Source organism: Adiantum capillus-veneris, chromosome 27, assembly GCF_014529385.1.
Source record: "Adiantum capillus-veneris isolate H3 chromosome 27, ASM1452938v2, whole genome shotgun sequence".
Lineage (NCBI taxonomy): Eukaryota > Viridiplantae > Streptophyta > Polypodiopsida > Polypodiales > Pteridaceae > Adiantum > Adiantum capillus-veneris.
In genome coordinates this window covers 71,127,692-71,416,049 of record NC_140957.1, presented here as the reverse complement: position 1 = coordinate 71,416,049, position 288,358 = coordinate 71,127,692, and positions in this window count along the sequence as shown.

Sequence of the window (288,358 nt, the reverse complement as noted above, 5' to 3'; positions counted from 1 at the left end):
CACATCCTTACAAGAAAAGGGTAGATGTATATACATGAGGATGAGTGAGAGTGGAGGGTGAAGAGATGGAATTTTCTAAGTTTTTATGTTTGATTTGAGTGGTTTGAAGTGGGATTTGTGGTAGAAGATAGGAATTTATAATGAGTCCATACTTGTGTGATTGTGTGTGTAGTTAACTAGTGTGTGTGTGTGTGTGTAGTTAACTAGTGCACATCCTTACAAGAAAAGGGAAAGTGATGGAATCTTGGGAGGGATGATTAGGAATGAAGAGTGAAGGTAGTTTTGGGCAAAACTAAGTGTGTGTGAGCAAGAACATGAATAGGGCAAGATAAGAGAAGACTAGGTGATAGAAGAAAAAGGCCCAAAATAGGTGTTTTTCTACCAAAATGGCTCCAATATGGGTCCCAAAGGGTTCCATCCAAATTTTGAGGGTACGTGGCAAGGAGAGGGCTTGGAGGGGGTCCTAGAGGGGTCTACTTATGATATAGTATCCATCCTTTTGGAAAACTATTGAAAAAAATGATAAAAAGGCTTGTTTTCATTATGAGCCAAAGAGGAAGGTGGCCCACATCACATGCACCTTGATTTGGAGTCTTTCATTATGCACCACATGATCTTGACACCTTAGGATACCTCAAGGGCCCATGATGTCACCAAGCATCTTATCTGTACACAGCGAAATTTATAAATAAAAAATCTTGGAATGGTGGATCCTGCCACTTGACCTTGCAATCTTCACTCTTTCCCTAAGTAGAATTAACTCCCATTCCCTTTACCATGGAGTTCACCAATGCATGTAACTCATTCCCATGTGAATCTCATGCATGCGGCAAAACCGAGTCATGATTAGGAAGCATCCCCCAAGCATATCCTTTGAACTAGCTATAATCTTCTGCCCATACTAGCATCATGCATGGAGCTGAAAGCCTTCAAAATGCAAGATGAATTTTTTTAAATTTTTCTCTTTTTTTTCTGTTTTTTTCTCTTGGCTATGTACAAGTGAAGACTTCTGGGGGGGTCATGAAAAGCATGCATCAACTTGTAATGCAAACAGCTGGTGAAAATGTCTCTTGCTAATCAACACCAGCAACTTGGGAGTAACCTTTTGCAACTAAACGTGCCTTGAAATTGTCAGAAGACCCATTTTTTTTTACCTTTGTCTTATACATGCACTTACACTTAATAGCTATATGACCATGAGCTAGTTCAATTAGTATTCATGTACCTTTGGAGGTAAGGGAAACGTACTCTTCTTCCATAGACTCTTGGCATTGATCCTTTTCTGGTGAAGAGATAGCTTAATTATAAGTAGTGGGATCTTCAAAAGTAGAGAAAGAACTATCAACAATATCATCATCATAAACATGACATGAACCATGTTCAAAATAAATAGTCAGATCAATAAGAATATCAATATAATCATTGGCAACATTTGGAATGGATAGTTGTGAAGAGAAAAGCTGCTCTATAAGAAGAGTTTCATCATCTAAAAGAAATAGAAAATCCTGAAGCAACGATTTAGTACCATCAAAATCATCCATGGACCATGAGCCTCCCATAAGTTGTTCGTGAAAAGTAGCATCACGATTCACAATTACTTTCTTGGAGGAAGGGTCATAGAATTTGTAGCCTTTAAAAGTGTCAGAATATCCAATAAAAATAACTTTAAGACTAGGAGCATCAAGATTTGTTTGTGTTTCTTTGGAAACATGAATATAACAATACATCCAAAGGTTAAAAAATGAGATACAAAAGGAATTTCACTTGTCCATGTTGTGATGGGTATCTTACCAGAGGGTGCAGTAGTAGAAAGATGATTTTGAATAAATACTATTGTCGACGTAGCTTCAACCCAAAAAACACGAGATAACCTAGAATGAATCAGCATACATCTTACAACATTGAAAATAGTGTGATTCTTTCATTCATCAACGCCGTTCTGTTGAGGTGAATATGAAATAGTGTGTTCATGACGAATTCCACTCTCAACATAGTAACTCACAAACTCTTGAGAAACATATTCTCCTCCATTGTCACTACAAAGCTTTTTGGGGCGACGACCAATTTGAAGTTCCACACATCCTTGTTAAATTGTTTGAAAACAGATAAGGCCTCATATTTTTATCTAAGTGGAAATACAGCCATGTAGCGTGAGAAATCATCAATAGCGATATTATGATCTTGAAGAAGGTGGAGGTCCACAAATATCAGTATGAACAAGATCCAATATGTCATGAGAATGAGTTGTATTTGAGAGAGAGAAGGGTTTACAATTATGTTTCCCAAGATCACAAAACTACACAAATTGCCATATAGGGATGAGCTTAAGATCCATGCCATGAACAAGATCATGATGTTGAAGATCAAGGAGTTTTGAGAAATCAGCATGAACAAAAGGGTGATGCCATACTTTGCAATCATGATCACCTGGAGCAGTGACAACATTTTCTATAGCATCATTGAGAGAGAGTTCAAACAAATTACCATTTTGAGGAGTAGTGGCTATAGTCTGTCCATGTTTCTCAATTCGACATTTGGTATGATCAAATTTGACAAAGAGACCAAGGTCAACAAGTCTAGCAACTAAAATAAGATTACGTTGAAGATCTGGTACATGTAATACTCCTCGCAAAATTTGAGTGGAAGAAGATAAGGTACCAATATATAAATCTCCAATACCCTTTACTTGACAAGTTGTATCATCAACAAGATAAACAACACGTTGAACTGGCAGTGGAAGATAATTATGGAGCCACTTAGAATGATATGTCATATTTCTTGTAGCACCAAAATCGACAATAAAAAGTGATCCATCACGTACACGAAGTATTCTGACTGGAGCAACTAAACATAGGATGCAGATTGTTTTCGATACAATATTTTTTCGATGTTCAATAGCATATGCTCTATCACAATCTGTTTTAAATCGATGCTTATAGCACATATGAGTGGGATGATCATATGGTCCACAATATTCACAAGAAGAGTAAGAATCTCTAGATAAAGGTGATTGTTTAGTGGTAATATTGTGCTCTTCATCATACGCGACGGCCACCTTTGCAATTTTCTCATTGAAATGGATGCCTTCAAGCATAACAAGCATGTTACATCTATTGTGACTCAGTCTCCTCTTGTGAAATCATAGTTGTATCATGACCAGCATTACGTCATTCTTAATGTTGAGAATATTCAATTAAAGACATGCAGGCTTGGTCAAAATCGAGACCATATTTATTAGAAATAATGGAAGCAATGTTATCATAAGAAGAGTCCTTCGTCGTGTCAAGCAGAAGTGAAATCAATTGTTTTTGTGGAACAGGATCACCAACAGTAGCAAGTTGATTAATAATGGATTTGAAAGACTCAATATGTCATGTCATGGCAGTACCAACTCAAATAAAGTATTTTTGTAACAGATTTCTTCTGAAAGTTTGCAACAAGCTACCTTCATACATTGTGAAAAGTAGACAATTCATACACATCAAGCAAAAGGGAACCAGTAAACAGCAAAAAGATTATGGACGAGATGCTTTATCACATCATTGCCCATCTGTATACGCAACATTCCAGGCTTCAAATACAAGTCCTTCAGTGATAAGCACGTTGGTGCAGCCAAAGTTGGTCCGAGCTAGGAGATGGTCTATGCCAAGCAAAGGAGGTAAATAGGTGCCGCGTGCAAAAGGCTAGGGTAGGTGCCAAGGACCTAGGCAACCAAAGGGTAGTGGAGAAGTATGGCTAAAGCGGCTTTTTAGGCCATGGAGGCTCAAAGAGGACTCAATTGTGGTAGTAGATGAAGGTGCTTGAATTTTTCTATCAGTGCCTTGAAATGTAGTGTTCAGTGTGCTCTAGAAGCTGGTCCAAACAGCTTGTCAAACGGAGCCCCGGTGTGCAAGATACTGAAGTTTAAAGGTAGAGTGTGTAGCAGATCCCCGACGGGCACGGCAGCTGGGGACAGGTGGGCGCTGTGGCCAGTGTCACGTGGCCCTCCAAGGAGGAGGAGGTGGCATTTTGGCCCACATGAGGAGGCACATGTGCACCCGCCTAAGTTGGAGGTGGCGTCGGTGGCACGATGCGCCCGTGAAGTTGACTAATGACGTGGCCTAGAAGCAGCCGTGCCCATAGCCCTCCGGGCCCAGGTTTTTAAAAGGAGGGGTCACCCCCCCCCCCCCCCCCCCCCCCCCCCAATAGTGACCTCGCTATTGATAGAAAAAGGGGAGGGTCCCGTGGACGATAAGCATAGAGAGAGAGAGAGAGAGAGAGAGAGAGAGAGAGAGAGAGAGAGAGAGAGAGAGAGAGAGAGAGAGAGAGAGAGAGAGAGCTACTAGAAGTACAAGGGCAAGGGGGTGGGTCCATTCCAATGCAAGGCCGGGCAAAGGCCGGGACCAAAGAGAAAGGAGGAGAGTGAGCCCGAGGGCAGTCAGGAGGACTAAATGCAAGGAGACCAAAGGGCTCATTTCAAGGCTGGCCAAGCAAGGACCAAAAGCCAAGGAGGAGAGAGCAGAGGCAACGACAAAAAAGGAAAGTGTGAGTCAGACAAAGAAGACCAAAATTGGGCCAAAACAAGCAATGCAAACTGTTGACCGCTGGGTCAACAACACAACATAACTCAAGTTTCGTACCAAAGTCTTATCTTTTGCGAGTTATGAAATGCTGTAGATTATGGCTATAAACGTCATTTGTAATGAGTAGTTATTCCAGTTTCAGAAGTCGGGGTGCAATGGCACTTCCAAATTGTAAATACAAAGCCATTTGAACCTTTCAACCCCAATTTTGGTTAAACCTAAGGTAGCCTTAGTATATAAGGTACCTAGGTCATTTTGTAAAAGGACTTTTATCATAATCAAACTTTAGCGTTGCCGTCTACTATGTGTGAGAGAGAAAGAGAGTGAGCGTGAGCTTCATCCTCCCGCTACGCTCGGCTCGCTCAGCACATTGGAGATCCAACTGCACCATTGTTGTAGGCTTGAGGAGAGCTACGCGACAACGCCAAGCATTCCACGCGAGACGAAGCGCACACGCCGACGCATCTACGAGCTATTTGTGGCCATAAGTGTATCAAACGATGTCTGTTTTTTGCGTGCTAGTAGTCTATAGAATCGTGGCGACGTAAGCTACGCATAGGTACTCATAAATTTCAGTTTCGGGCACTTTCAAAATTCAGCTCTGTCATCCTACGCGTTTTTCGCAGACGGGTTTAGAGTGAGGGTTTTGAGTGTAGAAGCTTAGGGACAGGTGTATCCTAGTGAGGGGATGGTATTCCTTAAGTTTCGTACGAATCTGGCATGATTAGGTGAGTTACCTTCCGTATGTGTGTATGTGGCTAGGTGGTGTAGTTGAGAGTAGTGAGGTTCTTGATTGTGGTTTAGTTGGCCTTCCAGAGTGTTGTATGTGTAGGATGGTCTCAGCCTGACAAGCTAAAGAGGTTTCCTCCGTGTGCCTATCATGTCATCTGTGTCCTCGATTGACATTATGTTGATCTAGGTAGTGTTTGCATGCACTTCATGGGTGTGTGAGTCTCTCCCGTCCAACATTGGCGCCGCTGTCGGGGACACAAGGACCTAAGTAGGTTTCCTACTAACACTCGTGTGATGGTTGCTTGATTTATTTTCGCAAAAAAAAGTGTTTTTCTTAAGTGGATCCGGAAGAGGATATTCCGTGATCAAGTGGATAGCCAGGAAGCGTGTGTCTTGTCGAGGGTCTGCAACTAGATAGGTTCAGTTCGGATATGTGGATTAGAGTAGTTGTTGGTGGTCGAGTGATTTGTGAGGTGATAAAAGCGTTTACTAGTCCGTGTGTGGCAGTGAAGCGTTTTTTCTACTCATAGATGCAAAACCCCATATGATTTGTAGGAGTAGCTTTAGGTAAGTGATCCGATTCTGATCTAGAGCTATTCAGCATTGAATGATTTGCTAAAGTGCTTGATTGCATTTGAAATCACGGAAAAGTGTGCTTTTGAGGATAAAAATGCATTAAACAAGCTTTTGTGGATATTTTTGTATGACTGACTGATGTTGTGCATATAAAAGAGCATTTGCAAGGGTTCTGTGAATAAAACTTGCAATTCGACGTAGACATCCTACGCGTAGGATGTCTCAAGGGGGTTCTGGAGACCAAATTTGAAAATTTTGACTGCACTAGTGGGTTCAGAGGGTAGGTTTTACCCTAGTAACATGTTGACTTGGGTGTTTTTTTCTATTTTTGTTGACCAAAAGCCAAAAGGCGGAGTCAGAAATATAGAATTTCAGAAAAGGCAGTGATTTTTGCATGTTTTTGCAATTGTGAAGCATACTTGCACTTGTTGAGAGCACAAGGAAGCATCAGGGACACTTCAGTCTCAAAAAATCAGCAGTAGACATCCTACACGTAGGATGTCTACAGGGTGATCTGGGCATTTTTTTGAAAATCTGAGGTTACTAGTGTGTTCAGAAGGTAGATTTTACTCTATTTTCACCTGGAAAGTGGAAATTTGACCAAATTTTGACAGATCAATGCCAAAAGACGAGAATTGCCAGACATCCTACCCAAATTGTGCCCAAGGCATAATTTTAGAGACCAAACCATAGGATGACTTTATGTGCATATTATACATGATGTTTTGAGTGCATGTGAGAGTTTTCAGCTCATTTGGGTGAGAAAATTGAGTTCAAAGCGGACTTTAGCACTTTTGACTAAAAAAAGCAAGAACAACTAAAATTTAGGACTTTTGAAATCCAAACCAAAATCTAAGCATACCATTGGGTTGCTAACATCAAGGGGAAGCTTTGGGTCAAGTTTGGGGTCAAACAGGCCAAAAAGACATCCTACGTAGGATGTCATATGTGTGATTTTGCACTCCAAACTTAATTTTGAGCATACCACAGTGATCAGCACCTTAAGGAGAGTCTGTGGTTCAAATTTGGGGCAATTCTGAGCAGTTAGACATCCTACGCGTAGGATGGCTAAGGCATGATTTAGAGGCCAAATTCAACATGTGGACATAGCAGGGTGTTGTATAGCCTTAGATAAGCCTCCTAGGCAAATTTGGTCCAATTTGGAGTTGATTTGACTTGGGAATTCATCAGAACAGACATCAGGCTTTTGGAACAGATTCTTGATCATTTGACCAACCTATAGGTGTCAGAATCAAAAAGTAAAAATAGCTGTGAGTTGAGCACATCAAGGGGAAGCTACAGTGCAAGTTTGAGCTAAAACAGAGAAAAAAGACATCCTACGCGTAGAATGTCTCCAGCTTGATTTAGGACTCCAAACCAACCTATGAACACACCATTGTGATTAGCACATCAAGGAGAAGCTAGGGTGAAAATTTCAAGTCATTCTGAGAAAAAATACATCCTACGCGTAGGATGTCTCAAGGCCAATTTTAAATCCAAATGAAAATCTGAGCATACCATTGTGTTGTTGGACTTAAGGGGAGTCTCTGGACCAAATTTTGTTAAATTCTGAGCATATAGACATACTACGCGTAGGATGTCTCTAGGCCAGTTTTAGGGTCCAACTGTAATTTTGACCATACAAAAGTGTTCATAGAGTCACAGAGATCCCAAATCTTCTTTCAAAATTGAGTTTGGACTCATTTTGACCAGTCTAAACTGCATTTCACTATTTTGGCCATAACTTTCACAAACGGTATCGAATCGAAAAAGTTTTTATATCAAAACGTAGCCTGAGAGCGGCTCTACAGATCTTAGAGCAAAACTTGAACTATATGCATGCCAATGGCAACCGTTTAGGTCAACTTTGAAAAAAACGTCGTTTGAGGTCTCAAAATTCATCCGGAAGTTAGGGGTGTCTAAAAGCGACAATTTGCGAGAATTGTGACGAAATGGTTGCGGTTTTGGACATAGTTTCAACTTTTCCCTAACCAAAGCACTTGAACACAGTGGACTAAGTCTACTTGAACCAAGAAAAAGCTCTTAAGCCCAGAAATCATGTCTACCCTAGATTCAAACGCAGCTTACACAAGCTTGGAGAGCATGAGGATAGAGGAATATCCTCCCACAATGGATCTTCCAAACTTGCAATTGATAAAGACCCATCTTGTTGAGAGAGTTTGGATGATTGGTCATGAGAGTGAAGGACTATATAGATACATTGACGACAATGAGGTCAATCTTTATAAGTGCTGAGATCCATACCTAGAAGAGATAACGGATTACAAGCTCTTATATGTCTACACATACGGAGTCGACTGTCAATGGAGATCTATAGTTGTCAACAAGTATGGACGAGAATACAGAGTTATAGAAAGCACAAATGCACAGACTGTACTAGAAAGAGGTGGATATTTGGTCAATGAAGGACCACAAATGCCTCCACCAAACACGAGAATTCCTATAGGAGTTCCAAGAAGAGAGCCACCAGGATTCCCTTTAAGAGCGATAACGAGAGAAGGATTGGGAGAGTCTCTGGTTAGACTGGTAGACAATCGACGAGTTAGACCATCCCTAGTCCAGAAATGGGTAAACAAAAAATACTCCGGAGATAAAGATCCGAGAGATCACGTAGCGGCTTTTAGAAGAGTGATTAGAGCAGAGGAAGTTTCAGATTTTGCGACACAGTTTGCGGGATTTGGATTGACTCTAGAAGATGTTGCAGCTACATGGTTCGACTCGGTGGAAATATGGGATTTTGAGACCCTAGATGAGTTGTTTGAGGAGTTTATTGCAGAATTCTTGCCAAAAGGCATTGCTCACAACACGGTCTCGCAAATCCATAGATTCAAACAGAAAGAGGATGAATCAATACGCAAAGCATCATTACGGCTCAAGAGATATGTTAAGCTCTGTCCGAGAGCGGAATTACCTATGCAAGCACGACTGATGCTGATCTTTATCCAGGGAATGAGACATGCGGGCCTTCAAAAGGATCTGCATATGATAAGGAGGATGACGCTAAACGAGTTGATCAAAGAAGCTCTTTATCTAGTGGATAATTGTGAGGCATACAAAGAAAAGGACTTAAAGAGTCAAGGAGATGACACATCCTCTCAGCACAGTGTTTCACAGATAAGTGAGCCCATTGCCAAGCCAACGGCACCTATTGATCAAGAAAAGCTTATCGACGACTTGGTGAAGAGGTTGATTCCTCTTGTAAGGTCTGATTCGGGAGAGCCGAAGTGGTGTGAAATTGAGAGAAAATGGACGAACCATACGGGGGAAGAGTGCTATTATAGCATGGAAAATGCTAGAGAGAGGTATGTACAACCTGTTCCAGAAGCACCTACTCCACCTAGATACATTACGGGGAATGCGCCAAGACCAGTAGGAGTTTTAAGGCCACAGCTTGAACAACAACCTTCGCTGCCAGGTGCTAGAATGCCGATAGACATGAGATACATGCCAATGATGGAAGCATCAAATAAACCAACGCCAGTACCAGCTACAATGTGGTATAGCAACCAAAGAGAGTACTACCCTTCGGAGAAACAAAATGTGAGAGAAACACATGGAGTGGTGAGGCCGGTACAACCTCCACCTCCTGGGTTTCAGTCGAAAGAAAGAAGGTATGAAATGGACGAAAGGAAATTGCGATTCATTGCAAATAGCAGCTTATCTAGGTCAAAGCTTGCTTATAGCCAAGAGGAAATGCTAAAAGAATCTCCTCAACCATAGACAGATTGTCACAAAAGTCATGACAACCACTTGGTCAAACAATGTCCTCATATGGAGATCATGGAAGTAAATGCCTATTGTCTTGAGTGTGGCATCACTCACTTGATCCCCGATTGCCCGAAAAACCCAAACCAAATCAGGAAAATCATGACAAATGTATCAGGGATTGTTCAGCTCCCTAGTAGCTCAGAAAATGAAAATGTTGTACCATTTCAAGTGGTTACAAGAGCACAAGCTCAAAAGAAAGCTGATGAGAATCCAGAGACAAAGAACACGGAAAGTGACATGAGTCCAAAGACAAATGATGGGCCAAAGACAGACGCACCTAGTCTGAAAACCAAGAGCAAACGAAATAGTTGGAAAGCTAGAAAGACTAGGATGAAAGCTCGCAGGGAACGAGAGCAAAAATCCCTAGCTGAGAAGCTTACCGAAGCTCGGGAGAAGAGAAAACAACATGAGGAAAAGGAGGCACCTTCTCTTACACAGATGGTTAAACCTCTAGAAGAACCATCCACGGATGAGAAACCGAGAAGTGCTAGTTCAAGAGGATCTGTGTTGGCAGAGAAGGTTAATGAGACATTAGATGCCCTCTTGAAAGCCTATGATGCGAGGCTCAAAAACAACCAAACCCAAGAACAGAGGTGGATGACATATCCCTATGCGGAATTAGAAAAGTAAAGGTTGGAAATGTGCAGGAAAATGATTCAAACAGCCCAATCTTTACTAGAACCACCAGTTGCAAAACCTGAGGATGTGATCCGCGTCATGCCTACACAAGTAATCCCACCAAACCAGGAACTAAAAGAGCCAGATTCTAGTCATGAGCACAGAACAAACCTCAAAGACCCAACATTAGAACCAAGGATAGTACTGAATACCACGGATAACTCTTCCAAGGGATTTCACCAAGCTATACCTGAGGATTGTAAAGAGATAGATGGTCTTGAAGAATTGTGGAAACAAGTCAGAGAGGCCAATGAAGCCGATGACCCAAGAAGACGAGTAGACAAGACTGGTGATGAACGAGGAGTGTTTCTACCACCAATAGAGGAATTTGAGACTGGATCTCAAATGAATCTAGACGTGCAATCGTGTTGGGGCGACAAAGGATCTGTACAATCTATGGATAGTCAACCCCATTCGCTAAGAACACTATCATCCTATATGGGAGAGTACGAGACCAAGTCAGATGTGGTTGCAGTCCCATAACAGAGACTGTCTCCCAACAAGGCCATCGATTCAAAGGGGCTAGTAGATATTCTATCTACCCCAGTCACCTGTACAATAATGTTAGCCGAGTTGCTCAGAATAAGACGAAACATGTGGGCTAATGTGGGTAAATGTCTAAAGAAATTTGGTGTAAAAACCCCAATGACTCAAATCGAGGAAGGCATCAAAGAGCTTGAAATGCCTCAACTAAATACTAGGCCAGTGCCATTAAACAAGGTAGGCAAGTATTACGAGGGAGAAGATGGAAACACCACCCTTCCTGTGGAATTCAATGGTGTACAAACCATGGCAATCCTTGACAGTGGAGCTGGTGTGGCCATTGCAGCCAAAGAGGTTTGGAAAAAATGGGGAAAACCTGCCTTGAGATCCACACGAATGACCCTGCAGCTTGCAAACGGACACAAGGAAAAGCCCCTAGGACTGCTAGAAAAAGTAATTGTTACTTCTTGTGGCATTGAATATGAACACACTTTTGTTGTTGTTGACTTTGGCAAGAAGAAAAACTATGAAATCATTCTGGGAAGACCATTCATGCGACAATTGAAAATGGTCCAAGATTGGGATTATGACCATATATACATGAGACATATGGAAACCATAACAAAGATAAACTTGAGGGACCATAGCTACAGGGATGTGACGAGAACACCGGTTGAGGAGTTTAATTCCGCCACAGTAGTAGGATCAGAACTTCCATCTTGGTTAGGTAAGCCTAAAGAACTGTGGATGTGTGGAGCTTCACAATGTGGTAGCTTGAAACGTGAGGAATGTATCCTAGAGCGGGTTATAGAAGATAAGGACTATATCCCAGAACCATTTCCTGAAGAAGAGTTAGAGCCTTTTGGATGGGAACACATCTTGGCTACTCTGGACGTGTGCGCCGTGGTGGATGCTCCCACAACAAATTTTTGTGATGAAAATGGCTATGATGTCGTTCCTTATTTTGTAGTGAGTGTAATCCAGGAAACGAAGAGAACCAGACATCAGCAAGCTCTCGAAATAAGGAGAAAACAAAGAAAGCTGGAGAATCAAAAGATGAAGAAGACAACGAATTCTATGACTCTGTAGAACACTTCGAGCTTCAAGAAGATCAACAACCCGGGCATCAATGTCATCGCTACACGAATAAAGTGTATCAAAAGTGGATTCCAAAGTCCTCGGTGAAGACACAGCCACCACAAGCATCCTCATACATGGCTCCTAATAAGGATGCAAAGAATCAGCTAGGAGGAATACGACCAGAGCAACGAGCTAACAATGCTCTAATAAATAGGCTAGAAAAGTCCTCCAAGAAACCACCACCCACGAGCAAACAGATAGTAACTTTCCACTACCAGCCAAAAAATCAAGGGAAAGTACAAGAAGTCAACCTTGCTGAGGATAGTAGCGATAGTGATGAATCTTACGACATCCCCTATCATCAACTCAGGCCATCACTATCACCAACCCTTCAACAATAACCATGACAGGTCAAAAGAACATGACCACAAGTCAAAGCCAAAAAGCTCGACAAATCTGGATACCAACTCCAATAAGAGCGTATACCAAAGGCATTTTTTCCCACTGGGTTTTTTTCCCTTTGGTCATCCAGGTTTTAGACCCTAATCTAAAGACACCTATAACCATCCTCTTGTACATATTCCTTCTACATCAACAATAAGGAAATGCTACTCAAATCAATTGACAAATGATTTGGAGCACCAATTTCAGATCATAGCATACTTCTCCTCAATAGCGAGTCGAAGAATGGCCTACAATGACAAAGCTGCAGACAACACTAGCAACATGATTGCATAGAAACAAAGAAGTCCCCAATGAAGAAGAGAAGACATAAGGGTAATCAGAGGATCTCAAAAGCTTATCCTTGATAATGCGCATCGAATGCTCGGCAGGGTTTTGAACCTCAAATTCGAATAATTAAGTCCTGGATTCGGCCTGACAGACAGACTTTGCATTGGAGTGCAACTTGGCCTAAATAAGTTAAGGGTTTAGCCATACAATTTCTACAAAATCCTTACAAAGTTGTCATTGGCTCACAAGATCAGAAAGCCAATCACTCAATTCTACAGATTGTAGAAGTTGTTTCTGAGAATCACAAATACTCCGAATTGACAGATTTGCTGGAGCAAGTGATGGATGGAGCTTTCTCTATCCATGATGATAAGAGTCAAGTTAAAGGACATTGGGTTCTTTTGAATTTAGATATGGCAGTAGACCTATAATGACAGAAACAGATGCTGCAGCTCAGAGCGTGGAAAAGAAACACATAAAGTTCATCATCAATTATGATTTTCCTGAATCATGTGAAGACTATGTACATCGGATTGGACGAACAAGACAAGCTACTGCAAAGGCTATAGTCTATACTTTCTTCCCAACAACAAAACGACAGCAAAGACCACATCGCCATCGACAATCAGGTCATGTTGGGGACGACATGAATGCGGAAGGGGGGAATGTTGACCACTGGGTCAACAACACAACGTAACTCAAGTTTCGTACCAAAGTCTTATCTTTTGCGAGTTATGAAATGCTGCGGATTATGGCTATAAACGTCATTTGTAATGAGTAGTTATTCCAGTTTCAGAAGCCGGGGTGCAATGGCACTTCCAAATTGTAAATACAAAGCCATTTGAACCTTTCAACCCCAATTTTGGTTAAACCTAAGGTAGCCTTAGTATATAAGGTACCTAGGTCATTTTGTAAAAGGACTTTTATCATAATCAAACTTTAGCGCTGCCATCTACTGTGTGTGAGAGAGAAAGAGAGTGAGCGTGAGCTTCATCCTCCCGCTACGCCCGGCTCACTCAGCACATTGGAGATCTGACTGCACCATTGTTTTAGGCTTGAGGAGAGCTACGCGACAACGCCAAGCATTCCACGCGAGACGAAGCGCACACGCTGATGCATCTACGAGCTATTTGTGGCTGTAAGTGTATCAAAGGATGTCTGTTTTTTGCGTGCTAGTAGTCTATAGAATCGTGGCGACGTAAGCTATGCATAGGTACTCATAAATTTCAGTTTTGGGAACTTTCAAAATTCAGCTCTGTCATCCTACGCGTTTTCCGCCCAAAGCAAGGCGGTGCCCCCTTACCAAAGATACCAAATTAGGGTGCCAGATGGACCAATGAGAGGGCAATTTCCAAAATTGAAACCCCCTATAAAAATCAAAATTTAATCAAATTCGGTGCTTTTCTCGGGGCCTTTTTGTGCCGTTTGAAGCCTGCAAGGTGAATCTCTCTGACAGAGGGGTGTGCCTATCAAAGCCCTTTGTATTTTGTTGTAAAAATGGCCATGGTGATGGCAGTGTAAGCCTGTGTACATGTTTGGTGAAGTGCAATTGAGCCACTGTTACCCCGTCTTGTTGTGGTTTCCCCTTCCCCGCTTCTCTTTCTCCTGCTCTGGTGCTTTTCCTCGATGCCGGCGGCTGTGTGGAAGTGTCTGCCCCCCCCGGACCAATGGTGTTTTGTGTGAGGTAGTGAGATTAAGGGGCTGTGTGCGTGTGTAAGGGTGGAGACAGACCATGGCAGCAAGCGTGCATTGTGTGGCGGATTTGTGGAGTGTGTGAGCAGTGAAAATTGAGTAGGTGGTGGTATGCTAGTGTAAAGAGTACTTTTTGAAGGTGTTTTTTGAGAGGATAGGGGTGTTGTGGATGCCCTGATCTATAGAGAGGCCCTTGTGTTTGTGCCGGGTGTGTTCCCCCATTCCCCCTCTCCATCTTCTGGTGCCCCCACTGAGGAGTATTCTGATGCTCCTAATTGATGTCGAAGCGTTGATTTTGGTAATGCCAAAGGTGTGGCCTTTGAAGAGCAAGTAACGCTAGTGATGGCTTGGGTGGGATTTCCCCTTTTCACTGGGGTTGAAGATGCGGAAACCTAGCTTCAAGACTATGGGTTGTTCGTGCAGGAAAGCGGTTTATCGATAGAGGATGGTGCGGTACAGGTGTTCCTGCTCCTGGCTCGTGGTAAAGAGAGGCTATGGTTCGATAGCCTTGGTGAAGAAGAAAAGGTAGATTGTGAAGCCCTTGAGGCGTTTTTTCAAAGTAGATTTGTTGCACATGCGTAGCTCGATGAAGTAAAGCGGAAGCTGGATGGATTAAAGCAAACCTTGGAGGGTGATTTTCAAGTGTTCGACTGGAAGTTCGAAGCCCTTTCGGGGAAGTTAATTAAGGTAATTGCGGCAAAAAAATGCCGCCTTTTTGAAATTGTGTAAATCCATGGATTGCTTGCATGAGGAAGTGCAAGATAAAGTGGAGGTAGATGGCCCAATGTCGTATGAGGAGGCAGTAGCTCTAGCGAAAGGGTGGACCAAAAAGATTTTGAAGAAGTGTGACGCTAGGAAATGTTTGCCAAATGCAGTGATGCCAAAGCATTGTAATGTGGTGGTAGCTGATCCAAAGGTGGTGGAAAGAGAAGTGCAAGTGCAAAAAGAATCAAGGGTTCTTTGGCTACAGAGAGATAGAGTGGTTCCTATGCCGAAGATGCCGGCTAGAGCAGTTTCGATCGTGGAGGAAGTGCACATGGTCTTAGAATGGACAAAGAATCTACTACTGAGTTTGAGTGAAGCTAATAAAGCTTCATTGGAGTGTGATAAAGAGCAAAAAGTGCGGTTTGTAGACGAGGTCAAAGCAATGAATCTAGAGGAGGTTCCCGAGCTTGAAACCAAAGAGGAGACTGGGTCGAGTGATGATAATTCTATGGACACAGATACGAGTTGGGAGACCGAGTCATCCAATCCAGGTATGATGAGTTCGACCTCTTACATGTGAGTGGAGAGGCAGTAAATGTGTGCGAGGAGCATCATGAAGTACAAGCCAAGGTGCCTAGTGAAGACGAAATGGAGCAGTCTAGGCCTACAAGGGATGATATACAGGTAAAGTTACTGTGCAGTGCCATCCTAATGGGCATGTTGATAAAGATAGCAATAGAGGATGCCATGGTGGTGCAACAGGCCCGGGTAGGTCACCTAATAAAATGTAACCTATCACGTGAGTTCAATAGAAGGGTATTTAAAGTTCTTGAAATTCACAGAAATATATATACAGAAGGGCATTAATTTTTCAAATTTAAAAAAAACTTACATATTTTAAAAGAAAAGGGTACATTATATTCTTAACAAAATTCACAGATAAGGGGTTTTACAAACATGTCTTGAACGCACGTGATATGGTAGTTTTACACCATAGTGAACCCCCCGAGGCAACAGGTGCAAAGTTTTTCCAAAAGGCATAAAGAAATCATGCCAGTGGAAGAGGACGAGGATGATGCTGATGGATGCAAAGAGGACCCCGAACCCCGACGGCCTCTAAAACGTCGGGGGCCGAATGGCGCGCCTCGAGCCTGCCACGGTAAAGTGAATAGGGGGCACGACCTAGCTTTGAGTGGCTAGGATGCAAGACCGCGGTGATATGAACACCGCAAGCCTACACACCAAGAGAGAGAGAGAGAGAGAGAGAGAGAGAGAGAGAGAGAGAGAGAGAGAGAGAGAGAGAGAGAGAGAGAGAGAGAGAGAACATTTGCAAATGATGAAAACCCTCGGGGGTGTGAGGGTGAATTATTTCTGCAATATTTACAAGGTGGCATGCTGTGGTGGTAGAGAGGTAGGGGGTGGAGGTGGTGCAACCTACTTAGTGCGTTCTCTAAGGGGGCTCAATGATTGTGAATACTCACCACCAAGAGCGTGCATACGTGTGTGCATCGACCATTGGAGTCAAGAGATGGATGTGGTTCCCTTCGCATGGTGCAATTCCCAAGGCAAACCCAACACACAAGCCCCCTCCCCGTGATGGTGATAGTGTCAATCCTTCCTACTACACTCTACCAAATGCTTGGTTCCTCATGAATTGCCCCCCCCCCCCGATAGTGACCTCTCAATGCCAATTTATAGGTGTTGGCTGCTTGGATTATGGTAATCCCAGTGTGGTTAGGGTAAGCTTAATCGGGGAGACAAAGCAAGTGGTGGGCCCGGTGTGGTTATTAAAAGATGGGAATCTCTAGGTGGAACTTTGTGACCATCACCTAGAGAGAGGATGTTCACAAAGAATGGAAATTTACAATGGCTCCTGTGAAAACTGAAGATAATGATGAAAATAACCTATAAATTACTGGGATGGCTTCGTGGTTGCGTGTTGTCGGCGAATGGCGTGCTGCCGGTCCGTCGGTGTCGAGCGTACTTCTTTTCGGAGTCGGCCAGGGCATGCCTTCGGCGCATTTTCTCTTTTTGTTGTTGGCGGTGCGTGCTTTGGATCCTTCTCTTTTGTTTGTTGATGTCGTAGCCGTTTTCTTCGTATTTGTGGTGCGGTGCGTATATGCGCGCGCGTGTGTGTGTGTGTATGTATTCGTGTGTGTGTATATGCGTGTGTGTGTGTGTGTGTGTGTGTGTATGTATTCGTGTTGCGCGGGTGTGTGCATGTTATATAGGTATGTGTATGTGAAAAGGTGCGTGGGAAGGGGGGCTATATATATATAATACATACATAGTTTTTTTTTTCTTCTTCTTCTGGCGGATGGCCGGCGGCCTGTTTTCTGTGCAAGGCGGATGGGGAGGGGGGGGGGGGGGGTAGTGTTTTAGGGCATAACTACTCCCCTATTCATGCTCGCAAGCACAACACAGACAACATACTTATCATCCGATGACACGACTAACCCGTAGGTGCACGTAGGCAGTCTCGTTAGCTTGTCAGGCTGAGACCAATCTACACATACGCACTTTCATGATGCATCAATCACTAACCCTGGTAGAATGAAACCCACTCTATCCCTAAATGCTCACAACACCGTTTACACCTCCAATGAACTCGGAATCGCATCAAACTTACTAGACACCATCCTCTCCATAGGATATACTTACCTATAAGTCTAATCTCACCAGATTTGAACCCTAGTTATCTCGATTACAGTCGCGATAGACTCACAGGTCATACTTCAAAAGTGGGCGAAACCTAAGTCTATGAATATCTATGTGTAGCTAATCTCTTTCTCTTTCCATAGAGCACTTGATTGTTGAAAACAAACACTATTTGTGTTACTTACAAGAAAAACAAGCTCTATGAAGGATCGATCGCGAACAGCTCCAAAATATGAATGCGTGGCATGGGCGCGTAGCTCTCGGAGAGACTACCACGATGATGTGGTCACGTCGTGAATCCGGTGAGGGAGAAATGCATAGCAAAGAGGATAAGACACACTCACTCTCAGACTCGTACGACACAAGATTAATAATCAAAAATGTTATCTCTAAAATGGTTCTAAGGTGACTTTTATACTTGAGTCACCTTAGCTCAAAAATGTACATGGGTTCTCTTCCTCATAATTACAAAGTGGGAAAAAATATGGGTCCTGACTGACTGATTAATCTTTACATAACCCAGACAAGTGGATCAAAATCATAAGACATCTTTGACATAAAAATGGGAATTTGATAGGCTTTACAAGATGGGCTCATTACAACAGTTGGACAAATGGGGCTCCAACACTCCCCCTCCTAATTCATGTCTACCACGACATGATCGTCTTTGTCTTCAGTGTCGTTGTCGTCCTTCTTGGTTGATTCGATGTAGAAACGCATCATATCGCATAGACTCGCTTGCCATTAGTGGGCCAAAAATTTTGGACTTGTACATGAAGAAGCCTGTGTAAAATTCTTCTTTGAAGGTTTGGAGATGGTAGCTTGGCAGAAACATTAGCCGTATGAAATAGGCATACAATATTGGCTCTGTAGGTGGCCCACTTAGATCGTATGACAGCTCTGAGATGCTTCTTTTGGTATTCATGTACTCTGAAGTCCAGCTTTCTGAGAAGACTGTGAGACAGGCCAAAAAGGTTCGAGCTGTTTTACATAGCATCTTGCAGGATAGAGAGCCTCCGAATTCTGCGATGGCGCCCTAAAGGGTTTTTACCATGTAAGAACCGGATATTCTCTCTCCCTCTGCAGGCCCTAGCAATACTGGATAATTTAGCCATGTCGGATTTCTGCTTTGTAGTGCTTTATGTTGGCTGTAGGTGTATGTTCGGGGAGTTGGGCAAAAATTTTTGTCATTCCTGAGCTCACGCAGTGCGTTGACTAAGTGGATCAGGTTATTAAGGTGATCCAAAAGCCATTGACGCCTCCACTTTGGATGGCTGTCTACTATCCTGTTTTGTTGTTCCCGATCCTGTAACTCTCCTTCAAACACTGACACTTGTTCTTCTTTTGCGAGCTGCAGTTGATCTGTCAGAGTTTTGTATTTCAGCAGAGCATAGGGTAACATAGGGGCATTCCATTCCTCCCGTAGCTCTGCTGCGGTTTTGCCTGATCTGGAGAGCCCTTGTAGCATCTCCTTTTCTAGTTGCATGGCCTTGTACCATATCATCTCTGATTGTTTGTCCATTTGCTCGGCCAGCTTCTGCTCTTCCAATCTCGTGTGACTGACTGAATCTTCGTCTATTTCTTGGTGTTTGGAGCCAGGTTTTGATCAGTCTGTGTATCTGGGGCCTCCTGATCATCTGATTCTTCCTCGTAGTCATCTTGACCCCCATATACTTCGGCAAGTCCAGCCAAATCCATGGCTGCTTGCTCCAGGTGCACTCGTACATGTCCTTGGTTTTGCCTTGCAGTTTGTAGACTTGCGATTTGCGCAGCCATTGTTCTACTATTGATTTGGAGAGCTTGAAATTACATTTCTTTTTGAGTTGCAGACTCCTCTAACTCTTTTACCCTGATGTGCAAATTTTCATTTTCCTCCCTGAGTGATTTGAAAACAATGCTTTCTATTTCACTGTCAGGAGCTGGTCCTTGTTGCTGTTCACTTTGTAAGTCCGAAATTGGCCTTTGTAGTTGATCCTCTGCTCTAAGCGCACTTTCGGCTATCATTAAGCGTTGTTTTCTTTCCAACTCCAGCTCTCTCTTCATTGCAGCCACTTCTTCTTGCGGGTGGACTACCGGTGTTGTTGGTAGCAACGTTTTTTGTTTCTTAGCTCGTTCTATTTCCCTTGCTTGTATATCTTTTACTGCTCTCAAATCTTTGAATTCAATTTGTAAGTCATCGATGACGACTTGCAAACTTTTGACTGTCTCCAGCGCATCTTGCTTTTCTTTTTCCAACCTTTGGATGTGTTTATCTCTGTCACTGACATCTTCAAGGAATACGTTGATTGTATCTTCACAAATGGCATTGAAATATTCAGACTCCTATAAATTGTCCTTGAGAAGATTTACCGTGCTTTTGAGCCCCAATATCTTAGCATCTCTGATGCTAATCAGTTTTAGAGTGTCATCTTTTTGCTCCTGCAGTCTCATAACTTCTTGATGGGTTTTTTCTAACTTTGTTTTGTTGGACCTGTTCTGATCAACTAACCATTGACTGTGCAGTCTTGTTCGGTTTAGTAGTGTCTCCATTGACTGTAAATCTTCATCTATAGTAGCTTCCATCTCAATTTCTTGAGAGGAGGAAGCTTTATCTTTTGTCTGATCCACCTCCTTTTGCTTGCCTTTATCAATTTGTGATATGGCTCCAGTGTTTGGGTGACCATCTGTTCTTTCTTCTTCTTCTTCTTCACTGGGTGGTGTATGAACTCTCTCATCACGATGTGAGCTTTTTGAATGCGAAGGAGAGTCAGCAGGTGGGGTTGATTGCCTCTCACTTGTCTCTGGCCTTGGAGATGGAGGTGGTGTTTCCTGATCTCGTGAAGTTGTCCTCAACTGATCTCTCAAAGTTTGGATATCCTCTTCTTCTAGTAGCAATTTTGGTTCGTCCCTAGCATTTCTTTCTTGGATGTACCTCTCGAACCAGTCCAACTCAAAAGCTGGGTTGTTTTTATTCTTCGTTCTCAGTGTGTAAGTGCTACTAGAAGGTTTCCAAGTGGCGCCTACATCGCCTCGTAAAGATCTCTCGAGAACAAATCCTTCTAGCATTCTTTCCTTTTTTGCTATCTTCTGCAACCTGGTGTTGTTTCCATTTCCGCTTTCCGCTTCTTTAGTCGGACATCTTCCTCTTCAGTTCTTCTTTCTTCTTCCATCTTTTCTTGTGTACTTCTCGTTACTCTTTCTAGCCTGCGTCCTCCAATGGTGTTAATAGAGGCCGGTACTTTCCTTTGTGATCTGTCTTCGATATTCTCTCTTAATACCAGCCAGTTGTTCTGATGAGGAGCAGGTGGCAAACTGATCTTCCGCGCCTAAGGCCTGTTATATTACTCTAGTTAGGACTTCTCCTCCTGTAATGTAATTTGGTATGTCCTACCGTAGCTTTGTCACTTCTTCAAACAGATATGATGCGTGATCTATATAGAACTCATGTGTCATCCCCATAGCCCATGTCAGTGTTGTTGAGATGCTCCCGTGTGGTGTAGTGTATCTTGGCGGTCTTTTGCTGTAGCTCAACAAACACTGATTGTAGATCTGTGTCAATTCTCTTACTTCTGGGTTTGCTATGAGTTCGAAAGAAGGCAGTTTGGACTTTTGCAAGTAGACTGTGAGGTTTTTCCTTCTTTCTCTCATGTTGGCTCCTTCATCAGACAATTTCAATGCCTCCTTGATGATCTCCTTGGTGATCTGGATCTCCATCACTTCATTATCCATGCCTGCCACTCTGCAAGTTCCGTCTTCTTGGATAGTCTCAATTAGGTGTTGTACCCTCTTGAAATCTATCCCTACAGGTGGTAGTGATACAAAGTTCCACAAGCCAAATTTTTTGAGTCATGACCTTTGCGGTGATCTTTTCAGGTAATTTTTTGCCTCCTTGGGGATCATCACTGTATCCACTAAATTTCTTTTGTCATCCACATATGAACCTTGATAGATCTGAAAGGTTGCTGCCTGTTGCACGTCTGCAGGTATCCAAGTGGCCGCTGGCTTTAGTGAATTGGGTAGAAGTGCATAGGGTATTGCACCTTCCGTTGCCAGGTTCTTGCCTTTTCTTTTTCCCGGAGAAGCATCCATGGATCTTGTATTCGCAAATAACAGTTAATGTACAAACATAGTACTTCTCTTCTAAATTGATTACCACTTAATCATGCATCTAGATGAGCCTTTTTAATCCCAAGATGAGTTAAGGTAAAATGTTAGCAGATAGACAAGCTCTTCTATTGTGCGACTCTGACGGCTTCAAATTAATGTTGTTGGTGAAGGAGAACAAGTCCAAATGCCTTGAAATTTTGTGTGGTGTATGTTCACAGGGTATGTAAGGTCACCCTATAGTCCCAAACTGAAAATCAGTTCATTTGCAGTTTCTGCGCAGTCTATCGCAATAGACTGGCCATCTTTTGACAAAGGTCCTATTTTGCAGTTGTGACTCCACCAGTTGGTTTCTCATGCCTTGCACATGATCTGATCCCATTTTCACCTCAAATGAATGTCAAGTGACCCCTTTTTGGATCAACTCCCATTTTTCCAGATTCCTTCCAAGGAGATGTTGGTTTATCTCCTTCATTTTGTGTTGTTTTGGGCTCAAACTTAGTGGGTAGTCCTCTTGCATCATGATGAAGCCAACTGTTAATTCCAATTTTTGATAAGATGGCCTAGTATCTTTCTGCTTAGTCTATCGCGATAGACTGTGACTTAGTGTCATTTTGTCATTTTTTGGCTCTGTGATCCTCTGTATGCCTTCTCCTAGTTGATGTAAGGTGGCCTGACCTCTCTCATGTGAATTTTAACTGTCTGCCCTTGAGATGTTCTGTTCTGACTCTGAGTTGTTTTCATGTCTTTCTCGGCTTGCCATATGAGTCCATCCTGTCACCAAATTTGGTGTACTGCCTCCATGTGCTTCCCCAAGTCTATCTTGTAAAAATTTTGAAAAGTCTTTCCCCCAAAGATTGTAGTAGCAAGTCTATCATGATAGACTAGGTTACTTGGCCAAAATAGATCCATTTTGCACTTTGATTTGATAATGGTGGTCAATATTCCTTGTTAGCACCCCTCATGAAGTCAAAATCAAAATTTTACTTGTCTAATTGTAATAGCAAGTCTATCACGATAGACTGAGTACTTAGTCATTTTTACAAGTTTTTTGATGTTAGTTGACCACAATGGTGTTAGTAGGCTCTCCTAGACACACACATCAAGTTTTAATCAATTTAGAAGAGTGTACTCCCTGTTTGCAGCACTTAGCTGGTCCTGGAGTTAATGTAGACCATTTAGGTGATGGTCGCCATTCTTTTTGGTCATTGTATGACTCCGGCTGTCTTTTATTTCCTTTTGACCTTCTGTCAAAGCAGTCAGTTGTTGTTTTGGTGTTTACATCACCAAGAATGACCATTTGGACATCTTTCTGGCCTGTTGCTGGTATTTGCCCTAGTGGAAGAGCTTTTTCTTGAGTGGACACATTCCATCTAGTAGTTGACCTCTTTTGGATGTATCTTGTTAAATTTGGTGTCATTTTGTCACTTGGTCGGCGGTCCGTTAGAGTATCGTGACGCTTTGTGCAGTTTCTGTCAGATAGAGACTTTAGGCTCCGTTTTGACGAACTTTTTCATGGTCTAGCCATTCAGTCGGTTCGTCGAGGTTATTGGCTTGTTGCCCATGAGTTTTGGCTCATTTCCGATCACCTTGGTTCAGGTGCCCTTTTGCAGGTCCTGTGAAATTAGGGTTTTCTGGTCGTCTTTCTTCACGCTTTCTGAGGTCATAGGCTTGATCCCTAAGCTATAGGCATTGTGCCTTTCAATTTGGTTCCATTTGGTGGCCTCTAGGTCTCCCTAACAACCGGTCTACCGTATGTGTGCACAGGTTGTGATTGTGATGCTGGCGAGGTTTTGCGACTAACTGAAGTAAACAACACTTAGAGTCAGTGTTGACGAGCATACCTCTCATATCTGATGTCGATCTGGTGACCGTGCGCGATGGATGAGCTCCTGAAAGTCTCAACTGCTGTAGGGAGCTCTCTCTCTCTCACAATGGAAAATGATTCAAATGAGAGATTTCTAGCCTAGCCTCTCCTCTCTATATGTAATCGAGACTCCGACACAAAATCTTCCCATCTTTTACTTGTGGCCATAACTTTTTGCGAGATGCAGTTTAGGCTCGCAAATTTCCTGATTTGGACCTCGGTTGCTCCAGTTCTACAATTTTTGTAGATTTCTCATGTTGTTGGAGGTCCCTTCATGATGGTGGTCATTTTGCCCTGTCACCTTTGCAGTCCCTATTTTTTTTGTGTTTTCTTTACCTTGCTCTGATCAGGCGTCTCTTCTTTTGTGTTTCCATCTGGATTACGGATTTTTTTCTATAATTTTTGCTAGAAAATGGCTAAAATAAAGCAAATAAATCCCAAAAATAACCCGAAAATAGCAATTCTAACCTATAAAAATACCAATGAAAAGAAAAACACTTTGTAGCTCGCTTTTCTCTCGTCTATGTACATTCTCACTGATAATCGTCAACCTTGGCATATTTTTTGCTGTTTTTCGACATTTTTTGGCCAGATTTGACTCTCTTTATAGTATATACACATCCCTAGGGGCTCATGTATGATGATTTGGTCCCCAATTCTGATTAATTACGAGGGCATATTCTTTTTCCCAAAATCACGCAATAAAACGCAAAAATGGTTGAAAAATTGATCACAAACATTGCCCTCTAATATATGACATGAGTCCGCATTTGGAATGCCTCCCCCCCTCCTAGTTGGAGTCCTCCCGGACGACAGGGTATCGTCAAGGGTATGTGCTGTGCATGGGTGTGAACTCGTGCTAATGCAGGCCTTGTAATATAGCCCTATATGCATGTGCAGTCAATGCATGTAGAAAGAATTTATGCGGTGTAAGAGGAAGGTATAAGTGATTCACTTATTGGCATTTGTCGTTGAGGTTTCCTGTGGTAGCTTGAGTTGGCTGGCAGATTTTCTTTGCAAGGAGAAGTTGTAAATATGCCGCTCTTTGTTTGATTGTTTTCCACTATTTTTGAATTGGCATATGTGGATCCTTTGAAGTCGATATTGTCGTATATTTTGTTGCATTTTCTGGTGGAACATTCTTTCTTTTCCCTTTGATGACTTGGGTCTTATAGATCCTTGTAGTTATTGTTGTTGATTTTGCTTGTTTCCTCGTGCTATTTGCATGATGTGGCTTGACATTGACAGTTGTAGATAACTGCTCGATGGTCATCTTTGGCCTCCATACTTGTGTTGTTGGCCCGTTTTGAATTGGTAATTTTGGCCACCATACCAATATAGTCCGTTGCCTATTCGACCGATTGACTATGGTTCTTTGAAGCTTTGCTGGCTTTTGGTGTTTTGTATGTTCTTCTACCCCCTTTTTTATAGGAATTAGGCTGTCTTGCCTTATCCAAACTTTGTATTTCCTCTTTTGATGTAATTGTGCCTCGGCTAGATCTGTACGTCGTACCCAAACTTGCCTAGTTCCCTGCATGGTTGTTGATTTTTTATAAGAGGTTGCTGGACTTGTAACCTCTGTTTGTTGTTGGTCAAATCCTTGCGGTTGTATTGACTCCTGTCTCCTCCTTGACATGTATTGGTTATATGATAAGAAGGGTTCTGAAAAGTTTTCATTTCAGAACAGTGCTTCATTAGTATCCAAATCAATGAATACCCTGTTAGCTTTCATCCATGACACTGCTAAGATACACGGCGTTGTTGATGTACTTGGTGGAAGTACATGGAATTTTGTAGTGTACGAGTGTGCCTGCACTGTGATTGGTAATATAATAGACCACAATGTGGTCACCTCATCACCTGATGGTACTTTCAACCAGCGTGTCTCTGGGATCGTCCTCATTGGTCCAAGTTTCTGAAAGATCTCAAAGCTGATGACGCTCATTTTTGCTCCAGTGTCAAGCAATGCATAGATTTCAACTTGTTTTGTGCCTGCATAAGCTTTTATGTAAGGACTACAACACGTATCTTCCAAGTCATCAATGATGCTTTCGTCCTGAGCCCTAAAGTCTGTCATTGTCTTTTCTAATTCTTCATCTTGTATATCCATTTCTATTGTTCGGAATTTCGGAAGAGGATATTCGTCAGTCATCATTGGGGTGACCATGTTTATTGTCCTGAGAAACTGCTTTCGTTTAGCAATGTGTTCCTTGGCTTCTTGTTGTGCCTGGTCCTGAATTCTTTGATGTTCCTGTCCATAGGCCTTTCCATAATGAAATTGAAACAACATTTCCAGTGTTAAAGGTAGATGATATTTTTTTAAACGACATCCACTAATTCAGTTCGGCATTTCTTTTCCATCTAGAGTCGACAGTTTACTGCTCCGCTGGACGATATTTCCTGGACTAAATAAGGCTCCATTCCCCGTCTCTTTAGCTTTTTGGAATTTTTTTTAAGTGTGTATACTAAGACATAGTCGCCCGTTTTAAAGTCCTTGTTCTTGACATGTTTGTCAAAAAACTCTTTCTGTTGTCTTTTTTTTGCATATATGGTTTCAAGGTCCTCTAACCGTTCTGATAGTTCATGCCCCGTCCAGTCCAATTGTGTGGCTACCCTTAGTGTGGGGATCAAAAAGTCAATAGGCAATATTGCATTTAACCCATATACCATATTAAATGGTGTAGCATTGAGTGTTGTTTTATATGTAACTCGGTAAGCCCACAATGCCGAATAGAGCATCTGATCCCAATCTGTTCTTGTTTCACTAACCAGTTTCGTAAGAACTTTGCACAATATTTTGTTGGTCGCTTCCGCTTGGCCATTGGCTTGTGGATGATAGGGTGCATATTTGCGATAAATTACCATAAACTCATTTAAGAGATGTTGGATAACTTCATTTACAAAGTGTGTCCCTCTATCACTCACCAGCTCGAATGGAAAGCCATAATGTGTAAACACATATTCATATAAGAATTGTGCCGTGGTTCTAACGTCTGCTTTCGTTGTGGCTTTTGCTTCCACCCATTTGGTCATGTAATCCGTGGCCACTATGATATATTGTGCTTGTGAACGATACGATGGTGGAGTGATAGGACCAACAAAGTCCAATCCCCATTTAGCGAATGCTCGAGCACTCATCATTGGTCTTAAAGGCATTTTGTCTCTTTTAACTGGTACCTTAGTGCGTTGACAGTCATCACACCTTTTCACGAATTTTGTTGTATCTTGAATCATGGTCGGCCACCATATACCTGCAACCATAATGATTTTTACGGTTCTCTCTACTAAAAAATGACCTCCTGCTATGCCTGTATGAGCTTGTTCCAATAATGGAAAGTAGTCATTTTCATGAGGAACTAATGGTCATCAGTTCCTCTTTTATACAATTGGTCACTAATGAGGGTATACCTATTCGCTTCAATTTGTAAAGCCTTTTGTCTGGCTTTAGACTAGTCTCCTAGCAACTCCTTATTAGTCAAATATTCCACAATAGCATGACTCCATGTGGGTGCTACTGTCACTTGGTATAATGTGGCATAATCCACAGTAGTATTGGATGTGCAAAAGTTGCATTTCTTGATGTAATTAGCTACATCGCCTGCCATTCCTGGCCAATACACTCCAAGTCTTCTTAATTGTTCATACATCATTTGATTTCCTCTATGGAGTCCCCCTGTTTGTGTATGGGCCTCCTCTAGATACTCTTCGTACTCCTCTGGGCCTATACACAACCTTAGAATCCTATCGTTTCCATGATGGTACATTCTTCCCGCAAGCATTGTGTAATTTTGTGCTTGTCTAACGTCTTCCACCATGTGTTTGTCGTCAAGATTCATTCCATATGTCAGCAACGGAATAATTTTCTCTGACCATTTCGGTACCATCTCTATATTAAACAGGTATGCGTCTGGGAGATCATCGTCTACCCCAATAGCTTTTTCTCCATGTAGTCATCGAGAAAGGTGGTCTGCTCTTTGATGAGTTTTTCCTTTCTTAACTACTACCGTAAAATCAAACTCCAGCAACACAATGAACCATCTTACAATTCGTCCCGTGTTACAAGGTTTGTTTACTAAGTACAAGAGTGCCTGATGATCCACAAAGAATGTGAATTTGTTCGCTAGTAAGTAATGCCGAAATTTCTTTACCGCATATATCATACCCAATCCTTCTCTTTCAGTGGTAGTATAATTCTTTTCTGCACTGTTGAGTTGTCTACTAGCATAACTAACTGGAAAATCCGTATTACCCTCCCATGGTTGTGCTAATATACAGCCTATTGCAAATGCCGAAGCATCTATATGTACATGGAAGATCTTTGACCAATCTGGTGCTTTTAGAATTGGTGCAGATACCAGTGCATCTTTTAGTTTCTGGAATGACTCCTCACATTCATTGGTCCAAATGAAGAGCGTGATTAGACTATACAAGGGTTTTGCTATTACAGCGTACATGTAGATAAAACGTCAATAGTATCCACAATGTCCCATAAATGATTGTACCTCTCGTACAGTGTTTGGTCTTGGCAATTCTATGATCACCTTTACCTTGTCTTCATCAGTGGTAATTCCATTAGCCGATACTATGTGGCCTAAGATTTTACCTTGTCGTACCATGAATACACATTTTTCTGGGTTGAGGCAAATCCTATACGTTCTGCATTTTTCGAATACCTTTCTAAGATGATCTATATGGTCTTCTCTCAATAGAAAATAGACACACAAGTCGTCCATGTAAATATCCAAGAATATTCACAAGTATTCTTTAAAAGCGTGTGTCATTAATCTCTGAAATGTGGCTGGAGCATTAGTCAATCCAAATGGCATTACTCTAAATGCATATATGCCCCATTCTGTTGCAAACGCCGTTTTGTATTGATCTTCTAGTTTGACCCCCAATTGGTTATAACCAGAGAATCCGTCCATAAATCTATAGGCTTGCTTGCCTGCTACTCGTTCCAGGATGTGTTCAGTGATAGGAAGAGGATAGTTGTCCCTTATTGTTGTTGCGTTTACCTTCTTGAGATTCACACACACTCGTAATTTCCCGTTTTTCTTGGGTACCACCACTATCGGGGACACCCAGTCCGTGTGCTCTATCTCATAAATAAATTCAGCCTCCATAAGTTTGTCTATCTCTTCCTTTATCCTTTTGGCGAATGTATCATTATATGTGTATGGACGTTGTTTGATTGGTTTTGCATCAGACTTTAGAGGGATTGAATGTTCACAAATGTTACGATCCACCCCCTTCAAATCTTTGTACGACAATGCAAATACATCTCGAAATTCCTTAAGTGTTTTGATCAGTAGGTCCTCTTCTTCCCGACCTAGATCTGTGGCAATGTAAGCAGGTCAAGGACTTTCTCCTGGCTCTGCTAAGTCTATTGTCTTGGCGTTCTCTGGCCCATCGTAAGACTCGTTTGATTTAGGCTCCCTCATTGGTTGCTGAACCACCAATCTTCTTTCCTGAATGGTGTACTTACAATAATGAGGAGGCACATCTATCTTTTTACTCCCATCACTAGCATTCATTCCATCGCTACTTTCCATTTCAGTTGTCCATACATTTTTAATTTTTTGTTTCAACTCATTGTATCGCGTTTTCCATTCAATTCTCGTCATAATTGGACCACCAGAGACATTCAGTTTTTCTGTTGCAACTCTTTTTTTTGCTTTGCTGGTTTTCTTAGGTTTCAACAGCCTGGACTTAAATCCTGAGTATTCAAAAACCTTAATAAATCTTCCTAACACTTTATCCTTAGCACAATGAACAGCATGAATGTTCATAAGGAAATGTGTCTTACCCCTGAACTCCGGCATGGGTCTCAGCCTGGTTGGTAGACTGATATGGTGTCGTTTACTCTTGTATCTTTTTTGGCATCTCTCACTTTGGTTTGGGAAATTGTAGAAGATGTCATTGTCTTGATCTTGATTGTCGTCTCCCTCCGTATTTTCCGACTTCTCGTCATCCGCATTATCCTTGTTTTCACTTTGATCAGAAGCATCATAAAATTCTTCTCCCTGCTGCTTGATTTCTTTAGTGAGGATGTCCGCATAGCCCACTATCTTAATCTCAAGTTTCATTTCTGTTTTATTGATCCTCATATTCTCAGCATCTCCATCGTTCTCGTCTTCCTCCACAATTTTGCTCAACATGTAGTATGGTATGATATCGTAGCCATTCTCGTCACAAAATTTGGTGGGAGTGACTTCATTGACGTATACATCCAATCTAGCCAAAATTTGGGACCATTCTAGGGGTTTGAGCTTCTCTTTAGGAAAAGGTTCTCGTATATAGGCATCATCTTCCAAGACCCTCTCTAGTGTCATGTCATTGTGGTCAAATTCACTACATTGAGATGCCCCGCACATCCATATCTCCTTTTTCTTACAGAGCCACGCTAGGACTTCTGATCCACTAATGGTGGCTGAGTCAAATTCTTCCACAGGGGTTCTCGTGACATCATGGTAGCTATGATTTTTCATGTTTACTGGTGTAGTAGTTTCAGCAGTCTTAGATACAAATAATCATACCCCCAGTCCTACACCATTTTGAGTTGCCTCATGAACGGCCTACCAAGGATAATTTCATAGTTGTTCTTCTTGCCGAAATCTACTATGGCAAAGGTATGTTTGTACTCTATGCCACAGGAAGATACCACAATTGCCTCAAGCAATCCTATAGGCCTTTCTATGTGCCCATCCGCCAGTTGCAATTTCATTCTAGTTGTTCGTATTGCTGGTTTTCCCCATTTTTCCCATAGCATTTTGGTCGCAATGGCAATGCCAGCTCCGATATCAAGTATGGACTTAGTCTCTATGCTGTTATACTCAATTGGTAGGGTTGTGTTGCCGTCTTCACCCTCACAATACTCTCCGACCTTGTTGAGTGGCACTGGTCTAGTGTTGACTTTCTTCGGTTCTGTGTCATTAAGCTCGGTTTCGAAGAACTTAAGAGGCATCCTCATACCAAATTTTTCAAGACATTTGCCCAGTTCCGTCCACATGCTTGGACTAATTTTTAACAATTCTACCAATGTGATTGTACACTTGACCGGAGTGGTCAACAAGTCTGTCAAGATTTTAGTGTCCAATTGATTTGACCCGCCTATTCTTTGAGAAGGTACTCTTTGAATTTTTGACCTTGCCTCATAGTCCCCCATGTATGGTGGCAAATTTCTGAGTGATGCTGGTCTGATATCTTCGGATGCAACTGAACCATTATCCCCTTGAAATGATTTAACGTCTAAATCCCATGGAGGCTTATTCAAGTTCAACGTCGAGAAAGGCGCTGACTCAATTGTTTTTGTCTCATATTTTTCTTGAGCTTTTCTCACCGTTTCCCATAGCTATTCAGGCCAATTTTCTTCCACAATAGGGGTATATGGTGGAAAATCTTTCAGTGATTCATCAATGCTATTAGGCGCGTCTCTTGCATCCTCTACATCCGGCAAGGATTTAAAGTTTTCTATCTTGTCAGGTATCCTTTGTTCGATTTTGTGAGGTGTTTCATTGTTTGGTGGTTTGATTACTCTATCTCCCACTTCCATAGGTAGAGGCTCCAGTAAAGCTTGTGCAGTTTCAATCAGCTGTTTGCACATATCTAGTCTCTTTTTTTCTATCTCTGGATTGATTACTCTATCTCCCACTTCCATAGGTGGAGGCTCCAATAAAGCTTGTGCAGTTTCAATCAGCTGTTTGCACATCTCTAGTCTCTGTTTTTCTATCTCTGGATATGGATATGTCATCCACCTTTGCTCTAGAGTCTGTATGTTCTTCAATCTTGCTTCATATGCTTGCAAGATTGCATCTAAGGGTTCATTGATCTTATCTACGAATACCGACCCTCCTGAGCTTGCACTTCTTGGTCCCTCCATTGATTTTAGAGAGTCGGACTCTCTTTGCTGTTTAAGTTGCTCTCGAGCTATCGTTACCTCAGCTTCTACATCTTTTTGTTTTCACTCACGTCTAGCTTTTATTTTCGCTCTTCGTTCTTTCCAAGGATTATCACGACTGACGCTAGACTTGTCAGTCTTGATTTCTTCTTGATTTTCATCGTTACTCTTGGGCTGATTGTCATTTTTCCTTGCTTGGGCTCTCGTCAAGACCTTAACAGGAATGGAAGTTTCGTTTTCCGACCCTCCACTCGAAGGCAGTGCTCCCAGCATATTCAAGGTAGTTTTTGCTCCTTTGCTCGGATTTTTAGGGCAATCAGGAATCAAGTGAGTAATTCCACACTCAATGCAATATGCGTTGACCCTAATGATTTCGTCATGAGGGCAATCCCTCAGCCAATGGTCTCCACCACACTTGTAGCATGTTCCCTTAGGCTGTTGAGGTGCTCTTGGAGCTCCTCTTTGTTTGTGTGCAATTCTTTGCCCGCTCATGCCTTCGTTGGCTATGAACAACAGTGTTCTTTCATCCAAGCTATATCTTCCTTCCCCCGCTGCCTGTGCAGCAGTTGTTGGTCCTGTATTTCTTATCATTCTCCATGGTTCTGGTATAGAGGGTTCTTCCGGTGGATAATAGACAGAGTTCTCCGCATATCCATTGGGCTCGTCGTAGTATGCATGCATAGGTACCAAAGACTTCTCATCCGACTCAATTACTGTGGGTGTCTATCTTATGCCGACTAGTCGTAATCCTGGTAGGGGTGGTTGTTGTCCCAACACTGGTTGTGGTCTTTCTACACCTACAGGTCCTGGTAGATTGCCTGTCTGATATCTAGGCATCGGTGGGACTTGAGGGGATGTCGCCTGAGATTGCAGAGCATATGGTCGTTCTCTCACATATCCCTTGTTATAATAACACTCCTCCGTCCCATGGTTTGTCCATTTTTGTTCAATCGTACACCATTTTGGTTGTTTAGCTTGTGGTTTGGAATACAAGTTAATCTTTTTAAGCACTTTCTCTACAAGTTGCTCTTGGCTCACCGCTACTTCTCCTTTCGGTGTTGTCTTAGCAGACTTGCTTCCGCTTTGTTGTGAGGAAGAATCATCGTCAAGATCCTTGAACTCACCCTCTTTGTAGACCGCACAATTGTCCACAAGGTATAGAGCCTCCTTGGTTAAATCATTCAACGTCGTGCTCCTTTTCATATGTAAGTCCTTCTGGAGATCTGCATTCCTTAGTCCTTGGATAAATATAAGCATAAGTCTGGACTGAGTTGGCAGTTCTTCCACGGGGCAGAACTTAACATATCTTTTTAATCGGAGGGCTGCCTTTTTCACAGACTCTCCATCTTTCTGTTTGAATTTATGGATTTGTGAGATTGTGTTATGAGCTATTCCCCTTTGTGAGAATTCTTCGATAAACTAGTCAAACACTTCCTCCATAGACTCAAAGTCTCTTCGCTCCACCACTAAATCAAACCATGTAGCAGCATCATCCTCTAAGGTTAAACCAAATCCTGCAAATTGGGTAGGAATCTCTAACACCTCTTCAGCTCTAATTACACGCACAAAGGCTTCTACATGATCTCTCGGATCCTTGCTCGCCGTATATTTCTTGTTTACCCATTTTTGCACTTGAGAAGGTCTAATTCTACGATGGTCTACAAATCTCATCATGGGATCTCTCCATCCTACTCAATATACTTCCTCTGGTCTTCTATAGTGGCCAGGTTCCTCTCCCAATGGTGCTCCTAAGCCTTAATTTCTAACAGTTCTTGCAAGAGATGGTTCATCTCTCCGAACTCGTTCTAGGGGTGGTCTTCCACGCTCAGTTGACCCCTGAGTCTTTGGCTTACTCTCTCCTTGATACTGTGCATAGAGTGGTGGTTCTTGTAAATCCCTTAGCCCTCGTGCGGTTTGATAACCCTCTCGGGTTTGGTCTTGTTCTAATGTAGCACTCTGTCGAAGCCATGCCTGCAATGATGGCTGAGTAGCTAGTTGGTCCTGGTAGTTGAATGTCGGTTGTCGGGTAGAATGTGAGGTAGCATCATACTCTTCTGAAAAGGGATTTGTCGACTTGCTAGGGGTGTAGTTGGCTCTTGGTACTTCGTCAGGGCCATAGGTTGATGCTCCTGGAAGTGTTGCCTTCTCAACCTCCTCTGGGAGAATACGTTTGTATTCTCGCCCGTACCTGTCAACAAAAACAATATCCTTCCCCATAGCAGTTTCATAAGAGAATAAGTAAAGAACCTTGTCTTTGCTAAATTCATTTGGGTAGGGTTCCTTTCATCGAGAGTAAGAGACTATTCCCTCGCTTTCATGTTTATAAATCCCCGCATTCTCATTATAGGTTGGGACCCTGGTTGTTTTCTTATCATACATAAAGAGCGTTCCAGGTCGATCAATGTAGGGAGGCGGTTCTTGGGTTTCTAAAACCATTTTCCCTTTTGCCACGTTATCTCCATATCTGTTGTAATCCTCTGGGGTTACTAACTATCAGATAATGGTTCCCCTTTTCGTCTCGGAATATGTTCCCATCATCATAGACTCGAATTATCTCTAGTCTCTGAGCCGGTCTTTCTTCAATACAAATACACTTGCGTCCTCGATAGTCAGAATAAACTAAGGCTCCCCTCGAGTTTGTTCCTTCCAAGAAGATTATAGTGAACTTGGTTTCATTTAAAGGATGTAGGAAGGTGCTCCCCCTTGGCATTGGTCCTTCACCGTTGAACCCTTCTAGTTGTTGACACCCCATCATGAAGAAGGACTTTTCCGACGAAGTGTCAGTATCACTACCCTCTTCAATGATCGGTGCTAATGGGTCTAGTCTCGTCTGAGTTACACTCTCTTTGGTGGACGTGGTGCTTACTTGACTTTTGACACTTTTAGCTCCTGACTTAACAAAGGCTCCCGACCTTAAATACATAAGAATGAAAGCTGTGTTGCAAACTTAAATCTTACCTGGACTCCTTCTTGTGCCGCTTTGTGATGATCTCCTACTGGGATCTACACAAGTATGGTTAGTCTGTTCACAAGGGTTTTCCTTGAATCACAAAAAATCTTTCAAGTATGTACAGCAACCACTTAGTCAGTCTTCTGGTGGTCCAATTTCAAAAATGAAATGATGACTGGGATCTATATGGAGAGTATGTCCTAGCAGTTTAGTCACAAATTGCAAAATATGTCTAAATCACTATTTTCTTAGTCTATCGCGATAGACTGACAATTTGCTCAGCATTAAGTCAAATTAAAATTGTGACTTCACCCTTGAGTTCCAGTTACCCTCTATAGCCTATCCCTCAAGTTTCATGAAGTTTGGACACTTGGGTTGGGTTTTGGTCCCAATTTAGTATTTTAGTTAGAGCCTGATTCTCTATCTGGGCCTTAGATTGACTTTCAGTGATCTAAATGCCTTGAAATTTGGTGTGTATGCTATATAGGCTCTGATAAAGCTCTCCCTCTGGAAAATTTGAAAGAAAAGGTCCCCAATAGCAATTTCCCTGTTCTATCGCGATAGACTTGGCATTTTATCCATTGTTAGCATTTTTCTCAAGTTTTCTCCACAGCTGGTTCAACCTCTCCTTGTGTAGTGCATTGACAAATTTTGGCACTGTTTGGACATATGGTCAAAGCCTTCTTGCCCTTTTCTCTGAATTCAGACTCAAACACCAGTTTTGAAGTTTTGTGGTCAAGATGGTGTTCAGTTTCACTCAATTTTTGTGAGTACCCTTGTATTGATGTGTTAAACCTGTGGTATAAAGGTTTTTTTTCCTTGTTCTTAGTCAATCACCACCTTCATCACTCTATCGCGATAGACTAGGCAGAGAGCAATGGGGATTTCATTTTTTGTCTGTTTTTGGACAATTGTTTTCTCTGTGCCCATATAAGTCTATCCCCCAAGTTTTATGAAGTTTGGACTTATTTTGACCTTGGACTCAAGCACTTCACAAATTTCACTTTTCTCTTGGCAATTCACAACTCAATTGCACTTGAAGTGATGCACATTTGATGACACTTCATCTTAAACTTGTGAATATCAGTCGTACCTCATGACACAGTCAGTTTACCCTAGGCTAATGGTTATATCTCTTCTTGGACTTATTAGGGCACTTAGTGTTTTCTTATGAGAATCATCTGTTTCTTTTCGTTGGTTTTGGTAGCAATTTTTATGTTTTCTCAAGTGTTGGATCATAAATTTCAATGTCTACTCTTTTCACCCCCTTCAAGGGTATATGGTGTGGGTTTTGCTTTCAAGGCAAGCAAACAGCCTTATTGTTTCTTCTTTTTGTTTGTTTTTGCGTTTTTACAACGTTTTTCTACTCTATTTCTACACAAGTATAACAAGCACTCAAAACAAAAAACCATAACTCCACATTATCCTACTTAGCTAAATCTAACTAGTCATAGACCCTCGCAAGACACAGGCTTCCTGGCTATCCACTAAACCTCGGGATACTCTATCTTGGATCTTGTTCTAAAAGTTTAAGCTCTCTCTAGTCGAAACTAAAGTAAGCTAACCATCACACGAGTGACGTAGATCTCCCTACTTAAGGTCTTGTGTCCCCGACAGCGGCGCCAATGTTTTAGGGCATAACTACTCCACTGTTCATGCTCGCAAGCACGACACAGACAACATACTTATCATCCGATGACACGACTAACCCGTAGGTGCACGTAGGCAATCTCGTTAGCTTGTCAGGCTAAGACCAATCTACATATATGCACTTTCATGATGCATCAATCACTAACCCTGGTAGAATGCAACCCACTCTATCCCTAAACGCTAACAACACTGTTTACACCTCCAATGAACTCGGAATCGCATCAAAATTACTAGGCACCATCCTCTCCATAGGATATACTTACCTATAAGTCTAATCTCACCAGATTTGAACCCTAGTTATCTCGATTACAGTCGCGATAGACTCACAGGTCATACTTCAAAAGTGGGCGAAACCTAAGTCTATGAATATCTATGTGTAGCTAATCTCTTTCTCTTTCCATAGAGCACTTGATTTTTGAAAATAGACACTGTTTGTGTTACTTACAAGCAAAACAAGCTCGATGAAGGATCGATCGCGAACAACTCAAAAATATGAATGCGTGGCGTGGGCGTGTAGCTCTCGGAGAGACTACCGCGATGATGTGGTCACGTCGTGAATCCGGTGCGGGAGAAACGCGTTGTTAACCCTCACGGCACACGGAAACCCCATTACCTACGACGGACGTGTATTATGTATTTGGTAGAGTCAGGTACCGGGCTTGTCGGTCCAATAGGGAAAGGTAGAGTGATCGCCGATGAGAGGTGCACTTTAACTTGGACATTCAAGGGATTAGTTGGTTAAGCATGGGCGCCCAAGTGTGAATGGGGTGAGCTCCTATAAAAGCCAACTAAACCTAATTTTTACTCATTCTCTCATTTGTGCAATTGAAGAGTGCTCTTGCTCCATCTCCATCTTCTTCTTCTTCACCTCCTTGTGTGTGTGTGTGTGAGAGAGAGAGAGAGGGAGAGTGTGTGTGCGATCGAACATTACGAAGGCACGACGGCGGCGAAGCGGTTGAGCGCGGCACGACTGCAGCTTCTTCTTCATCGCGGCGAGGAATCCACCACGAAGGCGAGCGTAGAGCGGTGAGTGACACACCCTTTGTTTTCTTGAGCTTGCTAGTTTAGGCTTGTTGTGTGCTTGGAGCCGTTTGTGGCTCGCACACGGTGTATTGGCAAGTCCCTTGCTTCGACAGTGCGGCAAGGAGCGCACATTTTTGGCGCCGCTGCCGGGGATATGCCCTACACTAAGCTTGGTTAGCACTTTACGCTTCCTTGTGGTGCAATTTCTATCTTAGGAAAGGCAGGGAAGGAGTGTGTGGAGATTTCTATTTTTTGCGTTTTCTGCATTTGCTGTCAAGTTTCAATTTCTGCTATTGTCTGCGTTTTTTCAATTTCCGCAATTTCTGCATTTTCAAGTTCGGCGTTTTCAATTTCTGCAATTTTTTGCATTTCTGCGTTTTTTTCTACAATTTCTGCAATTTCTGCGTTTTTTCTGCAATTTCTGCAATTTCTGCATTTCTGCGTTTTTTTAATTTTTTTTTCTGCATATCTGCGTTTTCTGCATTTTTTGCATATCTGCGTTTTCAATTTCTGTATTTTCTGCACAAAAAAAAAAATTCTGAAAAAAAAAATGTCTAAAAAAAAAAAAAAAAAAAAAACGGAAATTAAAAACGCGAGTGAGCGGGCGGCGAAATTTTTCGAAAATAAAAAACGTGACTCTTAAAACGGACGGGTTGGTTTGTATAAAAGATAGATCGGGATCGGGATCGGGATCGGGTTCCCAGGCCCAGGCCCAGGCCCAGGCCTCAGTCCTCAGTCTTATGATATATACTAGACTCACTCTTATATATATACCCTACTCCCTCAAGAGAGAATGAGAGCATGTGGGACAAGTCCTCCACTCTCCTCCTTTCTCTTCCCACTTGCACCCTTAGACTTTCTAGTTTCGGCCTAGTTCCCTACTGGAAATTAACAGTTTTAGGGATTCCGAGAGCATAGAGTGACCAAACGGAGGGCTGTAAAGCACGGCACGACCCTCTGACCGATACGCTTGTTTCGAGCTATCACACGGCCCATTCCACGACACGCTCTAAAAAATCTAGCAAAAAAACAAACAAAAAACACGCTAAAAACTAGTCACAAGGCCTCCTAGAGCAGCTTTTTGACACCTTAGGGTATCAGAAGCACATGCACTTACGCTCTGGGGGGGTGCTAGAACACGAGCATATTGAGGGTGCCTCTGTTCATACGGACACCCATTACCCATCCACGATAGGATCTAGACCCTCAGCAGGGACACAAGGTAGCACCACCCAAGACCCTAAAATAGCCGCTAGTGATTCCTCCTCCGACTCAGAAATCATGGAAGCATACCCTACCCAAAACACTGAGAGAGAAGGCCATGCACCTCCCGAAGCTCCACAGCCTAGTACTAGTATGTTTAGCCGTTTCATGGAAACATTAGGTAGAGCTACTCGCTCGGAACCTGATGCAAATGAAGCACACGAAGGGGGTGGGGAAGTGGAATCTCCTTTCACATCGCACGTGGACCCCACACCCCCAAAGAGTGTCCATGTGGATATCCTGCCAACTTCTTACCAAGAAGGCCCTGTTGAGCTGCCTCCTTCAGAAGTTCCCTCTAGAGTACCGTTGGTGACAAGTAAAACCACGGGGAGCAACATTGCTTCTACCTCACAAGAAACCATTAACACGTCGACTCTAGAAGGATTGTTCATTAATGATCATTGGACATACGACCTCCACACTGAGGTGTTGACGGATCTACACTCTGGCCACGCCTACCATGTAGGATGGATAGAGATTGTACAATCCACCTCTAGTGCCACGAGCATCGAAGATCAACAGAAAATGATCTGTAATGTTATCCATGGCATTATTCAATCAGAAAGGCAAAACCGAGGGGTAAATATACTCTCAACTGGCCCCATGAGATTTTTGGATACGAGCAAGGCTCAACAGCCTACTCTATCACAAATGGAGACTCCTCTAATGAGCCCCATGGACCCATCTTACGTCATTTCACCTGGGGTCTCTATGCAATCTGAGCCTCCGAGCGACAACTTTAGCTTCCCTAACTTGGCTCAACCCTCTATTAAGGAAAACACAGTGCTCACTCCAGGGATAAGTTTGACAGAGAATGTACCGATGACATCTACGTTAGCGCAGTGCCACTACCTAGTGTGGTAGTACCTAATATGGGGCCTCGACCATATGTGTCTCTAGCCCCTTATGCACACATGTCCCCCACACCTCCAATTGTACCACTTGCTTATGCTCCTCGAGTGCCGCTCCCTAGCCCTTATCCGAGTGGACCTATGCCCGGTTATGTTCCATATCCTGCATCATCCACACATATGCCAAGATCGGTACCCGTTCCTCTCCCACATATGATTCCAAGAGTACCTCCACCGGCCCTGCCTCCTCACATAGGTGACTTGGCAGCGTTTGCTCAAACCATAGGTCGATCTATCGCGGAAAATATGCGTCACGCATCTGATAGAGAGCCTAGAAGTAAGGCAGTACAAATTGCCAAACTCACGCAAAAATTCAATGGGGACGAAGGTGCTAGAAAACACATTGAAGTGTTTGAACAAGTATGTGATTCCTTAGGGGAACGCAACGAACTACATAAGTGCAATGCCTTAAGCTTGACATTAAGTGGGAAGGCTGGAGATTGGTATAGGACCCTAAGGGTGGACGAGAAAACAATCTACCCTACCCTTCGAAGGTTGTTTCTAAAGGAGTACATACGAGAAGGTGTGCTTTGGGGTGTAGCATCTCAGCTACAGAAAGCCGAACGTAAGGAAGGAGAGTCAGTAAGGGACTTCATTAGTCGTCTAAAGCACTTAAACTCTCGCTGCCCTGTAAATGAGCGCTTCAACAATAACCAACTGCTTGATCGATTCATTCGAGGGTTGAGGAATGAAGGAATCTATAATGGACTAGTGATTAGAGGTATCACAACCTGGGAAGATGTCACTACCAATGCAATCCAACTAAAGGACAACTTGATGATAGCAGGCATGAGGGTGTCTACTGACACGAGATCCACTAGCTCACAAGCCATTGAGTATGAACCCATGACTGCAAAGCCCATTGCCAATGAGCCAAAGGTATTTGAGACCTTCTTGACAGACCTCACCAAGGCAATCCAAGAGTCTTTTATGGATAATCGACCCCCTCAAAATAGTCACATGTATCCAAGAAGGGAGCAACAATGGTGTTCCATTTGCTTAGGTCCACATAGCACTAGTGAGTGCCCTACGTTTAGAGTAAAATTTAATGAAACTTGCAATGCATGTGGTAGGTATGGTCACCAAGCTAAGGATTGTTTAATGATCAAACGTATGATGGCAAATAGACCACCTGTAGCCTGGACGGATGCGCCTCGAGCTCCTGTATTGATGCCTACTCCACCTGTTGAGCAACTACCACAACACATGGTCCCTAGATCTCAAAATGTTGTACAAGCTACACCGCTACCACCTCCTGTGCTAGGACCGCAGCCCCCGCATCCAAGAGTCGCCCCTATGAACCAAGTGGGTTGCGAGCCATCAAATGCTTATGCAGATGGCTGTGAGGAGGAAATAGACACTAGTATTGCCTACGGACTTGATACATTGGAAGAATGTCCTATATACTACATGGAAGATTGTTGGGGGCAAGTCAAGCCGGTTTATCAAGCTGCTGCTCTCGCATCCAGAGGTCAAAATATCAACACCCAGGCTAGGAGGCCACCTCTTCAATGCTACGAGTGTGGTGGACCACATCGAGTAGCGGAGTGCCCTATTAGGCTGCAAAAGAATGCTGCAGAGATGCAAATGAATCGAGGGAGCACGTTTGCAATGCCAATACTCACATGTAATCGTTGTGGCATAGATCACTTGATTGCCCAATGCCCCTATAACCCAAATGCGCCTAAAATCACACCCCTAAATTTGGTCGAAATTGCTAGTGTGACATCGCCAATACTACCCGTTGCACCGGCTTATGCGATTACACCGTCCATGCTTCAAGGGCCAGGCTATATCCTCGAAGAGAGAGATACCGCGTCAGTTATCCAAGCAAAGAAAAAGAAGACACGAAGGAAGAAGTCGCAGAATACGGAAAATTCAAAGCCAAGTTCCAAAACAAACATAGGAACAGGAGATGACCCCGTGTATATGAATGACCTCGAGGATGATTCAGATTCAGTCGAGACAATGGAGACTAGAACCAATACCACAAAGGGAAAGACCGACAAGGAAAATCCTCACCAGTTCCTAGTCAAGGACCTACACCCTGCAAAACGCCAATGAATGTTGCCAAACTAGTGGACTTCATGTCTTCTGAGGTCCGAACCACGATCATAGCAAAGCTGTATGGAGATCCTGAGTTATTCCTTACACTTCAAGCATTCCTTAACGGAGAGCTACGAACGGGATTACCGCAGTTTGCGCAACCAAATAGGCCTGACTCGATTATGATTGATGAGGAAAATCATGTGCAATCACTTGACTTAGATGGACACGAGTCTATGATCGAGGTACCCATTAACGAATTAGGGCAGTATTTTGAAGGCGACGAGTCTAATGCGACCCTACCCATCACTACCAAGGGATTAACTATAAAGGGAATTCTTGATGGTGGTGCGGGAGTTAGCATCGTTACAAAAGATTGTTGGGAATCCATGGGAAAACCCCGCCTCAGTGTTACTAACATTGTGGTAAAGATGGCAAATGGTACCATAGCCAAACCTATGGGGATGCTCAAGGATCTTAAGATCAAAGTTCTAGGACACAAGGTACGACATACGTTCATTGTAATGGATTTCTCTAAACACCTTATGTCATATGAAATGATTTTAGGACGACCATTCATGAGGGAAGCACAAATGGTTCACGATTGGTCTAAAAATCATGTCTATTTGCAATTCCAAGACTCTGTCCTTAGAGTGGATTTGGTGACTGGTAAGGTACACCCCTTAGGGAGTAAAACCATTATTGATCATCGCTTTGACACCACAGTTCACTCGGCCCCACTACAATATTGTTACACTTGTAAGAAGGATACAGACATTGGCCAAGATTCTCCTTACATGGATGTGTTACCGGGTATGACGGAATCAGACAATGTGGATTGGGTCCACCTAGCATCAACCATAGACACTTGGGGAAATAGGGGGATGACCTGGGTAACACCTGAGGGGGATGAAATGCGTATACCCTTAAATATGCTACAAGCAATGCATATCGCTTCCGACAAGACTCATCCTAATGTAACAGAGAAAACATACAAGTGGGTCCCTAAAACTTCTTTAGCGACCATAGCTAGTGCTAAAAAACAGAAGCCTTGTAAGAAACGTACCACTCGCTCCAATAAAAGTAAGAAAATGTTGCGATGGATCCCTTAACGACTATTGGAAGCCCAAGGCTACTATCAAGGAAATGATCAAATCTGGGTGCCGAAACGTAGATTGTGCTCTTACCTATCACCTGACCCAAGTGAGCCCAATCCCGTAGCTCCAAAACGAATCAATGATCGTGGAAAGGAAAAAATCACAGAATGCTACACACCCGCTCCCGAGCTAGTTTGGGTACCAAAGAAAGAACGATTTGTTCCACCTAGCTCAGGAAGGGGGGAGTCCCATGAAGATTCTAGCTCCTCATGTAATACATCCATAGAGGTAAAAGATTCTACACTGTCTCCATCTATAGTAGTGGACCTCCATGAAGCTACCAAAGAATCCACACCTCCCAGTGTTCAAGAATCACCTAATGAACCACTTCAAGTTCGATCCTGGGAGAGTACCTTACCACCCTTGCAACTAGATGAAACGCATAGGGCGGTCGAAAACTATTGGTTAAAATCCTCACCTATTACCAACTGGAACAATTGGTTTCAAAGGGTGACAAGCTCATTTCAAACGGTATGATCTACCCAAGGAAGGGGGGAGTGTTTGTGGACAATCCATTATTCACTTGTTTCCCTCTCAACCTTTTTCCCTGACCTCTCAATCACCAATCTTAGGGAATGTACATATAAAGCTTTATACTCACAAAAACAAAAAAAAGAGCAAGAGCAATTAGCAAACGAGTATGAACATTAAAGTCAAAACATTGACTCAGACCTACACATGTCACATTTGGTACAGTGAAACAGAAACCTATGCCATAAAACACCTTTGATCCTCATCACTTGAGTGATGGAGGGTAGGTAAGATTAGTACGATAGGAGTGTTTCTGTTTTAGAGTTGAGAGATTAGCAAAGTTCTCTTTTCCCACTAATGTGCCTCCTGGAGGTATTCCTTTTGTTTCCTGGTGTGTACAGGAGCGTGTTGCTATTGATAGGATTTGGACCTTCATGGAATCTTTATCTCGACTCACTCTTCAAATCAAGCGCGACCATCGACACAAACAGGTGTTTCTTGTCCATTAGCATTGCCGTTATCTTTTTGCATCTATGATTGTCTGCTTTGATTGTGATTGGTAGCATAATATTCAGTGCATTTGCTTAGTATCAAACATTTAATTCAATGTAATGTTTTGTCATAATCACTTGTCTAGGTTTAAAAATCAAGCAGTCCGACTAAGCTAGTTTGACCAAGTTAGGTGTTAGAGATCTTCTCTTAATACCATGGGGAATGCCTTCCTAATAAGCAATGGTTACTTAGGTTCTTAATCCGATTTAGGCAGCATTGTATGAAATGTACTAGGGCTTTCTAGTGGGCTTGACCCTATTGACCTTTAGCTTAAGTATTATAAAGGGAGTTTACTAATGTGATGAGCCTGGGGAGGGTAACAGTGTTATATGACCCCCCAAAGTTACAAAATTTAAATGCTGAAAATGAACAAGCAAAAATCAAAGTGCCACAATGTAAAATTTTAAGCTGGAAGAGAAATCTCAGCTTGATTTGGTACTTCACTCACATGTATCGCCTATGGTACTAGAGCCCTAGAGGTTCCCAGTGTGGGCGCTTTTCCTTGAAAAGCAAAAAACCCAAGGCATACAAAATAAGCACACACATCATAATTGAATCAATGTGAAAAGACCTTGGGGGGTCAAAGAAAAAGTAATCAGCCAGGCGATGATTTCATGAGAAATTCCTTTTATGGTAGCTTAACTACAAGGTTTTCTAGATATAGCCTCTAGTCAGCCCTCGAACATGAATACTTGGCTCTCGCGATTAAACAACTTAATTGACCACTGAAAATTAAGAAGCTTACCCATGGTATTAATATTCGATCTCTAGTGCTTTTCGACCGTCAAATTAGCAACCCCAGACTTGTTTAATTTTCTACCTTTACATCTGTTTATGCATTTGATTACATTGCAATTTAATGTTCATTGCTACCAAATTGTTTGAAATTCTTTTACCAATCAATTTGTCTACCTAAAACTGCATATTCTTTTTAAGAGAATGCCATTACTGTGCCAATGTTGTTTGATTTTGCAGTGACTGAAGAAGGCTAAGGACATTCATCTCAAATGCTCTTCCACCTCGACGAACCAGCTTCAACTCAATAGCTTCCGAGGACGGAATCTACATCAGGAAGGGGGGCATGTTAACCCTCACGGCACACGGACACCCCATTACCTACGACGGACGTGTATTATGTATTTGGTAGAGTCAGGTACCGGGCTTGTCGGTCCAATAGGGAAAGGTAGAGTGATCGCCGATGAGAGGCGCACTTTAACTTGGACATTCAAGGGATTAGTTGGTTAAGCATGGGCGCCCAAGTGTGAATGGGGTGAGCTCCTATAAAAGCCAACTAAACCTAATTTTTACTCATTCTCTCATTTGTGCAATTGAAGAGTGCTCTTGCTCCATCTCCATCTTCTTCTTCTTCACCTCCTTGTGTGTGTGTGTGTGTGAGAGAGAGAGAGGGAGAGTGTGTGTGCGATCGAGCATTACGAAGGCACGACGGCGGCGAAGCGGTTGAGCGCGGCACAACTGCAGCTTCTTCTTCATCGCGGCGAGGAATCCACCACGAAGGCGAGCGTAGAGCGGTGAGTGACACACCCTTTGTTTTCTTGAGCTTGCTAGTTTAGGCTTGTTGTGTGCTTGGAGCCGTTTATGGCTCGCACACGGTGTATTGGCAAGTCCCTTGCTTCGACAGTGCGGCAAGGAGCGCACACGCGTAGCGAAGAGGTTAAGACACACTCACTTTCTCTCTCAGACTCGTACGACATAGGATTAATAATCAAAAAATTTATCTCTAAAATGGTTCCAAGGTGACTTTTATACTTGAGTCACCTTAGCTCAAAAATGTACATGGGTTCTCTTCCTCATAATTACAAAGTGGGAACAAATATGGGTCCTGACTCATTGATTAATCTTTACATAACCCAGACAAGTGGATCAAAATGATAAGACGTCTTTGACATAAAAATGGGAATTTGATAGGCTTTACAAGATGGGCTCATTACAACAGTTGGACAAATGGGGCTCCAACAGGTTGAATAGGGGTAGAGTGTGTGTGTGTGTGTGTGTGTGTGTGTGCATGTAGGTAGGGGGTGTGTGTGTGTGTAATGCGGACTGTGCTGCCCGTGAGGGTGTGTGGGTGGGTGATATGCGGATTGCTGCGCTCATCGCGAGGTGAATGGGTGGGTGTGTGCATGCTTTGCGGACTGCTGCGCACAGCACGATGGGAGAGAGGGGAGAGGGCCTATGTGACGCTGCCCGTGAGCGGGAGAGAGAGAGTGGAAAATTCCTTGCTTGCGTGGCCTGAGTGCCCGGATGAGAGTGAGAGAGAGAGAGAGAGAGAGAGAGAGAGAGAGAGAGAGAGAATCCACGCTAAGAGAGAGAGTGTGTGAGGCTTTGGGATAAGAGAGAGAGAGAGAGTGTGTGTGAGGGAGAGGGAGGGGTGAGGTGGGGAGTGGGGTATGGGAGATGTGTGGGTGAGAGGGAGAGGGGGGGGGGGGGGGGGGGTCATTGTCTTGCATGGGAGCTTGAGGACGAGGGAGGGAGATAAGTCAATGGGTGGAGTGAGGGAATATATCCGCGGGCCAAGAGGGGAGGGGAATGAGGCCGAAGAAGGGGGAATGAGGCCGATGGAGGGTGAGGCAAGCAGGTGGGGAAGAGGGAGGAGGGGTCGGGGAGGGAACATTAGCGGGCCAAAGGGGGGGTGGGGAATAGTGGTAGGGGGGGGTAATGTGAGGGGGAATGTAAGGGTGAGTGTAAGAATATGGAGAGTTTAAGGGGGGGGTGTTTCCATGCGGCTCACACAGAGGGAGCACGAGAGAGGGTTCAGGAGTTTTTCAGAGCTTTTGCCTGGCCGGGGAGGGTAAATTGGGAGAGAGAGAGATATTAGGGAAGGGGTATGTAGGGAAAAATGAGGGAGAGAGAGAGAGAGAGAGGGTTTTCATCCAATGCCCGTAGGGCGGGGGGGGAAAAGTAAGCTACGATGGGGGGGTTACTGAGAGTGGGGAGGGTGAAATGAGTTTTTTTCTTTTTTTTTTCTTTGATTTCCAAAAGTCGGCTATCATTAGCCCTCTCCCTTTTGGCTAGAGGTGTTCATGCTTCTAGTCCTTCTTCTGCTTCTTCAGTTGTAGAGTTAGAGGGTTCTCCCTCTTCTGGAATGTCTAGCACGAATTCTGGGTCAAAACTAAGAAAATACCTTTTCAGTCTCCATCCATTGACTCTAGTCTTGTGAATTCTCCCATCAGCTTCCATCAGCTTATAGCTGCCGTTGTCATAGCGCTTCTTGATGATGAGTGGCCCTTCCCATCTGGGTTGAAATTTTTTATCCTTCCTAGTGTCAAATCTGTTGTCGTATCGCAGTACTAACATGCCTTTTTCCAGTCCTTTCTCTTTAAGCCCTTGATTGAAAGTGAGTCGGAATCGTTCTACCTGTGCTGCATAGTGATTGATTGCTTCTTCCCTATCCAGTTTGAGTCTCTCTAGATCCAAGATGTGGTTTTGGAGGTTTACAATTGGACGGTGTGTCTGGCTATCCAAGACTCGTAAGCTGGCTATTTGTACCTTAATGGGTAGAATTGCCTCCTTCCCATAAACTAGATGGAAAGGAGTGAAACCTAGTGATGTTCGGAACGTTGTTCTGTAGGGCCAAAGAGCTACCATGAGATGTTTATCCCAGTCTCCTGTGTGGTTGTTCACTTGTTTTGTGATGATTTTGCAAATCATTCCATTTACCTTCTCTAAAAGACCATTGCATTGTGGGTAGTATGGTGTGGAATGCTGACGTGTGATTCCTAACTTCTTCATCAGTTCTCCTACCAAATCATCTCTGAATCATGGTCCTCTATCTGATATTATCTCAAGAGGAGTGCAAAAATGGCAAACGATATGCTCAAAAATGAACTTTGCCACCTGTTAGGCTTTAATGCGGGTGGTGGCCGTTGCTTCTGCCCATCGCGTCATGTAGTCTACACCCACTATGATGTACAGTTTACCTGATTGGGCCCTTGGTAAGGGACCGATTGCATTTATTCCCCATTTCTCAAAAGGAACATATGAAATGATAGGGGTTTGTGGCTCGTAGGTTAATGTGCGATCACTGGCCACTTGACAAGCCTTACATGTTTTAGACCAATGGTGTACATCTCTGTTCAAACTAGGCCAAAAGTATCCTGCCTGTAGAATCTTCCTATTGGTGATATCTAGAGAAAAATGACCCCCGCAGACGCCGTCATGGGAACTTGAAATTACCTCTGTGATTTCACTGGAGGTTGGCACTCGCCTGAGAATTTGATCTTTTGCCCTTACAAATACAAGTGGTCGTCTATAAGGCGGTACCTAGTAGCCTTCCTTACCAGCCATTGTTTTTGGCCTTTGGTGTGTCCTGCTGGACATTCTCCTGTATCAGCATCAGCGGTGCCATCCTGGGCGTCATCTCATGCCTCGGAAACTGCCACATAATGCCAGCGCTAATAAGTAGAGAGACTTGAGAGAAACCATACCGAAGGTTTTGGACAAACATTCTTTCCTATAGCAACCAGTTTAACTAGACATTCTTTCCTACATGTCAAACATATGCCGAGTTTCTTGGGGTTAAGCCCCTTGGTTTCGGTCCGTGTTTTCTTTTTATAAGGTAAATAATATATTTCTATGGTTTCGCATATGCAATGATGCATAACTTGAAACTGCAATACTAACGTGTATCATAGCTCAGATTGGTCCGATTGGTGGAGACATAGCATGTTCCACAGGAGTTCCCCCGTTACTTGTACCGGCTTCATGGTCATTGGCGCCTTGGGTTCGAGCACGCTTTGGAGCCATTTTTTTGTACTACACTTATGTTATACACTTAGAACTTTAAATTGGTCAATTTCCCTAGTAATCTCCTTGTTTTCAAAGAGAGTCTGTAATTTGAATCCTCGCCAACTCGGATTCACACTTAGTGTTTGATGCATGGTTTTTAGGAACCCTTCTGAAGATGCAATAAAGGCACAGTCAGTTGTTGGGGAGATGAGGATACTCTAGTCCAAGGGATCTCGAAAGAGAAGAAAAATCTACTTCACAAACACCAAAGAGTAAAAAGTGCCATGGACAGAAGATACGTGGGAACGAGCTCTTATGCATGCCTACAACCTATATCTTACAGAATAGCCCATTCTAGGTGTGAATTTCTAGTGAAATTTACATAAGGATGTTCGTGTGGACTCACAGCACAGCATACTCCGTTTTCACTTTTTTACCGACAGTAAATATTTTTTTACCACAGTAAATATTTTTTACCTACAGTAAATATTTTTCACCTACATGGTAAATACAAATCACTTTTTACCTACAATAACTTTTTTTACCCATGGTAAATATTTTTTACTGCACCATAAGTATTTGGTAGGTAACAGTTCACTGTTACTAGAAGCAGTGATTGGGCATCAACAATGCAGTTACAGGAGGAGAAAAAGGGAAAATCGTATGGTAAAGGTGAGTCAACACGGATAAAGACTTTTGAGTTGGAAAGAGACATGCTGATTTTTTCAAAGAACACATGTCAAAAGAAGCCATGGTTGAGGATTTTTTGAGAATTTGATATTCAGGAGGACCCAGCAGGTCCCCCCCTGACATGTGCAGAACCTCCAGTTTCAACAGCCACCTTACCTGCTCTTAAATGCTGGTCAAGGCCTTATCCCCATGTGTCACAATCAGAAAAATCAGCATTTACCCTCCCCTCTCACATCACTCTAGAGAATATCTTGATGGTGACATATCAGGTGACCTCAATCTGTTGACCACCCTAAGCAAAAAGTAACCCCAATCAGCGGATTTAAGCATGTTTATCCCTAATCCTAAACCCTCTCAGAAACCTATATAAGGAGGCATTCTCTCACTCAAAACCAACACTTCACCCACTTCACCAAGCAACGAAGCTATGACGACATTGCTCACAACGAGGAGCTATGGATGGAGCTCTACTCTCTCTCCCTCTCTCTCTCTCCCTCTAGTATGCTACATTACTAGCCCTAAAACCTAAATAAGGAGTCTTCTCTCATGCTCCATGGCCACCATCCTCGCCATCATTCTCTAAGGTATCGATGTGTTGCTAGTAGGATCATACCTACTTGCTGGGTTGATTGTTTTTGACAAGGGATTATGCCATCCTTGGCTTGCTTCTCTATATCCTTGTTATGTATGATCGGATGCCGTTGTATTGTTAAGCTGATGTCTTGTGTATATATATGCTACATAAGGTCCCTAAGCTTCGTTTCTATGTGTTTTACCATATGTTTTGATCCCATCATAATGCCAGAAGTCTCACTTGCCTATGTGCACTATGTGTGAGGTCCCTAAACCTCTTAATTTAGGGTGGTGCCCCCTTTGTTTTGTTCTTTGCTTGTTTGCATGAGGCGTGGTTTGTGGAGTGTGCACGAGTACAGAGGCCACCCGATTTCACTGCTCTTTTTCCCGCCATCAGTGTTGTTGTTCTACATCTAATTTCTATACATCAAATATTTGCTAATCTTAATTAATCAAAAATTAAGTGTGTAAATTACGAGTGAAAGTTTAGGAATGCATTACTTTTATGCATGACATTTCTAATCCAATTCTAACTTCAATTCTATACTTCAACTAAATCAATTTTTAGTATTATGCAAAATTCTATTTGACTTAATTGACAATAACATTGGTGAATGAGAATTTCATCATGTATAATAAGAATGTGATGAATTCTCTTATGTATTAAATTTCAATTAACTATGCCTAAATTAATAGTGAAAATGTACTAATTAGAGAGAGTAGGTATACTTAAAGAGATTATAGTAGGAGAAAACATACACACACATCCTTTCTAAAGTTAATTGAATCTTACTAATCTATTAGAGAGATTAGAGTAAGAGATAGCACACACACACATAGTTAATTGAATCTTACTAATCTATTAGAGAGATTAGAGTAAGAGAAAATATACACACACATAGCTAATTGAATCTTACTAATCTATTAGAGAGATTAGAGTAAGAGATAGCACACACACACATAGATAATTGAATCTTACTAATCTATTAGAGAGATTAGAGTAAGAGATAGCACACACACACATAGCTAATTGAATCTTACTAATCTATTAGAGAGATTACAGTAAGAGAAAACATACACACACATCATTCCTAAAGTTAATTGAATGCTTAATTAATACGCACCTTATTAGTCCACTAGAGTTTTTGCTCTCTTAGTGGTTTGTGGATGCCTTCTCTCTAAGAGAAGTGGCAGCACTTCGTGAGCGCTATAGAGGCAATCTCTATGTCTAAAGTGTGAGCATGGATGCTCTATTTAAGGACAACGTCCAACTTTTTTTTTTCAAAAAAAATAATATATTTTTTTGAATTTATATTTTGTTTTCAAAAATCATTCCCGCGTTTTTGGTACCCTTGTGGTACCCATCTGCTTGACCACTTTGTCATTATCATCAAAAGATAAGGCCACACAGCCCCCCCTCATTAAGATTAGTCAAGACTAGCCTCTCCTTTTCATGTGACAGTGTGTCCCACTTTGTCCCCTCCTATGTGAGTCTAGGTGAGTCCATGTGCCTTCATTTGTCATCCCTGTGTATTCTTTTGTCTTTATAATTATTTTATTTATTTCCTTAATGATAATTTACTTTACATTTTTAAGTTAAACTTTACAGTCTTATATTAACTTTACAGTAGTAAAAGAAAATTCTACAATCAGTAAATAAGTCTTGCAATAAGTTAGTTAGTGATTCATATAGCTAAACATGTCAGGATTTTGTAGCGTAAATTTTAAATTCTAGGTTTTCTCAACCTACGATTCATAATTTGAACTTGAATATCTTAAATAATGAGTGATGGTTAAAAAAAATTCAACTGCATAATAGAACTTGTGTGAAATTTGAAAGTAGAGACCTTACATGAACCCAATCCACATTGTCACACTCAGCCATCCCATGTAGAACATCCATATAAGGAGAATCTTCCCCAACATCAGTGTCTGTTTTACACGTGTAGAAATACTTCAATGGGGGCAAGTGAATTGTGGTGTCAGATCTATGATCAATTATAAATATGTTTTGTAGAGGATGTGCCCGAACAATTACAAGATCAACTCGAATGACAGATTCTTGGAACTGCAAGTAGACATGGTTTTTAGACCAATCATGCACCATTTTTGCTTCCCTCATGAAAGGATGTCCTAAGATCATCCTCAGATGACATAGTGTGCTTGGAAAAATCCATAACAATGAAGCTATGCCTTATTTTGTGTGCAAAGACCTTGATTTTGAGATCTTCTAGCATCCCAATAGGCTTAACAATAGTCCCATTGGCCATATTTACCAATATGTTTGCAGTCCCAAGGTGAGGTCTTCCCATAGTTTCCCAGCAATTTTTAGTCACAATGCTAACCCCAACGCCACCATCAAGGATTCTTTTCACAGTTAATCCCTTGGTAGTGATTGGTATGGCCGCATTGAATTCATCGCCTTCAAAGTATTGTCCCAAATTGTTAACACGTATTTCAACAACAGAGTTCTCATCTAGATTGGGTGGTGGATATAAGTGTTTCTCCTCTTTGGGGCTCATTACAAAGCTTAAAAGCTGCATACAATACAAACTTGGAGACCCTCAACCCCTTTAGACTCGTTGGCAATCAATAACATTACAATGACTTTGGACTTTGCAAGATTTCTCAGTAATACTAAGGGTTTTAATACAATCAATTGGCTTTGAAAAATGAGTGGTGTCCCTTTTGATGATCTTTATATGGCTCTTTTTAGTTGAGCAGCTAACATTCCCCCCCTCCTTGCCTGTGTCGTCCGCCACACAGTTAATTAGGGTGCTAAGTAATGGTCGAGCTTCCTTGTTGCAGTCCTTTTTGCATGCTTCTTGAGACCTTGTTGGTACTTGAGGTGGAGTTCGTTCTCTTTTATTGACATAAACTACATGGTTATTTTGTTTCTTTTCTCAACTACGGAGCAACTAACAAATCTTGCTCGTAGGTTGGTGATGACGGGACCAAAGACCTTGGATCTGTAAAGGAATAAGCCTGTAGAATGCCTCTTCAAATGTTTGCATATAATAGGATGGTAGAAACATCACCCTTGCATAGAATCCATGGAGTACTTCTTTCGAAGGCTGGCCCGATAAATCATAGCATAAGCCCTTGTTGCCTTCGAGGAATGACATCCATGTTGCATCTGTTTGCTCTGCATGGTGGAAAGTTTGCAAGTAGGTTGGAGGATTTTAGCAATCTTTACTAACATGATGCATGCTAAATCCGGAATCCCTCAAAATAGCTAAAATTTGGTTAAGGATAATGTTTCCACCATATATGTTTCTGTGGGTTGGTTATTCAGGGGTGGTGGAAACCTAAATAGATCATTGTGAGTTGTTATAGACATCGCATTAACTTTTGGTCATTGTGAAAGTGCATCGGCCACTTGATTGTGCTTACCAACAATGTGAGCAATATGAAAATAAAATTTCGAAAGAAAATTTGTCCACCTCATTTGTTTGTCGAAAAGCTTGGTTTGTGTCATGAAGTACTTGAGACTTTGGTGGGATCCCCAACAGATAGTGTTTCCATGTGTCTAGGGCATGTAGAATAGCTCAAAGCTCTTTCAGACCCGTTCAACAGCATTAAGTCTAGTTTGACTCTCATATGCTATGGCATGCCCTTCTTGAAGCAAGACTGCTCCAAGGCAATCACCACAAGCCACTCACCTTGAACCTGAAATAACTTTGAGAGATCCGGAAGCATAAGGACTGGTTGGGAGGTAAGCTTCTCTTTGAGCTTGTTAAAAGCATTTTTCTCTTTAGCAGCCCATAACTACTTAACGTTCGTCTTGGTTAAGTCATGTAATGGTCCTGCTATTTGAGAGAATTTTTCCATGAAGCATCTACACTATGCATACATACCAATAAAGCTTCTTAGCTCATGTAGATTCCTTAGATAAGGCCATGCTTTTATTACCTCTAGTTTTGATCGATCCATACAGATACCATCTTGAGAGATAATATCACCTAAGTATTGAATCTCTTGAAGGAAAAATTTGCTTTTCTTTTGGTTGAGAAAAAGATTGCTCTCCCTAAATGCTTGAAAAATCACTTGGAGATGTTGCTTGTGTTCCTCCAAGGACTTGGAGTAGATGATGATATCATCAAAGAACACTCCAGTGAATTTGTGGTAGGGTCTAAAGATTTTCTCCATTAAACAATTGAATGTTTCCAGTGCATTAGTCAAGCCAAAAGGAATGACTAGATATTCATAAAGACCAAACGTTGTACGAAACACGGTCTTTAGGATACCTTCATTGACTATCCCTTATTTGATGATAGCCACTTTTAAGGTCGATCCTGCTGAAGTTGGTAGAGCCTTGTAGCTTATCAAACACATCTTCTACCCGAGGCACGAGAAATCTGTTTTTGATAGTGATATGGTTTAGTGCTTGATAGTCCATACACATGTGGTATGTACCATCTTTCTTTTGCACTAAAAGGACTAGAGAACAAAAGGGAGAGGAGTTAAGCCTCACCATCCCTTTGTCTACCAATTCTTGTACTTGCTCATGATCTCTTCTTGTTGAGCTTGAGAAATTGTATAAGGAGGCTTGTTAGGTGGTGAGCTTCTTGGTAGGAGCTCAATTCAATGGTCATCATCCCCTCGTTTTGGAGGTAAGTCCATAGGGATATCATCGATGAACACATCTTGGAATCCTTTTAGAAAAGTAGACAAGTCTAACTCTTCTTGATTCCTACTATTTACATTTGATGAAAAATTAGGACCTTTTAGGGACTCTTTGACAAAAATCATGTACGCAAAAACTGAGCTCTTCATTGATTTATCAAAATCAGGAGGATTTACAAGTGGTATAGTATGACCAGACTCACTAGCATCTATATACATGTTCCTTTACTTGTAGGTGAAGTAAATTTTCCTTTCAAGGAACTTCATGTTGACAGCCATGCGGTTGAACCATGGTGGCCCTAGGATAGCATCCCCATGTTGGAGAGGAGAGATGAAAAAGTCTTCTTTGTCGACATAGCTTTGTACATGAAGCCTGAACTTCCCAATCCAGGGAGTAACGGAGGCTTGCTATCCCTTGAAAGTGGTGTCGGCCATTACAGTATCTCCCATCTCGAAAGCTTGAATACCCAACTTGGTGGCCAACTCCCTTGATATGAAGTTGTGAGTAGAGCCAGGGTCAAACAAGAAAGGCATCATGTTTCCTTACCTTTCCCCAATAATAGGAGAGAGGTGATCCTTTGTAATGAGCATCCTCTTTCGGAGCTTTGATAGTGGAAGATCTAGGAGTCTCATTGCGGGCATTTCTCTTGGGGCAAGAACAATAGCCATGTCCTTGCTCCCCACACTTAAAACATTTATGGTCCTTGCGAAAAGTTTCAAGCTCTTCAGGATAGAGTTTGTTTTTACCTTTGTAAACTCCCTTCTCCTTGGACCGATTGTTGTTGTTGTTGTTGATTTGCAAAGAATTTTGGGCATTGATTTTCCACTTTGCATCACTTTTGTCTTTGTTTTCCATGGGCTTGACATTCCGTCTAGCCCCGTGTTGGAAATTGATGCGCGAAGCAACCATATTGTGGTGGATTACTTCGGTGATAGAACTAGTCCGTTGGGAGTGGACATACTTGGCCATCTCTTCAGGTAATCTCGCACAAAATTTTTGCTTTTGCTCGGCAAAGTCTATCTGTTGAAAGACATTAGCCTTGAGATGTAAATCCCAAAACTTGTCTACATATTTGTGGATAGACTCATGGGAGAGAAGCTTCAAACTCCGTCATTCGGTAAGCACTTTGTCCTTTGCATCGCTTGCAAGCGATGGAAACTCGTAGAGTTTTCCATGTCTTTGGGACTTTGCCATTTCCATGAAGCCTAGTGCACCATTGACGAGCCAATTTCTGGAAGTGCATAGCTACATGGTGTAGCTTGGAGGACTCCGTGAAGCCCTCATCTCCAAAGGCCGCATCAAATTGCAGGATGAAGTCCAATACTTTCTCGATAGCACCAAAGGTACCATCATAGGTGAGAAAAGAGATACTCTTTCCTCCTTTTTTAAACTTTTTGAGCTTTTGTGTCCTTCACCATGCAGGGTAAGAGTTGCAATGTCCCCCCCCCCCCCTCCCCCCTTTGTATTCTCTAAAAGAATAGCCATAGCTTTCGTTGGAAGAGAAGAAAAGGTGAAGAAGAAGGAGAAGAGGGTGACCTCTTTCTTGCCCTTTTCTTTCTTTGTTTCCTCTCCTCCCTTTTGGAGTGACGAGGAGAAGGACTATGGGTTGACCATTTCCTCTTGGGAGGAGTTGGCGACCGTCTAAACCACCATCTTCAGAGGAACTTAGGGATTCATTAATTTCTTGTTCTTTAGATTCCTCCTCTCGTATCAGAGAGAGTCTTCTTTTGAGGGTCTCATCAATAGGCCTCCTAAGCTCTCTCACATCTTGAAGAGGAAGTTAAATCCCATAAGCACGAAGTTGTTGAGTAACTTCGGCTTGCAAAGCAGGGTTGCCCATAGCTTGCTGCAACCTAGTAACAATACAATTGACAAACATGGGGACATCATCATTAGCATCTTCATCTGCATAATCAAAGTTATCAATGTTCATTCTACTCTCTTGGTTATTGTCATCCATACTAATTAAAATTATGTATGTATTACTTTGTGCTTTGGTACCCTCAAAAACCTTAGTTGCTACTCTTCTTACCTTTGAAAATCAATCCTCAAGCAGCCACACCCATGGTTTAGACACTATTGATTGTAGAGACTAGTGGAGAGGGTCTAACATTGCTTGGTTGATTATGGTTCCTTTTGAGCTTGCTTGTAGCTCAATAATGGTAAATCCATAGGCATGCCCCGAGAGGCTCCATTATTAAGACTGTATTTCCCAACGGTGTACCTCAAACTAAGTCCTTCTCAACCAAGATAATAGATCCTATCCCACTTACCCTGAATTAACACGCTCAAACTTTCATGGACAACTTAAGGACCTCTCTTCTTAAGCAAGAAAAGAGAAACCAATAGCTCTCATACCAATGTAATGGAAATGGCCTATGTACTTTGAGAATAGCGAAATTAAGTGAATTAGAGAGAACATTTTTGTGAGGCTACTTCGAGAACATAGAGGGTGAACTTAATTGATGGTAGAAATATAATCATAGTACTTAACTAACTTGGCATGAATAATACTTTTGCAAGAGAGAGTTTAGAGAACTTGACAATAGTTGAGGACTATATTTATGTGGAGCCAGTCCCCCCTCCAATAGGCATTTGTATTATAGATTCTCCCATCAAGAGAGACTTGGTACAATACAATCGTTGTGTTCTTTGTTTTGACTAGGTGATGCAATGAAGATGGAAATCTTCATGCATCACGAGCATAACATAGACTTTGTAAAAAAAACATTAACTATCCCAAGCCTCACTCCCAAGGCCTCAAACACCTTCAAAGGTGGAGAGAGCTAGCGGGGAATGAGGGTAGGGAAGAGGAAGAAGAAACATTCATAGGAGAAAGAAGTAGTTCCTCACTTATCATCACTCTTCTTTTTAGCATACATAATAGCATAGTAATGAAGATGGAGAAGATGGAAAGCTTAAGCATTGAAGCATGGCTCTTGGTTGGATTTGCGTTCCATAGCCAAGAGTGTTGGTGTAGGCTCTCAACTTCTCTACTAGTTTGGAGAAGGAGATGGAGCTCTTGCACTTTGCATTTCACAAAATGAGAATGTGTGTGTGTGTAAGAGAGAGAGAGTATACCCCCAAGCTAGCCTCCTTCTTGCTTTGGTCAACCCCCTCTTCTAGCTCATGAAAGAAGCTTATTGGACCCTTCAAGCCTAACCAATCACACGTAGGATTCATATCAAGCAAGCATGCTAGTCTTGGGACAAGTGTCCCCCTTTCCCCTTTGAGAGAGAGGAATTTATAAATGCATAAACCATTAATTAATTTAGCTAAATTATCATTGAACCCATTGGGAGGCCAACCAACAGGCTTTAGGACACCATGAGAGGAGGAGCTTGACAAGTGTCCTATTTGCCTTCTTGGTACCAAGCTTGCCTTGTGTGAGGGTGTGTGTGTTCTCTCTCTAGCTCCTAGAATGAGGGCTCGCCCCTCATGAGTAGGGATACGATTTGACTTTTTGAACACCTTACCTCAAGCTCCTTAGTCATGGAGAACCTTAGCACCTTAGTTATTAAGCACCTCAAGCACCTTATTCATTAAGCACCTCAAGCACCTTAGTCAGCAAAGCACAACAAGCACCTCAAGAACCTTAGTCAGCAAGCACGACAAGCACCTCAAGATTGGTCCGGGTTCCCACCTCAAGAAAAACCCTAGATAACCTAAGGTCAAAGGACTTTTAACACTAATCTTTGGAGGTCTTTAACGAAGCTAACCCTAAGGTCTTTAAGCTCCATTGGTTAGCCTTGCTCGTTGACATACCATCTCTCATTTGGACCCCTTTACCATTGGACCCATGTCAAGATAGATCTGTAAGCACTTGTCTATATTCTAACCCTTGTCTCCATATATTCTCCCACATTAAATGATTAGTTTAATATGAGAGAAAATCATTTGGGTTGGTTAGATATTAGATTTTATGAGAAACCTCATACTCAACAAATAGCTCCTCGTTTGTGTCACCCAGGGAGGAAATTGGGAAATAATAGTGAAGCATACATTAGGAGAACTATTTGTGTTGTGAGAGCCATTAATGTATCCAGCTAAGTTTCCATCTTTAACATCACAAACAATGTACACCATGTCCTTTGATCTTTCTACTTTAGCATCCTCTAATAGGACTACATGCTTTGTTTGGAGAACACTAGGGAGGCAAATTGGGAATCATAGTGAAACATACATTAAGAGAACTATTTGTGTTGTGAGAGCTATGTGGACATCCGTCGTGTCCCCTATTTCTTGCCAATGATAACGTAGGCAAGAAGTCATCTAGACTGATGATACCCAACACATAAGACTTCACTCTCATGCAATCGACATACATGTTTTTATTCATAACCAAATAGCTCATTTAAGCATCATGCATGACATAGCGACCACCTTCGGCCTTCTCTTAAGTTTGGAGCTCACCGGCTCACATGCACTTGCATGCAAGAGCTAGATTGTATAAACTACCAAAATATCCTTAAATTTGTTAAATTTTCTCAAATTTTACAGAAATTTCCAAAATACATGTTGTCATTCTTCTAAACATCTCCCAATACGTTCCTTTCTACTACGCTTCATAGGAACTTTAGTTCTCGCTTAAAAGAAGTTGACAGAACTAGGATTTGGATGGCCCGTATAAATCCTTTTCACTCTACATACTTATTTCCTGCCCTTTTGAAATAAAACCATGGGTTGCATTACATACTCCTTTCACATGCAAATTACCATTGAAAAATGTAGTTCGTGTCCAACTAATGTACATTCTAACCATTACGAGATAGCAATGCATAAGTGATACAAATATTAATCATATGACAAGTAGGAACAAAGGGCCATATAATCTAATGTCCTTCTCTTCAGCGTAGCCTTTTGACACAAGTCTAGCATTACAACGATTAAAAAACCATCCTCCTTACATTTGAACTTAGAAACCCACTTAGTACCAATGGCCTTTTTGTTAGGGGGAAAGCCACACACAAGACCACAATGTGCCATTTTATATAGTAGTATCTTACTTATATTGCATTGTAGATAACCAATTTGTTGAATTTTGTTTTTTTGTAAATGACAAAGGCTCCTCCTCATGAGATAGACTTGACAAATCCAAAGTGTAACAATCTAATGAATAAGAGGCCAAAATATGAGAGAAAAAAATGGAGTTGTGAGGCGAGTACAACATCCACCTCTTGCGTTTCAACCTGAAGAAAGAAGGTATGAGATTGACAAAAGGACATTGCGGTTCATTGTGAATAGAGGCTTGGCTAGGTTAGAGTCTACTTATAGCCAAGAGGAACTGCAAGGAGAAGCTCCTCAACCAAATTGTCACAGAAGCTGTGGCAACCACTTGGTCAAACAATGTCCTCAAATGGAGGTTACACAAGTAAATGCCTATTGTCTTGACTGTGGTGTCATTCACTTGATCTTAGACTGTCCAAAAAACCCAAACCAAGTGAGAAAGATCGCAACAAATGTCTCAGGAATAGTTAAGCTACCTAGTAGCTTGGAAAATGAAAACATCGTACCAGTTCAAGTAGTTACAAGTACGCAAGCTCAAAAGGAAGCTAAGGAGAAGCCAGAGATAGAGAACATGGAAACTGACGCTAGTCCAGAGATAGGGGAACCAAAGACCGATGCACCTAGTCAAAAAATCAAGAGCAAACAAAATAGTTGGAAAGCGAGAAAGGCTAGGATGAAAGCACGTAGGGAACGAGAGAAGAAATCCCTAATTGAAGATCTCACCCAAGCTAAAGAAAAGATAAGACAACATGAGGAAATGGTTGCACCTTCTCTTACGCATATGTCTCAACCTCTAAAAGAACCATCCACAGTGGAGAAATTGAGAAGTGATAGTTCAAGAGGATCAATGTTGGTCGAGAAGGTTAATAAGACATTAGATGCCCTCGTAAAAGCCTATGAAACACGGCTCAAAAACAACCAAAACCAATAACATAGATGGATGACATATCCATATGCGGAATTAGGAAAGGACAGACTTGAAATGTGCCAGAAAATGATTAAAACAACCCAAGCTTTACTAGAACCACAAGTTGGAAAACCTGAGGGTGTGATCCTTGTCCCACCTACACCAATAATCCAACCAAACCAGGAACAAAAGAGCTAGATTCCAGTCATGAGCACGGACCAAAGCTCAAGGACACAGCATTAGATCCAAGGATATGTGTTGAATACCATAGATAACTCTTTCGAGGGATTTCACATAGCTATAGCTGACAGCTATAAAGAAATAGATGGTCTTGACAAATCGTGAAAACAAGTCAAAGAGGCCAATGAAGAAAGTGAGATAAGCAGACAAGTAAACCAACCTAGTGATGGAAAAGGAGTGTCTCTTCCATCAATAGAGGAATTTGAGGGTGGATCTCAAATCAATCTAAAAGTGGAATCATATTGGGGGAGAAAGGATATGTACAGTCTATGGACAGTCAAGCCCATTCTCTAAGAGCACTACCATCCTATATGGGAGAGTACAAGGCCAAGTCTGATCTTATTACTATTAGTTTTGAGGGTGGAAATGGGCTCAAGTGGCTTGAAGGTTGGAGCAGCCATAACTCAAACAGTTAGAGAGAGTAGTACACACACTTTTCAAAAGGTGGACCCAATACACAAAAAGGGATAATAATAATTTTCCATAGTGTATTTACAAAATATGCTTGGGCTTTATTTATGTACAAAGCTAGATTGGCTATCCGGTTGTGATAGTTCTCTCCATGTAGCCCTTCTTAGAAGCTTACATCTCATACTCTAAATGGCAATAGCAAAAGGTATGCACATGTAGAGGTGTTTCCCATAGTTGCTAAAGAAGGACATTCCTATCTCAACAATCCTCCCCTTAGGCGTGGACTATACCGAAGCAAGCTGGGTTGAGACTCAATGCCACACAGACAAGTAGTCACACAAACTAGGTTAGTCACACAGATATTAATGGTCTCAAACAGACATGGTGTCATACAGACTTAAGGATTCATCCCCTTAAACATGAAGGAAAAAGGATAACCATATCTATAACTGTCAGTGTCTACTCTTAGTAGCACCTCCCCTTGATCCTAGTTGTCTTCATTATCTGATATGGTTTGCTGCTACCACCACTGCAGCGTGTGCATATTTTGTCGACGATAGCTTCACCTTTGGTTCTCTTCTTGACAAATATATTTAGCATACATAACAAAGTGCTAATGATGCTGGCACAAAGGTTTGTTTCAAGGAAAGTCTTACCTCCAGATATAACTGGGGCAATGTCTAGTCTTCTCACATCCTTTGAATATAGGTTCGGCAGACATAATGTAAAGCAAGGCTTTGTTTTCATGCCTTGAGTGTAAGGAAAAATAAAATGCATAATGAAACTTGAAGTATGCAATGCTTTTGTACATATGAAAAATAAGCTTGTGAAATACTTTGATAGCCCTTCAAGAAGTGACGACCTAATTAGGGTCGTTTTTCTGTTGTGATTGCATCTACGAGGTTGGACTGGAGGCTAATGTTGTCGATTAAACAGCTTGTGTGTATGTTGTGTATGAAAATAGCGTTGCAGCTTGTGTGTGTGTGAAGCAATCAAGCTCCTGCTCCTGCTCAATCCGACTCTGTTGTAGCGTTGGTCGACCCCCATGGAGTGTGCTCTCTCAACTCGATTTGCCCCAATGGAGTAGCGCTGTCCAATCTGCTCCCAATCTCTTTAATCAATTCTCCTACAATTCTCTCAAATGCTCTGCCTTGTTGCCCATTGTCTACTACAATTGAGTGTGTGTGTGTGTGTGTGTGTGTGTGTAACTAGCACACAAGCAACTCCCTCCAAGATTTGTTATCTAGCTCTATGCCTAGCCAAGTGCTACAGTTTCTACTCCTTGCTACCCAACCTCGCTCTCAAGATCTCAAAGCTTTTGTTATTTTATTAGCTTTTGGTTTGATCCTGCCTTGCAGCTCCTTTCTTGGTTCTGTAAGCCTTTCAATTCCTACCCACAGTTCCCTGATTGCAACTCGGTGCCCAATTTGCTGCAAAATGCCTTCAAGATCACATACCCGACTCTCTATAGATCCACCCCAAGCTCTAAAGATTCCTACCTGTTAGCCTTTTTGCACATAGGGATGTAGTCGAGGATGCCGACAAGCTCCTTGAGCTCTGATACCAGTTGTTAAGATTGAGGGTGGCAATGGGCTCAAGGTGGCGTGAAGGCTAGAGCTGCCATAGCTCAGATAGTTAGAGAGAGAAGTACACACACTTTTCAAAAGGTGGACTCAATACACAAAAAGGGCTAATAATACTTTTTCATAGTGTATTCATAGCATAGGCTTGGGCTTTATTTATGTACGAAGATGGAGTGGCTATCTTGTTGATAACTCTCCAAGTAGCTTTTCTTAGAAGCTTACAATTCATAGGGTAAATGTCAATAGAAAAATGTATGCACATGTAGAGGTGTTTCCCATAATTGCTAAAGAAGGACATGCCTATCTCAACAATTACAGCCCCATCAAAGAGACTGTCTCCCAAGAAGCTCATAGATTCAAAAGGGTTGATAGACATTTTGTCAACACTAGGGTAGAGGGGCCAGTAAAAAGACGGCCCCCTTTTTAGTGGCCAATGTACCCCCTGAGTTTTATATCTATAAGCGTGAGTTTAGAGGCAACGAGCTGTGAGTGTTTACGTGGTTAGCATAGCTTGGATGGATTTTTGGTCGTCCGATTTGCGTTTGATCTGCGTTGGTAGCATTTTCTCTAAATTGGCCCTTGACACTTCTGCTATCGGCCTTGCTTTTTGTTACACGCGAATCAGAAAACGTCTTCGTTTCGCGTCGTTCTACCACTGCTTGGGACGGTGTCTCTATTGGAGGTAGCTGCTCTGCAGAGCTTTCGAATGCACATTTTCAGTCCAAAAATGGTGTAGCACAGCATGTGCAGTTGCTTGCCCAAGTTGGGCGCCTCTAAACCGGCTCCTTTACCCTAGTCACCTATACAATAATGTTAGCCGAGTTGCTCAAAAGACGACCAAATACGTGGGCTACTGTAGGAAAGTGCCTAGAGAAACTTTGTGCTAAAAAACCAATGACTCAAATTGAGGAAGGGATCAAAGAGCTTGAAATGCCTAAGCTAAACACTCGGCCATTACTTTTAAACAAGGTCAGGGAGTACTATGAGGGAGAAGATGGGAACACCAAAAAATGGGAAAAATGAGCAATGGGGGCTACTAGGATGAACTTGCATCTTGCAATCAGACACATGGCAAGGCCCACTAGGTTCCCCAATCTCAAAAAATAAAAATTCTTTCAAAAAATATTATGTGCATAAGTGAAAGGGTGACTTTAGGAAATGAAAAGACAGATGAAGGTGGAAAGTCAAAAGACGAATGAAGGTGGAAAGTCAAAAGACAAATGAAGATGGAAAGTCAAAAGACCTTTTGTGTCCATATAAATAGGTGTTTCTTTGCTCTTTCATTATTTCTTTAGAGTTTTCTTCAAAGTTCTCTTTAGAGTATTCCTCTCTCTCTCTCTCTCTCATGCTACATTCATCTTTCTTAGGTAGTATTGTTGCAGTTCTATGTACTTCATCATTGCCCGTCGTTATGTGCTATAGATCAATGCATCATTTTTCTTGATTTTAAGTGAATTAGGAGCACCTTTTAATATTTTTGAAGCCATCAGGAACCTTTTAAGGCCCATAGGACTGCTAGAAAACGTAGTTGCTACTTCTTATGGCATTGAATATGAGCAAACCTTTGGTATTGTTGACTTTGGCCAGAAGAGCAACTATGATATTATTCTAGGAAGACCATTTATGGGACAATAGTTACAAGGATGTGACAAGAACCCCAATAAAAGAGTTTGATTTTACTACTGTAGCAGGATTGGAACTTCAATCATAGTTGGGTAAGCCTAAAGAATTGTGGATGTGTGGAGCTTCGCAATGTGACAGCTTAAAGCAAGAGGAAGGCATCCTAGAAAGGGAGATTCAAGGTAAGGATTATATCCCAGAAACCTTTCCTGAGGAAGCTTTAGAGCCACTTGAATGGGAACACATCTTGGATACTCTCAATGTGTGCGCTATTCAAGATGATCCAACAATGAAATTTTGTGATGAAAATGGCTATGATGTCATTCCTTACTTTGCAGCGAGTGTGATCCAGGAAAACAAAGACAAAGAAGAAGATGAGTTCTATTACTCTGTAGAACACATGGAGCTTCAAGAAGATTACGACATTGGAAATCCAGACAACCCAGCAAGTGACACGAATAAAACTTTAACAAATTCACGGTTGTATGATTGTCCATATCAAAAAAACCAGGAACCAATGTCACTGCTACAAGAATAAAGTGCATCAAAAGTGGATTCCAAAATCCTCGGTGAAAACGCAACTGCAACAAGCATCCTCATACGTGGCTCCCATACATGCAAAAAAGACTCAGCCAAGATGAACACAACCATGTCAACAAGCTACCAATGCTCTAATCAAGTAGAGAGAAAAGTCATCCCAAAAACAAAAAATGAAGAGCAAACAAATATTAACTTTCCATAACCATCCAAACCACAAAGGGAAAGTGCTAGAATGCAACTTTGCGGAGGATAGCAGTGACACTGATGATTCTTTGGACATTCCTTACAATAAACTTAGGTCATCACCATCACTAACAGCTTCCGTGACAACCAAAGAAGGCCAAAAGAAAATAAAAACAAATCAGAACAGAAAAGTTAGACAAATCTGGATACCAAAGAGCGAAATTGACCAAAAGAAGGCATGGATCAAGAAGATGAAGATCTTTCATGAAAAATCACAAGATCCAACGCCAAAAGAAAAACAGTCAATGTCTGCAAGAACGGCTAAGCAAATCCCAAAGTCTCAAGCCTTCGCAAATCAGATTTGGGTTCTAGAGAGGAAGCAAGAAAGATCTTGCAAAAGTTGGGGATGGATTTAAATTCTATTCACGCTTGTGCTAACGACTGCATTCTTTTCAGAGGGGAATACATGGACATGGAGAAGTGTCCGAAAATGTGATTCTGAGAGATATCGAGTAGATATCCATGGTGGGCCCTTAGAAATTGTTTGAAGATAGCTTGGGCTGGTCCATTTGAAGTTGATTGGGTATTTTCAAATGGCAGTACAGTGAGGCTGAAAGACTTATCTGGATTACTACTACCAGGTGTTTATAACGTGGCCAAGATCAAGTTATATTATTCTAATGACAAGGAGACCTCTAGAGGTGATGATATTGGTATTCCACGTACTAGGGATTGTCAGACCCAGCTATTCTAAATATTTTTCATGTCAGCCCAGTATCAGAACCAATAACATCTCAATATGACAAACCAGTGCCAATGACAGAGCCAGTGGAGTTTCAAAATCAGTACTAGTTTCTATGGTAAAAAGGGCCAAATGGAATGAATGTGTTAATCATTAAGGAGATTATTGAACAAAATGGCCAATTTGCCACTCGCGCACACAACTCTAGGAACGTTAAGTAGTGGAGATTTTATGGCACATACACGTATAAGAGTGAGGCGTGTGGGCATTTGTTGGAGGATACGCCGCGACGGACATCAGCACAACGAGAACTCACCTAATAAGATTTGTCAGCTAAGGACGAAGCTCGACCCGCAGGCGCGTGGAAGAAAGCATAGGGTGTCAACCTACACTCGACCGACTCTTGACTACTTCCTACAGAGGTCTCTACCCAATGTCAAAGCTACAGCCTTCAGGAGTGAATAAGAGGAGATTTCCTACAACGCTTTCAAGAGCCAAATACCCATCAAACTTTCTCAAAACGCCACAAAACTTGAAGGAAACCCTATTAATACCAATAGGTTGCTCTCCCTAAGGTCCATGAACCAAAATCCCAACCCTAAACACCTGGTGCAAAATCACGTAGGATGTCTGGTCGAAATTTGCAGGTTGTCGTTTCTGATAACTAAAGTGCCTAATCTGTAGCTCTACTCAATGCGAACGCATGGATATGTTGTAATGAAAAAACAGAAAATGTATGCTCACCGAATCACCATATGTAGCTCGTGGTTTGAGTTCACAAAGCCAGATAGTACACCCATAATGTAGGTGTTCGCGCATATCTCTCGTAGGGGGTAACACGCTGCACTTCTCCGCACTCGATTCCCACCACCGGTGCGCGCGTAGTGTCAAGATAAAACTCTCACTCTCTCTTGTACACATAGTACGCTCACACACACACACAGAACTTTTTTAAAAAGGACAAAGGGGTTCCTTTCATTAAGGTCAAAAGTGGTATAAATACCTTACAATCTCAAACCCTAATGTTCCAATTTAATCATCCACTCAATCTAAATGTCAAAAATGGGATACAATCTGGAAGCTTCTACAAGCCCCACTATTTACAAAGGTAAAATGACGGTTTTTATCAATTAAATAATAATTACAAAAAATAATATTCCACCGAGCAATCATTCTCTGTTGGGTGTGTTCAGCTGCTAACACTCCCCCCCTCCTAGTTCATGTCATCCCCGACATGGAAGTAGAGCTGCTTCTTTAGTGGAGGCTTTCTCGCATCTTTAGAAGGGACTCATATCGGGCATGTTGAGCCAGTAATGTCGGGCCAAATATCTCTGTGTTGATGGTGAAGAAGTCGGTGTAGAAGGATTCTTCAAAGGCCTGGAGGTGATACGAAGGCAAAAACATGATTCTCCGATAAAGGGCATGTATCACCTCGTGAGAAGGATGAGCAGACAGATCATATGCACATCTGTATGTATCTTGGAAGAAAAAGATATTGTTTGAAGGTTTCGAAGACCGCCATAAGGGTTTTATATATTTTTCTAAGCATGATGCAAGATAGGTCAGGCGAGCCAGTGAACAATTTAATGGCTCCTGTTAGGGTTTTCACCATGTATTGCTCACTCATTCTCTCGCCTGCCTTCAAGCCTGGCAGATTTGGGTAATTGAGCCAAGTGGGTTGGCTTCTTTGCAACAGCTCGTGTGCTTTCCATGTTCGCATCCTTGGTAGAGGATAAAAATTGAGGTTGTCTCTAATTCTTTTGGGTGCCTCTACCAGATGAATTAGATATTGCAGATATTTGGTGAGCCATTCCTTTCTCCACCTAGGCTGAGAATCCACGATCAGCTTAACTCCTTCAGGTTTGGAGATATCTGCTTTGTATAATGGCACTACTGGCTCCTCTTTTATCCGTTTGTTGATCGTAGCAGCCTCATACTTTAGAAGTGGATATGGGAGAGAAGGCTGTAGCCATTCACGCCGAATGATACTGGCATCTATCTTCTGAATGGTCATAGATTTAAACACTCTCTGCTCCCACTCCAATGCTTCTTTGGTTGTGTCTCTTACTGCCGCTTCTATGGCCTTCTGCAAATTTTCTTCTCCTTCTTGTGTCAGATCCTGGGGTTCTTCTGAAGGTCCCACAAGGATGTCCACTTGCAAATTGGTGTCCATCGGATCTGACACATTCTCTATGTCAGTGCCCTCCATTGTTGCTGGCCTGGTGCTAAACTGTTGCTCTTCAGTTTGTTGTTGGCCTTTCAGCTCTTCTATCTGCTTCTGAAATTTCTTCTTTGCCTCTTCCGCTTGATCTCCCATGTTCACTAGGAGGTCGTTCAGATCTGCATTGATTTTTTTCTCCTCCTCGAGCTTTCTCTTGACGTCTTCGTTTTCTGCTTGCCATATCTGAAATTCCTCGTCCATCTTTTTCTTCACGACTTCTAGCTCATTTTTCATGGCCTAGTTCTCTTCTTCCAAGCTGTTTTGCATTACAAGAGATCCCGCGGCCAGCATCAGTCTTTATCTTTTTCCTAGTGTCAACTCTTTTTGGAGTTCCTTCATTTGTTATTCATATAAATCATTTTCTGAAGTTGTGCTAGTCAAGCTAGCAGCTCTGACTCTGGCCGGAGATGCCCTTAGCCTTTGGATGGTCTAATCTTTCACTTTCATCTCGATCACTTCATCCTGGCTTGCAGCATGTTCTATCTCGGCCTTTTCCTTGGCATTCCTCAGGGTTTCAACCTCTTTGGACTCTTCAGCAAGTTGTAGAGTCAGATTGTCCCTCTCTCTCTCCGCATCTGTCAATGACTTGTTGATTTTCTTGTATTCTTTCTCTTCTCTTTGAAGTTTGTGTTCTGGTGCCTGATTCTGTCATTCCATCTCCTGGCATCTTTGTAATGCCGCGTCCAGACGGGCTTGCAGCTTTGTTTGTTTCTCTATGTTCTCTTGGCCCTGTCTTTGCAGTGAGTCCACTTCATCTTTGATAAGAACTTCATTTGTTTTGAGATTATCAATCTCACTCTCAGTGGCCATTGATCTTGATTTGAGCCTAGTTAGCTTTTGCATCACCACATCCCAATCATTGGTTTATTGCTGTAGGTCCACTGTATCTTTGGCCATCTCTTTTAACTCTACTAACCGAAGGCTCTGCATATGTTCCTTGGGTCTTGTGCTTGCCAACTCAAAGGCTACAGTAGCTTCCTCTTCTCGAGAGTACCCAACAGCTAGTAGATCAAGAAATATTCTAAAATTTCTTTCTTCTGGATCTGGATGCTAATCTTTGGGCTTAGCTTCTGCCTTCTGCTCTTCCTCTTTGTTCTTTTCTTGCTTGGACTCTTCTTGTTCATCAGGTCTGTTCAGCTCCTCTTTTTGCTGGGTTTGTGGAGGGCTAAGAGGAGGTGGTGATGGTGGTGGGCTGGATTCCTGGCTTGACGGTGGAGTTGGTGGCTTCTTCTTGAAATCACGATCCGCCTTGGTTTTTCTCTCTCGTTCTTGGCCTTCCTGCTCTTCTAGCAACTGCCATCTCACTTCGTCCACTTCTTCTTCTGTAAATGGGATATTCGGGATATTTTTTGCCATAGCATCCAAGATCTCGAAAATTTTTATATAATCTTCGAGCCGATCTCAGTGAACCCTTCGAGATGAGCCCGACATGGCTTCAAGGGATGGCTTCCACAACTCGCTCAAATCCCCTTCGAGTGCTCTCTCGGCTCTAAAACTTTCCATTAGTCTTTCTAGCCGTGCCGCTTTCTGTGACTTGGTTTCCTTGATTAGCACTTGTAGACTTTCTTTCTTTCCCTTCTTTGACTGTGGTGGCTCTTCTAGCACAGTCTCTAACCGGAGCTTCAACCGTGTGGCTACTCTGGGTGCCTTAGGAGGTTCTTCTTCCTTGTCTTCCTTTAGCTTTAGCCAATCATTTTGTGAGGGAGGTTCATGCCAGTTTCCCTTGGCATGCAATGCTCCATAGACAACTTTTGTTATCAGCTCACCAGGTGCAATATAGGTGGGATTTTTGGTCCCCATCTTCACAAGATTTTCATGGATGTAAGAAGCATAATTTATCTCTCTTGGTTTGGTCTTCTGCATTGCCCAGGTGAAAGTGGTAGCAATGGCTCCAGGTGGCATCCTGTATTTCTGTGGCCACTTTGTACACATGTGGAAGTATTGATTGTAGAGTTGGCTCATGATAGCCAATTTTGGGTTTGCAATATCTTCAAATGTGTAGTTATTCTTCTTTTCCGAGTAGACCTTGACTTCATCTCGCCTCTTTGTCACACTGTCTCCTTTGTTCGAGATGTCAAGTGCGGCTGCCACCACCTTCTCTGTGATGATAATCATGGTATCAGGATTGCTTTGCAGATCTGTGACTCGGGCCACTCCATCTTCTTTGATTGTGGTGACAAATTCCCACACTCTTTTTATATCAATTCCTGCTGGCAAGGATTCAAAGTAGTTGTGGAGATCCAGCTTCTCCAAGTAATCCCCCATCTTGCTCCTGAAAAATTCATTGAGATCTCGAGGTAGCATGGGTAGCTCCACTGCATTTCCCTCTGGATCTTTGAATACTCCTCGGTAGATTCTCAGATCATTGGTCTCTAGCAAATCATCTTGCACTATGAGAGATTGTGGTGTTTACCGCGGGCCATTACCGCAAAATAAGAGAGAGGAATTCAAAATGAGGAGAGAGAATCCTTTTGATGCTGAAGCGGCACTTTACCGTAAATATTACCGCATAAATTTCCGTGATTATTTCCGCTCACATTACCGCTAAGACAGGCTGGACCCCCTTCCCCCTCCCTCTCCTGCGGGTTTCCATTTAAATCCAATAAAACTCCTACACTCTCCAGAATGCTTGCTCACTTCACTTAATCTCTCTTTCACTCTAAAAATTCTATACATAAATCATTGAACTCACAACAAAACCATTACAAATACTATTCATAAGCACATAACGAAACATTTGCAAATTAATCATATACTACACCAAGTGAAAGAATGGAGAGTTTTATTAATTCTCATCTTGTATAAGATCTCTACAAGCACTAGGACCCATATTTAGACCCATAGTTTTCAAATCACCTCCTGTAGAATCATCATCGCTTTCTCCCTCTTCCTCCTCCTCAAGATGACTATTTGCAAGGCTTGGCTGGCCTTCTTCAACTTCTACTACATATTCCTCTGCATCTTGTGGTGATGGTATGATGGGATCAATTACTGGCTCAATGTCCGTCTCTGCAAAGATAGATCTACCCCGCAGCGTGAATGGAATGACATACCAAAGTCTTCTTTGATATATACATGGCACATAAAAGACCTGTACGTCACACACTAAGAATAAGCTGATATACATAACTTAAATTTTTAATTTAAGTTAATTGCACATAGCCTGAATTCCCTGCTCGCAATTACTAGGATACACCAAGTTGTCAGTTTTTCCCTGATGGAATTGGGTGGAATCCACCATAATGAGCCCATTTTCATGTCTTTTGACCTCACCCGCAAACCATCGACACTCAAAGAGGAATTTGTGAAAAGATATGAAATCCACTTTGATTATTCTCTCTATAGTACCACAATATCTGACCTCATCTGTTGTTGTGTCAAAGTTTCCCATCACGCCACAATCATTAGTGGTCCGACGCTCATCTATCTTGCGGGTGCGAAAATGTTGGCCTTCGGACCAAATGGCGTTGAAAATGAGACCCTACAATCACAATGCCTAAGAGGTTACATCGCATTTCATTAAGTGATTTGCATACATGCATACATAACATATACACACTCACCTTGCGCAAGCATCCTCGCGCATACTCCCATTCTTTAGGGCTTATTTGTTCTCCTTGTGCTTTGGCATTGGTCATGGCATTATGGATCCACTCTACTTGAATCAAGTCATGATATTTTGCAAGATCTTTAGGAAAAGGAGGTGCACGTCTAGCTCCATGGGACCTCTTCCATGCATCTCTATCCCTTTCTCTAGCTGCACGGGATTCCAAGTACATATTGACCCATTTGGTCATGATAGTGGCATTGAGTAAAGAGTAGTTGTTGACTATGGCATGAAACTCTCTATCCATGACCAAGAGTGAGCCTTTTCCACTGGGAATGGTTGAGTGCTTCCTAGGATCCTCTTCTTCACTCCACAGACGAGGCAATGACGGATCCACTGTGATGAGATACTGTGAGACATACACAAATGCCTCTTACACCACCCAACCTTCTGCCATGCTCGCCTGAAAACATTAAAACCACATATTTTTATTAGTAACTCCATCGCGTTGACGCGGTCCGGGGCGGGCAACAAGAAGAGCAACCTCTAGACACCCTTCAAGGCTCCCGTGTTGCTCAATGGGGCTGGGGCACAACACAACACAAACCAAAACAACAAACCCACAGTCAAATCCCAACTACACAAGAGGCACCACCTAGTTTAAGAGCGAACTAGGACGCAAAAGAGGAGAATCATTAGAGCAACCCACAAACAAGCAAGGAATTTACACTAACCGTAACACCAATGGAACACTCTCACACACTAAAACACGAGAGAGAGAGAGAGAGAGAGAGAGAGAGAGAGAGAGAGAGAGAGAGAGAGAGAGAGAGAGAGAGAGAGAGAGAGAGAGATGGTGTACAACTTAGCTTCAACTTTATATTTTGCACAAAAAAGGAACTTAGAGCTTGCGGAATCAAGTGACAAGATTTGTTTATAGCATCACTAGCACATTGTCTTAGGGTTATGGGAGCCCTCTCACCATCCACCCTCTTACAATGGTAGCCAAACAATAGCCAATGAATCACAAGCAACAAAACAACAACCTTCAATGAAACAAGTCACCTTATGAAGCTGAATGAGTTTGCCAAGCCAAATTGGAGGAGAAGCGTGAGCCTTTGGACATGAATTGCACCCAAAACTACCAATTCATTGATGTTGGGGTAGATACAACAATGGTAGGAAGAATATCTTCTACTCGCACTCACTCAAACTAGCTCAAGCTTTTCTATGCACCAAGGTGATGGTGTATAGAAAACTTACTCTCTCTTTACAACCAAGATAGAACTAGCGTGTGGTACGCTCAATCTAGTGTGCAATGGTATAGTGATGTCTTTTACAAGGAGGAATGGGTTCTATTTATAGGTTTTAGAAGCCTTGATTAGGATTAAGCCTAATCAATTTTATTATGAAAGATCAAGGATTATGAATTTTTATGAATTTCAAATGAGAATGGGGTCTCTCTTTTCTCTTGAGTCACATGGATGTGGGCTCAAGTAAGAGAATTATTGATGTGGTGAAAGGAGAGAAAATTCCATGGGAGTGAGTGAATTTGATTTACTTGTGTGGTTGCCTCCTCCATATGTTGATAGTGTGGGTGCATTTTTACAAGAGAAGTTAGTTGTTAGTGGTAATAATCACTAGAATTGTTAGTGATACATTTACAATGGGTTGGATGAGTTGATTTAATGAAGGAAGAGGGGTGAATTAAAAGAGAATCATTGAGATGGTGAAGCTTTGAAGAAGCTTGAACTCACCCTTGTGTAGATTGTGGAAAAAATGACCGCTGGTCTTCTTCTTCTTCTTCGCTTCTTTACGCCGCCGCCACGGTTGACCACCACGATGAAAAGAGGATTTGGTGATGAAAAATACTCAATTTGCAGAAGTTATCATGGTTAAGATGCTGAATTTTAGATATTTTTAGGAGAGGTAAATGAAATTGTAACATAGAAGCAATAGAGAGAGACATGGAGAGGGTGTATGTATGTAGAGATTCATAAAAGAACTATAGGGATGAGAGAGAAGGGTAATGGTGAAGAGGGTGGAAAAAGCCATGGAAATTGCAGGTTTGAGTGAGGGAAGGAGAGGGAGGGATGGGTAAGAGTGAGTAGTGTGTGTGAAAGAGGAAAATGATAAAGTGGTAGAGAGAGTGTCGCTGCATAGCATGGAAAAACTGGGGTCCACTAATAAAATCATAGCTCACAGCTCGTAGCTCAACAAAATATGAAAACATTTGAGGCAAAAGTTCAGCCCACGAGCTACAACTTTTGTTTGTATCACCTTTTCAAATTCGGAGAGCAAGTGAACTTTAAAAATTCAGCAAAACCGACTGTTTTTTTCCACTGCACAAAGTCCTTGTGGGGTCCTTCTTTGGATGATTTGTTTGAATACCTCCAAGAGTGTGCCCTCCATAGTCATATTATAATACAAAGCATGCAAGTTGCCCTTGACCCATACATGGAGGAGGATTATTGGTGAATAAAGAAATATATACATGGTGGGACTAGTGTATGGACTATTCATGGACTTTAGCTCAATGAGCACATGGTGTTAGAATAATGAGTAAACATAATAATAAAAATATGGAGGAGTTATGGATATGGAAAGATATTGGAATCATATGATATGGTCCCTCCTTGAATTATTTTGGGCGAAAGAGGAAAAGGTATGCAAGTAAATAATATAATAAACGTAACCAATGAGTAGAAATCATTTTTTTGTTTTCACGAGGGTGAGGGTGAAAATGTGGGAGTGATTTGTATAAAGAAAAAATATGAGGTTAGAGTATGTACATATTGGCAAAAAATATAATTATGGTGTAAGAGGATGAAAGAAGGTGTACATAGGTTTAATAAAACACACCCTAAGTAGAAATATTTAAATAAAATACCAAAATAATAATAAAAATCGTTATATTTAGGCCATATATACAATGAAATATTTACACACAAAGAGGCCATAATATACTTTTATTTTTTTATTTTTTTTATTTTTTTGGCTCAACTAGCCCAGTGACTAGCTAGGTGAGGGTTTTTAAGAAGATATGGGAAAAGCCCCCTAACTCACACACGCCTATGTACAGTGAAATGGTAGGGATAGCCATAGCGTTTGGGTGAATTTGGTAGGGTGGAGTAACTTAGTATGGCAATTATGGAGAGCCAAAAAACGGCTATCATTAGCCTTCCCCCAGGATGATGGTATATTCATGTAGCATCATAGAGCATCTTTTCCAAAGAGAGTGCTTCAGAGTCCTTGACGAGACCTTCATTTTTTGGCCCCTCAGAATTTTGGCTGGAGTTACCCTCATGCTTCATGTAACAATACTTCCATGAGACAACGGCCTTTGGACAGATCTTTGGTAGAAGGCGACTCAAATAGGGCTTCAAGCGATACCCGTTTACCTTCCTGGAGTGCTCTTTACCATTCAAGTCCATAAGCTGATAGTAACTAGAATTGAAAGCCTTCTTGACTATGTATGGCCCTTGCCATCTAGTTTCAAATTTGGCATCAAAACGATTGTCAAGTCGATTGTCATACCTTAGCACAAGATCTCCTTCCATGATGCCTTTGTCCTTCAGTTTCTTGTCGTGCGTTTCTTTCGCTTGTGTGGATTTCCTCTTGTAGCACTCATATGCTGCTTCTCTTTTCCACTCAAGCTCCACTAACATAAGAAGTCGATCCATCCATACCTCTTGATCATCTTGTGCTCTTTTGCCATGAAGTCGCATTGTTGGAATGTTGAGCTTGATAGGTTACAAAGCCTCTGACCATAGACCAAGTGAAATGGTGTGAACTCCGTGGCTTCCCTATATGTGGTTCGATATGCCCACAAGGCACCATCCAAGAAGTCATTCCATAATTTTGTCTTGTTTTGCACCATCTTTCTAATGATTCCTGCAATGATACCATTAGCCTTCTCCACCAAACCATTTGACTGTGGGTAGTATGGTGTGCTATGACGATGTAGAATGTGAAGCTCTTCACAAACTTCTATGAGCAAGCCCTTCCTAAACCCTGGACCATTATCAAAAACAATCTCCAAAGGTGTGCCAAATCTGCAACAAATGTGATTGTACACAAACTTGCTAACTGTCCTCTCATTCACTCTTGCCACACTTTGAGCTTCCACCCACCTAGTCATATAGTCTACAGCCACTAGAATGTAGAGTTTACCATTTTTTGTCCTAGGCAGAGGACCCATAGCATCAATGCCCCACTTTTCAAAGGGTCCATTTGCAAGCACTATTTGCCTCGGGCCATGCACCAACCTTCTATTTCCATTTATCTGACAATTGTGATAGCTTTTACACCAATGTTGAACATCCACATGCAAGCTTGGCCAAACATACCCCGCAAGCAAAATCTTCTTCACAGTTGATTCTTGGGAAAAATGACCACCACATGCCTCTTCATGCAAAACTTTTAGAATGGCTGGAATTTCCTCGATAGTTGGTACTCTTCTACACAATTGATCCTTCCCTCTTTGATAGAGGGAGCCTTCTAGGAAGAGATAGAAACTTGCCTTCTTCATGAGTCTCTTCTTCTGAGCCTTCGTGAAATCTTGCGGAAACTCACCCTCCAAAATGTAGCCAATAATGGGAGCTAATGACTCCAATCCCTGGTATCTCGATTGCTTGACAGCTGCTGCCACCATGATGACCTGCACTTCTCTCTCAACACATGTAACTGCTTGTTGTGCAAGTAAATCGGCATCTTCATTTTGTTTCCTCGGAATATGATACAGTTGCACTTCTTCAAACTGATTAAACATCTTACGAATGGCATGAACTTTTGTCCTTAAGATTTCATTCTTGCATGCCCAAATGCCTAAAATCTGTTTAACAATGAGAAGTGCATCTCCCTTTACCATGAGACATTTTATCCCTTCGCCAATGCACATCTTCAAACCATGAAGTAGTGTGTCGTATTCTGCTTCATTGTTGCTAGTTGAACCTGGTAGATTGACCTTCTCTTTCATGACCACCTCTCCACTTTGGTTGAGCAACACTAGCCCTCCCCCTGCTTTCCCTGTGGCTCGTCGAAAAGCTCCATCAAAGAACAAGGTAAAAGCATTGGGAATATTTTTTGGTGGTGGCAATGGTAGGGTCTTTACTTGAGGTACCTTAATTTCCTTCTCATGTACCCTATAAGTGAGAATCCCTGCCAATTGTGCACGCACACTATCTTCTACCTTAAAAGAGTATTGGAACTCTTGCAACTCCATAATCCACTTTGAGATCCTAGTACTAAGATTCATTTGAGATGACACCCAAGGGAACAAATTTTTTGCAGTGAGAATTACAAAAGGTTTTGGTAGCAGGTAGGATCTAAACTTTCTCACCGCAAACATGATAGAAAGCATCATGAGTTCTTCTTCTGTGTAGTCTCTCTCCAAAGCATTCATGACCCTACTAGCAAAGTAGATGGGTCGCATCCTTGTACTGTGGGAATCTTGTTGTAGCAACACAGCACCAATTGTTTCCCTTCCAACACTAGAGCTAACAAAGAATGTGTACTCCCAACAAGGAGGCATGAGTGTTGGTAGCTCTGACAAAATGACTTTAATGTTACAAAAATAATCTTCAAGCTCATCAGACCATGCAAATTCTACTTGTTGTGTCAACTTTTGCAAAGGATGAAGCAACTCCGAGGCTAACTGAATGAAGCGTGACATATACTTCACCTTTTGAATGAAAGAGATGACCTCCTTAAGAATCTTTGGTGATGGGAGCTCAATAAGAGCCTTTGCCTTTGAAGGATCCACCTCAATGCCTTTATAGGAAACCTTTTGACCGAGAAAGATCACTTCATCCTCACCTATGTGGCACTTGTCGGGGTTGAGTTGACCTCCCATGTCATAGAGCTTCTTTAAACCTTCTTCTAACCTTTGTAGATGCAATGATTTTGAGCTATAAATGCAAAAATCATCAATGAACACCCTAATTGACTTTCCAAAGAATGCTTGAAACACCATCTTCATGAAACGTTGGAATGTTGCAGGAGCATTTTTCAGACCAAATGGAATGACTCTAAAAGCATAACAACCCCAAGGAGTGATAAAGGTTGTTTTCAATTGATCTTCCAATGCGATACCTATTTGAAAGTAGCCTGAGTAGCCATCACACACAGTGTACTTCTCATGACCAGTTACCTCATTTAGTATCTCATCCTGAAATGGGAGGGGAAAGTGATCTCTTTTTGTTACCTCATTGAGTGGACGGTAATCCACACACACCCTCCACTTTCCGTTTTTCTTAGGAGTGACAACAACTGGAGTGACCCACTCTGAATTCTCCCCTGGATAAATGAAACCTGCTGCTAGAAGCTTTCTTACCTCCTTGAGTAAAGCCTGCTCCTTGATGACTCCTAGCCTTTGTAGCTTCTGAGCCTTAGGTGTGGCCTCTCGCTTCAACTCAATTTTGTGTTGAACAGCATCTACTCCACGCACATCGGTGTAGTCTTTAGTAAAAATCCTAGGAAATTTCCTTAGCACACATTTGAACTCCTCTCTTTCATCCTTTGTAAGTGTTGTAGATAGCATACCTTCTAGCATTCTTTCATCTTCCACTTTTTGGTTCTCTTGGGAACCTACCTCCTCCAAACCTTGACAAGAGGTCTCTTGGTTGGTTGGCTTAAACCTTACCCCCATGACTTCGATGGAAGACTCCTCTTCAGTAATGCTTCCGCTACTTTCTTCTTCTGAAGTGTTATCAGTCCAACCTTCTTCCGTCTCACTTTGAGATGATTCTTCATGGAGCTCCTCTTGGCGTTGCTCCTTCATGTCAAAGACAACCTTCTTATGATTGTCATTCCTGCAAATTAGCTTTCCAGTCTCCCAATCCTGCAAAGCTCGCATTTTCATTAGCCATGGTCTCCCTAGGATAAATGGGTAACCATTTCCTTTGGTAGACATGACATAGAAATCCACTGCCTTCTTAATGCCAAAGGCCTCCATAAAAACATTTTTACAAATGCCTACGCACCTGGCCTTGCTATTGTTTGCCATCTTGACCTTCATTTCAGGTGTCTCATGGATGTGCATGCCTAGTTTTTGCATGAGTCCCTCTGTCATGATGCAAATTTGTGCACCCCCATCCACTAGACCTTTCCTAACCAATCTCCCTTTTATGTAACAATCTAGCACAGGTGTAATGTCCTCATTCATTTCAGCTTGTGCAATTTTTACAACAGGCACACTCTCTTTTACCTTTCTCCTAGTGCTAGCTGCCCTTGTTAAATCCCTCCTAACTTGTGGACATAATGCAAGAAATTGAAGCCATGAGATATCAGGACCCTTACCTCTCATGTCTTCCAACAGGTTGTATAGAGCCATTCCATGTCCAAGAGGAAAGTCTTGGAGGTTGATACGATGTCGAGTCCTCTTATCTTCCTTGGTCTCCTTTGCCTTCTTTTCTCGTCCATGGTCACTTTGTGATGTAACTCCTTCTTTCTCCTTACCTTTCCCTCGGCCACACTTAATGCCATTTGCTTCCATGTCAACCTCTCTTGAATTTGTCACCTCTACAACATGCACGTTTGGGTCTGGCAAAGGTGGAACTCCTTCCACTCCTTGTGGAGGTGGTCTTGCTCCATTTGGCCTTTGTATAAGCCGTGGTTGCTGACTAGTTCCTTCACCTGCATTCATCACTGGGTAATTCAAGTTAGGTCTCCCTGGCTCCCCACGGGGCCAAGGACAATTATACATCTCATGTCCAGACTCTCCGCAATTCCAACATTGCAAGACTCTCCTAGATCGTGGGTCTCGCTCTTCAGACTTCTTTGCTTGTCTCTTTGGACCTACGGCTTGTGCAAGGTGAATTGACAAGCTGCTTAAAGATTCATTTAACTTCTCAATCACTTCCGCCGTTACCTCAGGAAGCTCCTTAGATGTTGATGCTTGTGACTTACCTTTGGGTCTAAGACCTTCTATTGGAACCTCCCCCCTTAAGCACTTGAGTTTCCTATATTTCTCAGCAGCCCTAGTTTCAGCTGCATCAAAGGTAGCAGGTGCACCCGCCTCAACTTTTACCTTAAGGTCAGGAAAGAGTCCGGCTATGAACCTCTCCTTCTTTAGAAATTCTGCACCATCACCAGGGTTAGCAACATTTTGTATCCATAGAGCCCAAAGACGTAGGAACTCTTGCTTGTACAAGTAGTAGTCATCTAAGTCTTTTTGCTTATGAGAAACAATGTCTTGCCATAATTTCTGAGTGTTTTGGGGATCAAAGAAGTATTTCTTGAAACGATTCAAAACTTCCGTGTAATTCCCTTTAACTTCCTCAGGCAAAGAGTCAAACCAAGTGCTAGCATCTTTCCTAAGGACCACCTCAAACATTTCTACACGTTCTTGATCAGTTACTATCCTCTTGATACGGCAAGACATCTTGAAATTCGCTAGAAATAATTCTGCATCCTCTCCAGGCTCTCCAAAGAAAAGAGGATATCCAGACATTTGGCGTTGGCTCTCCATTGAATTGATTTCAAAGTGACGCGTTTTTGTTTTTTCTTTCTTTAAAAGATTTACACAATAATATTTTCTAAATTGCAATCTATTCTACAACAAAATAAAAATATTCACATCAAATGACCTATGATAATCAATAAGAGGTAGAATGACAGGGTTTGGTGACGCGAGAATTTCTCCTACTCTTTGGGCACCAAACATGAATACCATACGTTGTTGAAAATGGATTTTTCTACTAATTGCAATGTTTACTCTAATGTGTGGAGTGAAATGAAAGGGAAAAACCTATATTCCTAGGCCATTATCCATGGTCTATGCATGACCTAATTCTTAAAACAAAACAAAAATATAGACGTCCAAACTAAGGTCGTACCTAATGAGAGGCAAAATAAAAGGATTTACTGATGCGTTTATCTCTACCAACCTAAGAGGACCTAAAATTCTACGAATTACTCGCTGAAATTGCAACTTAGTACTAACAATTATGTGTACCTTTTGCCTTGCAATGGGAATGAAGGGATCATACAAATTCTCGTGATTCATGCAAGCTACTTGATTATGCTAAAGGTTGAGCCTTCACAACACATACACAAGCCTGTCCTCAGTGGGGGCACCAAAATTGAGGCGGTCCGGGGCGGGCAACAAGAAGAGAAACCTCTAGACACCCTTCAAGGCTCCCATGCTGCTCAATGGGGCTGGGGCACAACACAACACAAACCAAAACAACAAACCCACATCCAAATCCCAACTACACAAGAGGCACCACCTAGTTTAAGAGCGAACTAGGACGCAAAAGAGGAGAATCGTTAGAGCAACCCACAAACAAGCAAGGAATTTACACTAACCCTAACACCAATGGAACACTCTCACACACTAAAACACGAGAGAGAGAGAGAGAGAGAGAGAGAGAGAGAGAGAGAGAGATGGTGTACAACTTAGCTTCAACTTTATATTTTGCACAAAAAAGGAACTTAGAGCTTGCGGAATCAAGTGACAAGATTTGTTTATAGCATCACTAGCACATTGTCTTAGGGTTATGGGAGCCCTCTCACCATCCACCCTCTTACAATGGTAGCCAAACAATAGCCAATGAATCACAAGCAACAAAACAACAACCTTCAATGAAACAAGTCACCTTATGAAGCTGAATGAGTTTGCCAAGCCAAATTGGAGGAGAAGCGTGAGCCTTTGGACATGAATTGCACCCAAAACTACCAATTCATTGATGTTGGGGTAGATACAACAATGGTAGGAAGAATATCTTCTACTCGCACTCACTCAAACTAGCTCAAGCTTTTCTATGCACCAAGGTGATGGTGTATAGAAAGCTTACTCTCTCTTTACAACCAAGATAGAACTAGCGTGTGGTACGCTCAATCTAGTGTGCAATGGTATAGTGATGTCTTTTACAAGGAGGAATGGGTTCTATTTATAGGTTTTAGAAGCCTTGATTAGGATTAAGCCTAATCAATTTTATTAGGAAAGATCAAGGATTATGAATTTTTATGAATTTCAAATGAGAATGGGGTCTCTCTTTTCTCTTGAGTCACATGGATGTGGGCTCAAGTACGAGAATTATTGATGTGGTGAAAGGAGAGAAACTTCCATGGGAGTGAGTGAATTTGGTTTACTTGTGCGGTTGCCTACTCCATATGTTGATAGTGTGGGTGCATTTATACAAGAGAAGTTAGTTGTTAGTGGTAATAATCACTAGAATTGTTAGTGATACATTTACAATGGGTAGGATAAGTTGATTTGATGAAGGAAGAGGGGTGAATTAAAAGAGAATTATTGAGATGGTGAAGCTTTGAAGAAGCTTGAACTCACCCTTGTGTAGATTGTGGAAAAAATGACCGCTGGTCTTCTTCTTCTTCTTCGCTTCTTTACGCCGCCGCCACGGCTGACCACCACGATGAAAAAAGGATTTGTTGATGAAAAATCGTCAATTTGCAGAAGTTATCATGGTTAAGATGCTGAATTTTAGATATTTTTAGGAGAGGTAAATGAAATTGTAACATAGAAGCAATAGAGAGAGACATGGAGAGGGTGTATGTATGTAGAGGTTCATAAAAGAACTATAGGGATGAGAGAGAAGGGTAATGGTGAAGAGGGTGGGAGAAGCCATGGAAATTGCAGGTTTGAGTGAGGGAAGGAGAGGGAGGGATGGGTAAGAGTGAGTAGTGTGTGTAAAAGAGGAAAATGATAAAGTGGTAGAGAGAGTGTCGCTCAATAGCATGGGAAAACTGGGGTCCACTAATAAAATCATAGCTCACAGCTCGTAGCTCAAAAAAATATGAAAAAATTTGAGGCAAAAGTTCAGCCCACGAGCTACAACTTTTGTTTGTATCACCTTTTCAAATTGGGAGAGCAAGTGAACTTTAAAAATTTAGCAAAACCGACTGTTTGTTTCCACTGCACAAAGTCCTTGTGGGGTCCTTCTTTGGATGATTCTTTTGAATACCTCCAAGAGTGAGCCCTCCATAGTCATATTATAATATAAAGCATGCAAGTTGCCCTTGACCCATACATGGAGGAGGATTATTGGTGAATAAAGAAATATATACATGGTGGGACTAGTGTATGGACTATTCATGGACTTTAGCTCAATGAGCACATGGTGTTAGAATAATGAGTAAACATAATAATAAAAATATGGAGGAGTTATGGATATGGAAAGATATTGGAATCATATGATATGGTCCCTCCTTGAATTTTTTTGGGTGAAAGAGGAAAAGGTATGCAAGTAAATAATATAATAAACGTAACCAATGAGTAGAAATCATTTTTTTGTTTTCACGAGGGTGAGGGTGAAAATGTGGGAGTGATTTGTATAAAGAAAAAATATGAGGTTAAAGTATGTACATATTGGCAAAAAATATAATTATGGTGTAAGAGGATGAAAGAAGGTGTACATAGGTTTAATAAAACACACCCTAAGTAGAAATATTTAAATAAAATACCAAAATAATAATAAAAAATCGTTATATTTAGGCCATATATACAATGAAATATTTACACACAAAGAGGCCATAATATACTTTTATTTTTTTATTTTTTTTATTTTTTTGGCTCAACTAGCCCAGTGACTAGCTAGGTGAGGGTTTTTAAGAAGATATGGGAAAAGCCCCCTAACTCATACACGCCTATGTACAGTGAAATGGTAGGGATAGCCATAGCGTTTGGATGAATTTGGTAGGGTGGAGTAACTTAGTATGGCAATTATGGAGAGCCGAAAAATGCCTATCAACGTATAAATTCTATCTATATTGTATTTATTTTGCATACCTCCGGTTGTGACCTCAATCTAACAAAATCCTTTAAAGTCTTCAAGAATCTCTCCAAGAAGAACATCCATCTAGATTGAACCACCCCACAAATGGAAATCTCCTCAACAAGGTGAAGCAATAGGTGTATTTGGCTAACAAGGATTGTACGTGGGAATGCATCCTCAATAGCACACACTGCCTCTACTGCTAGCTGATGGGCTACTGGTATGGCTTCTACTTCTATCTCCTTGGAGCTCACAAATCTACAGGGAAAACGTTATATAGTAGATGAAAAAAATTCCAAAGTTCATGCATGCACAACATGATATAGTACTTGAGAAAAACCCATTACCTCATAATCTCACCCACTTTGAATATTGCAGCCTTCACCTTAGTGTCCCCATAACCCTTAATAGTTATGGGAAGTACAAACTACAAGCAATAAAACATCTTAGTGAATGTCAACCTATATATAAGGACACATAGACACCAGAAACTGTTCTACTCTTATCTGAAGGATTTTATGCCAATCATGGGATTTCAATCCATACAATTGAGTGGAGCCACCCTTTTTGGTTTTTGTGAAAGCACCTTTGAGTGACCGCATATATCCCGTTGAAGTTTTAATGGATGCAATAACTTGCTTTGTCCGCTCTTGGTCTGCCTTTGACATTATCCACGGTGCTTTTGGGAGAATCATCTTTCTCCGCTCCCCCATGCGGGGCGTGGCTGAAGGGGGGAGACGTCTAATGGCTCTTAAATTTTCCCTAGCACCCAATGAATCCTTCTTGCCAATTATGTGATCCCATATAGCTTGCCCAACATTTTTGAATACATGCATAGGGTCCAATAAGTGCTGAATTTTCAACGAAGCCCAATAGGGGAGCGACAAGAAGATTGAGTACCTCGACATACCCTTCGGCAACCCATTGGGAGGCGGTGAGGTATCATGATGCTCCTCCCAATGCTTCGCCCAATCAGCCATGTTCCAATGGAACGGCTGCACTCCATTGATAGGGGGAGCATATCTACCATGTGAAGGAGGTAGGAAGCGATGGTTGTTGGGATAGATCACCTTCCCAAGAAGAGGAGGTCTCTCTATCACAAGGGAAGGGCCACAAGTGGGACACACACTATGTCCAGATTTTTCCAATCCTGCCAAGAGGTAAACAAACGTTACACATGAGACGATAAACCTAAAGCAAAGAGTACAATTAACATGTGCATACTTACCAGATACCTCTCCAAATCCTGGGTAATCATGCATGGTCTACATGAGGATGCACTTGATGACCGATTTGCGGTCTCGTGGTGGCCGTGAAATGTCAATGACATCTATGCCTCTCCATAGTTCTTGAAGCTCATCAATAAGAGGCTGCAGATATACATCCATGTTTTTGACCTTGTGCTTTCTTGGAATGAGAAGTGATAGTAAAATGTTTCCCTTTTTTGTTGCCTCCCAAGGCGGAATATTGTAGTTTACAACAACCACCAGCCAAGTGCTCCATGAAGTAGAGTGGTGCCCAAATGGATTCACTCCATCACTAGATAACCCAATCCTCAAGTAATGAGGCTCATCCCTGAACTCTGGCCATGTGTCCTCTATGTGCTTCCACACTGGTGAGTCAACTGGCACTCTCATAATACCATTTGTGAAGCGATTTTTTGCATGCCAACTCAAAAGCTCGCTCGTACCCTTCGATCTAAACATGTGTTGGATGCAAGGGATGAGTGGAAAATGCCTCAAAAATTTACGTGGAATTCTGTTGCTCTACATTCCTTCTTTGAACCTAGGCTCCCCGCACGATGGACATGTGTCACAATCGGCATTCTCATTACAAAAGAGCACACAATCCTTCAGGCAAGCATGAATGCGATCATAATCCATCCCTAATGCAGTCACCACTTCGCGGGCTTTTCGTCTATTCTCTGGCATGTGATTGCCAGCTGGCAACATCTTTCCTAGCAATCTATCACAAGAAGAAAGTACATTAGAAGCTAATTTATGCACTCCACAAGCATCCTTCACAATCTGTATACATACCTCAAAAGTGCGTCGACACTAACATTGCTCCATCCAAACATTGCCTGAAGGTTAAGGACTTCGAGAGATGCCCTTAAAATGGAGTAAGAGCATCTATCATATAGTGCGGTGTGTGCCGAATCGAGTAGCTCACTCCTCGTTCGCTCGGAAGCTTCTTCGCATGCACACTCTGGTTCATGCTCTTCCTCTCGTGCAAAGAGATCCTCAACCATTCTATGCAAATGGTCGTCTTCTGCATCCACATAAGGAGATGGGATATGGTTACTCGGATAAGAGGGAGCAACAGTACTTGGCTGATTTGATGTGCTTCCTCCCTCTCTAATGGATTCTTGGCGTATGCGCTCTTCCACCCTCCTTTCCCCTCCTCCACCAACCACACACCAATGAGGGGTGACGTCAATAGCCACTACAATTCGCGGATCATTTGTTTCCATCCATGCACGCTTGCGAGGATTGTCCCATAGTCCATAATCTTCTACATGGCTCAAGCATATCCGTCGAAGTCGAGCAATGGCGCATTTGCACCGCACGCATGGGCATGGTAATCGCTCGGCCAACCACCGTGATCTATCCGATTCAGTGGACGGGCCAAAATCATCCCAAGAAACCTACATTAATAAATTATATACCCTAATTAAAATCAAATTACCAAAGAATGTTAATAAAATATCAGTGAAAAGTAAAAATTAAACTTTTAGGTAAAAATGTCATTTTCAAAGTACTAGGAATACTTTCATTTTATATATATTTTATAAAAAACATAGTACCAATAGATTTGAGGATCAATAGTAATAATGTCAGAACGTGGCCATCTACTTATATGGCCCGAATTTGCGCCGCGGTAATGATTGCGGTAAGCCACGCGGTAATACTCGCGGTAATAGGAGCGGAAAATCAAATTTCAAAATTTTTTATAAATAGAGGCACCCGCGTGCCCCTCAAAGTTCAAAGCCCTAAAATTCGAATTTTATCGTCTTCTCCACAGAAGCCCAGAGTGCGAACCTCACAACCTTGAGCTCTTCCCCCATCTCTACTCTTCTACTCTCCACCATCTCTACTCTTCCACTCTCCTACCCTCTCCCAACAAGCGCTTCAATTCCATGTAAGTTCTGTTGTTATGTTTTTTGAGTTTTTCACACGCATACACACACATGCATACACACACACGCATACACACATGCATACACGCACACTAATTACACAATAATTAGTGCACGTGTACGTTCTTTACACACTAATTACACACACTAATTAGTGCATGTGTTCTTTACACACACTAATTAGTGTAAGTAAAGACACACCAAAACTTAAATTTGTTAATTATTAGTTACTTGCAAAATCTAAACTTGTTAGATTTGTCAAATTTATTACTTGCATAACCTAATATGTTAAATTTGGGATTGGCCATGCACACACTAATTAGTGTGTGTTAACACACACTAATTAGTGTGTGATTAGTGTGTGCATTGGCCAATGTGATTGGTCAATGCACACACTAATTAGTGTGTTTTTAGTGTGTGCATTGGCCAATGTGATTGGTCAATGCACACACTAATTAGTGTGTGATTAGTGTGTGCATTGGTCAATAGGATTGGCCAATTCACACACTAATTAGTGCTCATTAACACACACTAATTTGTGTGTGATTAGTGTGTGCATTGGCCAATGTGATTGGTCAATGTACACACTAATTAGTGTGTGCATTGGCCAATGTGATTGGCCAATTCACACACTAATTAGTGCTCATTAACACACACTAATTAGTGTGTGATTAGTGGGTGCATTGGCCAATGTGATTGGTCAATGTACACACTAATTAGTGTGTGATTAGTGTGTGCATTGTTCAATGGGATTGGACAATTCACACACTAATTAGTGCTCATTAACACACACTAATTTGTGTGTGATTAGTGTGTGCATTGTCCAATGTGATTGGTCAATGTACACACTAATTAGTGTGTGATTAGTGTGTGCATTGGTCAATGGGATTGGCCAATTCACACACTAATTAGTGTGTGCATTAGTTTGGGATTAGTGTGTGCATTGGTCAATTGGATTGGCCAATACACACATTATTTAGTGTGTGATTAGTGTGTGTACAAGCCAATTGTATTGGCCAATATACACACTACTTAGTGTGTGATTAGTGTGTGCATTGACCAATGGAATTTGCCAATGCATAGTCCAATTACACAAGCCAATGCACACACTAATTAGTGTATGTTAACACACACTAATTAGTGTGTGCACAATCTAATGCACACACTAATTAGTGTATGTTAAAACACACTAATTAGTGTGTGCACAAGCCAATTACACAAGCCAATGCACACACTAATTAGTGTATGTTAACACACACTAATTAGTGTGTGCACAAGCCAATTACACAAGCCAATGCACACACTAATTAGTGTATGTTAACACACATTAATTAGTGTATGTTAACACACACTAATTAGTGTGTGCACAAGCCAATTACACAAGCCAATGCACACACTAATTAGTGTATGTTAACACACACTAATTAGTGTGTGCACAAGCCAATTAAACAAGCCAACACTAAAACACACACTACTTATGTTAAATTAAACAACAATCAACACAAAAACAGAAACATACCTCCATGATTAAGTTGTAGGTGAAGTATTAGGCCCCAATGACCGTCCAAGTGATCGCGCAATCGGTCACATTAATCATAAACACAATAATCTCTTATTAGTCAATACACACACTAATATCTTATTAGCACTCGAGGCTTTGCAAGACTCTTTTATAGGTTGTAGACACACATTGGATTCTTTCAACATTGGATACTATAGAGAATCCAATGTTAAAAAATCCAATGTTTGAAAAAAATCAATGTGTAAATTTTTAATCATATATTCAAATTTTATACCCTAGTTTAATCTTTGTCGTAATAAATGCAGACCATGTCTTCTTCTTCCACACCACGCTTTCGCAGAATTGAGGATTTCATGGAAGATGGGATGTCATATCCCGACGCTCTCTCTGCCTATCATTCACAGCCGTCGCCTCAGCAGTCATCATCAGGGTTCGGCTGGTTTCGGGACGCTCTAGGTGGGTCCACTGCTGTAACGATGACCGGTCTAGATGTGGAGAGGGCATTGCGTCTTCGGGCTGAGTGGTTAGGTTCACATCAGACCCTTACGCAGCGCTATTCACCGGCGCAGCTAGCAGCTTTTGGATTATCACAGGTCTCTACTCCGACTGGTGGCACTCCATACCTACAGAGTTTTCTAGCTACAGCTCCAGGTTCAAATTTTCCTTCACAGGGTCCAACGCCCCCGGGTCCGACGCCGTTGGGTCCGACGCCACGGGTGTCCACCTATCCATCACCTATCCCACCTTCTGCCCCAACTTCACGTTGTCAGGAGTTTTTTGGAGCAAGGGATTGCGCATATGTACATATACATGCATGGTTCATCAAATAAAGAATTGCCCATTTTTCAGAGCCAGGTGGTTACGTGGGGCCCACATGTGTACAGGTAGGACAGGGTGTACATAGTGCATCGATTTTCACTATTACCAGTACCACTGTGTTTTTTCTACAATAAGGAGGAGTTGGTAGCGCGTAAAACTTCTTGAGGAAGCTATCCGCGGGCCGACGACATGAGGTAAGCAGGTGCGTCAGATGGCATCGAGTGGCATCAGGAGGTCGAACGGGGTCAATACTTGCACGCGGAGAAGTATGGACACGACGTGGGTGTTTTCTTGTGATACTTATGCAGAAAGGTCGTCATGAGGACCAATTTTTTGGGCCACTCTACGTGGTTGCGGGATGCATTATTTGGAAAAACTGAGTGCCAGGTGTGCGGATGATGCAAAAAGGTGACAACTATGCACTGCGAGGTCAATTTTTGGCCTGTTCGGGGTCCGTTTGAGGTCATCTAAAAGGCCACGGGTGGCCAACTAAAAAAACTAAGTGTCGGAACTGAAAAAACTAAGAGAAGACCAAAAAAAACTTGGAGAAGAGATGAGGAACAGCCACAAGTGTGTTTTTGCTGTTTTTGAAGCATTTTTTGGCCCTAAACTGCTCATCTGAGGTCGGATTTGAGCACTGTGACATTGTAGGGTGGGGTTTTTGGGCGTTCGAGACGTAATGGCGCTGTCCATTTTTCCAAATTCCTCACAGAGTTTCTGCTATTTTTCTTTGTAATCTTCTCCGGTGAGTGAAGCCTCTACTTAACTTTGTGATTGTATCTGGCTTATTTTACCCATATTGTGTGAGCTATTTGCCCCATTGGTGTTGGCCCAAGCTCAATTGTATCTAAACATCATAAATTCTCCTCTTTTGAGCTAAGTTTTTTGGGTGTGTGTGTGTGTGTGTGTGTTTGTGTGGAGTGGGCAAGTGGATAGTCTCTCTCCTCTTACTCCAAAGGTGTGTTCCCTGTCTCGGCCTGGTGTGTTGTGTAAGCCGAGTGGTGCCCCATAGTGTGTGTGTGTGTGTATCTTCCCAAGAGTGTGTGTCGGGTTGTTATAGAGGCACTGTGTGTGTTTTCATCCTGCTCACATTCTTTTGGCGCCCCCACGGAGGATCTTCTTCGATTACCTTCTGCTTCGAGCTTCAAGCTTCGAGATTCGGGATTACAGGTTGCAGGTTGCAGCTTACAGGTTACAGGTTACAGGGACATGTACTGGTACAAGTGATTCACACAGGTACAGGTAGTTAGAGTACAGTGATATACTAGCATTGGTGTCACTTGCAGTTGTTGTGGGTATGCATCACTTGGCACCTGTTTGAGCGCATTTTCTGGAGACTTGGTCTGGAAGATAGTCATTTCTGAGACTTGACTATACGCGATTTGCATTAGCCTTCGTGTGAGGGTCGATAGCGTGAGGTTTTATTGAGCTGGGGGATTCTCAAATGTGGAGATCCTTTCGGTGATACAAGTAGCTGAAGCACCCTTTTTGTGACCTCGCCATAGGCTATGTACTAGTGAGTCCTATTTGATGCTCGGGTTCTATTGTTGACAGTTTATGCATACATATACAGTCTATATTTGGGTTCACACTGCTCTACTTCTGGGGAAACTCTGTCAAAAATTTTCCAAGTTATGATGGCTGGTATTTTGGTCTTTTAAGGAATTTATGTTGTTATGCTACTGAAATTCTGGCAAAAAATCAGAGGATAAGTCAGGTGTGCCTTCTTGGGAGCTGCATGGTTGGCTTTAATGGATGATCAAAATGGCCCTCAATTCACTCCATTTCATTTAACTCAAAGAATCCAGATAAATGTTCATGTGTCCAGGAAGATTTTTTTCCAGTAGCGCATAGTCTTTATGTTCGGGCCAAGAAGATTACGAGAGATCTTGGAATGTCCTTTGCCTGTTGTAATTCCGATGATCAACTATGAAAACTCATTTGATGTGCATGTGTTTGTCCTTATCTAAAGTTGAGCTCCATTGAAGTTTCTGGGAATTGAGTCAGTAAAAGTTTTGGGTTCTTGCACGTGTGTTCAAAGGGGTTCTCAAAGCATTGTGAATTGGGTAGCCATGGCTTTCTCTTATCCGGAGTTTCATGGAAGAAGTGATGAAGATGTGGAAGATTTTCTGGAAAAGATGGAGGTTGCCTGCATTAGCAACTAGATTCATGACCCTACGTAGATATTACGCCTTCTCCAAATTTGTTTGAAGAGTGATGCACAAGTTTGGTCTAAAGCATTTGAAGAGGAGTTGCGTGTGGCTGATCCACCTGTAAGGTTGAGTTGGGACAATCTACGACATGGGTTGGAAGTGGAGTTTGTGAAGATAGAAGATCCTGACAAAGTGTGGCAAGAAGTACAGGCTTTGGTGCAAAAGGAAGGTGAGCCAGTAGATGCGTACATACGTAAGTTCTCATTGGCATGGGATCGGATGTGCAAGGCCTTAGCACCACAGGTACCCCCGCCTGACATGATGAAGAAGGATAGGTTCTTGGATGGTCTTTGGGAGAATATACGTTGGAGAGTGGAGCTAAAGAAGCCTAGGACATATGAAGATGCACTAGAGGTAGCAAGGAACAAAGAGTGGAAGCCGAGGAAAATGAGCCAGTTAGGGGTGGAGTCTTTGCCAATGAGGTCTGAATTTCAGCCTATAGAGTCTTTACAAGGTCGCATGTCAGGGGTTCATCATGAACCAGTAGTTCCGGTTACTACTCAGGTTATGCGAGCAGTGGTCACTACATCGGTGCAAGATGATGGGCTAAGGCAAGACATGAGGCAAGTGGTAGATTTGATGAAGAATCTTAACCTAAACATGCTAGGTCAAGTGGGAAATAATCGAGGTCGAGGGAGGTTTGCAAATCAACCAGGAGGTGAAGAAAGGCCTAGGAATGGTGTTGGACAAAGCAATGGTAGGTTTTGGAGGCAGACGCCCACATGTTATAATTGTGGAGATTTGGGTCACATCAGCCCGCAATGTGATAAGCCACCAAGGATGGGGGGAGACATGTATCCATTGCCAAGACAGGTGCTAACTAGGTCAAATGATTATGGCATCCAAATTAAGGGAGACGGAGGAACCAGTGGACTGACCCAGGAGGAAAAGGGAAAGACAAAAGTGCTAAGTGTAGTCACCTTGGAGAAGGCATCAAAGCTAGAGGATACATTAGTGATGCCTATTGGGAAGAGGACCACAGAGGATAAGGAAGGAAGAAGGGCCCCAGGTCCTAGTAAGAAGAAAGGAAAGAGCCATGAAGGCGAGGATGTCAAGGCCAAGAGGAAAAGGAGAGCTCGTCAAAAGTTTCATGTTTTAGATTTTCCACTAGGGGATGGGCAATTAAGCTATGACTTGAAGGAGGATCTGACGAGCAGGAAGGCAGATGTTACTTTTGGGCAGCTTATAGAGATGGTGCCTAAGCTAAAGCGATAGTGGAAGAGGATGGTTAACCCAATGGAGAAAGAGCCAGAGAGAGGTTCAGTAAAGGTGTTGGCAATGGATGAGCTACCAGACATTTGTCCAATAGTAGATGTGTGGCATAAAAGGAAAAATTTGGGACAAGGTTATGTGGATGGTGGAGCCCAAATATGCGTCATAACACACTCATGCATTGAGAAGATGGGTCTCACAGTGGCTGGGGTGTCAGGTTTTCGGATCAGATTGGCAAACCATCAAAAAGTAAAATGCTTGGGTGTTGTAAAGAGCTTAGAAGTGGAGGCATATGATGCAAAGGCAGTGGTTGATTTTCATGTGATGCCAGTAGGGTTGGGAGCATATCCTATTATACTGGGCAGACCATGGTTACGTGCAGTGGGAGCTGTTCAAGATTGGCGACATGGTACGATTAGCCTCTATGCAAAGATAGGTACCAAGAATCTTTATGATATGGACACAAGGAAACGATTAGAGCAGCTTTATGAAGATGAGGATGAGTCTAGTGATGAAGACTCTTCCACGGTGACAGATGAGGACAGTGATAGCACTACCAATAGTGATGAGGATGCTGATGTTGCATTTCTTTTGATGGACAAAGAAATCCAGGAGTCTGGTTTAGTTGCATTTGCGAATGAAGTTGAAGATGAGAGTGAAGGGCCTTATGAAGTGATTGAAGGGCTGATGCAAACCAAGGTTGAGTTGTCAAAGAAGCAAGAATTGTTGACACAAATGATCAGTGGAGACCTCTCAGCTATGGAGAAGGATATATATTTGCACATGCTGGCTAGTTTTCCTGATTTTTTCATTACTTCATATGAAGAGATCAGAGGGTTCAAGGGTGAAGAGATGCATATAGAGCTGAAACAAGGTGCTAAGCCAGTGCGGCAAAGGCTAAGAAGGATGGGTCAAGAGCAAATGGAAGCCTTGCGAGAAGAGGTGGACAAGTTATTGAAGGCAGGGTTCATAGTCCTTGTGGAGACCACAGAATGGGTGAGTCCAGTTGTAGTCAGTCCAAAGAAGGATGGGAAGTGAAGAATTTGTGTAGATTTTAAACCCTTAAACGTAGCCACTAAGAAGAACCCATATCCTCTTCCATTCATTGATTAGATCTTGGATTCAGTGGCAGGTCATGAGAGGTACAGTGTGTGTGATGGTTTTTTAGGCTATTTTCAATTGAAGATTGCTCTTAAAGACCGCACAAAGACAACTTTTATTACTCCATGGGGCTGCTATTGCTACATAGTATTTCCGTTTGGGTTGTCAAATGGACCATCTTTCTATCAAGAGAGAGCAAATTGGGTATTGGAACCATTCATTGGTAGTTGTGTTGAAGCTTTTATGGACGACTTTTGTGTCTATAGCAGTAGGGCTGAGCACCATGAGAAGCTGCAGATGGTATTGGCTCGATATGATGAATGTGGAGGACAACTAAATCCCAAGAAATGTTATCTAGCACAGCCAAGGGTGAAGTTACTGGGCCATATGGTGTCACAAAATGGCATTGAGACTGATCCAGAAAAGGTTAAGTCTATTATTCTTCTTCCATCACCTACGAGTACGAAGCAATTGGCAACTTTTATACACAAAGTGAAGTACATGGCACGGTTTATTCCATTTTCTTCGCAGCTTCTTTATCCATTACAACAAGTGGCAAAGCATGATCCATTGCAATAGGATGACAAGTGTGAAGAAGTGTTTCAAGAGGTGAAAGAGGTGTTAGGGGGTTGTCATCCATGCAGGCTCCTGATTGGGAGAAAGTGTTTTATGTAAATCCATTAGTAGGGGATGATGCTATTGGAGCCAAGCTATTGCAAAAGGGGAAGGGCAGCCATTATATGAGGCCAGTGTATTGTGAAAGCCGAGTGAAGTTGGTAGCGGAGAGAAAGTTCTCGGAAGTAGAGCTAGTGATGGCCAGTGTAATATTTGCTTGTCGACGATTTCGTCATTACTTGCTACCACGGCCTTTTGTTTTCTTGACGAGTTATGCATTTTTGCCACAGTTAATTAATGGTACTAACATGTCAAATGTGGTGAAGAAATGGGTAATTGAGCTACAGGAGTTTGAGTTCTCTTTTCTAGTGGAAGATAGTACAAGGGCTACCCTAGCTGATTTGTTGATCTCCAAGGAGAATCCCCCTTATTGTTAAGGAAGAGGTGGTGAGAAAGGTAGTTGAAGAAGTGCCACAGATCACCAATGCACATGTGTTGTTCTTTGATGGTTCATACAGAAAGAGCCATGATGCAGCTTCAGGGGGTATAGCACTTTATGATCCAGAGGGGAAGCTAGTATGCAAGAGAGGGTTCAAGTTGGATGCGCATAGTAACAATGAGGCTGAATATGCTACGTTGGAAGCTGGATTACACATTTGTTTGAAGCATGGGGTTAGAATGTTGAGCATAAAAGGTGATGCCTTGTTAGTTGTGAAGCAAGTTTTGGGTGTGTGGAAGAACAAGAACACCTCATTGAAGGAAATGTGCTTCAGAATTAAAGGCCTATTAAAAAAGTTTGAAGCATGGAGCATCAGACACATTGAACGTTCTCTAAATGGAGAGGAACATGAAGTGGCTCAAGGCATGATTGGGGAGCTATTTGTGTTGAGGACCAACTTACCTCTTTACCATGGTCGGGAAAGTTTGGCTAAAGAAGAGGAGTTTTTGCTAACAAGAATCATTCCAAAGGAGATTCGGAAGTCTAAGAAGTATGGCTTTGTGCGTAGAGCATATAGGTACAAATTGATTGGTGATGTCTTATACATGAAAGGGGATGATCTCGTGTTGAGACATGTACCTTGGTGAGAGGAGCTTTATAGAGTGTTGGAAGAGAATCACAAAGGCGCATGTGGTGGCCATTTTGCTCTAAAGATCATCTTGCATAAGATTTTGCAAGAGGGGTATGTATGGCCTAGTTTGCACAAGGATGTTCACCATTGGTGTAGGTCTTGCAATAGGTGTCAAGCATTTGGGAAGAGAGTGTTGAAGCCAGAGTTACGAAAAACCATTATGGCATTTGATGTGTTTGAAAAGTGGGGGATTGATGCAATAGGCCCGTTACCTATCACAAACAGGGGAAAAAAAGCAGAAGATGAGGACCATGACATGCCTTCACAAGATGCTCGCGGGTTATACTACCAGGTTCATAGAGGAGGTATGGTGGATCTCAGGACAGCGCAGGGCAGGAGATTCTGCACACACGTCAACCAATTAATCCACTCCACATATATCAATTGTTTTCTCAAATTTGATCAGCAAGATCCCTACAACCTCACATATATAGAGACAACCATGCACATGCGTTTCCCCAACCCTGAGGGGCAACAATTCTCAAGGCAATGGTTGCAAGAGCATGTCAAAACATTTCTGAAGAACAAAAAATATAGTGTGAGGAGAGTGGCAAAGAAGACAATGGAGTCTCCAGAGCATAGCTATCGGCCAGGAAATTTCCATGATGTGGAGTGGGAGACCGCTATGGGTGAGAAAGAGGACGAAAGGGCAATGGGTGCGAGGATGTATACGCGTCAAGTTGAGGCCAGATCTCATCAGACTCCTACGCATTATGGTTCGGGAGGAAAAACGGCTTGGAAAGACAAATATGTAAGTAAAAATATTAGTTTTATTGTAAAAAATCTAATGTTTTTCATTTAATTAATTAGTTGCTATTTTTTGTCAGTATAAGATTACCATGAGTCACCCGGCGAGAGGAGTGCAGAGATATAGAGAGAACCATACCGAGTATCAAACTTGGTGTTGGTTGTTTGAAAATCAAATGATCTCTCGAGAGGAGTTCGAAAATGAGTGCAGAAGTCTGCAACATGAAAGTTTAATCTTATCTAAATAATCAAATTTTTGATTTTATATCAAATATTAAATAACAAAGTGTTAATTGTTTCTTTTTTATGGTTTTGTAGAGTCAATGAGTTCCACCTGAAATGCCGCCAACTCCCCCATGAGCATCCTCTATTTTTTATACGTGGGCCCCGTTTGCCCTATCCCACATGACCATACTCTATTTTGTACACGCGGGCTTTTTTTGCCCTTTATGTAAATGTAATACCTATCATTTTTTGGCTCAATACCTCCCCCAATTGTAATTCCACTTATGTAAATGAAATTATCAATATTTTTTTGGCTCAATGTATTGTCCAATTGTGATATTTTGTTGTAATTAATAATAATTTTGTAAAATAACTAAAATAAATAAAAAAATAGATGACCTTTTGGATGGTCTTGCAAAGGACAATCCAAACGGTCATCTGTTCTTTTATAATAAATCCCGTCGCGGTAATGCTCGCGATAACTCTATCGCGGTAATGTTTGCGGGTATCTATGCAGCAAAAGGCGCGGTAATGTTCGTGGAAATATTGTCGCAGCCATTACCGCGGAAGTTACCGCTATACAATTACCGCAATATTTTCCGCATACGAGAATTTTTATAGTTCAAGTTTGTTTGTTTTTTTGCGGTAATGTGAGCGATAATACCGCGCATATGTTATAGTGTTGAATCCATGTGCTTGTGGGCTTTAGGGTTCCTTCTGGGATCACAGAAGGCTCCACTTCTTCCAAGTAGTCTTTTATAGTCATCCTCTTCTTCTTTGCAGGTGATTTTGCAGCTGCCATGGATCCTGTTGCACTCAGTAGTCCAAAGTTAGCATTTTTTACATATTAGCTGATAAACTGAGTTCTGACTACCCAAATGACTTGAAAATTGAAAATAAAACTTAAAAGGAACTAGGGAAACTCTGCATTTGCCCACAGTAGCTTTCTGGCTAAAAAATTATCATGTAGACATCCTACGCGTAGGATGTCTACCCTGTCTGTTTTTTGTGAAACATGGCAGGCTTGTCACCCTTGACCTGTGCAACATGGCTATGTAATTGGGATTGGGTTTGGGCATCAAAAAGTGCAATTTTAGGCAGATTTAGGTTTTAGGCTCACAACTTGGGTAGGATGTCCTCAACAGGTGGAAAATGATATTCAAATGGGTTGAAAGTTGATATACAGGCTTCTTGCACCATGTTAATGGCTCCCATGAAGTCAGATCTTGCACAGAAGGTGAAAATGACAGTGGAGACACCCTACGTATAGGATGTCTATTATATCAAAATGACTTGAAATTAGTTCTAGGGATAGCCCTTAGCATGTGGAACATGGCCCTGCTCTTAGATTTTAATTTGGCTAAGCATTGGTGTTGTTAAGGGCATGTGTAGTGTTTTTAGGCTCAAAAAATGCATCTTGGAGGTGTTGGGGGCCAAATGTGATGGGAATGGCTTGAAAATTGATACATGAGCTTATGATGGTGTTATAAAGAGATATGGAACTAGAAAATACCAGCTGGGGGTCAAATAGGTCATTTAGACATCCTACGCGTAGGATGTCTATTTCATCAATTTTCACATCTGGCCCCACAGTTAGCTTGGCAATGTGCTCAGGAGTATATTGTGCAAGTTTCATGTGATTTGGACTAGTTTTGGTAGGTCTATGACCCATTATTGCCTCTATGCTTTGACTTTGCGTTTTTTGATGCATATGAGGTCAACCTTTGTCTAAATGTGATGAAACTTGGTGGCTAGCATGTACAGGCTATTCAGAAGATGAGTGTCGGATGAGATGTTGAGTTTGGTTCCCAGATATGGCCTTGAGACATCCTATACGTAGGATGTCTCCTGATGAAATTTATGTGAGAAGTGCTACTGGTGCCTGTCCTGAGCCCCCCTGAGTCTCTTTTAAGCCCTATTTCAACAAAAAGGTCAAATAGATAGATAGAAACTCCCTGTTTGGATTTTAGAGCCTTTGAGCCGTTTTCTGACTCTTGGAGTGCTTTTCGGCGATGAAATTTCTTGATGTTAGTCTCGATAGCTTCACGGTTCCTTGGGGATCCTTGCCATATGGTTTTTGTTGACTTTGGCTTCACCAGAGCTTTGTTTGGCAATTTGTCACTCTAGAAGCACCCGTGGTTGCGTTTACATGTCGTCAATGACTTGTGGTGGTCTACCACCAGAGGACTTGGTTTTTGATGATGTAGGAAAGCCGCCCGTGAAGTTTGGTGGCAAACGGACATGTGGTTTGGCCGTGAGAGCTATTTGACGCTTTGTGTTTCTGATGCTGTTTCTGAATCTTAGTGTCGCTTCGGGTTGCCTTATGGCCATGTGGGCTATATAGACTTGTCGAGCATATCGAGATGCTCCTACCCATGAGTTTTGGTAGCATTTGGGCGCCTTTCCACCAATTTACCATTTGGTGGCCTCTTGCAGGGCTCTAGAAGTTAGGGTTTTTTCCAATGGTTTTCCGCCGCCTTTGGGCATTCCAGAATGGTCTCCTATGCTAGGGTAAGCCGCCGATGAAGCCTCATTGCTTTTGGGTTAGCCGTTAGGTGGCCACTTCTACCTGAAGGTCTCTATTGCTCGCTTCCCGTGTGAACCCTACGCTAGTTTTCGCAACAAAACATCAAACATACGCAAAAATGTCAAGGTGGTGAGCCTACCTCTCATGTCTGGAGCCTGTCAGGTGGTCGTGCGCGTTGTAGAAGCCGCCGGAAGTCCGGTTCTCTCTAGGTGGCAAGAGCTCTCTCTCAAGAAGGCAACAGTAGAAATGAGCTTTAAATGAAGTGAAAAAATCTGAAAATGGGGGTCTCCGAAGCACTTTCCATGAAATTTGACATGTACTCCCAACTTCTTGCCAGATGCGGTTTAGGCTCGAAAAAATCTTGATTTGGACTCCATTTGCCCAGTTTCCAAGAAACTCGACGTTTCGGTCAAAATCTGGCCAAAACACGCTTTCCGCTCCATTCACATAATTGCACCCCCATTATACCATAGGTTTTCCTATAGTCACTGACTATCCCCATATTTTTTGGTTTTCATTACGATCGTATTTCACCTGCTTTTTGTATTTTTGAAGTTTTTTTCCGATAATTAGTAAAATTAAAAAGAAAATAGCAAATTAAACCCAAAAAATCCCCAAAAATCATAATAACTCAAAAACATCTCCGCAAAACACTATTTCCACTCACATGCAATTTTTATGGCCGGATTTCTCCGTTTTACCAATATTTTACCTAAAAAATGGCTATTTTTACCTATATACACACACCTAGGGGCTTAATTTGGTATTTGGCCCCATATACTTGTAGATTCATGCTGTATAAGGGCATATGTACTTAGGTTAGTCCAGAAAATTATGCAATCAAACGACAACCCTTTAAAATAGTCGAAAAACCTTCCCTTTTTTGCTCTTTTTTCCATTGGGTCCGCATTTGAGAATGCCTCCCCCCCTCCTAGCCGGAGTCCTCCCGAACGACAGGGTATCACCTCGGTGTATGTGGTGTGCATGGGTTAAAAATTGTGCGAATGCTTGGCCGTGTAATGTGGCCCTATATAATCATACTCGGTCAATGCATGGAAAAATCAATGCTGTGCAAGAGGAGGGAATAAGCAAGATGCTTATTGGCATTCGTCGTCGAGGTTTCCTGTTTGTTGTTGATTTGGTTGGCGGAGGATTTTCTTTGCAAGTAAAAGTTGTAACTCTACCGCTCTCTGTTGGATTTTTTTTCTTGCAAAAGTCGCTTGGTTTGCCGCTACTGTCGATATGGCCATGGTTGTTTCCTTGGAGAGAATTTTCATGGCAGAATTGGCCATAGTCTTTGTCTCTTTTGATTTCCATTTGTAGCTTTGTTTTGGAGGTTTTTGGAGGTTTATGGCCACGTTCATGGTCGTCATTGTTGTGCGGCTGATCTGCATCCACCTATATCAGTTTGCCGGTTTCCTACATAGTGTGTGTCTGCATGCCGATGTTGCTTGTACTGAAGGGAGTTCCTATTGCTTTGGTTGCAGGATCCAAATGCGAGTCGCATTAAAGTTTTTATTGAGAATTCTCTTTGGGATCCATATCTTTTTTATTCCCTTGGTTTTTGGTTGAACTGTGTGCTTCTGTTGACTTCTTCTATTGTATTGTGGTTTGTCTGTCATGTCACCTCTATCCTTCCGCACCCATACTAGTTTTTCGCGTGCTACTAACATTGTTCCTTTCATTGTGGTCTGTGTTGTTTTATGTTTGTAGTGAACATGATTGACAGCTCCCTATTTTTTCGCCATGGGTATCGTGTTGTACTTTATTGGCACCCATCCTTTTGGTTCTTTATCTAGTGATTGTGGTGCTGCCATCTGGTTCGTCCAGGGTTGCTGAGCAAAGGCTACCACTTGTTGTTCTTGTGCATGCTGAATTTTGACTGCATCCGCATTCCAATCTATGTGCACATTATACTCTTTTTTCCAAGGTTGGCCCAACAACATGGAGTGTTGTGTGCTTTCATCCTCAACCACATAAAACTTGTGTGGGTAAATATATTGATGTATTTGTACATGCAATATAGTCCAGCCCAATGTTTTTAGCAAATGTGATGTACTACTTTCCAGCACTTGTGGAGTAGGATGTAGTTGACCTTTGTGCTTGAGATGTTTGTATAATCTGTAAGAAATCAAATTGGTTTGACCTCCAGAATCAAGCAATGCCGTCGATTCAACTTGATTGCTACCCACTTTGACTGCAATTCTTGGCTCTTGTGTCTTCACCAAAATTCGTTAGTCGAATAGCATTTATTCACAAAGGTGATCCACATTGTTGTTGTTGTTGAAGAAACCTTCTTTTTGCAATGCGTTCTTTTTCTTCTGCTTGGGCTTCTTCTCGTACCCTCTGTTTCTCCTTCATCCGTTGTTTTTCTTGATGGATTTTTTGAAGCATATGTTGTGTTAGTGGTAAATGATATTTTTTTAATCGACACCCACTAATCCAATTTGGCATTTCTTCTCCAGCTAATGTAGCATGCTTGACAGCTCCACTTTGTGATAAGTCACTAATCACAAAGGGTCACATCCCTTGCTTTTTAAGTTTCTTGGCATGTTGCTTCAAGGTATAAACAAGTACATAATCACCTGTTTTGAACTCTTTCGTGCGCACATGCTTGTCAAAAAACTCTTTTTGTCTTCTCTTTTTAGCATAGATCAAAGCTACAACTCTCAATCAAAGTTCATCTAGCTTTTCAAGATCATCTATTCTTGAAGAGAGCTCATGTCCTGTCCATTCTAAGAGTTTTGCGACTCGTAGAGTTGAAATTAAAAACTCTATGGGTAATATAGCATTTAGACCAAAAACCATGTTGTACGGTGTCATTCCGATTGATGTTTTGTAAGCTACCCTGTATGCCCATAATGATGAGTGTAATTGCTAATCCTAGTCTGTCCTTGACTCTGATACAATTTTAGTCAGAACAGTGCACAATGTTTTATTTGTGGCCTCAGCTTGTCCATTTGCCTGTGGATGATATGGAGCAGATTTTCTATGTATAACCATGAATTCCTCTAGTAGATATTCAATGACTTCATTAAGAAAATGTGTTCCTCGATCACTGAAAATTTCTATTGGTAATCCGTATCGTACAAAGACATTATCATACAAAAATTGTGCAGTGGTTCTTGCGTCTGCTTTTTGTGTTGCCTTGGCTTCTGCCCATTTTGTGAGATAGTCCGTAGCCACAATGATATATTGGGTATGGGTGCGATATGCAGGGGGTGAAATAGGCCCCACAAAATCAGTGCCCCATTTTGCAAATGCCCTTGCTCCCATCATTGGCCAAGTGGCATCTCATCTCTCTTTATTGGCGCTTTGGTGCGCTGACATGTGTCACAACGCTTTACAAACTCCTCAGCATCCATATGCAATGTAGGCCACCGTATTCCTGCGGTTAAGAAAATTTTTATTGTCTTATCTCCTGAAAAATGGCCTCCACTTATACCTCCATGTGCGTGTTCTAGAATCAGCAGGTATTCTCTTTCACTTGCACAGATTCTAAGTTGATTGTCCTTTCCTCGCTTATAGAGTTGATTCCCAATTAAATTAAAGTCGCGAACCTCCATCTCTATAGCCTTTTTCCATGGTTTTGTTATGTTTTCAGGAAATGTCCTTGTTGTTAAGAAATCAATGATATATTGACTCCATGCAGGTGCAATGTTTACCTGAAACAATGTCGCGTGATCCACCGGTAGTTTGGCACTACATGTAGTACATTTGTTAACATAAGCATGTGTGTCAGCATACATAGTTGGCCAATAAACCCCTAATTGTTTCAGTCTTTGGTGTGTTTTCATTGTTGAACAATGAAATGCACAATCCTGAACGTGTGCTTCTTCAAGATAACACTCGAATTCCTCCAGATTTATACATAATCGTAGAATTTGGTCCGAGCCTAAATGATACAGTCGTCCTGCAATCAACTGGAGGTTTCTTGTTTGTCGAATTGTTTATTGTTTGGATCTGTCTTCCTTGTTATCAAATCTACCTCCAAAAGAAAGAAAACTAGCAATTTCCTGAGACCATTTGGGCATCATTTCAATATTGAAAAGATAAGTATCAGGTATATCATCGTCTACTCCTTCAGGAGCTTCCCTGTTTTCCAGCCTTGAAAGATGATCCGCCCGTAGATGAGTTTTACCCTTTTTCACTACCACTGTGAAGTCAAATTCTAGCAATATAATAAACCGGCGTACAATTCGTCCAGTATTGCATGGTTTATTTACTAGATATAAAAGAGTTTGATGATCTGTAAAGAACACAAATTTGTTGGCGAGCAAATAATGCCAAAATTTCTTTACAGCATAAATCATTCCAAACCCCTCTCTTTCAGTGATTGTGTAGTTCTTTTGTGCACTATTTAGCTGTCGGCTCGCATAACAAACTAGAAAATCCATTGTTCCGTCTCCAGGTTGAGCCAGAATACTCCCAATTGCATATGCAGATGCATCAATGTTAACATGGAATATCTTTTCCCAATTTGGTGCTTTAAGTACAGGTGCTGATACAAGATTTTCCTTAAGCTTTTGGAATGAAGTTTCACACTCCTGAGTCCAGTCGAAACTGACTAATAAGCGATACAGAGGTTGTGCAATGACTGCTTACATATATATGAATCTTCGATAATATCCGCAGTGTCCCATGAAAGATTGTACTTTTTTTGCATTAGTAGGCCTCGGCAAGTGTACTATGACTCTGATTTTGTCAAGGTCAGTGGTTATGCCATTTCTTGAGACTATATGTTCTAAGATGCGGCCTTGCCTAACCATAAAAATGCACTTTTTTGGGTTGAGACAGATTTGATATGTTCTGCATTTCTCAAATACCTTTTGTAAATGGTTAATATGTTCTTCTCGTAGAAGAGTGTACACAAAGATCATCCATATATATTTCTAAGAATATTCTCAAGTATTCTTTGAACGCATGAGTCATTAATCTTTGGAAGGTAACTGGGGCATTGGTTAAGCAAAAAGGCATAACTCTATACGCATAAATTTCCCATTCTGTGGCAAACGCTATTTTGTGTTGATCCTCTATTGCAATTGCCAGTTGGTTATATTCTGAGAACCCATCTAGAAAGGAATAATCCCATTTTCCAGCCACCCTGTCAAGTACATGTTCTATGATCGGTAAGGGATAATTATCCCTTATTGTGGATGCATTCACCTTTTTGAGGTTCACACACATACGCAGCTCTCTGTTCTTTTTGGGGGCAACCACAATGGGTGACACCTAATCTGTATGTTCGATTTCATAGATGAATTCAACATCCATCAGCTTGTCAATCTCCTCTTTGATTGGTTTAGCAAATGTGTCATTATATGTGTAAGGACGTTCTTTGCTAGATTTGGCATCTGATTTCAATAGAATTGTGTGTTGGCATATCGATGGATCAACTCCTTTGAGGTCTTTGTAGGACCAAGCAAACACATCTTTATACTTCTTGAGAAGTTGTGTTAGCAGTTCTTCTTCTTCAGGCTCTAAATTAGTTGCGATATAGACCGGCTGAGTCTTTTCACCTAGCACAGCGAGGTCTATCCATTTTGCATTTTTCGGCCCATCGTAAGATTCCTGGTTTATTCTTTCCCTGACTGGTGGTGTCATTATGATTTTTCTGTCCTGGATGGTGAATTTTTGGTAGTGGGATGGTACATTCATGTTTCCTTTTTCTGACTCCTCCTTGCCATCAATTTCTTCCTCAGTAGTCCATACCTCTCGTAATGACCGTTTTAGTTCTTGGTATTTATTTTTACGCTCCATTTTGGTCCACCCTGGGTCTTTTGTTTTCCCTTGTTTTGATTGTTGAGATTTTTTTGATTTTGTTTCTGTTTTAGCCTTCCGTACCCGTTTTATTTCCTCTTGCCTTCCTTCCCTTCGAATTTTTGAGAATCTGCCTGATATTTGGTCTTTTACACAATCCTCTGCTTTGACAAGCATTAGATAGTGAGTTTTATCTTTTACCCTGGGCATCAGGTTCTCTCTAATTTTGTTTTATGTTCTTTTTTTCTATAGCGTTCCTGGCGTCTGGGTTGTTGATTGGCAAAATCATAAAACTTGATATTTGCTATTTTCTCCTCACGCTCGCTTGAGCTGTCTGAACACTCATTATCTGCATCGTTATTTACCTCTATATACTCAGAGGAGTTATAAAAATCTTCTTGTTCTGGTGGTTCTACATTATCATCTCCTGTTGTCTAGTATAAGGCTTACCATGTAATAGGGTGGCACATCATAGCCATCCTTATCGCAAAATTTTGTCTTTGGGCTATCTGTAATGGTACAAATATCCAATGTTGCTACTATGTGTTCCCATTCCAGAGGTTCTAAGGCATCTTTGGGAAAAGGTTCTGGAATATAATCCTTGTTCTCAATAGATCTCTCTAAGATGCATTACTCTCTTTTTAAGCTCCCACAACGTGAAGCTCCGCACATCCATAGATCCTTTTTTTGCCCTAACCATGCTGGGAGTTCGGACCCTGCCAATGTAGCTGAATCAAACTCTTCCACTGGTGTCTGATTCACATCTTTGTAACTATGGTCTTTTAGGTGTATTTTGGTTGTAGTCTTGCCATGTCTGAGGTATATGTGGTCATAACCCCAATCCTGGACCATCTTTAATTGTCTCATGAATGGTCTTCCCAAAATGATCTCGTAATTTTTCTTTTTGTCAAAATCGACTATTGCAAATGTATGCTCATACTCGATTCCGCACGAGGTGACAATTACTTTTTCTAAAAGGCCTAGAGGCTTTTCCATGAGCCCATCTGCCAGTTGCAATTTCATTATGGTAGCTCTCAAAGCCGATTTTCCCCATTCTTTCCAGATTTTCTTGGTGGCGATAGCGACTCCTGCTCCACTGTCAAGAATAGCCTTGGAAACTACTCCTTGGAATTCTACTGGTAGTGTGGTATTTCCATCTTCTCCCTCGCAATATTCTCCAAACTTGTTTAAAGGTACTGGCCTAGTGTTTTGTTGAGGCTTGTCCAATTCTCTGATCCCTTCTTGAAGCTTCGAGGTGGGGTCTTTTACTCCAAATTTTTCTAAGCATTTGCCTACGGTGGTCCACATGTTTGGTCGTAACCTCAAGAGTTCGGCTAATGTGATTGTGCATGCCACAGGCGTGGAAAATAACTCAACCAACCCTTGTGAATCCATCACTCTGTTAGAAGAAAGCCTTTGAGATGGGATTGCTCTCACCTCAGACTTGTCTTCATACTCCCCTAGGTAAGAGGGTAGAGTTTTTAGCGAGTCTGGTTGGTTGTGCCCCAAACTAATTGATCCCTGGTCTCCCCCTTGTGAATGCATATCAAAGTTCATTTGTGATCTTGCCTCAAATCCTTCAATGGGAGGTAAGATCTCATTTTTCTCTTTTCTCGTGCTATTCATTTGGTAGCTCACCCTGTTAGCTTCATTGGCATCACGGATTTGCTTCCACAGGTCATCTAGACCATTACAATCCTTACCCATTTCTACCAATGTTTTAGGCTGAAAACCATCAATTGTCTCATTTGTTGTATTTGGCACTATGATAGGTTCTCTCCTAGACTTAGAGGCAGTTGTGAGTCCCTCCTTCATGTCTACTTGTTTCTCTAAAGTTGGTTTGCTAGGGGTTGGAGCTGGTACCTCGTGCCAACTTGCAGGTTTACCAAGCGGGTTTTCTATCAAGGATTGGGTTGTTTCAATCATCTTTAGACACATTTCCAACCTCTCTTTTTCTATTTCGGAATATGGATAAGTCATCCATCTTTGCTCTTGGGTTTGGTTGTTTTTTACTCTGGCTTCGTATGCTTTTAAAAGTGCGTCTAACTACTCATTTACCTTTTCTGCCAACACTGATCCTCCTGATCCTGCACTTTTGGGTTCTTCTATTTCCTTGGGTGCTATGGTTGCCGTAGTGTGTGAGCTTAGACTAGTTAGATCCTCTAACCGCTCTAATCTATCCTTTGTGTGTTTTAACTCCTCGGATAGAGCCATTTGCTCTCGTTCTCTCCTGGCTTTCATACGCGCCTTTCTAGCTTTTCAAGTGCTTCTCTGTTTTTTCATTTCTGAACTTGGGGTATCAGTTTTTGGTTCTTCAATTATGGGTTCATTCGTCATTCTTTGAGCTTGGGCTTGTGTCACTGCCTGGATAGGTATTACTGTCTCATTCTGTGACCCTCCACTGGAAGGCACTGCTTCCAGCATGTTCAAGGTAGTTTTTGCTCCTTTGCTCGGGTTCTTAGGTTATCAGGAATCAAATGAGTAATTCCACACTCGATGAAATATGCGTTGACTCTAATGATTTCATCATGAGGACAATCTCTTAGCCAATGGTCTCCACCACACTTGTAGCAGGGTCCCTTAGGCTGTTGAGGTGCTCCTTGAGCTCCTCTTTATTGGTATGCTTGTCTCTGCCTGCCCATGCCTCCGCTAGCTATGAATAACAATGTTCGTTCATCCAAGCTATATCTTCCTTCTCCTGCTCCATGTGCAGCTGTTGGTGGTCCTGCACTTCCCATCATGCTCCAAGGTTCTGGCGTTGGGGTTTCTTTCGGTCGATAATAGACAGGATTTGCATCATATCCATTGTAATCTTCATAATATGCATGCATAGGCACCAAAGCCTTCTCCTCTGGTTCATTTACTGTTGGTGTGTATCTTATTCCGGCCGGTCGTAATCTTGGTAGGGGTGGTTGCTGCCCCAACACTGGTTGTGGTCTTTCTACACCTACAGGTCCTGGTAGGTTGCCTGCTTGATACCTAGGCATTGGTGGAAGTCGAGGAGATGCTACCTGAGCCTGGGGAGCATAAGGTCTCTCTCTCACATATCCCTTGTTATAATAACATTCTTCCGTCACATGGTTTGTCCATTTTTGTTCAATAGTACACCACTTTGGCTATTTAGCCTGAGGTTTGGCGTACACGTTAATCTTTTTTAGCACTTCTTCTACAAGCTTCTCCTGGCTTACAACTACTTCTCCTTTCGGTGCTGTCTTAGAGGACTTGCTTCCACTTTGTTGTGAGGATGAATCGTCGTCAAGATCCTTGAATTCACCCTCCTTGTAGACCGCACAATTGTCTACAAGGTAAAGAGCCTCCTTAGTTAACTCATTTAATGTCGTACTCCTCTTCATATGTAAGTCCTTCTGGATATCTGCATTCCTTAGTCCTTGAATAAATATAAGCATAAGTCTGGACTGAGTTGGTAGTTCTTCCACAGGGCAAAACTTAACATGTCTTTTTAGTCACAAGACTGACTTTCACACAGATTCCCCTTCTTTCTGTTTGAATTTATGGATTTGTGAGAGTGTATTATGAGATATCTCCCTTTGTGATAATTCCTCAATAAACTCATCAAACACCTCCTCCATAGACTCAAAGTCTCTATGCTCCACAGAGTCAAACCAAGTAGTAGCATCCTTCTCTAGGGTCAGTCCAAACCCTGCAAATTGGGTAGGGAATTCTAACACCTCTTTAGCTCTAATTACATGCACAAAGGCTGCTACATGATCTCTAGGATCTCTGTTTCCCGTGTATTTCTTGTTTACCCATTTTTTCACCAAAGAAGCTCTAATTCTACGATGGTCTACAAATATCATCATTGGTTCTCCTTGTCCTACTCGATATACCTCTTCTGGACTTCAGTAGTGGGAGGGTTCCTCTCTCAGAGGTGCTCCTAAGCCATAATTTCCGACGGTTTTTGCAAGAGATGGTTCATCTCTTCGAACTCGTTCTATGGGTTGTCTTCCAGGCTCCGTTGACCCTTGAGATTTTGGCTTACTCTCACCTTGATACCTTGAATAGAGTGGTGGTTCTTATAAATCCCTTAGCCCTCCTGCGGCTGGATAACCATCTCGGTTTTGGTCTTGTTCTAATGTTGCACTTTGTCGAAGCCATGCTTGCAATGATGGTTGGGTTGCTGGTTGGTTTTGGTAGTTGAACGTATGTTGTCGGTTAGAATGTGAGGTCACGTCGTACTCTTCTGAAAATGGATTTGTCGATTTTCTAGGGGTATAGGTGACCCTTCGCACTTCTTCGGGGCCATATGTTGATGTCTCTGGAACTGTTTCCTTTTCTACCTCTTCTGGGAGAATACGTTTATATTCTCGCCCGTACCTATCACAATAGAAATGATATCCTTACCCATAGCAATTTCATAAGAGAATAAGTGAAGAACCTTGTCTTTGCTTAATTCGTTTGGGTAGGGTTCTTTGCATCGAAAATAAGATACTACTCCCTCACTCTTATGCTTGTAAATTCCCACATTCTCATTATAGGTAGAGACCCTGGTTGTTTTCTTATCATACATAAAAAGGGGTCCAGGTCGATCAATGTTTGGAGGCAGTTCTTGAGTCTCTGAAACCATTTTTCCTTCTGTCACGTTACCTCCATATCTATTGTAATCCTCAGGGTTACTAACTATCAGATAGTGGTTCCCCTTTTTGTCTCGGAATCTATCTCCATCATCATAGACTTGAATTATCTCCAGTCTCTGAGCAGGTCTTTCTTCAATGCAAATACACTTTCGTCATGGATAGTCAGAATAAACTAGGGCTCCCCTAGAGTTTGTTCCTTCTAAGAAGATTATAGTGAACTTGGAATTGTTCAAAGGATTTTGGGAGGTGCTTCCTCCTAGCATTGGTCTTTCATCGGAGAAACCTCCTGGCTATTGACTACCCATCATGAAGAAGGACTTATTTGATGAAGTGTCAGTATCACTACCCTGCTCAATGATCGGTGCTAGTGGATCTAGCCTTGCCTGAGTTACACTCTCCTCGGTGAACACTAAGCTACTCTAATCACCTACCACCTTTTGATCTCTAAGAATGTGTCTTCCTGATCTTAAATTCATCAAACTTAGCAATGCAATTTATCACAAATCCAACCACTCACCTGGTAAAGGATCAGTTTCCGTACAACTTCTTGATTTGCCACTGAATATACATGTAGCGTTTAATTTTGGCAATCAAATCAAAGCATTTAACCGGTAGAGGTGGTCTTAGTAATGATTGTTGGTATAACTGGAGGGTTAACCTCAACCACTACTATATTTTATACACTTCGGATGTTTTTTATTAGGTCTGCTAATCTGGAACTGTACTTCCCTCGGATGTTGGTCAATTTACATGGAAAGTCTTAATTCCGTCTTTGCTCCGTCAAAAGGTCAAACAAGGTCCAATTTCACTTCTGAAAGAAGTTCTCGAACTCTTAAGTCAATTGGAACATCCCTCTATGTCCTCAGTCGGCTTTTCTCTTCACTAAGCCCCTGTAGACATCCTACGCGTAGGATGTCTTGCTGCTCTGTTTTGCCTGGATTTTTCACTATAGATGTCCCTTGATGTGCTGAGTCCACATCTATTTTTACTTTTTGATTTGGACACCTATAAGCTGGTCAATTGATCAAAAATTTGTTCCACTAGCCTGATGTTGGTCTGACCAGTCAAATCAACTCCAATTTGGACCAAAATTGACTACGAAGCTTGCCTCAGGCTATACAACACCCTGCTATGCCCACAATCAGTTTTTGGCTTCAATTTCATGCATTAGACATTCTACGTGTAGCATGTCTAACTGCTCAAAATGGCTTCAAATTCAAACCACAGACTCCTCTTAAGGTGCTTGTCACTTTGGTATGCTCAAAGCTGGGTTTGGAGTGATAAATCACATAGAACACATCCTACGCGTAGGATGTCTATATGGTCTATTTGACCCAAACTTGAGCCATAGCTTCCCCTTGATGTTAGAAACCCAGGGCTATGCTTATATTTTGGTTTGGATTTCAAAACACCCAAATTTTAGCTATCCTAGCCTTTTTCAGTCAAAAAATACTAAAGTTTTCTTAAAACCCAATTTTCTCACCCAATTGAGATGAAACCTTTCTCAGGCACTCACTAAATTATGCAGATTATGCTCATGCAGCCATCCTATGGTTTTGGTCTTAAAATAATACCTTGGCACAATTTGGGTAGGATGTCTGGAAATTTTCTTTCTATCTGGACTTATCCTATCAAGATATGGTCAAACTTCCACTTTCCAGGTGAAAATAGGGTATAACCTACCTTCTAAACACACTGGTCAACTCAAAATTTCAAAATTTCCACTAGATCACTCTATAGACATCCTACGCGTAGGATGTCTCCTGGATTAAATTTATTTTTTTCCTGGCAGAAGTACTCTTGATGCTCTGCAGCTCTCTGAAACACTCACTGAAACTTTTGAACTTCACTTCAGCTTTTAAACACTCTTTTTCTTCTTTTACAACCTTGTGATGAGCCTAACAGCAAATATAACATGCATGAAGTGCTCCAGATCATAAATCATGATGTCCTACTTACCCTACTCCTACTCATCATGTGAGATGGTGATATTGGTGTCTCGGTTGCTTCCTGGCCTCTCCGGACTCTCAAGCTCTCCTTTCACCGCCTCTACCACTCCAACTCCTATTCTCTACACTGCAACTCAACTAATACCTAAAACTATTTAAGTCTACCTAGATCAAAGGATCTAGGCCAGACACTCGCTCCCTAGACTCCTCCTAAGACTTAGAGAGTCCTCCACCCTCTGATCCTATCTAAATGTAAAACGAGATTTTGGCAAAGCAGGGAATCCCTATCCTCAAGGACTACTCTCGGTCACCTACCTAGGGTTTTCGTTCCCCGGCAACGGCACCAATGTTGGCGGATACTCCGCGATGGACATCAGCACAGCGAGAACTCACCTAACAAGATTTGTCAGCAAAGGATGAAGCTCGACCCGCAGGCACGTGGAAGCAAGCATAGGGTGTCAACCTATACTTGATCGACTCTTGAATACTTCCTACAAAGGTCTCTACCCAATGTCTAAGCTACAGTCTTCAGGAGTGCATAAGAGCAGATTTCCTACAACGCTTTCAAGAGCCAAATACCCATCAAACTTTCTTGAAATGCCACAGAACTTGAAGAAAACCCTATTAATACCAATAGGTCGCTCTCCCTAAGGTCCATGAATCAAAATCCCAACCCTAAACACCTGGTGCAAAATCGCGTAGGATGTCTAGTCGAAATTTGCAGGTCGTCGTTTCCAAAAACTAAAGTGCCTAATGTGTAGCTCTACTCAATGAGAACGCGTGGATATGCTGTAATGCGAAAACAGACAACGTATGCTCACCAAATCACCAGATGTAGCTCGTGGGCCGATTTCGCAAAGCCCGATCGTACACCCGCAATGTAGGTGTTGGCGCGTAGCTCTCGTAGGGGGCAACATGCTACACTTCTCCGCACTCGATTCCGACCACCGGTGCACGCGTAGCGTTAAGATAAAACTCTCACTCTCTCTCGTACACAGAGTACGCTCACTCATACATACAGAAATTTTTTAAAAATGACAAAACGGTTCCTTTCATTAAGGTCAAAAGTGGTATAAATACCCTACAATCTCAAACCCTAATGTTCCAGTTTAACCATCCACTCAATCTAAATGTCAAAAATGGGATACAATCTGGAAGCTTCTGCAAGCCCCACTATTTACAAAGGTAAAATGACAGTTTTTCTCAATCAAACAATAATTACAAAAAATAATATTCCTCTGAGCAATCATTCTCTGTTGGGTGTGTCGAGGTGCTAACAGCATTCTTCTTCATAAGTTACACAACGACTACCTACTGTCACACAGTTTCCATCGCCAAACTCTGAGAGCTCTTTGCTCCAACCTGAAACCTCCTCGTCCATAGATTCTGCATGTCCCTATCTGACACTACCTGATACACCTTGCTGCGGATTAGGATACACAAGTAAGTCTTCTTCCTCTATAGATTTGCAGTCATCGTAGTGTATGGATCGAAAGAAAATGTCGTAGAAGATGCAGGACATAGTGGATGAGATTGGAGCAGTCATTACTTCTATATAGGCCTCCCTACCACTTATGCCAAACAATAAGATATACAGATATGTGTTTAATGAGCAGGTAGAATCGTTGTTGCAATTATGGGATCTACATGTGGTAGTACAAGCTACGAAGATTGATTTCGATGCAACCATTATTAAACAGGTCCTCCATTATTTTGATGTTGATGAAGGCAGTGCCACTGTTAACGAAAAATAACAGTGACACCTGAAGTTATTGCTTATGCCTCCAAATTGCCCTTGAGAAAACCCCAGCATAGCATCTGCAAAGCAGATCAGTCTGACTCTTAAGGAAGATAAAGCAACTAGAAAGAAAAGAAAGGCTGGCGGGAAAGAGATTCCAGTAGCTAAAGTGGATGTTCCCTCAGCCCAAAAATTTGTCGTAGAAGTTATCAGCCTAAAAAATAATCCGACATATATGTCTGAGAAACTGTTTGCAATGCTATTGGCAAAAAGGCTGGATGATAAAGCCAAAATCAATATATGCCAAATTTTATCTCACATCTTAGAGCAGACTGCTAACTTGAAGTCACAGAGTCTACTCAAAGCTTGGTATATGCCAAATTTTATCTCACATCTTAGAGCAGACTGCTAACTTGAAGTCATAGAGTCTACTCAAAGCTTAGTATAGCTGGAAATTTTTGTATTGGAATACTGCTCCAGAGTTCTTTCCCCAGGTAAAGCTGGCTTGAAGTCCTAAGACTATTCCATTAACTAACAATGTGGAGTTGTCTTCATAGGAAGAGCACCCAGGTAATCAACTAGCCATCACTGGACAAAAGAGGAAGGCCATACAGGCTAGGCTAGTAGTTCAAAGAAACCCAGGATTCTGTTGGAAAAGAGTATTGCTCTACTGAAGAAACTTGAGAGTCAGGTCCAGCCCCTACCCAATGAAAAATCCTCTAAAGGCCTGACTTCAACAATGCCCAAAGAACAGACTCAAACAGTAATCAACATTGAAAAAGGCTAGCAAGAAGTGACAATTGAAAGGATAACAAGCATTGAACAAGTGATAGTTGATACTGGCAAAGAAAAGGGCAAAGCACTTACCAGCCCAATCACTAGCTCTCCTTTCAGTGAACTGGCTTTATCAGTGGTCAAGAAGGATCGATTGCAACAGTTGTAGAGTAACCCTCTCAAAGGCAAATTGGTACTTCAAAAACCTGATTTTGCAACAATACCATATATGGCTCCATTCATGGTTTATGAGCCAGCTAAATCTGATTCAGCTATAGTAGTTAATGGCTACTCGGCAATCATCCAAGCATCATGGAACACTATTGTCCATTTCTTAGGACAGATGATGGATGTATCCGTTTCTAGTGAAGAAGTGGCTAGGCTGAAAGAGGAATTGGAAAACAACCAGCATCAGAATTAGAAACTTTAGAGAGAAATGTATGAACAGTCTCTCAAGCATGCTATTGTTGAGAATCAGTCAATTTGAACAATTAATGAGCTACAAACAAAGATGCTAAAATTGGAAACCAAAAATTGGCAACTGAATGAAGAGAAGGAAGCTACTTTGAGAGATGTTGATAGAATTTAGAATTTGTTACGTATGAAGCATGCAAATTTCAAAGAACATCTAACCACCCACACTATGTTAAAGGATCCCCTTGTAGAGAGATACATATACAGTAACCTTGCTGATATCCTGAATCCACAAAGAAAAGTAACCCTAAATATTGATAATTTGAAGGCTCTCATGGAGTCTAATCAGAGTGATATGCAAGATAAGATCATTGAATATAATACAACCTTGGTAAATTAGCCCATTATGGATTATATAAGTAAGCAAGATGATACTAAAGAGGAGTCTGAGAAAGAATAAGAGTATGACGAGGAAGGGGATGACAAGCTTGATGATGATAATGATTCTCCTCCTTCCCTACCCTCAAGCTCTGGAGCTACAAGATCAGCTGCAACTAGGGTCACTGGAACCAATTGATCACGTCTGCAATCCAGGTATTGATCACGCTCGGCAAGCCCAACATTCAGGTGATCAGCATCAGCAAAAGGCAGTGGCCAACACACTAAGGGCAACACTGGAGAACCTCCAATACACTAGTCACGGCATTCCCGACAACAAAGGAAAATCCAAAGTTGTGATTGAATCTTTTGAAGCTGATGAACAACACTCTTTACAGCTCATCACACTGAATAAGAGATTAAGGCATCAACAAGCTCATATTACATATTACTAGACAGTATTCTGAGGATGACACTCTTATCTCTGATTTGGAATGCTTCAAAAGGTTGTATGTAGGAGCTAGGGAGATGGTTCATCACTCAAAGTCGGTGGTTTTTCATGATCAAGAGCTTTGTCACCTACCTGTTCATCCCAACAGTATTCAACTATTGGAAAGGGTACCTAAGTGGTCATTGAATTCCAATGATATGACAATCAATTCACATTGGTAGAAACAATCTACTATAGATCGCCAATCCATAGCTATTGAAGTGGATTTAATGCTAAGAAATAGACCTACATACATATGTATGAAGGAGTTCAAGATTCAATTAAAAGAACTCTTACTTTAAATGCGGATTGCCAGAGGTGTCTTAAATCAGAGGGTGCAGGCCATCATTGAAGATCATCCTTCCAGTAGTAAAGGACCCCAAACCCAAATGACAGTAGGAGAATAGACAGCTGGTCCGAATTACTAGGAAGATGATGCAGCACGAGAACTAAACAGCTCTCAATTTATTGGAGTTTGTATATGATTCTCAAGTACTCTTGTATGATTTACCTGCCAAGGAGGCGGAACTGCCAAAATTCTTCCTAGCCTTGTATCATCAACATCCGAAAAGAGTAGATCAACTCACTTACTTTAGCCTCACTGATGAACTCCATGACTGGTATAAGCGAGCCACTATGGAATGGAAAGCCTGGCAATCACTTGTCAATGATGCCCTAAAAAAGTGTTGGGGTATAAAGCCCAATGTGGTCGCCCAGGTAAGTGGGCGGGCCGCCAGGTATGTACACATATTCTTTTGTAAAAACCTAATAAGAACTCACTATGCTCTACACATTACAGTAGAGCGAGTTCACCATATCGTCGTGCTCTTCTTCTCGCACTCTCTCTCGCGTTGCACTTCCGCTCGTACTCCTTCAACTGGTATTAGAGCTCAGATCGAGGCTCGGGGCAGCACTGCAGGAGGCTAGAGTCACCAACTCAGATTGGAGTGAAATTTGACAGGCGAAGACACGGCCCCAAATCTCGTGGGTGCGATCGAAGGGCTTGGTGTTGTCAGAATTTCATTCTGAGGTCATCTCGGCCACCGTTTGGCTTCGACAAAGTTCTGCGCAGGCCATTTTTGACTACGTGGTCTCAGCGGGTGCAGATCCGACTCTGCAAATTTGGGGTTTTCGGCCTACGACTGCAGGTGCTGAGGATATCGACACTCTCAAAGTTTTGATTTGTGGCTGTCTACACATCGAAGGACGGCTCACAGTTCTTGGAGGCGTGTCACATACGACACGGGCGCATCTACACAGAGACTATAGGCGACATCCACTAGTTCATCAGGTAGCTTGTGTTTGCTGCTTGATATTCCAGATTTCATCCTGACATTGCAGGTACTTCCACATGGGATGTATTGTCAGAGATGATGTATGTCTGTTGAGGGTTTGCTGGCTGTGAGTCACGCAGCAAACAACCGCCGCAGCGGTTACAGCATACAGTGGGAAATTTGTGGATGTATGTCTTTGTGGGAAGTCTATGTACTGTCAGATTTACTGCAGCCTTTGTTGAGGGTCGAGTGAGGTTTTATTGAGCTGGGGGATTCTCGAATGTTGAGATCCTTTCGGTGATACAGGTCTTGGAGCGATCCCTCGAGCACCCTTAGATAGGCAGCTAGGATGTATTGACTGTGAGTTAGACAGTTGGGATTTCATCTTTGCTTTACTGCCGTTGAGGCATTGTCGCAGTCTATGCTTACAGGACAGACTCAGGACAGTCAGAGACAGTACAGGTGCAGGACAGGTTTACCCACAGCTTACAGTGTTAGAGAGACAATGGTTTTTTGAGCTATTTTTTGGTCTGTTTTTAGTACACCAGAGCCATTTTACAAAGGAGACTCTGCCAAAATTTCTGCAGAATCTGAAGCTTTCTTGGTTCATTTGACAGGTTGATATTGGTTCAGAGGTCAGTTTACAGGGGAAACTCTGCCGAATTTTTCCCAGGAAAGTAAACTACTGTGAAGCGTAGCTATGGATGGATCATAGGACACTGCTCTTTACAATATCAAGAAGCTGGATGGAACCAATTTCCCATTGTGGAAGAAGAAGATTTGGCACGTGTTGGTACAAAAGAAGCACATAAAACCTATAAAGCTCAAGGGGATAAAACCAGAAGATATGGACAAAGATGAATGGAGCGAAATGGATGAATTGGCACTTTCTACCATTATGCTGACTTTGGCAGAAAGCGTTTACTTCAATGTAGCAGACGAGATGTCGGCTTATCAAGCATGGTTAAAGCTGAGTGATCTTTATGAGAAGCAGAGTGCAGCTTCACAAGTATACTGGCTTAAGAAGCTTGTTGACTTGAAGATGAAAGAAGGGACACCTATGTCCAATCATCTAAATGAATTCAACACAATCTATCATCTAAATGAATTCAACACAATCTATAGTTAGTTGTCAGCTCAAGGTGTCAAGTTTGATGAACCTGTTAGAGCTATGTTCTTGTTGATCACATTGCCGAAAAGTTGGGACACTTTTTGCACAGCTTTGAGTAATTCTGCACCTCCAGATGGTTTGAACATAGCAGGTGTAGAAGGAAGTCTGCTTACTGAAGAAACCAATAGAAAGACAATGGACAAAGGCAAAGGAACAGCCTTAGTTGTCAGGGGAAGGACCAAAGAAAAGTACAAAGGTGGAAAGAGGAATCAGTCTCGTAGCAAGTCCCGCAGTGCTAAAGGCAAGAGTGACATAGAATGCTACCATTGTGGCAAGAAGGGTCACATGAAAAGAGACTACAGAGAATGGAAAGCAGAAAAAGGCAAAGAGAAAGTTGAAGACCATGGTGAGAAGAACAAGTCCTCAGTGAAGATTCAAGAAATAAATGTGACAAACACTGTTGCAGAGGATGACAGTCTAGTGTCAAGAGACATCTACTTCTTGAAGAATACAATGGACTCAGCTCTTCTTACAGCATCTGATGGAAATGCACTGAGTGACTGGATTATAGACTCAGGGGCATCACTTCATGTGTCTCCAAACAAGGAGTGGTTTACCTCTTATGTGACCACTAAAGATCATGTTCGGCTAGGCAATGGGCAGACATGTGAGATCTTAGGTGTTGGCTACGTCACCACTTTTGGACAGAACATGTGGAAGATATACAAGGGTTCTATGATAGTAGCACATGGAGTAAAGTCTGGAGGACTTTACATGATTTATGTATCAAATGTGTCTAAAAATGTAATCAATGTAACCGAGCAGCCGAACGTTTCTTTGTGGCATAGCCGGTTAGGACATATGTCCAAGAAGGGAATGGAAATCTTGTCTCGTTCTGGTTATTTGCCTGGCTTTTCATTTAATGATTTTGAATTCTGTGAACATTGTCTGTATGGTAAGCAAACACAGCAGCCACATAAGCATAGAAGCCGTAGAAGAGATACACAGTTGGCACTTGTTCATAGTAATTTGTGCGGACCTATGCCTAACCTATCTCTAGGGGGAGCTTCTTACTTTATGACATTTATAGATGATTACTCGAGGAAAGTATGGGTTTACTTTCTCAAGCACAAGGATGAAGCGTTTAGTGTTTTCAAAACGTTTGTGACACTTGTGGAGAATCAAAGTGGCAAGAAGCTTAAATGCTTACGCACTGACAATGGTGGAGAGTATGTTTCAAAGGCCTTTCAGGACTTTTGTGAGTCAAAAGGTATAAAACGTGAACTTACCGCTCCTTACAATCCTCCTCAAAATGGTGTTGCTGAGAGGATGAATAGGACCATACAAGAGAAGGTCAGAAGTATGTTGTCTAATGCACAACTGCCAAATGGGTTTTGGGCTGAAGCTGTATCAACAGCTGTTCATCTTGTAAATAGATCTCCTAGCAAGGTTTTGCAGAAGGATTCAGTGCCAGAGATGGTATGGTCAGGCAAAATGCCCTCATACAAGCATCTTAGAGTCTTTGGCTGTGAGGCATATACTCACGTTCCAAAGGAATTTAGGAACAAACTTGAGCCAAAGAGTAGAAAGTGCATCTTTCTAGGCTATGGTAATTTCTCGTGAGATGGGGTATAGACTTTGTGATCCCGAATCCAGAAAGGTTGTTCACAGCAATGATGTTCACTTTAATTAATCCAAATATCATTTTAAACCAGAGAGGGTTGAGGAGATTAGAAGAGTTGTCTTCCAAGAAGATGGACCTGCACGTGCAAGACAAAATGTCAGGGCTCAAGAGGAGCAAGGACACGATAGAGTGGAAACACAGGTTGTGGCTGAACCTGAGCCACCTATTGTGCGTAGATCTGGATGTGTCACGCGACCTCTTGATAGGTTTGTTCCATCTATGAACTATGTCATGTTGACTGATTGCAATGAGCCTTCATGTTACAAGGAAGCAGTGCAAATGAAGGACTCCGGGAATTGGCAATTGGCCATGCAGTCAGAGATGACAGCTCTGCATAAAAACCAGACATGGAAGCTAGTTAAATTACCACAGGGCAAAAAGGCTCTACCTTGTAAATGGGTTTACACGTATAAGATCACCGCTCATGATAGTCAGCCAAAGTACAAAGCAAGGCTTGTTTCCAAGGTCTTTAAGCAAGAACAAGGAATTGACTTTGAGGAAGTCTTCTCTCCGGTGGTCAAGATGACTACATTGAGATGCTTTCTTGCAGTGGTTGCCATATTAGATTTGGTGTTGCACCAAATGGATGTCAAGACAGCGTTCTTGCATGGTGATTTAGATGTGGAAATTTACATGCAGCAGCCAGAAGGGTTTGTTGAGAAAGGCAAGGAAGATTGGGTATGCCAGTTGTTAAAGAGTCTTTATGGCTTAAAACAATCGCCGAGGGCATGGTACCATAAATTCCACAAGTTTATGCTTTCTCAAGGCTACAAACGTAGTGAGTTCGATCAATGTCTATATACAAAGAAGGCTAAGGATGGTAGTTGGCTGATCCTTATTTTGTATGTGGATGACATCTTGATTGTTGGCAAGCACTTGGAAGAAATTTCAGCTTTGAAGTCAAAGATGGCAAAATCATTTGACATGAAAGACATGGGTGAGGCAAGTCATATACTTGGTATGCGCATTGAGAGAGACAGATCAAAGAATTTGATTTGGTTATCTCAAACAGAGTATATTGACAAGGTTTTGCAACGTTTCAATATGGAGAAGGGAAAGGCACTGAGTGTTCCATTGCCACCATATGTGAAACTTAGCAAACAAGATTGTCCTGTGTCCGAGGAAGAACAGGATGAAATGGATAAGATTCCATATGCGTCTGCAGTGGGTAGTTTGATGTATGCAATGATTGCTACTCACCCAGACATTGCATTTGCAGTGGGAGTAGTAAGTCGATACATGTCAAACCCAGGCAAGAAACATTGGGAGGCAGTGAAAGGAATATTGAGATACCTGAAAGCTACAAAGAGTATGTGTATATGCTATGGAAGTCAGGAGCTAAGTGTAAAGGGTTTTACAGACTCAGATTATGCAGGTGACTTAGACAACCGAATGTCTACGTCAGGGTATGTATTTACATTGGCTGGTGGAGTAGTAGATTACAAGATTGTGTTACTCAGTCTACTACAGAGGCTAAATATGTTGCAGCATCAGAGGCATGCAAAGAATCAATTTGGCTTAATCGACTAGTAACAGATTTGGGAATCAAAGAAGAGATGCCTGTGTTATATTGTGATAGTCAAAGTGCTATACAATTGGCTCGCAATCCATTTTATCACTCAAAGACAAAGCATGTGGATGTGAAGTATCATTTCATAAGGGAAATGCTCGAGGATAAGCAACTTCAGCTTGTCAAAGTTCACACCACAGAAAATCCTTCTGATCTACTTACAAAAGGACTTCCCTCAGAGAGCTTTGCGCATTTTCGCAAGCAGTTAGGTGTAGGGTAGAACATCACTTCTCTACATCTCTTGTATATTAGCTTGTATAGTAGCTTCTCTCACACTTAAAGTACCACATTGGACTTTAAGTGGGAGGTTGTTGGGGTATAAAGACCAATGTGGTCGCCCAGGTAAGTGGGCGGGCCGCCAGGTATGTACACATATTCTTTTGTAAAAACCTAATAAGAACTCACTATGCTCTACACATTACAGTAGAGCGAGTTCACCATATCGTCATGCTCTTCTTCTCGCACTCTCTCTCGCGTCACACTTCCGCTCTTACTCCTTCAAAAAGGACACTATCATGGATCTATAAAGAGAAATGCAAAGGTTCAACTTCTGTATGGGTCAGTGGAGGTCTAGCTCTGTGGATTAACGAAGGTCACAAATCAGTTACTTCAACTGACTATGGAGTCCTCCAAGATTCTTGAAAAGGATATCACTGCCAAACCACGTTTGGGACCACAATACTAAGAAATGGTGGAGATTCTCTTTGAAGCCAGACTAAAGACAAATCAGCCACTTCCGTAGGGATGGATTCACATAGCCTCGCATTGTCATAAACTCACGAGAACCCGTCTAACTAAGGGCAAACATAGTTTATATGATCTCGACACCAAAACTTACAATGCCCTCATGCCCTATGAATTTGACATAACCATATAAAGCTGGGATTAGCTTGATCAGGAGGCCATTTATAGACTTTTTTAAAAGGACAATGCTGGCATTGGGACTTATGAGGCACCAAAGAAGAAAAAGGGCAAAATAAGAGAGTTCAATGGAGGGATACTGGGTAGTTCCATCTTAGAATCAGACGATTGATTTTCCTAGCTAGCCAATAGGCATTGGAATCTCCTTGGATGGGTACCCTTGGAATTACAACTATATGGGTGTCAAGCACTCAACAAGCATGAAGTACAACATAAAGCTAGCAATTGGAAAGAGTACTAGCATGGGGAACATCGGCCAACTCAAAAAACCAGACTGGTTTTCTCAACAACAAATCAGGATCAGGTGGTGGATTTTTTTCCAGTTAGAAGGAAATTTTGGTTTATACCAAAATTCAAGAAAGGAGGGAAGGATGTAGAAGGCGAGGACAGTTCGAGCAGGCGGGAACTGTTTCTTAGAAGGTCGACCAATGGGAACTGCTACACTGGTAGTAAATATGGAGTTACTACAATCACTCTGTAAGCCTATAAAAAAGAGCCGCTACAGTATATCTGGGGGCTTTTTCACTTTTGGCTTACGGGCTTTTACTTCTAGACTTTTGGATTTCAACTCTATAATAAATTACTCCTATAATCAATCCTCGATCTGAGGTTAAGCCTATTGTACACTATATTGATTATCTTTGTACTACTAATATGAATCTATAACACCATTCCCAATATTCCAGTTTGTGTATTCAATTTCAGTACATCATTCCACTTCAGTTCTTTGTTTCAGTCCGATACTTAATTCCAGTCCTCACTAATTGAACTGACTAGATAATCAGTAGCTCTCAACTCTAACACTGGAGCAGCTATCTGAAGAGGCCACAGCTCATTTCAAAGGGATTAGTCATTCTGTTGGAAATTGGTACTTGATAAGGCATTTCTGCCCTCTCTGTGATCACTTTATCTCTTGTTTTCGCTCTAGAAGGGAATCCAGGTTGCTTCCTTTTTGGAATTCTCATAGGAATTCTCGTGTTTGGTGGAGGTATTTGTGGTCTTTCGTTGACCAAATGTCCACCTATTTCTAATGAGATCCATGCATTTTTGCTTTCTAAAGCTCTAATTCTCGTCCATGCTTGTCAATAACTATAGACTTTCATTGGTAGTCGACTCCGTATGTATAGACATATAAGAGCTTGTAATCCGTCAGCTCTTCTAGGTATGGCTCTGAGCACCTATAAAGTTTGACCTAACTGACGTCAACGTATCTATATAGTCCTTCACTCTTATGATATGCTATCCAAACTCTTTCAACAATCTTGGTCTTTATCAATTGCAAGTTTGGAAGATCCATTGTGGGTGGATGCTCCTCTATCACTGGGATTCTGAAGCTTGTATAATCTCAGTTTCACTCGAAAGCGAACATGATCTCTCTGCTTAAGACCTCTAGCTTGATGTAAGTAGACTTAGTCCACTGTGTTCAAGTAATTTTGTTAGAAAAAAGTCAAAACTATGTCCAAAACCGCAACCATTTTCTCACGATTCTCTCATATTATCAGTTTTAAACACCCCTGAATTTTCAGGCCTTAAACGACGTTTTTTTGGGCGATGACCAACCATGGAAGACCCTGTAGGGGTCTTTGATTTTTATTCAAGGTTTACATAGAAAGTCATAGAGCTACTCTCGAGCTTCGTTTTTTTAAAAGAGTTTTTGGATTCAATACCAAAAGCTCACATTTTTGGATCCGATACTTTTTTTCTAACTCAATCTATGCTTGGAGACTTTATATGCATATAATGTTTCCTAAGTCAGATCTACTCCAAACTTAAACTATAGACTCCTCTTGATGTCTTCTACCCACTATGTGCCCGAGTTTGTGATTCTGACCTTTATTTTGACACTCGAGACATTATACGCGTATAATGTCTTTTGTGGGCAGAATGAGGTGACTTTTATCCCAATGATTCCTTATCACTCAAGCAACTCTCAAAATTTTATTTGGACATTTTTTGGGCAAGTTATAATCAATACAAGCATGAATCTATCCAAATATGTCTTCTGGTCTTTACAAGCTCAAATGAGCTCCAAATGCAATGAAATTTTGGCTAGGGACTTCTTTTACTCTCTAGGACACTAGGGTATACTCAGATGTCTGATTTGACCTAGATCTAGTCCCTAAGACATCATACATGTATTATGTCTTTTGGCTCAAAACGACATGAAATTTTGCAAATAGGCTTAGAAAATCATTTCCAACCATCCTAATGTGGTCAAAAGTGAAATTTAACTTTCAGATCTTGGCATGAGACATTATACGCATATAATGTCTATGTACTCAAATTTTCACAAAATTTGGTCTATGAGCTTGTCTTGTGGTGCTTAACACCCTAGTATGCTCAGATCTCAATTTTGGTCTCTAAAAAATCCCTTTAGACATTACACGTGTATAATGTTTAACTAGTCAGAATGAAGTGAATTTTACTCCAGAGGTTCCTCTCTATACTAGCAAGTTTCAAAACTGAATTTTGACAATTTTTGAGAAGTTTATGATCACTTTAAGCAATCACTTTGCATAGATCCATATGTGGTCCTTGAAAGCTCAAAATTGCTTCAAGCTGGATGAAATTTGGCCAATATGCTTCCTAAATGTTGTAGATGACAATGGTGCACTCAGTTCCAAACTTTGACCTCAGATATGGCCTCTAAGACATTATACACGTATGATGTCTAAGTGGTCAGAATTCAATTTCTATTTCAACCAAAGGTGCCCCTTAGTGTGTAGAACAGGAATATGTGCTCACAACAAATTTTAGATTTAAAAAATGCACAAACTCGTCACTTTGCACAAGGAAATCCCCTGAAAGAGTAAAATCCCCCCAGTTTTCAATCTATAAGCCCAAATGATACGAAATTTGATGTATGTGCTCAACACAACATGCAAAAGATGGGTATAAAATGCAAAAGTTCAAAGTTGCTACCAGACTCACCCTTCAGACATCATACACGTATGTTATCCGCTAATGAGTTTTTAAACAGAATTCATTCACAAGCATCCCCAAGTCTCTAGCACAGGTTTTCAATAACTCCTACCAATTTTTATGCAAAAACATGCTTAGGATCACAAGTTTTTCTATTTTCCATTTTAGACACTGTGTCTTTTGTCTTTTGGGTGTGAAGAGTTGGTCAAAACTCTAGTCTCAATGTGTACCTAGGGTAAAACCCCCCTTCTGAACACTCTGGTGTAGTCAAAATTTTCAACTTTGGTCTCTAGATGCCCCTTGAGACATCATACGCATACGATGTCCAAGTTTTTAGAATTGCAGTTTTTGTACAGAGAACCCTTGCACACGCCTTCTTGTATGCATAACACCAATCAGTCACGAAAAATATCAATGAAAAGTTGTTTATTTTATTTGTTTCTCATAAGCAAACTTTTCAGAGATCATGAATGCAAACAAGCACTTCAACAAATAAGTCGGTGATGAATAGCTCTAAATCAAAATCAAATTACTTATCTAAACCTACTCCTACAAATCATGTGGAGTTTTTCATCTATGAGTAGAAAAACACTTCAATGCCACACACGGACTAGCAAGCACTTTTATCACCTCACAACTCACTTGACCACCAACAACTACTCTAATCTACAAATCCTAACTAAATCTACCTAGTCACAAACCCTCGGCAAGACACACACTTCCTAACTATTCACTTTGATCTTGGAATAACCTCTTCCTAATCTGCTTAAGAAAAATGCGTTCTTTAGCCTAAACTAAACCAAGAAACCATCACACGAGTGTTAGTAAGAATACCTACCTAAGTCCTTGTGTCCCCGGTAGTGGTGCCAATGTTGCGGGAGCAACTCACACCACCCATAAAGTGCATGCAGCACAACCTAGATCAACATAATGTCAATCGATGAAACATATGACACGATAGGTGCACAGAGAAAATCTCTTTAGCTTGTCATGCTAAGACCATCCCATGCATACAACACTCTGGATGGCTAACTAAACCACAAACTAGAATCTCACTGCACTCAACTACACCACCCAACCCACATACACACAAAGGAAAGGAAACTCATTAAACCATGCCAAAACCCTCACACTAGACCCATCTACAGAAAACGTGTATAAAGACACAGCTAGATTAAGAAAGTGTCCAAAATTGAAATTTATGAGTACATATGAATAGCTTATGCCGCCATGATTCTAATGAATACTTGCACACGGAAAATAGACATTGTTTTATATACTTACAACCCCAAAGGCTTGTAGATGTGTCAGTGTGCGTGCTTCGTTTTGCAATGAATGCTTGGTGTTGTTGCGTGCTCTCACCAAGCCTAGCACAATGGTGTTGTCGATTCTCCAATGTGATGAGTGAGCCGGGAGTAGTGCTATGATGAAGTTCACGCTCTCTCTCTTCCTCTCTCACAGACAGTCAGCGAAAGCTTAAAACTTGATTATGATAAAAGTTCCTCTTACAAAATGATTTAGGTACCTTATATACCAAGGCTACCGTCTTACAAAATGATTTAGGTACCTTATATACCAAGGCTACCGTAGGCTAAACCTAAAATAGAGTTCAAGGGGTCAAACGGATTTGTATTTACAATCTAGAAGTGCCATTGTACCCCGGCTTCTGCAACTAGACTACCTACTTATTATAAATGATGTTTTAAGCCATAATCCATACATTTCATAACTCTCATAAGATAAGGCTTTGTTGATTTATGTTGTGTTATTGACCCAGCCGTCAACACTGTCCAATAAGTTTTATCTTGTTTAGACTTTGTTTGCTTAGTGAAATGATGAGATTTCCTTGTGGTGTCATAACTAATTTTTGCTACCTAACATGTGGTTGAGTGTTGTTTTGGCTATGTAGGGATTGAATGTGTTTTCCAAGATTCTGACAACCTCTTGTAGCCTCCATGCACTAGTCGGGTTGACTCCGTCCCATGGTATGACATTCATGTTTGTGATTCTCTCTATCATTACAATAAGATAGTTGGCTTATCAAGCAAAGGGTCCAACATTTTGACGCCGTTTCTGGGGACGAGGTGACCTAAACTAGGAAAAACCTCAAAGTTTTAGTAACATTGTCCAAATACTTCCTCTAGGCTTGCCTAGAGTACAGAAACCAACTGTTAGAGACTGCACAGTTGAGGTATGTCGAGTTCGGATGTGTGGAGCTGTCTTGGGATTAGTTGTGCTCTTCAAGAAGATTTAGGATTAGAATAGGTTTTTTTTTTAGTGGTTGTTATCTTAGACTATGTTCTGCTGCTATGCACTGTGTCATTTTTTCAATGCGAGCCTGTTCGAACTCCTCAGCTCTCGTGCTTTCCTCTCTTGAACATCTATTTACCGAGATTATAATATGCTGGATGGACATTGCATGAAATTTTTGCACATTGTTGGGGGTGTAGTTATGTAATTGAAGTTCCTGTACAGGGATTTCAAAATGACGTGATCACAAATTTCAAGTTAATAACAATAGAAATGCAAAATAACAAATATTATGTTAATTGACATTCATCTTTTTTGACCCGCAAGGAGACTTGGAGACCGGCTTGAGGCCCGCCGGGCTAAGTAGTTGGACCGCCGGGCCCGCTGCGTAAAGCAATTTTCCCGTCTGGCCTGCCGTGGCTATATAAAGGCGACGCCGGTGCTTGTCTTTTTCACAAGAGAGGTACACTAAAAAGTCTTCTTCACCAACCTTTCTGGCAGCTTTCCACATTCTCAAAGCAGTGTAGCAGTAATTTTTTAATCCCTTCCTTATTTTATTGATGTTTTTTTGAGTTTTTTGCGTTAAAACTTAAAGGTATAAAATTTCTTTTATCAAATCATCGTACGTGGATGCACTGGCATATGGTTTCAATTGCGGCTAGGTGTGTCATTGCAAAAGCGTACGATGATTATGTTTTATATTGATCCCAGTCATTCATGCTTCGGCACATGGTTGCAATTGTGACTAGGTGTGTTGCTGCTAGAATGACAGGAGCATCTGCTTGAAAGAAGTCACCATGCGTAGATGCATTGGCACATGGTTGCAATTGCAGCTAGGTGTGTCATTGCAAAAGCGTAGGGTGACTATGTTTTATGTTGCTCCCAGTCATTCATGCTTCGGCACATGGTTGCAAATGCGACTAGGTGTGTTGCTGCTAGAATGACAGGAGCATCTGTTTGAAAGAAGTCACCGTGCGTGGATACACTGGCACATGGTTGGAACTGCGGCTAGGTGTGTCATTGCAAAAACGCAAGATATCTATGTTTTATGTTTCTTCGCGTCATTCATGCTTTGGCACATGGTTGCAATTGTGACTAGGTGTGTTGCTGCTAGATTGAAGGTAGCATCTAATGCATGAATGTGTGCTCAAATAATTTCATAATGTTTCATATGCATGAATCTTGAAAGACGACGTCGTGCGTGGATGCACTGGCACATGGTTGCAATTGCGACTAGGTGTGTCATTGCAAAAGCGTAGGATGACTATGTTTTATGTTGCTCCCAGTCATTCATGCTTCGGCACATGGTTGCAATTGGGACTAGGTGTGTTGCTGCTAGAATGACAGGAGCATCTATTTGAAAGAAGTCACCGTGAGTGGATGCACTGGCACATGGTTGCAATTGCGGCTAGGTGTCATTGCAAAAGCGTAGGGTGACTATGTTTTATGTTGCTCCCAGTCATTAATGCTTCGGCACATGGTTGCAATTGCGACTAGGTGTGTTGCTGCTAGAATGACAGAAGCATCTGTTTGAAAGAAGTCACCGTGCATGGATGCACTGGCACATGGTTGCAATTGCGATTAGGTGTGTCATTGCAAAAGCTTAGGGTGACTATTTTTTATGTTGCTCCCAGTCATTCATGCTTCGGCACATGGTTGCAATTGCGACTAGGTGTGTTGCTGCTAGAATGACAGGAGCATCTATTTGAAAGAAGTCACCGTGCGTGGATGCACTGGCACATGGTTGCAATTGCGGCTAGGTGTGTCATTGCAAAAGTGTAGGGTGACTATGTTTTATGTTGCTCCCAGTCATTCATGCTTCGGCACATGGTTGCAATTGCGACTAGGTGTGTTGCTGCTAGAATGACAGAAGCATCTGTTTGTAAGTTGTTGTATGGTGAGGCATTGGCACATGGTTGCAATTGCGATTAGGTGTGTCACTGCAAAAGCGTACGAGATCTATGGTCTATACTGCACTTTTTCTTTCACGTAGAAAAGATCCAAATGCAGTGGCACATAGTTATATTTCAAAATGTGTTGTTTGCAATAATACAATTGCAGGAAAAATGGATCCTTCTACTACTTCAATGATAGAGTTCAAAAAGAAAATTAGACAATTGTTGATTACAATCGTCAGTGCACTAGATCCCGACGATATAGCGCAGATTGTTGTAGATGAGTCTAGATTGCAATCATTATATAGTGAGATTGCCCGCATAATGTTGTTGTTATATCCAGACAAAACAACCGAATCAATAATCTCATTACTAAGCAGTTGGGTGGGAAATTTGCCCAAGGTGGCCTCTGATTTGAAAGAGGAATTCCCTCAAGAACTAGACAAGGGTAAGCTAGAGCATTGGAACGCGAGATGGAGAGTTGAAAAGGAGAGGTCAAGGCGAGCATCCCACATAGACACATAGTTTGGCCTAAGCAAGAAAATGCAAATGGCTATCACCAGAGTTATGGGGAGCAGCCAAGTTGGAGAACCGTTTATTGAGGAGGCTGCCATTGAGGGAACATCGGGTTTTACTTCTTCTGCCAGTCACCTGGAGAGCAGTATATACAAAACTGAATGTAGTATGACTTTGGGAATTCCAAATAAGTCCATTAAGAAGATCAAGAAACTTGGGTCAGGGGCTTATGGCACAGGGTGGCAAGTTCAAATCAAAGGGATCAGTTTCCTTCCTGCAACGAATACTTATTGTGCCAAGGAGTTTAAAGGACAGGCCAAGCATCAGTGGAAAAGCTTTGCATCATAAAGTGGGGTAGATCTCAACCATAGAGGGATTGTGAGGAGTATTGCCCACTCTGTAACGTTGCCATGGTTTCCGATATTCCCCTACTTCAATGGGGGAACTTTAGGTGATATTATGGAGACAGTGCCCCTTCCACATGGCTCTTTCACGACACTTGTAGCGCATCAAGAGGGGAAAGGAAAGATCCCTGAAGAATTTAAATGGGAGCAGCCCTCTGAAGACAGGAAAACACGTATCAAGATCCTGTGCAATCATGCTCCCCCGTTGATCCATGCCTTGGTGAAGGCATTGCGATTCGCACATGACGAGGGAGTGATCCACAATGATCTCCATCCATGGAACATCATGTTGGACTTTACCAAGGATCTCACTCCCCGTATTGGAATAATTGATTGGGGATTGGCTCTGCGTGTTGGCTTAGAGACACAAAAGACCAACAATACCGATGAAAACTGGCAAAAGATTCATCCTTGTCAAGCTCCTGAGTTACTAGATGGCAAGAACTTATGCCCATGGACCAAGGCACAGATGTGTACACCATAGGATGGGTGATATGGCAATTTTGTAAGTTTTGTGGAGAGTTCTCTGACTACTACAGCACAGATTGGTTCAAACATAAGGTTTCAGTGGAGGTACAAGCCATATCTGGATTGTTGTGGAAGGTTGGGTGAGGAAGAAATCCACAGACAAAAAGACCTTGGCACTTTTGGACGAAGAATTAGAAAGATTTGAAGCCCAGCTAGAACGATGCTTACACCCTCCCTCTGAAATGAGTGTAGCCTTTTTTTGATGGATATATGATGTACTTTATGAAGCAGGGTTTTCTGAGACTTTTGACTTATAAAAGCACTTTTAAAAATTGGGTATTATGCGCCATGGATGATGTATGAGTAATAAAAACACTTTGTTATATCTCAATAGACAAAAAATTTTCTATGAGTTTTGTTTTTTCTCTTAAGTTTCAAGCAATAAGCCACGTGGAGTCACTGATTGTCATTCATTGATTTAAAAAATGGTGGTTACTCTTATATCAATTGATTGTCGTAAGATGGTGGTTATTCTAATATCAATTGATTGTCGTAAAATGGTGGTTAAAATTATAGCAATTGATTGTCGTAAAATGGTGGTTACTCTTATAGCAATTGATTATCATTAAGTTTGTATGCCGTAACTGAAGTATAGTGTTTAATCAGGATCTGGATAATGATAATCAAAGGGCTAAGCGCGCTTTTGAGCGTCTCAGATCCATGTGTCAAGGCGGTGGAGTGAACGACACCGCTCGAATTGCAGCTCGTTGCTCCCAGTGGGTACACAATGGAAAGAGGTGAACACTAGGATTGACCGAGAAATGGTCAAATCCGTATGGCCAGGCGTTGCAGATGACAAGATCAAGAAAGGCCGACTCAAGCTATCACAATGAATTAATGCAGACATACGAGACAATGGAGAGAACATATATCTCGATGCTATGGGTCATCCTATGCATCATATGGATTGTCCATTGTGGTTTGCCAAGATGTTATACATGCATTATGTCTTGGGTGAAGCAGTGGACTTTAGCTCAAGGACACCTCACATGACGGTTGAGGACATTCGCAGTACTGCAATCACCATCACACGGCAAGAGATGTCATTGGCACTAGAAGGTGCATCAATGGAAGTGCACCAAGTTAAGGAGGAGCTTCAAACTCAACTCATGCAAGCATCACAAGCTACACAAGTTAAGGAGGAGCTTCAAGCTCAACTCAGGCAAGCATCACAAGCTACCCTAAATAGAGATTTGCAAAGGGAGGTGAAGGTGCTATCTCGCCACGTAAAAGAGTTACAGGCGACTATAAGAAAACAAAATGCTGCTACATTGATTGAGCACCCAACATCTATTGAGGCCCCTCCAGCTTCTGGTGAGCACGGTGGTCCTTGCCCCATATGTAGATCATTCTTTCATGAGTGGTGTGGTCACTTCAGCTTGCCATGCGGACATGTGTATCATATATCATGCTTGATGCAAAGCATGATGAATAACTTTCATTGTGCTATATGTGAGTTTGAGATATCCAAAAAGCTATATGCAATGTTCAAAATGTCTGAAGACTATAATAAGCTTAAAGGTCAGCGTGAACAGGAGAATGAAGATATTCTCACAAATATTTCACTATCACTTGGATAGTTTTTGTAACATTTGAAAACATTTACTCATTGTCTTGTGAGAATTTATTAGTGAATTGTGAATTGTCTTCACTTCAGCTTCAATTATGATATGTGATAATGCAAAGATTTGTTAGGGCTTTGTATATTATGAAGCTTTAATAGTGATTTGTGGCCTTGTAAAGGTTTTTAAGGGCTTCGTTTATTATTAAGCAAATGTCTAAACCTTAAACTAAATATAAAAAAAAGCTTATAAGATAAACAGTTTATGAACTTAAATAGAAGTCACTCAATGGATTCGATAATCTATTAATTAAACCACCGTCGCTTGCTGCGACGGGTCAAAGTTGGTTCAATTTCCAAATTCTCTTCAATCTCTTCTAAAGTACATGTAGTTGCTACTTCATGAGATTCCCCTTGCAGCTCACTGTCTTCGTCCACCTCATCATTGGTTACATCATAAGTCCAGCGCGGCATCTCCTCTTTGTAGTTCTCAGCTTGCACTCTTGCCAATAGAGAATGGAGAGAATGGTTGCAGTACATATACACCAATTTTTCAGCTCTTGAATTTAGAAGGTAGATTTTGATGGTGGAATGTACATATTTATATGTACTCCAGTTTCTCTCAGAACTTGAATTCGATGCACATTGGGGTAGGATTCTAACAGCTAGGCGTTTAAGGGTGGGTGCACTACCACCATTCATCATCCACCACTTCCATGATGGTTGCTCCGTGGCAAGTTTCTGCACAAATTCTATACCAAACTTACCCTCTTTGAGTTTAAACTTCGTAAGATCAGTAACAGCTGGTGCATGCTCGTCAGGATCATCATAAAACCTGCCTATCACATCATAAAAGTCTTCCAGCACCTCCTCATCAAGTTTGTCTATTTCCATTGCCCAATACTCTGGATCCAATAAGAAAGCTACGCTGTGTAGTGGACTATGTGCTCCAACCCATCGACCATGCACATACTTTCTCAAAATTTCTCTCCTCTTTTGAGTGAATGGTGTCTTCCAAGGCTTCACAATTGGCTCCTGGGGCTCCTTTGGATTTGCAAGGCTTTCTTGAACAGTCCACCAAGCCATCCACACCTTACCTATGTTAGGAAATCCAGAATCCAGTTGGCGTAATGCGAGCATAATTGGCATCATGACATTGTGCACATCCACCACATCATCCTAGACGTGGCGATCAGCTAGTAGATCTCTGATCACCCTATTTTGCTTTTTATCTTCTCCCTTTGACCAGCCTCCCATTCTGAAAAAGTGACACAAACAAATGTCTCCATCACAGCATTCTTATTTTTTATTAGTGATTCTACCATATAGTAGTTGGTGCAAAATCTAGTTTCGCACGACAGTTTTAACATAGTAGACATCCTCTGACGGTACATGTCAAGAACCCTCTGATGCTGTGAGCGGGATGAAAACACACACAACGTCTCTATAATGACCAGACACACACTCTTGGGATGATACACACACACATTATGGGGCACCACTCAGCTTACACAACCAGCCTGGCCGAGACAGGAAACACACAGACGGAGTGAGAAGAGAGAGATTTCCCACTTGCCCACTCAACACTCACACATACACAGTCACACATACACACTCACACACACACTCTCAATTCAGCTCAAAGGAGGAAAATTGCTGTTGTTAAGACTCAATGAAGCTCAGCCCAACACCAATGGGGCAAATAGTTTACACAGTATTGAGGAAATACACCAGATACAACCACAAAGGTAAGCAGAGGCTTCACTCACCGGAGAAGATTACACAGAAAAACAGCAGAAAATCTGTGAAGAATTTGGAAAAATGGACAGCGCCATTGCGTCCGGAACGCCCAAAAACCCCACCCTACAATGTCACAGTGCTCAAATCTGACCTCGGATAAGCAGTTTAGGGCCAAAAAATGCTCCAAAAACAGCAAAAAACACACTTGCGGTTGTTCCTCCTCTCTTCTCCACATTTTTTCTGGTCTTCTCTCTATTTTTTCAGTTCTCACATTAGATTTTTTAGTTGGGCACCCTTGGCCTTTTAGATGACCTCAAACAGACCCCGAACAGGCCAAAAACTGACCTCGTAGTGCATAGTTGTCACCTTTTTGCATCATCCGCACACCTGGCACTCAACATTTTTTAATAATGCGTCTCATAACCATGTGAAGTGGCCCCAAAAAGTGGTCCTAATGATGACCTTTCTGCATAACTCTCACAAGAAAACACCCACGTTGTGTCCGTATTCATCCACATGCAAATATTAACCCCGTTCGGCCTCCTAACGCCACTAGATGCCATCTGACGCACCTGATTAACTCATGTCGCTGACCCGCAGATAGCTTCCTCGAGAAGTTTTACGCGCTACCAACTTCTCATTATTGTAGAAAAACACACTGCTACTGGTAATAATGAAAATCGATGCACTATGTACACCCTGTCCTACCTGTACACATGTGTGCCCCACGTAACCACCTGGCTATGGAAATTGGGCAATCCTTTATTCGATGCACCATGCATGTATATGTACATATGTGCAATCCCTTGCTCCAAAAAACTCCTGACATAATTTTCCCACCCCCTAGCCTGCTAGATCATTCATGATCAGCAACAGCAAAAAGCGATATGAGACTCGCAGCGTCACAAATCTCCTCATCCTTCACCAACACTCCTTGATCCACATACAGCTCATCTTGCTCGACCATCATCAACCTGGAATGATACAATTTAAGACTCAATATATTTACCCTTGACTTATGTAGAAACCCATCCAGGTTAGCCAACTGATATGTACCATTCGGGAAACACTGCACTACCTTGAAAGCTCCTTCCCACTTAATTTGAAACTTCTTTTGGAAGGTGTTGTCCAGCTTACTGTTGTAGCGCAAAACCAAGTCATGATTCTTGATGAAGGAGTACGAGCGGAAGTGCGACGCGAGAGAGAGTGCGAGAAGAAGAGCACGACGATATGGTGAACTCGCTCTACTGTAATGTGTAGAGCATAGTGAGTTCTTATTAGGTTTTTACAGAAGAATATGTGTACATACCTGGCGGCCCGCCCACTTACCTGGGAGACCACATTGGGCTTTATACCCCAACAACCTCCCACTTAAAGTCCAATGTGGTACTTTAAGTGTGAGAGAAGCTACTATACAAGCTAATATACAAGAGATGTAGAGAAGTGATGTACTACCCTACACCTAACTACTTGCGAAAATGCGCAAAGCTCTCTGAGGGAAGTCCTTTTGTAAGTAGATCAGAAGGATTTTCTGTGGTGTGAACTTTGACAAGCTGAAGTTGCTTATCCTCGAGCATTTCCCTTATGAAATGATACTTCACATCCACATGCTTTGTCTTTGAGTGATAAACTGGATTGCGAGCCAATTGTATAGCACTTTGACTATCACAATATAACACAGACATCTCTTCTTTGATTCCCAAATCTGTTACTAGTCGATTATGCCAAATTGATTCTTTGCATGCCTTTGATGCTGCAACATATTCAGCCTCTGTAGTAGACTGAGTAACACAATCTTGTAATCTAAAACGCCATGATACTGCTCCACCAGCCAATGTAAAGACATACCCTGACGTAGACCTTCGGTTGTCTAAGTCACCTACATAATCTGAGTCTGTAAAACCCTTTACACTTAGCTCCTGACTCCCATAGCATATACGCATACTCTTTGTAGCTTTCAGGTATCTCAATATTCCTTTCACTGCCTCCCAATGTTTCTTGCCTGGGTTTGACATGTATCGACTTACTACTCCCACTGCAAATGCAATGTCTGGGCGAGTAGCAATCATTGCATACATCAAACTACCCACTGCAGACGCATATGGAATCTTATCCATTTCAACTTGTTCTTCCTCAGACACAGGACAATCTTGTTTGCTAAGTTTCACATATGGTGGCAATGGAACACTCAATGCCTTTCCCTTCTCCATATTGAAACGTTGCAAAACCTTGTCAATATACTCTGTTTGAGATAACCAAATCAACTTCTTTGATCTGTCTCTCTCAATGGGCATACCAAGTATATGACTTGCCTCACCCATGTCTTTCATGTCAAAAGATTTTGCCATCTTTGACTTCAAAGCTGAAATTTCTTCCAAGTGCTTGCCAGCAATCAACATGTCATCCACATACAAAATAAGGATCAGCCAACTACCATCCTTAGCCTTCTTTGTATATAGACAATGATCGAACTCACTACGTTTGTAGCCTTGAGAAAGCATAAACTTGTGGAATTTATGGTACCATGCCCTCGGTGATTGTTTTAAGCCATAAAGACTCTTTAACAACTGGCATACCCAATCTTCCTTGCCTTTCTCAACAAACCCTTCTGGCTGCTGCATGTAAATTTCCACATCTAAATCACCATGCAAGAACGCTTTCTTGACATTCATTTGGTGCAACACCAAATCTAATATGGAAACCAATTGATTTTTGGCATGTAATAGGTGTGTACACATGATAGGTGAGGTGAATTGACAATTTCCATGTAAAAATGCTGCAAAAGCAAATAATCACGATTATTTACAATAGTGACAAAAACTTTTCATTTGACATAAATTTTAACCTAAACATGTTTCATACACCTAATACAAGTCTTAAATTGAATTTGGTCAAGTTTGGTCATGCCAGCATCACTTTGTGCTCTGTTGACTCTGAAATCACCGTTTTTTGTGATTACTTTGTCTGTTGGGTTGGTCGGTCAACTTTGAGGACTTGGACTTGTCCGTAACATCATCGTGAAGCTACATGTCCAATTGTGGCTCATTTGGAGTCAATTTGGCCTCGTATGTCAAATTTGACGCTTTGTAACCTTCAAGCCGTTTTCCTCTTTTCGAGGGCTTTACTTGATGGATTTCTCCAAACCAATCATATACATTGTATATGAACCTCATTAGCAAGCCATCTGTGGAGTCAGGTCGGAATTCTGGCCGTTCCCAAAAAACCCTAATTCTCTACTGAGGACCCCCTTGACCCTAGCCAAATGATCATCTGATGGTATGGAATAGTTCTATTATGTTAGGGCATGCTATAGTTCAAATCCTATCCGATTTGGTCAAGCTGGTAGGCCACTATGGTCAGTTTTAGGTCGTAGGTCTTCGTGCACTCCTCGGCTTCTAGGATTTTTTTATAGGGCTTTAGACTAGCTACCGGCCTTACAAAATGGATCATTGATTAGTGTTAACCCTCATGGCTCACGGACACCCCATCACCTATGACGGACGTGTATTATGTATTTGGTAGAGTCAGGTACCGGACTTGTCGGACCAATAGGAAAAGGGTAAGAGTGATCGCCGATGAGAGGCGCACTCTAACCGGGACATTCAAGGGATTAGTTGGCTAAGCATGGGCGCGCAAGTGTGAATGGGGTGAGCTCATATAAAAGCCAACTAAACCTAAAATTCACTCATTCTCTCATTTGTGCAATTGAAGAGTGCTCTTGCTCCATCTCCATCTTCTTCTTCTTCACCTCCTTGTGTGTGTGTGTATGTGTGTGAGAGAGAGACGGAAAGTGTGTGTGCGATCGAGCATTACAAAGGCACGACGGTGGCAAAGCGGTTGAGCGCGGCACGACTGCAGCTTCTTCTTCATCGCGGCGAGGAATCCACCACGAAGGCGAGCGTAGAACGGTGAGTGTCACACCCTTTGCTCTGTTGAGCTTGCTAGATTAGTCTTGTTGTGTGCTTGGAGCCATTTGTGGCTCGCACACGGTGTATCGGCAAGTCCCTTGCTTGGACAGTGCGGCAAGGAGCGCACATTTTTGGCGCCGCTGCCGGGGAATCGCCCTGCACTAAGCCCAAGAGGCACTTTGTGCTTCTCCTATGAGTTGTTTGTAGTAGGAAAGAAGAGGAAGAGGAAGAGGAATGAGTTGTTTTTCTGCAAGTTGTTAATTTCTGTGTTGTCTGCAAGTTCTGTGATTTCTGCATAATGTTGTGTTTTCTGTTTGCACATAGTCTTTGCACAATTAGTAGTCGTTAGCTTGTTTGCAGTGAATGAATAAGTAGGAAGGCAGTTAGCAATTTCTGGTTGCACACAATTTTCTGTCAAGGTTTGCCTGCACACAGTCTTTGCACAGTAAGGTAGCGAGAGAGGAAGTAGGTGGACAGTTAGCTCACTGTCAGTAAGCAGTTAACAGATTAGTCAGTAGTTAGCAGCACTGTTAGTAAGTAGATAAGGTAGTGAGCTGTCTGTGAGTTGTGAGCTGTTGACTGGGAGGTTAGGTAGGTGACAGTGTGTGTGGCCAAGAAAGGGTCACCTAAACCGCACGCGGTCATCGCCTTTTAAAAAAATAATAATAATAAAAAAACCGAAAATATTTAAGCGTGAGTGACTGGGGGGCTACACTAAAATTTTGATCGGGATCGGGATCATTTCCCCAGGCCCAGGCCCAGGCCCAAGCCCCAGTCCTCAGTCTTTTGATATATACTTGAGTCACTCTTATATATATACCCTACACCCTCAAGAGGGAATGAGAGCATGTGGGGCAAGTCCTCCACTCTCCTCCCTTCTCTTCCCACTTGCACCCTTAGACTTTCTAATTTGGGCCTAGTTCCCTACTAGAAATTGACGGTTTTAGGGATTCCGAGGGCATAAAGTGACCAAACAGAGGGCTGTAAAGCACGGCACGTCCCTCTGATCGAGACGCTTGCTTTGAGCTATCATACGTTCTATTCTATAGATGGGTCAAAAAAAAAGGACCAAAAAATCAAAAAATAAATAAATAAGAAAAGACTTGGGTTGCAAAACACCCAAAATTACTAGGTGAGCAGCCTTCACGGGCCCTCACTGACACTTCTAGGGGATCCAAGTCATATGAACCTACGCTCTGGACGAGTGTTAGAGCACGAGCATATTGGTAGTGCCTCCATTTACGCGGGCACCCATTATTCCTCCACCCTAGGTTCTGGACCTTCGGCCGAGACTCAAGGTAGCGCGACCCAAGATCCTCATATCGCGTCTAGTTATTCTTCCTCTGACTACGAAGTCATGGAGGGGTATCCTACACCAAACCCTGATAGTTCAAGTCAAGACATGCATGCCATGGGCCCACGGCCCGGGTCCAACGTGTTTAGCCGCTTAAAAGAGACCCTTAGTAGAGCTACTCGCTCCGAACATGCGGTTAACAAAATAAATGAAGGGAGTGGGGAAGTAAATTCGTCATTCATACCTAAAATAGACCCTATGCTTCTTGAGAGTGTGCATGTGAATGTTCCATCCACTGCACCTCCTGATCCTTTAGGACTATCTCCCTCTGAGGTTTTACTACCCGATGGTAGGAGTCTTCCCGAAGTACAAGAGATCGAACGCTATATGCAATCAACAAGGGAGAGGGAAATTAAGAAATTACGAAGGGTAGAACAAAGTCGAGCCCTGAAAGCAAAGGCTCCTATGACAACAATCATGCCAGCCGAGCAACCGAGTGCTCCCAAGGTAGCAGTCACGGAGGGGCAAGCTATGGGGAGCAATAATGCTTCCACTTCAAGGGAAACCTCCAGCACGCCAGACCTAGATGGGATATTCCTAAACAAAAATTGGGAGTATGACCTACAAGCAGAAGCTTTAACTGATCGGTACACAGGACACACCTATCATGTAGGTTGGTTATATGTTCTACAATCCACATCGGTTGCTACTAGCATAGATGAACAACAACAGAAAGTCTGTGATGTCCTCCATAGGATTGTCGAGTTAGAAAGACAGAACACAGGAATCAACATTCCTTCAACAGGCCTAATGAGATTCTTGGATACGGGAAAGGCCAACCAACCAACCCTATCACAAATGGATACTCCCTCAGTGAGCCCCATTGATCCTCCATATGTTGTTTCGCCGGGAGCCTCAGTACAATCTGAGCCCACAAGTGGCAGCTTTACCTTCCCAGATCTAGCTCATCTTTCTCTTAATGACACTATGGCTACCATGCATATCCCAGTGGTGAGCATGACAAGAAATACACTATGGAGTTCATTTGTTAACACTGCGCCGATGCCTAGTAGCATAGTGCCCCCAACTATACCTACATGTATGTATCAATCATGTGCACCTGTCGTACCTCAGCCTCATGTAGCTCCTACACCTCCGATTATTCCAAGAGCTTACAATCCACAATGGAATTATCCAAGATCTTATACAAGTGGAGCCATGCCATTTAATAATAACATGCCATATCAGGCACCCCCTATGCCTAGGGCCGCGCCTGTAAACTTTGGACCACCGTCTGGTACACCACCATACGAAATTTGGGACCCAAGAGCCGCGCATATGCCAAGGCCAAGGCAAACTCCCATCTCACATGTGGTTCCAGGAGCACATACACCCATTATACCTGCTCAAATAGGAGATTTGGCAGCATTTGCTCAAACTATCATTCGCTCTATTGCGGAAAACATGCGTAGTGCACCTGATAGAGAGCCTAGGAGCAAGGCAGTTCAAGTAGCTAAGCTCACACAGAAATTCAGTGGAGACGGAGATGCTAGAAAGCATATGGAAGTATTTGAACATGTGTGCGATTCCTTGGAAGAGCACAATGAGCTACGTAAGTGTAAGGCTTTGAGTTTGACCCTAAGCGGAAAGGCTGGAGATTGGTATAGAACCTTAAGAGTAGAAGAGAAAACGATCTACTCTACTCTTAGGAGACTGTTCTTAAAAGAATACATACGAGAGGGAGTACTTTGGGGTGTAGCCTCTCAGCTCCAGAAAGCCCAACGAGAAGAAGGTGAATCTGTGAGAGACTTCATTAGTCGCCTAAAGAATTTGAATTCTCGATGCAATCCAAACGAGCGATTCAACAACAACCAATTGCTCGATAGATTCGTTAGGGGACTACGACATGAAAGTATCTATAATGGCCTATTCATTAGAGGTATCACTACTTGGGAAGCAGTCACCATGAATGCAATCCAATTGGAGGATAATTTAATGATTGCAGGAGAAAGAGTGTCTGCCGAGCCGAAGTCTAGTAGCTCGCAAGCATCAGGGCATGAGCCAATGAAGATAAAGCCAATCGTGAAAGAGCAAACAATATCTGAGATGACTTTGGCAGATCTCACAAAGGCCATCCAAGAAAGCCTTAGGGGTAATCGTGCTCCACAAAACACTCATATGTATCCAAGAAGGGAGCAGCAATGGTGCTCAATTTTCTTGGGCCCACATACTACGAGTGAATGCCCTACTTTCAGAGTAAAGTTTAACGGGACTTGTAACGCGTGTGGTAGGTATGGCCATCAAGCGAAGGATTGCCTAATGCTTAAACGCATCATGGAAAATAGACCGCCTATAGCTTGGGCAGACTCACCTCGAGTTCCTGCATTGATGCCTACCCCACCCATGGAGCAACAGTTGCCATTACATCACATGGTTCCTAGAACCCAAAATGTGGTCCAAACCACACCGTTGCCACCTCCAGTGCTAGGACCGCAACCCCCTCATCCAAGAGTTACACCTATGAACCAAATAGGTTGCGATTCATCTAATACTTATGTAGATTGCGAAGAGGACATAGACTCTAGTATCACCTATGGAGTCGACATGCTTGAGGAGTGTCCCATGTACTATATGGAAGACCATTGGGGACAAATCAAACCGGTATATCAAGCTACTGCGCTAGCAGCAAGAGGCCAAAACATTAATAGTTTTACCAGGAGACCACCTCTTCAGTGCTACGAATGTGGTGGACCACATCGAGTAGCTGAGTGCCCCATTAGAATGCAAAAGAATGCCGCACTAATGAAAAAAAGTCAAGGGAGTGCATTGGCAATGCCAATACTCACTTGTAATCATTGTGGCATAGATCATTTGATCGCACAGTGTCCTAACAATCCAAACGCACCAAAAATCACACCATTGAACATAATAGAGATTGTTGATGGGACACCACCAACTATAAACATAGCACCAGTGAATGCACTCACATGGTCGATGCTCCAAAAGCAAAATTACATCCTCGAAGAGAGAGATGCTGCATCCATTGGCCGAGCGAGAAAGAAGAAAACACAAAGAAAGAAATCCCTTAATGCTTCTAGCTCAAAACCTAGTTCAAAGACTAACATAGGGACAGGAGAGGATCCCGTGTATATGAATGACCCTGAGGATGACTCATATTCGATAGAGACCACGGAGACCAAAACTGTTACTACAAAGGAAAAAGCCAGTGAGAAGGATCACGAGAGGGACTTACGACGAACACCAAAAGAGTATTCAAAGTTAAACCACCCAGTTGCGAACCCCCAAGATAAGCCACGAGAGGCAAAAAATGAGGATTGCAAGAGAAAGATTGGAACCTATCCAAACCCAACAGTGGAAATTGAACGAGTCCAACAACTGAGGGGTTTGGTGGAAGAAACTCAACGAACATTAGAACCTGAACCCAAACATATCCAGATGTCGGACACAGTGTTTCCCACACAAGTTCAACCTCACAAGAACTACAGGCCGTTAGCTATACCCAATATCATTCGGGAAGAGAGTGAGGGTAGGACATCTGAAAGTGAACACATACCTTTCCTACTAGAGAGAATGTTCTGAGGGAATGCCCGACCCCCTTGAGGAAGTGGAGATTCCATCTTCACCATTCTCTTGTCAGGGTCCTACGTCCCACAAGATGCCATTAAATGTTGCCAAATTGATGGATTTCATGTCTTCAGAAGTTAGAACCACCATCATGTCCAAACTATATAAAGACCCCGAGCTAGTCTCAGCTCTTCGAGCCTTCCTCAATGGAGAATTACAGGCCAGATTACCACAGTTTTGACATATGAACAAACCTGACTCGGTAATGAATGATGAGGAACATTTAGCACCACCATCTGACCTAGCGGGACATGAATCTGTAATTGAAGTACTCGTTAACAAGTTGGGGAAATACTTTGAAGGTGATGAATCTAATGCTACTCTACCAATCACTACTAAAGGATTAACTGTAAAGGGAGTCCTTGACGGTGGTGCGGGAGTCAGCATGGTGACAAAGAGTTGTTGGGTGTCTATGGGGCGACCTCACCTTGAAGCCACAAGCGTAGTGGTAAAAATGGCTAATGGATCTATTGTTACGCCTATTGGAATGCTAAAGGATCTCAGGATCAAGGTCTTGGGACACAAGGTAAGGCAAACTTTCATTGTTATGGATTTTTCCAAGCATCCTATGTCATTTGAGATGATCTTAGGGCGTCCATTCATGAGGGAAGAAAAAATGGTGCATGACTGGTCCAAAAACCACGTCTACTTACAGTTCCAAGACTCTGTCATTCGAGTTGATCTTTTAAGTGGTCGAATGCATTCTCTAGGAAATAAATTCATCATTGATAATCGATCAGACACAACAATTCACTCAGCTCCATTACAGTATTGTTACACGTGTAACGAAGACACGGATATTGGGGAGAACTCTCCTTATATGGATATCCTACCCGGAATGGCTGAGTCAGACAATGTCGATTGGGTACAACTAGCGGCAACTATAGATACATGGGGAGCTAGAAGAACAACCTGGGTAACACCAGATGGAGAAGAGATACCACACATTGCACCAGTAAACATGTTAGGTGTAGCGCATGTAACATCCGATGGTAAGAAAGAGGCACACCTACTTGAGAGTGAAACCGATGATTCCTCAAAGGCTTCAGGCCAATACACATCAGAAACGGAATCTCAAGGAGAAACGGATTCAGAACGAGAGGAAACATCGAGTGAGACAAGTATAGAAACTGAACACTCAAGGTCTAGTACGACCATCTATGGTAATTTATATGAGAGTGAAGAAGATACAAGCGAAGACCTATCAAGCGAGTCGAGTTCAAACATTTACCAAAATCAAAACCTTAACAAGAAACAAAGTTCATATAAGAGACGACGATATCGAGCAAATGTGAGATCTAGGATAAACAAGGAAAGATCTATTGCATAATGGCTTAGCTATCTAAGGGCATGTGATTCTCATCGAAAGCTAGTAGACAATTGGGGTGAACATCTCTAGAGTGTCATGTGGTGCAGCCCGCGACCCATTGACCTCGCTCAATTGGAGGTTACAGAGCCGAAATTGAGTCGAACTATAAGAAGACGTCAAAACCGAGAGTTAGCACAACAACAAAAGGAGGCAGAACTAAAAGAAAGGTCACCGTCAGGACAAGAGCCTGCTAACTTACATACGGCTCCTGAACATTTTAAATCTTATACCACGGGGGAGCGAAAGGTTGTGTATGCCAAAGCCCAACGAATACCTACCAATGGAAGCAGTGGAGTCTATGATGGTCCAGCGGTAGTTAAAGAGATAGAATTAGCAGAACCAGGTGACGAGTCTAAACCAATCTTTATTGCTCAAGACCTTACCGAAACTGAAGAGGCTGTACTTAAGGAGCTCCTCAAGGAATACAAGGATATCTTTGCTTGGACATATCATGACATGAAGGGAGTTCCACCTTCTGTGGTGCAACATACAATTCCCATAATCAACAGTGCTAAACCCATCCAGCAACGACCCTATCCAATGAATCCTAAGTACGCCAAAATTGTACAAGAGGAGATTGAAAAACTTATCGAATGTGGATTCATATACCCTATTGAGCACTCAGAATGGGTTTCTCCAATAGTCATTGTGCCAAAAAATAATGGGAAACTAAGAGTGTGCGTGGACCTCAAGAAAGTTAATGCAGCCACTAGGAGAGATCATTATCCCTTGCCATATTCAGAACATGTGCTTGAAAGAGTTGCGGGCAAGGAAGCTTATAGCTTTTTAGATGGGTACTCTGGTTACAATCAAATCATAATTGCATTAGAGAACCAAGATAAAATTGCTTTTATCACAGAGTTTGGAGTGTTTTCATTTCGTGTTATGGCTTTTGGCTTAACAAATGCCCCTGCTACATTCCAACGATTAATAAACACTGCGTTTAAAGAATTTCTAAGGGAGTTTTGTGAAGCTTTCCTAGATGACCTTTGTGTTTATTCTTCTTGGGAGAAGCATTTGTTATATCTACGAAAAATATTTGAAAGGTGCAAATTTTATCGCATCTCATTGAACCCGTTCAAATGCCAATTTTGGGTTAAGCATGGAGTCATTATAGGGCATATAGTGTCCAAGAACGGGATATCCACAGATGAGAGTAAGATTAAAGCCATTACCAATTTGCCACCACCTACGAACTATAAAGGAGTTCAAAGATTTATGGGCCATGTTGGTTATTATCGAAGATTTATTTTAAACTTTGCCGAGATAGCGCGTCCATTGTACAAGCTTCTTATCGAGTTTCATTGGACGGAAGAATGTCATCAATCTTATGAGTTATTAAAGAAGGCCCTAACAAGTGCTCCAATCCTGCGAACACCCGATTGGAATGTACCTTTTCATGTGCATATTGATGCATAAAATTTTGCTATTGGGTGTGTTCTAACTCAACCAGGAGAACATAAATTGGACTACCCTATTAGCTTTGCAAGTCGCCAATTAAATGATGCCGAGATGAACTACACTACTACAGAGCGCGAAGGTCTAGCTATGATTTACGCAGTAAAGAAATTTTGCTATTACCTTCTTGCTACCAAGTTTGTGTTTTATGTTGATCATCAAGCATTGCTATATTTGGTAAACACGTGTTCCACAGGTCGAATTACACGATATTTGTTAATTCTTCTTGAGTTTGACTTCACCGTTGTTGTGAGGCCTCGGAGGAAACATGTCATGGCAGATCATTTATCTCGTATCCCTAATGGTGAAGCTCCTACGGGGGTTGATAATGAATTGCCTGATACTCCTTTGTTCATTGTTGAGACAATGCCTGAATGGAGTGAAAAGATTGTTAACTTCTTAGTTAATGGTTTTCCACCCAAAGAACTGCGAAAAGATATAGCTCGAAAATTAATCAAGGAATGCGAACCCTATTGCTTACTGGCTGGAACTCTCTATAAGAGAGGAAAAGATGATGTTCTTAGACGCTGTGCCCGTGAGGATGAGTATTTATATATTCTACAATAGGCACACATGGGCGTAGCTGGTGGTCACTTTTCAGGAAACTTGACTGCCCGAAAGATCTTACAGTCAGGCTATTGGTGGCCCACTCTGTTTAAGGATGCATCACTTTTGCAAAGGGATGTGATGAATGCCAACGCTTCAAGAAGCCACAAAGAAGTGATAGGATGCCTCTACATCCCATCAAGGTAACCCAACCATTTGAAAAGTGGGGCTTAGACTTTGTAGGACCGATTAGTCCGGCTGCACGTAACACGCAATCACGATATATCATTGTGGCTACAGACTATGTAACCAAATGGGCTGAAGCAAAAGCAACACTGAAGGCGGATGCAAAAACAACAGCTAAGTTCCTCTTTGAGAACATTATCACACGTTTTGGATGCCCCTTTGAACTTGTGAGTGACAATGGCACTCATTTTATAAATGAAGTAATAAAAGAACTCACATCAAACTTCATGATATCTCACCACAAGTCTACACCCTATTATCCCCAAGAAAATGGCCAAGCTGAGAGTACCAACAAAACCCTCATCTCCATTTTGACAAAGACAGTCGAGGCTCATCACACTGATTGGGACCTAAAGCTTACATCAGCTTTATGGGCTTATCGTACTGCGTATAAAGTTTCTATTAATTGCACACCGTTTAAGATGGTGTATGGCCAAGAAGCAGTTATGCCATGGGAGTTTGTCATTCCTAGTCTTCGAGTAGCTTCTCAAGAAGGTTGGGATGGTAACCCCTTAGTGGAGCGATTATATATCCTGGAAAGGCTAGATGAAGAGCGGCAATTAGCTGTGCGAAGTGTTCTAGTGGAGAAGGATAGGAGAAAGAAGTGGTTTGATAGCCATTTAAAGGATAAAGACATCAAGGTTGGTGATAAAGTTCTTATGTACGGGGTACATAATGAAAAGAAGAAATTGAAATAAGATGGTAAGGGACCATATCGAGTGTGTGAAATTACCCTGCAAGGTACCATTCGTGTGGAGACTCTAGATGGAGTTGAAACCATTGGATTCCTTAATGGGTGTAAATTCAAAAGATATTATGATCCTCTAAGCCAGGAAGAGTTGCAAGCCATCCATCAAAAGAAGGCTGCCAAGGAACAAGCAGAGCTTTAAAAAATCCAAGCAAGAGTTGAGGCTCAAGAATGACAACAACGTCTTAGACGCCAACGAGAGGCTAATCTGGGAATCACGCAAGCATTTTTTGAGGACACAGATGACGACTCATTAGAATCTGAGCCACCCCTACGATACCCAATTGAGCTAAATAGCCCCTATGGGAAAGTACTATACAATGCCTTATTAGATACGGGAGCTAAACACAATTTGTTATCCTATGGAGTTTGGTGTCAATTAGGGAAACCGACCCTATCCCCGAGTACGATGCAAGTCAAGGGCATTAATAAAAAGAAAACTGCTATTCTTGGAGTCCTTCAGACCCCTGTTGTCTATGACAATGGAAGCATAGTGCAGAGGTTTCTAGTCATGCCCGCAACGTAAACCTGGGACGCACGTGGATGTTGGCAACCAAATGCACTATTGATTGGGATAAGGGTAGTGTCACGATGCGACCACCGACTCTTACCCCTATCGTTCAAGCAAAGTCACCTACGTTGCAAACTCTAGCAAAGTTGAAGGATAGCCAACATTCACAAGCCAAGGTGGTTAGCTCGTCTTTGCCGGATACCCATGAATCTAGCACTTCAACACTTGTAGTTGCAGCAAGCATTAATATTGCACGTACTCAACCTGCATGACCTAAGAGTACATATCAATGGGTCCCCAAGGCCTTACTTCCAACTACCTCAACCCTCCCATCCATTCCAAGAAAAAATTTCCCGGGAAAACCAAGAGCGCGCCCTAGGAGAGTCAAGATAAAATCACGATGGATTCCAAAACAACTATTAGAAGCCCAAGGCTACTATGATGGAAATGAGCAAATTTGGGTACCTAAACGTAAAATGTGTCCTTCCCTATCGACAACAAACCCATATGAGTCAAACAGTGTAACGCTAAAGCCAATGGCACACCGTGGGAAGGGAAAGATCACAGAATGCTACACACCTAGTCCAGAGCTAGTTTGGGCTCCAAGGCAAAACCAATTTATTCCACCTAGCTCGGGAAGGGGGGAGTTCCATGAAGCTTCTAGCTCCTCATGTAATACATCCATAGAGGTAAAAGCTTCTACACAACCTCCATCTATAGTAGTGGACCTCCATGAAGCTACAAAAGAATCCACACCTCCCAGTCTTCAAGAATCACCTGATGAACCACTTCAAGTTCGATCCTGGGAGAGTACCTTACCACCCTTGCAACTTGACGAGGCACCTAGGGTAATAGAAAACTACTGGCAAAAATCCTCACCTATTACCAGCTGGAACAATTGGTTTTAAAGGGTGACGACATCATTTCAAACGGTATGATCTACCCAAGGAAGGGGGGAGTGTTTGTGGACATCCATCATTCACTTGCTTCCCTCTCAACCTTTCTCCCTAACCTCTTAATCTCCAATCTTAGGGAATGTATATATAAAGCCTTATACTCACAAAAACAAGATAAAAAAGTAAAAGAGCAAGAGCCATAACACAAATCATAAAAACAAATTATGCACAAGAACACGACCCTTGTAATATTTGCACTCTAAACATCATCTATTTGCGTGTACAGATATGGCTAGTACGCTAGAGTCATCCACTCCTGCCTTCAGTGAGAGGTACCCTCGTTACTTTTCACAAATATTTCACCTGGTCTTTCCAGTGCTTGCATGTGAATGGGATTTGATAGGTACGCTAGCATGTGAGAGGAATTTTGAGGAGTTAGAATGGCTGACACGTCTCTTGACCACGTCTGATCCATACTTAGTAGAGAGCGTTTCTCCCATTGCACAAGCCTACCCTTTTGACCAAGATGACTATAGGCGTCTAGTGACCTTCTTAGTAAACATGGGCACCTATGATGAAGAAGAAAATTTACACGACTACACCGATGGCACATATGGTCTCATGGATGATGACTTTGTTTATCTCGACGATGAGGATAGGGGTTTAGCCTTAGGGTTTCCCCCCAACCTCTACAATATCCTATTCCCTTGACTCTCTAGGGGGAGTGCAAATAATTAGGTTAGGGTTCCTTATGTTTTTTGTTGTGTTCAATAAGTGTTGGTACCTTTTTCCACTAATGTGCCTCCTGGAGGTATTCCTTTTGTTTCCTAGTGTGTACAGGAGTGTGTTGCTATTGGTAGGATTTGTACCTTCATGGAATCTTCATCTCGACTCACTCTTCAAATCAAGCGCGACCATCGACACAAACAGGTGTTTCTTGTCCATTAGCATTGCCCCTTATCTTTTTTGCATCTATGATTGTCTGCTTTAATTGTGATTGGTAGCCTAATATTCACCACATTTGCTTAGTATCAAACATTTAATTCAATGTAATTTTTTGTCATAATCACTTGTCTAGGTTTAAAAATCAAGCAGTCTGACAAACTAGTTTGACCAAGTTAGGTGTTAGAAATCTTCTCTTAATACCATGGGGAATACCTTCCTAATAATCAATGGTTACTTAGGTTCTTAATCCGATTTAGGCAGCATTGTGTGAAATGGACTAGGGCTTTCTAGTGGGATTGACCCTATTAACCTTTAGCTTAAGTATTATAAAGGGAGTTAACTAGTGTGATGAGCCTGGGGAGGTGTATCAGTGTTATATGACCCCCCAAAGTTACAAAATTAAAATGTTGAAAATGAACAAACAAAAAATCAAAGTGCCACACTGTAAAATCTTAAGTTGGAAGAGAAATCTCAGCTTGATTTGGTACTTCACCCACATGTATTGCCTATGGTACTAGAGCCCTAGAGGTTCCCAGTGTGGGCGCTTTTCCTTGAAAAGCAAAAAACCCAAGGCATACAAAATAAGCACACACATCAAATTGAATCACTGTGAAAAGACTTTGGGGGGTCAAAGAAAAAGTAATCAGTCAGGCGATGATTTCATGAGAAATTCCTTTTATGGTAGCTTAACTACAAGGTCTTCTAGATATAGCCTCTAGTCAGCCCTCGAACATGAATACTTGGCTCTCGCGATTAAACAACTTAATTGACCACAGAAAATTAAGAAGCTTACCCATGGTATTAATATTCGATCTCTAGTCCCTTTCGACCGTCAAATTAGCGACCCCAGACTTGTTTAATTTTTTACCTTTACATGTGTTTATGCATTTGATTACATTGCAATTTAATGTTCATTGCTGACAAATTGTTTGAAATTCTTTTACCAATCAATTTGTCTACCTAAAACGTCATATGCTTTTTACTCACTTATGAGAATGCAATTACTGTGCCAATGTTGTTTGATTTTGCAGTGACTGAAGAAGGCTAAGGACATTCATCTCAAATGCTCTTCCACCTCGACGAACGAGCTTCAACTCAATAGCTTCCGAGGACGGAATCTACATCAGGAAGGGGGGCATGTTAACCCTCACGGATCACGGACAACCCATCACCTATGACGGACGTGTATTATGTATTTGGTAGAGTCAGGTACCGGGCTTGTCGGACCAATAGGAAAAGGGTAAGAGTGATCGCCGATGAGAGGCGCACTCTAACTGGGACATTCAAGGGATTAGTTGGCTAAGCATGGGCGCCCAAGTGTGAATGGGGTGAGCTCATATAAAAGCCAACTAAACCTAAAATTCACTCATTCTCTCATTTGTGCAATTGAAGAGTGCTCTTGCTCCATCTTCTTCTTCTTCACCTCCTTGTGTGTGTGTGTATGTGAGAGAGAGAGGGAGAGTGTGTGTGCGATCAAGCATTACGAAGGCACGAAGGCGGAGAAGCGGTTGAGCGCGGCACGACTGCAGCTTCTTCTTCATCGCGGCGAGGAATCCACCACGAAGGCGAGCGTAGAGCGGTGAGTGACACACCCTTTGATCTCTTGAGCTTGCTAGATTAGTCTTGTTGTGTGCTTGGAGCCATTTGTGGCTCGCACACGGTGTATCGGCAAGTCCCTTGCTTCGACAATGCAGCAAGGAGCACACAATTAGTAAGGAACTTACCCCTCATGTCTCATGTGAGATGGCGTTGAAAAAGGTCAACTGTAGGCTCCGGAAATGACACGCGAAAGAAGCCGAAATGCTCTCTCTGCAAAACTCCAAGTGGAAATGAGGTGGTTTTATCCTACTCTGGCTATCTATACCCGGACTTCCCGAACCAAATCTCCCCAGATTCCCTCGTTAGTCCTATTAGGCCATGAAATCTATGTTAGGCTCAAAAATTTCCAAAATCGGATTTCTGTAGCTCATTTTGCAAGAATTTTGCAAAAGTAAGCTTGGTCGCCTAATTTAGGCTTTCCGTTTCCATCTTTTGATTTCGTTGAAAATTTTTATGCTTGTCCGCCTTGTCTTTCTGATCACAAGCGTGTCTTCTAATTTTCCATCTCCCTGCTATTTATTATTAAATTTTGACGTTTTTATTGGAAAAATCAAAGAAAATAGAAAAATGCTCTAAGAAAGCAAAGTGAAAATCCAATAATTAAGAAAATACCTTTAAAAACACAGCTTTATTGTTTTTTGTCGGATTTATCCATTTTTAAGCCTTCCCATCAGCAAAAATCATGAAAATACCCAAAAAATGACTATTTTTGATGATTTTTTGATAGTATATACACTATTTACACTCATCGGGAAGATATTATCAGTGACTTTTCCATAGTTGATGAATTATAAGGGTATTATTAGGTAATTTTTCAAAAAATCACACGTCAACATGAAACTTTTTCCTCCCTCTTCAAACATTGCCCTTAATTACTTAGTATTTAGTAGTACCCTTCCACCCCTCCTAGATGGCGTTCTTCGGGACGACTGTGTGCATGGGTTGATCAATTATGTCTATGCATAGTCGTGATTGGCTCTATTATGATATGAAGATCAATGCAATTCAACTCAATATGTTGTGCAAGAGTTGGGTCTTGAGTAAATAACTCAAGGGTTTCCGATGTCGAGGTTTGCTGCTAGTGTCTTCCAAAGAGCAAATCCTGTAGCCTTTGTTCTATCTGCCTGATAGTACCACCAGGGTGTTTAAGAACGCTGATTGCTTGAGCTATTGGGAGCACTTTAGACGGTTATCGAGCTTTTTCTCACCATTGGTAGCTCGGTCTGCTTGGTGCATGGTTCTTGAGAGTCTGTTGAGAATTTAACTCGCCACTGTTTGATTGGTTTCACGTTGTGTGGAGAAGATAAGTGCTCCTTTTCCTTCCAAAACTTTTTCATGTTAGGTTCCTTGTTCATACATGCTCGATTTTGTGCTTGAATCCTTGGAACTGTCTTCTGTTTCTCTGGTGAAATTTTAGGCACCTAGATCTGATTTGGTTTATCCACAAGTTGTGCCTTTGGTACCCAAATTTGCCCGACTCCTTGCATGCTACTTGTAGCATTTGTTTGTCAAGGGGATGGAGAAGATTTTCTTTGTGGATTGGCCATCTGATTTCATCTTTTTCATTCCTCTTTGCTAGGTGCAATAGGAACAATGAGTTGCCCTCCTTTAAGTGATAGCTTTAGCTGATTTGTATCCCAATCTGGTACTACTTTGTATGTTCGCATCCAAGGAATAACAAGAATCATAGCCTCATTCATGTGTTCATCTAGCAAGCAGACAAATTGATGCGGACATGAACATCCATGTACTACCACGTTCAAGTTGACCACTCCCAATATTGGAGTCGAATTCTTGTTGCTTTATTATATGTGGAATAATTGACTACATTCACTCTAGATCCTGTGTCTATCAAAGCATCGGTGCTATGATTGTTTAGCTGTACTTTGATGTGGAGATCTATTCCATCTAACCAGTCGTCATCTGTTGAAACTGCATCCTTAGGTAATTCCCATTGTCAATCATCTAGTTCCAAAGTGTTGATGGGAATCGGTATCTGTTGATTCTTGAGAGCAACTTTATGCTTGAGTACCCAAAGTCTAGCTTCTCTTGGGCTTCATCAATAACCTGTTGTCGCTTCATCTTCCTTTGTTTGGCTTCATGCATTCTCTCTAGCAATTCATTGGTTAGTGGCAAATTGTATTTCTTTAAACGACATCCACTAATCCAATTAGCCATTGGTTCACCATCTATGGTTGACAATTTTACCGCTCCACTTGGGGATACATCTTCAATGATAAATGGTCCATTTCCCTTTTTCTTAAACTTGGGAATTTGTTGCTTAAGGGAATAGAGTAGAACTAAGTCCCCTTTCTTGAAAATTTTGGTGATTAAGTGGGAATCAAAAAATTGTTTTTGTTTCCTCTTTTGTGCATAGATAGGAGCTACAGCAGTTAGCTTTTTCTCGTCTAGCTTTTCCAAATTTTCAAGTCTTTCTGACAATTCATGTCTAGTCCACTCAAGAGTCTGTGCTACCCTTAAGGTCGGCAATAGAAATTCTATTGGCAGTATGGCATGAAGACCATAAACAAGGTTAAAGGGTGTAGCATTTAAAGCTGTTTTGAATGAAACTCAATAAGCCCATAGAGAAGCATGGAGATTCATTTCCCAGTTGGTCCTTCCTGAACTAACCACTTCGGTCAGTACTGAGCTAAGAATTTTATTCGTATGCTCAGCTTGTCCGTTTGCTTGTGGATGATCGGGATCTGATTTGTTATGGATAACCATAAACTCATTAAGCAAATACTCTTTTACCTCATTGAGGAAATGAGTTCCTCGATCACTAACAATCTCTATTGGCAGTCCATACCTTACAAATACATACTCATATAAGAATACAACAGTTGTTCTGGAATCATTCTTTTGAGTCGCTTTAGCCTCGGCCCATTTGGTCAAATAGTTCATAGCTACAATGATATATTGAGCTTCGGTTCTATAAGCGGGTGGTTGTATCGATCCAACAAAATCTATACCCCATTTTGCGCAGGCTCTAGCCCCCATCATTGGTCTTAAGGGCATGCTGTCTACTCGTGTTGGCATTTTTGCTCGTTGACAAGCATGACACCTTCGAACATATTCTTTGGCATCTGTAAAAAGTTTTGGCCATCATATTCCTGCCATCAAGATTGCTCTTGCGGTGGTCTCACTAGAAAAGTGACCTCCAGCTAATTCAGCATGTGCTTGTTCTATAATCGGAATATACTCGTTTTCATTTGCACAAAGACACAAATGTTAATCTTTCCCTCGTTGATATAATTGGTTCCCAATAAGAGCATAGTCTCTTGCTTTCGTTTTAATTGCTATTTGACGACGTTTACTCATATCTTCAATAAATGTTCGACTTGATAAGTAAGTAACCAGATAGTTACTCCACTTAGCAATAGGTGACATTTGAAACATTAATGTTACATGAGGAATGGGTTGTTGTTTCTGACATTGAGGGCAATCTCTTACAAAATATCGAACATCTCTCCTCATAGTCAGCCAAAATACTCCAAGTCTTAAGATTCGTTTCATAGTTTGGTCTTCCGCAAAGTGAAGTCCTACTATGGTAACATGTGCTTGACTTAGGTACTGATCCCTTTCTTCAGGGTTAATGCATAAAATCAATATCCCGTCTTGATTTCTTTTATATAGCCTCCCAGCTAGTAATTAATACATAGCCGATTGCTCGAGTAAATCAACTGTGATAGGAAGTGGTGAATCCACTTGAGCTATTGTCATGAATGACACAATTTTTTCTGACCATCTTGGTATCATTTCCACAGAGAACAAATAGGCATCTGGTAGATCATCATCTACCCCTTTAGGTGATTCCCCTGAAACAATCCTGGACAAATGGTCTGCTCGTTGATGTGTAGTGCCTTTTTTAACAACCACAGTGAAATCAAATTCGAGAAGAATGATGAACCATCTCACTATTCTTCCTGTGTTGCACGGCTTGTTGACCAAATATAAAAAAGCTTGGTGGTCCACAAAGAACACAACCTTGTTGGCCAATAGGTAATGTCTATACTTTTTAATGGCATAGATCATTCCTAGTCCTTCTCTTTCAGTGGTGGTGTAATTCTTTTCTGCCATATCTAATTGTCTACTAGCATAAGAAATAGGAAAGTCAAATTTTCCATCTCCTGGTTGGGCTAGTATACAACCAATAGAAAAATTTGAGGCATCTACGTGTACCTGGAATACCTTATCCCAATCGGGTGCTTTCAATATTGGAGCTAAGGTGAGACCTTTCTTAAGCTTCATGAAGGATTCTTCACATGCCTCGGTCCATTCAAAGTGCGTAATCAAGCTATACATGGGTTTTTCAATTATAGCGTACATGTAGATGAATCGTCGGTAATATCCATAATGTCCCATGAAGGCTTGTACCCCTTTGACTATTGTTGGTCTATGCAAATGAGCAATGACATGAATCTTTTCAATATCAGTAGCTATGCCATTTTTAAACACTATGTGTCCAAGAATTTTGCCTTGTCTTCCCATGAATGTGCACTTTTCAGGGTTTAAGGAAATCCTGTAAAGTCTACATTTCTTGAATACCTTTTTGAGGTGTTCAATATGATCAGCTCGGATTAACAAATGTACACATAAATCATCCATGTATACTTCCAAGAATTTCCGAAGATACTCTTTGAAAGCATGGCTCATCAATCTCTGAAATGTGGCTGGAGCATTAGTTAACCCAAACGGCATAAACCGATAGGCAAATATATCCCATTCTGTTGCAAAAGCAGTTTTTTGTTGATCTTTTGGGTCAACCAAAAGTTGATTCTATCCCAAAAAACCATCTAGGAAGCTGTAAGCTTCTTTTCCTGCCACTCGTTCTAAAATGTGCTCAGTTATTTGAAGAGGAAAGTTGTCTCTAATGGTAGCTGCATTCACTTTTTTGAGATTAACGCACACTTATAATTTCCCATTCTTCTTAGGTAATACCACAATTGGGGACACCCAATCAGTGTGTTCAATTTTGTAAATGAATTCAGCTTCCTTTAGTTTTTCAATTTCTTCTTTGATCTTCCTAGCAAATGTTTTGTTATAAGTGTATGGTCTCTGTCTACTTGGTTTTGCATCATCTCTCATGGGTATAATATGTTGACAGATTTCTGGATCAACACCCTTGAGATCCTTGTAAGACCAACAAAAGATATCCCGGTATTCCTTTAACAAACTTAACAAAATATTTTCGTCTTCTTCTGTTAGGTCATTTGCAATGTAGGCCGGTCTAGGCTCTTCTCCTGGTTCAGCCAAGTCTACCCTTTTAGCATTTTCAGGTCCTTCATAAGACTCGCCTTGTTTTCGTAGTTCCCTAACATGTTGTTCGATTATGATTTTCCTATCTTGGAGAGTATACGTTTTGTAATGGTATGGAACATGCATTACATCCTTCCCATCCCCTTTCGTGGTTTCCATTTCAGTGGTGTATATCTCCTTTAGAGCTTCTTTCAACTCTTGATATTTCTTTTTCCGCTCGACCCTGGTCATGAGTGGTTTTTTATCCTGATGTTCTTCTTGAGTACCCTTCCTTGTTTTTCTCGATGTTTGAGACCTTTTTGAGTTTCCATTCGAAGAATATCCACCAGTTATTCTATCCTTGACACAATCTTTAGCATCTATCTGCATCAAGAATTATGTTTTACTGGAGACTGATGGCATAGGTCATGCTTTCACAATTTTAGCGTCTCTCTTTATTCTATACCATTTTTGTCTTCTTGATTTTTGGTTTGGAAAGTCAAAAACTTTTCCTCCCTTCCCCTTAAGAGTAGTTGAGCTCTCATATGTTCTTTTTCGGATCCCGAATCTTCAGAGGTAGCTGAGTGTTCATCCAACTCATCAGCTGCATCGTAATAGAGGTCAGAAAAGACTTATTGAGCTTTCATCAAGTCCTTTGTTTCCTCATACTTGTTTTCAATGTTAAGAACTGACATCATTTGGATGGGAATTATGTCGTAGCCATCCTCATTGAAAAATTGAGTAGACATAGACGTATTCACACATACATCCAATGTCTCTAAAATTTGAGTCCACTCGAATGGTTCAAATAAATGCTCTGGGAAGGGTTCAGGTATGTAGGCTTCGTCTGTACAGTCCCTTTCTAGGATACATTCCTCTCGTCTTAAGCTTCTGTTTTCTGAAGCTCCACACATCCAAATAGGAGTGTCTTTGTTTAGCCAAGATGGAAGTTATTTTCGGCCGAAGAGACTGCATCAAACTCCTGGATGGGTGTTTTCAAGACATCTCTATAGGTGTGGTCCTTTAGATTGACCCTTGTTATAGATCCCACATGCTTTAAGTACAGATAGTCATTTCCCCAATCTTGGATAAGCTGTACCTGTCACATGAAAGGTCTTCCCAATACGATTCCATAGTTGAGTTTTTTCCCAAACTCTACTATGGCAAAAGTGTGTTAATATTCAATTCCACAGGAGTTGACTATCACTTTTTCTAGCAGTCCTAGCGGTCTTTCAATGTGTCCGTTAGCCAACTGCAATTTCATTCCCGTTTGTCTAATGGTTGGTTAGCCCCAGGATTCCCATAATTCTTTAGTGGCTATGGCTATGCCAGCTTCACTATCTAGTATTGCCATGGTTTCAATGTCATTATATTTCACTGGGAGGGTAGTGTTTCCTTCTTCCCCTTCCTAATATTCTTTGACCTTGTTCATAGGAACTGATCGAATCTCTTTGTATTCCGTTTCATTTTTTGAGTTTCCCAGATTCTTAGAGGTTAACCCCGTTATCCCCACCTTCTCCAGGGTTTTCTGTAAATCATTCCATAAGTATGGCCTGAGTTTCAACAGTTCTCCCAAAGTAAGAGTGCATTGGATAGGTGTGGACATGATTGAATGAATGTTGTCTACTTCTGGGGTCTGTTTGGATATTTTTACTTGAGTGGTCTTGCAAATGATGGATTCATCTTCGTTTTCTCCCAAGTAAGAAGGTACTGTTTTTAATGTCATTGGTTTAGATATCCCTGAAGCCTCTGATCCACAATCCTCATACAAGGATTGTATATCCATGTTTATATCAGATGGTAGGTTATCCAACCAGACTTCCTCTATAGGAGCCGACTTTAAGGTTAGGCTCCCATCATTGATCTCCCTTACCTTTTCCAATAAGTATCCTGGCCAGTCTTCCTCCACGAATGGAATTCCGTTTAAGGCATCTTCACTGTTCGGCACTATGAGCTTTGGTTCATTTGTTTCAAGGTGGGGTTCTGCCACCACATCAGATTTTGCTTTCGTTTCTTCTATCGCAAGCTCTTTCGATTTTGCAATAATTTCAAGCTTGGGTTTCTATTTATCTAGCATTTCTTGCGTGATTCTTACCAAATTTTGATAAGCTCCAGCTTTGCTGCTTCCATGTCTGGAGATGGATAGTTTTTCCATTTGTTTTCCATGTTTTGGCCTGCTTTTAGTCCGTCTTGGTAGGCTTCCAAGGCAGCATTGATAGGGTCAAAAATTTTATCAACCAGAATGGATCCTCTAGATTTCACGGTTGTTTTCTTAAATTCACTGCCAGTTTCTTTCAACTTATCCTAGGCTAAAATTTTTGCTTTCTCTTCGTTTTCAACCCGTTGTTTTTGTTTTCTCATCTCATATCTTTTGCTTCTGCTCCTTTTGATTCTTTGAGAAGAAACTTTTGTGTTCTTCGAAGCATCAGAGGAATTGTGTTTCTTTTTCTTTGCCTGGGCTCTAGTGATTACCTTGATTGGAACAATCGGTTTGCTCTGTGATGAGCTACTAGGCATCACTTGGACTACATTGACTACATTTTTTCCCTTGTTCAAAGGATTCTTAGGACAATCTTCCGGAAAGTGTCCTCCTTTTTTGCAACATTGTATGCAATAGGCTTCAATCGGTTTGAGGTTATTGTCAGGCTGTGGACATTCGTTCTTCCAATGGTCATCAACACCACAGTTATGACAGTTTTCTGTTCTCGGCTTCATCATGGGTCTTCCTATGGGAGGTCTAACACCTTGATTAGCTACATAATACATTGGTGCGAGCTCTGGTGGAGCATAAGTCATGGTTTCCTCCATTGGTGGTGGGTGTGGACTATACCAATCTACCCCTACCATTACTGTAGATGGACTAGGCTCTGCATAGGGTGTAACAAGCACTAATGCTTGTTCATCTATGACTGCTTCTGAGTGCATGTACTTTACAGGCACCGCATTCAGTCTTGGATAAGGAGGTTGTTGTCCCAACACGGGTTGAGGTCTCTCCATACCCATTGGTGGTCTTTGAAATTGAGCCATATTAGGCTGATATCTGTACATGGGTTGTCCTTGTGGCCTCATGGGCACGTACTGAACATTCCCATCATACTTTGGTATGAAGTAGCACTCGTGGGTCTTGTGGTTGGTCCATTTACCTTCAATTGCACACCATTTCTGTGGCCTAATTGGTTGTCCTTGTCGGGATATCCCCTGTCTTGGTCCTCTCATAGGTGCTTTTTGCATATTGTTCATCATGTCATTCATCCTTTTTAGCATATCTTCTATGGTTGAGAGTGGTGCCGCGGAAGCCGTTCCCACTTGTGCTGCTTTTGTGGATGAAGTCTTCTCACTTTGGTTATCCTTAGGGACATCCTCTTCATTAAAGATCTCACAATTGTCTCCTAGGTTGATAGATTTTTACTATAGAGTATATTATGAAGTTCTTTGTTTGGCAGTCCCTCTAGAAACAATGAAACAAGTCACTCCTCTGCAGGTATCTCCATCTCTGGGCATCTGTCAATGTATTGTTTCATTTGAGTTGCACAATCCCTAACTCACTCACCATGTTTTTGTTTGAAGCTGTAGATTTGAGCTACCATATTATGTTTAATCCCCGTTTTAGAACAAGCAGCTACAAATGCTTGATCCAATGTATTCAAATCCATGATTGACCTTGGTGGAATGTTTTGGAACCATGTCAAAGCTTTTCCTTCTAATGTCATTCCAAACCCTTCGAATTGAGTATGGAAATTGAATATACGCTCTGCTCTTAGTACTTGCTTGAAGCTTGCTAAGTGGTCATATGGATCTCCTGATCCACTGTATTTTCTGACCCATTTTTGGAAATCAGCTGGTCTGACACATCTATTTGGTTCAACTCCAGGTCTTCTAGGGGTTGGTCCTGTTCCGAGTCCTTCAACCAGTCTATCGGAAATAGTGACTCATGTAGCCCTGGAGTGGCCTTAGTGTCACCCTTTTTTCTACGTGATGAGGTGGTTTCTGGTTTTTTCACATTACTCTCAGATGATCTCTCACGATGTTCGTCTCTTGGAGTGGTTTCTGGTCCTTGACCCAATATCCAATCCCGTATGGAATACCCTTGGTATTTGGTTTGTTCTACCTCCTCATGAGTCATCATAACAAAGTTGTTGTTATAACAATCCCTAAATAAGTAAGCTGGTAGGTCCGCAGATCCCTTATCTTTGATTTTGAAGATATAGATGATCTTCATGGCCGTTAATTGTCCTAGTCTAGCATGAGAAGTCCACAAAAGATCTTTTATGTTTCTATCTTCCCAACAATAGACTCCGATCCTAGGATTATCCGTACTAAGCCATTTGAAAGGCTTCAAGTCTACTTGATCGTATCCCTCGAATTCCAAAGTTGGTGGTCCTTCTTTTGCTGACATATCTGGGATTATAGTGTTTACTTCTAATCCCCATTTGTCTATCACATCAGGATTTTCAACCTGTACATATTGAGTTCTATTTCGATGCATGTACAGTTTTCCTTGTTTGTTGGCCCTAACTTCTTCTTCGAAGTCAATACCATGATCATCAATGTGAATAGCATACTCTTTGTTAGGATCCAAGTAAACCTGGACTCCATGAAGATTAGTCTTGTAAAAAGAGAGTATATGCTTATAGCGCATTGTCGTTCCGGTTTCAGAGTGAGTCGAGTAAGAAGGCATTTCGGATGTTGAATCTAAAGAAGTGTCCGAGACTTCTTTAGGAATTGTGTGCAAGGAATTGCCTTTATTTACGCTTTCTTCAGTGATACTCTACTAGTGTTTTCTCCAAATAGGCCTTGGTTTCCTATTACACGACCGGATCTAAGGTTCATATAGACTTATGAAGCCCTGGATAGAGTACTCACCTTAGATTGACTTGTCGTCAATTTCATCTTGATTCAATTGCAACTTTTTGTCAAGCCACTGATTCCTCGTCTGCAACCTGATTCGTGTACAAAATTTGTCAAATTAGCTATTTTTCTATAAGCTCTTGAGAACTCCATTGATTGGTCTCTTTATTTCACTTCAATTCGTGCTATGGAAGTCAAAACTTTGACTTTCAGATTCAGCTTAGCAAAATTAAAGGTTTAATCTGCAATCTGTAAACTGAGTGTATCTGTATCAATTTTGATCCGATTGAACCCAAAATCTCCCAGTGGCCTTACTTTATGCTGGTCTAACACTGTATAAGCCCAAAAGTCAAATTTGAAGTCTTTGGATAGCAGAAGTAAATAATCGCAATTATTTACTTTTGTCACTTTTTTGCACTTTCTGGATTGGTTTGGCAAGTATACAACTTGTTAAAGCCCTTGGGCAAGTTTTAACAAGTTTGGACAAAATTTGATTAAGTTTACCCACTGTTCTGTGTCCGCAGACTCTGATTTTGAGAATCTAGCTTAAGTCTCACTTTCGTGGTCCAAATTTTACCATAATTGATTTGTGGGGTCCAATTGATGTGCCTGACCTTGTGGTATATTCAAATTTGCAAAATCACCAATTTTTTAAGCCAATGTAAATAATCACGATTATTTACTTTTGAATATTTTTGCAAATTTTTGTCCCAACTTTGACACAGATCTATTAAGCGCCTTATGTTAAGGTCACTAGCCAATTTTCATCAAGTTTGGACAATTTTTGGTCAAATGGTCATCAATTATTTGTCCGCAGACTAACTTTGTAATTTTTGCCACTGTTTTCACTCCATTGATCCAAATCTTACCAAATTTGGTTTGTGGGCTTATTACAACATGGTAAAGCAGTGGTATGCCAACTTGGTCAAAAAAGTCCAAAAATAGGGCAGATGTAAATAATCGTGATTATTTACAAGTGGCAACTTTTTTCATCTTTTTGATCAACTAAGCATATACACATATTTATCACATCAATATAAGCCTACAAATCAAGTTTCATCAAGTTTGGACAAATGTTTCCCCAATTTACACTCAAGACTCAAAAAGTCAGTACAAACTTTAGTTTTCACCTAGTTTTTTGCCAGTTTAGTGATCCAAATCTCTTGGGCCTTTAGAAAAGTTGTTTGTACACATGCAATGAGTCAATGTTCTGAGTCTTGGCTAATTTAGAGCAAAAAGTTAATAATCGCAATTATCAACTTGAGGCTTGAAATGAGCACTTTTTTGAAATTTTCCCACAGACGGTTCTTTTATGATGTTTTTTAAGCCTATAAATCAAGTCAAAACTTAATTTGGCCTAAAATGTCAAGAAAAAGTAATAATATGAGTTTTGGTCAACTTCTTGAAATTTTTACCTAGAAGTGTCCTTGAGCTTACCCACTGGTTCAGACAACTCTTACTCTCACTCCCCAGTTGGATTGAGTGAATTCGAGTCTTTTCGTGCTATTTCTAGCCATAGACCTGAAATTCTGTAACTTTACATAACAACTCACACTTGATTCTTTCAGAGAGAGAAATGCTATAAATTCCACCTCGGATCCTACTTACCCTACTCCTAGTTTCTCATGCAATGGGGTTGTGGAAAGTGCCCACAAACACTCATTTTCTTGTATTTTTTTATGTTTTTCATAGTCTTGATCTTAAGACTTGTCTTGTCTACCAATCATTCTCCAAATCCTAATCTAAATCTACAATCCTACAGTCCTAAAAGTACTCAGCAAGTATGATTACTTCCAAGCTACCTCTACACAGCAAAAGACGACATTTTAAGCTATGCGGTTTCTAAAAGAGAGTTTTGAACTCTAGGCGAACCTAGAGAAAGTTAAAGGAAAATTACACAAGACGCTCGTGTTTTTCCCTAGTTTAGGTCTCTTCAATCCTCGGCAACGGTGCCAAATGTGGGACGCATGTCTAACCTCACCATCCTATCTTATTATAGTATTAGCGAGAACCACGATTAATTTGTCAAACCATGGGAAGAAGCTGACTCGACTAGTGCATAGAGGCTACAAGAGGTTGTCAACCTCTCGAAAAACAACTAACAACTCGCATCTAACTCAGGCTATACTCAAGTGACTGAAATCACCAAAAGCCAATCGCTCATCAGTAAGCAAATCACATCCGCTACAGAATCAAATGACATCCAAACGTAACGAAACTTCTAGGACAAGTTTATAAGACCTAAGCACACATGCCTATGGCCTAAAACCCCACTTTAGCTCAAGTTCCAAAATCGCGATTATTAACAGCAGTGGATTTTCGACCTAGTCGTTTTGGACCCAGAATGCATCTAAATGCTTAGCAATGATGACCCAATACCCCACCTATGTTTAGTTTTCGTTTTAAAAGTGTAAATTCTTAGTTATGATGAAATTAGGCCACGGGTCGGCGATGCCAAAAGCTACGAAATACTGTGAACTGCTTACGTCAATGCGTAGAGCTCTTACCTGCGGTTGCAATGCAACAAACGCATTCGCAATGTGACAACCGAAGAGGGAGTAGGAAGCATAGCAAGGAGAGAAGTGAGCGCCGTTAGCTCATGCTGTGTATTTCTTATCCAAAAACTTATAAAAAACTTACAGAATTTGGCTTTTATACCTTCGCCAAGGTTTTTTGGTGGTCAAAAGTAATAATTTGGAGTTCTACCAAAGCTTGAAATTGAATGGCTGATACAATTTGGAAGCTTGTAGCTCCGACTCGTTAATTACAAGGTTTATCAAGAAAACAAGAGTTACAATATTTCCGATTTATCAAATAATAATTGTTTTACAAGGAGAACTAAATGGTGTCCGTGTTAGCTTGCTGCTAATAGCGAGCTTTATGGTCAAGCCGTGTGCATCATTAACTAGAGCACTTGAGTCTAGCAGAGTTCACTAAACAAGTTTTTCATAATTGAGTGCTTTGGAGACACGACATACACGGCTCAAAGATTTTCGATGGACAGCTATCAAATAATTGAGCTAGACCATTGATGATATGGTTTGAGCCTTATTTGGTTTTACATGTACTTACCAGTTATGTGAGTTGGATGGCAAGCAGTTTTAGTGCTTATAGTAGATATAGATTGAAGACCGGTTGTCATAGACCGGAGGCTGTGCAATTTCAGAGGGGGTGGATGTCGTGCGGTTTTCGCTTCCATGATGGGAAAAATAGCAAAGGGAAGCAGAAAAAGTCTATTTGAATCTTACACATTTATTGAGCAGTGACCAAAGCTTAAGAACAAGCAAGGAGACCCAGGAAGTGTATGTTTTATGTGGTTATGAAGGCCTAAGCGTAGAGTTTTAATGCTTGAAGAAAAGGTTTTTACATGTGAAAAGGATCTTAGGACATGCAAGGCAACTTGGGTAGAGGAAGCCATGTGATCAGCAGTAAAAAGAAAAGTGTGTGAGAGACTTCACACCTCTGCATGAGGGAGGCCGAAAAAGTCTTAGTCTTAGCCTATAAGACAAAATTTTCAAACAATGCAAACTTTTGCATATATTCAAAATTTTGTGGAATGTATCCTCTCCTTCTTTATTCTCTCATTAATCCTATATATGGAGAGTCACGGGTTATGAAACCCACCGTCTAGAGGTGCTCTTACAATATTGTTACAACTATTTCTATTTTTCCTTGCCCATATTCCCAAGGTCTGTCTATTCAAATAAGGGTTTCTAATCATCGAGCAAAAAAAACAAGCAAAGACACATCCGAAGAAAATCCAAGGGCAAATTGATACAAGAGCAACAATTATGAAAGAAAACTATTTTGTCATGCGTGTTATTTTTATTACCACAATTCTATGAACTGATTGACACAAATTAGATTTTAGAACCATTCATAAAATAGTATATTCAACACATAACGCAATTGTAGGTGACATACATCCTTTCCAGAATAGTGTATCAAAACATTGGCACATACATTTTTCAAAAAAGGTCAAGACATGAAATCTGTAACCCACAAAGCTATCTAGGAACCTCCGAAAGTCTAAAACAACTCTAGTTTTGTAACTGCAGATTTATACACAGACTCATGGAAACGAAGTCCAAACCCAAGACTCTAGAAACCACAAAGTAGATGTGCTTGTAAGGTACATATGCAACACGTTTGCTGTCGCGTTTGTAGAAGGCGAGGACAGTGCCAGAAGGTGGGAATTGCTCCTTAGAAGGTTGAACAGTGGGATCAATCACACTAATAGTAGTTACCGCAGGCAGATACTACAATAACTCCTGGGAGCTATAAATAGGACCCGCTACATTGTAATTGGGCTTCTTGGCTTCTTAGCTGCTTGACTTTTGGCTCTAGCTTTCTAAATACTTTTGGGTTTACAAGCTCTTAGTCTCTAGCTTCACCCTGTAATCATTGCTTTTGTAATCATCCGAGCTTTAACCCATCATACACTTTACTGGTTATTCTTGAGCTATTAATCTAAATCTGCAAATACTCTTTCTAGTCTTTCGGTCATGTCTCTTGTTTCAGTATAGCATTCCAGTTCAGTTCCCTATTTCAGTTTAGTACTCTGTTCCAGTTTCACTAACTAAACTGACGACATAACCAGTAGCTCTAAATTCTAACACTGGAATCAGCTGTCTGAAGAGACCAGCTCCAAATCCATTTTGGCGATCATGGTGGTTAGAGTTGTTCTCTCTTTGACCAGAAAACTCTTATCTCCCAGTTAGAATTTCCAGTTGTACCTATGGCGCCCAAAGCCACTCGTGGTCGCAAACCGCCAACCCGGTTAGGCAATGATTCCAACCACATCGACCCTATTCCTAAGGTATCAGAAAGAGAGTCTGATGCTCAACAATACCGTGAGAGTGAGACTGAGGCTCACTCTCAGGAGGAGCACATTCATGCTGAAGACGCTAGGGACTCTCATCATTCTAGTCATTCTTGGAGGAGAAGGGCTAAGCGGGAAGAACACAAAACCAGGAGTTCTTGGTCTACACACAAGGTAGTTGATGCCAAGGGCAGTCGTCACAATTCCAACAGGAAATCTAGAGAAGAGACAAAAACTGAAACTGAAGAAGAAGTTGACTGGAATGATGATACCAATCACTACAGAAAATCTTGAAGACGAAGTCAAGTTCCCAAGGTCAAAAGAAGCAGAGATGATGCCGATCGGCATGATTATTCTCCTTCATTAAAAATCTCTTTCCTAGTGTTCAAAGGAGGGAAGAAAGATGATCCAAATGTTCATATTCAAGCTTTTGAACAGTATACTAAGTTGAAGAAGACTGGGGATAATATTTTTCTTAGACATTGAAAGATGCAGCAGGAAAATGGTACTACCATTATCTTGCTTGCTAACTCAGATCATACAACAAATTTCTCAAGGATTTTAGATTGTAATATTCAGACAAGAGGGGCGATGAGGACATCCTCTGCGAGCTAGATAAGATAAAACAAGGGAAATTGTCAGTGAGAAGTTACGTCGAGAAGATCAAGGAGTTAGTTGGGCAGTTGTAGGAGCCACCATCAAAAAAGAGGCTATATGCATGGTTTCTAAATGGGTTCCGTAGTAAGAAGCTCAAAGAAAAGGAGGTATCTACACCAACAAATAAATTTAATGATTTGATGCAGCGAGCTCTGAAGACAGAACAACAAGATAAGAAGGAGAGAGAAGTCACAAGAAGAAGAGGTCCAGGAGTAGCAGTTCGTCCACTGAGAATTCCGATTCCAGTGAGACCTCCAACAGATCTGACAACAGCTCATATGAAAAGAGCAAGGACAAGCCTAAGAAGGGGTCTTGGTCCAGGAAGATTGATGAAATGGCCTGGCAGATTGCTAAAATAAGGCAGACCAGACAATTAGTTAGGAAAATGGAAACCTGGTGCTCAAGGTGCAAGTCTAAAGATCACGTTTCCAATGAATTTCCACAATGCACCTATTGCAAGGCGTATGGTCATTTATGGGACAATTGTGGAATTTGAATTCATCACTTTAAGAAGGGAAAGATTTGTCTCTAGTGGCATTTACCAATGCTGAACCAGATAAGATAGAGACAACTACTATACCCCAAGAGGAGAAATCAGGTACCAGTGGCACTGGTACTGGGCATTGCAGATACCAATAAGTACTGTTAAAGACCGCGGTCGGGGTAATTTTCAAAATCGAAGCCTTAATTGTTATACTTGTGGCAAGTATGGGCACTTTGCAGCTCAGTGTCTAGAGGCACCCAACACTGCGGCTACTGAGGCGAAAGCCCTAGAGCTAGTTCCAATACGAGCAGTTATACGCAAGTAAAGGGGGTAGTCATTGAGGAAATCCCAGAAGAGCTGGTAAAACCAGTCAATTCTGAAACTAGCAAATGGACTTGCTAGAGGGAGGTTTGGAAGGCAAAGGGTGAAGAGAAGGTATTCGATGAATGGCAGGATCAGAGAGAGCTGGCGGCTAAGATGAAAGAAGATATAGCCAAGAAGCCACAAGAGCAGCCAGAAAGCTCTGATGCTCGGGTCATCTAGAAGATACCAACCTAGTCTTCTGAGAACAGACAACGAGATCAATTAGGATCTGGAATTTTGGAGACTATGATGGCTGCAGTCCAAGGACTAGTGGAAGATCTAGGAAACATTAAATCAGATCTAACTGCAATGGGAAACAATGAACCCAAATGATTTTCTCATATTAAATTGATCATTTAATGTGAGAGAATAAACAAGAACAAGGGTTAGAATATAGACATGTGCTTTTATGGATACTAGTAAAACGGCACCGCCTTCGGTGGCGGTATGGTCCCTCTTACCCTCAAACCCCTTACTTCCACTGCCTGTTCAGAGAGGGTTTTGGACCACTGGCCAAAGTTGAGATACCAGGATTAGACTTGGACTATTTTTATTGGAGTTGTGTAGACATAGGGAGAGCCTCTCGAGGAGACCAGACAATAGGAGACACTCACAGAGGGAGATCACTGATTTCTTTAGACTACATACGTGGCAAGCTCAGAACGTCAAAGTAAGTATCGATGCTACATTGATTTTTCCCCCTTGGTGTGTTCTTATGTCCCAAGTTCCACCAGGTTGTGCAGGTTTAACGATTTCATTAGGCTTCTTGTGTTTCCCATGAGGTGCTTCAACCTTCACTCATGCAAGTTGGCTGTAGGTTAGTTGTCAAACATTACCCACCGCTTTGCTACCATGTTGTCCCCAGTCTCAATCATAGCATGTCTCCTTGATTCATATATGAGTACATCGTGTCCAACATTGTTGACAATCTGGCTAAAGATGACAAAAATCTAACTATGACAAAAATTGTTGACAATCAGTCTAAAGATGACAAAAACCACCCTACTTTTACTATTATTCTCTCTCTCTCTCTCTCTCTCTCTCTCTCTCTCTCCCGCCCTCCTCCCAACGCACATGCTATACACTGTAAGAGACCCCCTCCCAATGCACATCCTATAGAATCTAAGAGACTTGACTTCCCAACTTTTTCTGCTTATCCAATCAATCAGCAATTGACCTTCACCTTTCCACCTATTGACACATGCTAAGTGACCATTAGGAAGGAACATTTGCATCAGTGACGGGCATGGGTTTAGATGGCATGGTAGAGGTCAACTCTCTCTCGTTGTCACACTGTTCACACTCCAACGGAGGCAACTCTCTCTCTCTCTCTCTCTCTCTCTCTCTTCCATCATCGCTGAAAAACCCATCTCAGGCTTTCGGTAGCTCTATCTCCATCTTAGTAGCTCCCTCTTGTCACCAATAAACCGCTTTGAGAAACTATCTTGTGCAAAAAATCCACAATTGAGTGGGACTCTCTCTCTCTCTCTCTCTCTCTCTCTCTCTCTCTCTCTCTCTCTCTCTCTCTCTCTCTCTTTTTGTGTACAATGATTGAAAGGAGGAGTGAAGAAGAAACTTTGTCCAATTTTAGATAAGCTAAATGATGAGCAAATTTTGCCTGCTTTCTCTTTTATTTGAACTTTGAGTCTTTCTGAACGCCAGGTTTAAAAACTACGATGGCGCCTTGACAATAGTCTGATGAGAGAAGCTTTCGCACTGAAAGGTGGGACATTGTCTAATGCAAGGTCTGATGAGAGCAACCTTTGCACTGAAAGGCCGGATACTGAGAAATGTAAACAATCTGAGTAGGGAAAGAGGGTCTTACCACTTCTTCTATGCTAACAATACAACACCCTGGCAAGAGTGTCTTGATGACTTGTGTCAAACCTACTTGAAGCTCCTCCTCTTCAGTGGTCCAATTAGAGAATTCAAGAATCCACTCGTCCATGAAGAGAAGTAAACATGTCTGCCTTGTAAACTGGAGGTTTCAAGAGCCCTCCTCAGTGGGGGCACCAAATGAGAGGCGGAAGTGAAAAAATAGACCCGGTGGCCTCTACACCAAGACTATGCACAATGGCCTCATCATGGGGGATACACAACCGGGGGCACCACCTAGCAAGATATGCGGCTAGGACGCATACATATACACAATGAAGCATGCCATGGAAAACAATTTCAAGATCCACGCCCAAATGTGGAATGGGGTGGTCGGAGAATAAGGTGAGAGGAGTGGTGAATGAGTGAGAATGGTCTTGCTACTCGTGCATGTTAGTAAGGAAGATAATGAGGTAGGGGAAACTTGCGAGTATGCTCACTTATCATACAAGAGGTGGCGAATCCTCACACCTCAAGATGGAAGTAGCAAGATGATAGGAATATGAGAGGGAGAGAGAGTGTGTGTGTGTGTGTATGGTGGTGAATCCGCACACCTTTACATAAGCAGAAAAAAAAAGTCAAGGAACAATCATATACCATACTCACAATGAGATGTATCCAAAGCGACACAAAGTATGGCACCAAGATGGAGTGTGTTGATTGCTTGCAAAAGATGAATACAATAGGTAGCGTATGGCAGGAAAATGAGAAGGGGACAAGATCATAGGAGGCATAATGGAGAGATGGGAGTTGATGGCGAGGAATATCATGAGTGTGTCCACCCTTCTTCTTCTTGAAATTGTGCTTTCAACCCTTAATTACAAGTGGTGTGGAGGTGTGGTGCTCATCTTTTGTGCATGGTGATGGTGATGATGATGGTGTTGTGATTATGTGATTAGGGTTCATGCTACAAGCATGTAGCACAAGAGTGTGTATGGATAGGTGTGTGTGTTTGTGTGTTCTCCCCCTTAGTGAGTTCTCATGGCCTCCTTATATAGGGAAGGAGGGGAGGATTTAGCAATATTTCTATTTGAGGTGAGTGTCCCACTTTGGTGACTAGGAAAATGGGGTGCATGTGACTGTGGCTCCCGTCTTGTCTCCTCATTATTTAAAATATTATAGTCAATAGAGAGAGAAGATGAGAGAATGTGGGTAGTATGTAGAGGATAAGAGATATTTACAATAGTTTAGCTTTGGATAGACATAAGCTTATTAGGGAGAGAAGAGAGAGGTAAGAAATTTACAAGAGAGATTGTCAAAGGTGGATAGTTGTTGATGAGGATGGATCCTCCAAAAATGGTGATAGAATCACTCTAGACTTGCCAATACCTCATTAAAAGAGCCTTGTCTCTTGTAATCATGTTTGAAGACTTGTAGAACCATAGCCATTCTAGAGGGAAGAAAATTGGGGATGGCGTGTGTCACCATTACACAAGAAAACTGGGGTGGGTCCACTACAAAAATCATATCTCTGTGTTCATAACTCTAAAAATTCTGAAAAATGTTGAGCTAAAATTTGAGATCACGAGCTACATATTTCATGCTGAATGCTTCTTCAGATTCTGGGTTCTTCTTTACTTAAAAATTTCAGCCAAATAATGTATTATTTGTGGCTGCAAAGGTCTTTTGGTGGTCCCCTTTGAGTGGACTTCTCTCTTGCCTTCAAGTGTAATCTCCTTCATGTGTATGAAAACATGACCTAGAGTTTTGAAAAGATTGGCAATCATCTAGATGGAGGTATTATTGAAATTTGAAAGTGGGGTTGAGGTTTTAAAATAAAAACTAGTGAATAAAATATTTGGTAGGGTGGAATAATATACATACATGAAAAATATATTAGAAAATACTAAAATATATAATGTAATTTAGAATATATATATTTAATATTTAAGGTCAAAAGAGAGATCAACAAAGAAATCTTACTTATTTATGCTACATCGTGATTGATTAGCATAAGTCTTATTTATTTAATAAAGGCTAAAACGTTTGTGAAAAAGGAAGAAAAAATCAAAAGTAACTTATATAATAGGAAATATTTTGGTAAAAGGGCAAAGATATATGGGGGGGTTCCCATGCATGGAAAAGATTGCCTCAGTAGCAATGATCATCGTCAATTCCTATGCATGGGGAACACAATTTCTCTCTCTCTCTCTCTCTCTCTCTCTCTCTCTCTCTCTCTCTCTCTCTCTCTCTCTCTCTCTCTCTGTGTGTGTGTGTGTGTGTGTGTGTGTGTGTGTGTGTGTGTGTGTGTGTGTGTGTGTAACAATGTCATTGTCAACAGCGTATGGGAAAAGTGTACCTAAAAAATGCCGGTTGAAGGCAAGCGTAAAGGAGAAATTCCGCCCCAAAATAGAGAAAAAAAGTATAAAAAGTTTGAAGAAATGACCTTATTTTGTAAAAAGGAATTTTATATGTTTGGGAGAATGGTTTTTCTCGAACATTGTTGCGATAGCGATGATCATCATCAATTCCTGTGCATTGGGAAAGACGGGACGCTGTCTGATGCGAGGTCTGATGAGAGCAGCCTTTGGGTCCTACGTTCGCTAATTCCCTAGAGTTGCCTCCCCTACTCCACTACTCAATGCAAGCCATCCCGCCTAAAAACTGCAATACACTGTTCGGGAAAAATTTGTCTCAACCTAATATCGTGTCATTTTCAATTTCAAAAATGCCGGTTGAAGGCAAGCGTAAAGGAGAAATTTCGCCCCAAAATAGAGAAAAATAGTGTAAAATTTTTGAAGAAATGACCTTATTTTCAAAAGGAATTTTATATGTTTGGGAAAATGGGTTTTCTAGAACACTGTTGCAATAGCAACGATCATCGTCAATTCAGCTGTGTATGGGGGAATACAATCTCTCTCTCTCTCTCTCTCTCTCTCTCTCTCTCTCTCTCTCTCTCTCTCTCTCTCTCTCTCTCTTTGTATGTGTGTCTGTGTGTGTGACAATGTCATAAACAGTGTATGGGAAAAGTGTGCCTCAACTTAGACCTATTGAAGGGAGGCAGTGTTAGGGAAAAATGTGTCTTAACTTAAATGTTGGTTGAGGGCAAGGCGAAAAGGAGAAATTTCACCCGAAAATAGAGTAAATTAATGTAAAAAACCAATGTATTATCCTCTTTCGTTGCTGCGTGGGTAGCAGGCTGCAGAGCTCTCTCTCTCTCTCTCTCTCTCTCTCTCTCTCTCTCTCTCTCTCTCACACACACACACACACACACACACACACACACACACACACACTCGCATGCAAAAGCACACATGTAATGGGTTTCTCTCTCTCTCTCTCTCTCTCTCTCTCTCTCTCTCACACACACACACACACACACACACACACACACACTCGCATGCAAAAGCACACGTGTAATGGGTTTCTCTCTCTCTCTCTCTCTCTCTCTCTCTCTCTCTCTCTCTCTCTTTGTATGTGTGTCTGTGTGTGTGACAATGTCATAAACAGTGTATGGGAAAAGTGTGCCTCAACTTAGACCTATTGAAGGGAGGCAGTGTTAGGGAAAAATGTGTCTTAACTTAAATGTTGGTTGAGAGCAAGGCGAAAAGGAGAAATTTCACCCGAAAATAGAGTAAATTAATGTAAAAAACCAATGTATTATCCTCTTTCGTTGCTGCGTGGGTAGCAGGCTGCAGAGCTCTCTCTCTCTCTCTCTCTCTCTCTCTCTCTCACAGACACACACACACACACACACACACACTCGCATGCAAAAGCACATGTGTAATGGGTTTCTCTCTCTCTCTCTCTCTCTCTCTCTCTCTCTCTCTCTCACACACACACACACACACACACACACACACTCGCATGCAAAAGCACAAGTGTAATGGGTTTCTCTCTCTCTCTCTCTCTCTCTCTCTCTCTCTCTCTCTCTCTCTCTCTCTCTCTCTCTCTCTCTCTCTCTCTCTCTCTCTCTCTCTCGCACACATACCGCCGCCGGCCCTGTTCCACGCTCTCCCCCCCTCAATTGTCGCGTTGGACGCTCAGCTTCGACTCCCGAGACCAGGCTAATGAACACTCTCTCTCTCTCTCTCTCTCTCTCTCTCTCTCTCTCTCTCTCACACACACACACACACACACACACACACACACAACACGTGCAAGCGTGCGCACGGGCGACGTCGCAGTCGTTTACTGTGTGGCTGGGATGCAGAGCACAGTCGTTCAACACTATATGTAGTAGAGTGGACATAGGAAATCTTGCCACGTGGCAAGGGAGGGGGGCCGGAATCCCCTCCCCCTTTATCTATTAGTATAGAGTCTCAACACGGGGACAAGGTTAAAGGGGTCCAAATGAAAGATGGTATGTTAAAGAGAAATTCTACCTAATGGAGCTTAAAGACCTTAGGGTTAGCTTCATTAGAGACCTCCAAAAGTTAGTGTTAAAAAGTCCTTTAACCTTAGGCAAGCTATGTATGACCTTGAGGTGGGAACCCTACCCAAGCATGAGGTGTTTGTCGTCTTGCTAACTAAAGATCTTAAACTGTTTGTGAAAACCTTGCCCAAATCTTGAGTTGATTTTTATTCTAAAAATGACTAAGGTTCATGAAATAGTCAATTCAAAGATAGAATCTCAAGAGGCATAAATGGAATGGTTCCCACGCTTAATTGACTAAGTTCTTGAAGTGCTCAATTCAAACCAAATGACTTAAGAAGCATAAAAGACACATGTTAAAATCCTCCACATGTGGCCCTCATGATGTGATTGAATCCTATTGGATAGGCTTTAAAGGGGTCTAGTAAGAATTTGGATACATAAAAATAAATAATTCAGTTCTTTCTTTCAAAGAGGAAAAAGAGGACAAATGTCGAAATGATATAATTAAATATTACGAGAGAGAGAGAGAGAGAGAGAGAGAGAGAGAGAGAGAGAGAGAGAGAGAGAGAGGGGTGGTTCAAGTATGAGAGGGGGGTAAACTCTCCCACACACACACACAAACACACATTCTCTCATTGTGTGGAGTGCAAAGTGCAAGAGCTCTATCTCGTTCTCTAAGCTTGTTGATAAGTGGAGAGCCTACACCAACACTCTTGGCTATGGAATGCAAATCCAACCAAGATTCATGCTTCGATGCTTAAGTTTGCCATCTTATTCATCTTCATTACTATGCTAAGCACGAAGAGTGATGATAAGTGAGGAACTATTTATTTCTCCTATGCAGGATTCTTCTTCCTCTTCCCTACCCTCATTCCCCGCTAGCTCTCTCCACCTTCGAAGGTGTTTGAGGCCTTAGGACTGAGGCTTGGGATAGTTAATGATTTTTGCAAATTTTATGTTATGCTTGTGATGCATGAAGCTTCCATCTTCATTGCATCACCTAGGTCACAAGGAACACAAATATTGTATTGTATCAAGTCTCTCTTGGTGGGAGAATCCATTTTACAAACGCCTTTTGGAGGGGGAACTTGCTCCAAGTAGATCCCTTCCTCAACTATTGTCATGTTCTCTAATACTCTCTCTCTCTCTTGCAAAAGTACTATTCATGCCATGTTAATAAAGTACTATGTTTATGTTGCTACCATCAATAAAGTTCATCACTATGTTCTCAAAGTAATCTCACAAAAATGATCACTCTAATTCTCTTAATTCCGCTATTCTCAAAGTTCATAGGCCATTTCCATTACATTGGTTTCAGAGCATTTGGTTTCTCTTTTCTTGCTTAAGAAGAGAGGTCCTTAAGTAGCCTATTAATGGTTGATTTTGTTAATTATATTAGGGTAAGTGGTATTGAGATCTATTATTGATTTTATTGAGCCCACTATGTACACACCTCTGGAGCTTTGGTCATAATAATGGGGTCTTTTCAGACTTGCCTACGGCTTTACAATTATTGACCCATAAGAAGTCCTAAAGGATCTATCCCTTGACAATTTTGCTACGTTAGACCCACCCCACTACTCTCTATAATTAACCAATTTGAGTTGTGGGTGTAGATACTTAAGTGCTTATTTTCAAAGGCTAAGAGGAGTAGTTCCTAAGGTTTTGAATTGCCAAAGAATACACTAAGTAAACACATAAGTATAATTAGCATGGCTGATAATAACCAAGAGAGTAGAATGAACATTGATAACTTTGATTTTTCACATGAAGTTTCTAATGATGATTCCCCCATGTTTATCAATTATCTTGTTACTAGGTTGCATCAAGCTATGGGAACCCTACTTTGCAAGCCGAAGTTACTCAACAACTTTGTGCTTATGGGATTTTCCTTTCTCTCCAAGAGGAGAGAGAGCTTAGGAGGCCTGTTGATAAGACCCCCAAAAGAAGACTCTCTCCCATACGAGAGGAGGAATTGCTAAGTTCCTCTAAAGATGTGGCTCCACAAAGACGACGGTCTAGACAATCCCCAACTCCTCCCATGAGGAAACAGTAACAAATAGTCCTTCTCCTTGTCACTTGGAACGGGAAGAGAGTAAACAAACAAAGAAAAGGCAAGAAAGAGGTCACCCTCTTCTCCTTCTTCTTCACCTTCATCCTCTCTCGACGAAATCTATGGCTATTCTCCTAAAGAATACAAGAAGAGAGGAAATTGCAAATTATACATGTATGGGGAAGGTCACAAAAGCTCAAGAAGTTCAAAGAGGGAGGAAAGAGTATCTATTTTCTCACCTATGATGGCACCTTTGATGCCATCGACAAAGTATTGGCCTTCATCCAGCAATTTGATCCAGTGTTTGGAAACGAGGGCGTCATAGAGTCCTCCAAGCTACACCATGTAGCTATGCACTTCCAGAAATCGGCTCATCAATGGTGGACTAGCGTTCGTGGAAACGGTGAAGCCCCAAAGACATGGAAAACTCTATGAGTTTCCATCATAAGTGATTCCTTGAAAGTGATGCAAAGGACAAAATTTTTACAGAATGGTGCAATCTGAAGCTTCTCTCACATGATTCTTTTCACGAATATGTGGACAAGTTTTAAAATTTACATCACAAGGCTATTGTCTTTGAAAAGAAAGACTTCACCGAGAAAATGCAACAATGTTGTGTGAGATTACCTGAAGAAATTGCCGAGTATGTCAACTCCCAATGGACTGGTCCTATCACTGAACTAATCGACCACACCATGGTTGCTTCTGGCATCAATTTTCAACAAGTGGTTAGACTGAATGTCAAGCCCATGGGAAACAAAGACAAAAGTGATGCAAAGGGGAAAACCAATGCCCAAAAATCTTCCCAATGCAATTTCAATAACAATAACAACAACAATCTGTCCAAGGATAAGGGAGTTTACAAAGGTTAAAAAATCTCTCTTAAGAAGATCTTGAAGCTTTTTGCAAGGACCATAAGTGTTTGAATTGTGGCGAGCAAGGACATGGCTATCATTCTTGCCCCAAAAGAAATGCTTGCAGTGAGACTCCTAGAGCTTCCACCATCAAAGCTCCAAGAGAGGATGCATATTGCAAAGAATCACCTCTCTCCTATGCTTGAGACAAGTTAAGGGAACATTATGCCTTCATCCTTTTTGACCCTCGCTCTACTCACAACTTCATATCAATGGAGTTGGCCACCAAGTTGGGCATTCAAGCCTTTGAGATGGGAGATATTGTAATTGTTGACACATCTTTCAGGGGATAGCAAGACTACGTTACTCCCTTGATTGGGAAGTTGACACTTCATGTCAAAATCTATGTCGACAAAGAAGGCTTTTTCATCTCTCCTCTCCAACATGAGGATGCTATCCTAGGGGCACCATGGTTCAACTGCATGGGTGCCGACATGAAGTTCCTTGAAAGGGGAATCTACTTCACCTTCAGGGGAAAGAGCATGTATATATATGCTAAGGAGTCTGGTCATACTATACCACTTGTAAATTCACCAGCTTTTGATAAGTCAATGAAAATCTTGATTTCTGCGTACATGGTTTTTGTCAAAGAATCCACTAATGATGCTAATAATTTATCAAATGAAAATGGTAGGAATCAAGAAGAGCTAGACTTGTCTACTTTTCTAAATGGAATCCAAGATGTTTTCATCGATGATATCCCTATGGACTTACCTCCAAAACAAGGGGAAGATGAGCATCAAATTGAACTCCTACCATGAAGCTCACCGTGTAACAAACCTCCTTATAAAGTTTCCCAAGCTCAACAAGAAAAGATCATGAGGCAAGTACAAGAATTGGTAGGCAAAGGGATGCTGAGGCCTAGCTCCTATCTCTTTTGTTCTCTAGTCCTTTTACTAAAAAATAAAGATGGTACATACTATATGTGGGTGGACTATCAAGCACTAAACCATATCAGTATCAAAAAAAAGATTTCCCATTCCTCGAGTAGAAGGTCTATTTGACAAGCTACAAGGCTCTACCTAGTTCAATAGGATTGACCTTAAAAGTGGCTATCATCAAATGAGGATAGTGGATGAAGATATCCTAAAGACCGCATTTCGTACAACATGTGGTATTTATGAATATCTAGTCATGCCTTTTGGCTTGACCAATGCACCAGCCACATTCAATTGTTTGATGGAGAAAATATTTAGACCCTAGCACAAGTTCATTGAAGTGTTCTTTGATCATATCACCATCTAGTCCAAGTCCTTGGCGGAACACAAGCAACATCTCCAAGTGATTTTTCAAGCATTGAGGGAGAACAAGCTTTTTCTCAACAACAAAAAAAGCAATATTTTCCTTCAAGAGATTCCATACTTAGGTCATATTATCTCTCAAGATGGTATTCGTATGGATCCATTAAATTTAGAGGTAATAAAAGCATGGCCTAATCCAAAGAATCTACATGAGCTAAGAAGCTTTATTGGTATGTGTGCATACTATAGATGCTTTATAGCAAAATTTTCTCAAATAGCAGGACCATTACATGACTTAACAATGGAGAACATGAAGTTATCATGGACTACCAAGGATTTGTTTTTTTTGAAAAGCTCAAAGAGAAGCTTACCTCTCAACCATTCCTCATGCTTTCGGATCTCTCAAAGCCATTTGAGGTCCAATGTGATTATTGTGGTGTTTGCCTTGGAGAAATCTAGCTTCAAGAAGGTCATGCCATAGCATATGAAATCTGAAGGCTCAATATGGATGAAGAGGTCTTGGGCATTTATGAGAAAGAGCTTTTAGTTGTTCTACATGTCCTAGACACATGGAAGCATTGGGGACTCCATTCATTTTACGAACATACCACCAAAGTCTCAAGTACTTCATGACACAAACCAAGCTTTTCGATAAACAAATGTGGTGGGAAAATTTTCTTTTGCAATTTTATTTTCATATTTCCCACATTGCTAGTAAGCACAATCAAGAGGCCGATGCACTTTCACGGTGACGACCAAAAGTCAACGTGGTGTCTATAGCAACTCACAATGATCTATCTTCCAAGATAGATGAGTATGCTATTGACCCTGACTTGAAAGATGTAATGTCAGCCCTTGCTTTGGGAAAAAAATAGGAACCATTCACCTTGCAGGATGGTTATCTTCTCCACAGAAATAGTCTATGTGTTACCACTCCCTTCATGAGAAATTCATGTATGAATCCGATGATCCTCCCTATGTGGGGCATAGAGGCATTTAGCCTACTCTTCAAGGAGTAGAGATATACTTCTATTTTCCTACCATGAAAGTGAACATACAAGAGTATGTTTCAAAATGTGTGCTATACCAAAAGACTAAGTATGATAGAGGGAAGAAACATGGATTACTCCAGTCATTTTCAATCCCTAATTCACCATGGGAGAGTATATCCATGGATTTTATCTTTGGATTATCCAAGTCTATCCATGGGATATAAGGGAATATGGAAAATGGTCGACAGGTTTAGCAAGCAATCACACTTTGTTCATGTCAAAAAGACTATTAGGGCACACAAAATGGCAACCATCTTTATATCTCAGATTTTCAAACACCATGGATTAACAACGTCCATCGTGTCATATAGAGATCTTTGGAAAGGTCTTTGAAAATCTAGGTACAAGATTGAATTTCTCTTTGGCCTATCACCCACAAACGGATGGCCAAAGTGAGATAGACAATCTGACAATACTTGATCTACTAAAGACTTATCTTATAGAAGTAGATCAACACTCGCAATGGGAGAAGTATGCGTACATTAATACTCTCCATACTACTACGGAAAAATAACCTTTTGATATCATAGAGGGAAGACCTAAAAGTCCCTTAATACTTAAAGTACATGGGAAGATCTTTGCTATTGCTGATAAGTATAGCCCTGACCTACAAGAATATTGTCAAAAGGTTAAGGAGGCTGTATCCATCTCTCAACAAAGGCAGAAGCTGCTACTAACAAGCACAGAAGGGCTGCTACTAACAAGCACAGAAGGGCTGCTGCTAACAAGCACAGAAAGCTGCTGCTAACAAGCACAGAAAGGCCTTAACATTCAAAGAAAAAAATTGGTTCTTACTTAAGTTTCACATGCCTCGATTGAGGTAAATGATAGGCAAAAGTCCTACGGGCCATCAAAAGTATTATGCTAAATTAGCAAAAAGAAACTATGGTCCTTTTCAAATCTTGAAGCCAATCAATGACATGGCTTATCAACTGAAGTTGCCCAACCATTGGCTCATACAAAATTATTTTCATGTGAGCCTACTTAAGCCCTACAAAGGAGAGCCACCAAGAGAACCAATTATTGAAGACCCTCTAGAAACTGGAGACCAAGAAGAGGTGCTAAAACCCGAAGCTATCCTTCGGCATGAAGACAAGTTACTACGGCATGGTAAGATTATCCGATGGTATCTTATTAAGTTTATAAAATATCCTTTTGAAGATTCTAGATGGATGCAAGGAATACAGCTTAAGGATGTACGAACCTTCTCAATGCTTACAATGTTGCACTAGAGTAAGCAAATGTAAATGCTTTCTAAATGAACAATGTTTTTGTCTTATAAAACTAATCCTCTTTTGTGCATAAATTTAAATAGTATGCATGCTTAGATTTATGTTTCTGATGACCAAGACATCCAAACACCAAGTAGAATTTGTCACTCTACTTTGTGAGTATGATATGGACTAAAGAGAAGACATGCTTGCGGCATTTATGTCTCCCAAGAACCAAATGGACTAGTCATCCATTTTGGAATGATTTCGCAAGGTGAAAAGGGATCCTCTATGGGTAGCCATCCACCTTGAGAGTAGTGAGAAGGCTGCTACTGTTGAATGTCCTACTGCCACATTTGAGCCACCGCTAAGAAATGTAGACTAATGACTAAGACTTTATCTCTTCTATCTCATAGTCGAGGACGACAATGATTTCAAGAGAGAGGTAATGTCATAAAATCTAATATCTAACCAACCCAAATTATTTTCTCATATTGAATTGATCATTTAATGTCGGAGAATAAACAGGAAAAAGGGTCAAAATATAGACATGTGCTTTTATGGATATGTCTCAACACGGACACAAGGTTAAAGGGGTCCAAATGAAAGATGGTATGTTAAAGAGAGATTCTACCTAATGGAGCTTAAATACCTTAGGGTTAGCTTCATTAAAAACCTCCAAAAGTCACTGTTAAAAAGCCCTTTGACCTTATGCAAGCTATGGCTGACCTTCAGGTGGGAACCCTACCCAAGCATGAACTGTTTGTCGTCTTGCTAACTAAAGTGCTTAAAGTGTTTGTGGGAACCTTACCCAAAGCTTGAGGTGATTTTTATGCTTAAGATGACTAAAGTTCATGAAGTGTTCAATTCAAAGATAGACTCTCAAGAGGCATAAACGGTTACCATGCTTAATTGACTAAGTGCTTGAAGTGTTCAATTCAAACCAAATGACTTAACACTAGAATGCTAACCTAACAGGACATAAAAGTGTCCTTTCGGGGTTTTGGGAAAATTTTCCAAAACCATAGTAGATCCACTCATTTTGAAAAATCCTTTCATGAGCTTATAGTTCAATAACTACTACATATGGAAAAAATGAGAAATTTGTAATTTTTATCATCCCTTGGTCACTACAAGCCTCCAAAGTTGATGGCCCAGTGCATTTTTCCCAAAACAACAATTTCTTATGGTTGATTGCATATAAATAAGAGTGAGGATTTTTGTAGGACATGAGATAAAATGCCCCGTTAACTTCAATGGGTTGGTGACCAAAACATATGGTTGCTTTTACCTCACTAAGTTTTTTTGGGCAAAAAAAATAGGTACAAAAAAGTTGCATTTTTGCCATTCTGCGGACCTATCATCAAAGTTTCTATAGTCACGCTCAATACAGATACTATATACATGTTTTCTTAGTTCCCTTTGGGCCTTTGGATCCAAAAGGAGCCATGGAGCATGTCAAAAGGATAATGAATCTCTTACAATTGGAACCTTCGGGGCAATGATAAAGTGCTAAATAGAGCAAACATGAAAAAACTGGGTTTAGCATTATGACCTCTAGAAACCCATAGAAACTACTCAATATCTAGCCAAGTTTGTAGTCTATGATTAGATATGGTTACTAGCTACAAAATACACACAATTGGCCTAAGAAACTAGCAATATTGAGAAAGTTATACTTGCTACTCTAAAATGTATCGTATTCTTCAGCAATCAAAAAACTCAACCATCATCATATACTATGCTATATAGCATATTAGGTCCCCCAAAACTCAAGGAAGATTAGATTTATGTTATACATTACACTTACACAATGAAAACTGAATTTGGATATCAAGAAATCCACCAAAAAAATCATAAAAGTGCTAATTTTGGCCAAAAACAGGATTATACAATTCTTGTAAATTGGTCATAACTTTCAATTTTAACACTTAGCTCTCCCTACAAGCATCAAAACATGTTGACAACTATGAAGGCCTAACCTCTAGCCATCTAAACCTCACAAACATGAAGTTTAGAGTGGTATAGTTGCCAAAAATTGAAAAAAAGCCAAAAACAGGACCCGTTTTTTCACACAGTTTAGGTTCAAAAATGTTGTGCACGAGTAAGGTTAATGGTGAGATCGATACTCAAAAACAAATACTAAGTTTTTTTCATCTCATAAGGCAACTTTGTGGATATATAGCACCTAGAAATTCATTTTCATACTCTTCAAATAATTCAAGCAAAATGGTCACTTAACAGGACACAAAAGTGTCCATGGACATAAAAGTGTCATGTTACCATTCTAGTGTTAAGAAGCATGAAGACACGTGTCAAAATTGTCCACATGTTGCCCTCATGTCCAAATGATATAATTAAATATTACGAGAGAGAGAGAGAGAGAGAGAGAGAGAGAGAGAGAGAGAGAGAGAGAGAGAGAGAGAGAGAGAGAGGTGGTTCAAGCATGATAGGGGGGTAAACTCTCCCACACACACACACACACACACACATTCTCTAATTGTGTGGAGTGCAAAGTGCAAGAGCTCTATCTTGTTCTCTAAGCTTGTTGAGAAGTGGAGAGTCTACACCAACACTCTTGGCTATGGAATGCAAATCCAACCAAGAGCCATGCTTCAATGCTTAAGCTTTCCATCTTCTTCATCTTCACTACTATGCTATTATGCTATGCTAAGCACGAAGAGTGATGATAAGTGAGGAACTAATTCTTTCTCCTACGGATGATTCTTCTTCCTCTTCCCTACCCTCATTCCCCGCTAGCTCTCTCCACCTTCGAAGGTGTTTGACGACTTGGGACTGAGGCTTGGGATAGTTAATGCTTTTTGCAAAGTTTATGTTATGCTTGTGATTCATGAAGCTTCCATCTTCATTGCATCACCTACATCACAATGCTACAGCATAAGCTGCAGAGTGCGGTCATGCAGAGGTCTGGACCTTCCGGACTGGGAGTCATGCGGCTTTAGGGCAGTTATTCATAGGATATCATAAGACGGGATGGGAGTCTTCACCATTCTCGATCTGCGCTGGAGCAACGGTTGTATATGGGGGGCATGCTTGTTTTTCGGAATATCACTAATGTTCATGTTATCAAATACGCCGTCTGTCTTGTACTCTGTATTCTGATATACATCAATGAGGAAGGCAGTGTTCTATTTTTTGTAATTTGTCTTATGTTCTATCTTCCTGTGTTCTACTGTTTGAATATTGTAAGACAGTGTGCGGGGAATCATTCCCATAATGCTTATTGCTCCTCTGTGGGCAATAGACATTACATCTAGTGACCACGATGTGTGATGGGCGACCTGTGGTAAACATGAATGCACACTAGGTCGCAGGGTCTTCATGACCCGGTGGTTCAAATTATGGGGAGACATCGGAGGAGAGGCGGTTTGGACGAATTTGTTTTTTCTGCACCACAGGTTGAGGACATGTATCTCCATCATCAAGTCTGGTGCATGGTAGACACATTCAGTGTGTGCGGCGTACTCCACGTAGTTAGTCATGTCCTCCTGCCGTGCGTTCACCCTCACCTACCCATGTTTCTCCACCACCATCTCCGGTAAGAAGTTATGGGGTTTTTCCTCCATTGTCCCCACCTCCTAGTGTTCCTCAGCTTTTTCCAGGAGGGGGTACAGTTGGGCAAGGGACGATGGCACAGCTGCAGATTAAGTATAGCCGTTTTAGAGGTCTTTCAAAGGAAGACCCGATGCACATTTGCGACAATTCAATAAAGTGTATGGATTGAATCACCCTAGGGTGGTGATTCCTCTTCATCAACAATCATTGTTAGAATCTACACTTTCAAGGAAAGCTGCCAAATGGTTGTCAGAATACACTGATGATCACTTTCAGACGTATGTTGAAGGATCCAGAGCATTCTTGCGACGGTTCAGAATGAAAAAGATGGTCCCTCAACATCTGGAAAAGATTCATACGCTACGTCAGAAGACATTGCCAGTGGAGGACTATGTTGCAAAATTCCGGATGCTTTTGCAGCGGGTACCTCAGGCACAAAGGTCGGCAGTTGAGGTGTTGAATGATTATTTTCTACGCAGACTCAATCAAAATCTTAGAACTGCTATGGCAATAGTGGATAAGGTAACTACTCCACTGGATAATGTAATTGCCAGATCTGTTCTAGCAGGAGAAGCTTTGGAGGATACAAGATCCCCAAAGAAATAAAAGAAAAAAGAGCGGGAGGAATCTCATCGTAAGTCTCACGGAAGTAGCAGTGATAGTTCGGAGTTGGCGACTGTAGACTTAGATTCCTCAGACTCGGGCAGCAGCGATTTAGGGAAAGAATCGGAGGAGGCACCTCAGAGAAAATCCCAGTGTCAAGGGAAAGGTGTTCCATCTGGCTCATCAGAATCTACTGTGGTGGTTAAAAGTCTGAAGGAACTATGGTGTACTTAGTGCCGAAATCCGGGACATGCTGCTCAAGAGTGTACAATGAATGAGAAATGGTGTGCGATCAGAATGGCCAACACTCACAATGCAGTGGAATGCTGTTAGAAGCAGGACACACCCTACAGAAAATGACTGCTCGACAGATTATTATTTTTTGTAATTATTCATTTATTGAGAAAACCCGACATTTCACCTTTGTAAATATTGGGGCTTACAGAAGTTTCCAGATTGTATCCCAGTTTTGACATTTAAATTGAGTAGATGGTTAAAATGGAACATTAGGGTTTGAGAATTGTAAGGTATTTATACCACTTTTTGACCTTAATGAAAAACCTTTTGTCATTTTAAAAAAGTTTTGAAGTCTGTGAGTGAGCGTATTGTGTACGAGAGAGAGTGAGAGCTTCATCTTGACGCTACGTGCGCATCAGTGGTCGGAATCGAGTGCGGAGAAGTGCAGTGTGTTGCCCCGACGAGAGTTACGTGCCAATATCTACATTGTGCACGTACGATCTGGTTTTTCGAGCTCCATCTGGTGATTCGGTGAGCATACGTTGTCCGATTTTGCATTGCAGCATATCCACGCGTTCGCATTGAGTAGAGCTATACATTGGGCACTTTAGATTTTGGAAACGACGACTTGCAAATTTCAGCCAAATATCCTACGTGATTTTGCACCAGGTGTTTTGGGTTGGGATTTTGGTTCATAGACCTTAGGGAGAGCAACCTATTGGTGTTAGTAGGGTCTCCTTCAAGTTCTGTGGTGTTTTGAGATTTTTTGATGGGTATTCGGCTCTAGAAAGCGTTGTAGGAAGTTTCCTCTTATGCACTCTTGAAGGCTGTAGCTTAGACATTGGGTAGAGACCTCCGTAGGAATTAGTTAGGAGTCAGTCGAGTGTAGGTTGACACCCTATGCTTGCTTCCACGCGCCTGCGGGTCGAGCTTTGTCCTAGCTGACAAATCTTCTTAGGTGAGTTCTTGCAGTGCTGACGCCCATCACGGCATATCCGTCCAACATTGGCGCTGCTGCTGCCGGGGACGAAAACCTAAGGTAGGTGACCGAGACTATTCCTTGAGGATAGGGATTCTTTGGCTTGCCAAGAGTCTCGTTTTACATTTAGATAGGATCAGAGGGTGAAGGACTCTCTAGGTCTTAGAGGGAGTCTAGTGAGCGTGTGTCTGACCTAGATCCTTCGACTTAGGTAGACTTAGGTAGTTTTAGTTCTTAGTTGAGTTGAAGAGTAGGAGTTTGAGTGGTAGAAGAGGTGAGAGGAGAGCTTGACAGTCCGGAGAGGCCAGGAAGCAACCAACACCATTATCACCATTTCACATGATGAGAAGGAGTAGAGTAAGTAGGACATCATGATTCAGGATCTAGAGCACCTCATGCATGTATACTTGCTTCTTAGATTCATCACAAAGTTGTAAAAGACGCAAAAGTGTGTTTGAGAGCTGAAGTGAAGTCCAAATGTTACTGTGAGTGTTTATGGTAGAGTTGCAAAGCATCAGGAGCATTTCTGTCATGAAAAAATTTAATTTTAAGTCAGGAGACATCCTACGCGTAGGATGTCTATAGGCTACATCTGGTGGGAGTTTTGGAATTTTGAGTTGAGTAGTGTGTCCAGAAGGTAGGTTTTACCCTATTTTCACCTGGAAAGTGGAAATTTGACCATATCTTGACAGGATAAGGCCAGATATACTGAAATTTCCAGACATCCTACCCAAATTGTGCCAAGTCATTATTTTAAGACCAAAACCATAGGATGGTTGCATGAGCATCATCTAAATGATATATTGAGTGACTAAGAGAGGTTTCATTTCATTTGGGTGAGAAAATTGGGTTCTAAGCAAACTTTAGCACTTTTGATTGAAAAAGGCTAGAACAGTATAAATTAGGGACTTTTGAAATTCAAACCAAAATCTAAGCATACCACTGGGTTGCTGACATCAAGGGGAAGCTGTGGGTCAAGTCTGGGGTCAGACAGACCAAAAAGACATCCTACACGTAGGATGTTATCTGTGTGATTCTGCACTCCAAACCTAATTTTGAGCATACCAAAGTGATCAACACCTCAAGAGGAGTTTGTGATTTTCCATTGAAGCCATTTTGAGCAAAGAGACATGCTACGCGCTGTCATGCATTTTGTGGATGAGTACAAAGGCCATAAATAATGCCAAAAAAACTTGCTGACCACCCCCATGTATATATATGTACATAGTGCTCCTAGCTTTGAAAGTGTCCGTGTAAAAAACCTCTACAAAGTCTTGGTTTTGGTCAAGCTATTGGCCAATGTTTTGGGTTGTTCGAGACTCAAAAGTATGGTTTTTAACACTAGAATGGTAACCTAACAGGACATAAAAGTGTCCTTTCAGGGTTTTGGGAAAAATTTCCAAAACCATAGTAGATCTACTCATTCTGAAAAATCCTTTCATGAGCTTATAGTTCAATAACTACTACACATGGAAAAAATGAGAAACTTGTAATTTTTATCATCCCTTGGTCACTACAAGCCTCCAAAGTTGATAGACCAGTGCATTTTGCCCAAAACAACAATCTCTTACGGTTGATTGCATATAAATAAGACTCGGGATTTTGTAGGACATGAGATAAAATGCCCCGTTAACTTCAATGGGTTGGTGACCAAAACATATGGTTGCTTTTACCTCACTAATTTTTTTTTGGTAAAAAAAATATAGGTACAAAAAAGTTGCATTTTTGTTATTCTGCGGACCTATCATCAAAGTTTCTATAGTCACGCTCAATACAGATACTATATACATGTTTTCTTAGTTTCCTTTGGGCCTTTGGATTCAAAAGGAGCCATCGAGCATGTCAAAAGGATAATGGATCTCTTACAATTGGAACCTTCGGGGCAATGATAAAGTGCTAAATAGAGCAAACATGAAAAAACTGGGTTTAGCATTATGACCTCTAGAAACCCATAAAAACTACTCAATATCTAGCCAAGTTTGTAGTCTATGATTAGATATGGTTACTACCTACAAAATACACACAATTGGCCTAAGAAACTAGCAATATTGAGAAAGTTATACTTGCTACTCTAAAATGTATCGTATTCTTCAGCAAATCAAAAAACTCAACCATCATCATATAGTATGCTATATAGCATATTAGGTCCCCCAAAACTCAAGATTAGCTTTATGTTATACATTACACTTACACAATCAAAATTGAATTTGGATATCAAGAAAGCCACCAAAAAATCATAAAAGTGCTAATTTTGGCCAAAAAAGAGGATTATGCAATTCTTGTAAATTGGTCATAACTTTCAATTTTAACACTTAGCTCTCCCTACAAGCATCAAAACATGTTGAGAACTATGAAGGCCTAACCTCTAGCCATCTAAACCTCACAAACATGAAGATTAGAGTGCTATAGTTGCCAAAAATTGAAAAAAGGCCAAAAACAGGATCCGTTTTTTCACACAGTTTAGGTTCAAAAATGTTGTGCAAGAGTAAGGTTAATGGTGAGATCGATACTCAAAAAAAAAATCTAAGTTTTTTTAATCTCATAAGGCAACTTTGTGGATACATAGCACCTAGAAATTCATTTTCATACTCTTCAAATAATTCAAGAAAAATGGACACTTAACAGGACACAAAAGTGTCCAAGGACATAAAAGTGTCATGCTACCATTCTAGTGTTAATAAGGGTTTTCAGCCGTGCTTAACGGCTTGTGAATCGGACTTGTACGTCATGAATTATGAGCATCCGAAGCGGGCGGTCTCAACTTAGAAGGTGATTGCGGGTGCATACGAGAAGGGCAACTAGGCCAACTTGGGAATTTAAGTTTAGAAATGCTGAAGTTTTTTATTTCTGGAGATAGCGGAGGTGATGGGCTTCGAGCCGTGTGTTACGGTGCGTCATTCGGTGACCGGAGCAGCAAGATATGCCTCGGGGAAAATTGTCCGAGAAGTCCCCTCATTCTTTGGGAGAAGCTGGTAATTTTTGAAAGGTTGGGGAGGTGGGAGGATGGTGCCAAGTGGCAATGGAGTAATCCCACATGGAGAGGAGAAAGTGGAAACTGGAGGGTATAAGGGGGGGAGTGGGTACCCCCTTAGGGTATATCAAAGGAGCTAATGGAGCTTCTTGGCCTTGCTTGTGAGGGCTCGTGGACTTTGGGGGAGAGAGGGGGTGCCATTTTCAGTCCACACCAGCTGCCCAGGTGCCTGGCCACTTTTTTGGTCCACCGGACATCCCCTTTCCCCACTTGCCTCGGTCAAAAAGTGGCCGACAGCTCATTTTTGACCCAAAAAAGGCCAAAAATGGACCAATAAAAAGGTGCCTGAAGAGGAAAATGAAGTCCGTTAAGAAGAGAGAGAAAATCCCTTGGGATAAGAACCAAAAAAATCCCCCTTTAATAGCTGTATTTTCCTGCACATCCTTTTTTGCTTACAGAGACTTGTTTTTGGGAGCTTTTGAGAGACCTTCCATCTTCAAAAGCTTGTAACTACTCGTCGGTTATCAGAATCAAGCATATGGATGCTCTATGGAGATCCTCATGACACAAGATTTGTCTTCATAGTCTTGATTTTCTAAAATTTTAGTCATGGTTTGAGTTAGAGCTGTTTCTCGCCCATCTTCACAGGTGTTCGACTTTGGTGTTTTCTACTGTCATACAGGGTTTGTTTCCAATGGTGTGACTCGTGCAGAGCTATGGAAGCGCTTGTTTTCCTTGTCGTTTGCACACTAACATCGTTTTGATGTCCCCACTGAGGAGAAATCCTAATGTGCTCCAATTTTTGTAAAATTTGTCCACTAGGCAGGCAGAGAATGTAAAGGGGATGTGGGTCCTTATGGACAACCGCCTATGTATGTGCTATTTGTGGACAACAAGTGAGGCGGTCGTTTAATTTGGATTGCAGCCTTTGTGAGGGTCATGAGGTTTTGTGAAGCCGAGCACTGGGGAGCGGGTTACCCATTGTGAGGTGGATTAGGTACTGGAGTGATCCATTGACATCCCTTGCAGTTTCGACGTCACATGTAAGTGTTTGTGTGGCAATCAAACATGGCAGACGAGTTTCCTAAGTTTCATGGATTGCCTAGTGAAAATGCACACTCTTTTATTGAGAAATTGGAAGTTACTTGCTTGCTTTGGGGCATACAGGATCCGGCTATACTGTTACGGCTGCTGCAATACAGTTTACAGGATGAAGCAAAAGCTTGGCTACAAAATTATGGAGAGGTGGCATAGGCACAAATGCCAGGGATTGTGTTGGACTATAATCATGTGAAGCTGGCATTTTTGGCACAATACAGGAATGTCGAAGCACCTGATGAAGTTTGGCATGAGATTTTGGGCTACACTCAGAGGGCTAATCAGAGTGTGGATGATTTTGTCATGCATTTTATCCGCCTTTGGGATGAATGGGCCCGAGCATTGGAAAATGAAACTCCTCCCGCCATGTTAAAAAAGGACCGTTTTGTGGCAACCTTGAAGGAGAGTTTGAAGTTTAAGGTTCAGTTGAAGCAGCCTACCACTTTTGAAGAAGCAGTTGTAATTGCCAGGGGGAAAGAATGGAAAGCTCAAAGAGTTAACGAGTATGGGAGAGTGGTCCATGGACAGGTTAATGATGGCCAAAATGAGGAGAGCCAGGTAGAGGCTGGAGTTCAACCTATGCAAAGGGCTGGAGACATTGAGCGATTGCAGCATAATATGTAGGACATGATGACCATGATGCAGGAGTTACACTCAATGTCCTTGGAGGTGGTCGTGGTCATGGCGGTGGTAGAGGGGTGGCCCAGCCATATGAAGCTCAACCTAATGCCAATGCGGGTCGTGGACAAGGTGCTCCTCAGCCAGGAAGAAGGTTTATCCCTACTTGTTATAATGTGGTGAACTGGGACATATCAACACTCATTGTACAAAGCCAAAGAGCATGGGAGGTGATATGTACCCACTTCCCCAGCAAGTTTGTGACAGGTCTAATGATTATGCCTTGGATATACAAGAGGATCGTGGTGCTGAACAAGAGAATCAAGCTTCAACATCAGGTGGTCACGTGGGTATTGTGCAAGTTGAGATTCGAGAATAAAGAGGCAGATATGATGCCATTGGGGAAGCGGGAAAGGGCACCAAATGGTGCTGGCCCTAGCAAGTAGAAAGGGAAGGAGAAAGAGGGTGAAGATGCCAAGACCAAGAAGCAAAGGAGACCTCGCAGGAAGTTTGAAGTAGTGGATTTGCCATTGGGAGAAGGTTAGACAGCTTATAGTCTCAAGGAGGATCTGATTGGGAGGAAAGTAAATTGTACTTTTGGACAGTTGATGAATATGGTGCCCAAATGTAAGAGGCAGTGGAAGTCGTTAGTGAATCCTATTGAAAAAGAGTCGAAGCGTGGTCATGTCAGACTGTTGTCACTAGAGGAGTTACCCGACATCTGTCCTGTGGTGAATGCTTGGCACAAAGGTGTGGGCATGGGAGAGGCCTACATTGATGGAGGTGCACAAGTTTGTGTGATCACACAGTCATGTGTCGAGAGACTTGGCTTGATCATGTCTGGAAGCTCTGGGTTAAGGATTTGACTAGCAAACCATGCCAAAGTTAAGTGTTTGGGACTAGTCAAAGGTTTGGAGATTGATGTTTTTAATGTGAAAGTTATGGTGAACTTTCACGTTATGCCGGCAAGTTTGGGAGCTTTTACTCTCATATTGGGATGACCTTGGTTAAGAGATGTTGGTGTTGTACAAGATTGGGGCAAGGGCACAATCGTTGTGTATAGCAAGAAGGGAGAGAAGAGGATGTTTGATATGATTACCAAACAGCCTCTGGCATTAGAAGAGGTGTCTGAAGATGATGAATTTGAAATCACCAGTGAGGGAAGTTCAAAGGATTCAGATAGTAGTGCTACTTCGAGTTCCAGTGACGAGGGTGAAGTGTCCTTTTTGTTACTAAATGAAGAGGAGAAAGAAGATGGTGAAGTGTTGTAGATTTCAGAGGATAGAAATGCGTCAAGTCGATTGGAGCAACTTGAAGAGTTAATGCAGCCCAAGCAGGAGCTATCAGTGAAGAAAGGACTTGTTCAAAATATGCTAAGTACAGATTTGTCACAAAAAGAAAGGGCATAATACCTGAAGATGCTGGAAAAGTTTCCAAATCTTTTCATTACATCATATCAAGAAATAAGGAGTTTTGTTGGGGACCCAATGAAGATTGAGTTGATAGAAGGAGCAAAGCCAGTGAGACAGAAACTAAGAAGAATGGGTAAGGAGCAAATGAATGCTTTAAAAGAAGAAGTGGATAAGCTTTTGAATGTAGGGTTTATTGTTCCAATAGATAATGCTGAGTGGGTCAGCCCTGTAGTGGTCACTCCCAAGAAGGATGGGCGTTGGAGAGTCTGTTATGATTATAAGCCGTTGAATGCAATGACCAAAAAGGATCCTTACCCATTGCCTTTCATTTATCAACTCTTGGATACAATGGCTAGTTTTGAAAGGTATAGCGTTTGTGATAGTTATTCAGGATTCTTTCAGCTTATCCTTGCTCCTGAAGATCAAAAGAAGACTACTTTTATCACTCCATGGGGTTTTTTTTACTTTCTTTGCCTTCCCTTTGGATTGACAAATAGGCCTGGGGCTTTTGAGAGAAAGGTAGATTGGGTTCTTACCCATTCCTTGGGAAGTTTGTCAAAGGGTTCATAGATGATTTTTGTGTGTACAACTCATGCAAGGAGCATGTTCAAAAGCTTGAGATGACTTTTGCAAGGTATGATGAATGCGAGGGTTAGTCAAACCCTAAAAAATGTCATTTGGCACAGCCAAGGGTGAAGCTTCTTGGGCATATGATCTCTGAAAATGGAATTAAAGCAGATCCAGGAAAAGTAGAAGCTTTGCTATTGCTGTCATCCCCAAAGGATACAAGACAATTGGCTACTTTCATTCAGAAGGTCAAATATCTGTCTCGTTTCATACCTTTGGCGTCACAGATGTTGTATCCTTTGCAGCAAGTGGTCAAAAATGATCCTTTAGAGTGGACACGTGACTGTGAGGATGTTTTTGACAAAGTAAAAGAAGTGTTGAGCACCTTACCTGTTATGCAGGCCCTTGATTGGGAGAAGGAGTTTTATGTTAACCCGTCAGTTGGAGAAGATTCTATTGGGGCTATGTTGTTGCAAAGAGGGAAAGAGTCTCAGTATATGAAGCCTGTTTATTATGCTAGTAGGGTGAAAACTCCTCATGAAAGAGAGTACTGAGAGGTTGAATTGGTGATGATTAGCATGGTCTATGCATGTAGATGGTTTAGACATTATTTGTTGTAGAAATCGTTCACCTTTCGCACCAGTTTTTCATTGCTTCCTCAATTGTTCAATAACTCAAATATATCAAAGGCAGTGATGAAATGGGTTATTGACCTACAAGAGTTTCGATTCACTTTCCTAGTGGAAGAGAGTACTCAAGCTACTTTAGAAGACTTACTCACTTATAAAGAGACTCTTGTTTTGGTTAAAGAGGAGGTTGTCCAAAGGAAAAAAGTAGAAACCCCTGCTATATCAAATGCTTCACTGCTACATTTTGATGGCTCTTATCGAAGAAGTCATGATGCTACTTGTGGTGGGGTTGTTATTTATGATGCGCAGGGAAATCTTGTGAGGAAGCAAGGGTTAAAACTCAATGCAAAGAGTAATAATGAAGCGGAGTATATGGCTCTTGAAGGCGGGTTACACATTTGTCTACAATTGGGAATCAAACGTTTGCAAATCAAAGGTGATGTGTTGTTAGTGGTAAAGCAGGTGTTGGGAGTATGGAAGAATAAGAATCCTAGACTGAAGAATCTATGCTTCAAAGTGAAATCGCTACTCAAAACGTTTGAGGCATGGAGCTTGCAGCATGTCGAAAGGACTCAAAATGAAGAAGCACATGAGGCCACGCAAGAAATGATTACTTGTGTGTTTGTGTTGAAAGCGGATGCCCCTTTGTATCATGGAAGAGAGGTGTTGTCAAAAGAGGTGGATTTCTTATTGACCGGTCTCTTGCCTGAAGACTTGCCTTCATCTAAAAAGTATGCTTTTATGAGAAGAGCAAGGAAGTACAAAATGATTGGTGATATGCTTTACATGAAAGGAAGTGACCTGGTGTTGCGTCATGTGCCTTGGAAGGAGGAGATTTACAAAATTTTAGAAGAAAACCGTAAAGGGTCTTGCGGAGGTCATTTTGCTATGAAGATTATTCTTTACAAGATCTTGCAAGAAGGCTATGTTTGGCCTAGTATTCAACGGGATGTCAATCACTGGTGTAAATCTTGCTTGGCTTGTCAAAATATGGGAAAAGGGGTTCTTAAACCCGAGCTGCGGAAGACAATCATGGCTAATGAGGTGTTTGAAAAATGGGGCCTCGATGCTATTGGGCCATTACCCACTACAAGTAAGAGGAATGTGTATATTTTGACAGCGGTGGATTATTTATCACGTTGGGCAGAGGCCAAGGCTGTCAAACAAATCACCAGCAAGGAGATGGGAAAATTTGTGTACGAGCACATATGCTGCAAGTTCGGGGTGCCATTGGAGTTACTGTCTGACAGAGGGCCAGGGTTTAGAGGTGAAATGTTCGATTTCTTATGCAAGAAGCTTGGCATAGAGCATAAATACAACACCCCTTATTATCCGTAGTGCAATGGACTTAATGAGAGGTTTAATGGAGAATTGGTAAAGATTATGACAAAAATGACTTTAACACGTGCCAAAACTTGGGACTCATAGTTGCCTTGTGCGTTATGGGCATATAGAACGGCAATCAAAACTAGCAGGGGATTCTCACCATATCACTTGGTTTATGGCAAAGAAGCCTTGATGCTTATTGAGGTAGAAATCCCTGCACTCATGTTTTTGTCATTGCAAGATGAAGAGCAACAAGATGCTTGGCAATAAAGGTTATTGGATTTACAATGTTTGCAGCTAGACAGGCTTCTAGCCTTGGATTACTATCAAGAAATATGTAAAAAGGCCCAAAAAAGATCTAATGAATGCATGAAAGATAAGGGAATTGAGAAAAGAGATCTTGTTTTGCGATACAATAGTAAATTGGACCACACTTTCCAAAATAAGTTTCAAATCAAGTGGGAGGGTCCTTTTACTGTTGTAAACAAGTTTGATAATGGGACATATCAGCTGGCTGATTTAGATGGTACACTACATAGCTACCGTGTTAATGGTTATAGACATAAGAATTATTTAGCACGGTTGATGACTATTGTGATAGATGAGATGCTATCAATGGAAACCAAGAGTGTGAATGTGCCACAAAAGGTGGATGAGGTTTCTAGGGATGAGCTGCAACAATTGTTCACCCTCGGGACCTTTGCTTGTCATGAATGATCAAGCATGCTAGGGGGGGTTGAAAAGTTATGTCAGGCATTTTCTAGATGAGTACAAAGGCCATAAATAATGCCAAAAATACTTGCTGACCACCCCCATGTATATATATGTACATAGTGCTTCCAGCTTTGAAAGTGTGCGTGTAAAAAACCCTGTACAAAGTCTTGGTTTTGTTCAAGCTATTGGAAAATGTTTTGGGTTGTTCAAGACTCCAAAATATGGTTTTTACTAAGGGTTTTCAGCCATGCTTAACACCTTGTGAATCGGACTTGTACGTCATGAATTATGAGCATCTGAAGCGGGCGGTCTCAACTTAGAAGGTGATTGTGGGTGCATGCGAGAAGGGAAACTAGGCCAACTTGGGGGTCTAAGTTTAGAAATGCTGAATTTTTTTATTTTTGGAGATAGCCGAGGTGATGGGCTTCGAGCCGTGTGTTACGGTGCGTCATTCGGTTACCGGAGCAGCAAGATATGCCTCGGGGAAAATTGTATGAGAAGTTCCCCCATGCTTTGGGAGAAGATGGAAATTTTTGAGAAGTTGGGGAGGTGGGAGGATGGTGCCAAGTGGAAATGGAGTAATCCCACATGGGTGGGAGAAAGTGGAAATTGGAGGGTATAAGGGGGGGAGTGGGTATCCCCTTAGGGTGTATCAAAGGAGCTAATGGAGCTTCTTGGCCTTGCTTGTGAGGGATCGTGGACTTTGGGGGAGAGAGGGGGCACCATTTTCAGTACACACCAGTTGCCCAGGTGCATGGCCACTTTTTTGGTCCATCGGACATCCCCTTTCCCCACTTGCCTTGGTCAAAAAGTGGCCGACAGCTCATTTTTGACCCAAAAAAGGCCAAAAATGGACCAATAAAAAGGTGCCTAAAGAGGGAAATGAAGTTGGCTAAGAAGAGAGAGAAGATCCCTTGGGATAAGAACCAAAAAAATCCCCCTTTAATAGCTGTATTTTCTTGCACATCCTTTTGTGCTTACAGAGACTTGTTTTTGGGAGCTTTTGAGAGACCTTCCATCTTCAAAAGATTGTAACTTTCTCGTCGGTTATCAGAATCAAGCATATGGATGCTCTACGGAGATCCTCATGACACAAGCTTCATCTTCATGGTCTCGATTTTCTAAAATTTTTGTCATGGTTTGAGTTAGAGCTGTTTCTCGCCCATCTTCACAGGTGTTCGACTTTGGTGTTTTCTACCGTCATACAGGGTTTCTTTCCAGCGGTGTGACTCGTGCAGAGCTATAGAGGCGCTTGTTTTCCTTGTCATTTGCACGCTAGCAGTGTAGAATGTCTAAAGCAAGAAATTGAAGCTTGATAATGACTGTAGGCCTAGCAGGGTGTTGTATAGCCTGAGGCAAGCCTCCTAGTCAATGTTGGTCCAAATTGGAGTTGATTTGACTGATCAGACCAACAGCACACTGTTGGAACAGATTTCTGATCCATTGACCAGCTTATAGGTGTCCAGATCAAAAAGTAAAAATAGTTGTGAACTCAGAAGATCAAGGGGAATCCATAGTGCAAAAATCCAGGCAAAACAGAGCAGGAGATATCCTACGCGTAGGATGTCTACTGGGGCTTAGTGAAGAGAAAATTTGACTGAGCTTATACATTGAGGTTCCATTTGTCTTAAGGGTTGCAGAAATTCTTTCAAAAGTGAATTTGGACCTTGTTTGACCTTGTGACAGAGCGAGCAAAGACAAAATTAAGAGTTTATAGGTAAATTGACCAACATCCGAGGGAAGTACAGTTCCAGATTAGTAGACCTAATCCAGAACATTAGCAGTGTATAAAATACAATAGTGGTTGAGTTTAACTCTCCAGTTATACCAATCATTACTAAGATCACCTCTAGCGGTTAAATGCTTTGATTCAATTGCCGAAATTAAACGCTTGTGTACAGGTATATTCAGCAGCAAAGCAAGAAGTTGTGTGGAAACTGATCCTTTGCCAGGTGAATAGTTGGATTTGTAATAAATTGCATTGCTAAGTTTGATGAATTTAAGATCAAGAAGATACATTTTTTGAGACCAAAAGGTGGCACGTGACCAAGGTAGCTTCGTGTCCATCGAGGAGAGTGTAACTCAGGCAAGACTAGATCCACTAGCAGCGATTATTGAGGAGGGTAGTGATACTGACACTTCATCAGACAAATCCTTCTTCATGATGGGTAGTGAATATCCAGGAGGTTTCACCTATGACGGACCACTGCCAAGAGGAAGCACCTCCCTAAATCCTTTGAATGATTCCAAGTTCACTGTGATCTTCTTAGAAGGAAAAAACTCGAGGGGAGCCCTAGTTTATTCTGACTATCGATGATGAAAGTGTATTTGTATTGAAGAAAGGTCAGCTTAGAGACTGGAGATAATTCGAGTCTATCATGATGGAGATAGATTCCGAGATGAAAATTGAAACCACTATCTGATAGTTAGTAACCCTGAGGATTACAACAGATATGGAGATAATGTGGCAAAAGGAAAAATGGTTTCAGAAACTCAAGAACCGCCTCCAAACATTGATCGAGCAGGAGCAATTTTTATGTACGATAAGAAAACAACCGGGGTTTCAACTTATAATGAGAATGTGGGAATTTACAAACATGAGAGCGAGGGAATAGTCTCTTACTTTCATTGCAAAGAACCATACCCAAACGAGTTAAGCAAAGACAAGGTTCTTTACTTATTCTCTTATGAAATTACAATGGGGAAGGATATCGTTTTTGTTGATAGGTACGGGAGAGAATACCAACGTATTCTCCCAGAGGAGGTAGAAAAGGCAACAATTCCATGAGCATCAAAATATGCCCCCGATGAAGTGTCAAGAGCCACCTACACCCCTAGCAAGTTGACAAACCCCTTTTCAGAGGAGTATGACGCGACCTCACATTCTACTCGATCGCAGACACTCAACAACCAAAACCAACCTGCAACTCAGCCATCATTGCAGGCCTGGCTTCGACAGAGTGCAACATTGGAGCAGGACCAAAACTAAGATGGTTATCAAGCCGCACGAGGGCTAAGGTATTTACAAGAACCACCACTCTATTCATGATATCAAGGAGAGAGTAGGCCAAAGACTCAAGGTTCAACAGAGCCTGGAAGACCACCCATAGAACGAGTTCGGATAGATGAACCATCTCTGACAAGAACTGTTAGAAATTATGGCTTAGGAGCTCCATTGGGAGAAGAACCAGCCTACTACAAAAGACCAGAGGAGGTATATCGATTAGGACGTGGAGATCCAATGATGAGATTTGTAGACCATCTTAGAATTAGACCTTCTCAAGTGCAAAAATAGGTAAACAAGAAATACACGGGAAACACGGATCCGAGAGATCATGTAGTAGCCTTTGTGCGTGTAATTAGAGCTGAAGAGGTGTTAGACTTCCCTACCCAATTTGCAGGGTTTGGACTAACCCTAGAGGATGACGCTGCTACTTGGTTTGACTCTCTGAAGCGTAGAGACTTTGAGTCTATGGAGGAGGTGTTTGACGAGTTTATTGAGGAATTCTCACAAAGGGGGATAGCTCATAATACAGTCTCACAAATCCATAAATTCAAACAGAAAGAAGGGGAATCTATGCGAAAGGCAGCCTTACGACTAAAAAGATATATTAACTTCTGCCTTGTGGAAGAACTTCCAACTCAGTCCAGACTTATGCTTATATTTATCCAAGGACTAAGGAATGCAGATCTCCAGAAGGACTTACATATGAAGAGGAGCACGACATTAAATGAGTTAAATAAGGAGACTCTTTACCTTGTAGACAATTGTGCAGTCTACAAATAGGGTGAGTTCAAGGATCTTGACGACGATTCATCCTCACAACAAAGTGGAAGTAAGTCTTCTAAGACAGCACCTAAAGGAGAAGTAGATGTAAACCAAGAGCAGCTTGTAGAGGAAGTGCTAAAAAAAACTAATTTGTACGCCAAACCCCAGGCTAAACAGCCCAAGCGGTGTGCTATTGAACAAAAATGGACAAACCATGGGATGGAGGAATGTTATTATAACAAGGGATATGTGAGAGAGAGACCTTATGCTCCCCAAGCTCAGGTAGCATCTCCTCAAATTCCACCAATGCCTAGGTATCAAGCAGGAAACCTACCAGGACCTATAGGTGTAGAAAGACCACAACCAGTGTTGGGACAATAACCACCCCTACCAAGATTACGACCAGTCGTCATAAGATACACACCAACCGTAACCAAATTAGAAGAGAAGTCTTTGGTGCCTATGCATGCATATTATGAATATCCCAATGGATATACTGCAAATCCTATCTATTATCCACCGAAAGAACCCTCAACACCAGAACCATGGAGCATGATAGGAGGTGCAGGACCACCATCAGCTGCGCAGGCAGTAGGAGAAGGAAGATACAGCTTGGATGAACGAACATTGTTGTTCATAGCCAACGAAGGCATGGGCGGGTAGAGACATGCATACCAACAAAGAGGATCTCAAGGAGCACCTCAACAGCCTAAAGGACCCTGCTACAAGTGTGGTGGAGACCATTGGCTAAGAAACTATCCTCATGATGAAATCATTAGAGTCAACGCATATTGCACCGAGTGTGGAGTTACTTATTTGATTCCTGATTTCCCTAAGAACCCGAGCAAAGGAGCAAAAACTACCTTGAACATGCTGGAAGCAGTGCCTTCAAGTGGAGGGTTAGAAAAGAGACAATAATACCTATTTAGGCAGTGACATGAGCCCAAGCTCAAAGAATGACGAACGAACCCATAGTTGAGGAGCCAAAAATTGATGCCCCAATTTCAAAAATGAAAAATCCGAGAAGCACTTGGAAAGCTCCAAGAAAGAACGAGAGCAAACGGCTCTATCCGAGGAGTTAAAACACACAAAGGATAGATTAGAGCGGTTAGAGGATCTAGCTCGCCTAAGCTCACACACTGCGGCAACCATAGCACCCAAGGAAATAGCAAAACCCAAAATTGCAGGATTAGGAGGATCAGTACTGGCAGACAAGGTAAATGAGCAGTTAGATGCACTTCTAAAAGCTTACGAAGCCATATTCAAAAAGAACCAAACCCAAGAGCAAAGATGGATGACTTATCCATATGCTGAAATAGAAAAACAGAGGTTAGAAATGTGTAGAAAGATGATTGAAACAACTCAAACTTTGATAGAAAACACGTTTGGTAAACCTGCAAATTGGCATGAAGTACCGGCTCCCACTCCTATCAAACCAACTTTACAAGAACAAGTAGAAACGAAGGAAAGACACATGAATGCCTCTGAGTCTAGGGGAGAGCCTATCATAGTGCCAAATACAACAAATGAGGCAAGTGACGGGTTCCTCCCTAAAACATTGGTAGAAATGGGTAAGGATTGTAACGGTCTAGATAATCTGTGGAAGCAAATCCGTGAGGCGAACGAAGCTAACAGGGTGAGTTACCACATGAACATCACGAGAAAAGAGAAAAATGAGATCTCACCTCCGATTGAAGAATTTGAGGCAAGATCACAAATGAACTTTGATATACATTCACAAGGGGGAGACCATGGGTCAATTAGTGTCAAGGCTAGGGACTTGCTACGCACCATGTGCAAGCCACAAAGGCTCCTAGCACACAGTCATACAACAGACAAGCTCACAAGGAAGAACGGTGTGTCACTCACCTTCCTGCGTAGTTGCGAATGAAGGATTCCCGCGCCGCGAAGAAGAGGGAGACGCCGCTACGCCGTGCTCAACCACCTCGCCGCCGTCGTGCCGCCGCAACGCTCGATTGCACACACCCTCTCACTCTCTCTCTCTCTCTCTCTCTCTCTCTCTCTCTCTCTCTCACGCACACACACAAGGAGATGGTGAAGGAGAAGGTGGAGATGGAGCAAGAGCAGCTTCTATTGCACAATGAGAGAATGACTCAATTTTAGGTTTAATTGGATTTTATGTGAGATCACCCCATTCACACTTGGGCACCCATGCTTAGCCAACTAACCCTAGCATGTTCGTGTTAGAGTGCGCCTCTCATCGGCGATCACTCTACCTTTCCCTATTGGACCGACAAGCCCGGTGCCTTGACTCTACTTAAATAAATAATACGGTTACGGTGTCCGTCGTAAGCGATAGGGTGTCCGTGAGCCACGAGGGTTAACATTGCCCCCCTTCCTGATGTAGATTCCGTCCTCGGAAGCTATTGAGTTGAAGCTTGGTATGTCCATGTTGTAGAGCATCTAGATTTGAATCTACAAGGCAAAGTCACTATTTTAGCAAGCGGAATTATATTGCCATAAATCATGACGGGAATGTAAAGTACATGTGGAAATGAGTAAATGCAAGATTTATGAAATGTTAGACTGCCATTAAGGACAAATAAATTGCACTTTGAGTAAATTAATTAATCAAGAGTTTTGAGCTTATGGGTGAGTCTATCAATTAGTTAGCTATGACTAAGGTTAAAACAACTACTCTAGTACTAGCTAAGCTAAGAAGATTATCTAAATGCAAGATTCCCTAATTATGCTTTTCAGCTTTGATTAGCCAACTCGCTCTCACAACTGCAAACAAAAGCTTGAAATGTTAATTGTGGATGGAGATCCATATAAGTCCTACCTAACACATCCAAAAACAGGCACTATACCTCTAGGAGGCATGTAAGTGTGAAAAATTAAAACTCCTAAAAAAAAAACTCAAAACACAATCTAGACCCCTAACCTGAGACCCCTAACCTGCCTATCTGTCACCCCTTTTAGAATCAAGGAAAGAGGATATTATATAAACCGGGTGGCCACCCTAAGGCTAGGCCTCTATCCTCATCATCTAGATAAATAAAATCGTTGTCCGTGAGGCCATAGTCTTCCTCGGTCTCTATTAGTTCCTCTTCATCATCCTCTTGTGCAAGCATGCTAATCAAGAACCTCGCGATGCGTGGATACTCATCTTGTGCAAAAGAATAAGCATGTGCCATTGGAGACACACTCGCTACTGGGTAAGGATCACTAGTTAGCCATAGACGTATCAGCCATTCTAACTCCTTAAAATTTCTTTCACATGCAAGGCTCTCTATCAAATCCCATTCGCAAGAAAGTATAGGGTAGCATACATAGAACACTTGAGGAAAAGACAAAGGGTACCTTTCATAAAAAATAGAAGTGCATGCCTCTGGTGAAGTAGCCATTTCTGACAAGACAGATAGATTTGGTTAGGCCTTTAAAATATAAGAGTTGTTTTTGGGTGTTGCTTGAATTGACACGGTGAATTTGGACTTATATGTAAGATCTGATAGGGTGCTCTCTCGTTGCTAGTCGCTCTTGCTCTTTACTATTTTTGTTTTTCGTGAGTATAAGGCTATATATATACATTCCCTAAGATTGGAATTGAGAGGTCAGGGAGGAAGGTTGAGAGGGGAGCGAGTGAATGATTGATGTTAGCAAACACTCCCCCCTTCCTTGGGTAGATCATACCTTTTGGAATGAGGTCGTCACCTTTTGAAACCAATTGTTCCAAGTTGTTATGGGTGAAGGCTTTAACCAATAGTTTTTGACCGCCCTATGCGTTTCATCTAGTTGCAAGGGTGGTAAGGTACTCTCCCATGACTTTATTTGCAACATTGTTGTAGGTGGTGAACTTACCCCGAGAGGTGCAAACTCTTTCGTGCTTGTATGGATATGTACAGTGGTAGGTGGAGGTTGTGTTGAAGCTTCTATTTGCGTATAGGAACTACCTGAAGAGCAAGAAGCTTCATTTGATTTCCCTGTTCCTGAGCTAGGTGGAGCAAATCGTTCTTTCTTTGGTACCCAAACTAGCTCTAGAGCGGGTGTGTAACATTCCATGATTTTTTCCTTTCCACGATTTTCAATTTGTTTTGGAGCCACAGGATTGGGTTTACATGGGCCAGGTGACAGGTAAGAGTACACTTTACGTTTGGGCACCCAGATTTGATCATTTCCTTCATAGTATCCTTGGGCTTCCAATAGTCGTTTAGGAATCCAACGCAACATTTCTTTACATTTCTTGGAGTGAGTGGGACGGTTCTTACGAGGTTTCCGTTTTTTTGCATCAACCATGCTCACTACAGAAGCTTTAGGGACCCACTTGTATGTTTTCTCTGTTATATTAGGATGGTTCTTGTGTGTCTCAAGCTTTCTTTCAACTACATCAGTTGAAGCTCTAGAGAGTTGGGCTATGGGGACGTATGGTTCAACCTCCTAGACATGCAATTTCTTGGGTTTTATTTCCTTAGGCAATATCTCAGGGACTACGGCTTGAGTGGTAGGGCTAAGAGTTGGTTTTTGCGTTGTAACACCCCCAGTCCCCCAATCAATAGTGCATTTGGTGGCTATCATCCACGTGCGGCCTAGGTTTATATTACCCTCCATAGTTCCAGTAGGCATGACCAAAAAGTTTTGAGCTACAATTCCATTGTCATAACTGACAAAAGTGTGCCAGATTCCAAAAACCGTAGTTTTTTTCTTGTTGACACCCTTGACTTGGATAATACTCTCAGATAGAGGTGGCTTCCCTAACTGACACCACACCCCCTAGGATAGCAGATTATATTTAGCACCCGTGTCCAATAAGACGTTATATAGCACTTTTCCATAGGCACTATTTAACTCAATAGGGTATCGTAGAGGTGTGTCAGAGTCCAACCAATCCTCTTCAATTTCCACGTGGAATGCATTTGTGACTCCAAGGTTAGCCTCTCGTTTTTGTCTTGTACGTTGTTGTCGCTCCTTAGCCTCAGCTTGAGCTTGTATCTTGTTTAACTCGGTTTGTGCTTTGGCGGCCTTCTTTTGATGAATGGCCCGTAGTTCTTCTTGGCTTAAAGGATCATAATATCTTTTGAATTTACTCCCATTGAGGAATCCAATGGTTTCAACTCCATCAAGAGTTTCCACACGAAGGGTACCTTGTGGGGTAATTTCACATACTCTATATGGTCCTTTACTAGCATATTTCAACTTTTTCTTCTCTTTACGTACTCCATACATAAGGACTTTATCACCAACTTTGATGTCCTTGTCCTTCACATGGCGATCAAACCACTTCTTTCTCCTATCCTTTTCCACAAGAGCATTTTGCACAGCCAACTGTCTCTCTTCGTCTAGTTTTTCTAAGATATACAAACACTCGGTTAAGGGGTTACCATTCCATCCTTCTTGCAAAGCTACCCTAAGACTAGGAATGACAAACTCCCAAGGCATAACCGCTTCTTGGCCGTATACCATTTTGAATGGCGTACAATTAATAGCCACTTTATAAGCAGTACGATAAGCCCATAGAGCAGATGTCAACTTCAAATCCCAATCAGTGCGATGAGCTTCTACCGTCTTGGTTAAAATAGAGATTAGAGTCTTGTTGGTGCTCTCGGCTTGTCCATTAGCTTGCGGGTAATAAGGTGTAGACTTATGGTGGGATATCATAAAGGTCCTGGTAAGCTCTCTTATTACCTCATTTATAAAATGGGTACCATTATCACTAACAATTTCAAAAGGGCAACCAAATCTTGTGATAATGTTCTCAAAAAGAAACTTAGCTGTTGTCCTCGCGTCAGGTTTTTGTGAAGCCTTAGCTTCAGCCCACTTTGTTACATAGTCCGTAGCAACTAGAATATATCGAGATTGAGTGTTGCGAGCTGTGGGACTAATTGGACCTACAAAGTCTAAGCCCCATTTTTCAAATGGTTGGGTTACTTTAATAGGATGTAAGGGCATTCTGTCTTTGCGCTGTGTGGTCTTGTAACGTTGGCAGTCATCACACCCTTTTGTAAAAAATGATGCATCCTTAAATAAAGTTGGCCACCAATAGCCTGATTGCAGCACCTTTCTAGCAGTCAGGTCTCCTGAAAAATGTCCTCCTGCTATGCCCATATGTGCTTCTTGCAAGATATAAAAATATTCATCCTCGCGGGCACAACGCCTAAGAATATCGTCCTTGCCTAATCTATACAGAGTTCCGGCAATCAAACAATAGGGTTCACATTCTTTTACTAGCCTTCGAGCGATATCCTTACGAAGTTCCTTGGGTGAAAAACCATTAACTAAAAAGTTAACAATGTTCTTGCTCCATTCAGGCATAGTCTCAACTATGAATAGGGAAGTATCGGGTAATTCATCATCAACTCCTATAGGGGCTTCACCATTGGGTATGCGAGACAAATGATCAGCCATGACGTGCCTTTTACCGGGTCTCACTACAATCGTGAAATCAAACTCCAGAAGAATTAACAACCATCGTGTGATTCTTCCTGTGGAGCATGGCTTGTTTACTAGATACAGCAACGCTTGATGATCCACATAAAATACAAACTTTTTTGCCAGAAGGTAGTAGCGAAATTTCTTTACTGCATAAACCATTGCTAAACCTTCTCGCTCTGTAGTGGTGTAGTTCCTTTCAGCATCGTTCAATTGACGGCTTGCAAAGCTAATGGGATAGTCCAATTTATGTTCTCCTGGTTGAGTGAGAACACACCCAATAGCAAAGTTTGATGCATCAATATGCACATGGAAAATGACATCCCAGTTAGGTGTCCTTAAAATCGGAGCACTTGCTAGTGTTTTCTTCAATTGCTCATAGGCCTGGTCACACTCTTCAGTCCATTTAAATTCAATGAGAAGCTTGTACAAAGGACGTGCTATCTCAGCGAAAAATAAAATAAACCGTCGATAATAACCCACGTGTCCCATGAACCTTTGAACTCCCTTGTAATTGGTTGGTGGTGGTAACTCTAGAATCACTTTAATTTTGCTCTCATTGGTTGAGATACCATTCTTAGATACTATATGCCCTAAAATAACTCCATGCTTAACCCAAAATTGGCATTTGAACGGGTTCAATGAGATACGATATAACCTACACTTTTCAAACACCTTCCGCAAACATGATAGATGTTCTTTCCAAGAAGAGTAAACACAAAGGTCGTCTAAGAAAGCTTCACAAAACTCTCTCAAATATTCTTTAAAAGCAGTGTTTATTAATCGTTGGAATGTAGCAGGGACATTTATTAAGCCAAAAGCCATCACACGAAATGCAAACACGCCAAATTCCGTGATGAAGGCAGTTTTAGCTTGGTCCTCTAGCGCTATCGTGATTTGGTTGTAGCCTGAGTACCCATCTAGAAAGCTATAAGCTTCCTTGCATGCAACTCTTTCGAGTACATGTTCGGAATATGGTAGGGGGTAATGGTCTCTTCTAGTAGCTGCATTAACTTTTTTGAGGTCCACGCACACCCTGAGTTTCCCATTCTTTTTTGGCACGATAACTATTGGAGACACCCATTCATAGTGTTCAATAGGATATATGAACCCACATTTGATAAGCTTTTCTAGTTCTTCTTGAATGATCTTTGCGTACTTAGGATTCATCGGGTAGGGTCTTTGTTGTACGGGCTTCGCAGTGCTAATCATAGGGATTGTATGTTGGACCACAGAAGGTGGAACACCTTTCATATCATGGTATGTCCAAGAGAATACGTCCTTGAATTCCTTTAGAAGCTCTTTGAGGACCGCCTCTTCAACTTCTGTGAGGTCTTGGGCAATAAAAACAGGTTTTGATTCTTCACCGGGGTCGGCTAATTCTATTTCTTTAACTATTGCCGGACCATCATAGATTCCATTATTCCCATCGATAGGTATTCTTTGGGCTTTTGTGTACACAACCTTTGCTTCCCCTGTGGTGTAAGATTTGAAATGTTCTGGTGCAAGATGCAAGTCTGTGGATTCTGGTTGTGCTTTGGTTTGTGCTTCCATTTCTGCTTTCTTGTGTTGTCGAGCTAACTCTTGGTTTTGACGCCTCCTTGCAGTGCGGCTCAACCTTGGCTTGTCTATGATCTCTAATTGGGCTATGTCATGGGGTCGTGGTCTACACCACATAACATTTTGGAGATATTCACCCCAATTGTCTACCAATTTTCGATGAGCATCACATGCTCCTATATAACAAAGCCATTCTGCTGAGGATCTCTTCTTTTTTATCCTAGCACGTACATTGGCTCGATATCGACGCCTCTTAAGGTTTTTCTTTTTCTTATTTGAGACCTGCTTTTGATTTGCATTTAGATATGGCTCACTAAAGGAGCCCTCGTTGGTGTCCTCTTCACTCTCGGAGGAGCTATCATCGGTTGATGTGCTCGATCCTTCCGAATGTTTTGACTCTGAACTTGCTCCACTCTCTAATTCATGAGATTCAGAATCCGTTTCACTCTGGGAGTCAGTGTCCGAGTCGTGTTGGTCAAAGTCTTCTATTGAGCTATCGGTGTCACTGTCAGATTGGTCCACAATTGCCTTGCCCTTAGAAGATGCATGTATGGCACTTATCATGTTCAGAGGTGCAATTTGTGGTACCTCTTCCCCCTCTCGTGTGACCCAAGTGGTTCCTCTATTTCCCCAGGTATCTATGGTTGCAGCTAGGTGTACCCAGTCTATGTTGTCTGATTCCGTCATACCCGGTAACACATCCATGTAAGGAGAATCTTGGCCAATGTCTGTATCCTTCTTACAAGTGTAACAATATTGTAGTGGGGCCGAGTGAACTGTGGTGTCAGAGCGATGATCAATAATGGTTTTACTCCCTAAGGGGTTTACCTTACCAGTCACCAAATCCACTCTAAGGAGAGAGTCTTGGAATTGCAAATAGACATGATTTTTAGACCAATCATGAACCATTTGTGCTTCCCTCATGAATGGTCGTCCTAAAATCATTTCATATGACATAAGGTGTTTAGAGAAATCCATTACAATGAACGTATGTCGTACCTTGTGTCCTAGAACTTTGATCCTAAGATCCTTGAGCATCACCATAGGTTTGGCTATGGTACCATTTGCCATCTTTACCACAATGTTAGTAACACTGAGGTGGGGTTTTCCCATGGATTCCCAACAATCTTTTGTAACGATGCTAACTCCCGCACCACCATCAAGAATTCCCTTTATAGTTAATCCCTTGGTAGAGATGGGTAGGGTCGCATTAGACTCGTCGCCTTCAAAATACTGCCCTAATTCGTTGTCAGGAGTTTTTTGGAGCAAGGGATTGTGCATATGTACATATACATGCATGGTGCATCAAATAAAGGATTGCCCATTTTCCTTAGCCAGGTGGTTATGTGGGGCTCACATGTGTACAAGTAGGACAGGGTGTACATAGTGCATCGATTTTCACTATTACCAGTACCACTGTGTTTTTCTACAATAATGAGGAGTTTATAGCGTGTAAAACTTCTCGAGGAAGCTATCCGCGGGCCGACGACATGAGGTCAGCAGGTGCGTCAGATGGCATCTAGTGGCGTCAGGAGGGCGAACGAGGTCAATATTTGCACGCAGATGAGGACGGACACAACGTGGGTGTTTTCTTGTGAGAGTTACGCAAAAATTTCATCATTAGGACCACTTTTTGGGGCCACTTCACGTGGTTGCGAGATGCATTATTGAAAAGAAATGAGTGCCAGGTGTGCGGATGATGCAAAAAAGGTGACAACTATGCACTGCGAGGTCCGTTTTTGGCCTGTTCAGGGTCCGTTTGAGGTCATCTAAAAGGCCAAGGGTGCCCAACTAATAAATCTAAGTGTGGGAACTGAAAAAACTGAGAGAAGACCAGAAAAAACGTGGAGAAGAGAGGAGGAACACCCGCAGGTGTGTTTTTGCTCATTTTGGAGCCTGTTTTGGCCGTAAACTGCTCATCCGAGGTCGGATTTGAGCACTTTGACATTGTAGACTGGGGTTTTGGGCCGTTCCGGACGCGATGGCGCTTTCCATTTTGCCAAATTCCTCACCCTTTTCCTGCTATTTTTCTGTGTAAGTTCTCCTATGAGCGAAGTTTCTGCTCTAGTTTGTGATTGTATCTGGCTTATTTTACCCATATTGTGTGAGTTGTTTGCCCCATTGGTGTTGGCCCAAGCTCATTTGTATCTAAACATCAGAAATTCTCCTCTTTTGAGCTGAGTTTTTTGGGTGTGTGTGTGTGTGTGTGTGTGGAGTGGGCAAGTGGATAGTCTCTCTCCTCTCACTCCAGAGGTGTGTTCCCTGTCTTGGCTAGGTGTGTTGTGTAAGCCGAGTGGTGCCCCATAGTGTGTGTGTGTATCTTCCCAAGAGTGTGTGTCGGGTCATTATAGAGGCGCTCAGTGTGTTTTCATCCCGCTCACATTCTTTTGGTGCGCCCACTGAGGATCTTCTTCGAGTACCTTCTGCTTCGAGCTTCGAGCTTCGAGCTTCGAGCTTCGAGCTTCGAGCTTCGGGATTACAAGTTACAGGTTACAGGTTACAGGGATAGGTAGGGGTACAAGTGATTCACACAGGGATTGCGCATATGTACATATACATGCATGGTGCATTAAATAAAGGATTGCCCATTTTCCTTAGCCAGGTGGTTATGTGGGGCCCACATGTGTACAAGTAGGACAGGGTGTACATAGTGCATCGATTTTCACTATTACCAGTACCACTGTGTTTTTCTACAATAATGAGGAGTTTATAGCGTGTAAAACTTCTCGAGGAAGCTATCCGCGGGCCGACGACATGAGGTCAGCAGGTGCGTCAGATGGCATCTAGTGCGTCAGGAGGGCGAACGAGGTCAATATTTGCACGCAGATGAGGACGGACACAACGTGGGTGTTTTCTTGTGAGAGTTACGCAGAAAGGTCATCATTAGGACCACTTTTTGGGGCCACTTCACGTGGTTTTGAGACGCATTATTGAAAAGAAATGAGTGCCAGGTGTGTGGATGATGCAAAAAAGGTGACAACTATGTACTGCGAGGTCAGTTTTTGGCCTGTTTGGGGTCCGTTTGAGGTCATCTAAAAGGCCAAGGGTGCCCAACTAATAAATCTAAGCGTGGAAACTGAAAAAACTGAGAGAAGACCAGAAAAAATGTGGAGAAGAGAGGAGGAACAGCCGCAGGTGTGTTTTTGCTCATTTTGGAGCCTGTTGTGGCCGTAAACTGCTCATCCGAGGTCGGATTTGAGCACTTTGACATTGTAGACTGGGGTTTTGGGCCATTCCGGACGCGATGGCGCTGTCCATTTTGCCAAATTCCTCACTCTTTTCTTGCTGTTTTTCTGTGTAAGTTCTCCTATGAGCGAAGTTTCTGCTCTAGTTTGTGATTGTATCTGGCTTATTTTACCCATATTGTGTGAGCTGTTTGCCCCATTGGTGTTGCCCAAGCTCATTTGTATCTAAACATCAGAAATTCTCCTCTTTTAAGCTGAGTTTTTTGGGTGTGTGTGTGTGTGTGTGTGTCTGTGTGGAGTGGGCAAGTGGATAGTCTCTCTCCTCTCACTCCAGAGGTGTGTTCCCTGTCTTGGCTAGGTGTGTTGTGTAAGCCGAGTGGTGCCCCATAGTGTGTGTGTGTGTATCTTCCCAAGAGTGTGTGTCGGGTCATTATAGAGGCGCTCTGTGTGTTTTCATCCCGCTCACATCGTTAATGGGTACCTCGATCACAGACTCGTGTCCATCTAAGTCAAGTGATTGCACATGATTTTCCTCATCAATCATAATCGAGTCAGGCCTATTTGGTTGCGCAAACTGCGGTAATCCCGTTCGTAGCTCTCCGTTAAGAAATGCTCGAAGTGCAAGGAATAACTCAGGATCTCCATACAGCTTTGCTATGATCGTGGTTCGGACCTCAGAAGACATGAAGTCCACTAGTTTGGCAACATTCATTGGCATTTTTCACGGTGTAGGTCCTTGACTAGGAACTGGTGAGGATGGAATCTCATATTCCTCAATGGGATCAGGTATTCCTTCGTTAAACATCCTTTCCAACAAGAAAGGTGTATGCTCACTTTCTGATGTCCCGTCCTCACTCCCTTCTTGGATGATACTAGATATGGCTAACGGTCTATGGTTCATGTGGGGTGGATGAACTTGCATGGGAAACACTGTGTCATGAATTTTGACATGCATGGGTTCTGGTTCTAGTTCCCCTTGAGTCTCCTCCACTAAACCTCTTAGATGTTTCACCTGCTCAATCTCGTTTACTAGGTTTGGGTACGTCCCAATCTTCTTTTTACGATTCTTCCCTTTTTGCCCCTGCGGTTTATCTTGGGGGTCTTGGATTGGATTTGGAAACACTTGTGGTGTTTTCAGAGGCTCTTTATGGTTTTCTCTTATTCGGTTTTCATTTGGTTCCATGTTACGGTTTTCTTTGTCGGTCTTTCCCTTTGTGGTATTGGTTCTAGTCTCCATTGTCTCGATTGAATCTGAATCATCCTCGAGGTCATTCATATACACAGGGTCATCTCCTGTTCCTATGTTTGTTTTGGAACTTGGCTTTGAATTTCCTGTATTTTGCGACTTCTTCCTTCGTGTCTTCTTTTTCTTTGCTTGGATAACTGACGCGGTATCTCTCTCTTCGAGGATATGGCCTAGCCCTTGAAGCATGGACCGTGTAATCGCATAAGCGGGTGCGACGGGTGGTATTGGCGATGTCACACTAGCAATTTCGACCAAATTTAGGGGTGTGATTTTAGGCGCATTTGGGTTATAGGGGCATTGGGCAATCAAGTGATCTATGCCACAATGATTACATGTGAGTATTGGCATTGCAGACGTGCTCCCTTGATTCATTTGCATCTGTGCAACATTCTTTTGTAGCCTAATAGGGCACTCCGCTGCCCGATGTGGTCCACCACACTCGTAGCATTGAAGAGGTGGCCTCCTAGCCTGGGTGTTGATATTTTGACCTCTGGATGCGAGAGCAGCAACTTGATAAACCGGCTTGACTTGCCCCCAACAATCTTCCATGTAGTATATAGGACACTCTTCCAATGTATCAAGTCCGTAGGCAATACTAGTGTCTATTTCCTCCTCACAGCCATCTGCATAAGCAATAGATGGCTCGCAACCCACTTGGTTCATAGGGGCGACTCTTGGATGCGGGGGCTGCGGTCCTAGCACAGGAGGTGGTAGCGGTGTAGCTTGTACAACATTTTGATATCTAGGGACCATGTGTTGCGGTAGTTGCTCAACAGGTGGAGCAGGCATCAATACAGGAGCTCAAGGTGCATCCGTCCAGGCTACAGGTGGTCTATTTGCCATCATACGTTTGATCATTAAACAATCCTTAGCTTGGTGACCATACCTACCACATGCGTTGCAAGTTCCATTAAATTTTACTCTAAACGTAGGGCACTCACTAGTGCTATGTGGACCTAAGCAAATGGAACACCATTGTTGCTCCCTTCTTGGATACATGTGACTATTTTGAGGGGGTCGATTATCCTTAAGAGACTCTTGGATTGCCTTGGTGAGGTCTGTCAAGAATGTCTCAAATACCTTTGGCTCATTGGCAATGGGCTTTGCAATCATGGGTTCATACCCAATGGCTTGTGAGCTAGTGGATCTCGTGTCAGTAGACACCCTCATGCTTGCTATCATCAAGTTGTCCTCTAATTGGATTGCATTGGCAGTGACATCTTCCCAGGTTGTGATACCTCTAATCACTAGTCCATTATAGATTCCTTCATTCCTCAACCCTCGAATGAATCGATCAAGCAATTGGTTATTGTTGAAGCGCTCATTTACAGGGCAACGAGAGTTTGAGTGCTTTAGACGACTAATGAAGTCCCTTAGTGACTCTCCTTCCTTACGTTCGGCCTTCTGTAGCTGAGATGCTACACCCCAAAGCACACCTTCTCGTATGTACTCCTTTAGAAACAACCTTCGAAGGGTAGGGTAGATTGTTTTCTCGTCCACCCTTAGGGTTCTATACCAATCTCCAGCCTTCCCACTTAATGTCAAGCTTAAGGCATTGCACTTATGTAGTTCGTTGCATTCCCCTAAGTAATCACATACTTGTTCAAACACTTCAATGTGTTTTCTAGCATCTTCGTCCCCATTGAATTTTTGCGTGAGTTTGGCAATTTGTACTGCCTTACTTCTAGTCTCTCTATCATATGCATGACGCATATTTTCCGCGATAGATCGACCTATGGTTTGAGCAAACGCTACCAAGTCACCTATGTGAGGAGGCAGGGCCGGTGGAGGTACTCTTGGAATCATATGTGGGAGAGGGATGGGTACCGGTCTTGGCATGTGTGTGGATGATGCAGGATATGGAACATAACCGGGCATAGGTCCACTCGGATAAGGGCTAGGGAGCGGCACTCGAGGAGCATAAGCAATTGGTACAATTGGAGGTGTGGGGGCCATGTGTGCATAAGGGGCTAGAGGCACATACGGTCGAGGCCCCATATTAGGTACTACGACACTAGGTAGTGGCACTGCGCTAACCGTAGATGTCATCGGTACATTCTCTGTCAGGCTTATCCCTGGAGTGAGCACTGTGTTTTCCTTAATAGAGGGTTGAGCCAAGTTAGGGAAGCTAAAGTTGTCGCTCGGAGGTTCAAATTGCATAGAGACCCCAGGTGAAATGACGTAAGATGGGTCCATGGGGCTCATTAGAGGAGTCTCCATTTGTGATAGAGTAGGCTGTTGAGCCTTGCTCGTATCCAAAAATATCATGGGGCCAGTTGAGAGTATATCTACCCCTCGGTTTTGCCTTTCTGATTGAATAATGCCATGGATAACATTACAGATCATTTTCTGTTGATCTTCGAGACTCGTGGCACTAGAGGTGGATTGTACAATCTCTATCCATCCTACATGGTAGGCGTGGCCAGAGTGTAGATCCGTCAACACCTTAGTGTGGAGGTCATATGTCCAATGATCATTAATGAACAATCCTTCTAGAGTCGACGTGTTAACGGTTTCTTGTGAGGTAGAAGCAATGTTGCTCCCCGTGGTTTTACTTGTCAGCAATGGTACTCTAGAGGGAACTTCTGAAGGAGGTAGCTCAACAGGGCCTTCTTGGTAAGAAGTTGGCAGGATATCCACATGGACACTCTTTGGGGGTGTGGGGTCCACGTGCGATGTGAAAGGAGAGTCCACTTCCCCACCCCCTTCGTGTGCTTCATTTGCATCAGGTTCCGAGCGAGTAGCTCTACCTAATGTTTCCATGAAACGGCTAAACATACTAGTACTAGGCTGTGGAGCTTCGGGAGGTGCATGGCCTTCTCTCTCAGTGTTTTGGGTAGGGTATGCTTCCATGATTTCTGAGTCGGAGGAGGAATCACTAGCGGCTATTTTAGGGTCTTGGGTGGTGCTACCTTGTGTCCCCGCTGAGGGTCTAGAGCCTATCGTGGATGGGTAATGGGTGTCCATATGAACAGAGGCACCCTCAATATGCTCGTGTTCTAGCACCCGCCCAGAGCGTAAGTGCATGTGCTTTTGATACCCTAAGGTGTCAAAAAGCTGCTCTAGGAGGCCTTGTGACTAGTTTTTTGCGTGTTTTTTGTTTGTTTTTTTGCTAGATTTTTTAGAGCGTGTTGTGGAATGGGCCGTGTGATAGCTCGAAACGAGCGTATCGCTAGGAGGGACGCGCTGTGCTTTACAGCCCACGGTTTGGTTCTATTTTGCTCCAAAAAAGCCCGAAACAGTCTTTTCCTAGCTGGGGAACTAGGCTCCAAATAGCAAGTCTAAGGGTGCAAGTGGGAAGAGAAGGGAGGAGAGTGGAGGACTTGCCCCACATGCTCTCATTCCCTCTTGAGGAGGTAGGGTATATATATAAGAGTGAGTCTAGTATATATCAGAGGATTGAGGACTGAGGCCTGGGCCTGGGCTTGGGCTTGGGCTTGGGCTTGGGCTTGGGCTTGGGCTTGGGCTTCGGGAAATGATCCCGATCCCGATCTAACTTTTATACAAACCAACCGTTTTTATAACTCACGTTTTTTATTTTCGAAAATCTAACCTCCCCCTCACTCACGTTTTTATTTTTCGGTTTTTTTTTTTTTCAAAAAAGATTTTTTTTTTTGGGATATTATTTGGTACGCGTTTTGGTGCGCGTTGACCTCACCTAACTATTTACTGTCCCACCTACCTACTTACCTGCTAATCAGTGGTTCACCTAATTACTAACCTGCTTAATTAACTAACTGTGCGCCTAACTGTGCACAAACCAAAAAACACAGAAAACACAGAAAATGCAGAAATTGAAACTTGACAGAACTGTGCAGTGCAAACCAGAAAATGCAGAAATTGAAACTTGACAGAACTATGCAGTGCAAACCAGAAAATGCAAAAAACGCAGAAACGCAAGAAATACTAACTTTGTAAGCTGAAATCGGAGCTTAATAGAACTAACAAAACAGAGCTTAACAGAACACAGAAAACTTGAATGCAGTCAACACGCCTTCCCTACATAAAAAATAGCTTCAATACAATTTACAGGTCGCCATTGGAGCTTCATGCGCAGCAGCTCCCTAGCAGCGGCGCCAAAAATGTCAAGGCTGGGGACTTGCTACGCGCCGTGTGCGAGCCACAAAGGCTCCTAGCACACAGTCATACAACAGACAAGCTCACAAGGAAGAACGGTGTGTCACTCACCTTCCTGCGTAGTTGCGAATGAAGGATTCCCGCGCCGCGAAGAAGAGGGAGACGCCGCTACGCCGCGCTCAACGCCCCGCCGCCGTCGTGCCGCCGCAACGCTCGATCGCACACACCCTCTCACACTCTCTCTCTCTCTCTCTCTCTCTCTCACACGCACACACACAAGGAGATGGTGAAGGAGAAGGTGGAAATGGAGCAAGAGCAGCTTCTATTGCACAATGAGAGAATGACTCAATTTTAGGTTTAATTGGCTTTTATGTGAGATCACCCCATTCACACTTGGGCGCCCATGCTTAGCCAACTAACCCTAGCATGTTCGTGTTAGAGTGCGTCTCTCATCGGCGATCACTCTACCTTTCCCTATTGGACCGACAAGCCCGGTGCCTGACTCTACTTAAATAAATAATACGGTTACGGTGTCCGTCGTAGGTGATAGGGTGTCCGTGAGCCACGAGGGTTAACAATTAGCATAGCCAACCAGACTCGCTAAAAACTCTACCCTCTTACCTAGGAGAGTATGAAGCCAAGTCTGAGATGAGAGCAATCCCATCTCAAAGACTTTCTTCTAACAAAGTGATGAATTCACAAGGGTTGATTGAGTTATTGTTCACTCCTGTGGCATGCACAATCACATTAGCCGAACTCCTAAGGTTACGACCAAACATGTGGACCACAGTAGGCAAATGCCTAGAAAAATTTGGAGTGAAAGACCCCACCTCAAAGCTTCAGGAAGGGATCAGAGAATTGGACAGGCCTCAACTAAACACTAGGCCAGTACCTTTAAGCAAGGCTGGAGAGTATTGCGAGGGAGAAGATGGAAACACCACTTTACCAGTGGAATTCCAAGGAGTAGTTTCCAAAGCTATTCTTGACAGTGGAGCAGGAGTCGCTATCTCCACCAAGGAAACCTGGAAAAAATGGGGAAAACCAGCTTTGAGAGCTACCAGAATGAAATTGCAATTGGCAGATGGGTTCATGGAGAAGCCTCTATGACTCTTAGAAAAAGTGATTATCGCTTCGTGCGGAATCGAGTATGAGCATACATTTGAAATAGTCGATTTCAACAAAAAGAACAATTACGAGATCATCTTAGGAAGACCATTCATGAGACAATTAAAGATGGTCCAGGATTGGGGTTACGACCACATATACCTCAGACATGGCGAGACAACAAACAAAATACACCTAAAAGAACATAGTTACAAGGATGTGAACCAGACGCCAGTGGAAGAATTTGATTCAACTACATTGGTAGGATCGGAACTCCCAGCATGGTTAGGGCAACAAAAAGAGCTATGGATGTGCGGAGCTTCACATTGTGGGAGCTTAAAAAGAGAGGAATGTGTCTTAGAAAGAGCGATTGAGGACAAGGATTATAATCCGGAACCTTTTCCTGAAGATGCCTTTGAACCTTTGGAATGGGAACACATACTAGCAACATTGGATGTGTGTACCATTACAAATAGTCCAACAACAAAATTTTGTGATAAGGATGGCTATGATGTGCTACCCTATTACATGGTAAGCATTATACCAGGAGGAGATGAGATGGTAGAACCACCAGAACAAGAAGAGTTTTATAACTCCTCAGAGCATCTGAAGATAAATAACGATGCAGATAATGAGTGTTCAGACAACTCAAGCGAGTGTGGGGAGAAAACAGAGAATATCAAATTTTATGATTTTGCCAATCAGCACCCTAGACGCCAAGAACGCTATAAGAGAAAACAAGCAGAAAACAAAATGAGAGAGAACGTGATGCCCAGGATAAAAGATAAAACTCACTATCTAATGCTTGTCAAAGAAGAGGATTGTGTAAAAGATCAAATATCAGGAAGATTCTCAAAAGTTCGAAGGGAAGGAACGCAAGAGAAAATAAGACAAGTACGGAAAGCTAAAACAGAAACAAAATCTCAAAAAAAAAACAGCAAAGGACCCAGAGTGGACCAAACTAGAGCGTAAAAAGAAATACCAAGAACTAAAACGGTCTTTACAAAAGGTATTGACTACTGAGGGAGATAGTGATGGTAAAGGGGAGTCAGAGAAAGCAAACATGAATGTACCATCACACTATCGGAAATTCACCATCCAGGACAGAAAAATCATAATGACACCACCAGTCATGGAAAGAACAAACCAGGAATCTTACGATGGGCCGGAAAATGCCAAACGGATAGACCTTGCTGAACCAAGAGAAAAGCCTCATTCGGTCTATATCGCAACCGATTTAGAGCCTGAAGAAGAAGAACAGCTAACACAACTTCTCAAGAAGTATATAGATGTGTTTGCATGGTCCTACAAAGACCTCAAAGGAGTTGATCCATCGATATGTCAACATACAATTTCTTTGAAATCAGATGCCAAACCTAGCAAACAGTGTCCTTATACATATAATGACACATTTTCTAAACGAATCAAAGAGGAGATTGACAAGCTGATGGATATTGAATTCATCTTGAAATCGACCATACAGATTGGGTGTCACCCATTGTGGTAGTCCCCAAGAAGAACGGAAAACTACGAGTGTGTGTAAACCTCAAAAAGGTAAATGCAGCCACTATAAGGCATAATTATCCCTTGCCAATCACAGAACATGTACTTGAGAGGGTGGCTGGGAAACGGGCTTATTCCTTTCTAGATGGGTTTTCAAGATATAACCAACTGGCAAATTGGCAATTGCACTTGAAGATCAACACAAAACAGTGTTTGCCACAGAATGAGGAATATATGCGTATCGAGTTATGCCTTTTGGCTTAACTAATGCCCCAGCTACCTTTTAAAGGTTAATGATGCATGCATTCAAAGAATACCTGAGAATATTTCTTAGAAATATACATGGACGATCTTGGTGTACACTCTCTTCTACGAGAGGAACATATTGTTCATTTGCAAAAGATATTTGAAAAATCCAGAACATATCAAATCTGTCTTAACCCGGAAAAGTGCATTTTTATGTTTAGGCAAGGCCGCATTTTAGGACACATTGTCTCAAGAAATGGCATAACCACAGACCTATACAAAATCAAGGTCATAGTAGACCTGCCCAGGCCTACTAATGTGAAACAAGTGCAATCCTTCATGGGACACTGCGGGTATTATCGAAGATTCATATATATGTATGTAGTCATCACACAACCTCTGTATCATTTGTTAGTCAGTTTCGACTGGACTGAGGAGTGTGAAACTTCATTCCAAAAGATGAAGGAAAACCTTGTATCAGCACCGGTACTTAAAGCACTGAATTGGGAAAAGATATTCCATGTTGACATTGATGCATCTGCATATGCAATCGGGAGTATTCTGGCTCAACCTGGAGACGGAACAATGGATTTTCCAGTTTTTTATGCAAGCCGACAGTTAAATAGTGCGTTAAAGAACTACACAGCCACCGAAAGAGAGGGGTTAGGAATGATTTATGTTGTAAAGAAATTTCGGCATTATTTGCTTGCAAACAAATTTGTGTTCTTCACAGATCATCAAGCTCTTTTGTATCTGGTAAATAAACCATGCAATACTGGGAGGACTGTATGCTGGTTTATTATATTGCTAGAGTTTGATTTCATAGTGGTAGTCAAAAAGGGTAAAACTCATCTACGAGCAGATCATCTTTCAAGGTTACACAGCGGGGAAGCTCCTGAAGGAGTAGATTATGACGTACCAGATGCTTATCTTTTCAATATTGAAATGATACCCAAATGGTCTCGGGATATTGTTAGCAAACTTTCCTTTGGTGGTAGGTTTGATAACAAAGAAGACAAATCCAAACAACAAATAATTCGACAAACAAGAAACTTCCAATTGATTGCAGGACGGCTGTATCATCTAGGATCGGACCAAATTCTACGACTATGTATAAATCCGGAGGAATTCGAGTGTTATCTTGAAGAAGCCCATGTCCAAGATTGTGCATTTCATTGTTCAACGGTGAAAACACACCAGAGACTGAAACAATTAGGGGTTTATTGGCCAACTATGTACGCGGACACACATGCTTATGTTAACAATTTTACTATATGTAGTGCCAACCGACCCGTGGATCAAGCAACATTGTTTCAGGTAAACATTTCTCCTGCATGGAGTCAATATATCATTGATTTCTTAACCACGAGAATGTTTCCTGAAAACATAACAAGAGCACGAAAAAGGACAGTCAACTTATAATCTGTGCAAGAACTCGTGACTTTCAGTTAATTGGGAGCCAACTCTATAAGCGAGGAAAGGACAATCAACTTAGAATCTGTGCAAGTGAAAGTGAATACCTGCTGATTCTAGAACACGCACATGGAGGCATAAGTGGAGGCCATTTTTCAGGCGATAAGACGGTAAAAATTGTCTTAACCGTAGGAATATGGTGGCCTACATTACATATGGATGCTGAAGATTTTGTAAAGCGTTGTGACGCATGTCAGTGCACCAAGGTGCCGATAAAGAGAGATGAGATGCCACTACGGCCAATGATGGGAGCAAGGGCATTTGCAAAATGGGGCATTGATTTTGTGGGACCTATTTCACTCCCTGCATATTGCACCCATACCCAATATATCATTGTGGCTACGGACTATCTCACAAAATGGGCGAAAGCCAAGGCAACCCAAAAAGCAGATGCACAAACCACTTCACAATTTTTGTATGAGAATGTCTTTGTATGATACGGTTTACCAATAGAAATTGTCAGTGATCAAGGAACACGTTTTCTTAATGAAGTCATTGAATATCTGTTAGAGGAATTCATGGTCATACATAAAAAATCTGCTCCATATCATCCACAGGCAAATGGACAAGTTGAGGCCACAAATAAAACACTATGCACGGTTCTGACTAAAATTGTATCAGAGTCAAGAACAGACTGGGATCAGCAACTACCCTCAACACTATGGGCATACAGGGTTGCTTACAAAACATCAATAGGAACGACACCGTACAACATGGTGTTTGGCCTAAATGCTATATTATCCATAGAGTTTTTAATTCCAACTCTACGAGTAGCAAAATGCTTAGAATGGACATGGCATGAGCTCTCTTCAAGAATAGATGATCTTGAAAAACTAGATTAACTTCTCTTGAGAGCTGTAGCTTCGATCTATACTAAAAAGAGAAGACAAAACGAGTTTTTTGACAAGCATGTGTGCACAAAAGAATTCAAAACAGGTGATTATGTACTTGTTTATACATTGAAACAACATGCCAAGAAACTTAAAAAGCGAAGGATGGGACCCTTTGTGATTAGTGACCTATCACAAAGCGGAGCTGTCAAGCTTGCTACATTAGCAGGTGAAGAAATGCCAAATTGGATTAGTGGGTGTCGATTAAAGAAATATCATTTACCACTAACACAAGATATGCTTCAACAAATCCATCAAGAAAAACAAAGAATGAAGGAGAAACAGAGAGAAGAAGCCCAAGCAGAAGCAAAAGATCGCATTGCAAAAAGACGGCTTCTACGACAACAACAACAATGTGGATCACCGTTGCGAATCAATGCCATTCGACTAAAGAATTTTGATGAAGACATGGTGGAGCCAATAATTGCAGTCAAAGTGGGTAGCAATCAAGTTGAATCTACGACATTTCTTGATTCTAGAGCTCAAGAAAATTTGATCTCTTACAGATTATACAAACATCTCAAGCCCACAGGTCAACTTCATCCTACTCCACAAGTGTTGAAAAGTAGTACATCACATTCACTAAAAACATTGGGCTGAACTATATTGCATGTACAAGTACATCAATATATTTACCCACACAAATTTTATGTGGTCGAGGATGCAAGCACACAACACCCCATGTTTTTGGGACAACCTTGGCAAAAAGAGTACAATGTGTAGATTGATTGGAATGCGAATGCAGTCAAAATTCAGCATGCACAAGAACAATAGGTAGTAGCCTTTGCTCAACAACCTCGGAATAATCAGCTGTCAGCCATGCAATCATTGGATAAAGCACCAAAAGGCGGGGTGCCACTAAAAATCAAAGCGGGAACTCCCAACCATGCTCACTACATGCATAAGAAGTCACCTACCGCAGTGAAAAGATCAGAGTTAGAAACACAAGAAAAACAAGTATGGGTGCGGAAGGATAGAAGTGAAATTACAGACAAACAACAATACAACAGAGGAATTCAAAAGAAACAGATAGTTCAAACAAAAACCAAGGGAATAAAAAAGATATGGATCCCACAGAAAATGCTCAGCAACAACTCAAATACGACTCGCATCTGGATCCCGAAACCGAAGCAAACGGAACTCCCTTCAGTACAAGCAACATCGGGAGGACAACTGCATATGAAACCGACAAACCGATTTATGTGGATGCCCATCAGCAGCAAAACAATGACAACCGCGGCAGTAGCACTAAACCTACAGAAACAACCAAAGAAAAGCTACCAAGGGAAAGCAAAAGAGACAAGGTCTACGGCCAATTCCGCCACGGAATTTCTCTCCAAGGCGACAACTAAGGCCATATCAATAGTAGCGGCAAAGCAAGCGACTTTCGCAAGAAAGACAATCAAGCAAAGAGCAGTAGAGTTACAGCTTTTACTTGCAAAGAAAACAAAAAACCTCGATAGCGAATGCCACTAAGCATCTTGTTTATACCCTTTTTTTGCACAACATTAATTTTTCCATGCATTGATCGAGTATGCATAAAATAGGGCCACATTACACGGCTAAGAATTAGCCCGATTTTTTCAACCCATGCACGGCACATACACCGAGGCGATACCTTGTCATCCGGGAGGACTCCAGCTAGGAGGGGGGGAGGCATTCTCAAATGCGGACCCAATGGAAGAAAAAGCAAAAAAGGGGCATGTTTTTCGACTATTTTTAACACTAGAATGGTAACCTAATAGGACATAAAAGTGTCCTTTCAAGGTTTTGGGAAAAAATTCCAAAACCATAGTAGATCCACTCATTTTGAAAAATCCTTTCATGAGCTTATAGTTCAATAGCTACTACATATGGAAAAAATGAGAAACTTGTAATTTTTCTCATCCCTTGGTCACTACAAGCCTCCAAAGTTGATAGACCAGTGCATTTTGCCCAAAACAGCAATTTCTTATGGTTGATTGCATATACATAAGAGTGGGGATTTTTGTAGGACATGAGATAAAATGCCCCGTTAACTTCAATGGGTTGGTGACCAAAACATATGGTTGCTTTTACCTCACTAATTTTGTTTTGGGCAAAAAAAATAGGTACAAAAAAGTTGCATTTTTTCCATTCTGCGGACCTATCATCAAAGTTTCTATAGTCACGCTCAATACAGATACTATATACATGTTTTCTTAGTTTCCTTTGAGCCTTTGGATTCAAAACGAGCCATGGAGCATGTCAAAAGGATAATGGATCTCTTACAATTGGAACCTTGGGGGCAATGATAAAGTGCTAAATACAGCAAACATGAAAAAACTGGGTTTAGCATTATGACCTCTAGAAACCCATACAAACTACTCAATATCTAGCCAAGTTTGTAGGCTATGATTAGATATGGTTACTAGCTACAAAATACACACAATTGTTCTAAGAAACTAGCAATATTGAGAAAGTTATACTTGCTACTCTAAAATGTATCGTATTCTTAAGCAATCAGAAAAATCAACCATCATCATATACTATGCTATATAGCATATTAGGTCCCCCAAAACTCAAGGAAGATTATCTTTATGTTATACATTACACTTACAAAATCAAAATTGAATTTGGATATCAAGAAAGCCACCAAAAAAATCATAAAAGTGCTAATTTTGGCCAAAAAACAGGATTATCCAATTCTTGTAAATTGGTCATAACTTTCAATTTTAACACTTAGCTCTCCCTACAAGCATCAAAACATGTTGAGAACTATGAAGGCTTAACCTCTAGCCATCTAAACCTCACAAACATGAAGTTTAGAGTGGTATAGTTGCCAAAAATTGAAAAAAAAAACAAAAACAGGACCCTTTTTTTCACATAGTTTAGGTTCAAAAATGTTGTGCAAGAGTAAGGTACTTGCTACTCTAAAATGTATCGTATTCTTAAGCAATCAAAAAACTCAACCATCATCATATACTATGCTATATAACATATTAGGTCCCCCAAAACTCAAGGAAGATTATCTTTATGTTATACATTACACTTACAAAATCAAAATTGAATTTGGATATCAAGAAAGCCACCAAAAAAACCATAAAAGTGCTAATTTTGGCCAAAAAATAGGATTATGCAATTCTTGTAAATTGGTCATAACTTTCAATTTTAACACTTAGCTCTCCCTACAAGCATCAAAACATGTTGAGAACTATGAAGGCTTAACCTCTAGCCATCTAAACCTCACAGATATGAAGTTTAGAGTGGTATAGTTGCCAAAAATTAAAAAAAAACCAAAAACAAGACCTGTTTTTTCACACAGTTTAGGTTCAAAAATGTTGTGCAAGAGTGAGGTTAATGGTGAGATTGATACTTCAAAAAAAAAAAGCTAAGTTTTTTTCAGCTCATAAGGCAACTTTGTGGATATATGGCACCTAGAAATTCATTTTCATACTCTTCAAATAATTCAAGCAAAATGGTCACTTAACAGGACACAAAAGTGTCCAAGGACATAAAAGTGTCCTGTTACCATTCTAGTGTTAAGGATCGTTGTTTGATTGTGAAAATTTCAGGACTAACCAAAGTACATATGCCCTTGTACAGCATGAATCTACAAGGTATATGGGGCCAAACGCCAAATCAAGCCCTTAGGTGTGAATATATAAGTAAAAATAGCCATTTTTAGATAAAATATTAGTAAAATAGAGAAATCCGGCCATAAAAATTGCATGTAAGTGTATATAATGTTTTTTGATGATATTTTTTATTTATTATGATTTTTGGGGATTTTCTGGGTTTGATTTGCTATTTTCCTTTTAATTTTACTAATTTTCCGCAGAAAAACTTCAAAAATACAGAAAGCAGGTGAAAAATGTTTGTAATGAAAAACAAAAAATATGGGGATGATCACTGACTATAGGACAACCTATGGTACAATGGGGGTGCAATTATGTGAATGGAGCGGAAAGCGTGATTTGGCCAGATTTTGACTAAAATGTCAAATTTCTCGGAAACTGGGTAAATGGAGTCCAAATCAAGAAATTTTTGAGCCTAAACCTCATCTCGTAAGAAGTTGGGAGCACATGTCAAATTTCATGAAAAGTGGTTTGGGGACCTCCATTATAAGAATTTTTACTTCATTTTTAGCTCATTTCCACTATTGACCTTTGAGAGAGAGCTTCTGCCACCTAGAGCGAACGGAACTTCCAACAGCTTCTACGACGCACACGACTACCCGACGGGCTTCAGACATGAGAGGTAGGCTCACCACCTTGAGCTTTTTGCGCATGTTTGTCGTTTTGTCGCGAAAACTAGCGTAGGGTTCACACGGAAAGCGGACAGTAGAGAGCTACAAGTAGAAGTGGCCACCTAACGGCTAACTCAAAAGCGATGAGACTTCATCGGCAGCTTACCCCATCATAGGAGACTAGTCTTGGATGCCCAAAGGCATTAGAAAACCATCGGGAAAAACCCTAATTCCTAGATCCCCGCAAGAGGCCACCAAATGGGAAATCGGCGGAGAGGCGGCAAATGCTACCAAAATTCAAGGGTAGGAGCATCTCGACATGCTCGACAAGTCTATGTATCCCACATAGCCAAAAGGTGACCTGAAGCGGCACTAAACTTCAAAAACGGCATCAGACACACAAAGCGTCAAATAGCTCTCGCGGCCAAACCGTAGGTCCGTTTGCCACCAAACTTCACGATCGGCTTTCCTAGATCATCAACAACCAAGTCCTATGGTGGTAGACCACCACAAGTCATCGATGACATGTAAACGCAACCACGGGTGCTTCTAGTGCGACAAATTGCCAAATGGAGCTCCGATGAAGCCAAAGTCGACAAAAACCATACGGCAAGGATCCCCAAGGGATCAGGAAGCTATGGAGACCAACATCAAGAAATTTCATCGCCAAAAAGCACTCCAAAAGTCAAAAAACGGCTCAGAGGCTCTGAAATCCACACAGGGAGCTACTTTCTATCTATTTGACTTTTTTGTTGAAATTAGGCTTAAAAGGGACTCAGGGGGACTAAGGGCAGGCACCAGTAGTAGCAGTCTCCACAAGGGCAGGCACTAGTAGGATGTCTCAAGGCCAAATTTGGGCACCAAATTTAACAACTCTCATCACACACATTTTCTGAATAGCCTTTACATGCTAGCCACCAAGTTTCATCACATTTGGACCAAAATTGACCTCATATGCATGAAAAAACGCAAAGTCAGGGCATAGAGGCAATAATGGACCATAGACCTACCAAAACTTGTCCAAATCACATGAAACTGACACAATACATTCATGAGCACATTACCAACCAATCTGTGTGGTCACCTGCAAAAAATGATGAAGTAGACATCCTACGCGTAGGATGTCTAAATGACATTTTTGGCCTACAGAGGGTGTTTTTCAATTCCAAAGTTATTCATATCACCTTCAAGAGCTCATATATCAAGTTTCAAGCCATTCTATTCATTTTTGACCCCCAACACTTCCAAGATACACTTTTGAGCCCAAAAACACTACACAGGGTCTTACCAACACCAAATCTTGTCCAAATCAAAATCCAAGAGCAGGGCCATGTTCCACATGCCAAGGGCTACCCACAAAACAAATATCAAGCTATTTTGATGAAATAGACATCCTACGCGTAGGATGTCTCTAGCATAATTTTGACCTTCTGTGCAAAAAATGACATCATGGGTGTTGGAATTAGGGTTGCAGAGAAACGCACACAGCTTGGAGAAGACGAAGGAAGCTCAAGGCACACAATGGAGAGTGTGCTACTTAGTGTGCCATGGAAAGAAAGCTAGCCCTAGAGTGATGGGCGTATATACAATGCACGAGAGAAAAAACCTCCTAAAGAGGGATAAAATGCCTCGGCGGTCCTAATGTGTTCACACACATCACTACCCCTGGAGTGATGCGGTGAACGAGAGCTGGCACATAAGTAAAGGGAAGTGCCATTCCCTGAGGACATGATCAGTCCACAAAGGGGAGTAAGCCCAAAGCTTTGCGGAAAGCTTCAAGCCTCTCACAAGACAATGCCTTTGTGAAAAGATCTCCAAGGTTGTCCTGTATTGGCACATAAGCCAAGCTGATCTCTCCTGATGAGAGCCTCTCCCTGACATAGTGGTAATGCACCTCAATGTGCTTTGTGCGAGCATGAAAAACTGGGTTCCTCGCAACTGCCAATGCGCTCTGACTGTCAGTGTAGATAGTGTTGGCAGTGTCTTGTGGAACATCCAAATCAGCCATAAGGCATCTGAGCCATACACACTCAACCGTAGCTGTGAAGACTGCCCTGTACTCAGACTCACAACTCGAAGTGGCCACAGTAGGTTTGCCTCTTGCTCAACCATGATATACATGAACTGCCAAGCATGAAACAAAAACTACTTGTGGAGACTCGCGTGTCAAAACAACCAGCCCAATCTGAGTCCGAAAAAGCATGTAAGTCTGGCGGCAATGATCCCCCCTTGGGATAAAACAAGCCAAGATGTAAAGCGCCACTAAGGTAGCAGAAAATCCTCTTGACATCCTGCCAATTCTTAGACCTTGGGCTATGCATAAATCTGCTGACTTGTGAGATTGCAAATTGAATATCCAGCCTCGTGTTGCATACATAAATGAGGCAGCCAACAGCAGTTTGGTAAAGAGTGACATCAGAAGGATCACCAGCATCATGTAGACTCAGCTTCAAACCTGTTTCCATGGGAGTGGCAATAGGTTTGCAATCCTCAAGTCCAAATTTACATAGCAATGTCTCTATGTAACTTTTCTGACACAAGGCAATACCACCATCACACTGCTTAAACTGTATACCCAAATAATGATGCAACAGCCCCAAATCTTTCATCTTGAAAGTAGCATTAAAATCAGCCTTAAATTCAGCAATATGTCTGTCATTTGGTCCAGTGATCAGCAAATCATCAGCATAAAGAACCACAATGAGAAGTACATCACCCTCACGCTTTTTGTTGGACTGTTACGAAAGCCTAGTTTAACCAAATGAGTGTCAGCTTTCTCATACCAAGCACGAGGAGATTGTCCTCTTGTCCTTTTATGACAAAACCGCGAGGCTGCATTACATAAACTTCCTCAAATATGTCACCATTCAAGAAAGCAGTAACAATGTCTGATTGATGTACATCCCAACCAAAATGAGCTGCCAATGCACATAGAAAACGTACAATAGTCATACGACAAGTGGGAGAAAAAGTCTCTTCATAATCTATGCCTTTTTACTCTGCATAACCCTTTGCAACAAGTCAAGCCTTATGGTGATCAATCTCACCATCAGGCTTGCGTTTCAACATGTAAACCCACTTTGTACCAATGGCCTTTTTGCCAGGAGGCAAATCACATAAAGTCTATCATATTCTGATTGCATGACAGCCATCCAATTTTCTGAATTCTGTGCTTCATCAAAAGACAGAGTCTCCTCAACATCATGTAAGCTAGACACAGCCAAAGCATAACAATCTGATGCATAAGATGCATCGCAAGATCTTGAATGAGTACGACTAGACAAATGTGCATCCAATTTACTATCACGCAAAGTGTGTACCAACCATTTTGGCATACCTCTAGCCTGCTCATTTTCAGCCCTTTCCTCATCAAGTACATCATGTACATATGCATCAGTAATAGGCTGATCTAGAACATTTTCAGAAACCCCCATAGACTGTACATTTGCCTCATTGAAACTTACATTCGTATTTCCACCACTGAAAAGAGGCAACAAGGTGTGATAAATGTCGTGTGAGCTTACATTACTGTCTCTAGTACATGACAGCAAGGGCTGAACAGAATCTTCCACAAACACTATATCCTGAGAAGCCAGAATATGTTTTGTTTGCGGATGATACAACCTGTCATCTTTGCTTTCAACACTATAACCAACAAAAATACATTTCACAGCCTTATCATCCAATTTTCTGTGCTGCACTTGTGGCACCAAAGCATATGCCAAACAACCAAAAACACGCATGTGCTCAATAGAAGGCTTTCTATCATGCCATGCTTCATATGGAGTAATAGACTGCAAATCTTTCGTAGGACACCTGTTAAGTACATAAGTGGCACACATGATGGCCTCAAGCCAAAAAGAATGCGGTAAAGCTTGACTTTTGACCATACATCGTGCCATTTCCGTAAGTGACCTGTTTTTTCTCTCAGCAACACCATTTTGTTGAGGTGTATAAGGCACTGTACATTGGTGTTTTATCCCACGACTAGCCAGAAATGCATTAAATTCATGAGACATATACTCCCCCCCTCGATCGGAACGGAGGGTGCCCATAGTACATTTCGATACATTTTCAGCCATAGCCACAAATTGTTTGAAGCACATAAAAACTTTGGACTTCTCTTTAAGTGGAAATACCCATGCATGCTTGGAGTAATCATCAATGAAAGTCACGAAGAACAGGTAATTGCCCAAGGACGGAGTTTTCATGGGCCCACAAACATCACTATGCACAAGCTGCAACCTGCATGTGGCCCGAACTGAACCATCCTTTGGAAACTTAGAACGTTGCATCTTACCCAAAATACAGCCTTCACAAACATGTTTGACAAGTGCTTCAAGAGGCAGCAAAGAAGCAACCATATCAGATTTCTGCAAACGGAGCAAACTGGCAAAATTCAGATGACTAAAACGTGCATGCCAAAGTTTTGCATCTGAAATAGCCCTTGAATCTGCAAGAGCAATTGCAAAATTTTGTCCACACTTGTCATACAAAGTGAGCTTATACAACCCATGGCACAAAAGGCCAGATGCAACAATTTCATCACCAAAACTGAGGTCATGAACTGTACATCTGTCATCCACAAATTTGACTACAAGTCGAAGTCTAGCAAGTGCGGATACAGACAAGAGATTCTTCTTGATCCTAGGTACATAAAGTGCATCAACAAGTGTGAAAGAACTTCCATTAGCAGCAGTAAGCACAATCTTTCCAACTCCCTGAACTGGATAAGAGGCATTATTGGCACAAGTGACTGAATTCCCATGAGGGACAGACTCGAGAGAGATAAACAATTCACGATGTGAGGTAATGTGCTTTGTAGCACCACTGTCGAAATACCACACATGTGAATCTACAGCAACTAACAAGCATGCATCATGGACAGCAGGATTGTAAGTGCACTCTACGTTAAAAGCTCATTCTGCATCAACATCGGCATGACAGTCTCCTTTCACAGAAGACTTAACAATGGATGCATTTATAGTGGACCAGCATTTGCAGTGGAAACACCCTCTTTCTTCTTAGCCTCTTTGGCCTTCAACTTAGGACACGACTTGATCAAGTGATCATTAGCTTTACAATAATGGCAACGCATCTTCTTTTTGCCCTTATCACTAGAATTGCCAGACGAAGTGCTGTCAGCAGAAGCATTAGGAACATAATTTTAGAAGCATTAGGAACAGAATTTTTTCCACTCGCAGCAGAACCATAAGAAGTGGCTGCATTATTGTTACCACCCTTTATTTCAGAAGCAATAAAAGCTTGTTCAGCTGCACGCTACCTAGTCCTGTTTTTTCTATAAAGTGACTCTTACAATAGCAATGTGCATAATGCATCAAACTTGACAACTTCAGGATTTCCTTGGGTCATCAGTCTCCAAGTACTAGCAAAAGTCTGGTAAGGCATCAAGAACAGCCTGCACAAGGGAACTGTCTGAAATGAATTCACCTGTAGAAATAAGTTGCTCATTGATATCCTTGACACTAGCAAGGAAAGTGTCCATATTATCTTCCTCATGCATAATCTTCGACTCCAGCTCTTTACGCAGCAAAGCAATTTTAGCCTCATTGCAACTTGCATAAAGACCTGCTAGAATATCCCAAGCCTGTTTTGCAGATTTTGCTGAACGGATGTGAGGAACAATGGTGCGCTTCACAGACAACACAATCAATGCATGAGCTTGCGCATCCTTTACATCCCAATGAGCTTGTTCTGCCATAGGAAAAACAACTCTAACAGCAGCAATCCTTGCAACATCCTCAACATCGCCTACATCCTTAGAACCAGGACACACATCAATGCCCTACACAATGTTCTAGACGTCGTTTGAGACAAGAACATGTTGCATCATATAAGCCCACATAGGGTAGTTGTCCCCATCCAACCTGTCCTCAGCAGCAAACATCTTGAACACATCTGTGTTGTTGTTGTCAGCCATGGTAAATGTTGCACTTGATGTGAAAACTGCCTGAAAATAGGAGAAACGGAGTGGGAATAACACGTGCTATATAGCACAAACCATAGAAGACTATAAGCCACCTGTTATGCAAACAACGGCACTGACAAAAATTTTGCACAAAATGAAGAAATAGCCTGTGTAGCAGTGCGTGTAGTGGAAACGGAGGCCGAAATGAGTCCGAATCGAAAATCGAAGAAAGTGAGCAGGTGTGTACTGGAGCAGCTGGTGACTAAGCCCGGGAGGACGCAACCTGCTCTGATACCAATTGTTGGAATTAGGGTTGCAGAGAAACGCACACAGCTTGGAGAAGATGAAGGAAGCTCAAGGCACACAATGGAGAGTGTTCTACTTAGTGTGAAATGGAAAGAAAGATAGCCCTAGAGTGATGGGCGTTTATACAATGCAAGGGGGAAAAAACCTCCTAAAGAGGGAAAAAATGCCCCGGCGGTCCTAGTGTGTTCACACACATCACTACCACATGTATATGGTAACAATGGGAGCCATTACCATGGTGCAAGGAGCCCATATATCAATTTTCAACCCATTTGGATATCATTTGCTACCTGTTGTGGACATCCTACCCAATTTGTGAGCCTAAAGCCTGAATCTGCCCAAAAATACACTTTTTGATGCCCAAACCCAATTCCAAGCACATAGCCATGTTGCACAGGCCAAGGACCACCAGCTTGCCAAGTATCACCAAAAACTGATGAAAAAGACATCCTACGCGTAGGATGTCTAAATGATAAATTTTTGCCAAAATAACACTTTGAGCACATGCACAGTTTCCCAAGTTCCTTTTAAGTTTTTTTTTCAATTTTCAAGTCATTTGGATAGTTAAAACTCAGTTTCTCAACCGATATGGAAAAAACGCTAAGTTCGGACTACTGAGTGCAACATGATCTATGGCAGCCTATAAAATCATTGGCAAAGAAGAAGAGGATGACCATAAAAGATTACTTGGAAGAAGTAGAGCCGTTTGTCATCCCAGAAGGAACTCTAAAGCCAACCAACACATGGATTCAAGAGGACTTGCAAGATGGCAGAGTACTTGGAGAAGATAGATCTCCATAATTATTTTGAAGCTGTGTCGGCAGGAATTGACATAAAGAGAGTATGGGAGTTTGTGACTACAATCAAAGAAGATGGAGTAGCCAGAGTTACGGATTTGCAGGGCAAGCCGGACACTGTGATTATAATCACAGAGAAAGTAGTGTCAGCTGTACTAGACCTCTCCAACAAAGGGGATAGTGTAACCAAAAGAAGAGATGAAGTCAAGATGTACATAGAAAAGAAGAACAACTACACCTTTGAGGACATTGCAAACCCCAAAGTCGCCATCATGAGTCAAATGTATAACCAGTACTTCCATATGTGTACAAAGCGGCCACAAAAGTACAGAATGCCACCTGGAGAAATTGCCACAACCTTCACCTGGGCAATGTAGAAGAGCAAGACAAAGGTAATCAACTATGCAGCCTATATCCATGATAATATGGTGAAGATGGGCAACAAGAACCCCACCTACATTGTTCCGGGTGAGCTGATCACGAAAGTGGTATATGGGGCATTGCTCAACAAGGGAAGATGGCCTGACCCTCCGTCACAAAATGACTGGCTAAGGCTCAAGGAAGATAAAGAGGAGGAACAACCCAAAGCACCCAGAGTTGCCACAAGGTTTAAACGCCGGTTAGAAACCGTGCAAGAGGAGCATCCAGAGTTGAAGAAAGGAAAGAAAGAGAGTGTCCAAGTGCCAGTCAAAGAGACAAAATCATAGAAAGCGGCACGGCTAGAGCGGCTAATGGAAATTTTCAGAGCCGAAAGATCCCTCAAGGGAGATTTGAGCGAGCTATGGAAGCTGTCACTAGAAGCAATATCGGGATCATCCCGAAGGGTGCACAGAGACAGATTTGAAGATTATATTAAGAATTTTGAGATTCTGGATGGCACGGCAGAAAATATCCCAAATGAACCATTTATAGAAGCAGAAGTGGAGGAAGTTCGACGGCAACTGCTAGAAGAGAAGGAAGGCCAAGAGAGAGAGAGAGAAAGATAAAGGCGGACAGGGACTCCAAGAAAAAGCCGGCAACTCCACCGTCCAGCCTGGAGTCCAGCCCACCGCCATCACCACCTCCTCGTAGCCCTCCACAAACTCAACGGAAGGAGGAGCTAGACAAATCTAAAGATCGAGAAGATTCAAGGCAAGAACAGAGCCAAGAGCAAGATCAAAAAGAAGAAGCTAAGCCCAAAAGTGAGCAGCCAGAGCCAAATGAAGTAAGGTTTAACACATTTCTTGATCTACTAGCTGCTGGATATTCAAAAGAAGAGGCAGCCACAGCCGCATTTGACTTGGCAAGCACAGGGCCCAAAGAGCAAGTGCAGAGCCTGCGGTTAGTGGAGCTAAAAGAGATTGCCACTGATACAGTGGACCTACACCCACCCACCAATGATTGGGATGTGGTGATGACCAAGGTAACCGGGCTCAGGGCACAATCAATGGCCACAAAAAGTGAGATGGATAATCTCAAAGCCACTGAAGTGCAGATCAAGTCTGAAGTCGACACTCTACAAAAACAAAGCCAAAGGCATATAGAGAGAGAAGCAGAGCTGCAAGCCAGTCTGGCAAAGGCATTGCAAAGATGCCAGGAGATGGAAAGAGAAAATCAAGCAGCAGCTCAAAGACTGCAAGGAGCCAAAGACGAATACAGAAAACTCAGCAAGTCATTGACAGATGCAGAGAGGGAAAGGGACAACCTACCCCTGCAACTTGTTGAAGAGTCCAAGGAAGTGGAAGCCATGCGGAATGCCTAAGAGAAGGCAGAGATAGAGCAGGAGGCTAGCCAGGATGAGGTCATCGAGCTCAAAGAATAGATTAAAGTTAAAGATCAAACCATCCAACGGCTACGGGTATCTCCTGCCAGAGTCAGAGCTACTAGCTCGACTCACACCACTTCAGATAGTCAGCTTTATGAAGAACAAATGAAAGAGCTCCAAAGGGAGTTAACTTTAGAGAAAAATCAGAGACTGATGATGGCCGAGGGGTCAGTTGTCCTAGCCCAGGTGGAGAAAGGCATGGCTGACGAAGTATCCACAGTATCTAATACATCTGGTAGAGGCACCAAAAGTCATTAGAGATAATCTAAGTTTCTGACCTCTACCAAGGATACGAACGTGGAAGGACCATGAGCTACTGCAAAGAAGCCAACCTACTTGGCTAAACTATCCAAAGCTGCCAGGCTTGAAGGCAGGTGAGAGAATAAGTGTTCAATACATGGTGAAAACCCTAACGAGCGCCATCAAAATGTTCACTGGCTTGCCTGACCTATCTTGCATTATGATGAGAAGGATTTGCAAAACACTTTTGGCGGTCTTCGAGACGTTCAAACCAGGCCAGGCGACAAACAGTATCTTCTTCTTTCAAGATACATACCGATGTGCATACGATATGTCTGGTCAGCCTTCTGATGCATGGTTTTTAGGACCCCTTCTGAAGATGCAATAAAGGCACAGTCAGCTGTTAAGGAGATGAGGATACTCTAGTCCAAGGGATCTCGAAAGAGAAGAAAAATCTACTTCACAAGCACCAAAGAGTAAAAAGTGCCATGGACAGAAGATACGTGGGAACGAGCTCTTATGCATGCCTACAACCTATATCTTACAGAATAGCCCATTCTAGGTGTGAATTTCTAGTGAAATTTACACGAGGATGTTCGTGTGGACTCACAGCACATCATACTCCGTTTTCACTTTTTTACCGACAGTAAATATTTTTTACCTACAGTAAATATTTTTCACCTACATGGTAAATAAAAATCACTTTTTACCTACAGTAACTTTTTTTACCCATAGTAAATATTTTTTACTGCACCATAAGTATTTGGTAGGTAACAGTTCACTATTACTAGAAGCAGTGATTGGGCATCAACAATGCAGTTACAAGAGGAGAAAAAGGGAAAATATTATGGTAAAGGTGAGTCAACAGGGATAAAGACTTTTGAGTTGAAAAGAGACATGCTGATTTTTTCAAAGAACACATGTCAAAAGAAGCCATGGTTGAGGATTTTTTGAGAATTTGATATTCAGGAGGACCCAGCTGCCACCTCCCCCCCGCAGGTCCCCCCCTGACATGTGCAGAACCTCCAGTTTCAACAGCCACCTTACCTGCTCTTAAATGCTGGTCAAGGCCTTATCCCCATGTGTCACAATCAGAAAAATCAGCATTTACCCTCCCCTCTCACATCACTCTAGAGAATATCTTGATGGTGACATATCAGGTGACCTCAATCTGTTGACCACCCTAAGCAAAAAGTAACCCCAATCAGCGGATTTAAGCATGTTTATCCCTTATCCTAAACCCTCTCAGAAACCTATATAAGGAGGCCTTCTCTCACTCAAAACCAACACTTCACCCACTTCACCAAGCAACCAAGCTATGACGACATTGCTCACAACGAGGAGCTATGGATGGAGCTCTACTCTCTCTCCCTCTCTCTCTCTCCCTCTAGTATGCTACATTACTAGCCCTAAAACCTAAATAAGGAGTCTTCTCTCATGCTCCATGGCCAACATCCTCGCCATCATTCTCTAAGGTATTGATGTGTTGCTAGTAGGATCATACCTACTTGCTGGGTTGATTGTTTTGACAAGGGGTTATGCCATCCTTGGCTTACTTCTCTATATCCTTGTTATGTATGATCAGATGCCGTTGTATTGTTAAGTTGATGTCTTGTGTATATATATGCTACATAAGGTCCCTAAGCTTCGTTTCTATGTGTTTTGCCATATGTTTTGATGCCATCATAATGCCAGAAGTCTCACTTGCCTATGTGCACTATGTGTGAGGTCCCTAAACCTCTTAATTTAGGGTGGTGCCCCCTTTGTTTTGTTCTTTGCTTGTTTGCATGAGGCGTGGTTTGTGGAGTGTGCACAAGTACAGAGGCCACCCGATTGCACTGCTCTTTTTCCCGCTATCATTTTGGTGCCCCCACTGAGGAGGGCTACACAGACCTTCAGTCCACAAGCAATGAAGATGTGCAATCTACAACATGGACGAATGGCGTGAGGAGTTTGCAAATTGGAGAACAGAAGAGGGGGAGGCTTTAGAGGCCTTAAAAGCTTTCATCGAGGTCTTGTTACCAGGTTGCAGTGTCATTGAAATTCAAGAAGTAAGTTCTTCTACATGCCTTGTTCATGATCGTCGCCAACGAAGGAGAGTTAGAAGAAGAGCTTGATATACCTCTCCTCTCAACCTCTGAGTGCTCCAGAAACCTCCAACGCACACGAGCTTGAAATATTCTACATCAACATACACGAAGGTACTATGACACACATTAAGGGAAGAGAAAGCATCACCAGACCTCTCTTTCCTGAGGAGCCGACTAAGAGGAGGAAGATCACCGCTACACCTAAGTGGCCCAAGGCCGCAGCGCGTGCTCAAGCGTAAGGTAACATTTGGCTTAATCTCATTAATAAGGGATAACATGACCACTACAGAAAGAAAAAGGGTCTCGCCTGATCCAAAAATAGGTGAAGCATTTTCAAAGAGCTCCTTGGTAACAAAGAATGGATCAGTATGTTTTACAAAACTTGAAGATTTGAAGAGATGTGATAAGCAATATGTGCATAATGTACAAATGTGCATGAAAAAGAGTGGGTTGCTAGAGCCTACTGAAAATGTTTTGGGTTTGTGTGAACAAGTTTCTTTTGTAGATACTATGGGTGAGCTTGATGCTATAATGAGGTCTAGTTTGCATCTTGAAAATGAAGTTGTGGAAGTTTGCTCTATGGAAATGTATCAAGTAATAGAAGCCTTTAAAGAAAGCCAAACAGTAGGCCCAGAAGTCCATGTTGAAACTAAATACAAGAGTGTAGCAAAGAAGGTGAAACCAGTAGCTTCACCCTTACCACCCAACAACAGGGAAAAGATTGAACAGGCTTCTTTACAACCAAGTTTGCGGAATCCTAAAAAGATCGGGCATACCTTCACAAAGGAGTCTTTTCAAGAGTTGCAGATTGGTTGCGAGGAGTTTCTAACACAGGAGGAGACAAAGTGCTTCAAAGAAATGCTTTCAAAGCATGGTAAGGCTTTTGCATTTGAGCCACATGAGATAGGATGTGTTGATCCTTATATTGTAGCTCCTATGGTAATTTTCACAATACCTCATGTGCCTTGGAATCTGCGGCCTATTCCGGTTCCAAAGGCTCATTTGCCAAAGTTGGTAGAGCTACTGAATGAGAAAATCAAAATGGGAATCTTGGAGCCTTCTTGTGCTCCATACTCAAACAGGTGGTTCACAGTTCCAAAGAAGAATGGTTCTCTACGCTTCATCCAAGATATGCAACCAGTGAACAAGGTTACAATTAGAAATGTAGGAACGGGTCCAATTGTGGATGAATTTGCAGAGGCGTTTGCAGGGAGGGCAATCTACTCAATGGGGGATCTCTACTCAGGGTATGATCAATTTCAGCTTGCAATCGAAAGCAGAGACTTGACAACCATGAGGACACCTTTGGGTTTGGTAAGGATGTGTACCTTGCCACAGGGAGCAACCAACTCGGTTGCACATATGATGAATGGGATGAATAAGGTCTTACGTGACTTTATTCCTCAAATCACAATGCCTTTTATTGATGATTTGCCTATCAAAGGATGTGAAGAAAATGACAAAGATGAAGCTTTGGATCTCAAGGGATGTCGCAGGTTTGTGGTAAATCACATAAATGATTGTGATAAAATTTTGTCTAGGTTGGAAGAAGTGAATCTTACATTGTCAGGGAAAAAGTCTATGTTTGGTGTCAAAGAAGTGCTCATTGTGGGGCACATGTGCGGGCCATATGGTAGGAAACCTTGTCCATCAAAGGTAGATGCCATCCAAAGAATGAAAGAAACATGCACTAGCATCACTGAGGTTAGAAGGTTTCTGGGAGCATGTGTCTTCTATGTTATTTGGATTCCACATTATGCACATGTAGCTGATCCTCTTTATCAGCTGCTTAGAAAGAATCAAAAGTTTAAATGGACAGAAGCACATGTAAAATCCATGAAAAAGCTAAAGGAGTTACTCCAGTCAGCAACGACTTTAAGAAAGGTAGACTATGAGTGTCAAAGGCCAGTGATTGTGACAGTCGATACCAGTCCTACAGGGATTGGATGGGCAATAGGGCAAGATGACAAAGAAGGACACAGGTATGTGGTAATATTTGGAGCAAAGGTACTAAGTGCTCGCCAAAGAAACTATCCACAGATAAAGAGAGAGTTATGGGGTATGGTTACAGCCTTGAAAAGTGGGAAAGAGTACCTAATTGGTGCATGTGTGGTTGTAGAAACAGATTGTCTACCACTTCTTGGGATGATTACACGCTGCTCAACACCAGACATTGCTATGTTGCGGTGGATTGCCTACATTAAGTCCTTAAATCCCGAGTTTAAGCACATTGCAGGTAAAGACAATACAGTGGCAGATATGCTATCAAGGGCAAGGTATGAAGATGAGTCACAAATGATTGATGAGGGAGATGATGTAGGCACAAAATTCTATTCTATCTCTCATGTCAAAGGTAACAATGTCTGCATGACTAATTCACTTGAATTGTTCTTGAAAGATCTTTATGAAGGTGATTGGCTTTCTATTGGAAGGTACTTGAGTACTCTAACAAAACAGGATGATTGGTCTGAACAAGAATTCAAGAGAATACGCAGGAAAGCATATGGGTACTTTTTAAGGGATGGTTACTTGTGGAAGCATCCTAAACAAAAGGGTGCTACACCACAACGGGTTATATGTAAAAAAGAGACTCAAGTAAAGCTCATGCAAGAGTTTCATGAGAGTCTATGGGCTGGACACAGGGGTGTGTGGGCAACCTTCTCCAAGTTGAAAGAAAAATACTGGTGGAAGGGTATGTATAAAGATGTATCTCAGTTTGTAGAGTCATGTGTAACTTGTCAAATGTATTCAAATGTTCGACATCGTGATGGATTGCACCCTACATATCCACTAGCCATGCACTATAAATGGGTTGTGGATCTAGTCACGATGCCTTTAGGACTCTGGCAGATGAGATACTTGGTTCTTGCACGAGAGGACCTAACTAACCAGGTTGAAGGAAGAGCATTAAGAGCTAAGACCACAGAAGCTGTGTGCAAATTCCTTCTTGATGAGGTGATTTGCCGTTATGGTTGTGTGGGAAAAATCACTGCAGATCGAGGTGAACTGGATGCAGAAGAAGCAAGGGAGTTCTTTTCTAGATTAGGGATCAAGCTTTCTCTTACTACAGCTTACAACCCTGAAGGCATGGAAAGAGTGAAAGAGGGCATCCTCCTATCATCAAAGCTTTGGCCAAGGCTTGCGAAGGAAGAATTGGTGAGTGGCCAAAACTGTTACCATATGCTTTATGGGCTGATCGTACAACACATAGCTCAGTAACTGGCTACATGCCTGCGGAGCTAATGTATGGTCAAAAGCCAGTGATGCCGATTGAAGATACAATTCCTACATGGAATGTACTACCATGGCAAGAGGGGCTTAGTAGGGAAGATCTCCTTGCACTGCGTATAAGGCAGCTAGAGAGAAGACCTGGAGACATTGAAGCTGCAAAAGAACGACTCAAAAATGCAAGGTTGAAAAACAAGGACTATTTTGATAAGCGACATCGACTCAGGAGCAAAGCAATTGACAAAGGTGACTGGGTTTTAGTGTATGATAGTAGCCTTGATAACCAGCATACAGTCATGCGTAAGTTCTCAAAAAGATGGTTTGGACCGTATGTTGTAAAGCATGTGCATGAAAATGCTACTTACAGCTTGTCTGAACTAGATGGTACAGAAGTAAAGATCCCCAATGCAGAAAAAAGGATTAAAATGTTTAAGAGTAGAGGAGACAATGATCTAGAAGATATGGATGAGGAAGAAGAGAAAAACACAGGTGAAGATCAAAGTGAACATGAAGCCCTGGAATCATCCAGTTAAGAAGAAGACAAGGAAGATGTACAAGAGGTCTAATCTTACAAAGAGACAATGTGGCACATACCGGAGGATGTGCAGGTTTAGAGGGGGTGGTTGTCATGCTGTGACACGTACATAGTGGGAACGCATGCTACAAAATCTATCTTGTATTTTTTTTAGATACATAATTATATTTCCTATAATGTACATATGCATATGTAAGTATAAAAATAAGCTTTCTATCTCATCTTATTATTTATCTCAAGGGTAATGTATTCTTACTTTACCATCAAAAAAAATACTATGGGAAAAGTGTCAATAGCTCCGCCTCTTTAACTTGGGGCAAAAAAAGAATTGATTCTTTATTTCTACTATTTCATTATCATTTCACACCCTAGCTAGATCCTATATCTAGGGTAAACTCCAATATATATATATTCTATGTATTTTTTATACTTTTCTTATATTTCTTTTTAAATAGCTACTAGGAGAGAATCAAATCCTAGTGGGACACTAGGTGGCATGATTTCAAAGATACACTTATTTTAATGCATTATTGCACGCATGATTACAAAACTTTGTCAAGGAGCAATGTCATGATTTCATATGGCATGAGGTGTTCTTTGGAATCAAATGAAAGTCTAGGCTAAGGGGACCACATGAAGACTTTTGCTGCCAGAAGTGGACCCTATTTTGATGAATTTTTTACACAAGGTTCCAATCCGAATTGGAGAATGATTTTAGAATGAAAATCGTAGCTAATGAGCTGAAGTTTCTGCCCATATTTTTACTTTTTTATTTGGAGCTACGGTTGAGGAGATATGATCAAAATACTGGACCCCAGTCTGCCCACATCATGCAGGGACAGCTCATTTCCAACTTTTCCAATTCCTGTTCACACTGGCTCCTCTCTTCTTGTGTAAACCCTTGTGGGTTCCCTTCACCTATAAAAGGGGACCTCTTCTTCCTTGGAAGGAACTCAAGCATTCAAGCCATTGATGAGAGGAATTCTTGAGGGAGTGAGTAGTAATGCCTAATTGTACTTAGCCCCATTAACATAAGCCCAAGCCTACACTTTCTCCTAGAGGAAAACTAGCCATTCTTGTACGCCATCCTTGGAGGATCAACTCTAATCAAAGAAGGTGTTGTACTTGGCGTATCAATCAACGTTGAATTCTCCCCTCTTCTTCTCTCTCCCATCAATAATGGTGCCGAAGGGTTTCAAGTAAGATGTGTTCTACATTGATGTTTTCTTGATTTCTTGTTGTTTTCATTTTCATCTCTAATCCAACATATATATATGTACCTAATCTCATCTCCTTAACCAAACCTATCTCTCTCATTCTTAGTAATTCATCCTCTCTAGGTTCTCTTTGCTACAGGTACATCTCTCCCCGCAGTATCCTTATTGCCTACGGGCAAGAATAGGGCTTGGGAGGGAAACTTCTCATCTCTTCACCTCTCTCGTATCTACATTTCTCACATACTATCTTAGATGAATAACCCACATGATGATCATTTCTATCGCTTTCACTCTGTACGATCTATTAGAATTAACGTATGGATTAGCCGTAAAATACACTTTCAACAACGTATAGTGTTTCTCTTTGGCCCTGAAAGGCTCAATGAAATACTTCTATCACCGGATCCCATCATACTACCTCTCATAGACTATAATTTTTCTTTTGATGTAAGCGTAGTTATCTTGCTATGAACCAAGAGGATTTGTACACACAATTAATCCCAATCACTAGGCAAAATATATATATTATGGTAAGCACAAAACTACAATTCCAAAGAACAATTCGTAGCCTATTTGGTCAGCCAAGATTGAATGCCATTAACTCATCCATTAACCCTTTCATATTACCCATGATACGATATGACCATAGCCTTGATGTTTTCATCTTCGTATTGTTTTGACATTCTCTTTTGCGTTCTTTCTTTGTGTGTGTGTGAGTGCAAGAGAGAAAGAATGAGTCTTATTTGATTGCACTTCTTTCCAAACCCTAGTCTTCATGGCATCCATGGTTTAACTCCTTCATATAGTTTTTGTTGAGTTCTCTCACAAACTCTCACAGCCATAAGCCCGGTGCTTTCCTGGCAAGACCGCAAATTTCTCGACATATTTTTGGTGAACCCGACGCGAAACTGCTAGGGTGAGAGTTTGTGGGTAACCATGGGTGATCATGTTGAGCAACAGGGTATGCATTTTGACCCAGCAACAATGCAAATGTTTCGAGCATTTGCAATGTTCATGCAACAACAACATGCTACTGAAAGAAGGGAGATTTCAGCAACAAAGGCCATACAAGCGGTCGTCAACAGAATGGATCAGTTCAATGGCAAAGATGTAACCAAGTACTTACGCGAGTATGTGAAGGAGATGGAGCTGCATCGCGTGTCAGAAGGTGAGATGATTCAAAGCTTTGAGCTAGTTGTTGCTCCAGAAATTAGGGAGCATGTTAGAGCAATTAAAAATGCGCATGGGAGAAATTGGGAAGAACTCAAAGTAGCTTTAAAGGAGGAATATTTCATGGAGGACTCGGAGAGAGTGACCAAAAGGACATTCTTAGAATGGTTAGTCAAGCCAAAGCAAGGACTATCAATAACAGAGCTACTTAGGGAATTTGAGCGGCGCTATGCACAACTCACTAGGACAGAAAGGGCCACACTAGATGCAGAGAAGACAGATCTTTTCTTACAAGCTGCAGGTAAAGAGTTTCAAGAAAATTTGGAGCTTCTTCTTGAAGATAAAGATGCTGAGCAAGGACTAAAGACCGATTGGAATGAGGTTGAAGGTGTTGTCTCACTGCTTGCCAAACGAAAAAGAAGAAGGGACAAGATGGTAGTAAACACTACAAGTCCTTCCACCTCAACTTCTGACAAAATGGTAAAGCCTACTTTTATCGCTCCTAAGTTTGATGAGTCCATGCTAGATGAGCTTGTGAAGGGAATGCGTGACTTGAAGGTGAAGTTTGCAAAGCTTGAAGAAAAAGGCCAACCATCAGGGCCACTTACTAGGCAAAGACAACAACCCAAAGAAGGGTTTGTTAATAGATGTATTTGGTGTGATAGTACAAACCATGTAAGAAGGGATTGTGATGATTTTAGTGATGCTTTGTCAAAAGATGTTGTCTTTTTTAAGGATGGTAAAATCCACTTAAGAGAGACAGGTCTACCCTTGAGAACTAACTTTGGGAAGGGGGGAATGCAAACCTTAGTTGAAGATATGGCAACCAATCATGCCACCTCTTCAGTTGAGGCAGCTACTTATGGAGTAAAAATTGAACATTTTTGTGATGAAGAGGTGAGTGACCATCATGGTCAAATTTGGCCAAATGTCATGCAATTAGCTAAAAAGGGAAAGCTTACAAAAGAGATTCTACATGAAGCAGGTGATTGCATACGTCTAGAAACGGGATGGGATGATCCAGTGGACTCATTGTCAGTGCATGCCTACATTACAAAATGCCAACAAAATGAGGCAATTGTAGAAGAGAAGCGCAGATGGGAGAATGCTGATGAAGGACCATCAAAAAGAGCTTCTAGAAGTGGGGGAAGAAGCGACTCAATGCCTTCTCAAACACCCTCAACACAAGGAGAATCTCCACCTGAAGTACTCATGGAGGAGTCTACAACAGGAAAGAAGAAAGAGCCAACGAAAGGTAAGACAAAAGGCCCAACTTATAAACTACAATCTGATATTGAGGTTGCTACAGATTTAAAGAAAGTCTTGGAGGAAAGGATCTTGAATAGCAAGATTGAGTTTACTTTGGGAGAAGTTCTTGGCATTGCAAAGCGTGAATTCCATGAGGAGATCATTGACATCATCAAGAGAAAGAGGCAAACCCTTGCTGAAGTTTCTCGTCCACAGGTTGAAGGGGAAACCTCAAAGACACAAGGGATGCAACTGCAAAATAAGGAGAATGATGGAGCTGTGGTAGGATGCTACCAATCTAGTGGGAGAGTGAAGCAAGTGCATTTCTCAAATGATGATGAAGAAGTTGAAGATATTCCTAGGAGTTACTATTCACGAAGTCATTGGGCAAGGGCTACTACAGAAACTTTGGTCAAGGTAGGTGATCTTGAAGAGCCATTTGTTGCCTTGATTGACCATGGTTCAGAAATAAACATAATGTCAAAGAGTCTCTACAACAAGTGCAAATGGCCAATGGACACAGATCATGGTTGGATGGTAAAAGTGGCAAACAATTCATCCGGTGAATTGTATGCAGCATGTCCAGGTGTGAAGGTGACAATAGGTGATGTAAAGATTGACCAAAACTTCTTTGTACAGGATACATCTTCATATCATCTCATCCTTGGACAGCCCTACATTGTGGGATTTCGAATGGAAACAAAGGTAATGGACGATGGTTCAGCATATGCTAGGATACGTAGCAAAGATGGTAAACGTGCTGTCCAATTTTCACAGTTTGTGTAAACCATGAAAGAAATCGTGACAACCTCAGAGAACACCCTCTACCAAAGGTGAGCAAAGAGTTTCATTATCATAGAGAAATGATGGGTTTTGGCCAAGTACCATTGTAAAGCGGGATTGCAGTGGTACAGAAAGAAAAAGGGTCTCGCCTCATCCAAAAATAGGTGAAGCATTTTCAAAGAGCTCCTTGGTAACAAAGAATGGATCAGTATGTTTTACAAAACTTGAAGATTTGAAGAGATGTGATAAGCAATATGTGCATAATGTACAAATGTGCATGAAAAAGAGTGGGTTGCTAGAGCCTACTGAAAATGTTTTGGGTTTGTGTGAACAAGTTTCTTTTGTAGATACTATGGGTGAGCTTGATTCTATAATGAGGTCTAGTTTGCATCTTGAAAATGAAGTTGTGGAAGTTTGCTCTATGGAAATGTATCAAGTAATAGAAGCCTTTAAAGAAAGCCAAACAGTAGGCCCAGAAGTCCATGTTGAAACTAAATACAAGAGTGTAGCAAAGAAGGTGAAACCAGTAGCTTCACCCTTACCACCCAACAACAGGGAAAAGATTGAACAGGCTTCTTTACAACCAAGTTTGCAGAATCCTAAAAAGATCGGGCATACCTTCACAAAGGAGTCTTTTCAAGAGTTGCAGATTGGTTGCAAGGAGTTTCTAACACAGGAGGAGACAAAGTGCTTCAAAGAAATTCTTTCAAAGCATGGTAAGGCTTTTGCATTTGAGCCACATGAGATAGGATGTGTTGATCCTTATATTGTAGCTCCTATGGTAATTTTCACAATACCTCATGTGCCTTGGAATCTGCGGCCTATTCCGGTTCCAAAGGCTCATTTGCCAAAGTTGGTAGAGCTACTGAATGAGAAAATCAAAATGGGAATCTTGGAGCCTTCTTGTGCTCCATACTCAAACAGGTGGTTCACAGTTCCAAAGAAGAATGGTTCTCTACGCTTCATCCAAGATATGCAACCAGTGAACAAGGTTACAATTAGAAATGTAGGAACAGGTCCAATTGTGGATGAATTTGCAGAGGCGTTTGCAGGGAGGGCAATCTACTCAATGGGGGATCTCTACTCAGGGTATGATCAATTTCAGCTTGCAATCGAAAGCAGAGACTTGACAACCATGAGGACACCTTTGGGTTTGGTAAGGATGTGTACCTTGCCACAGGGAGCAACCAACTCGGTTGCACATATGATGAATGGGATGAATAAGGTCTTACGTGACTTTATTCCTCAAATCACAATGCCTTTCATTGATGATTTGCCTATCAAAGGATGTGAAGAAAATGACAAAGATGAAGCTTTGGATCTCAAGGGATGTCGCAGGTTTGTGGTAAATCACATAAATGATTGTGATAAAATTTTGTCTAGGTTGGAAGAAGTGAATCTTACATTGTCAGGGAAAAAGTCTATGTTTGGTGTCAAAGAAGTGCTCATTGTGGGGCACATGTGCGGGCCATATGGTAGGAAACCTTGTCCATCAAAGGTAGATGCCATCCAAAGAATGAAAGAAACATGCACTAGCATCACTGAGGTTAGAAGGTTTCTGGGAGCATGTGTCTTCTATGTTATTTGGATTCCACATTATGCACATGTAGCTGATCCTCTTTATCAGCTGCTTAGAAAGAATCAAAAGTTTAAATGGACAGAAGCACATGTAAAATCCATGAAAAAGCTAAAGGAGTTACTCCAGTCAGCAACGACTTTAAGAAAGGTAGACTATGAGTGTCAAAGGCCAGTGATTGTGACAGTCGATACCAGTCCTACAGGGATTGGATGGGCAATAGGGCAAGATGACAAAGAAGGACACAGGTATGTGGTAATATTTGGAGCAAAGGTACTAAGTGCTCGCCAAAGAAACTATCCACAGATAAAGAGAGAGTTATGGGGTATGGTTACAGCCTTGAAAAGTGGGAAAGAGTACCTAATTGGTGCATGTGTGGTTGTAGAAACAGATTGTCTACCACTTCTTGGGATGATTACACGCTGCTCAACACCAGACATTGCTATGTTGCGGTGGATTGCCTACATTAAGTCCTTAAATCCCGAGTTTAAGCACATTGCAGGTAAAGACAATACAGTGGCAGATATGCTATCAAGGGCAAGGTATGAAGATGAGTCACAAATGATTGATGAGGGAGATGATGTAGGCACAAAATTCTATTCTATCTCTCATGTCAAAGGTAACAATGTCTGCATGACTAATTCACTTGAATTGTTCTTGAAAGATCTTTATGAAGGTGATTGGCTTTCTATTGGAAGGTACTTGAGTACTCTAACAAAACAGGATGATTGGTCTGAACAAGAATTCAAGAGAATACGCAGGAAAGCATATGGGTACTTTTTAAGGGATGGTTACTTGTGGAAGCATCCTAAACAAAAGGGTGCTACACCACAACGGGTTATATGTAAAAAAGAGACTCAAGTAAAGCTCATGCAAGAGTTTCATGAGAGTCTATGGGCTGGACACAGGGGTGTGTGGGCAACCTTCTCCAAGTTGAAAGAAAAATACTGGTGGAAGGGTATGTATAAAGATGTATCTCAGTTTGTAGAGTCATGTGTAACTTGTCAAATGTATTCAAATGTTCGACATCGTGATGGATTGCACCCTACATATCCACTAGCCATGCACTATAAATGGGTTGTGGATCTAGTCACGATGCTTTTAGGACTCTGGCAGATGAGATACTTGGTTCTTGCACGAGAGGACCTAACTAACCAGGTTGAAGGAAGAGCATTAAGAGCTAAGACCACAGAAGCTGTGTGCAAATTCCTTCTTGATGAGGTGATTTGCCGTTATGGTTGTGTGGGAAAAATCACTGCAGATCGAGGTGAACTGGATGCCGAAGAAGCAAGGGAGTTCTTTTCTAGATTAGGGATCAAGCTTTCTCTTACTACAGCTTACAACCCTGAAGGCAATGGAAAGAGTGAAAGAGGGCATCCTCCTATCATCAAAGCTTTGGCCAAGGCTTGCGAAGGAAGAATTGGTGAGTGGCCAAAACTGTTACCATATGCTTTATGGGCTGATCGTACAACACATAGCTCAGTAACTGGCTACATGCCTGCGGAGCTAATGTATGGTCAAAAGCCAGTGATGCCGATTGAAGATACAATTCCTACATGGAATGTACTACCTTGGCAAGAGGGGCTTAGTAGGGAAGATCTCCTTGCACTGCGTATAAGGCAGCTAGAGAGAAGACCTGGAGACATTGAAGCTGCAAAAGAACGACTCAAAAATGCAAGGTTGAAAAACAAGGACTATTTTGATAAGCGACATCGACTCAAGAGCAAAGAAATTGACAAAGGTGACTGGGTTTTAGTGTATGATAGTAGCCTTGATAACCAGCATACAGTCATGCGTAAGTTCTCAAAAAGATGGTTTGGACCGTATGTTGTAAAGCATGTGCATGAAAATGCTACTTACAGCTTGTCTGAACTAGATGGTACAGAAGTAAAGATCCCCAATGCAGGAAAAAGGATTAAAATGTTTAAGAGAAGAGGAGACAATGATCTAGAAGATATGGATGAGGAAGAAGAGAAAAACACAGGTGAAGATCAAAGTGAACATGAAGCCCTGGAATCATCCAGTTAAGAAGAAGACAAGGAAGATGTACAAGAGGTCTAATCTTACAAAGAGACAATGTGGCACATACCGGAGGATGTGCAGGTTTAGAGGGGGTGGTTGTCGTGCTGTGACACGTACATAGTGGGAACGCATGCTACAAAATCTATCTTGTATTTTTTTTAGATACATAATTATATTTCCTATAATGTACATATGCATATGTAAGTATAAAAATAAGCTTTCTATCTCATCTTATTATTTATCTCAAGGGTAATGTATTCTTACTTTACCATCAAAAAAAATACTATGGGAAAAGTGTCAATAGCTCCGCCTCTTTAACTTGGGGCAAAAAAAGAATTGATTCTTTATTTCTACTATTTCATTATCATCTCACACCCTAGCTAGATCCTATATCTAGGGTAAACTCCAATATATATATATATTCTATGTATTTTTTATACTTTTCTTATATTTCTTTTTAAATAGCTACTAGGAGAGAATCAAATCCTAGTGGGACACTAGGTGGCATGATTTCAAAGATACACTTATTTTAATGCATTATTGCACGCATGATTACAAAACTTTGTCAAGGAGCAATGTCATGATTTCATATGGCATGAGGTGTCCTTTGGAATCAAATGAAAGTCTAGGCTAAGGGGACCACATGAAGACTTTTGCTGCCAGAAATGGATCCTATTTTGATGAATTGTTTACACAAGGTTCCAATCCGAATTGGAGAATGATTTTAAAATGAAAATCGTAGCTAATGAGCTGAAGTTTCTGCCCATATTTTTACTTTTTTATTTGGAGCTACGGTTGAGGAGATATGATCAAAATACTGGACCCCAGTCTGCCCACATCATGCAGGGACAGCTCATTTCCAACTTTTCCAATTCCTGTTCACACTGGCTCCTCTCTTCTTGTGTAAACCCTTGTGGGTTCCCTTCACCTATAAAAGGGGACCTCTTCTTCCTTGGAAGGAACTCAAGCATTCAAGCCATTGATGAGAGGAATTCTTGAGGGAGTGAGTAGTAATGCCTAATTGTACTTAGCCCCATTAACATAAGCCCAAGCCTACACTTTCTCCTAGAGGAAAACTAGCCATTCTTGTACGCCATCCTTGGAGGATCAACTCTAATCAAAGAAGGTGTTGTACTTGGCGTATCAATCAACGTTGAATTCTCCCCTCTTCTTCTCTCTCCCATCAATAATGGTGCCGAAGGGTTTCAAGTAAGATGTGTTCTACATTGATGTTTTCTTGATTTCTTGTTGTTTTCATTTTCATCTCTAATCCAACATATATATATGTACCTAATCTCACCTCCTTAACCAAACCTATCTCTCTCATTCTTAGTAATTCATCCTCTCTAGGTTCTCTTTGCTACAGGTACATCTCTCCCCGCAGTATCCTTATTGCCTACGGGCAAGAATAGGGCTTGGGAGGGAAACTTCTCATCTCTTCACTTCTCTCGTATCTACATTTCTCACATACTATCTTAGATGAATAACCCACATGATGATCATTTCTATCGCTTTCACTCTGTACGATCTATTAGAATTAACGTATGGATTAGCCGTAAAATACACTTTCAACAACGTATAGTGTTTCTCTTTGGCCCTGAAAGGCTCAATGAAATACTTCTATCACCGGATCCCATCATACTACCTCTCATAGACTATAATTTTTCTTTTGATGTAAGCGTAGTTATCTTGCTATGAACCAAGAGGATTTGTACACACAATTAATCCCAATCACTAGGCAAAATATATATATTATGGTAAGCACAAAACTACAATTCCAAAGAACAATTCGTAGCCTATTTGGTCAGCCAAGATTGAATGCCATTAACTCATCCATTAACCCTTTCATATTACCCATGATACGATATGACCATAGCCTTGATGTTTTCATCTTCGTATTGTTTTGACATTCTCTTTTGCGTTCTTTCTTTGTGTGTGTGTGAGTGCAAGAGAGAAAGAGTGAGTCTTATTTGATTGCACTTCTTTCCAAACCCTAGTCTTCATGGCATCCATGGTTTAACTCCTTCATATAGTTTTTGTTGAGTTCTCTCACAAACTCTCACAGCCATAAGCCCGGTGCTTTCCTGGCAAGACCGCAAATTTCTCGACATATTTTTGGTGAACCCGACGCGAAACTGCTAGGGTGAGAGTTTGTGGGTAACCATGGGTGATCATGTTGAGCAACAGGGTATGCATTTTGACCCAGCAACAATGCAAATGTTTCGAGCATTTGCAATGTTCATGCAACAACAACATGCTACTGAAAGAAGGGAGATTTCAGCAACAAAGGCCATACAAGCGGTCGTCAACAGAATGGATCAGTTCAATGGCAAAGATGTAACCAAGTACTTACGCGAGTATGTGAAGGAGATGGAGCTACATCGCGTGTCAGAAGGTGAGATGATTCAAAGCTTTGAGCTAGTTGTTGCTCCAGAAATTAGGGAGCATGTTAGAGCAATTAAAAATGGGCATGGGAGAAATTGGGAAGAACTCAAAGTAGCTTTAAAGGAGGAATATTTCATGGAGGACTCGGAGAGAGTGACCAAAAGGACATTCTTAGAATGGGTAGTCAAGCCAAAGCAAGGACTATCAATAACAGAGCTACTTAGGGAATTTGAGCGGCGCTATGCACAATTCACTAGGACAGAAAGGGCCACACTAGATGCAGAGAAGACAGATCTTTTCTTACAAGCTGCAGGTAAAGAGTTTCAAGAAAATTTGGAGCTTCTTCTTGAAGATAAAGATGCTGAGCAAGGACTAAAGACCGACTGGAATGAGGTTGAAGGTGCTGTCTCACTGCTTGCCAAACGAAAAAGAAGAAGGGACAAGATGGTAGTAAACACTACAAGTCCTTCCACCTCAACTTCTGACAAAATGGTAAAGCCTACTTTTATCGCTCCTAAGTTTGATGAGTCCATGCTAGATGAGCTTGTGAAGGGAATGCGTGACTTGAAGGTGAAGTTTGCAAAGCTTGAAGAAAAAGGCCAACCATCAGGGCCACTTACTAGGCAAAGACAACAACCCAAAGAAGGGTTTGTTAATAGATGTATTTGGTGTGATAGTACAAACCATGTAAGAAGGGATTGTGATGATTTTAGTGATGCTTTGTCAAAAGATGTTGTCTTTTTTAAGGATGGTAAAATCCACTTAAGAGAGACAGGTCTACCCTTGAGAACTAACTTTGGGAAGGGGGGAATGCAAACCTTAGTTGAAGATATGGCAACCAAGCATGCCACCTCTTCAGTTGAGGCAGCTACTTATGGAGTAAAAATTGAACATTTTTGTGATGAAGAGGTGAGTGACCATCATGGTCAAATTTGGCCAAATGTCATGCAATTAGCTAAAAAGGGAAAGCTTACAAAAGAGATTCTACATGAAGCAGGTGATTGCATACGTCTAGAAACGGGATGGGATGATCCAGTGGACTCATTGTCAGTGCATGCCTACATTACAAAATGCCAACAAAATGAGGCAATTGTAGAAGAGAAGCGCAGACGTGAGAATGCTGATGAAGGACCATCAAAAAGAGCTTCTAGAAGTGGGGGAAGAAGCGACTCAATGCCTTCTCAAACACCCTCAACACAAGGAGAATCTCCACCTGAAGTACTCATGGAGGAGTCTACAACAGGAAAGAAGAAAGAGCCAACGAAAGGTAAGACAAAAGGCCCAACTTATAAACTACAATCTGATATTGAGGTTGCTACAGATTTAAAGAAAGTCTTGGAGGAAAGGATCTTGAATAGCAAGATTGAGTTTACTTTGGGAGAAGTTCTTGGCATTGCAAAGCGTGAATTCCATGAGGAGATCATTGACATCATCAAGAGAAAGAGGCAAACCCTTGCTGAAGTTTCTCGTCCACAGGTTGAAGGGGAAACCTCAAAGACACAAGGGATGCAACTGCAAAATAAGGAGAATGATGGAGCTGTGGTAGGATGCTACCAATCTAGTGGGAGAGTGAAGCAAGTGCATTTCTCAAATGATGATGAAGAAGTTGAAGATATTCCTAGGAGTTACTATTCACGAAGTCATTGGGCAAGGGCTACTACAGAAACTTTGGTCAAGGTAGGTGATCTTGAAGAGCCATTTGTTGCCTTGATTGACCATGGTTCAGAAATAAACATAATGTCAAAGAGTCTCTACAACAAGTGCAAATGGCCAATGGACACAGATCATGGTTGGATGGTAAAAGTGGCAAACAATTCATCCGGTGAATTGTATGCAGCATGTCCAGGTGTGAAGGTGACAATAGGTGATGTAAAGATTGACCAAAACTTCTTTGTACAGGATACATCTTCATATCATCTCATCCTTGGACAGCCCTACATTGTGGGATTTCGAATGGAAACAAAGGTAATGGACGATGGTTCAGCATATGCTAGGATACGTAGCAAAGATGGTAAACGTGCTGTCCAATTTTTCACAGTTTGTGTAAACCATGAAAGAAATCGTGACAACCTCAGAGAACACCCTCTACCAAAGGTGAGCAAAGAGTTTCATTATCATAGAGAAATGATGGGTTTTGGCCAAGTACCATTGTAAAGCGGGATTGCAGTGGTACAGAAAGAAAAAGGGTCTCGCCTCATCCAAAAATAGGTGAAGCATTTTCAAAGAGCTCCTTGGTAACAAAGAATGGATCAGTATGTTTTACAAAACTTGAAGATTTGAAGAGATGTGATAAGCAATATGTGCATAATGTACAAATGTGCATGAAAAAGAGTGGGTTGCTAGAGCCTACTGAAAATGTTTTGGGTTTGTGTGAACAAGTTTCTTTTGTAGATACTATGGGTGAGCTTGATTCTATAATGAGGTCTAGTTTGCATCTTGAAAATGAAGTTGTGGAAGTTTGCTCTATGGAAATGTATCAAGTAATAGAAGCCTTTAAAGAAAGCCAAACAGTAGGCCCAGAAGTCCATGTTGAAACTAAATACAAGAGTGTAGCAAAGAAGGTGAAACCAGTAGCTTCACCCTTACCACCCAACAACAGGGAAAAGATTGAACAGGCTTCTTTACAACCAAGTTTGCAGAATCCTAAAAAGATCGGGCATACCTTCACAAAGGAGTCTTTTCAAGAGTTGCAGATTGGTTGCAAGGAGTTTCTAACACAGGAGGAGACAAAGTGCTTCAAAGAAATTCTTTCAAAGCATGGTAAGGCTTTTGCATTTGAGCCACATGAGATAGGATGTGTTGATCCTTATATTGTAGCTCCTATGGTAATTTTCACAATACCTCATGTGCCTTGGAATCTGCGGCCTATTCCGGTTCCAAAGGCTCATTTGCCAAAGTTGGTAGAGCTACTGAATGAGAAAATCAAAATGGGAATCTTGGAGCCTTCTTGTGCTCCATACTCAAACAGGTGGTTCACAGTTCCAAAGAAGAATGGTTCTCTACGCTTCATCCAAGATATGCAACCAGTGAACAAGGTTACAATTAGAAATGTAGGAACAGGTCCAATTGTGGATGAATTTGCAGAGGCGTTTGCAGGGAGGGCAATCTACTCAATGGGGGATCTCTACTCAGGGTATGATCAATTTCAGCTTGCAATCGAAAGCAGAGACTTGACAACCATGAGGACACCTTTGGGTTTGGTAAGGATGTGTACCTTGCCACAGGGAGCAACCAACTCGGTTGCACATATGATGAATGGGATGAATAAGGTCTTACGTGACTTTATTCCTCAAATCACAATGCCTTTCATTGATGATTTGCCTATCAAAGGATGTGAAGAAAATGACAAAGATGAAGCTTTGGATCTCAAGGGATGTCGCAGGTTTGTGGTAAATCACATAAATGATTGTGATAAAATTTTGTCTAGGTTGGAAGAAGTGAATCTTACATTGTCAGGGAAAAAGTCTATGTTTGGTGTCAAAGAAGTGCTCATTGTGGGGCACATGTGCGGGCCATATGGTAGGAAACCTTGTCCATCAAAGGTAGATGCCATCCAAAGAATGAAAGAAACATGCACTAGCATCACTGAGGTTAGAAGGTTTCTGGGAGCATGTGTCTTCTATGTTATTTGGATTCCACATTATGCACATGTAGCTGATCCTCTTTATCAGCTGCTTAGAAAGAATCAAAAGTTTAAATGGACAGAAGCACATGTAAAATCCATGAAAAAGCTAAAGGAGTTACTCCAGTCAGCAACGACTTTAAGAAAGGTAGACTATGAGTGTCAAAGGCCAGTGATTGTGACAGTCGATACCAGTCCTACAGGGATTGGATGGGCAATAGGGCAAGATGACAAAGAAGGACACAGGTATGTGGTAATATTTGGAGCAAAGGTACTAAGTGCTCGCCAAAGAAACTATCCACAGATAAAGAGAGAGTTATGGGGTATGGTTACAGCCTTGAAAAGTGGGAAAGAGTACCTAATTGGTGCATGTGTGGTTGTAGAAACAGATTGTCTACCACTTCTTGGGATGATTACACGCTGCTCAACACCAGACATTGCTATGTTGCGGTGGATTGCCTACATTAAGTCCTTAAATCCCGAGTTTAAGCACATTGCAGGTAAAGACAATACAGTGGCAGATATGCTATCAAGGGCAAGGTATGAAGATGAGTCACAAATGATTGATGAGGGAGATGATGTAGGCACAAAATTCTATTCTATCTCTCATGTCAAAGGTAACAATGTCTGCATGACTAATTCACTTGAATTGTTCTTGAAAGATCTTTATGAAGGTGATTGGCTTTCTATTGGAAGGTACTTGAGTACTCTAACAAAACAGGATGATTGGTCTGAACAAGAATTCAAGAGAATACGCAGGAAAGCATATGGGTACTTTTTAAGGGATGGTTACTTGTGGAAGCATCCTAAACAAAAGGGTGCTACACCACAACGGGTTATATGTAAAAAAGAGACTCAAGTAAAGCTCATGCAAGAGTTTCATGAGAGTCTATGGGCTGGACACAGGGGTGTGTGGGCAACCTTCTCCAAGTTGAAAGAAAAATACTGGTGGAAGGGTATGTATAAAGATGTATCTCAGTTTGTAGAGTCATGTGTAACTTGTCAAATGTATTCAAATGTTCGACATCGTGATGGATTGCACCCTACATATCCACTAGCCATGCACTATAAATGGGTTGTGGATCTAGTCACGATGCCTTTAGGACTCTGGCAGATGAGATACTTGGTTCTTGCACGAGAGGACCTAACTAACCAGGTTGAAGGAAGAGCATTAAGATCTAAGACCACAGAAGCTGTGTGCAAATTCCTTCTTGATGAGGTGATTTGCCGTTATGGTTGTGTGGGAAAAATCACTGCAGATCGAGGTGAACTGGATGCCGAAGAAGCAAGGGAGTTCTTTTCTAGATTAGGGATCAAGCTTTCTCTTACTACAGCTTACAACCCTGAAGGCAATGGAAAGAGTGAAAGAGGGCATCCTCCTATCATCAAAGCTTTGGCCAAGGCTTGCGAAGGAAGAATTGGTGAGTGGCCAAAACTGTTACCATATGCTTTATGGGCTGATCGTACAACACATAGCTCAGTAACTGGCTACATGCCTGCGGAGCTAATGTATGGTCAAAAGCCAGTGATGCCGATTGAACATACAATTCCTACATGGAATGTACTACCTTGGCAAGAGGGGCTTAGTAGGGAAGATCTCCTTGCACTGCGTATAAGGCAGCTAGAGAGAAGACCTGGAGACATTGAAGCTGCAAAAGAACGACTCAAAAATGCAAGGTTGAAAAACAAGGACTATTTTGATAAGCGACATCGACTCAGGAGCAAAGCAATTGACAAAGGTGACTGGGTTTTAGTGTATGATAGTAGCCTTGATAACCAGCATACAGTCATGCGTAAGTTCTCAAAAAGATCGTTTGGACCGTATGTTGTAAAGCATGTGCATGAAAATGCTACTTACAGCTTGTCTGAACTAGATGGTACAGAAGTAAAGATCCCCAATGCAGGAAAAAGGATTAAAATGTTTAAGAGAAGAGGAGACAATGATCTAGAAGATATGGATGAGGAAGAAGAGAAAAACACAGGTGAAGATCAAAGTGAACATGAAGCCCTGGAATCATCCAGTTAAGAAGAAGACAAGGAAGATGTACAAGAGGTCTAATCTTACAAAGAGACAATGTGGCACATACCGGAGGATGTGCAGGTTTAGAGGGGGTGGTTGTCGTGCTGTGACACGTACATAGTGGGAACGCATGCTACAAAATCTATCTTGTATTTTTTTTAGATACATAATTATATTTCCTATAATGTACATATGCATATGTAAGTATAAAAATAAGCTTTCTATCTCATCTTATTATTTATCTCAAGGGTAATGTATTCTTACTTTACCATCAAAAAAAATACTATGGGAAAATTGTCAATAGCTCCGCCTCTTTAACTTGGGGCAAAAAAAGCATTGATTCTTTATTTCTACTATTTCATTATCATCTCACACCCTAGCTAGATCCTATATCTAGGGTAAACTCCAATATATATATATTCTATGTATTTTTTATACTTTTCTTATATTTCTTTTTAAATAGCTATTAGGAGAGAATCAAATCCTAGTGGGACACTAGGTGGCATGATTTCAAAGATACACTTATTTTAATGCATTATTGCAAGCATGATTACAAAACTTTGTCAAAGAGCAATGTCATGATTTCATATGGCATGAGGTGTCCTTTGGAATCAAATGAAAGTCTAGGCTAAGGGGACCACATGAAGACTTTTGCTGCCAGAAATGGACTCTATTTTGATGAATTTTTTACACAAGGTTCCAATCCGAATTGGAGAATGATTTTAAAATGAAAATCCTATCTAATGAGCTGAAGTTTCTGCCCATATTTTTACTTTTTTATTTGGAGCTACGGTTGAGGAGATATGATCAAAATACTGGACCCCAGTCTGCCCACATCATGCCGAGACAGCTCATTTCCAACTTTTCCAATTCCTGTTCACACTGGCTCCTCTCTTCTTGTGTAAACCATTGTGGGTTCCCTTCACCTATAAAAGGGGACCTCTTCTTCCTTGGAAGGAACTCAAGCATTCAAGCCATTGATGAGAGGAATTCTTGAGGGAGTGAGTAGTAATGCCTAATTGTACTTAGCCCCATTAACATAAGCCCAAGCCTACACTTTCTCCTAGAGGAAAACTAGCCATTTTTGTACGCCATCCTTGGAGGATCAACTCTAATCAAAGAAGGTGTTGTACTTGGCGTATCAATCAACGTTGAATTCTCCCCTCTTCTTCTCTCTCCCATCAATAATGGTGCCGAAGGGTTTCAAGTAAGATGTGTTCTACATTGATGTTTTCTTGATTTCTTGTTGTTTTCATTTTCATCTCTAATCCAACATATATATATGTACCTAATCTCATCTCCTTAACCAAACCTATCTCTCTCATTCTTAGTAATTCATCCTCTCTAGGTTCTCTTTGCTACAGGTACATCTCTCCCCGCAGTATCCTTATTGCCTACGGGCAAGAATAGGGCTTGGGAGGGAAACTTCTCATCTCTTCACTTCTCTCGTATCTACATTTCTCACATACTATCTTAGATGAATAACCCACATGATGATCATTTCTATCGCTTTCACTCTGTACGATCTATTAGAATTAACGTATGGATTAGCCGTAAAATACACTTTCAACAACGTATAGTGTTTCTCTTCGGCCCTGAAAGGCTCAATGAAATACTTCTATCACCGGATTCCATCATACTACCTCTCATAGACTATAATTTTTCTTTTGATGTAAGCGTAGTTATCTTGCTATGAACCAAGAGGATTTGTACACACAATTAATCCCAATCACTAGGCAAAATATATATATTATGGTAAGCACAAAACTACAATTCCAAAGAACAATTCGTAGCCTATTTGGTCAGCCAAGATTGAATGCCATTAACTCATCCATTAACCCTTTCATATTACCCATGATACGATATGACCATAGCCTTGATGTTTTCATCTTCGTATTGTTTTGAAATTCTCTTTTGCGTTCTTTCTTTGTGTGTGTGTGAGTGCAAGAGAGAAAGAGTGAGTCTTATTTGATTGCACTTCTTTCCAAACCCTAGTCTTCATGGCATCCATGGTTTAACTCCTTCATATAGTTTTTGTTGAGTTCTCTCACAAACTCTCACAGCCATAAGCCCGGTGCTTTCCTGGCAAGACCGCAAATTTCTCGACAGCGTGAAGATCACTTTGGATATTGTCCAAAGTGCTTTGGAGACCGGGTGAAAAGCCTCCCTGCCCTACCTTTGCTGCTAATTTTCAAGAAGTTATCTCAATCTAAGGAAACTATCTTAGTTGATGATGTGCTGCACATTAATGGTGTCACTTTCATTCGTCATGCTGATTATGGTAATAGCATCCAATTGTTGCTTGCTAAAAGGCTCAGCATTGTACAAAGTGTTGCCATCACGCCTTACGTCTTCACAGATGCATCAGGAAGAGTTGAAGTGATCCGAGGTGCTGACCTTCTGTGGCTGATCAGGCTCATTGGTCCCAAGGTGGTGCAACTAAGCTAGGCTCTTGTGTGTAAGTATGGATGCCAATAATGAGAATGATGATCCCCGCATGTTTCCTTTCCATTTTTTGCGTCATATCCGTGTGAATATTTGTATTGATAGAAAAATCTTTTATCAGCAAAGAATAGCCCTATTGTTTAGAGCCGAGAGACTTGGGGAAATCTTGCGCTCTCCTCATCCTCTCATTCTACCCTTACTAGACTATTACCATTCCTTTGATGTGTCGATCTTCATCCTATTTTGAGCTAAGTTGTGCTAAAGCTCCAAATTGTAATTACCATACTCTATTTTAAAATAAATTGGAGCTGTTTGTGTAATTGTTTACTCTCTCACTTATGGCCTTCCCTAATTTTTATGGTAAGCCTAGGGAGGTTGCTCCAGACTTTTTGGATAATTTGGAAATGGCCTTTCTGGTATCGGGAAGGGATGACGAAGCTACTAAGTTAAGGGCCTTTCCTTTGGTCTTGAGGGAAGGTGCAAAATTATGGCATCAAACTTTGGCAACTGAAGAAAGAAGAGACTGGGAGTCCTTAAAGATGGCCTTCATCGAAGAATTTCGCCGCCATGAGCCTCCAGAGGAGATATGGAGACAGCTCTTAGAGCTACGCCAAGCATCACCCAATGACTATAGAAGCTATGAAGGAAAGTTTTCCAACCTGTGGGAGAAATGGTGTGCATCACTAGGTGAAGGAGAAAGGGCGCCAGAATGCCTAAAGAAGGATTGTTTCCTGGCAGGGCTTTACCCCATCCTTCGAGAAAAGGTAAAAGGTAAATTCCCAGATACCTTTGATAAAGCTATGACTTATGCAAGGGAGAAGGATAGGAAGTTAAAATTCCAAGCTCAACTACAAGGGGGAATGGAGCCTCCACCGCTAGCTCAACCTACAGCAAGGGTAGTAGCAGGGACAGGAGCAACAGACCAAGAGTCCTCTCAACAAGAATTACTTCAACAAATCACCAATCAACTAGAGAGCCTGTCCAGCAATCTGGTTCAAGGTGTAAGGGCTCCCCAGCCAGGAAATGAACGAAATAGACAAGAAGGACAAAGGCAAGCACGTGAGTACATTTGCTACAACTGTGGAGAGGTAGGTCACGGCATGTATTATTGCCCCCATCCATGACGTTATCAAGGAAATGGTAATCAAAGACGGCCTCCTCGCCAGCAAGTCACTCCTCCTCGAGCTAGGCCACTAAATGGACAAAATGCACACGTGGCTCCACCAATCCAAATATTGAGACCCCCTCCTCCACCACCACAAGCACCAGCAGAGATCCCTCCACTACCATCGGGAGGGGAGGACAGGGCTGTCTCTGTCATAAGTCTTGACAATGGTAAGGATAAAGGGAAAGAAAAAATGGAGGAAGCTGTTGCCATGCCAATAAAGAGAGTTAGGAGACAAAGAACTGATGAAATGGAAGCTTCAGAGCCGGATAAAGGGAATGAGGGTTCCTCCCAAGTGATAGGAGACAAGAAAAGGAAGAGTAGGTCAAGGAGGCACATAGGAGTAGAATACTTTCCACTTGGGGTAGGATCCATACCTTACGACCTGGTAGCAGCTGTGAGTAAGCAAGGACCAAAGATTTCATGGCAGCAACTCCTCCACCTTTCCCCAAAGATGCGTAGAACCTGGTCTAAGATGGTCAGCACCAGGAGGGCTAAGGCAAAGTCAGTTGGGTCTATTAGTGCAAGAGGCATGAAGGATATCGTGCCAGTCATTGATGCAGAGATTAAGAGTCAACGAGTCTCCAATGTGTACGTAGATGGTGGAGCCGAGATTTGTGTTATGACAGAGAAATTAATGCACAGGTTGGGTTTGGAAGTAAACGAGCAAACTTCCTTACAAGCTAAGATGGCAAATAATGTAAGGGTGGCTTGTGTGGGAAAGGTTAATGGAGTGAAGGTTTCAGCTTTTTGTGTGGCAATCTCAATTGATGCTTATGTGATCCCAACTAAGGGGGAGGGCTATCCGCTAATCCTTGGAAGACCTTGGCTTATGGCTATGAAAGCTAGGCAAGATTGGGAGACAGGTTCCCTTGAGTTGCGACCAAATCATAAGGTAGGTGGCAAGCAACAAAAAATTGTGTATGACATGAAGCAGGGTAGACAACAAGACCTAGAGATGGAGACTTCTATGGATGAATGGAGCACAAGCAAATGCTCTTCATCTGAGGATGAGTCATCTGAGGAGGATGCTAGCTCTTTGGAATTCATGGGTATAATACTGCAAAACCCAGAAGGAGAAGGTGGTCAAGACTCTCTAAACAAGGAAGAAGCCACAGGCTTAGAGGAGATGCTAGCTAAGGACCTACTAGAAGAAGAGAGAGAACCCTATTTGCAGGTACTAAAGAAGCATGCTGGCCTCTTTATAACTGATTACGAGCACATTAAAGGAGTGACGGTAACCCAACACCATATCCAATTAAAGGAAGGTGCCAAACCAGTGGTGCAAAGGCTAAGGAGATTAGGGCTAGTGCAACAAGATGCACTCTTAAAAGAAGTAAAAAGATTACTCAAGGCAGGATTTATCTACCCAGTGGAAGATTCTGAGTGGGTGTCTCCAGTTGTGGTAGCACCAAAGAAAAATGGGAAGTGGAGAGTATGTGTGGATTACAAGCCTCTAAACGCAGCCACAAAAAGGGACCATTTTCCTTTGCCTTTTCAAGATGAAATACTAAATGAAGTGGCTGGTCATGAAAGGTACACAGTGTGTGATGGGTACTCAGGCTACTTCCAAATCAGAATTTCAGATGAAGACCAAAGAAAGACTACTTTCATAACACCTTGGGGGTGTTTGGATTATAGAGTTATGCCTTTTGGTTTAACTAATGCCCCAGCTACTTTCCAGAGGTTTATGAACTTGGTGTTTCAACCTTACTTTGGTAAGTCCATACGAGTCTTCATTGATGATTTTTGCATTTACAGCTCTAGGGAAGTACATCTGTCCAAGGTTTATGAAGGTTTCACCCGTCTGGCCCAATTGGGTGGGCAATTGAATAAAGACAAGTGCCACATAGGTGAGAGCAAGGTCACTCTACTAGGCCATGTTGTGTCTCAAGATGGTATTGAGGCTGACCCTGAAAAGGTAAAGACATTGTTAGCTTTACCTACTCCTTCAAACGTGAAGCAACTAGTCTCCTTCATTCAAAAGGTTCGCTACATGGGACGATTCATACATCTCCTTTCTCAGGCAATCTATCCTTTGCAGCAGCTCACTAAACACACTACATTGACATGGAGTGAGGAGGCTGAAAGGTGCTTTCAAGAAGTTAAAACCATTTTGAGCTCATTGCCTGTCGTCCTACAACCCACATGGGGTGAATTATTCTATGTAAATCCTAGTGTAGGTCCAGAAGCTCTAAGAGCTGTCTTGATGCAAAAAGACCCAAAGACATCTCTCATGAGACCAGTCTACTTCTCTAGTAGAGTGATGACAGCTGCTGAAAAGGGTTTCAGCGCAACTGAGAAATTGGTGCTAGCTCTTAAGTTTGCAGTGGAGAAGTTTCGGGCTTACTTACTTCTGAGACAATTTGTGGTGATCACAACTGAGGAGGTTTTTCCATATGCCCTACAACACATGGAATTGTCTCAAAGAATAGCAAAGTGGGTGGTGCAGCTTCAAGAGTTTGACTACACACTACAAGTAGAGGATTCCACCCGTGCTTGTTTGGCAGATGTCCTCACACAAAGGTGTTATGAGAAGGCCAAGAAAGAGGCACCTAGTAAGGTACCGCCTATCCCGGAGCCTGAAGTTCTACTAGGAGCACACAGTTTGTATTTTGATGGGGCTTACAAGAGGACCAAAGACAAGGCATCAGCAGGCATAGTAATATTAGGTCCAGAGAAGGAGAAGATCTTTGCAAAAGGGTTTCATCTAAAAGAGGTTCATTCTAACAATGAGGCTGAGTACCATGCCCTTGTTTTAGGGTTGCAATGTTGTCTTTCTCAGGGCATCACAAAGCTAAATGTTTTTGGTGACTCCATGTTGATTGTTAAGCAAATGGTTGGTGTATGGGCCTGTAAAAATGACAAATTGTCTGTTAAGATGAGGGAAGCAAAGGCCTTGTTGAAGGGTTTTAAAGAAGTTCGAGTGCACTTTGTACCTAGAGATCTAAATCGAGAAGCAGATGCCTTAGCAGGTGAAGAACTACAAACTCTCATAGTAGGTGCTATCCTTATGAAAAGTCCTTTATACCAGGGAAAGGAGGAGCTGCATGATTTACTTTACTTTCTTGAGCATTGTGAAGCACCCTCTGGTATGAGTAAAAGTGAACGTAGGTGGTTGGCAAAAAAGGCTACCAGCTATAGCTTAGTGAATGAGGACTTTTATTGTAGAGGGAAAGATGTTGTCTTAAGGAGAGTTCCTGCATCCCAAGAGATAAAGGATATTTTGTTTAGTTGTCATGAAGGTGTGTGTGGTGGCCACTTTGCACAAGAGATTACTAGCAGAAACATTTTACAAGCAGGGTTCACGTGGCCAAGCCTCCATCGAGATGTACAACATTGGTGCCGCACATGTGAGGTTTGCCAAAAAGCTGGACCAAGGCGTCTTACCCATGAAAATCAGCATCCAATCAAAACCTATGGGCCATTTGAAAAATGGGGGATAGATGCAATAGGGCCACTACCTTGCACTCAATCAGGGAAGGAATACATCATTATGGGGGTGGAGTACATGACCAGATGGGCAGAAGCTCGTCCCACAAAGCGCATCACAGCCAAGGACGTGAGTGATTTCATTTTTGAATGCCTTTGTTGCCGTTTTGGCACACCTTTGGAGATTCTCTCGGATAGGGGACCGGGATTTCGAGCTGATTTAGTCGGGCAATTGATGAGCAAGTTAAAAATCAAGCGCAGGCACTCTACACCATACTACCCTCAGTGCAATGGTCTTGTCGAAAAGGTAAATGGTCTTATATGTAAAATCATCACTAAGCAAGTGCATTTACATCCTAAGGCATGGGACAAACACCTAGATGCAGCACTTTGGGCCTACAGAACATCCTTTAAAACATCCTTGGGGTATACACCTTTTCACTTAGTTTACGGGCAAGAGGCACTATTGCCTATAGAAGTGGAGCTAGCGAGCCTCCGAGTTCTAAAAGCACATCAAGAGGATAGTCAAGAGAAGCAGGTGGAAGGAAGAATCATCGATTTGGAGAGGTTAGGGCTAGATTGAGAGTCAGCAGTGAAGTACTATGCAGCCCAGGCAGAGAAGAAACGAAAGAAGTTCAATCGCAACCTTGTCAAGAAAGGTATCAAGGAAGGTTCTTTAGTGCTCAGATACGACAATCGCTTTGATCGCAGGAAGGATGGTAAGTTCTTGCTTAAGTGGGAAGGCCCTTTTGTAGTGATACAGAGGTTCTCAAATGGTAGTTACCAACTAGGTGACCTAGATGGTAAGGTACATCAGACCCCGGTAAATGGTTGGCAATTGAAGGCCTACCAATGTCGTCTTTCACAGCCATATGCTGGTGAAATCAATGCTAAGGATGGTTCAGAGGAGAGCTCATCATATTCGACCTCCAACTAAGGTAACAATCATGTACATAGTCGTTTCAAAAAAAAAAAAAAGAGAAGAAAAAAAGAAAAAAAGAGAATGCTACCAGTGAAAGTGGATATTGACAATGGATGGGGTATGGCTTTCAAGGGTCTAGGAGACCAGTTGTTAGTGATGGATGGATACAATTATTCATCAGAAAGGACTAAACAGGGTGCATCAGCCAAGAAAGCAGTAACATGGCAAATTCAATTGGTACCAGGTGGGTAAGTATTCAATAGAACCCTATTGTAGCACAACCTACAGCTAGAGGCATCAAATACCTCTAGCTTAAGGGGGAGGGCTATATGATGCATGGTTTTTAGGACCCCTTCTGAAGATGCAATAAAGGCACAGTCATTTGTTGGGGAGATGAGGATAATCTAGTCCACGGAATCTCGAAAGAGAAGAAAAATCTACTTCACAAGCACCAAAGAGTAAAAAGTGCAAGATACGTGGGAACGAGCTCTTATGCATGCCTACAACCTATATCTTACAGAATAGCCCATTCTAGGTGTGAATTTCTAGTGAAATTTACACGAGGATGTTCGTGTGGACTCACAGCACAACATACTCCATTTTCACCTTTTTACCGACAGTAAATATTTTTTACCTACAGTAAATATTTTTCACCTGCATGGTAAATACAAATCACTTTTTACCTACAGTAACTTTTTTTACCCATGGTAAATATTTTTTACTGCACCATAAGTATTTGGTAGGTAACAGTTCGCTGTTACTAGAAGCAGTGATTGTGCATCAACAATGCAGTTACAAGAGGAGAAAAAGGGAAAATCTTATGGTAAAGGTGAGTCAACAGGGATAAAGACTTTTGAGTTGAAAAGAGACATGCTGATTTTTTCAAAGAACACATGTCAAAAGAAGCCATGGTTGAGGGTTTTTTGAGAATTTGATATTCAGGAGGACCCAGCTGCCACCTCCCCCCCGCAGGTCCCCCCCTGACATGTGTAGAACCTCCACTTTCAACAGCCACCTTACCTGCTCTTAAATGCTGGTCAAGGCCTTATCCCCATGTGTCACAATCAGAAAAATCAGCATTTACCCTCCCCTCTCACATCACTCTAGAGAATATCTTGATGGTGACATATCAGGTGACCTCAATCTGTTGACCACCCTAAGCAAAAAGTAACCCCAATCAGCGGATTTAAGCATGTTTATCCCTAATCCTAAACCCTCTCAGAAAACTATATAAGGAGGCCTTCTCTCACTCAAAACCAACACTTCATCCACTTCACCAAGCAACGAAGCTATGATGACATTGCTCACAACGAGGAGCTATGGATGGAGCTCTACTCTCTCTCCCTCTCTCTCTCTCCCTCTAGTATGCTACATTACTAGCCCTAAAACCTAAATAAGGAGTCTTCTCTCATGCTCCATGGCCACCATCCTCGCCATCATTCTCTAAGGTATTGATGTGTTGCTAGTAGGATCATACCTACTTGTTGGGTTGATTGTTTTTGACAAGGGGTTATGCCATCCTTGGCTTGCTTCTCTATATCCTTGTTATGTATGATCAGATGCCGTTTCTATGTGTTTTGCCATATGTTTTGATGCCATCATAATGCCAGAAGTCTCACTTGCCTATGTGCACTATGTGTGAGGTCCCTAAACCTCTTAATTTAGGGTGGTGCCCCCTTTGTTTTGTTCTTTGCTTGTTTGCATGAGGCGTGGTTTGTGGAGTGTGCACGAGTACAGAGGCCACCCGATTGCACTGCTCTTTTTCCCGCTATCACCTTCCAAGGAGGTGATATATGCATTGTATCAAAGGATCATGTTTTTGCCATCCTATCACCTTCAGGCCTTTGAAGAAGCTTTCTACACCGGATTCTTCACCATCAGCACTGACATATTCGGCCCGACACTACTGGCTCAGCATGCAAGATATGAGTCACTACTCAAGATGAGAGAAAGCCTAAGATGAAGAAGCAGCTCAACAGCCATGTCGGGGACGACATGAGCAAGGAGGGGGGGAGTGTTAGAAGCAGGACACACCCTACGCAAAATGACTTCTCGACAGATTATTATTTTTTGTAATTATTCATTTATTGAGAAAACTCGACATTTTACCTTTGTAAATATTGGGGCTTACAGAAGTTTCCAGATTGTATCCCAGTTTTGACATTTAGATTGAGTAGATGGTTAAAATGGAACATTAGGGTTTGAAAATTGTAAGGTATTTATACCACTTTTTGACCTTAATGAAAAACCTTTTGTCATTTAAAAAAAGTTTTGAACTTTGTGAGTGAGCGTACTGTGTACGACAGAGAGTGAGAGCTTCATCTTGTGCGAACCGGTGGTCGGAATCGAGTGCGGAGAAGCACAGCGTATTGCCCCCGATGAGAGCTACGTGCCAATACCTACATTGAACGTACCGATGAGAGCAACCTATTGGTGTTAGTAGGGTCTCCTTCAAGTTCTGTGGTGTTTTGAGATTTTTTGATGGGTATTCGGCTCTAGAAAGCGTTGTAGGAAGTTTTCTCTTATGCACTCTTGAAGGCTGTAGCTTAGACATTGGGTAAAGACCTCTGTAGGAATTAGTTAGGAGTCGGCCAAGTGTAGGTTGACACCCTATGCTTGCTTCCATGCGCAAACGGGTCGAGCTTCGTCCTTAGCTGACAAATCTTGTTAGGTGAGTTCTCGCTGTGTTGACGTCCGTCGCGGCGTATCCGTCCAACATTGGTGCCGCTACCGGGGAGGAAAAACCTTAGGTAGTTGACCGAGACTAGTCCTTGAGGATAGGGATTCTTTGGCTTGCCAAGAGTCTCCTTTTACATTTAGATAGGATCAGAGGGTGGAGGACTCTCTAGGTCTTAGAGGGATTCCAGGGAGCGTGTGTCTAGCCTAGATCCTTCGACTTAGGTAGACTTAGGTAGTTTTAGTTCTTAGTTGAGTTGAAGAGTAGGAGTTTGTGCGCGTATGTCGCACGTGTCAATGCAAGGAACTTGATGATACACCGTGTACGAGCCACAAATGGCTCCAAGCACACAACAAGACTAAACTAGTAAGCTCAAAGAAGACGATGGTGTGTCACTCACCGCTCTACGCTTGCTTCGTGGAGGATTCCTCGCCGCGAAAAAGAAGGAGACGCCGCGCTCAACTGCCTCACTGCCGCCGTGCCACCGTAATGCTCGATCGCACTCTCTCTCTCTCTCTCTCTCTCTCTCTCTCTCTCTCTCTCTCTCTCTCTCTCTCTCTCTCTCACATACACACACACACACAAGGAGGTGAAGAAGAAGAAGATGGAGATGGAGATGGAGCAAGAGCACTCTTCTATTTCACAAATGAGAGAATGAGTGAATTTTAGGTTTAGTTGACTTTTATATGAGCTCGCCCCATTCACACTTGGACGCCCATGCTTAGCCAAATAATCCCTTGAATGTTTCAGCTAGAGTGTGACTCTCATCGGCGATCACTCTTGCCCTTTTCCTTTTGGACCGACAAGCCCGGTACCTGACTCTACCAAATAAATAATATAATGTCCGCCATAGGTTACAACGTCCGTCGTAGGTAATAGGGTGTGTGAGCCATGAGGGTTAACATGCCCCCCTTCCTGATGTAGATTCCGTCCTCGGAAGCTATTGAGTTGAAGCTTGTTATGTCCATGTTGTAGAGCATCTGGATTTGAATCTGCAAGGCAAAGTCACTGTTTCAGCAAGCGGAATTATATGGCTATAAATCATGAGGGGAATGTAAAGTAAGTAGGAAGTACATTAGTGAGAGTTAATAGAGTGTGTTAGTGTGTAAGAGTAAGTGTATTAGTTACAAGTAGGTAGATAGAGAGTGTGTGTGCTTTCGCGCAGGCCGCGGCGACCTTATCCTTTTTTTAAAAAATACTAAAATAATTTTTAAAAAATATAAAGGTAGGACCGAAATCGGGAATATCTGCCAGACCCAAGCCCAGACCCAAGCCCAAGCTCACGCTCAGGCCTAGGCCTCAGTCGCCTTTAAGAAAACGAATTTTAGCTTCACACGTAGCTAAAAATTGATTTTTTGAGGACCAACGGAACGTCAGATGCCCGAAAATTGTGTTGTAAAGCACACAGCGACCCTCTAAGTGATACGCTCGTTTCGAGCTATCACACACTTTAATTAAAAAAATCAAACATTAAAAAACATTAAAAAAACATCAAAAACAAGAAAAAATCAAGTAGAAAACGGGGTGCAAAACACCCACAAAACAAAGCAAGTAACCTTTGAGGGTACTTGCCGACACTTGTAGGGCACCCAAAGCACATGTATCTATGCTCTGGTCGTGTGCTAGAGTCCAAACAACTAGCTAGTGCTTTGAAATACGGGGGTACTCACTATCCTTCCACGCTAGGGTCTACGCCCTCGACGAGGACCCAAGGTAGTGCAACCCAAGACCCAAATATAGTGGCTAGCGACTCTTCCTCTGACTACGATATTATGGAAGAGCATCTTACACAAAGCCCCAGGGGAACAAATGAAACCGTACCTAGCTGGGCCCAACAACCTGGAACTAGTGTTTTTAGCAGTTTGATGGAAACTTTTAGTAGAGCTACGCGCTCTGAACCTACGGCTAGTGAAGTAAACGAAGGAGGTGGGGAAGTAGAATCACCATTCACATCTCTTGTAGACCCCACACTCCCTCAGAGTGTCCACGTAGACATTCTACCTACCTCATTTAATGAGGGTCCTATCGAGCTACCACCTTCCAAAGTCGCCTCTAAGGTAGCGGTGACTAAAAGTCAAAACACGGGAAGCAACATTGCATCCACCTCACGGCAACCCTCTAGTACACCAAGTTTGGACGGGGTATTTCTCAATGAAAACTGGAAATATAACCTACACACGGAGACTTTGACCGACCTATACATGGGCTACACATACCATGTGGGTTGGTTAGAAGTTGTACAATCCACATCTAGTGCCACTAGTCTAGAGGAACAACAACACATGATCTGCAATGTCATCCATAGGATTATCCAGCCCGAGAGGCAAAATCGAGGAATAAACATACCTTCGACAGGTCCTATGCAATTTTTAGACACGGGCAAAGGGAAACAACCCACTCTATCACAAATGGAGACTCCCCAAGTGAGTCCCATCGATCCCCCATATGTTGTTTCGTCAGGGGTCTCAATGCAATCTAAGCCCACAAGTGATAGCTCTACTTTTCCAAGTCTAGCTCATCTTTCCCTAGATGACACCACGGATATCATGCCTACCCCAATGATGGGCATGCCAAGAAACACACCATGGACCTCGTTTGTTAGTAAAGCACCGCTACATGGTAGCTCAATGCCTGCAATAGTACCTACAAGTGCGTACCAATCGTATGCACCTATGGGTCCACGTACTCATGTAGTCCCTACCCCTCCCATTGTTTCAACTACCTATGCTCCACAACCACAATACACAAGTTCTTATTTTCATGGGACTATACCGGCTAGCATTAGCATGTCACATCCGACGTCTGCTATGCCTAGGGCCACTCATATGAACTATGAACCACCACATGGCACAACATCATACCCAACGTGGAACCCAAGGGCTTCCTATGCGCCAAGCCCAATGCCAATACCTACTCCACATGTAGTCTCTGGAGCGCCTTCACCTAGGGTGCCTGCTCACTTAGGTGACTTGGCAACATTTGCTCAAGGTATTGGTCGATCTATTGCTGACAATATGCGTAACACGCCTGATAGAGAGCCTAGAAGTAAGGCAGTACAAATAGGCAAGCTCACACAAAAATTTAGTGGAGACGGGGATGTGAGAAAGCATATCGAAGTGTTTGAACAAATATGCGATTCTCTAGGAGAACACAATATATGACCTACATAAGAGCAATGCTTTAAGCCTAACCTCAAGTGGAAAGGTTGGGGATCGATATAGAACCGTAAGGGTGGAAGAAAAAATGATTTACCCTACTCTTAGGAGACTGTTCTTAAACGAATACATACCAGAGGGAGTACTTTGGGGTGTAGCCTCTCAGCTCCAGAAAGCCCAACGAGAGGAAGGAGAGTCGGTGAGAGACTTTATAAGTCGCTTGAAGCATTTGAATTCTCGTTGTAATCCAAATGAGCGCTTCAACAATAACCAATTGCTTGATAGATTCATTAGGGGATTACGACATGAGGATATCTACAATGGCCTAGTCATTAGAGGTATCACCACTTGGGAAGCAGTCACCACCAATGCGATCCAATCGGAGGATAATTTAATGATTCAAGGAGAAAGAGTGTCTCTTTAGTCTAAATCTATTAGCTCACAAGCATCAGGGCATCAGCCAATGACCCTAAAGCCTATTGCTAAGGAGCCAAAGATATCTGAGATGACTTTAGCAGATCTCACCAAGGCTATTCAAGAAAGTCTTAGAGACAATCGTGCTCCGCAAAACAATCATATGTATCCAAGAAGGGAGCACCAATGGTGCTTAGTATGCTATGGACTGCATAGTACTAGTGAATGTCCTACTTTTAGAGTAAAATTCAATGGGAACTGCAATGCATGTGGAAGGTATGGTCATCAACGTAAGGATTGCATAGTATTTAAGCGTGCGATGGCCAATAGACCAACCTTAGCATGGACAGACACACCTCGAGTGCCTGCATTGATGCCGGCCCCACCTCTTGAACAAACATCACAACATATGGTCCGTAGGGCCCAAAATGTTGTTCAAACAACACCCTTACCACCTCCAGTGCTAGGACCGCAACCACCACATCCGAGAATCACTTCTGTGAATCAAGTGGGTTGTGAGTCATCTATTTCTTGTTTGGAAGGCTATGAGGAAGATATAGATCCTAATATCGCCTATGGGATGGATGTGCTTGAAGAAATTCCACAATACTACATGGAGGACTATTGGGGACAAGTCAAACCTGTATATCAAGTAGCTTCTCTTGCGGCAAGAGGCTAAAATATCAATTACACTGCTAAGAGACCACCTCTTCAATGCTATGAGTGTGGAGGTCCACATCGTGTAGCCGAGTGTCCTATTAGGCTACAAAAGAACGCCACACTAATGCAAACCAATCAAGCAAGCACGTCCACAATGCCGATACTCATGTGTAATCAATGTGGCATAGATCATTTGATTGCCCAATGTCCAAATAATCCAAATGCACCAAAGATCACGCCATTAAACTTGATTGACGTTACCGAGGAGCCATCACCAAGTACATCCGTGGTACCAGTAAACGTACTCACAAGATCGATGCCCCAAAAACAAAATTATATTCTTGAGGAAAGAGACATATCATCAATTGCCCAATCTCAGAAAAAGAAGAAAACGCGAAGAAAGAGATCGCAAAAAGCAGCGAAGTCAGACCCTAGTTCAAAGACCAACATAGGAACTAGTGACGACCCCATATATATGAACGACGCTGAAGAAGATTCTGATTCAGGTGAAACCATGGAGACCAAAACGACCACTAACATAGAAACCAACAAGGAAGATCTTCATGAGCCACAATGGCCAGGATCCAAAAAGAAGATAGGAACTTACCCAAACCCTACAGAGGAGATTGAGCGAGTCAAGCATTTAAGAATTTTTGTAGAAGATACCCAAAGGGATCTAGAACCAGCACCTAGGAAGATCCAGATTACAGACACCGTGTTCCCTACGCAACAACAACCTCACCAAGTTCATAGACCTTTGGACATACCTAGTGTCATCCAAGAAGAAAGCGACTTAAAGTCATGGGAAAGTGGGCGTACTCACTTCTTGATGGAAAGAATGTTTACAGAGGGACTACCCGATCCTATCGAAGAAATAGAGATCCCATCTTTCCCACGTCAAGGGACTCAAGGCCAAAAGGTGCCGTTAAACATTGCCAAATTGATGGATTTCATGTCTTTAGAAGTTAGAACCACCATCATGTCCAAACTATATAAAGACCCCGAGCTAGTCTCAGCTCTTCGAGCCGTCCTCAATGGAGAACTGAATTTTGGGCTACCACAATTTGCACAGATGGATGGAGCTTGGGAGATGCCAATAGAGGAGGAATACATAGATCCACAACCCAACCTAGATGAGAACCTTGTTATAGAAATACCTGTTAACAAGTTGGGACAATACTTTGAGGGTGATGAATCTAATGCGACTATACCAATCACTACTAACGGATTAAATGTGAAGGGAATCCTTGATGGTGGCGCTGGGGTTAGCATTGTGACTAAAAATTGATGGGAAACTATGGGAAGACCTCACCTTGTGACCACAACCATAGTAGTGAAGATGGCCAATGGGTCTATTGTTGAACCTATTGGGATGCTAGAAGATCTCAAGATCAAGGTCTTTGGACATAAAATAAGGATTACCTTTATTGTTATGGATTTCTCCAAACACACTATGGCATCGGAGATGATCTTAGGATGTCCTTTCATGAGGGAAGCAAAAATGCTGCATGACTGGTCTAAAAACCATGTCTACTTGCAGTTCTAAGATTCTGTCATTCGAGTGGATCTTGTGACAGGTCGAGCACATCCTCTAGGAAGCAGGTTTATAATTGATCATAGATCTTAAACCACAGTTCACTCGGCCCCATTGCAGTATTGTTACACATGTAAAGCAGACACTAATGTTGGGGAAGATTCTCCTTATATGGATGTACTACCTGGGATGACTGAGTCGGACAATGTGGATTGGGTCCACCTAGCAACAACCATAGACACTTGGGGAAATAGGGGGACGACCTGGGTAACACCTGATGGGGATGAAATACCACCACTTGTACCCTTTATACATGCTAGAAGCAATGCATATAGCTTCTGATGATCTACAAGATGAAAGTTTGACTGGCATTGAAACCAGTAGCGCCTCACAAGACTATAGCCCACACGATTTGGGGTCAGAATCATCAATTGACTTTGACTCTGAGGATGAAGAATCTGAGTTAAATCTTAGTTCAAATGTGGGGATAAACCATTCAGGGCCCAGTGGTAACCTAGATGATAATCTATCCAAGGGAGCAGAAGACACAAGTAGTGATTCATCTAGTGAGTCTTCACTAGAGATTGACCGTAATCAAGAATTAAACAAGAAGAGTAAGGGATATAAGAGGCGACGATATCGAGAAAATGTGCGTGCTAGAATAAATGAAAAGAAATCTACCGCATAATGGCTTAATTATATAGGGGCATGTGATGCTCATAGAAAGTTGGTAGATAACTGGGGTGAATACCTTTAAAGCGTTATGTGGTGTAGTCCACAACCCATTGACATCGCACAACTAGAGGCTACAGATAAGCCAAAGTTGAGCCGTACCGTAAGGAGATGACAAAATCGAGAGTTAGCTCAACAACAAAAGGAATCAGAAGTTAAATCACAATCCACAGAACAACAAGACCCCACAGACTTACACCCTGCACCTGAACATTTCAAATCCTATACCACAGAGGAACGTAAGGTTGTGTATACAAAGGCTCAAAGAAAACCTATCGATGGTAGAAATGGAGTCTCTGATGGTCCAACGATAGTTAAGGAAATAGAGTTAGCAGACCCAAGAGAAGAGTCTAAACCTGTCTTGATTGCCCAAGATCTGACAGCGCGACTGAGGAGTGTGTACTTAAAGAACTTCTCAAGGAATTTAGGGATATATTTGCTTGGACATATCATGATATAAAAGGTGTTCCAGCTTCCGTGGTGCAGCACACAATCCCTATGAATAGCATGGCTAAACCAGTTCAGCAACGACCCTACCCAATGAATCCTAAATATGCAAAAATCATTCAAGAAGAGATTGAAAAGCTTGTGGAATGCGGATTTATATACCCTATTGAGCACTGAGAATGGGTGTCACCAATAGTGATTGTGCCAAAAAAGAGTGGGAAACTCAGAGTGTGCATGGATCTCAAGAAGGTCAATGCCGCCACTAGGAGGGACCATTACCCCTTGCCATATTCAGAACATGTGCTTGAAAGAGTTGCAGGGAAGGAAGCTTATAGCTTTTTAGATGGGTACTCTGGCTACAATCAAATCACAATTGCGCTAGAGGACCAAGCTAAAACAGCCTTTATAAACGAATTTGGAGTGTTCGCATTTCGTGTTATGGCTTTTGGCTTTACCAATGCCCCAGCTACCTTTCAAAGATTAATAAACACTGCTTTTAGAGAATATTTGAGGGATTTTTGTGAAGCTTTCTTAGATGACCTTTGTGTTTATTCCTCTTGGAAAGAACATCTATCATGCTTACGAAAAGTGTTTGAGAAGTGTAGATTGTATCGCATCTCCTTAAACCCTTTCAAATGCCAATTTTGGGTTAAACATGGAGTCATTTTAGGGCATATAGTGTCCAAAAATGGGATTTCCAAAGATTAGAGCAAAATTAAAGCCATTGCTGAATTGCCACCACCTATAAATTATAAAGGAGTTCAAAGGTTCATGGGCCATGTTGGTTATTACCGATGGTTTAGTTTAAACTTTGCCGAGATAGCTCGTCCTTTGTACAAGCTTCTTATTGAGTTCCAATGGACTACGGCGTGTGACCATGCTTATGAGTCATTGAAAAAGACCTTGACTAGCACTCCTATTCTACGAGTGCCCGATTGGAATGTAATTTTTCATGTGCATATTGATGCATCAAACTTTGCTATTGGGTGTGTTCTAGCTCAACGAGGAGAACATAAACTGGACTACCCCATTAGCTTTGCAAGTCGTCAGTTGAATGATGCCGAAAGAAACTCCACCACCACAGAGCGAGAAGGTTTAGGTATGATTTATGCAGTGAAGAAATTTCTCTACTACCTTCTGGCCAACAAGTTTGTGTTCTATGTTGATCATCAAGCCTTGTTGTATCTAGTAAATAAACCTTGTTCCACGCGAAGAATTACAAGATGGTTGTTAAATCTCCTTGAGTTTGATTTTACCATTGTGGTGAGGCCTGGTAAAATACATGTCATGGCTGATCATTTGTCTCGCATACCCAATGGTGAAGCCCCTACTGGAGTCGATGATGAATTGCCCGATACTTCTCTATTCCTAGTCGAAACCATACCTGAACGGAGTGAGAAGATTGTGAACTTTCTAGTTAATGGTTTTCCACCCAAAGAGCTTTGTAAGGACATAGCTTGAAAACTGTTAAAAGAATGTGAACCTTACTCTCTCATTGCGGGAACTCTCTAGAGGCTAGGGAAGGATGATATTCTTAGACGTTGTGCCCGTGAGGATGAGTATTTATACATACTGCAAGAAGCCCACATGGGTATAGCCGGAGGACATTTCTCGGGGGAACTAACAGCTAGAAAGGTGTTGCAATCAGGCTATTGGTGGCCAACCTTATTTAAGGATGCATCACTTTTTGCAAAAGGATGTGATGAATGCCAACGTTACAAGATCACACAACAAAAGGATAGGATGCCCTTACATCCAGTTAAAGTGACTCAACCATTTGAAATATGGGGTTTGGACTTTGTAGGCCCAATTAGTCTGGCACCTCGTAGCACTCAATCTCGATATATTATCGTTGCCACTGACTATGTGACAAAGTAGGCGGAAGCCAGGGCGACACATAAGGCCGATGCAAGGTCAACTGCCAAGTTTCTCTTTGAGAACATTGTTACAAGATTTGGTTGTCCCTTTGAGATTGTGAGTGACAATGGTACTCATTTTATAAATGGAGTAATAAAAGAACTCACTACCAAATTTATGATAGCTCACCATAAATCCACACCTTATTATCTAGAAGCAAATGGCCAAGCTGAGAGCACCAATAAAACCTTAATCTCTATCTTAACCAAAACGGTGGAAGCTCATTGCACAGATTGGGATTTAAAGCTTACATCAGCTCTATGGGCTTATCGTACTGCATATAAAGTTGCCTCTAACTGCACACCATTCAAAATGGTGTATGGCCAAGAAGCGATTATGCCATGGGAGTTTGTCGTTCCTAGTATTCGAGTAGCTTCTCAAGAAGGTTGGGATGGTAACCCCTTAGTTGAGCGATTATATATCCTTGAAAGGCTAGATGAAGAGAAGCAATTAGCAGTGCAAAATGCACTTGTGGAGAAAGATAGGAGGAAGAAATGGTTTGACCGTCATCTAAAGAACAAAGATATCAATGTTGGTGATAAAGTCCTTATGTATGGAGTGCGTAACGAAAAGAAAAAGTTGTAATATGCGGGAAAAGGACCATATAGAGTATGTGAGATCATCCCACAAGGAACCATTCATGTAGAGACTCTTGATGGAGTTGAAACCATTGGATTCCTCAATTGGAGCAAATTTAAAAGATACTATGATCCTTTAAGCCATACAAAAAATGCAGCCAAGGCACAAATAGAATTGAAGAAGATACAAGCTCAAGCTGAGGCTAAGGAGAGACAACAACATATAAGACGAAAACGAGAGGCTAACCTTGGAGTCACACATGCATTGCACGTTGAAATTGACGAGGATTGGTTGGACTCTGACACACCTCTACGATACCCTAGTGAGTTAAATAGTGCCTATGGAAAAGTGCTATATAACGCCTTATTGGACACGGGTGCTAAATATAATCTGCTATCATATGGGGTGTGGTGTCAGTTAGGGAAGCCACCTCTATCTGAGAGTATTATCCAAGTCAAGGATGTCAACAAGAAAAAAACTACGATTTTTGGAATCTGGCACACTTCTCTCAGTTATTACAATAGGGTTGTAGCTCAAGACTTTTTGGTCATGCCTACTGGAACTATGGAGGGTAATATAAACATAGGACGGACGTGGATGATAGCCACCAAATGCACTATTGATTGGGGGACTGGGGGTGTCACAACGCAAAAACCAACTCTTATCCCTACCACTCAAGCCATAGTCCCTGAGATATTGCCTAAAGAAATAAAGCCCAAGACATTGCATGTCCAGGAGGTTGAACCATACGTTCCCATAGCCCAACTCTCTAGAGCTTCAACTGATGTAGTTGAAAGAAAACTTGAGACACACAATAACCATCCTAATATAACAAAGAAAACATACAAGTGGTTCCCTAAAGCTTCTTTAGTGACCATGGTTGATACTAAAAAACGGAAGCCTCGTAAGAAACGTCCCCCTCACTCCAAGAAATTGAAAGAAACATTGCGTTGGATTCCTAAACGACTATTGGAAGCCGAAGGATACTATGAAGAAAATGATCAAATACGGGTGCCCAAATGTAAATTGTACTCTTACCTGTCACCTGGCCCATGTAAACCCAATCCTGTGGCTTCAAAACAAATTGAAAATTGTGGAAAGGAAAATATCACGGAATGAGACACACCTGCTCCAGAGCTAGTTTGGGTACCAAAGAAAAAACGATTTGTTCCACCTAGCTCAGGAACAAGGAAATCAAATGAAGCTTCTTGCTCTTCATGTAGTTCCTATACGGAAATAGAAGCTTTGACACAACCTCCACCTACCATTGTACATATCTATACAATCAAGAAAGAGTTTGCACCTCCTATTGTAGGTTCACCACCTACAACAATGTTGCAAATAAAATCATGGGAGAGTACCTTACCACCCTTGCAACTAGATGAAACACATAGGGCGATCGAAAACTATTGGTTAAAGCCTTCACCCATAACAAATTGGAACAATTGGTTTCAAAAGGTGACAACATCATTCCAAAAGGTATGATCTACCCAAGGAAGGGGGGAGTGTTTGCTGACATCCATCATTCACTTGCTTCCCTCTCAACCTTCCTCCCTGACCTCTCAATCTCCAATCTTAGGGAATGTGTATATAAAACCTTATACTAGTTCTAGCAAACAAACAAAAAAAGATTTAAAAAAAGAAAAAAGAAAAGTAGAAGATCAAGAGAAACTAGCAACGAGAGAGCACCCTAACAGATCCTACACATAAGTCTAAATTCACCATGTCACATCAAGAAACACACAAAAACAACTCATGTTTTAAAGACCTAACCAAATCTATCTATATTCTCAGAGATGGCTAGTTCACCAGAGGCATGCACTTCTATTTTTTATGAAAGGTACCCTTTTTCCTTTTCTCAAGTGTTTCACATCTGCTACCCTGTACTTTCTTGCGAATGGGATTTGGTAGAGAGACTTGCGCGTGAGCGAAATTTTGAGGAGATAGAATGGCTGATACGTCTATGGATAACTAGTGATCCCTACCCAATAGCGAATGTTTCTCCGGTGGCACATGCTTATTCTTTTGCACAGGATGAGTATCCACGCATCGCGAGGTTCTTGATTAACACGCTTGTGCAAGAGGATGATGAAGAAGAAATAATAGAGACCGAGGAAGACTATGGCCTCACGGAAAATGATTTCGTTTATCTAGATGATGAGGATAGAGGCCTAGCCTTAGGGTGGCCACCCGGTTTATATAATATCCTCTTTCCTTGATTCTAAAAGGGATGACAGATAGGTAGGTTAGGGGTCTGGATTGTGTTTTGAGTTTGATTTCTAGGAGTTTTTATTTTTTCACACTGACATGCCTCCTAGAAGTATAGTGCTTGTTTTTTGGATGTGTTAGGTAGGACTTATATGGATCTCCATCCACATGGCTGAGGACATCTGCTTCGACGAAATGAGCAACTCCATACCTCCAAGTGTACTACTTTCCATGATTCATGTTGGTGGATATGTATAATTGCTAATAATGATTTTTCATGCTTTGTTTGAGTGCAATAGTTATGTTTGTTATCTGCCATTATAGATGTTTAAATTTGTCTTTGCTTAAGTTGATGGAACTAGAGTTTAATCTTATGGATGATCCTTGAGATTAGGAGACCGTGACTTTAGGTTAACTCATTTACTTGACCACTAGGCCTAGCTGATAAAATTATCTGATATTTGAGACCTTAGGAATGTTTAAGGCATAGAGAAGATTGCTCACTTAAACAACAAAAACACTAGTGAGAATACAAAGGAAATGGAAGCAAAAAACATAAGTGCCACAAATGAAAAATCTAATGCTGGAAGAGAAATCCTGGCTTGATTTGGTACTTCACTCACATGTATTGTCTATGGTACTAGAGCCCTAAAGGTTCCCAGTGTGGGCGCTTTTCTTTGAAAAGCAAAAAGCCGCGGACATACAAAATAAGCACACACGTCAAATGATTGTGAACCAAAGTAAAAAAGAGAAAAAGAAAAAAATGAATGACATTTAAAAGACTTCCATCGAGCTTACAGTTAACATTTCAAGCTTTTGTTTGCAGTTGTGAGAGCTAGTTGGCTAATCAAAGCTGAAAAGAACAATTAGGGAATCTTGCATTTAGATAATCTTCTTAGCTTAGCTAGTACTAGAGTAGTTGTTTTAACCTTAGTCATAGCTAACTAATTGATAGACTCACCCATAAGCCCAAAACTCTTGATTAATTAATTTACTCAAAGTGCGATTTATTTGTCCTTAATGGCAGTCTAACATTTCATAAATCTTGCATTTACTCATTTCCACATGTACTTTACATTCCCCTCATGATTTATAGCCATATAATTTCGCTTGCTGAAACAGTGACTTTGCCTTGCAGATTCAAATCTAGATGCTCTACAACATGGACATAACAAGCTTCAACGATTTGATCATTTCCTTCATAGTATCCTTGGGCTTACAATAGTCGTTTAGGAATCCAACACAATGTTTCTTTACATTTCTTGGAGTAAGGGGGAAGTTTCTTATGAGGCTTCCGTTTTTTAGCATCAGCCATGGTCACTAAAGAAGCTTTAGGGACCCACTTGTATGTTTTCTTTGTTATATTAGGATGGTTCTTATGTGTCTTAAGTTTTCTTTCAACTACATCAGTTGAAGCTCTAGAGAGTTGGGCTATGGAAACGTACGGTTCAACCTCCTGGACATGCAATGTCTTGGGTTTTATTTCCTTAGGCAATATCTCATGGACTATGGCTTGAGTGGTAGGGATAAGAGTTGGTTTTTGTATTGTGACACCCCCAGTCCCCCAATCAATAGTGCATTTGGTGGCTATCATCCACATGCGTCCTAGGTTTATATTACCCTCCATGGTTCCAGTAGGCATGACCAAAAAGTCATGAGCTACAACCCCATTGTCATAACTGACTGAAGTGTGCCAGATTCCAAAAATCGTAGTTTTTTTCTTGTTGACACCCTTGACTTGGATAATACTCTCAGATAGAGGTGGCTTCTCTAACTGACACCACACCCCATATGATAGAAGATTATATTTAGCACCCGTGTCCAATAAGGCGTTATATCACACCCAATAGCAAAGTTCGATGCATCAATATGCACATGAAAAATTACATTCCAATCGGGCACTTGTAGAATAGGAGCACTAGTCAAGGTCTTTTTCAATGACTCATAAGCATGGTCACACTCCGTAGTCCATTGGAACTCAATAAGAAGCTTGTACAAAGGACAAGCTATCTCGGCAAAGTTTAAAATAAACCGTCGGTAATAACCAACATGGCCCATGAACCTTTGAACTCCTTTATAGTTTGTAGGTGGTGGCAATTCAGCAATGGCTTTAATTTTGCTCTAATCTGTGGAAATCCCATTTTTGGACACTATATGCCCTAAAATGACTCCATGTTTAACCAAAAATTGGCATTTGAAAGGGTTTAAGGAGATGCGATACAATCTACACTTCTCAAACACTTTTCGTAAGCATGATAGATGTTCTTTCCAAGAGAAATAAACACAAAGTTCATCTAAGAAAGCTTCACAAAACTTCCTCAAATATTCTCTAAAAGCAGTGTTTATTAATCTTTGAAAGGTAGTCGGGGCATTGGTTAAGCCAAAAGCCATAACACGAAATGTGAACACTCCAAATTCGGTTATAAAGGATGTTTTAGCTTGGTCCTCTAGCGCAATTGTGATTTGATTGTAGCCAGAGTACCCATCTAAAAAGCTATAAGCTTCCTTCCCTGCAACTCTTTCAAGCACATGTTCTGAATATGGCAAGGGGTAATGGTCCCTCCTAGTGGCGGCATTGACCTTCTTGAGATCCACGCACACTCTGAGTTTCCCATTCTTTTTTGGCACAATCAATATTGGTGACAACCATTCTGAGTGCTCAATAGGGTATATGAATCCGCATTCCACAAGCTTTTCAATCTCTTCTTGAACTATTTTTGCATATTTAGGATTCATTGGGTAGGGTCGTTGCTGAACTGGTTTAGCCATGCTATTCATAGGGATTGTGTTTTGCACCACGGAAGCTGGAACACCTTTCATGTCATGATATGTCCAAGAAAATATATCCCTAAATTCCTTGAGAAGTTCTTTAAGTACACACTCCTCAGTCGCGCTTTCAGATCTTGGGCAATGAAGACAAGTTTAGACTCTTCTCCTGGGTCTGCTTACTCTATTTCCTTATCTATCGTTGGACCATCATAGACTCCATTGCTACCATTGATATGTTTTCTTTGAGCCTTTGTATACACAACCTTACGTTCCTCTGTGGTATAGGATTTGAAATATTCAGGTGCAGGGTGTAAGTCTGTGGGGTCTTGTTGTTCTGTGGATTGTGATTTAACTTCTGATTCCTTTTGTTGTTGAGCTAACTCTAGATTTTGTCGTCTCCTTACGGTACGGCTCAACTTTGGCTTATCTGTAGCCACTAGTTGTGCGATGTCATTGGGTTGTGGACTACACCACATAACGCTTTGAAGGTATTCACCCAAGTTATCTACCAACTTTCGATGAGCATCACATGCCCCTATATAATTAAGCCATTCTGCGGTAGATTTCTTTTCATTTATTCTAGCATGCACATTTTCTCGATATCGTCGCCTCTTATATCCCTTAATCTTCTTGTTTAATTCTCGATTACGGTCGATTTCTAGTGAAATCTCACTAGATGAATCACTACTTGTGTCTTCTGCTACCTCGGATAGATTATCATCTAGGTTACCACTGGGCCTTGAATGGTTTGTCCCCACATTTGAACTAAGATTTAACTCAGATTCTTCATCCTCGGAGTCAAAGTCAATTGATGATTCTGACCCCAAATCGTGTGGGCTATAGTCTTGTGAGGCGCTACTGGTTTCAATGCCAGTCAAACTTTCATCTTGTAGATCATCAGAAGCTATATGCATTGCTTCTATCATGTATAAGGGTACAAGTGGTGGTATTTCATCCCCCTCAGGTGTTACCCAGGTCGTCCCCCTATTTCCCCAAGTGTCTATGAATGCTTCTAGGTGGACCCAATCCACATTGTCCGACTCAGTCATCCCAGGTAGTACATCCATATAAGGAGAATCTTCCCCAACATTAGTGTCCGCTTTAAATATGTAACAATACTGCAACGGGGCCGAGTGAACTGTGGTGTCAGATCTATGATCAATTATAAACCTGCTTCCTAGAGGATGTGCTCGACCTATCACAAGATCCACTCGAATGACAGAATCTTGGAACTGCAAGTAGACATGGTTTTTAGACCAGTCATGCACCATTTTTGCTTCCCTCATGAAAGGACGTCCTAAGATCATCTCCGATGCCATAGTGTGTTTGGAGAAATCCATAACAATAGAGGTAATCCTTATTTTATGTCCAAAGACCTTGATCTTGAGATCTTCTAGCATCCCAATAGGTTTAACAATAGACCCATTGCCCATCTTCACTACTATGGTTGTGGTCGCAAGGTGAGGTCTTCCCATAGTTTCCCATCAATTTTTAGTCACAATGCTAACCCCAGCGCCACCATCAAGGATTCCCTTCACAGTTAATCCCTTAGTAGTGATTGGTATAGTCGCATTAGATTTATCACCCTCAAAGTATTGTCCCAACTTGTTAACAGGTATTTCTATAACAAGGTTCTCATCTAGGTTGGGTTGTGGATCTATGTATTCCTCCTCTATTGGCATCTCCCAAGCTCCATCCATCTGTGAAAATTGTGGTAGCCCAAAATTCAGTTCTCCATTGAGGACGGCTCGAAGAGCTGAGACTAGCTCGGGGTCTTTATATAGTTTGGACATGATGGTGGTTCTAACTTCTGAGGACATGAAATCCATCAATTTGGCAATGTTTAACGGCACCTTTTGGCCTTGAGTCCCTTGACGTGGGAAAGATGGGATCTCCATTTCTTCGATAGGATCGGGTAGTCCCTCTGTAAACATTCTTTCCATCAAGAAGTGAGTACGCCCACTTTCCCATGACTTTAAGTCGCTTTCTTCTTGGATGACACTAGGTATGTCCAAAGGTCTATGAACTTGGTGAGGTTGTTGTTGCGTAGGGAACACGGTGTCTGTAATCTGGATCTTCCTAGGTGCTGGTTCTAGATCCCTTTGGGTATCTTCTACAAAAATTCTTAAATGCTTGACTCGCTCAATCTCCTCTGTAGGGTTTGGGTAAGTTCCTATCTTCTTTTTGGATCCTGGCCATTGTGGCTCATGAAGATCTTCCTTGTTGGTTTCTATGTTAGTGGTCGTTTTGGTCTCCATGGTTTCACCTGAATCAGAATCTTCTTCAGCGTCGTTCATATATATGGGGTCGTCACTAGTTCCTATGTTGGTCTTTGAACTAGGGTCTAACTTCGCTGCTTTTTGCGATCTCTTTCTTTGTGTTTTCTTCTTTTTCTGAGATTGGGCAATTGATGTCGTGTCTCTTTCCTCAAGAATGTAATTTTGTTTTTGGAGCATCGATCGTGTGAGTACGTTTACTGGTACCACGGGTGTACTTGATGATGGCTCCTCGGTAACGTCAATCAAGTTTAATGGCGTGATCTTCGGTGCATTTGGATTATTTGGACATTAGGCAATCAAATGATCTATGCCACAACGATTAGACATGAGTATCGGCATTGTAGACGTGCTTGCTTGATTGGTTTGCATTAGTGTGGCGTTCTTTTGTAGCCTAATAGGACACTCGGCTACACGATGTGGACCTCCACACTCATAGCATTCAAGAGGTGGTCTCTTAGCGGTGTAATTGATATTTTGGCCTCTTGCCGCAAGAGAAGCTACTTGATATACAGGTTTGACTTGTCCCCAATAGTCCTCCATGTAGTATTGTGGACTTTCTTCAAGCACATCCATCCCATAGGCGATATTAGGATCTATATCTTCCTCACAGACTTCCAAACAAGAAATAGATGACTCACAACCCACTTGATTCACAGAAGTGATTCTCGGATGTGGTGGTTGCGGTCCTAGCATTGGAGGTGGTAAGGGTGTTTTTTGAACAACATTTTGGGCCCTAGGGACCATATGTTGTGATGTTTGTTCAAGAGGTGGGGCCGGAATCAATGCAGTCACTCGAGGTGTGTTTGTCCATGCTAAGGTTGGTCTATTGTCCATCGCACGCTTAAATACTATGCAATCCTTAGCTTGATGACCATACCTTCCACATGCATTGCAGTTCCCATTGAATTTTACTCTAAAAGTAGGACATTCACTAGTACTATGCGGTCCATAGCATACTGAGCACCATTGGTGATCCCTTCTTGGATACATATGATTGTTTTGCGGAGCACGATTGTCTCTAAGACTCTCTTGAATAGCCTTGGTGAGATCTGCTAAAGTCATCTCAAATATCTTTGGCTCCTTAGCAATAGCCTTTAGGGCCATTGGTTGATTCCCTGATGCTTGTGAGCTAATAGATTTAGACTCAACAGACACTCTTTCTCCTTGAATCATTAAATTATCCTCCAATAGGATCGCATTGGTGGTGACTGCTTCCAAAGTGGTGATACCTCTAATGACTAGGCCATTGTAGATATCCTCATGTCGTAATCCCCTAATGAATCTATCAAGAAATTGGTTATTATTGAAGCGCTCATTTGGATTACAACGAGAATTCAAATGCTTCAAGCGACTTATAAAGTCTCTCACCGACTCTCCTTCCTCTCGTTGGGCTTTCTGAAGCTGAGAGGCTACACCCCAAAGTACTCCCTCTCGTATGTATTCTTTTAAGAACAGTCTCCTAAGAGTAGGGTAAATCGTTTTTTCTTCCACCCTTAGGGTTCTATACCAATCCCCAGCCTTTCCACTTGAGGTTAGGCTTAAAGCATTGCTCTTATGTAGGTCATTGTGTTCTCCTAGAGAATCGCATATTTGTTCAAACACTTCGATATGCTTTCTCACATCCTTGTCTCCACTAAATTTTTGTTTGAGCTTGGCTATTTGTACTGCCTTACTTCTAGGCTCTCTATCAGGCGTGTTACACATATTCTCAGCAATAGATCGACCAATAGCTTGAGCAAATGTTGCCAAGTCACCTAAGTGAGCAGCATCGTGGGTGAAGGCGCTCTAGAGACTACCATGTGGAGTAGGTATTGGCATTGGGCTTGGCGCATAGGAAGCCCTTGGGTTCCACGTTGGGTACGATCGATGTTGTGCCATGTGGTGGTTCATAGTTCCTATGAGTGGCCCTAGGCATAGCAGACGTCGGATGTGACATGCTAATGCTAGCCGGTATAGTCCCATGAAAATAAGGACTTGTGTATTGTGGTTGTGAAGCATAGGTAGTTGAAACAATGGGAGGGGTAGGGACTACATGAGTACGTGGACCCATAGGTGCATACGATTGGTACGTACTTGTAGGTACTATTGCAAGCATTGAGCTACCATGTAGCGATGCTTTACTAACAAACGAGGTCCATGGTGTGTTTCTTGGCATACCCATCATTGGGGTAGGCATGATATCCGTGGTGTCATCTAGGGAAAGATGAGCTAGAATTGGAAAAGTAAAGCTATCACTTGTGGGCTTAGATTGCATTGAGACCCCTGGCGAAACAACATATGGGGGATCGATGGGACTCACTGTGGGAGTCTTCATTTGTGATAGAGTGGGTTGTTTCCCTTTGCCCGTGTCTAAAAATCGCATAGGACCTGTCGAAGGTATGTTTATTCCTCGATTTTTCCTCTCGAGCTGGATAATCCTATGGATGACATTGCAGATCATGTGTTGTTGTTCCTCTAGACTAGTGGCACTAGATGTGGATTGTACAACTTCTAACCAACCAACATGGTATGTGTAGCCCATGTATAGGTCGGTCAAATTCTCCGTGTGTAGGTCATATTCCCAATTTTCATTGAGAAATACCCCATCCAAACTTGATGTACTAGAGGGTTGTTGTGAGGTGGATGCAATGTTGCTTCCCGTGTTTTGACTTTTAGTCACCGCTACCTTAGAGGCAACTTTGGAAGGTGGTAGCTCGGTAGGGTCCATGTGGACACTCTGAGGGAGTGTGGGGTCTACAGGACATGTGAATGGTGATTCTACTTCCCCACCTCCTTCGTTTACTTCACTAGACGTAGGTTCAGAGCGCGTAGCTCTACTAAAATTTTCCATCAAATGGCTAAAAATACTAGTTCCAGGTTGTTGTGGCCAGCTAGTACTGTTTCATTTGTTCCCCCGGGGCTTTGTGTAAGATGGTCTTCCATAATATCGTAGTCAGAGGAAGAGTCGCTAGCCGCTATATTTGGGTCTTGGGTTGCACTACCTTGGGTCCCCGTCGAGGGCGTAGACCCTAGCGTGGAAGGATAGTGAGTACCCCCATAAATCGAAGCACTAGCTAGTTGTTCGGACTTTAGAACACGAGCAGAGCGTAGATACATGTGCTTTGGGTGCCCTACAAGTGTCGGCAAGTATCCTCAAAGGTTACTTGCTTTGTTTTGTGGATGTTTTGCACCCCATTGTCTAGTTGATTTTTTCTTGTTTTTGATGTTTTTTTAATGTTTTTTAATGTTTGATTTTTTTTATTAAAGTGTGTGATAGCTCGAAACGAGCATATCACTTAGAGGGTCGCTGTGTGCTTTACAGCACAATTTTCGGGCATCTGACGTTCCGTTGGTCCTCAAAAAATTGATATTTAGCTACGTGTGAAGCTAAAATTCGTTTTTTTTAAAGGCGACTGAGGCCTAGGCCTGAGCGTGAGCTTGGGCTTGGGTCTGGTCTTGGGTCTAGGAGATATTCCCGATCCCGGTCCTACCTTTAAAAATTTTTATTTTTTCTTTTTATGTTTTTTTTTTAAAAAAAATTTGAAGGATAAGGTCGCCGCGGCCTACGCGAGAGCACACACACACTCTATCTACCTACTTCTAGCTAATACACTTACTCTTACACACTAACACACTCTATTAACTCTCACTAATCTACTTCCTACTTACTGTACACAGAAAACTAACTACCTTAATACACAGAGACTAAACACAGAACCTTTAAAATCTCCATTAACAAAGAAAATTAACTACCTTAATACACAGAGAATAAACACAGTACCTTTGAAAACTCCATTAATAAAAAAACACACAGTAAAACACCAAATTCCTCTTCTCAACACACACACACTCCTTCCTTGCCTTTCCCACAATAGAAATTGCACCACGGAGAAGCACAGAGTGCTACTCGAGCTTGGTGTATGGCATTGCCCGGCAATGGCGCCAAAAATGTGCGTGTATGTCGCACGTTTCAACGCAAGGAACTTGCCAATACACCGTGTGCGAGCCACAAATGGCTCCAATTACACAACAAGCCTAAACTAGTAAGCTCAAAGAAGGCGATGGTGTGTCACTCACCACTCTACGCTTGCTTCGTGGAGGATTCCTCGCTGCGAAGAAGAAGGAGACGCCGCTACGCCGCGCTCAACCGCCTCACTGCCACCGTGCCACCGCAATGCTTGATCGCACTCTCTCTCTCTCTCTCTCTCTCTCTCTCTCTCTCTCTCTCTCTCTCTCTCTCTCTCTCTCTCATACACACACACACACAAGGAGGTGAAGAAGAAGAAGATGGAGATGGAGATGGAGCAAGAGCACTCTTCTATTGCACAAATGAGAGAATGAGTGAATTTTAGGTTTAGTTGACTTTTATATGAGCTCTTCCCATTCACACTTGGGTGCCCATGCTTAGCCAACTAATCCCTTGAATGTTCCAGTTAGAGTGCGCCTCTCATCGGCGATCACTCTTACCCTTTTCCTATTGGACCGACAAGCCCAATACCCGACTCTACCAAATAAATAATATAATGTTCGCCGTAGGTTACAACATCCGTCATAGGTAATAGGGTGTCTGAGCCGTGAGGGTTAAGAGAGTTTGAGTGGTAGAAGAGGTGGGAGGGAGCTTGAGAGTCTGGAGAGGCCAAGAAGCAACCAACACCATTTCACATGATGAGTAGGAGTACCTCAAGAGGAGTCTTGATCAGCACCTCAAGAGGAGTGTATGCTTTGCCATTGAAGCCATTTTGAGCAAAGAGACATGCTACGCGTAGAATGTCTAAAGCAAGAACTTGAAGCCAGATACTGGCTGTAGGCCTAGTAGGGTGTTGTATAGCCTGAGGTAAGCCTCCTAGTCAATTTTTGGTCCAAATTGGAGTTGATTTGACTGATCAGACCAACAGCAGGCTGTTGGAACAGATTTCTGATCCATTGACTAGCTTATAGGTGTCCAAATCAAAAAGTAAAAACAACTGTGGACTCAGAACATCAAGGGGAATCCATAGTGCAAAAATCCAGGCAAAATAGAGCAGGAGACATCCTACGCGTAGGATGTCTACTGGGGCTTAGTGAAGAGAAAATTTGACTGAGCTTATACAATGAGGTTCCATTTGTCTTAAGGATTCGAGAACTTCTTTCAGAAGTGAATTTGGACCTTGTTTGACCTTGTGACGGAGCAAAGACAGAATTAAGACTTTATAGGTAAATTGACCAACATCGGAGGAAAGTACAGTTCCTGATTAGCAGACCTAATCCAGAACATCAGCAGTGTATAAAATACAGTAGTGGTTGAGGTTAACTCTCGAGTTATACCAATCATTACTAAGATCACCTCTAGCGGTTAAATGCTTTGATTCGATTGCCGTCGCGGCGTATCCGTCCAACAAATGCTATTTCGATCAATGGTCGGGGTCGTAGGAGTCGTGATTCTTCTACATGGCACCCACCACAGTCAGGTCAAGGACAAGAGCCTGCAATGGTGATGGCTCATGCTCATACATTAGAAGCACCCTTTCAAGGACAAGCAGGGGGACGGGGTCAACGAGGGGGTCGAGGTCGCGGAAGAGGTGGCCGAGATCCTAATCGACCCAAGACCTACCTTTTCTATTTGGGGGATGGGCATTGGCGGTCAGAGTGTTCAGAAGCCATGGAATATGATCGGAAGGAGTAGGAACGTGCTGTAGGAAAACAGCCTAGTGTGGCTATGGTCCAGATTGAAGGGTTGGAGGAGTCAGATCCGGTGGTTTCACTAATCACGCGATCTGGTAAAAATGTGGTTCCAACAACCGATGGTAAGCTTCCGGATTGGACGACTCAAGAAGAAGTACGGAAAAAGACTGTGACCTGGATGCCACAGTCAGCACAACTAGTGAAATCATTAGGACCATCGACCGTTGGTCTGGAAACAAACAAAGGGAAAGATAGAAACAAGGATGATACTAGGGAAGGGGATGATTGGAATTCAGTTTGGAAAGAGGTCCTCAATTCGCCAATACAAGTACCTTTGGGTTCACTACTAAAATTGGTTCCAAATTTTCATAATGCCTTGCTAAGCTAGAAGTCCAAAGAGTTGAGGGAAGTGGACATTGTGATAGCTGAAGACGAGGGGGACGAGTCAGCCCCGCTTCTAGCAAATAGGATCACGGATACCCGCATTCCGGAGCTTTCAGTCAAATATCATGATACATACATCGACAAGGTACTATTAGATGGAGGAGCGGGAGTAAATATTATTACTCAAGCAGCTTGTGAGTGTTTTGGACTCAATGATTGGAAAAATGCACCCTTTGTAGTCTGCATGGCAGATCAAACAAGACTGCATCCATTAAGATTATTTTGGGGCATTTTCCTGGATGTAGTTGGCCTATCTTTTGTTGTTTCTTCAGTAATCTTGAATATTGAGGATCATAGTCAGGATTATCACATTATTTTGGGGAGACCATGGTTAAGACAAGCCAGGGTAAAGCACAATTGGGAGGCAAATATGCTTACAATTAAAAAGGGTCGCAGGAAAGTTCGGGTGATGTTGGGAACATGTAGGCAACCTGTTCAGGCAGCATGGCCTGTGATAGCAAAAACAATAAATATGGTAGAAGGATTAGAAGAAGATCAAGAGGAGAAAATTTTGAAGGCTGACCCGTATTTAGCTTCTTTGTACCTCGCTGACATTTCTATGATTCCGGAGGGGAAATCTCTCGAGGCTACAAGAAATTTCACCCAAGACAGGGGTGCAACAGAAAGCTTGGCCTAGTCCCGAATCATTGGAGGATATTATTAAGCAGGAACGTGCGTTTGAAGCACAGATGGGGAAAATTA